The 261,834-nt window shown below is 38.1% G+C and overlaps 2 protein-coding genes, 2 long non-coding RNA genes and 1 pseudogene across 4 annotated transcripts; all 5 read right to left on the bottom strand.

Moving 5' to 3' along the window:
- Positions 1-13,762: 13,762 nt before the first annotated feature.
- On the bottom strand, positions 13,763-18,002 carry LOC137236045 (uncharacterized). The gene is made up of 4 exons (XR_010948229.1): positions 17,660-18,002; positions 17,351-17,569; positions 17,054-17,283; positions 13,763-14,030 (listed from the first exon to the last, which is right to left on the bottom strand). It is a non-coding gene; the product is annotated as an uncharacterized lncRNA (long non-coding RNA).
- Positions 18,003-79,257: 61,255 nt separating this feature from the next.
- LOC137236047 (probable serine/threonine-protein kinase tsuA) lies at positions 79,258-80,327 on the bottom strand. Its single transcript, XM_067758753.1, has one exon. The coding sequence runs from the start codon at positions 80,284-80,286 to the stop codon at positions 79,258-79,260; it is 1,029 nt and encodes a 342-aa protein (XP_067614854.1). The 5' UTR covers positions 80,287-80,327.
- A 3,588-nt stretch (positions 80,328-83,915) lies between these two features.
- LOC137236046 (uncharacterized) lies at positions 83,916-86,301 on the bottom strand (the record flags this gene model as incomplete). Its single annotated transcript, XM_067758752.1, has 1 exon — positions 83,916-86,301. A coding segment is annotated over one exon (702 nt), but the record flags the coding sequence as incomplete, so codon positions are not given.
- A 1-nt stretch (position 86,302) lies between these two features.
- Positions 86,303-189,423, bottom strand: LOC137236044 (uncharacterized). Its single transcript, XR_010948228.1, has 3 exons — positions 188,510-189,423; positions 87,456-87,519; positions 86,303-87,366 (listed from the first exon to the last, which is right to left on the bottom strand). It is a non-coding gene; the product is annotated as an uncharacterized lncRNA (long non-coding RNA).
- Positions 185,713-187,283, bottom strand: LOC137236048 (U3 small nucleolar RNA-associated protein 15 homolog; annotated as a pseudogene).
- Positions 189,424-261,834: the final 72,411 nt, after the last annotated feature.

Raw genomic sequence — 261,834 nt, 5'->3', positions numbered from 1 at the left:
TATATATTGCGCTGGGAACCCCTTGAGAGGGTTGCCTACACAGCCCCTTGAAATTGGATTTACCCAATTGAGACATGCCTTTGGTGTTTGATAAATGCTTTGCACTGACCATAATCTACTTCAATTCTTACATGTCGATAACTACATGCTTTGTAACAGACTAGTTAAAAATAGAAAACAATTCAAGCTTAAACTTATATAAGCTGTTATTAAAATTAAGAACAGTACTGAATCGATTTGCTAGATGTATAGTCCTAGTTATAGGTTCATTCATAGCATAATTTGTTTTATTAGTTATTTAGATAAATAATATATTATGCCGAAGATCATATGGAATGAGCAAATTAGATAAATCAGAGCAATTCATGCTAACGTTTATTACATTATAGGATGGGAGGCCGTCTGGCCAGTGAACCATACGTAACTGTAAAAAATTGTTGAACTCTCTCAATTTTATAGGAGTTATATTCATAGGAAGGATTCCATATTATTGAGCAATATTCAAGAAGACTTCTGACCAAGGATATATGAAGTACCTTCTGGTCTAGTCACTGGTGTTATGTCTATTGAACCCAAACATTGCAACAAAAGAGAGTTTGGAGTTAAAAATTAGACTCAAGTCTTTACTCTCTTGACAACGATTAAGAGATTTAGTATTTAGTTTGTAGATAAAGTATGTGGCAGTTGTTTTTTGGGAATAAGACACAACACAGCATTTGTTTGAATTTAAATATAAATTATTGTCTGCGCACCATCCGGCAAAAGAGTCCAGATCAGAACCGTTAGAAATAGTTTGACAAATTATTATTATTATCTATATATGTATATAAAAAGAAGTGTACATTTTGATTGTCACTCCATAAGTCGAGAACGGATAGAAAGATTGCCATGAAATTTTTAGGAAAGATACAGGAAGGAGAGATGATGGTTAGTTGATTTTGAAATCCCAAATCGGTATAGCCATTCTTGAGTTATGATTTTTTTTTAGAAAAAATGCAATCTAATATATAAAATTCTTCTGTCACGGTGTTAGAGGCTTAACTCCTCCGAAACGGCCGAACCGATTCTCATGAAATTTTGTGAGCATATTGGGTAGGTCTGAGAATCGGCCAACATCTACCTCATTTTTCGCTACGTGCCTAGGGTCTTGAGATCAAACCGTGGACCCGGGTACCCCTAGAATGTGTTTATACAATATGGATAGCAAATGAAAGCTGTTGATGAGTGCTATAGTACAGGATAATTTTCGTACTCCTGGGTGATTAGGGTCTCGAGATATAAGCCAAAACGGGGACCCGGGTACCCCTAGAATGTGTTTATACAATATGGATATCAATTGAAAGCTGTTGGTGAGTGCTATAGTACATGATAATTTTCATACAACTGGGCGGCTAGGGTTTCGAGATATAGCCCAAAACGTGGACCCGGGTACCCCTAGAATGTGTTTATACAATATGGATATAAAATGAAAGCTGTTGATGAGTGCTATAGTACAGGATAATTTTCATACAACTGGGAGGCTAGGGTCTCGAGATATAGGCCAAAACATGGACCCGGATACACCTAGAATGTGTTTTTATTCTATGGGTATCAAACTGAATCTGTTGATGTGTGCTATAATACAGAGTAAGTTTTACACCGCTGAGTGACTACGGTCTCGAGATATAGGCCAAAACATGGACCCGGATACCCCTAGAATGTGTGTGTATTATGGATATCAAATGAAAGCTGTTGCAGAGAGCTTTAAAGTAATTTTCATTGTGATATTCGATTTAGTCGCATCAACCTGGCATAACTGATAAATATGCATGGGAAGCCAAAATAAAGACATGAACTAATAATACCCACATACCTATTTACATGTCCTATTCGATTTGACTGAAATTTGGTATATAAATTTGCTTAGGCCCCGGCTTGCATCATGTTCCTCTTGTCCTGCAACTGGAGTTTTACGAATTTAGAAATGTCGACTTAGATTTGCTACCGGATAATTACTGTTTCAAAAATTGCAACTTTAATGCCATTAGCGATAGAATCAATTTGCATGATTGGGATACTATATTTTCTGGGAAAAGTGTAAATGAATGCTTTGATCTTTTCAAAGTTAAAGTCAATGAAATTTGCTCCACTTTAATTTCTCGAGTGAAAAGGAAATGTTACAAAATACCTTGGTATACAAGAAAGTTGAAAAGCCTTAAAAATTTAAGGAATACATTTTTTAAAAGGTATAAATTATCTAAAATGCGTCTTCATAAGGATAAATATTTATTATACTCGTAAGTTCAAATCTTTGAGTAAGAAACTTCATAAAGAGTATGTTGCTAATTTTGAAAGTGATATTAAGTTAAACCCTAAATCTTTTTGGCGTTACGTTAAGGCTAAAAAGTCGTGTGCAAGTATCCCATCTCAAGTTTCTTATAATGGAAAATCTGCGTTTTCCCTCGGCGAAGCTGTCAACCTCTTTGCTGATTTTTTCGTGGGGAATTTTGAGACTGGGACGTTTCTCAACGAGGAACTAGATACGGAAAATGACACTCCTATTAATTTTGGTCAATTGTCCCTGACTCTTGAAGATGTCATTTGTGGCATCTCTTTTTTGTTTAAAAATATTACAGCAGTTGCGTATCCAATCTTATTAATTTTTAATAAATCTCTCAGGAATGGAGACTTCATAAACGCTTGGAAGGTAACGTCTATTACCCCGATATTCAAGAGTGGTAATAAAAGCAATGCTGCCAACTACCGTCATATTTCTAAACTTTCCACTGTCTCGAAATTGTTTGAAATTGTAGTTAAGGATAAAATATTCTTCGCAGTAAAGACCTTGATTTCACCTAATCAGCATGGATTCATGCCTGGCAGATCAACTGTAACTAATCTAGCAGTATTTTCTGAATACTGTTTTTCTTCATTTAATAGGAGGGCACAAGTTGATACTATCTATACCGATTTTTCGAAGGCTTTTGACATTACTAATATCTAAACTTGCTGGCTTGGGCTTCAATTCTAGTATGCTATCTTGGGTGAGATCTTACTTGGCAGATCGTAGCTGTGTTGTTGTGGTAGATGGTATTTGTTCGCGGTCATTTACTGCCACTTCTGGTGTACCCCAAGGGAGTGTGTTGGGTCCCTTATTATTTGTTATCTTTATTAATGACATACGTCATTGTTTTAGTTATGCTGAATTCTTATTGTTTGCTGATGACTTTAAAATTTTTGCATCAATCACGACTCAATCTCAGTCCACTATGCTCCAAGCTGATCTTGATAACGTAATGGACTGGTGTAGACGGAATCGTCTGCTTTTAAATATAAGTAAATGTTTTAGTATTACCTTTGCTAAAACTCGAAATGTTCTTCCCGTTTCTTATCATATTGGGGACTCTACGCTGAGGGTTGTTGATAAAATATCAGATCTTGGTGTAGTCTTTGATGCGAAGTTTTTTTTAACAGTCAGATTAATTATGTCATTGCGAAGTCTTATTCCACACTCGCGTTCATTCGCCATTTCAGTATGGATTTTAGTGATCCTTATACTTTAAAACTTTTATTTACAACCCTAGTGCGGTCTAAACTAGAATATGCTGTTTTCATTTGGAGGCCGTACCATGCCTGCCATATAGACCGACTTGAGCGTATTCAAAAAATATTTTTGCGATTTGCCCTCCGGTCTTTGCGTTTTCACGACCCTGTTCCAACATACAGTTCTAGGTGTCTTTTAATTAACCTTAAATCTTTAGTGAGTAGAAGATCAATGCTTTTATTGACATTTTTATATGATATCATCAGTGGGACGGTTGACTCGCCTTATCTTTTGGAACGTATACGGTTCAATGTACCATCACGAACCCTTCGATGTCACGATTTTTTCTGGTTAGATAGATTTAGAACGACTTATGCTTCCAATTCTCCAATTGCTAGGGCAATGAGGGAGTTTAATTTGCTGTATTCTATAGATATTGATTTTGCATTAAATAGATTTAGGTTTAAACTGGTATTGAATGAAATAATTTGAATATTATATATTTATTAGTTAAGATATATTAGTAAATAGTCTGTAAGGAGGTTCTGATTGTCCTAGACTATAATACGAATAAATAAATAAACTATGAAATAAAAAAATAAATTATATTAGTATTTATGATGCTTTTTTCCGGGAAGTATACCAGAGGCGGACTGGGACTGGGATTAGGACTAGGACTGGAACTGAGACTGAGACTCGGAGTGGGACTGTGACTGAGACTCGGAATGGGAATGGAACAAAATACGGGTGGTCTGGGACTGGCCATAAGAGATGAAAAAGAAGGAGAAAAACTTGAGAGAAAAGAAGAGAGAGAAGGAGGCTGATAAAGAGATAGAATGAGACGAAGATGGAGATGAAGCGAAAAAGACGGAGGGAGGAGTGAATAAAAAGATTAGGAAAAAGTGTAGAGGGGTAGGGCAGAGTTAGACGGAAAAAGTTCATTAAAGAGTATGCAGATAGGCCAAATTTAGGGCAGAACAACGTCTGCCGGGTATGCTAGTTATTATATATTTAGGAAACATTAGGACAATAAGACTTGACTGCAGTCTCTTTTAGTACAACTTTTATCACATAACTCTTACTGAATAATATTTATGTTAACAAAATCAATTTAATTTAAATTTAAAAATTATATGAAAACTAAACATCCAGTTAGGAGTGTATAATATTATACTATTCATAGAAATCATTATACATAAAACATATACAGAAAAGTAAATTAATAAAAGATAATACAATCTAAGATAAGTAAGTAATTAATAGTTTCATAGGTGGCCAATTTAAGCAAATTATGTTGAAAAATATTGATAAATAATTTGTCTATAGTTCCTTTGGTTTATACGGTTCTTTGTGGCAGCCGGTATGGAATTCCAAGTGCGTATAGTATTTACAAAAAGTCTTGTTGAAGCCACAAAGTTGAAACTCGGCACGATTAAATCATTCAAACGACTAGACCTAGGAAAAACAAGCTTTTCATATAGATAAGAGGGCGTTTTTGTGGCAATCAGCTGAACGAGAAAAATACAACTTCTCATTTTCAAATAAGCATGGATTTCACAACCAAGAACCTTAGTTCTCCAAGCAGAAATATGGTCAAACTTACATAGGCCATACACATATCGCGTTATGTGGTTGAACGCAACATCAATTTTATGAGCGGAACAGGAATCTAATTTATTGTATACCAACTCTGAATAGGTTATTATCGGCAACAATAGTTGAGCTGCAAGTTTTTTACGTATGGCAACTGGCATAACTATTGGCGACTGTCTTAGATTTCGGAGTGTGCAGTATACCCTCCCTACCATGAAATTAACATGATCAACGCAAGTAAGACTAGAGTTAACAACAAATCCCAGGTTTTTAACCTTGTTAACAATATAAATCACGTTGTTATCAATATGTATGATAGGTAGATTACCATTATTACCAATAACGATCTTTTTCCTTGATACCGGTAATACAGAAGACTTAACTGCGTTGAGGTAGAGACCATTTTTGCTAGCCCAGTGCGACACTTTCAACAAATCTCCATTTAATTTAGCGCAAAGGTCATTGCTGTTACTAATACTATCAGATATGTAAATTTGCAAATCATGAGCATAGGCATGCATTCTAACGTAACTGCACTCTAGGAAAATGTCATTTAGAAACAGGCTGAATAAAAGGGGTCCAAGGATGGAACCTTGTGGAACTCCCAGAGTTGAACATTTTGACTGCCATATTTCGTAGCCCGTGCTTACTTGCTGGCATCTATCGGTCAGATAGCTATCCATAATCTTCACTGCATTTCCACTGAATCCAAAATATTTTCTCAGTTTGTTACAAAGCAACTGGTGATTGACAGAGTCAAAAGCTTTCGAAAAATCTAATAGACAGAGCAACGTGAGCTGATTTTTATCAAAAGGCACCCGTATATCGTCCAATATTTTCAACAACGCAGTTGAGCAGCTGTGCTTGGCTCTAAATAGTATTTTTTGTGCAATATACAGTTTTAGTGTTTTATTTCAATCATTAAAGGTGAGGAGTGATGGGAAAACATATTGAGTAAAAAGTGCTAGGTCTGGAGAAAAAATTCGTTATGAGTGCGGAAATTGTGCTAAGTCATGCTGGGTTAGCATACATGACTTTTATTTAACTTTTTCAAAGCTTCTACACTCAAAAGCATTGCAATTAAGGTATTTTCATTCACAGTTTAGAAAAAAGAAGGTTATTTCAAAAGTTATTAATTTTTTTCCGTCTCCTGTAAAATTCGTAAAAGTTGACTTAGCACATTTTCACATTAAGCTAACTATATGTAGTTTCCCTCACGTGTTCTATATAAAATTTCTTTCCACTTTTGAATTTCAGTGATTAGCTATTCATTAATAAGTATATCAATTGTAGCCTCTTTTTGAATTAGATTTTGTAAAGATCGCCATTGAATATAACATTTAATGTGATCTTGAGTATTTTCGTGTGCTGGCAGTTTATCGTATAGCTTCTTCCCACCTGCAATTTCGAATATTGTTATAATATTGATTTTTTGCCGGCTCAAAGTCTAAAAACCCAATTGAAAAACAAAGTTTAAACGAAATTACATTATTATTAAAAAACAACGATTTTCCGGATTCTACTATCAAAAATTTACTAAAACGGCCTTTAATTTAACACCAGATACCAAATTCAGAAAACACACAAAAAACAATGTTTAAGACGGTAACATATGTACCTCAGCTATCGGAACGTTTAGCGAAGTCGGATTGCTATAATACAGAAAAAGTAAAGATAGCACACAAACCGACTAACACATTAAAAACAATATTCAACAGAACAAAAACAAAAATACCAACAACCGAAAAAAGTAATTTAGTATATAAAATACCTTGTAATGGAAACTCGAACGAAGCTTGTGAAAGTATATACGTAGGCACAACAAAAGCAAAACTAAAAACGAGACTGTCCCAGCACAAATCGGATTATAAACAATGTCATCACGTTAATTTTCAAAAAACTGCTCTCATGACACACTGTGCGGCCAGTGGGCACTCACCAAACTTCGATGCAGCAGAGATTCTCGCACAAGAACAAAACTACAACAAACGATACACATTGGAAATGCTACACATAATTAACACGCCCATAAAAATACGAATGAACTATAAAACGGACTGTGATGGATGTGCTCACGCGTATCGTCATCTACTAAACAACAATAGGACAGTAGAAAACACCTGAATAAACGGTGCAGACGTAGACACGAAGCAATGTATGTTAATGTCAAATGATGTAATTGTGAATTTTTGTTAAAACTTTTGTTTGTAAACATTTTGTTAATTTCTAATTTTTATTAGTGAAATATGTGATATTAATTGTTTGTTTTCTATGTTTTTATGTTGTCTTCAGTGGCCCTGAGGAAGGTTACCGCAGTGTAGCCGAAATATATTGGCATAAAAAAACCGAAAAATTTTGTTTTTCAATTGGGTTTTTAGACCTTGAGCCGGTAAAAACATCAATATTTGATCAAAACAGGTCGCTAAAATTATCAATGTTTTATTGTTATGTTTTTAGGTATTTCTCTTTTTACACTTGCCTTCTTGTTGTTTTTATACTCAGTTGAGCAGAGCTCACAGAGTATATTAACTTTGATTGCATAACGGTTGGTTGTACAGGTATAAAGGAATCGAGATAGATATAGACTTCCATATATCAAAATCATCAGTATCGAAAAAAAATTCGATTGAGCCATGTCCGTCCGTCCGTCCGTCTGTCCGTTAACACGATAACTTGAGTAAATTTTGAGGTATCTTGATGAATTTTGGTATGTAGATTCCTGGGCACCCATCTCAGATCACTATTTAAAATGAACGATATCGGACAATAACCACGCCCACTTTTTCGATATCGAAAATTTCGATAAATCGAAAAAGTGCGATAATTCATTACCAAATATGGATTAAGCGATGAAACTTGGTACGTTAGTTGAACTTATGACGCAGAATAGAAAAATGGTAAAATTTTGGACAATGGGCGTAGCACCGCCCACTTTTAAAACAAGGTAATTTAGAAGTTTTGCAAGCTATTATTTGGCAGTCATTGAAGATATCATGATGAAATTTGGCAGAAACGTTACTCTTATTACTATATGTCTGTTTACTAAAATTAAAGTTAAATTCAAATTTTAAAAGAAAAGTTAATATCTTTACAGTATATTAGTAAATTATGCCAACATTCAACTCCAGTAATGATATGGTGCACAAAATACAAAAATAAAAGAAAATTTCAAAATGGGCGTGGCTCCGCCCTTTTTCATTTAATTTGTCTAGCATACTTTTAATGCCATAAGTCGAACAAAAATTTACCAATCCTTGTGAAATTTGGTAGAGGCTTAGCTTCTAGGATGATAACTGTTTTCTGTGAAAAAGGGCGAAATCGGTTGAAGCCACGCCCAGTTTTTATACACAGTAGACCGTCTGTCCTTTCGCTCGGCCTTTAACACAATAACTTGAGCAAAAATCTATATATCTTTACTAAACTCAGTTCACGTACTTACCTGAACTCACTATGTATTGGTGTAAAAAATGGCCGAAATCCGACTATGACCACGCCCAATTTTTCGATATCGAAAATTACGAAAAATGAAAAAAATGCCAGAATTATATACCAAAAACGAAAAAAGGGATGAAACATTGGTCTGTTGGCGCAAAATATAACTTTAGAAAAAAACTTGGTAAAATCGGTGTGACACCTACCATATTAAGTAGAAGAAAATGAAAAAGTTTTGCAGGGCGAAATCAAAAGCCCTTGGAATCTTGGAAGGAATACTGTTCGTGGTATTACATATATAAATAAATTAGCGGTACCCGACAGATGAAGTTCTGGATCACCCTGGTCCACATTTTGGTCGATATCTCGAAAACGCCTTCACATATACAACTAAGGGCCACTCCCTTTTAAAACCCTCATTAATACCTTTAATTTGATACCCATATCGTACAAACACATTCTAGAGTCACCCCTGGTCCACGTTTATGGCGATATCTCGAAAAGGCGTCCACATATAGAACTAAGGCCCACTCCTTTTTAAAATACTCATTAACACCTTTCATTTGATACCCATATCGTACAAAAAAATTTTAGAGTCACCCCTGGCCCACCTTTATGGCGATATCTCGAAAAGGCATCCACCTATGGAACTAAGGCCCACTCCCTTTTAGAATACTCATTAACACCTTTCATTTGATACCCATATCGTACAAACAAATTCTAGAGTCACCCCTGGTCCACCTTTATGGCGATATCTCGAAAAGGCGTCCACCTATAGAACTAAGGCCCACGCTCTTTTAAAATACTCATTAACACCTTTCATTTGATACCCATATCGTACAAACGAAGTTTAGAGTCACCCCTGGTCCACCTTTATGGAGATATCTCGAAAAGACGTCCACCTATAGAACTAAGGCCCACGCCCTTTTAAAATACTCATTAACACCTTTCATTTGATACCCATATTGTACAAATGCATTCTAGAGTCACTCCTGGTCCACGTTTATGGCGATATCCCGAAAAGGCGTCCACCCATAGAACTAAGGCCCACTCCCTTTTAAAACACTCATTAACACCTTTCATTTGATACCCATATAGTACAAAAAAATTCTAGAGTCACCCCTGGTCCACCTTTATGGCGATATCTCGAAAAAGCGTCCACCTATATAACTAAGGCCCACTCCCTTTTAAAATACTCATTAACACCTTTCATTTGATACCCATATAGTACAAACAAATTCTAGAGTCACCCCTGGTCCACCTTTATGGCGATATCTCGAAAAGGCGTCCACATATAGAACTGAGGCCAACGCCCTCTTAAAATACTCATTAACATCTTTCATTTGATACCCATATCGTACAAACAAATTCTAGAGTCACCCCTGGTCCACCTTTGGCGATATCTCGAAAAGGCGTCCACATATAGAATTAAGGCCCACTCCCTTTTAAAATACTCATTAACACCTTTCATTTCATACCCATATAGTACAAACAAATTCTAGAGTTACCCCTGGTCCACCTTTATGGCGATATCTCGAAAAAGCGTCTACATATAGAACTAAGGCCCACTCCCTTTTAAAATACTCATTAACACCTTTCATTTGATACCCATATAGTACAAACAAATTCTAGAGTCACCCCTGGTCCACCTTTATGGTGATATCTGGAAAAGGCGTGCACATATAGAACTAAGGCCCACGCCCTCTTAAAATACTCATTAACACCTTTCATTTGACACCCATATAGTACAAACGCACCCCTGGTCCCCTTTATGGCGATATCACGAAACGGCGTCCACCTATGGAAATAAGGATCACTCCCTTTTAAAATACTCATTAACACCTTTCATTTGATACCCATATCGTACAAACAAATTCTAGAGTCAACCCTGATCCACCTTTATGGCGATATCCCTAATTGGCGTCCACCTATAGAACTATGGCACACTCCCTCTTAAAATACTTTTTAATACCTTTCATTTGATACACATGTCATACAAACACATTCCAGGGTTACCCTCGGTTCATTTTCCTACATGGTTATTTTCCCTTATGTTGCCACCATAGCTCTCAACTGAGCATGTAATGTTCAGTTACACCCGAACTTAACATTCCTTACTTGTTAATGCTATTTTTAATGTGATGGTGCTTGTTATTTTGATAATAGCCGTGTTTTTTAACACGCGTATATCCGTTTACGCTTAAGACTGCTAAGAGACAAGTTTTTTTGTCGCTTATGAAATAGTAGAATATAAAATCAGTACTTCCAAGTTTCAATAAGTAGTTTTTGTCGACTTTTTTAGTCTGTTTTACCATCCCTAATTAAAAAACAAAATGTCATCAGGAGAAATGTAAGTATTTTTGTGTAAATATTATAAAAAATTCTAAATAATTCATATTTACTAAATTTTTTCAGAAAAGAATCAAGGAAACGTTGGACGAGGGAGGACACGCTTCTTTTGTTGCAGTACTATAGTGCCCGAAAGGACGAGTTTAAGCATAGCAGGAAAAAGAGCATACTACGTGAACGTGTTGGAAGATATGTTTGCACGAGGCTTTTTGGTATGTTTATTTTACTAAATTTTGTATTCAAAAGGTTGATTATGTTTTATATTGATTTTGCAGGATACCACTGTAACAATAAAGGTGTTGGAAGCGGAAATGCGTTTTGATCGCTTATAAAAGCGCCAAAGACAACAACAGGCAGACCGGTGCAACATATTGCCAAGCTCCATTTATGGAAGAAATGGATAAGAATTTTGGCCGTGAGCCAATAATCTCAAATTCTCACACCCTCAATTTAGGCTCAAGAATGCAAAGGCCATTATCTGAGAAGTGTTCGTTGGCTGCTGTTGGTAAATATTTCATTAATTGGTCACCTATTAGTTTCTCTTAAATACAATATTTGTTTATATTTATTGATAGAGTTATGTTTACTTCCTGATACCCTGTTGTTCAGTCAAAACTCATCATCGAACACAGAGTCTCTGTGCAATATGGCTTCCACGTCAAGGGGTTTGTCGAATTGCCATCGCGATCCTTTAGAAGATGTACCATCATCCAATGGAAACTCATTTTCCAGCCCAGAGTCATTGTGCTATGTAGCCTCCAACCGAGTACCTTTGACTATTGGAACAAGCAATCCCCGAAAAAGAAAGAGTGCAAAGGAGAATTATTATGAAAAAAAGTTGAAGTTGAAAATACAATTTTACGAAGATATAATAAGTATGATTTCGGAGAAATTAAATGCTCATTAAGCCAAAGATCTCACGCTTTTGTGTACTCAGTGCATTTGTTGTATAAACATGGGAGAGCGTGAGCCTAACGTGTTGTGAAGCACCTGAAAAATGCTGAAATACATTGAATCAAATTCATTTGCTTAAATGTATTAGTAAACAACTTGTACGTATGTTACATTTACACTTCAATACTTCTACAATCGCCTTCAGGTGTTGTATGACTGTGATATTTATCACAAGTATTGAAGTGTAAGTGTGACATACGTACAAGTTTTTTGCTAATATATTTAAGCAAATAAATTTGATTAAATGTATTTCAGCATTTTTCACGTGCTTCACAACACGTTAGGCTCACGCTCTCCCAAGTTTATACAACAGATGCACTGAGTACACAAAAGCGTAAATACCACGATCGAAAAAATAATTGCTTCTTCTTAAGATTTCTGAAACTTCACATAAATTTTCTTAAAGAAAAATTCAAGTAGAATGTCGGAAGTCTTAATCTGAAGCAATTGATAAATTTTTATTAAGATGGAAATGAATTTTAAAATTAAAAAAAAAAAAAAACAATGAATTTAAAAACTTAGTGATAGTCTATTTATTTCCAAATTCAGGGCTAAGGGTAAATTAAGTATTTAAAAAAAAAATAATCGTTAGTATTTTAGAATTTTAAAATTAAAAAAGTTAAAAAAAAAAACAACAATGAATTTAAAATGTGATAAGCAATGAATTTAAAAACTTAGTTGTAGTCTATTTATTTCGAAGGGCTAAGGGCAAATTAAGTATTAGAAAAAATAATCGTTAGTATTTTAGGCAAGTAAGCGAATTTTTAAACTGAATTATGTGATGAAAGTGTGTAAAGATGTATGTAAATTTAAAATGATCGAATTGAGGAATTTAATTTTGTGGTACTTAGACAAATATATTTTGAATTTGATAATTTACTTTTGTTACAAAAAACAAGACTATATATAGACTACTGAGTGGAATACCTCGACTGCTAGTTCGAAAACGACCTGTTTCAGAATTTGTTTGGAAGATGCCATGGTTCTGAAATAGGGCGCTTTCCAACTGGCAGCCGATGTATTCCACTCAGCAGTCGATATACATGAAGTCAGCAAATTTAAATGAATTATATGAATTAATTTTAATTTTTGTCAATCGTGTAACACAGTACCTGTTTTAAGACAGCATACTGTTTAATTTTATTTCTGTTATAGTATTCAGCGTTGTATCAATGTTACCGGGGCCATTGGGAAACCATTCTATTTTGCGATAGGTCGTTTTTCGGCCTTAATACCAAGATCCATCAGCTAAAAATGACTACATTAGGAATGGTATTTTCGAATGAAGTTAAAGACAATTGTGGATAGGGTAGATGTGTTTGTTCAATATTACAGCTTTTGTTTCTAGATGGCGACCGCATCGGAAATTCGCCAGGCCTGCTTTTGAATCCGTAATAGAGAATATCCTACCCTGACGTTAATATTTTCTGTCTCCCTCCATCACACTAATGTCTTCTTACCCTTTTCCTTTCTAAGTTTGCCTCTGTTTCTACTGTTGCCCTTACCATCTACGTCTACCTTTAATCTCGACCCCAGTTTAGGCCAATACCTCCGGAGCAGAATAAGATATTGAAATAAAAACCATCATTTGTTCATATCTTTCGTTTGAAACCCATATCGTTAAAACAAAACAAAAATCCTTAGTGGACCCTCTGGTTTATATATAGCTTTCTATCTCCAGAGCAGAGCAAGGGTATATAAACCCTCGCTGTATGGTCTCCGGGGTCCATATTTAGGTAGATATCGCCAGGCCCTGGTTACCCAAAAGTATGAAATATATTTAGCTACGTTCTCGCATACCTACCATATATACATACAAAATTCGGTTCAGTAATTTCTGAAGGAGTTGTTCCAGTAAAACCATGGCACGAGATTATTATATATAATAAATACATTTTAATTCTGATTTTCAATCATACATTAAGCCAGCAATTTATATTATTTATGGCATTCAAAGGTTTTTAGTGTAGTAAGAAAGTCTCGTGTTGGGACTTTTGTTCTCTAAAACTCCAGGTAGTGGAATCATTGTGTCCTTAGCGATTAGCTTATATTCGATTCCTGGATGAACTTTCCTTCGAGACTCCCTACAAGGGATATTTATTGCTTTCATCATATCCTTGTCGCTTCAACGTACTGGTAGGGATACACGTATTGAATTATAACTATTGTTACGGTGATGCTGTAATAGAAAAAAAAACTTATTAAAATAACAATATTGTAATGAGTGGTAGTTTTGACTTTAGGGCACTATTAACTTTGTCGTCTTCAACATCAATTAAAACAAGGAAGGACGGGGCATACCTTTCATGAACGGAGCTGAACTAAGTAAGCGAATTTTTAGATAAAAATTAAATTAAAAAGTAGGTAATTTGTGTGAGAATACAAAGTTTCACGTTTCTTGTGGTCTGCATGACATAGCTATGAATCACTTATCTGAACAACATATGACGTATACGTAAGTATTTGATGAAATTTTAAACTTGTAGCTTTTAAAATAGGGCAGAAATGACGAAAAGCTTCTTATCTGAACCATCGGTTTGTATGGGGCATAGACTATATCACCATCACAAGACGGTGCTCGCGGCACTTGACTTATCAAAAGCTTTTGACACAGTCAAACACAGCACGCTACTCCAAGACATACATATATATTAGGCTCACACATGTCCCCCTTTCTAAACAGATGGACTGCTAATTATCTGAATGGTTAGCAAGCGTCGGTTCAATTTAGGAACGAAATCTCAAAGCTAAGGAAAATTAAAGAGGGTTGTTGTTGTTGTAGAGATAAGGTTGCTCCCCGAAGGCTTTGTGGAGTGTTATCGATGTGATGGTCCATTGCCGGATAAAGATTCGGTACGCTCCGGTAACACAGCGCCATTAAGGTGCTAGCCCGATCATCTCGGGAACGACTTATGTGGCCACGTTAAACCATCAGGCCATTCCTCCCTCCCCACCCCTAAGTTCCATGAGGAGCTTGGGGTCGCCAGAGTCTCGTCTGTTAGTGAAACAGGATTCGCCGCGGATAGGCGAGGTTGACATTTGGGTTCGGAGAAGCTATATATTGCGCTGGCAACCTGAAGGGTTGCGCTGTACAGCCCCTTGAATCTGGTATTTTAGTCGCCTCTTACGACAGGCATACCTACCGCGGGTATATTCTGACCCCCTGGGAGGTCCCACAGGATGGTGTCCAATCCCCGCCTAATCTCATTTCTACATATCAAGGTTCCCTTCCCACCAGGAGTTACAATCATTTCCTATGCCGGCGACTGCACGATTATGGCAATGGGACCTGGCCCTTCAATGGATGAATTAGTTTCTGAGGTAAATAGCTATCTCCTCGATCTTTCTAGTTTCGATCAGGATCTACATTTTGGTGAGCATGCAGCCACAATTGTACCGAAAATCCAGAGCCGCAATAAAACGTCAAATCCCTTGCTGGTAGTACTTGGGGAAAATACAAAGAAACGCTCATTATCACATACAAAGCAATTGGCCAGCCGATTGCATGCTACGCGTCCCCTATATGGTCGCCAAGCCTAAAAACTACTCACTGGAAGAAGCTACAGGCCTGCCAAAATACTGCTCTCAGAACAGCAACGGGTTGTCTTCTTATGTCCCCAGAACACTCCCCATTAGAGAGAGAAATGAAATGCTAACCAAGCAAACCCAGAAACTTGGGAATCCCAACAGACATCTGATTGATGAGCCTACACCGCCAAGGGGCTTAAGGAGGCATCTCCGTAAGCAGTTTGAGGAAATACGGCACCTGAGAACTCAGCCGTATGAAACAAAAAAACACAAGCAGGTCCTTGGTGAACTCCACAAACAGGCGTCGGACCTTTATAACAGGAATTGCCCGGTGAATCCAGTACTCAAAGAACAGTACCCAAAACTTGCGGAAGAGGAACGCATACTCCCCAGGGAAACGCGAGTCACTCCGGCTGAACTTCGTTCTGGATACTGTAACAGGCTAAACTTTCACATATCCATAATCAACCCCGACATACAAAATGTATGCCACGCTTGCAATGTGTCCCCACATGACACCAACCATCTCTTTAATTGTAATGTGGAACCAACGCCTCTAACACCCCTTTCATTATGGTCCACCCCTGTTGAAACAGGAAGTTTCCTTGGACTTCCGTTAGAGGATATTGATGACAATTTGTGATCGGTCACTTCTATTGGATGGGGCGAAGCACTGCTACAACAACAACAACAGAGGCAGCAACTGTATCATCCATCGAAAGGAGGGAGAAGAGAGAAGAACACTGGAGCAATACGCCAGGTTTCAGAAAATCTAAAATACTGTTTGGAGGTTTTAGCACAAGTCGCTACAGGGCAATAATCGACCTGTCGCAAGATAACCTAAGAATCCCAAGAGCTGTTCTTACAGGGCATTATAGACTTTATATACAGAACCTGGGCATACTATCGAATAACACATGCCGATTTTGTAATCGATCAGCAAACAGCCATATCCTCCAAGAATGCGACGCAATCTCAAGACGTGGGGGTAAGTTCATGGGCTTACCATGGCCAGAGTATTCCCACATTTAATCCCTCAAGCCAAGAACACTGCTAGCGTCCATCAAGGAAGTCGACTAGGATGAGGTGCTGTGAAGGAGATGTGCAAGTCACTGTGCAATCCTCAATAAATTAGCTATCTATCTACGTTCCGGTAACAAGCACCATTGAGGTACTAGCCCGATCATCTCGGGAACTTTGATATGACTACAATAAACCTTCTAGGGTTTGAATATTAATAATGACCGCAATACGAAAGTCTGCTAAAATTTACCATTCTCCATGGAATGCTCGATATATAACTTTCCACGTTGTGAATCAGTAATGAAAAAAGCAAAATTTACTAAAATTTTAACTGGCTGTGGGTAATGAGGTGATGATGTCCTCTCTTAGCGCAATGTAATGACAATGGCGACGCAGGGAAAATGACAAAAATCTTGTAAATCTACTGATCATAATTAATTAATTCCGCCCTTTCTATGCAGTTCGATGCATACATACATATGTATTTTACTCTCCAAACGCTAACTAAAGAAATCAATTGGTATTTACATGAACTTCGAACTCTTTGGTATTTGCTTTCTTCAGTTGATTATCAACCAAAGCATGACAAATTATCACTAACAAATTCATATATGTTGTTTATATATTTAAAATAATAGGCAATTTACTTACCCTTTCTGGTGTGATGATTCCTGGACAATCGGGTCTGACTAGACGCGATTTATTTTGCCTTAAGACAGCGTGTTTAACGCGAACCATATCATGTTAGGGCACACCTTTGGTGAGGCAAACAATCAAAGAAATTTCTGCTTCTAATGCTTCTAGGATAGCAGCAGCAGTTCCCGGTGGCGGCACATAAATAACAGTTGCATGCGGATCAGTTCCTTTTTTGCTTCGGCTACCTATTCAATTTTAATTCACATTACATTATCTACAATTCAATTTTTAATCAATACAAATATAAATTACCGAAGCAAATACTGGCAAACCAAGATGCGTAGTTCCACCCTTTTTTTGGGGAAATACATCCAACCAGTTTGGTACCGTATTCCAAAGCATGTTGGTTGTAGAAAGTACCATGTTTACAGGTAAATCCTTGGCAAATGAAACGTGAATCTGCACTTAATTGTAGGTTTCTTCTTATTTTGGCATATTCAGAGCTGAATCGCACCCCGGCAGAGATGTTATCTATTAAATTAATATAACACTTTTTTTATTATTTAAAAATGCACATACGTATGAATGAAAAGCAGAACATAAAAAATGTTGTTGTTGTACCGATGACACTCCCCGCTCCCCGTTATGGACTTTGTTGGTCCTTTGCCGGATGCAGATCGGGAGCGATTTGGTATGACCACATTAAATCTTCTAGGCCATCCCGTTGATTCTATATAACTTAATATTATTTTGGGCGAAAGCCGCCAACGCAGAAAGGTGTTCTGTCATTTAGAAGTGCCTAAACAAAGCACAAGAATTTTTCCTTTTTACACACCAGGTTAAGCGAGAGCTTGTAAGAATTTTATTAACATCTCAGTAATTAAATTTTTTCTGCGTTTTAAAGTTTTCCGAAATAATTAATGAACTGTCATAAATAAACCAAAAAAATATGTATACGTATACAGTTCTGCCAAGTTTTTGTGGCATTTTGACATTTGCGGGGCAGTGCTGCCAAATGTTTTATATGGCTTTGCGCAACTGTCGATGGCCGTTTTTTTTACCCGTAAACGTAAACGTATATACGCGTGTTAAAAAACACCGCTAATGTTTGTGTTTGTTTATTGCTGTATCTGTAGACGTTTTTGCTATTGTCGTTTTTCTTCTTAGCTTGTTGTTTTAATTGTTCGTTCCTATAGCTGTTGGGAATATTTTTCCCACTTTTTATTTGTCTGTTTGAAGCTTTTGTTTTTTAACGATACTTCGATACTCTATTTAAAATATTTTACCATCTTTATGAATTGAGATGTTTTTCTTTGTGACACAATAAATCCAAAACGGCTTAACAGATTTTGTTGAAATTTTGAATTCAGATAGCGAATAGTCTGGAAAAGATCTCCTGGCTATATTCTTTCTCGAAAAAGAGGAGGTCCCTATTTCGCCCATTTTCACAGAAAACAGTTAACGTCATCAAATCTATGACCCTACCAAATTTCAAAAGGATTGGTAAATTTTTGTTCGACTTATGGCATTAAAAGTATCCTAGACAAATTAAATGAAAAAGGGCGGAGCCACGCCCATTTTTAAATTTTCTTTTATTTTTGTATTTTGGTGCACCATATCATTACTGGAGTTGAATGGTGACATAATTTACTTATATACTGTAAAGATATTAAATTTTTTGTTAAAATTTTACTTTAAAAAATTTTTTTTTAAAAGTGGGCGTGGTCCTTCTCCGATTTTGCTTATTAAGCGTACATATAGTAATAGGAGTAACGTTCCTGCCAAATTTCATCATGATATCTTCAACGACTGCCAAAATACAGCTTGCAAAATTTTAAATGACCTTCTTTTTAAAGTGGGCGGTGCCACGTCATAAGTTCAACCCACCTACCTATTTTTATCGCTTTATCTGTCTTTGGTAATGAATTATCGCACTTTTTCGGTTTTTCGAAATTTTCGATATCGAAAAAGTGGGCGTGGTTATAGTCCGATATCATTCATTTTAGATAGCGATCTGAGATGAGTACTCAGGGACCTACATACCAAATTTCATCAAGATACCTCAAAATTTACTCAAGTTATCGTGTTAACGGACGGACGGAAGGACGGCCATGGATCAATCAATTTTTTTTCGATGCTGATGATTTTGATATATGGAAGTCTATATCTATCTCGGTTCCTTTATACCTGTACAACCAACCGTTATCTAATCAAAGTTAATATACTCTGTGAGCTCTGCTCAACTGAGTATAATAAGTAAACATTGTTAACGACGTCTAAAGCCACCAAAAACTCCAAAGCTTGGTCCGTCGAAATCTCCTAACCCTTGGCCGCCGAAACCACCAAATCCGGCACCGAAACTAGATGCCGACGCCGAAGTGCTTGCCCCACCAAAACCACCCGCACAACCACTGCTAGGCCATACTTAAGGCGCCGAAATATGAATTGGTACAGGCAAAAATTTCGTGCACTGGAACTGGATGAGCCACTTTTATGGGTACCGGTACCTGCACTGGTGCCAGTTGATAACTGTTTATAACACTGCTTGTGGCAAAGGCACCTGCATAACCACCTCCAAAACCGCCACCACCGAATTTTTTGAAATGCGCTCTTATAGATGAAGCGAATATTCCGACGAGTAGTATTGCAGCAAAACTGGTGATTTTCTGAGGGTGAAAAAATCATACATTACCACCATTTCTTCATAAAAAAACATGTAAGGAAGGTTAAGTTCGGGTGTAACCGAACATTACATACTCAGTTGAGAGCTATGGTGGCAACATAACGGAAAATAACCATGTAGAAAAATGAACCTAGGATAACCCTGGAATGTGTTGTTTGTACGATATGGGTATCAAATGAAAGCTGTTAATGAGTTTTTTATGAGGGAGTGGGCCTTAGTTCTATAGGTGGATGCCATTTAGGGATATAGCCATAAAGGTGGATCAGGGTTGACTCTAGAATGTGTTTGTACAATATGGGTATCAAAATAAAGTTGTTAATGAGTATTTTAAAAGGGAGTAATCCTTAGTTCCATTGGTACACGCCGTTTCGTGATACCGCCCTAATGGTGGACCAGGGGTGACTCTAGAATTCGTTTGTGCAATATGGGTATCAAACGAAAGGTGTTAATGAGTATTTTAAAAGGGAGGGGGCCTTAGTTCTATAGGTGGACGCCTTTTCGAGGTATCGCAATAAAGGTGGACCAGGGGTGACTATAGACTTTGTTTGTACGATATGGGTATCAAATGAAAGGTGTTAATGAGTATTTTTAAAAGGGAGTGGACCTTCGTTCTATAGGTGGACGCCTTTTCGAGATATCGCCATAAAGGTGGACCAGGGGTGACTCTAGAATGTGTTTGTACGATATGGGTATCAAATTAAAGGCATTAATGAGAGTTGGCGGCCACCGTGGTGTGATGGTAGCGTGCTCCGCCTACCACACCGTATGCCCTGGGTTCGCACCCCGGGCAAAGCAACATCAAAATTTTAGAAATAAGGTTTTTAAATTAGAAGACAATTTTTTTAAGCGGGGTCGCCCCTCGGCAGTGTTTGGCAAGCTCTCCGGGTGTATTTCTGCCATGAAAAGCTCTCAGTGAAAACTCATCTGCCTTGCAGATGCCGTTCGGAGTCGGCATAAAACATGTAGGTCCCGTCCGGCCAATTTGTAGGGAAAATCAAGAGGAGCACGACGCAAATTGGAAGAGAAGCTCGGCCTTAGATCTCTTCGGAGGTTATCGCGCCTTACATTTTATTTTTTAATGAGAGTTTTAAAAGGGAGTGGTGGTAGTTGTATATGTGAAGGCGTTTTCCAGATATCGACCAAAATGTGGACCAGGGTGACCCAGAACATCATCTGTTGGATACCGCTAATTTATTTATATATGTAATACCTGTCAAGATTTTAAGGGTTTTTTATTTCGCCCTGCAGAACTTTTTCATTTTCTTCTACTTAATATGGTAGGTGTCACAACCATTTTATAAAGTTTTTTCTAAAGTTATATTTCGCGTCAATAAACCAATCCAATTACCATGTTTCATCCCTTTTTTCCTATTTGGTATAGAATTATGGCATTTTTTTCATTTTTCGTAATTTTCGATATCGAAAAAGTGGGCGTGGTCATTGTCGGATTTCTTTAATTTTTCATACCAAGATAAAGTGAGTTCAAGTAAGTACGTGAACTAAGTTCATTAAAGATATGTCGATTTTTGCTCAAGTTATCGTGTTAACGGCCATGCGAAAGGACAGACGAATGACTGTGTATAAAAACTGGGCGTGGCATCAACCGATTTCGCCCGTTTTCACAGAAAACAGTTAATATCATAAAATCTATGCCCCTACCAAATTTCAAAAGGATTGGTTAATTTTTGTTCGACTTATGGCGTTAAAAGTATCCTAGACAAATTAAATGAAAAAGGGCGGAGCCACGCCCATTTTGAAATTTTCTTTTATTTTTGTATTTTGTTGCACCATATCATTACTGGAGTTGAATGTTGACATAATTTACTTATATACTGTAAAGATATTAAATTTTTTGTCAAAATTTTACTTTAAAAAAAATTTTTTTTAAAAGTGGGCGTGGTCCTTCTCCGCTTTTGCTAATTTTTATTAGGCGTACATATAGTAATAGGAGTAACGTCTCTGCCAAATTTCATCATTTTAGTTTTTTCTTTTCACTGGCATAGGGATTATCAAAAGGAGATGACAATCGCAAAATGTACCAAAACAAATTGTCAATTCGTTTTTGCCGTCGTGCTAAATTTTTTATTAAAAAATATTTCACAAAATTTTAAGTTATTTTTTTTAGTAAATGCATCTAATTTAGCGTCTTATTTTCCCTCCATTCCATTCGCTTAACACCAACACACAGATTTTGACAACCTGAACAAAGGTATGTTGTTGCTGTAGAGATGAGCCAATCATATAGTTGAACCATGGGTTTCTGACAGAGAAGCAAAATAAAGGAAATGGTCAGTGAACGAGAACAACCGATTACCGATAAAATACGCTCTGTTATACTATATACAAACACACACCAAATTAGCAATTTATACCATTTGGGCAATTTATTACGCAATTTATAATATAATAAATTGCCACTTTAAAAAATATTGCGTAATAAATTGTTTCAAACTGCAAATGTGTGTTTATTGAGTAGATTTAAAAAATATGGTTCCTTTATATCTGATAATAATAAGAGCCTCATAACTATGCGTATTTATAAATGATTTTTTTTTTTTCAAAATTATGCTAAATTTATTATTATGAGTTGCTGATATAATCCCGAACATCTCGAAATCACTATTGAATGATCCCAAAAATATACCGAAGCCATCTTAAAATAGTCCAGAAATAGCTCCGAATGTTCCCAAACGACTTCCTAAATTATCATTACTGAAAAAAAGTCTCGCAATGATCTCAAAATTATCCCGAACAATCCGGAAATTGTTAAGAAATAGTGGCCGCGATCCGGACAAAGACGATATGGTGTTTTTCTTGAAAAATAACAATTATTTTCAGACCCTTATAATGACCTAATTTTAATTTTAACATAACAGAAGAGAGATTCACCATTACCGAAACCTATTACGGTCGCAACTTAACAGTTTTAAAAAGCTTAAAGGGCCCATTACTGATACTTAGCATAGACTTGACTTGATTTGGCGTAAACTTGGCAACTTAGCCACGATTATACTCCACTTAGCGCATACAATCTGGCATCATAATCAATAAATGTCAATTTGTTTGACAAAATGTCAAAATGAAATGGAAAGAAACAAATGGCATATCAAAATGTAAACGTCACTTAGAACTTACATGGAAAATCAAAATTCAACAGACCTCTAAATCAAGTTAAGTGTTGCAAGGTTTGAGTAATCAGTAATATGCAATGTTTATTTAACAGAACTGTAAGTGACAGATCTCAAGCCAAGTCAAGTCTATGCTAATAGCTGAATTCAGTAAGCCGTCTCTAGTCACTATTAGAGAATATTTGGGGTGAAAATCACTTTTGAGACAATTTGCCATTCTGTAAGCTGTCTCGCGTCTCCAACCTCATAAAAGCAATCACTAATTTGTGATCTGGGCCGGGGCACTCACAAAAGTGAAAATTTCAGAAAAAGTAGGAAAATTATTTGCGAAAAACGCTTTAAATATATTTTTTTTATTCCTCAAATTAAAATAAGCATAGAAAAAATTAAAAAACAGAAAATACTTAAAAAATACATCGAACTCTATGTGGCGCCGCTGAGATTCGAACCTACACACTTTGGGATTTTCTATAAAAATTGTGAACGGTGTTTCAGCAAGCTCAGCCACAATACTACCCAATAATATGTTAAAAAATGCAATGCTATATTATTTGTTCAATGTATGAGTAAATTTTCATTTTGGTGAATTTCGTTGATATGGTGAATTGTTTTTGTGACTTTCGTTTACTGAATACCGAAATCATCTCAATTTTATTGGTAAATTTAATACCTTGTTTAGTATAATTTGATAATTTTGATTGAGCTTTAGGCCAGATTATTGAATTAAACTTCTTTTTTTAGTAGTATTCATTATTTTTCGATATTTCGACTTCAATCTGAAGTCATCATCAAGAATCTACGAAAAGAAAACAATTAACATTTTTAAACATACATTTCCGTAGCAAAAATACGATTTACACATATGGATATGTATGATCGACTGAACAGAAATTATGACAACATAATTTTAGTAAAAACAAAAGAGCGAAAAATATAAATAAATATTAATCAAAAACTCCCGCGAATATAAACAATTTCATGTACCGCAAGTGTAAACAAAAAACATATGTATACATTAAAAAATGTGTCAACAAAAGTTAAAAATATATATATATATGTATGTATGTACGTATTTAATGTATGTTATGCTCTCAGCATTGCTAGAGTTATTGTTCCAGCTTAAGTTTAGTGAGTGTGCTTAGCTGGCAGCAGCGTGATGTTGCTGTTTTAATACCAAATTTCTGTAGGTTTGTGCACAATGGTCTACATCTGATTTAAAATTCATTTTTATATCATTAGGGGTGTTCAAAATGTGTAAGGTTTCTAAAATGAAGCGCTTATTATAATGTTTTTCATGTTCCAGAATGGTTACGTTTTCAAAATCTGGATAGTGTCCCGTGTCTTTGCAATGCGCAGCCAATGCTGTCTTGTTTTCTGGATTATTATTTCTCAATTTAATATTCGATTTGTGGGCGGAAAGCCTCGTCTTTTGTTTAAGTTTAGTTGTCCCTACATATACTTGTTCGCATACGTGGGACCCGTCGCCGTTGCATGAAATTTTGTACACCACGTTGGATTTCTCATGATTTGGTATTTTGTCCTTTAAATTACTATAAATTGGTCGTAGAGTGTTGTTGTAAGTAAACGCGATTTCATATTTCTCTTTGTCATATAAATTTGAACCCTTGATTCTTTCAGACACTCCTGGGATATATGTCATTGATTTATAAATTTTATCGCCTTTCTCGGTTGTATTATTATTGACGTTCGCTGTGTGATGTTTGTGAATCAGTTTGTTTATAAGGGACCTGGGAAAAGAATTTTGTTCCAGGGTTTTTCTAATTATAGCTATGTTTTTGTTGTGAAACATCTTATCACTTATGTTAAGAACCCTTCTTATAAAATTTTTCGCTGTGTTCAAAATAGTGTTGGGTGCGTGTTTGGAATTATAATTGATAAGTCTACCCGAAGCTGTTTGTTTTTTATACCAATCAATGTATAACTTATTATTATTTTTAATTATTAATGTGTCAAGGTAGGGAAGTCTGTTGTTTTTCTCCACTTCCATAGTAAATCGTATGGATTTGTAATATGTGTTAAGTAGTTTAAGCATGTTTTCCATTTCGCTCGTTTTGACGATGGCATAATAAAGATGGCATCCATAAAGATGGCATCCATAAAGATGGCATACCGTTGCGCCCGATTTGCTCATCCATCGGGTCCCCTTCCTATAACTTGTGTAAATATGTAGTCCGTATACTTAAAAATATTACAAAATCTTCGAAATACAATGTCAAAGATTCCACAGAGTTCAAAGAAAAAGTTAAAGACACATACATTTACGATGACGAGAGTTTGGTGTCGTTTGACGTGGTTTCTTTGTTTCCCAGCATTCCCGTGGATGCGGCTATCGACATCATTGCCTCCAAGTGGACTGATATTAAAGAGCACACATGTTTAACAAAAGAATTATTCATGAACATATTAAAATTTTGCGTGAGGGACAATATATATTTTAAATACAACGACAAAATTTACGAACAACGATCAGGTATGCCAATAGGATCTCCAGCCTCCCCAGTGATAGCTGGCATTGTTTTAGATGAATTGCTAACAAGATTCGAGATGGAATCAAAAAGCAAACCCCGATTGCTAACCAAATACGTTGACGACTTATTTGCCATTGTCAAAACGAGCGAAATGGAAAACATGCTTAAACTACTTAACACATATTACAAATCCATACGATTTACTATGGAAATGGAGAAAAACAACAGACTTCCCTACCTTGACACATTAATAATTAAAAATAATAATAAGTTATACATTGATTGGTATAAAAAACAAACAGCCTCGGGTAGACTTATCAATTATAATTCCAAACAGGCACCCAACACTATTTTGAACACAGCGAAAAATTTTATAAGAAGGGTTCTTAACATAAGTGATAAGATGTTTCACAACAAAAACATAGCTATAATTAGAAAAACCCTGGAACAAAATTCTTTTCCCAGGTCCCTTATAAACAAACTGATTCACAAACATCACACAGCGAACGTCAATAATAATACAACCGAGAAAGGCGATAAAATTTATAAATCAATGACATATATCCCAGGAGTGTCTGAAAGAATCAAGGGTTCAAATTTATATGACAAAGAGAAATATGAAATCGCGTTTACTTACAACAACACTCTACGACCAATTTATAGTAATTTAAAGGACAAAATACCAAATCATGAGAAATCCAACGTGGTGTACAAAATTTCATGCAACGGCGACGGGTCCCACGTATGCGAACAAGTATATGTAGGGACAACTAAACTTAAACTAAAGACGAGGCTTTCCGCCCACAAATCGAATACTAAATTGAGAAATAATAATCCAGAAAACAAGACAGCATTGGCTGCGCATTGCAAAGACACGGGACACTATCCAGATTTTGAAAACGTAACCATTCTGGAACATGAAAAACATTATAATAAGCGCTTCATTTTAGAAACCTTACACATTTTGAACACCCCTAATGATATAAAAATGAATTTTAAATCAGATGTAGACCATTGTGCACAAACCTACAGAAATTTGGTCTTAAAACAGCAACATCACACTGCTGTCAGTTAAGCACACTCACTAAACTTAAGCTGGAACAAGTAAGGAAGGCTAAGTTCGGGTGTAACCGAATATTACATACTCAGCTGAGAGCTATGGAGACAAAATAAGGGAAAATCACGATGTAGGAAAATGAACCTAGGTAACCCTGGAATGTGTTTGTATGATATGTGTATCAAATGGAAGGAATTAAAGAGTATTTTAAGAGTTCTATAGGTGGACGTCATTTAGCGATATCGACATAAAGGTGGACCAGGGTTGACTCTAGAATTTGTTTGTACGATATGGGTATCAAATGAAAGTTGTTCATGAGTATTTTAAAAGGGAGTGGGCCTTAGTTCTATAGGTGGACGCCTTTTCGAGATATCGCCATAAAAGCGGACCAAGGGGTGACTCTAGAATTTGTTTGTACGATTTGGGTATCAAATTAAAGTTGTTCATGAGTGTTTTAAAAGGGAGTGGGCCTTAGTTCTATAGGTGGACGCCTTTTCGAGACATCGCCATAAAGGTGGACCAGGGTTGACTCTAGAATTTGTTTGTACGATATGGGTATCAAATGAAAGTTGTTCATGAGTATTTTAAAAGGGAGTGGGCCTTAGTTCTATAGGTGGACGCCTTTTCGAGACATCGCCATAAAGGTGGACCAGGGTTGACTCTAGAATTTGTTTGTACGATATGGGTATCAAATGAAAGTTGTTCATGAGTATTTTAAAAGGGAGTGGGCCTTAGTTCTATAGGTGGACACCTTTTCGAGATATCGCCATAAAAGGGACCAAGGGGTGACTCTAGAATTTGTTTGTACGATATGGGTATCAAATGAAAGGTGTTAAAGAGTATTTTAAAAGGGAGTGGGCCGCAGTTCTATAGGTGGACGCCTTTTCGAGACATCGCCATAAAGGTGGACCAGGGTTGACTCTAGAATTTGTTTGTACGATATGGGTATCAAATGAAAGTTGTTCATGAGTATTTTAAAAGGGAGTGGGCCTTAGTTCTATAGGTGGACGCCTTTTCGAGATATCGCCATAAAAGCGGACCAAGGGGTGACTCTAGAATTTGTTTGTACGATATGGGTATCAAATTAAAGGTACTAATGAGGGTTTTAAAAGGGAGTGGTGGTAGTTGTATATGTGAAGGCGTTTTCGAGATATCGACCAAAATGTGAACCAGGGTGACCCAGAACATCATCTGTCGGGTACCGCTAATTTATTTATATATGTAATACCATGAACAGTATTCTTGCCATGATTCCAAGAGCTTTTGATTTCGCCCTGCAGAACTTTTTCATTTTCTTCTACTTAATATGCTAGGTGTCACACCCGTTTTACAAAGTTTCTTTTTAAATTTATATTTTGCGTCAATAAACCAATCCAATTACAATGTCTCATCCCTTTTTTCGTATTTCGTATAGAATTATGGCATTTTTTTAATTTTTCATAATTTTCGAAATCGAAAAAGTGGGCGTGGTCATAGTGTTGGCCATTTTTTATACCAATACATAGTGAGTTCAGATAAGTACGTGACTGAGTTTAGTAAAGTTATATCGATTTTTGCTCAAGTTATCGTGTTAACGGCCGAGCGGAAGGACAGACGGTCGACTGTGTATAAAAACTGCGCGTGGCTTCAACCGATTCCGCCCTTTTTCACAGAAAACAGTTATCGCCCTAGAATCTAAGCCCATACAAAATTTCAAAAGGATTGGTAAATTTTTGTTTGACTTATGGCATTAAAAGTATCCTAGACAAATTAAATGAAAAAGGGCGGAGCCACGCCCATTTTGAAATTTTCTTTTATTTTTGTATTTTGTTGCACCATATCATTACTGAATGTTGACATAATTTACTTATATACTGTAAAGATATTAAATTTTTTGTTAAAGTTGACTTAAATTTTTTTTTTTTAAGTGGGCGTAGTCGTTCTCCGATTTTGCTAATTTTTATTAAGCATACATATAGTAATAGGAGTAACGTTCCTGCCACATTTCATCATGAAATCTTCAACAACTGCCAAATTACAGCTTGCAAAACTTTTAAATTACCTTCTTTTAAAAGTGGGCGGTGCCACGCCCATTGTCCAAAATTTTACTAATTTTCTATTCTGCGTCATAAGTCAAACTCACCTACCAAGTTTCATCGCTTTATCCGTCTTTGGTAATGAATTATCACACTTTTTGTGTTTTTCGAAATTTTCGATATCGTGGTTATAGTCCGATTTCGTTCATTTTAAATAGCGATCTGAGATGAGTGCCCAGGAACCTACATACCAAATTTCATCAAGATACCTCAAAATTTACTCAAGTTATCGTGTTAACGGACGGACGGACGGAGGGACATGGTTCAATCAATTTTTTTTCGATACTGATGATTTTGATATATGGAAGTCTATCTCTATCTCGATTCCTTCATACCTGTACAACCAACCGTTATCCAATCAAAGTTATTATACTCTGTGAGCTCTGCTCAACTGAGTATAACAATAACTCTAGCAATGCTGAGAGCATAACATACATAAATTAAATACGTACATACATATATATATATATATATATATATATATATTTTATTTTTTGTTGACACATTTTGTAATGTATACATATGTTTTTTGTTTACACTTGCGGTACATGAAATTGTTTATATTCGCGGGAGTTTTTGATTTATCTTTATTTATATTTTTCGCTCTTTTGTTTTTACTAAAATTATGTTGTCATAATTTCTGTTCAGTCGATCATACATATCCATATGTGTAAATCGTATTTTTGCTACGGAAATGTATGTTTAAAAATGTTAATTGTTTTCTTTTCGTAGATTCTTGATGATGACTTCAGATTGAAGTCGAAATATCGAAAAATAAATATATTTTGAATACTACTAAAAAAGAAGTTTTATTCAATAATCTGGCCTAAAGCTCAATCAAAATTATGAAATCATCTCAAGTCACAAAAATTGTCTCTAAAGGAAAATCTCATATTTAGAGACTTGAGATGAGACCGAATTACAGAATTCAGCCGTAAGTATCAGTAGTGGGCCCCTTACGCAATAAATCACTATACACGATCTCAGTGATAGTGAGAAAACGTTTGAAATGAAAAATTAATCACTGAGAAAGACCGAAACAATTAAAAACAAAACATATCTCACTGAGAAAGCCTTTTATTGTTCTTGTATAAAAGTTGTTATCCGCAATCACCCGAATTGCCTTTTCTGGTTAACCGTTAAATATAATCGCTTAATGAGATTATAAGCTAGAAGCTTCTCCACCCGAGCAGTATGACAACGTGTATTAAAATAAGTAAAGGTGTCTAAGTTCGGGTGTAACCGAACATTATATACTCAGCGTGAGCTTCAATTGTACATTTCATTTCAGATAAATTACTTTTCTACATATCACGTGGCACCGCCCGTTTAAAAAAAAAAAATGTCTCCCCATTTCCTCTTACAGTAAAACTTGACAAGTGAAATATCATTGATTCAAAACTATTTCTTGCTAAGTTATAGCTAAGTTATTTTCGTCTACGATCCTTTTAAAAATCTTTTATATAAAAGTGGGCGTTGTCTTTAACCGATCTCGTCCATTTTTACTAGAAATATTTTCTGCTGTAAGGAAAATGTGTGTACCCAATTTTATTACGATCCGCTAATTTTTCTTCGAGTTATGGCTCCCGAAACATAGAAAATTGCTTAATCTTAAAAGGGGAGGTGCCACGCCCATTTTTTTAGATTTGAAGTTTTTCATATTTATTGTTATAAATCCACTTGGGTAATGAAATACCATTGATATAAAGCTCTTTTTTGCAAAGATATAGCTTATTTTATTCGTCCACGACCCTTCTAAAATTATTTTATATAAAAGTGGGCGTGGTCCTTAACCGATGTCGTTAATTTTTCTTCAAAGCATTCCTTATAGTAAAGGCAACCGCTCTGCCGAATTTTGTTACGATAGGTTTAACGGTTTTTGATTTATGATTAATAATATTTGTAAAATTGATTTTATCAAAAGTGGGCGGTGTCACGCCCATTTAAAAAAATTTCCAAATTTTTATCAAGAGTCTCAATATCAGTTCACATGTAAAATTTCAACATTCTAGGTGTATTATTTACTAAATTATCAGGTTTTTTGTGTTTTCCAACATTTTATGCGTATAAAAAGTGGGCGTGGTTATCATCCGATTTCACTCATTTTCAATAACAATCTATTCTGGGTCCAGATAAGCCAGTGTACCAAATTTGGTGAAGATATCTCAATATTTACTCAAGTTATCGTGGTAACGGACGGACATGGCTCAATCAAATTTTTTTTCGATACTGATGATTTTGATATATGGAAGTATATATCTATCTCGATTCCTTTATACCTGTACAACCAACCGTTATCCAATCAAGGTTAATATACTCTGTGTGCAAAGCACGCTGAGTATAAAAACTGATTTGAATTTTTTCATAATAGTCTTCTTGTGAGTCTGATTCTGCAGTTTTTTGACTAAAGTTATTCTAAATATTTCGAAAAATTTTTCATTTCCACTCTTAGCAGCCCTAGAAGCACTGGGAGCTGTACTGCGCGGCTACCTTTAGTTCGAATTTGTCCGAAACTGTAATAAATGCTCTCATAGAAATCTTCTTCGTGATTCTGACTGTTAGAGCGCGAGGCAATATTTTGACAGGAGTTATAATCAAGTTTCCCCTCAAGAGGTGACGGGACGCAGAACGGGTGCACAGGAAGGCCGCAATTTCGGTTTACACGGGGGTCTCAATTGGACTGCGGCGTGGGAGCTGGTGTCTACTCTGAGCAACTTAATGTGTCGCTGTCAGCCCGTTTTTCAGAATCGGCTGGTATATAGGTGGGAAGGTGCGAGGTATGCATTTTTTAGATAGTGAAGCAGCACTCATGGGGCTTAACTTCCCCATCACTTCGTCCGACGGCAGCACCACCCCCAGCGGGTTAGGGTGTCAGAATATACCCGCGGTAGGTATGCCTGTCGTAAGAGGCAACTAAAATACCAGATTCAAGGGGCTGTGTAGGGCAACCCTTTCAGGCTGCCAGCGCAATATATAGCGCAATTGTCAAACTCACCTATCCGCGGCGAATCCTGTTTCACTAACAGACGAAGCTCTGGTGACCCCAGGCTCCTCATGGAACTTGGGGGTGGGGAGGGAGGGATGGCCTGAAGGTTTAATGTGGCAATATAAATCGTTCCCGAGATGGTCGGGCTAGCACCTTAATGGTGCTGTGTTACCGGAGTGTACCGGATCTGTATCCGGCAAAGGACCATCACATCGATAATACTTCGCGAAGCCTTCGGGGAGAAACCTTATCGCTACAACAACAACACCAACAACAACAGCAGCAGCAAGAGGTCGCTTAATGCTACAAATAACTTTGCAAACATCACAGGAACATTGAGGGCAACGGAAAGATAGACGAACTTGTGGAGGCAGGGGCACTCCTGGATGCAGCGGAGGTGGTGGAGTTGTATCCATTTACATCAATCAAAAGGAACATACTAGTATTAGAATTCAAGGAGTTAGGGGTCTCCAACTGATACTCCGCGGACACCTGCAAGATAATCAAGTAAACCCAGCAGAATCACGAGTGTAAGAGACCAGAGATTCTAATAAATAGGTCAAGGAAATAAATCTTACAGCCACAATCACGGGACACTGCGTGCTGAGAGAATGAGGATCCTTTTTAACAGCCTTTGCAGAAGCTACAGCACGGGTTGTAAAGTGTTCAAACGGTGTACCGACCAGCTCTACTACAACAGAAGCAATTGCTTCCGGGAGGAATATGCTCCCAGTGCACTACTTGGGTTCGGATCTTTGATACTCGCTCGTCAAAGCTACCAACCAACCACCCAGCCATACCATAAACAGATATGTATTTCTTCCTAAAATAATGATCCATTTGTGGAAGGTTTAAAAAGATTTGCATGTATACAAGCAATTGTAATTTACATCCAAAAACTTTCCACAACCAATAGATAGGTACTCCTATTTAATTATTTTTCATTGCATTCCCACCGATCATTATAGCCATTTTCTAATCACCGAAAAACTAGTAAAAGGTATATAGAATAAAGAACTTCAACCCGTTAAAGTACACGCCTAGTTTTGTATTTATTTAGTGGATGCAATAGAAATCCATAACAATCCTTAAATAACAACAGAACCCCTAAATAGGTTCATATGAGAAAATGCAACATGCCAGCAATTTGATTCGCTGCAAACAACCAACGAAAATGTGAGAACACACCCACAATATTTTCCACAACAAAAATGTGAAAAAACAAGTAAAGAAGGCTAAGTTCGGGTGTAACCGAACATTACATACACAGCTGAGAGCTATGGAGACAAAATAAGGGAAAATCAGTGACTCTAGAATTTGTTTGTACGATATGGGTATCAAATGAAAGGTATTAATGAGTATTTTAAAAGGGAGAGGGCCTTAGTTCTATGGGTGGACGCCTTTTCGAGATATCGCCTTAAAGGTGAACCAGAGATGACTCTAGAATTTGTTTGTACGATATGGGTATCAATGGAAAGGTGTTAATGAGTATTTTAAAATGGAGTGGGGCTTAGTTCTATAGGTGGACGCCTTTTCGAGATATCGTTATAAAGGTGGACTAGGTGTTTTCGAGATATCGACCAAAATGTTGTGCATGGTGACCCCGAACATCATCTGCCGGGTACCACTAATTTATTTATATATGTAATACCACGAACAGTATTCCTGCCAAGATTCCAAGGGCTTTTGATTTCGCCCTGCAGAACTTTTTGATTTTCTTCTACTTAATATGGTAGGTGCCACACACATTTTACAAAGTTTTGTCTAAAGTTATATTTTGCGTCAAAAAACCAATCCAATTACCATGTTTCATTACCTTTTTTCGTATTTGGAATAGAATTATGGCATTTTTTTCATATTTCGTAATTTTCGATATCGAAAAAGTGGGTGCGGTCATAGTCGGATTTGGGCCATTTTTTATACCAATACAAAGTGAGTTCAGATAAGTACGTGAACTAAGTTTAGTAAAGATGTATCGATTTTTGCTCAAGTTATCGTGTTAAGGGCCGAGCTGAAGGAGAGACGGCCGACTGTGTATAAAAACTGGGCACCTACCAAATTTCACAAGGATTGGTAAATTTTTGTTCGACTTATGGCATTAAAAGTATCCTAGATAAATTAAATGAAACAGGGCGGAGCCACGCCCATTTTGAAATTTTCTTTTATTTTTGTATTTTGTTGCACCATATCATTACTGGAGTCGAATGTTGACATAATTGACTTATATACTGTAAAAATATGAATTTTTTTGTTAAAATTTGACTTTAAAAAAATTTTTTTAAAAGTGGGCGTGGTCGTTCTCCGATTTTGCTAATTTTTATTATGCATACATATAGTAATAGGGGTTACGTTCTTGCCAAATTTCATCATGATATCTTCAACGACTGCCAAATTACAGCTTTCAAAACTTTTAAATTACCTTCTTTTAAAAGTGGGCGGTGCCACTCGATTGTCAAAAATTTTACTAATTTTCTATTTTGCGTCATAAGTTCAACTCACCTACCAAATTTCATCGCTTTGGCCGTCTTTGGTAATGAATTATCGCACTTTTTCGGTTTTTTGAAATTTTCGATATCGCAAAAGTGGGCGTGGTTATAGTCCGATATCGTTCATTTTAAATAGCGATCTGAGATAAGTGCCCAGGAACCTACATACCAAATTTCGTCAAGATACCTCAACATTTTCTCAAGTTATCGTGTTAACGGACAGACGGACGGACAGACATGGCTCAATCAAATTTTTTTTCGATACTGATGATTTTGATATATGGAAGTCTATATCTATCTCGATTCCTTTATACCTGTACAACCAACCGTTATCCAATCAAAGTTAATATACTCTGTGAGCTCTGCTCAACTGAGTATAAAAACGTGTACCTAAAATGTTCTTGGTACAAACATACATACATACATACGTACATATTTTTAAGGGGTCTTTAGGACTTAGTCCATTTGTGCAATTTGGATATGATAAATAGAATATATGCTCTTGTATATATTGTAAAAAGTTTTTTATTACGTTCTTGTTTACATATTTACATTTATTATTAAATACAATACAGCATATAAATCCTGCAAGTAATAACTTTAATAAATTTTTTGGCATGCGCACAACAACGACTAAACACCACTAACACAACAAATTCCAACACGGTGAGAGAGATATAAAGATATTGAAGTAGAGCGCATCGGCAAAGCCACTGCACTCCCTTCTCATCATTCGTTTGTATTGCTTGTACGAATGAAACATAAAGAAAACAAGTAAGGAAGGTTAAGTTCGGGTGTAACCGAACATTACATACTCAGTTGAGAGCTATGGTGACAACATAAGGGAAAATAACCATGTAGGAAAATGAACCGAGGGAAACCCTGGAATGTGTTTGTATGACATGTGTATCAAATGAAAGGCATTAAAGAGTATTTTATGAGGGAGTGGGCCATAGTTCTATAGGTGGACGCCATTTAGGGATATAGCCATAAAGGTGGACCAGGGGTGACCCTAGAATTTGTTTGTACAATATGGGTATCAAAAGAAATGTGTTAATGAGTATTTTAAAAGGGAGTGATGCTTAGTTCCACAGGTGGACGCCGTTTCGAGATATCGCCATAAAGGTGGACCAGGTGTGACCCTAGAATTTGTTTGTACGATATGGGTATCAAATTAAAGGTATTAATGAGGGTTTTAAAAGAGAGTGGTGGTAGTTGTATAAGTGGTCGCCTTTTCGAGATATCGCCATAAAGGTGGACCAGGGGTGACTCTAGAATGCGTTTGTACGATATGGGTATCAAATGAATGGTGTTAATGAGTATTTTAAAAGGGAGTAATCCTTTGTTCCATAGGTGGACGCCCTTTCGAGATACCGCCATAAAGGTGGACCAGGGGTGACCTTAGAATTTGTTTGTACAATATGGGTATCAAAAGAAAGGTGTTAATGAGTATTTTAAAAGGGAGTAATCCTTAGTTCCATAGGTGGACGCCGTTTCGAGATATCGCCATAAAGGTGGACCAGGGGTGACCCTAGAATTTGTTTGTACAATATGGGTATCAAAAGAAAGGTGTTAATGAGTATTTTAAAAGGGAGTGGGCCTTAGTTCTATAGGTGGACGCCGTTTCGAAATATCGCCATAAAGGTGGACCAGGGTGACTCTAGAATGTGTTTGTACGATATGGGTATCAAATTAAAGGTATTAATGAGAGTTTTAAAAGGGAGTGGTGGTAGTTGTATATGTGAAGGCGTTTTCCAGATCGCGACCAAAATGTGGACCAGGGTGACACAGAACATCATCTGTTGGATACCGCTAATTTATTTATATATGTAATACCTGCCAAGATTTTAAGGGTTTTTTAATTCGCCCTGCGGAACTTTTCATTTTCTTCTAGTTAATATGGTAGGTGTCACAACCATTTTATAAAGTTTTTTCTAAAGTTATATTTCGTGTCAATAAACCAATCCAATTACCTCACCATGTTTCATCCCTTTTTTCGTATTTGGTATAGAATTATGGCATTTTTTTCATTTTTCGTAATTTTCGATATCGAAAAAGTGGGCGTGGTCATTCTCGGATTTCGTTCATTTTTCATACCAAAATAAAGTGAGTTCAAGTAAGTACGTGAACTAAGTTCATTAAAGATATGTCAATTTTTGCTCAAGTTATCATGTTAGCGGCCATGCGGAAGGACAGACGAACGACTGTGTATAAAAACTGGGCGTGGCGTAAACCGATTTCGCCCGTTTTCACAGAAAACAGTTAACATCATAAAATCTATGCCCCTACCAAATTTCAAAAGGATTGGTTAATTTTTGTTCGACTTATGGCGTTAAAAGTATCCTAGACAAATTAAATGAAAAAGGGCGGAGCCACGCCCATTTTGAAATTTTCTTTAATTTTTTATTTTGTTGCACCATGTCATTACTGGAGTTGAATGTTGACATAATTTACTTATATACTGTAAAAATATTAAATTTTTTGTTAAAATTTTACTTTAAAAAAAAATTTTTTTTAAAGTGGGCGTGGTCCTTCTCCGATTTTGCTAATTTTTATTAGGCGTACATATAGTAATGGGAGTAACGTCCCTGCCAAATTTCATCATGATATCTTCAACGACTGACAAATTACAGCTTGCAAAATTTTTAAATTACCTTCTTTTAAAAGTGGGCGGTGCCACGCCCATTGTCCAAAATTTTACTAATTTTCTATTATGCGTCATAAATTCAACTCATCTACCAAGTTTCGTCGCTTTATATATCTTTGGTAATGAATTATCGCACTTTTTCGGTTTTACGAAATTTTCGATATCGAAAAAGTGGGCGTGGTTATAGTCCGATATTGTTCATTTTAAATAGTGACCTGAGATGAGTGCTCAGGAACCAACATACCAAACTTCATCAAGTTACCTCAAAATTTACTCAAGTTATCGTGTTAACGGCCATGCGGAAGGACAGACGGACGACTGTGTATAAAAACTGGGCGTGGCATCAACCGATTTCACCCGTTTTCACAGAAAACAGTTATCAACATAAAATCTATCCCCCTACCAAATTTCAAAAGGATTGGTTAATTTTTGTTCGACTTATGGCGTTAAAAGTATCCTAGACAAATTAAATGAAAAAGGGCGGAGCCACGCCCATTTTGAAATTTTCTTTTATTTTTGTATTTTGTTGCACCATGTCATTACTGGAGTTGAATGTTGACATAATTTACTTATATACTGTAAAGATATTAAATTTTTTGTTAAAATTTTACTTAAAACAAAAAATTTTTTTAAAGTGGGCGTGGTCCTTCTCCGATTTTGCTAATTTTTATTAGACGTACATATAGTAATAGGAGTAACGTACCTGCCAAATTTCATCATGATACCTTCAACGACTGACAAATTACAGCTTGCAAAAGTTATAAATTACCTTCTTTTAAAAGTGGGCGGTGCCACGCCCATTGTCCAAAATTTTACTAAAATTCTACGTCATAAATTCAACTCATCTACCAAGTTTCGTCGCTTTATCTGTCTTTGGTAATGAATTATCGCACTTTTTCGGTTTTACGAAATTTTCGATATCGAAAAAGTGGGCGTGGTTATAGTCCGATATCGTTCATTTTAAATAGCGATCTGAGATGAGTGCTCAGGAACCTACGTACCAAATTTCATCAAGTTACCTCAAAATTTACTCAAGTTATCGTGTTAACGGACGGACGGACGGACGGACGTACGGACGGACATGGCTCATGTTCTCAAAATTTTTTTTCGATCCTGATTATTTTGATATATGGAAGTCTATATCTATCTCGATTCCTTTATATATGTACAACCAACCGTTATCCAATCAAACTTAATATACTCTGTGAGCTCTGCTCAACTGAGTATAATTACACCACATCGAAAAAGAGTTGGTTGCGAGATGCATTCAAATGCAATCGCCTCCCAAGCATAGGCGTAGCCTGGCAAGGGGTTGACAGGAGTTAAATGGCTGTAGCTATTAGCCGTGTTTTTTATACACGCGTGTATGTTTACGTTTGCGCGTAAAAAAAGACGCTTAGATAATGGTTAGGAGACCCATCTAGCGGCAGTGGTTATTTATCTAGCTACAGAACAGGGTGTACCTAAAATCGGAGACACAAACCTCTAGTGGCCATAATGTATAACATATAGCTGAATAAGTTGCGATGAATAGCGGACACGCATAGAACACATAGAATTAGTGTAGAGGGTGAAACATAGACACATATTTCAGTTACATCTGAGTATAATGCGTATTGAAATTTAGCAGTACAAATTTTATGCGCAGCAATTTCAGAGGTGTATTTAAAGTTTGACGCTTAGCAGTTTAAGCCTAAATGTCTATAGATGTAAAATAAAATAATTAAAAAAAAAAAATTTTAAGTTAAACGGTTTTATTGAAAACAATACTTACATGAAATAATAATAATACTAAAAGCTAGAAAATAATTAGGTAGCTCCTAGGTACCTACTAGTCATCACACTCCATGAAATAATAATAATACTAAAAGCTAGAAAATAATTAGGTAGCTCCTAGGTACCTACTAGTCATCACACTCCTCATCAATCTAGGACGTTGATTAGACAATTAAATAAAAGCGTTGGGCGCTTGAAATTTCAAAAAATGTGAGGCGTAGCATAGCCTGATTAAGGTTCAATTGGTCTTATATATGACTATCAATAGAAATTTGACGCGTCCAACGCTTTTATTTAATTGTCTGATCAACGCCCTACATTTATGAGGAGTGTGATGACTAGTAGGTACCTAGGAGCTACCTAATTATTTTCTAGCTTTTGAATATAAGGCGCGATAACCTCCGAAGAGATTTTAGGCCGAGCTTCTCTTCCAATTTGCGTCGTGCTCCTTTTTAATTTTTCCTACAAATTGGCCGGACGGGATCTACTTGTTTTATGCCGACTCCGAACGGGATCTGCGGAGCAGATGAGTTTTCACTGAGAGCTTTTCATTACAGAAATACACTCGAAGTGCTTGCCAAACACTGCCGACGGGCGACCCCGCTTAGAAAAATTTTTTTCTAATTGAAAAACCGGAGCACGCTACCATCACACCACGGTGGCCGCCAAAGCTTTTAGTATTATTATTATTTCATGTAAGTATTGTTTTCAATAAAACCGTTTAACTTAAAAATTTTTTTTTAATTATTTTATTTTTAGTCTTTATTTAATTTCGTATTATTTCTCATTCATTTAGTGACTCATTATTACAAGGACCTTTTCCTGACAATTTGTTACAATCGAAGTCCTCAATACATAATCCTTCCAAAGACTTTACTCGACTCTGCGCCACGTATTGCTTGTCCCTCCTCCAACTCCAAAATATTTTGATGTCACTTCTACCGGAGTGTATGTAATATTTGTTCCAAATATGAGCCAAATCGGGCATCATAGGCCGCTTTCTATTCACGTATGTATTATGTGTTCCAAATATGGACCAAATCGGACCACACATACGCTTTTTTTAAATATCTCGATATTTGCGCCCCCTAGCGGCGATTTTTTTCATAGGTCGCTTTCTATTCTTGTATGTATTGTGTTCCAAATATGAGCAAATGGGCCACAAATACGCTTTTTTTAAATATCTCGATCTTTGCGCCCCCTAGCGGCGATTTTTTTCATAGGTCGCTTTCTATTCTTGTATGTATTGTGTTCCAAATATGAGCCAAATGGGACCACAAATACGATTTTTGTGAATATATCGATCCTTACGCCACCTAGCGGCGATTTTTTTCATAGGTCGCTTTCTATTCTTGTATGTATTATGCGTTCCAAATATGAGTCCAATCGGAACACAAATAGGATTTTTGTGAATACCTCGATCCTTGCGCCACCTAGCGGCGATTTTTTCTCATAGGTTGCTTTCCATTCTTCTATGGATTATGTGTTCCAAATATGAGCCAAATCGGACCACAGATACGATTTTTATGAATATCTCGATCCTTCCGCCAACTAGCGGAGATTTTTTTCATACGTCGCTTTCAATTCTTGTAAGTATTATGTGTTCCAAATATGAGTCAAATCGGAACACAAATACGATTTTGGTGAATATCTCGATCCTTCCGCCACCTAGCGGCGATTTTTTTCATAGGCCGCGTTCTATTCTTGTATGTATTATGTGTTCGAAATATGAGCCAAATAGGACCACAACTACAACTTTTGTGAATATCTCGATCCTTGCGCCACCTAGCGGCGATTTTTTTCATAGGTAGCCTTCTATTCTTGTATGTATTATGTGTTCCAAATATGAGCCAAATCGGACCACAAATACAACTTTTGGGAATATCTCAATCCTTGCGCCACCTAGCGACGATTTTATCTCACTATTATATTGTCATCGTTTTCTGAACTATATTCCAAGTTTCAAGCTTGTAGCTTATTGGGAAGTTACTAAAATTTTAATTACAAAATTCGTTCACAACGGCCGTGCAGCCGTGTAGCCTGTCAAGTCAACCTAAATAAAACCGTGTAAAAAAACGCAGCTATTGTTGCTTGAAATTTTCTTTTAATAGTCAACTTAAAACACACGTTATCTCTAGATCGTCATCATCATTAAATGGCGCTTAACCGTTGAGACGATTGTGACCATTTCAATTGCTAATTTCGGTTTCACTTTAACTGATGCCAACTGGGAGCACCAAAGGTGTTTAAGTTGTCCTTCGTCTGTCGCTTACAACTCAGTAGACATCTCCCTTTTCTTTTCTGCGCTGGAGCATCTTCGTCCATTCGCATAACATAACAAAGCAAGCGACATCTTTGGGCTTTTATTTCCTGCACAATCTTCATATCTGCGTAAGGCTAATACAGCTCATCATGGTACCTCCCTCGAATCATAAATCTTTAGCAGAACTTTTCTCTCCAACACTCTAAATGCCATCCCATCTTCACCCCACACCAACTATGATTCCGAAAAATATATTGCGACAGGTATGATACGAAACTTATAGAGCGTGATTTTTAATCGTCGGGAAATGTCTTTACTCTGCTATTGTCTACTCGGTTCAAAGTTGTATTTGTTGGCAAGAGTTATTATTCGTTTGATTTCTAAGCTCACATTGTTTTCGCTGTTAATGCTGCTCTCCAGATAGGCGAAGTCTTACACAGTCTCTAATTTATATCCGTCAACGGTGTCGCATTTATATACGTCCAAGATGCGAATGCACTGATTCCTTCATGGATTACAGCAAGTATTTCACATTGTACTATTTTACCACAAGCCCCATTTTTTTTGCCTCTTTATCTAATGCGGAAAAGGCAGAACTCTCGGCGTCCACGTTAAGGCCAATAATAGCCATATCATCAGCATACGCCAAAAACTGTACTTATGACTTTATAAAAGAGTGTGCCATTACGGGTTTGTTCAGCTGCTGGAACTATCTTCTAGCATTAAGTTAAAGAAATTGCACAAAGTGTGCCGCCTTGTCTGAAGTGTCATCTGGTTTTGATTTGCTCGCTTCCAATCCTTACACAGCTGGTAATGTTACTGAACGTCATTTGACAGACCTCTACTAAATTTGTAGGGAACTAAAATTTAGACATAGCAACATACAAGCAACTTCTTTTCGGGCTGTGTAATACTGTTTTGAAGTAGAAAAAATGATGATGGGTGTCGATTGTCTTATCGCGAGTCTCCTCCAGGAAGAAGATATGATTGATAGCAGATTATAGCCGTACTGATAAGGTCAAATCAGTTCTTTAACTTTGGGCTTCAGTCCTTCGCACAGTACACTAGATGGAACCATATATGCGATATTAAGTACGCTAATTCTGCGGTAATTGGCACTGTTTACGGGATCGCCTTTCTAGTGGATTGGGCAGATCAGACATAAATTCATACTTTGCATATTAGTTGATGAATGCTCCTTACATACTCTCCGCTTCCCGTCAAGATAACACTATCTTTTCCGAAGCATCGGAAACCTATGGAGTCAGTAACGACGGTGCGTCTGGTCGAAGATGTGGGACATGTTCAAGATATCTTCTAGTATTTGCAAAGAGGACAAGGTTCTTTTTTAAATACAAACCCAACCTGCAGAGAGGGTTTTAAATTTTTTCGTCGACATACTTCTGGGAACACTAGGGATACATTCAGCCAATCTGCGGTTCTTACGGACCACCCATCAAAGTTAAACTCGTGTTAAATATTAATAGCCAACACTTTTTGATGTAGCTCTGTACCATGATTCAATTACTAGCGGTTTGTTCTCCAATGATGGCAGAGCTTTGGCACTCCCATATTGAAAAATCTGGACGGGTTGCTTTTATGAAGTAAGGAAAACGGGGAATAATTCAATCCCCCTCAGCGAAAATTTGAGTTTAGAAGTACCTTTAGTAGTACATTAGTAGTGATATGTAATTTGTAAATGGCAACAGGGTTTTGGGGAAATAATTGATTTTCTACTAAATATTTCGTGAATTGATAAAGGGTTATTTTGGTTATTCTTTCAGAATTTGATTGAAGAATTCAAAAACTCCCTATCTGAGCATAAGTTAAATGCATTTTTACAGAAGAGGGGGTTAATGAAAATCATTCTGAGATAAAGCGTTTTTCAATCTAATTCTAATATAGGGCGTTTTTTTGACAAAACCTGAAATGGGAAATTTTTGAAAAATATTTAGAGATAGGACGATTTTGAACAGGCAGCCGACATGGGGTGATACTCTAATTAGCAGCCGCAATGAATTGACAAACAAATAAAAGAAAATGGCTTATTGTCTTAGAGCTTTATATTCCGGCCTTGACTTTGACTGAAAAGTTCAGCTTTGTGCGGTCTTGCTACACAAGAAGTATTCACCTTTTCCGTTAAGTATTCATGAAAGTGTTCCGGATAAACCGTTCATTTAGAATATTCGGAACACGTTCGTTTGATACTAACTCACGAGGTCCGAATATATCAAATAAGTATATACATATTATTCCCAATATAAACCGATTCGACAAATTCTTAAATGGAGACGAATGTTGCGAACATACGGAATGAAAAAGCTAATTTGCTCAATGAGTACATTTCGTTATGTCATCTACATTATTGACTGATGACATTTTTACGTGATTTACTAGTCGAGTTTTTGACGTTGAACGATGAATTTTTAATTGGTTTACGTTTCGTATGTGCATAGGTTTACGAAAGTGCACGATTCCTTGTTGTCCGTACTTTTCATAAAACCTATGTTCAGCCACACTTATAGATCATGGCATAGTTAATAAAATCATAATTAAATCATAAAATAAAAAAAATTGTTCTAAGGAATTATGTAGTTCACTACTTATCGGGTATTTGTAAACTAATTGCCTCCTATTTCTACTACTAATATTCTTCGAAAAATTGCAAAGAAACAACACGGTTAACGGATATCAATTCGATTTGGGAGCAAAATGGCTGCAATTGTCAAAATTTGTCAACCGAGCAAACCTCTTGTGATTGAATCATGGCTCTGTATAGTATCGCGCAGAGTACTCCTCAGCTTCAGTTCCTATACTATAACTACAAGAGAAGGGAGAAAAACATGGTATGAGATATACCGTTTTAGTCACTTCTGGATATGAACATCTCCAACTCCACTACAATAGTTTTTTTTTTATTCCATGGACAAATAACATAATTATTCTGTTTTCACACAGACGGCTTATTGAATAATAAAGGCAGTTTTCTACATTAAGACGCTTATTGAGCTCAATCTTCCCTACAAAATTCGAATCTATAATTATTTCATTAGTAGCTAATCGAATGCCTAATGAAGTCAAAAGCACAATGCAACTCTGTTGGCCGCGTTCCGCTTCTTAGTTTTTGGTGTGTTCAGTGCTTAAAAATGTCATTTATCAAAGTAAATGTCATTGTCTGCATGGCGGAACGATACAAGGTGGCCGCATCGAACAGATGATTATAACCTTTTTTATTTGATTTGATACATCAACTACCGGCGCAGTACGATTTTGATATTTGTCCATCGAATTTACAAGTACATGGAATTTTTTTTATTTGTAGGTATGTCACCATGCTGCCACCTTGTATCGTTCCGCCATGATTGTCTGTCATATAGCATTGTCATTTTATTCGCTTGACATTTCACCCTTCATACTAATCGAGCAGTTACTTCTGTGTGAAAGCAAAAAATTTACGATTTCATTAGAAGGTGAAATGAGATCATTAAGTGGCTGTGTGAAAACAGTATTAAGAGTGTCTTCGGGACTAACATTATTCAAGCCCAAATAATACTCCCAACCCGTATATACCCCGTTCTCCTTCCCCGATATGTACGCCCATGCTCCCGCATGTTGTTCATTTTCATACCCCTAAACAGGCTGGTGATTATAACTTGTTGTTGCAACTAACAGTATTTGTTAGTTGCTGCGCGTGCAAGTTGCTTGTATAGACGCCATTTTAGTTTAAGTCAATGTAAACAAATACAATAATAACTAAAATAAGTACTTGTATATAAATAAAAGTACACAATAAAGAAGTACATAAACTAGAGCCGGCCACACAAATACTAAAACAATTGCATACGTGTGTGTAAAAATTGAGTGACAACTCCCCACAGCGTGCTAAAAGAAAATGTGGACTGTGAAGTTTGAAATTAATAAATAATAGTTTAAAAACAAACTAAAAAAACACGCTTTTAGAGCTAACCGAACTAAAAAATAGAAAATAATTTTCAATTAAAAAGAGTTTATATAACAGTAGTAGGATGTCAAACAATCATTTATAGTTAATCACCTCAAAATAAAATTATAATAAAATTTAAGTTATTAACAGAATAATTTAATTCAGATTAAAAAGCGTGGGGTGCATTTGACTACATTTCATATCTTCCCTCTCAGATAGTTGCCAATAGAATGATTGTAATATTCAATATCAAGCACCCCACACTTTTTACTGTGAATTAAATTATTCTGTTAATAACTTAAATTTTATTATAATTTTATTTTGAGGTGATTAACTATTTTGATTGTTTGACCTTTTACTACTGTTATATAAACTCTTTTTAATTGAAAACTAGTTTCTATTTTTTAGTTCGGTTTACTATAAAAGCGTGTTTTTTAGTTTTTTTAAACTATTATTTATTTTTAATTTTTTAGTTCAAGTAATTTTAAAAGTTTTAGTCGAGAGTGATGAAACCTCGAAACGCCAGCGGTCCATGGATAAATCCAACTCCACGGCACCGAAAAGGGTCAAGACGCAGGGAGGCTGGACGCGGTCTTTCGCCGAAATTGCCAAGGGTCGGCAGATCATTGGCATTATAGACGAGAGCAGCGAAGATGGCAGGATCCCGAAACAACAGTGGAAGTGGATCAAGGCCGCGCTCGCTACGGTGGCCGTTAAGGTTAAGAAAGACAACCCTGGCCCATCGCCATCTTACACTGATGCAGGGTGGTTCCAGGGCAATGTCAAGCTAATTGCCTGTGACGACGCTAGGTCGGTAAACCTCTATAGGACCGCCGTCACGCTGATAGGGGTGGTATATCCGGGCGCGCGCCTGGGTTCCAGTGACGCCAGCGGATCCAGCTGACATCCTGGAGCTGCTCCAGGAGTACAACCCGCCACAGTTTTGGAATTCAACCAGAATAAAACCGAGCTTGTTTTCTTCACGAGGAGGTGCAAAGTACCAAATCTTACACCGCCAAGAATTGGGGGTACGTTCTTAGCGTTTAGCGATCAAGTCAAGTTGTTGTTGCAACTAACAGTAGTTGTTAGTTGCTGCGCGTGCAAGTTGCTTGTATAGACGCCATTTTAGTTTAAGTCAATGTAAACAAATACAATAATAACTAAAATAAGTACTTGTATATAAATAAAAGTACACAATAAAGAAGTACATAAACTAGAGCCGGCCACACAAATACTAAAACAATTGCATACGTGTGTGTAAAAATTGAGTGACAACTCCCCACAGCGTGCTAAAAGAAAATGTGGACTGTGAAGTTTGAAATTAATAAATAATAGTTTAAAAACAAACTAAAAAAACACGCTTTTAGAGCTAACCGAACTAAAAAATAGAAAATAATTTTTAATTAAAAAGAGTTTATATAACAGTAGTAGGATGTCAAACAATCATTTATAGTTAATCACCTCAAAATAAAATTATAATAAAATTTAAGTTATTAACAGAATAATTTAATTCAGATTAAAAAGCGTGGGGTGCATTTGACTACATTTCATATCTTCCCTCTCAGATAGTTGCCAATAGAATGATTGTAATATTCAATATCAAGCACCCCACACTTTTTACTGTGAATTAAATTATTCTGTTAATAACTTAAATTTTATTATAATTTTATTTTGAGGTGATTAACTATTTTGATTGTTTGACCTTTTACTACTGTTATATAAACTCTTTTTAATTGAAAACTAGTTTCTATTTTTTAGTTCGGTTTACTATAAAAGCGTGTTTTTTAGTTTTTTTAAACTATTATTTATTTTTAATTTTTTAGTTCAAGTAATTTTAAAAGTTTTAGTCGAGAGTGATGAAACCTCGAAACGCCAGCGGTCCATGGATAAATCCAACTCCACGGCACCGAAAAGGGTCAAGACGCAGGGAGGCTGGACGCGGTCTTTCGCCGAAATTGCCAAGGGTCGGCAGATCATTGGCATTATAGACGAGAGCAGCGAAGATGGCAGGATCCCGAAACAACAGTGGAAGTGGATCGAGGCCGCGCTCGCTACGGTGGCCGTTAAGGTTAAGAAAGACAACCCTGGCCCATCGCCATCTTACACTGATGCAGGGTGGTTCCAGGGCAATGTCAAGCTAATTGCCTGTAACGACGCTAGGTCGGTAAACCTCTATAGGACCGCCGTCACGCTGATAGGGGTGGTATATCCGGGCGCGCGCCTGGGTTCCAGTGACGCCAGCGGATCCAGCTGACATCCTGGAGCTGCTCCAGGAGTACAACCCGCCACAGTTTTGGAATTCAACCAGAATAAAACCGAGCTTGTTTTCTTCACGAGGAGGTGCAAAGTACCAAATCTTACACCGCCAAGAATTGGGGGTACGTTCTTAGCGTTTAGCGATCAAGTCAAGTTGTTGTTGCAACTAACAGTAGTTGTTAGTTGCTGCGCGTGCAAGTTGCTTGTATAGACGCCATTTTAGTTTAAGTCAATGTAAACAAATACAATAATAACTAAAATAAGTACTTGTATATAAATAAAAGTACACAATAAAGAAGTACATAAACTAGAGCCGGCCACACAAATACTAAAACAATTGCATACGTGTGTGTAAAAATTGAGTGACAACTCCCCACAGCGTGCTAAAAGAAAATGTGGACTGTGAAGTTTGAAATTAATAAATAATAGTTTAAAAACAAACTAAAAAAACACGCTTTTAGAGCTAACCGAACTAAAAAATAGAAAATAATTTTCAATTAAAAAGAGTTTATATAACAGTAGTAGGAGGTCAAACAATCATTTATAGTTAATCACCTCAAAATAAAATTATAATAAAATTTAAGTTATTAACAGAATAATTTAATTCAGATTAAAAAGCGTGGGGTGCATTTGACTACATTTCATATCTTCCCTCTCAGATAGTTGCCAATAGAATGATTGTAATATTCAATATCAAGCACCCCACGCTTTTTACTGTGAATTAAATTATTCTGTTAATAACTTAAATTTTATTATAATTTTATTTTGAGGTGATTAACTATTTTGATTGTTTGACCTTTTACTACTGTTATATAAACTCTTTTTAATTGAAAACTAGTTTCTATTTTTTAGTTCGGTTCACTATAAAAGCGTGTTTTTTTAGTTTTTTTAAACTATTATTTATTTTTAATTTTTTAGTTCAAGTAATTTTAAAAGTTTTAGTCGAGAGTGATGAAACCTCGAAACGCCAGCGGTCCATGGATAAATCCAACTCCACGGCACCGAAAAGGGTCAAGACGCAGGGAGGCTGGACGCGGTCTTTCGCCGAAATTGCCAAGGGTCGGCAGATCATTGGCATTATAGACGAGAGCAGCGAAGATGGCAGGATCCCGAAACAACAGTGGAAGTGGAGCGAGGCCGCGCTCGCTACGGTGGCCGTTAAGGTTAAGAAAGACAACCCTGGCCCATCGCCATCTTACACTGATGCAGGGTGGTTCCAGGGCAATGTCAAGCTAATTGCCTGTGACGACGCCAGGTCGGTAAACCTCTATAGGGCCGCCGTCACGCTGATAGGGGTGGTATATCCGGGCGCGCGCCTGGGTTCCAGTGACGCCAGCGGATCCAGCTGACATCCTGGAGCTGCGCCAGGAGTACAACCCGCGACAGTTTTGGAATTCAACCAGAATAAAACCGAGCTTGTTTTCTTCACGAGGAGGTGCAAAGTACCAAATCTTACACCGCCAAGAATTGGGGGTACGTTCTTAGCGTTTAGCGATCAAGTCAAGTATTTGGGAGTCATTCTGGATAGGAAGCTATTATGGAGTGACCATATAGCGGAGCGATCCAAGAAGGCAGCAGCAGAGCTGTTCACCTGCAAAATGGCAATTGGCACCTCCTGGGGATTCTCCCCTAAGGTGACCTACTGGATTTACACAGCCATTGTTTGCCGGGTCTTCCTTATGGTGCCTTGGTCTAGTGGCCTGCACTATCTGAAAGTACCTATCTTAAAATGCTTCAAAAGGTGCAACGGAGTTTGGAGCTCTGCATTACCGGAGCTCTCGGCTCCACTCCAGAGTCCGTTACATACATACATGGATACATATATAGATACAGGCCAAGCTAATAAAAGCGTGTAAAAAAGGGCTCCAGTATGCTGATAAACAATAAAGTTTATCAATAATATTACTAGGTGCGTTCATATAACAGCGTGTGTAAATGGATATAATTTTACACCTTATAAGTTTATATGCTTTCATGAGTCCCCCTATTAAATTGTCAATATTAATATGTATGTTCAAAAGGAACTTAATAATACTAGCTAAAACGTTTTAAAAGTCACTTTAACATTTCAGCATATTGTTTTTATTATGTGCCCAAAAAGTAGCATGGACTTTTCCTTTTGCATTCACTGTTGATTTTAGTGACTGACAAGCGAAAGCAAACATCGTGATCGCACATCGTTAGTGTCTGTGTGAAAATACGAACTCAAATTGCACAATGTGCAACTTTTGGCCGGTTTTGACATAAACTATGTACTTAGACGCAGGGTTTATCGTTGCAACGCCCTTGCAGCAGTAACATGGGTTGGCAGTAACGTGGTTGTGTTGGTATCCTTCTGTTGCATTGCCTTCGTTGCGAAATGTGTGTGTTTATAAATATTGTTATTTACTTTTGTTATTGTTATCTAGTGCCTATCACAGTCTAAATTTTAGGGGCTGATATAGCCATACATACATATTTACGAAAGCGTGTATACATGATTGCCGACATCGTTGTTGGTTTGTATATATTTGTATCCATCCCATTTCGACCAATTTTGAACCCGACCCCTTTAGAATCGGCTGAAAGTTTTTCTTCTTTTTCTAGCTTACGAAAGACGTTTTTCAGAAGTTTTTTCAAATTTTTTCATCCAACTCAAAAAAAGTTATGAATTTTTAAAAAAAACACCGTTTTTGTTTTCAAAATGCTATAACTTTTTCAAAAATTGACCGTTTGGGATCTTTTTTTTTAAAATTTGTTTTTAAATGTACTTTTCGGAAAAAATTCAAAAAAATTTAAAAAATTTTTTTTTGTAATTTTTCAGTTTTTCGAGATTTTTCGAATTTCGCCCTTTTTTTCTCATTAAAAACTTCAATCAATTCTGCAATCATCCCCACTAATCCCGGAGTGGGCCGAGAATTTTTTTTTTTTTTTTTTATTTAATTGAAAAAAAAAACTTTAAAATTGTTTTTGTATTTTTTCCGAAAAGTACATTTAAAAACATATTAAAAAAAAAAAATGATCCCAAACGGTCAATTTTTGAAAAAGTTATAGCATTTTGAAAACAAAAATGGTGTTTTTTTTTAAATTCATAACTTTTTTTGAGTTGGATGAAAAAATTTGAAAAACTTCTGAAAAACGTCTTTCGTAATCTAGAAAAAGAACAAAAACTGTCAGCCAATTCTATCGGGTTCAAAATTGGTCGAAATGGGATGGAATACCCCATATTTAAGGCAATATCTCAAGAAATTGTTGTTGGCAAAATTATACATTTACGGGCCGATTCTGAGCGTTAACGGTAAAATAGTACCCAGAACATTATGTAACCGAAAATCGTTACCAGTTCTTTTATTCGCGATTCTGGCCAAAGTGGAAACGCTGTCATCACCGAAGAACTCACCAATGTCTGTGGTGAAATTTAAGTTGGTTTTCTTCGCTTTATCCATGGCGGAACGATACAAAGTGGCAGCATGCGACAGCTGAATATAAACTTTTTTATTTGATTTGATACATCAACTTCCGGCGCAGTATGATTTTGACATTCGTCCATCGAATTTACAAAAACAAAGTACATGCAATTTTTATTTATGTTTGTAGGTATGTCACCATGCTGCCACCTTGTATGGTTCCGCCATGGCTTTACCGAAAATGTGTCACTCGTAGATACGAGTTTAACGAATAAACGAGACGATGTGTATATATGTACATACATGCATAAGATTTTACATAGTTATATTTTAATTTATTCTGTAAAAGAACATAATGTAAACAAATATATAATATATAGCAAGAGGCAACACTTTTTTACTATTATCTTTACTTATTTGCGCTTACAATTCTTTATTTTTCAGTTTTGCTTTTTTCTAAACAACAGCTGTTGTGTGGTTATTTCGATGTAACCACCTATTTTTGTGGGTAAAAAATTATCCGGCTACTTTCGCGGATAGAATACCAAAACGGAGTAAAAATTTCCATATGATTTCGTTACCGTGGTGAAGAATGTTGTTACCACACTAGAATTGGGGCGTTATTAGGGTGTGTGGGCGAAGGCAACTGGCACCTTCCGATGGAAAGAAAATTAACAAGTTCTTCAGACACTCGTTGTGCACATCAGAAACAATTTGCACATTCATCTATCCAGGGCTGGCTCAAGAGAATTTTGCGCCCTAGGCGAGTTATTAGCTATGTTGGTTGTAGCTATGTTGGCTGTAGCTGGTTGTTTAACCACTGCCGCTAGATGGGTCTCCTAAGCATTATCTAAGCGAGGATAGGCGTTTTTTTCACGCGCAAACCAAACGTATACGCGTGTAAAAAAAAACGGCTATTATTTGCGGCCCCTTTCTCCCGTATTTATAGAAAGAAATTGGAGATCAGAAATATTAAATTCAAGCTTAGTTAGAATAAAACAAAAAAATATTTCTTTTGCATATTAAATATATTTTTTTTTCAACAAAAGGACGAAAATATAACACACAAAAGTATTTTTAATTTTTTTTAGAGTTTACTAAAACTTCATTTTCCGTGGCTTCAACTCAGAGAAAATTGATATAATTTTACTTAAATCTAATTTTTGCGCAATTTTCTGCTCTATTGATAGCAATGCTAAACCGACAAGGTTTTCTTGAATCATGGCCGAACGCAAGTACGTTTCGATTAATTACAGCTTCGAAAAGATACGATCGCCACTCGCAACCGACATTGGTATCGTCAACAAAATACTAAATTGGGCATGAGACCAGACAAGTTGTGTTGTAAAATATAACTTAGGTGAAATTTACATTTTTTTAATGAAACTAAATATAGGGCCCCTACAATTTTTTTTTTTTTTTGCAAAAAGGATTTTTAGTACAAAAGTGTTTATCGAATTTGGTGCCTCCTAGAACTTGGTGCGCTAAGCGGTCGCGTAGTTCGCGTATATGGTAGAGCCGGCCCTCCATCTATCCAGTTCTAAACTGGCATACTGCAAAGGCAAATCCGCGGAGACAGCTCTCCACGCCCTCACCACAAAGTCAGAGAAAGAGATTGACTTTAAGAACTTAACTCTGGTCTTTTTGGACATAGAGGGAGCGTTTAACAACGTCTATCCTCACACCGTACTCGAATTTCTAATTAATTCGGAGCTGAATTGGCAACTTTTAACAAAAGAACCATCCGATCAAGTCTTAAACAATCTTCTGTAGCACGGTATGTTTGCACAGCGCTCCGGCAGGCCGTGTGAAATCTAATAGTGAGCCTCTACAAAGTATCGTCTTTTAGGCAGCCGTTCTTGAACGGAGTGAGCTTCAAACCTTCAAAATGACGGCATTGGACACTGGAGCCCAGATGTGAAGCATGAATGGGAACCGAGTTAGGTTTCTGATTAATTGACTCATTTTGTTTTGTTGATTATTTTATGAGATTTTCCGTTTCATATGCAGTCATGTATTACAACTACTTCATTTTTTTCAGCCATGTGTTCTTGTTTTTTATTTTTTTCCAAAATTTTACTTCATATGCATACATTTGCTTATTTCATATACAGTAACTCATGTGAATAAGTGACATATATCCAAAAAAAATTTAAAGGACTTAAGAATATTACTTTATTGTACTTAAACTGAATGGACTACAAATCTCAATACTCTAAAACGTTCTAAAAATTCGGAAAAAAAATTTAAATTTTTTATGAAAATTCGTCGAATTTTTCAAACATTTTTTAAATATAATTTAGTTTTTGTTATAGATCGTGACAAATTTTTTTATGGGAAATTAGTTAAAATATGAAAATTCTTCGACTTTTTCAAACATTTTTTAAATATAATTTAGTTTTTGTTATAGATCGTGACAAATTTTCTTATGGGAAATTAGTTAAAATAAATTTGCGAAAGCGAAAATTGTAAGAATTGTCCAAAAAGGGGTGTCTACTTATTTATGTGAGTAACTGTACTATGTACATACATATTTTGTATTTATTTGAGTATTTATCCTGGCACTACAATTTTTACAAAATTATTTTATAGTACCAGTCAGGAATGTAAAAGTGAATTACAATAATAATAATAACAATGTCAATTTTTGCTTATATGTGCTATGGCCAGAGCTTCCATCGCAACCCCACTTTCTGATTAAAGTATATGTCAAGTTTGTAGGTAATAAACTAACAAAAACTTCTTGATTTGCTAAAACTAAACGCTCAACAGTTTTATCTAATACGGACTGGACTTTAATTTCAGCACGTGTTTCACCCACATCAATTATATTTGGATAGCATTCTTCCTTAGCTTTTCTTAGACTGTAAAATGATGGATAAACCTTATGGCCTGTCTTGATGCTCCACTTCTGAGTCATTTTGTACCCATGAGTCGTCGACTTGCGCTATCTACGTAGTATGGTAAAGCTTCTACATTGCTCAAGCATCTTGCATCTGGCTCACATGTCATCTTTTTGCCGGATATTTGAGTGGTTTCCTGTGATATTTTTATAATGTTAGCAACATTTCTGTTGCCGGACATACGCGTTGATACTTCTGCCGCATAAAGTAACTCTTCTTTTTCTAGCTTACGAAAGACGTTTTTCAGAAGTTTTTTCAAATTTTTTCATCCAACTCAAAAAAAGTTATGAATTTTTAAAAAAAACACCGTTTTTGTTTTCAAAATGCTATAACTTTTTCAAAAATTGACCGTTTGGGATCTTTTTTTTTTAAATTTGTTTTTAAATGTACTTTTCGGAAAAAATTCAAAAAAATTTAAAAAATTTTTTTTTGTAATTTTTCAGTTTTTCGAGATTTTTCGAATTTCGCCCTTTTTTTCTCATTAAAAACTTCAATCAATTCTGCAATCATCCCCACTAATCCCGGAGTGGGCCGAGAATTTTTTTTTTTTTTTTTTATTTAATTGAAAAAAAAAACTTTAAAATTGTTTTTGTATTTTTTCCGAAAAGTACATTTAAAAACATATTAAAAAAAAAAAAAATGATCCCAAACGGTCAATTTTTGAAAAAGTTATAGCATTTTGAAAACAAAAATGGTGTTTTTTTTAAAATTCATAACTTTTTTTGAGTTGGATGAAAAAATTTGAAAAACTTCTGAAAAACGTCTTTCGTAATCTAGAAAAAGAACAAAAACTGTCAGCCAATTCAATCGGGTTCAAAATTGGTCGAAATGGGATGGAATACCCCATATTTAAGGCAATATCTCAAGAAATTGTTGTTGGCAAAATTATACATTTACGGGCCGATTCTGAGCGTTAACGGTAAAATAGTACCCAGAACATTATGTAACCGAAAATCGTTACCAGTTCTTTTATTCGCGATTCTGGCCAAAGTGGAAACGCTGTCATCACCGAAGAACTCACCAATGTCTGTGGTGAAATTTAAGTTGGTTTTCTTCGCTTTATCCATGGCGGAACGATACAAAGTGGCAGCATGCGACAGCTGAATATAAACTTTTTTATTTGATTTGATACATCAACTTCCGGCGCAGTATGATTTTGACATTCGTCCATCGAATTTACAAAAACAAAGTACATGCAATTTTTATTTATGTTTGTAGGTATGTCACCATGCTGCCACCTTGTATGGTTCCGCCATGGCTTTACCGAAAATGTGTCACTCGTAGATACGAGTTTAACGAATAAATGAGACGATGTGTATATATGTACATACATGCATAAGATTTTACATACATAGTTATATTTTAGTTTATTCTGTAAAAGAACATAATGTAAACAAATATATAATATATAGCAAGAGGCAACACTTTTTTACTATTATCTTTACTTATTTGCGCTTACAATTCTTTATTTTTCAGTTTTGCTTTTTTCTAAACAACAGCTGTTGTGTGGTTATTTCGATGTAACCACCTATTTTTGTGGGTAAAAAATTATCCGGCTACTTTCGCGGATAGAATACCAAAACGGAGTAAAAGTTTCCACATGATTTCGTTACCGTGGTGAAGAATGTTGTTACCACACTAGAATTGGGGCGTTATTAGGGTGTGTGGGCGAAGGCAACTGGCACCTTCCGATGGAAAGAAAATTAACAAGTTCTTCAGACACTCGTTGTGCACATCAGAAACAATTTGCACATTCATCTATCCAGGGCTGGCTCAAGAGAATTTTGCGCCCTAGGCGAGTTATTAGCTATGTTGGTTGTAGCTATGTTGGCTGTAGCTGGTTGTTTAACCACTGCCGCTAGATGGGTCTCCTAAGCATTATCTAAGCGAGGATAGGCGTTTTTTTCACGCGCAAACCAAACGTATACGCGTGTAAAAAAAAACGGCTATTATTTGCGGCCCCTTTCTCCCGTATTTATAGAAAGAAATTGGAGATCAGAAATATTAAATTCAAGCTTAGTTAGAATAAAACAAAAAAATATTTCTTTTGCATATTAAATATATTTTTTTTTCAACAAAAGGACGAAAATATAACACACAAAAGTATTTTTAATTTTTTTTAGAGTTTACTAAAACTTCATTTTCCGTGGCTTCAACTCAGAGAAAATTGATATAATTTTACTTAAATCTAATTTTTGCGCAATTTTCTGCTCTATTGATAGCAATGCTAAACCGACAAGGTTTTCTTGAATCATGGCCGAACGCAAGTACGTTTCGATTAATTACAGCTTCGAAAAGATACGATCGCCACTCGCAACCGACATTGGTATCGTCAACAAAATACTAAATTGGGCATGAGACCAGACAAGTTGTGTTGTAAAATATAACTTAGGTGAAATTTACATTTTTTTAATGAAACTAAATATAGGGCCCCTACAATTTTTTTTTTTTTTTTGCAAAAAGGATTTTTAGTACAAAAGTGTTTATCGAATTTGGTGCCTCCTAGAACTTGGTGCGCTAAGCGGTCGCGTAGTTCGCGTATATGGTAGAGCCGGCCCTCCATCTATCCAGTTCTAAACTGGCATACTGCAAAGGCAAATCCGCGGAGACAGCTCTCCACGCCCTCACCACAAAGTCAGAGAAAGAGATTGACTTTAAGAACTTAACTCTGGTCTTTTTGGACATAGAGGGAGCGTTTAACAACGTCTATCCTCACACCGTACTCGAATTTCTAATTAATTCGGAGCTGAATTGGCAACTTTTAACAAAAGAACCATCCGATCAAGTCTTAAACAATCTTCTGTAGCACGGTATGTTTGCACAGCGCTCCGGCAGGCCGTGTGAAATCTAATAGTGAGCCTCTACAAAGTATCGTCTTTTAGGCAGCCGTTCTTGAACGGAGTGAGCTTCAAACCTTCAAAATGACGGCATTGGACACTGGAGCCCAGATGTGAAGCATGAATGGGAACCGAGTTAGGTTTCTGATTAATTGACTCATTTTGTTTTGTTGATTATTTTATGAGATTTTCCGTTTCATATGCAGTCATGTATTACAACTACTTCATTTTTTTCAGCCATGTGTTCTTGTTTTTTTATTTTTTTCCAAAATTTTACTTCATATGCATACATTTGCTTATTTCATATACAGTAACTCATGTGAATAAGTGACATATATCCAAAAAAAATTTAAAGGACTTAAGAATATTACTTTATTGTACTTAAACTGAATGGACTACAAATCTCAATACTCTAAAACGTTCTAAAAATTCGGAAAAAAAATTTAAATTTTTTATGAAAATTCGTCGAATTTTTCAAACATTTTTTAAATATAATTTAGTTTTTGTTATAGATCGTGACAAATTTTTTTATGGGAAATTAGTTAAAATATGAAAATTCTTCGACTTTTTCAAACATTTTTTAAATATAATTTAGTTTTTGTTATAGATCGTGACAAATTTTCTTATGGGAAATTAGTTAAAATAAATTTGCGAAAGCGAAAATTGTAAGAATTGTCCAAAAAGGGGTGTCTACTTATTTATGTGAGTAACTGTACTATGTACATACATATTTTGTATTTATTTGAGTATTTATCCTGGCACTACAATTTTTACAAAATTATTTTATAGTACCAGTCAGGAATGTAAAAGTGAATTACAATAATAATAATAACAATGTCAATTTTTGCTTATATGTGCTATGGCCAGAGCTTCCATCGCAACCCCACTTTCTGATTAAAGTATATGTCAAGTTTGTAGGTAATAAACTAACAAAAACTTCTTGATTTGCTAAAACTAAACGCTCAACAGTTTTATCTAATACGGACTGGACTTTAATTTCAGCACGTGTTTCACCCACATCAATTATATTTGGATAGCATTCTACCTTAGCTTTTCTTAGACTGTAAAATGATGGATAAACCTTATGGCCTGTCTTGATGCTCCACTTCCGAGTCATTTTGTACCCATGAGTCGTCGACTTGCGCTATCTACGTAGTATGGTAAAGCTTCTACATTGCTCAAGCATCTTGCATCTGGCTCACATGTCATCTTTTTGCCGGATATTTGAGTGGTTTCCTGTGATATTTTTATAATGTTAGCAACATTTCTGTTGCCGGACATACGCGTTGATACTTCTGCCGCATAAAGTAACTCACCAGGACTTCTAGATTGCAAGAGGTCATCCACTCAACGCCGTTTGGTTTTTTCACTGCAGCTAACAAAGTCCTTCTCTTGTGTTCCGGGGCCGGGGTTACCTGAAAAAGTGGTTAGTTGGTCTGATGGCAACTTTGAATCCACCGTTATTGTAAATGTGAAGTCTGGACCCGAAAGCCACTCCGAGTTTTTATTCAAAAATCGCTCCTTATGTCTTCCTGAAGTGATCCACTTTTGATCCAGCTTCGACGAATATGCCGATATTTGTAAGCTTAAACTTTAAATAAAAAAATAAAATAAAAATATCTGGTTTCCTTCCAATGTTGAACCCAAATGTCAAAAAACTCCGTTCTTAGTACGGTTATAACTAAACTGCTTTGTGTTGTTGATTTTCCGACAGGGTGAATAGTTGATGATTGTTGTGCTGCCATCTTAAGTGTCGTTGATCGTTCTGATTTGTTATCAGTTGTGCAGTATTTATATTACATTCAGGTATTGTCGTAGATGCTACCAAATGGGGTTGCTTTTTTTAGCGTTCCTGTGTGGTTATATTTGCATTAGGATTGCTTTGTATGTACCTGTTTTATGCCTTATTGACTGGTGCGGTAGGTTGTGGCAGGTTGAAGTCAGTGATCTTCGCCTTTTTGCTTTTGGTGTGCTCTTGTTGACCTTGCGCGTTTTTTTTGTGTGTTTTATGGCTACGTGTTTGTTCCCTGTACCTGGGAATTGGTTTTGCTGTTTGTAGATCAGCTTTAAAGGTTCAAATATCTCGTCGGAGCTGGTACGTACATACATCCTATTTTATATGTAGAGATAACTAAATCTACAAAAAAAAAATAAATTTAAAATAGATGTGCAAAGAATTCGCAATGGTTTTTTTCTTTCGACTATTAGAGAATACTTGCGACTATAACATATGTAATGTATGTAACTTTTTTGTCCCTAAAGTTAAAAATATAGAGAAAAAATACCTTTTCTTCTTAATAACGGAATGTTAAATATATTGAAAATACTCTAATTGCGAAAGAATTACTATTAAAAAATTTTACTTACCTTCGTGCTTAGAATCCATAAAAAAATTATATAAAAGTGTTCACTTAAAAGAAATATGAAGCTCAATATTCAACAAGAATTTTGCAAATTAATCAATGCTTTTTACGGCCACTCCTGCCTTCTTACTTCAATTACTCAATATATATGAGCAAAAATATCAAAAAAAAAAAACACAAATCCCGTTATTTTGTTTGTTTTCTTTCATTTCTCATTACACTTTTCTTGGAATAAGGACTTTGTTTTTGTTCAGCTAGCTTGTTCTACACGAAACACTGTGCAGCGGTCCAAAACCTCATACTTTTGAGGTAGCCCTAGTAACCGGTGCTAACATTTTTATAAGTTTTCTTCCACTTGGATTTTTATTGCTTACCGATCGCACGCAGCCGTCCTGTTCCAGATTTTATAAGGTAACCTGTAATTACATATATGTACATATATTAAAGAAAAATTTATAATTATTAAAGAGCAACTTTATACTTAAAATTAATACCAACCTTTTTATTATTTTCGTTCCATTGAAACTTGACCGGTCAAACTTTATGAGTTTTTGGTTCGCGTCAAGACATTTGGTCCTTAAAACGCCTTATAAATTGCAATTCCAGCACTAGTGGAAATCCTTGCGAGCCAACCCTGAATTTACCATCCAGTTCAAACGAATTACCAGCGGCTGATTTCTTTAAATCGAGGCGTAACAGCAGCATTTTCATCGATGTACACAATCCACGACAACTAGAATAAAATTAAAAGTAAGTGGTATTAATATATCAGTGCGCACATAAATAGATTTATATAAATAACTAGAAGACCCGGAAGACGTTGTCCTGCCCTAAATTTGGCCTATCTGCATACATTTTAATAAGCTTTTTCCGTCTGACTCTGCCCCCCCCCCCCCCCCCCCCCTCTTCACTTTTTCCTAATCCTTTTATTCACTCCTCCCTCCGTCTTTTTCGCTTCATCTATCTCCATCTTCGTCTCATTCTATCTCTTTCTCAATCTCCTTCTCTCTTTTCTCTTCTCTCAATTTCTTCTCATTCTTCTGCATCCCTTATTGCCCGTCCCAGAGGGTGGTATGTATTTTATTCCAGTCCCAGTCCCACTCCGAGTCTCAGTCGCAATCCTAGTCGTAATCCCAGTCCCAGTCCGTCTATGGATAATATATTACTCTGTACTAAAGCACTCATCAAAAGCTTTCATTTGATATCCACATTCTATAAACACATTCTACGGGTACCCGGGTCCACGTTTTGGCCTATATCTCGAGACCCTACTCACCCTGTCACCTATCCTATATATTACAAGTTAGATCAAACTACACACGGGTGCAAAACAAATTCAAAATCGGTTCAGTAGTTCATTGGCCTCAAACATAGTGACAAGTGTTTTTTATATATTAAGATTAAATAGTAAGGTGAAAACATTTTTTTTGTGAAAATTAAAAGGTGAAACGAGTGTTTTTGTGATTTTAAAGAAAACATTTTTACAAGTAACCCTTTTGATCATCAGGTATTTCCCCCCACCAGTGGTAAGGAATAATTGACACGGCTTAAGTGTCCTCAGTGTCACACGCACACACGTACTTGTACAAATCAGTGTTTGGGAGTGATAGAGAAGCGTACGTAATTTTCTTTTTAGGATTAAGTAATCCAAGTTAAGCTGGAGACATTGGTGCTTTATCGGTAACCGTATCGGTAACCTTATAACAGCTGATTCGACCAATCTTATGAGAATCAATGCAATCGATTATTGGTGCCGCTAAGGTCGTAACCGTATCGTAGCCAACCAATTGGGTTTTGGTTTACCGTCGTAACGATAAACAGCTGATTACGTTAGGGATACGACTACAGCGATACGACAAACGGCACCAATGACTCCAGCTTTACTTTTGAGTTTAAAAGTGACTTGCTCTTCATATTATATTCACTTCCCACAACAACAATACTGCGCCGCGGTGGTCATAGCCCCACTTTAATTACAATTTGTACGGCAGAATATTTTTTCACACAAAATCACTCCACCGTTTCCATCAGGCATGCTTAACCAACGAAGCGATATCATTTCGTTACGAATGTTAATAAACGAAACAAAGTCATTTCGTTTCGTTTATGGACGTTAAGAACGTCAAATTAACGAAATGATTTTGTTTCGTGTTCTGCCATATCAAAACGATTGATGGCGGAGTCATTAAAGGTGAAAGCTTTAGCCAAGCTGATTGCAATTTTTCTCATGAATTTTGACAGTACGAACATTTCGCAGAGTATTTTTGACATTACCACCAACGAATTACACAAACAAATTACATGGAGTTTGTGTGTGTATGTCCGCTCGCTATAGCATTGCCAGCACAATTCAAACATAAAGTATCATGTTTTTGTTAACGTTTTTAACATTAGCGAAAGCTTTTCGTTTCGGTTAAAAACGAGACACAATTTATCTTAATAATTCCTTTATCGGTAATATTTCGAAGTGTTTCAACGGAAACGGTGGAAATTTTTGATAAACGATTAGCTTAACGTTAAGGTGCATCCCTGGTTTCTATTTTCATTTTTTTCGGTAATTCAGTTTTACAAAACTTTTGAATATTTTGCAAAATAATATACATACAAGTGATTTAGTGAACATAGCAAAAATTTTGTTCATAAGTAAATTGCAGTGTTTTTATACAAATAGCCCCTTTTGACTATCATGTATTACCCCCCACAAGAGGTAAGGAGTACCTGACACAGCTTAAGGGTTTTCAGAGTTACACACACTCACACATTGTACAATTATTGTTGTTGGAATAAGCACAATACGAGTTGCAAGCAGTTTCTTGCGGAGATCACCTAAATCCCATTTTCTCGTTACTTGCACTTTTTTTCTTCTCGCTACTTGTACTTACGCTTTAACATTCCACAAACAACAACTCTACACTGTGGGCATAACTTCGCTTATTTTCCATTCGAATCTTAGCATTTGAAATTACAAAAAGCTTTTTCACAAAATCACTTCACGTTATTAAATTAAGTACTTTTCAAAGAAACAAAATTAATTTTGGGAGACTAGCTTTGGAAGATTATTCCCATAACCTTAGTGCTTGCAGTAATGCACACGTACATAATTCAAGTTTGGTTGGCGAGCAATAATTTTTATACCTTTCATGAAAATGAAATGGTATATTAATTTCGTCACGAAACCCAAAATTGTCAGTCCTTAAAGGAAAATAGATAGACCCACCATTAATATACCGAAATAATCAGGTTGAAGAGCTGAGTTGTTTTAGCCATGTCCGTCTGTCTGTTTGTATGCAAACTAGTCCCTCAATTTTTGAGATATCTTGATAAAATTTGGTGAGCGGGTGTATTTGGGTGTCCGATTAGACATTTGTCGGAACCGGCCGGATCGGACCACTATAGCATATATCCTCCATACAACCGATTTTTCAGAAAAAGAGGATTTTTGTACTATCTTTCTCAATTTAACAGATTGAAGCTTCAAATTTCACCATATATTTTCGTATATTGCACATATTGTTGCCTGAAAAAATTAATGAGATCGGTCGTATATATAGTATATATCCTCCACAACCGATTGATCAGATAAGAAACTTTTCGTAATTACTGCCCTATTTTAAGAGCTAGAGGCTTCAAATTTCAACGAATGCTTACGTATATAGCATATACTGCTGTCTGAAAAAATCGTAGAGATCGGTTGTATATATAGCATATATCTCATACAACTGATTGTTCAGATAAGAAACTTTTCGCAATTTCTACCCCATTTTAACAGCTATAAGCTTCAAATTACACCGATTGCTTACGTATATAGTATATATTGTTGTGTCAAAAAATCATAGAGATCGGTGATATATATAATATATATATGATGGTATATGTAGTATATATATATATAGTATATATATATTTTTTTTTGTGATTTCGGCCCCATTTTAACAGCCAGAAGCTTCAAATTTCACCAAATGCTTACGTGTATAGTATATATTGTTGTCTGAAAAAATCATTGAGATCGGTGGTATACATAGTATATATCTCATACAACCCGTTGTTTAGATAAGAAACTTTTCGCAATTTCTACCCCATTATAACAGCTATAAGCTTCAAATTACACCGATTGCTTACGTATATAGTATATATTGTTGTGTCAAAAAATCATAGAGATCGGTGATATATATAATATAGTATATGATGGTATATATAGTATATATATAGTATATATATATTTTTTTTTGCGATTTCGGCCCCACTTTAACAGCTAGAAGCTTCAACTTTCACCAAATGCTTACGTGTATAGCATATATTGATGTCTGAAAAAATCATTGAGATCGGTGGTATATATATTATATACCCCAAATAACTGTAATTTTTGCCCCTTTTTTACGGCTAGAAGCTTCAAAATTCATCAAATTTCATCAAATAGTTACGTTTACGTGATTTGTAGTCATAGTTTTTACACGCAGACCACAAAAAACCCGAAACTTTGCATCCTCACACAAAGTACCTACCTGTTTTTATACTCAGCTGAGCAGAGCTCACAGAGTATATTAACTTTGATTGGATAACGGTTGGTTGTACAGGTATAAAGGAATCGAGATAGATATAGACTTCCATATATCTAAATCATCAGTATCGAAAAAAAATTCGATTGAACCATGTCCGTCCGTCCGTCTGTCCGTTAACACGATAACTAGAGTAAATTTTGAGGTATCTTGATGAAATTTGGTATGTAGATTCCTGGGCACTCATTTCAGATCGCTATTTAAAATGAATGATATCGGACTATACCCACGCCCACTTTTTCGATATCGAAAATTTCGAAAAATGGGAAAAGTGCGATAATTCATTACCAAATACGGATTAAGCGATGAAACTTGGTAAGTGAGTTGAACTTATGGCGCAAAATAGAAAAATAGTAAAATTTTGGACAATGGGAGTGGCACCGCCCACTTTTAAAAGAAGGTAATTTAGAAGTTTTGCAAGTTGTAATTTGGCAGTCGTTGAAGATATCATGATGAAATTTGGCAGAAACGTTACTGTTATTACTATATATATGCTTAATAAAAATTTGCAAAATCGGAGAACGACCCGCCCCTTTTTAAAAAAAAAAATTTTTTAAGTCAAATTTTAAAAGAAAAGTTAATATCTTTACAGTATATAAGTAAATTATGTCAACATTCAACTCCAGTAAAGATATGGTGCAACAAAATACAAAAAATAAAATAAAATTTCAAAATGGGCGTGGCTCCGCCCTTTTTCATTTAATTTGTTTAGGATACTTTTAATGCCTTGTCGAACAAAAATTTACCAATCCTTGTGAAATTTGGTAGAGGCTTAGATTCTAGGACGATAACTGTTTTTTGTGAAAAAGGGCGAAATCGGTTGAAGCCACGCCCAGTTTTTATACACAGTCGACCGTCTGTCCTTCCGCTCTGCCGGTAACACGATAACTTGAGCAAAAATCGATATATCTTTACTAAACTCAGTTCACGTACTTATCTGAACTCACTTTGTATTGGTTTAAAAAATGGCCGAAATCCGACTATGACCGCGATATCGAAAATTTCGAAAAATGAAAAAAATGCCATAATTATATACCAAATACGAAAAAAGTGATGAAACATGGTAGTTGTATTGGTCTATTGACGCAAAATATAACTTTAGAAAAAAACTTGGTAAAATGGGTGTGACACCTACCATATTAAGTAGAAGAAAATGAAAAAGTTTTGCAGGGCGAAATCAAAAGCCCTTGGAATCTTGGAAGGAATACTGTTCGTGGTATTACATATATAAATAAATTAGCGGTACCCGACAGATGATGTTCTGGGTCACCCTGGTCAACATTTTGGTCGATATCTGGAAAACGCCTTCACATATACAACTACCACCACTCCTTCTTAAAACCCTCATTAATACCTTTAATTTAATACCCATATCGTACAAACACATTCTAGAGTCACCCCTGGTCCACGTTTATGGCGATATCTCGAAAAGGCGTCCACATATAGAACTATGGCCCACTCTCTTTTAAAATACTAATTAACACCTTTCATTTGATACCCGTATCGTACAAAAAAATTCTAGAGTCACCCCTGGTCCACCTTTATGGCGATATCTCGAAAATGATTCCACCTATGGAACTAAGGATTACTCCCTTTTAAAATACTCATTAACACCTTTCATTTGATACCCATATCGTACAAACAAATTCTAGAGTCACCCCTGGCCCACCTTTATGGCGATATCTCGAAAATGATTCCACCTATAGAACTAAGGCCCACTCCCTTTTAAAATACTCATTAACACCTTTCATTTGATACGCATATCGTACAAACAAATTCTAGAGTCACCCCTGGCCCACCTTTATGGCGATATCTCGAAAATGATTCCACCTATAGAACTAAGGCCCACTCCCTTTAAAAATACTCATAAACACCTTTCATTTAACACCCATATCGTACAAAAAAATTCTATAGTCACCCCTGGCCCACCTTTATGGCGATATCGCGAAAAGGCGTCCACCTATACAACTAAGGCCCACTCCCTTTTAAAATACTCATTAACACCTTTCATTTGATACCCATATCGTACAAAAAAATTCTAGAGTCACCCTTGGCCCACCTTTATGGCGATATCTCGAAAAGGCGTCCACCTATAGAACTAAGGCCCACTCCCTTTTAAAATACTCATTAATACCTTTCATTTGATACCAATATTGTACAAACGCATTCTAGAGTTAACCGTGGTCCACCTTTATAACGATATTCCGAAAAGGCGTCCACATATAGAACTAAGGCCCACTCCCTTTTAAAATACTCATTAACACCTTTCATTTGATACCCATATCGTACAAACAAATTCTAGAGTCAGGCCTGGTCCACCTTTAGGGCGATATCCCTGAATGGCGTCCATCTGTAGAACTATGGCCCACTTCCTTTAAAATACTCTTTAATACCTTCATTTGATACACATGTCATAAAAACACATTCCAGGGTTACCCTAGGTTCTTTTTACTACATGGTGATTTTCCCTTATTTTGTCTCCACAGCTCTCAACTGAACAGCCGAAGACAGTTCCGTTCTTACTTGTTTTTTTTTTAACATAATAACACATACATATACACACATGTAAAATTTAACATAACAGTCCATTTTTCACACCCCTAAAAACGTTTATTTTCGTGGATTTTTTCTTCCAATAAATTTATAAAATAAAATCATTTTAACAGATTTACGATTTCTCGATATATTGGTGGTTATTGCTGTTTAATAGATATATTATAAAACGGGTTACCTCGATACAGATTCTGTCTCTGTCAAAATAAATTTCGTAGCAAAATTTATAACAACAAAAAGCTTGGCGCATTTCAAATTATTTCAATTTTTTCAAAGCATTTAAAGTAAAAATGGAATTATTCAACCGCCTAGCAGACACGGTAATTGAATTCGACATCGAATCCTTAAGCAAACCCACAAGCGACCACTCCAAAAATTCGCTGAAAATTCAGCAGCATTAGTTGAAGTCCATGTGGGAGAAAGCCAAAGCTGCTTTCGAAGCTCTGCTAGTGGCCGAGGACACTAGCGCTAAAGACATTACCGCAATTAAAAGGAAAAATAAATCATGCTATTCCGTTTTTGTGCGGTGCATGACGAAAATAAATGACCTGGCGGAAAAGTTGGAGAAGGTAGAGGAGGAAAGTGAAACCTCCTTCGCTCCACGCAACTTAAATTTACCACCGTGTGGAGGTTTACGCCGATCCCTTAATCGGCGGCGGCGGAGCAGGCTCTATTATATACCGGCGGCGGCGGCGTGTGCGGCGCGCCGGCGTACGCCGGTGTTCTTACTTTAAAAAGCTTGATTTTTCGATTTAAAAAAATAGGTTTGCTTGTATGTATTTAAGGAAATCAACGTGTTGGCCATTTCGGAAAGATCCGATGCTTTTGCCTCAAGATCTCGCAGACTGTTCAAACATTTTTAGGAGTAGCTCATTGCGGAGGGACTGTCCCTCGTTCACTTGCTCCAGAGAGGCTTCGAACCTAGCCCCGGTCTTTGGAATTGGTACTGCTGCGTCTGCTGAAAAGAAATAGAGATACATAAAATAGTCACACTTTTGTCTGCATATCCCGTGCAAAACGTAGTTTCACCTAGGGTTAACTCCTAATAATCGTCGCGAACACAAATTCTTTAAATCATTTGTGGCTCCTTGGCGGCCACGCACAAAGTTGACTTACGGTTGCTATTAATGGTTTTTTCGGCTGTTTTTAAGAGCTACAATACTACGATGGGTGAACAGTAGCAATCCCGACCACCAGTCGCTACCAGGTCTTCTGACCCTCACACCATATGCCAGCACAGAAGCTGTAGGACTGCGACTTCGAACTCATACCTTCGTCGACGTCATTTTCCTAGAAGCTCTAGGTGTAGCTGCCAAGACTTTCCAACGGATGCTTTTGCCGAGCTACACCAGAGAAACAAATTGAAACGTTAGGGAGTTCGGCCAAGGATGCCGTCATTGCGTGATGGGTGAAAATCGTATAATCCTCGGCGCATCTATATAATTAAAATTTTACAAGGACCCTGGATAAAATTTTTAAAATGTAGACCAGAGTTTCTAGACGTTTGTGTTCACATCATTGATTTCAATAGTCTTCGTTGAATCAAAACGATATTTTAGAATGAAAGTCGACCGATTTTAAGTTGAATGATGTTTACTGCTGCCTAATGATATAAGAGCTCATTATGGATGACCGCGTAGCTTCAGTTTTCAGACTAGTTCGACTGTCCACTTCGTTAGGGTAGTTTCACACACGGTCATTTTTTCCACTGTCTTGGGAAAGCTTTTGCTTCACCACTTTGAGTGTTCTTGCGAAGGACAAAGCCTCACCTGGTAAATACGTATATGTGCCTACGTATTCACATTTGTAAAAGGAGCCGTAACGTGTAGGTGATATTTAAACTTGGTTGATAGGCTATAATCAATGTAATTAACTCCAATAGGGCCGCCAAATTTATGTCAAAGCGGGAGACTTGGGTGTTGAAGGATGAAGTATTAAAATACAAAATTAACATTTCAGACGTTATTGCATAGTTTCGCAAATAAACAACAGATGTTTGAATGTAAGCCCAAGTGATTTTTCAAACCCTTCTCATACGTGTTTTTTTAAATAACTTTTGAACAGTTAGAAAGAGTTAAATTTCGTAATTAGTTTCTTATAACTGACAGTGATGCGCGTCCGTTGATACCACTTTCGACTATATCCGACCAATTTTGGACTTGAACAATAAATGGCCTTGGACAGTCTTAAACGAGTAGAAAATATAGTACCGCGCCGATATTTTTGACATTCGGCGGCGGCATGAGAAAAACGACCCTAATCGGCGGCGGCGGCGGCGTCTGTCGGCGGCGTATATCTCTACCACCGTGTGATATCGATGTATTCAAAGGTGATTATGTGTCATGGCCAACTTTTCGTGACATGTTGACGGCCATTTATATTCTAAATAAGCACCTGTCGCCAATTCAAAAGCTCTATTACCTTATCCAAAAGACACAAGGTGAAGCTCGCGAAATTGTCAAGAAGTGCGAATTGACAAATGATGGTTTTAATGTAGCCTGGAAAAATTTGTGTGACAGGTACGAGAACAAAAGAATCTTAGTCAACACCCAACTAAAAATTCCTTTCAATCTCCATGCAGTTGAAACTGAATGCGGCGCGTGCATTAAACGTTTACAGAGGGATATTAATAATTTTATATCCTCATTAGAGAGTCATCGTATTGACATTTCTATTTGGGATCCGATAATCACATACCTCTGTTCAACAAAGCTACCTGATGTTACCTTGTCCTTATGGGAACATTCAGTAGAAAATAAAACAGAAACGTCCAAGTGGGCGGATATGGATCGATTCCTTTCAAATAGGTTCCAAACTTAGAATTGGTTTCAGGTTTAAGAGGAATCTAGCCTTCAAAGCCGCCAAAAGGTCAAAGCAAGAAGCATTCCTCTCAACCACCGCCTAAAAAGTTAGGGTCATTCCAAAGAACCATCGCCAAATACGCATGTAAAATGTGCAAAAACAGCGACCACAAAATCCACACATTTTAAAAATTCAGAAATTTGACACCATCTGAAAGGGTTTCCTTTTTCAAACGTAACAACTGCTGTTTGAACTGTCTCTCTTCGGGGCATTCCATGTCAAAATATACAAGCTCACACAATTGCGGCACGTGCCATACCCGACACCCTTCCCTTCTGCATTTGCAGACAGCTCAAACGAAGCATGCTCCGGCGAAAGCAGCAGTAGAATCATTGGATATTTCGGCGTCTACGTCGAAACAAGCCCGACTATGCCACAGTTCGGAAAAAACAAAAGTTTCAGGAGAAACAATATGAAATCAAATTTCGCTAATACTAGTAGAGGTGTATTACTTGGAACGGCTCGTGTAACCATTCGCTATAACGGTACAGATTTTTCGGCAAGAGCCCTCATAGATTCCGGCTCAATTCTCTTTCATTACAGAAAGACTCAGACGCAGAATCAACCTGCCAACTAGGAAAATGCATGCTCAAGTTTCGGGCATCAATAATTCAATCTCTGCGCAGGTAAAAGAGGCATGTGCCATAGAACTGCGGTCACCAGTTGACCCACTTATATCAATTGGTGTTATTGTGTTAGTTTTACCACAATTGACAGGTAATTTACCCACACATGACGTCAGTTCACTAACACAACAGGCATTCCCTGACTTTGTACTGGCGGACAAACAATTCTTTGTCAATGAACAAGTCGATCTTGTTCTGGGCGGAGACATCTACCCGCAAATAACCTTAGGCGGGATTAAGAAAAACATTCTAAGTACACTTTTAGCCCAAAAAACAGTTTTCGGTTGGATACTGACTGGTCGTGCTGATGCAGCCAGCCCAACTAATCATAATCGAACTTCGTTTTTATATGAAGTGGCTTTAAGCCGGTGTCATTGGTGCCGTATGTCGTATCGCTATATCCGTATCCCTAACGTAATCAGCTGTTTATTGTTACGACGGTAAACCAAACCAAAACCCAATTGGTTGGCTACGATACGGTTACGACCTTAGCGGTACCAATAAACGATTGCATTGATTCTCATAAGGTTGGTCGAATCAGCTGTTATAAGGTTACCGATACGGTTACCGATACGGTTACAAATAAGGCACCAATGTCTCCACCTTTAGACAGTCAGTTTAGGTTATTCTGGGAAATTGAGGACATATCCAAGGCAAAATCCAACACAGTAGAAGAAAAAATGTGCGAAGAACGAGCGCACAACGCAGCGAAACTCAGAAGGAAGATACATCGTGTCCCTTCCTTTCAGAGCGGAATTTCCTGCAGATATTTGCCTGGGGCCCTCATTGAAAATCGCATGCTCTCAATTTTATAAAATTGAGACGCGACTTAGAAAAAACACAGAGTTGCAAAAAGAATATAATGGGGTACTTATGGAGTACGAGAAAATGGGTCATATGTCGAAAATAACGTCAATACAACAGCTGACAAATGTTTACTGCCTCGGCTTCAAGTTCTAATGGCGTCAGTCTGAACGATATTCTTCTCCCAGGCCCAGTGCTTCAGTCGGATTTACCGACGTTAATTCTTCGCTGGAGACTTTTCAAATATGTTTTCAACAGCGATATTGAAAAAATGTATAGGCAAATCCTAGTAGAGCCTAACCATGCAAAGTACCAACGAATAGTCTTCCGCTCAAGCCCAGATGAACCAATCAGTCTCTACGACCTTAAAACGGTTACTTTTGGTATAAACTGTGCTCCTTATTTAGCAATAAGGACTTTACTCCAAATGGCTGATGACTTACAAAGTTCTCATCCAATTGCCTCTAACATTTTGAGAAAAAATATGTACGTAGATGACGTGCTTTCCGGTGGTCATACTATTGCCTCCGCGGTAAAGGCAAGAAATGAAGTTTTAGGGGTATTGAAATCAGCCGGTTTTCCTTTACGTAAATAGACCTTGAATAGTAACGAAGTATTGAAAGGCATTCCAAAAGCTCATCTACTGAGCGAAGATTTTCTAGAATTCGAGGATTCCAGTAGCGTGAAAGCTCTTGGTATTACGTGGAATGCACATTCTGACCAATTCTACTTTATAGCGAAGTCAATAGAAGAAGATTCCACTTTCACCAAAAGAACAGTCTTATCAACTATAGCGAAACTCTTCGATCCATTAGGGTGGCTAGCTCCTACAATTATTGTCGCAAAAATTATTTTGCAAAATATATGGCTAGAGGGTACTGGTTGGGATGAAACGTTATCTCCTTCCACATTAGACAAATGGCACAATTTTACCAGAACATACAAGGAAATCTACCAGATACGAATTCCTCGATGGGTATTTTATTCTCCAACTGAAAAGGTCGAGATTCACGGTTTCTGTGATGCATCTGAAAAGGCATATGCCGCAGCAGTCTACTTGCGCGAGGAAAGAGATGACGGCATACTTACCAACCTACTTTTAGCAAAAACGAGAGTGGCTCCAGTGAAAACCATTTCGCTCCCAAGACTGGAACTTTGCGGGGCGGTACTACTAGCCGAAATCATCGAATCGATATCCAAAAATGTGGACTTCGGCCACCTTACGATAAATCTTTGGACTGATTCGACGATCGTACTGGCTTGGATACGCAAACCACCCTGTTCATGGTGTACCTTTGTATCTCATCGAGTCACAAAAATCATAGACAAAGTAGGAAATTCGACTTGGTATCACGTGGATTCAGCTACAAATCCAGCAGACTCAGCGAGCAGAGGCGTTTTAGCTCAGGAGTTGATCAACAACACTCTATGGTGGCAGGAACCTTCTTGGCTACAAGAAGATAAGGAAAAATGGCTAACCCAGGAAACGGTCATCACAACATACGTTGAGGAAAAACGAGTGCAGGCTCATGCAGCAACAATTAAAGACAACATTAGTGATATTCTTGACAGGTTTTCCAGTCTTTCGCGAGCTTTGAGTGAAATATCGTATATTTTGAAATTCATTCAATGAACCCATCCGAAAACAAGAGCTTCTAGCCAGCCGGACTCTTGCCTAATTTCATCCCATGATATTAAAACAACGACGACCCGCCTGGTAAAACTCGCTCAGAAGCAACATTACGGATCAGAGATCACGAAATTGAAAGCCAAAGTATCATTGAGTCTAAAAGCGAAATACTCTTTCCTTGATAAAAACGAACTATTGAGGGTTGGCGGGCGACTCGGCGCATCCCAAGATATGCCTTTTCCTGAGCGCCATCCAATAATGCTACCATACAATTGTAGGTTCACACGTCTATTTGTCCAGTTTGTTCATAAGGATTCTCTCCACGGTGAAAACCAACTCATGCTGCGTATTATTCGAACGCAGTACTGGATTATAAAAGTGAAAACCCTGATTAGGTCAATCATTCACAATTGCAAAATATTGCCAATCCATAAGAGGCTCGCTCAAAGTCAGCTTATGGGCATTCTTCCCCAGGAGCGAATGACTTTCTCGCGCGCATTTAATAATACCGGAGTGGACTTCACATGCCCTTTCGATATTAAAAGTTATAGGGGCGCGGGTGTCGCATTTCCAAAGGTTACGCTTTTCTGTTCGTGTGCTTTTCGACTAAGGCCATCCACTTAGAGGTCACTAGCGACTTGAGCACCTCATTCTTTGAAGCAGCCTTTGCTCGATTCGTAGCCAGACGTGGATGTCCCAGAAATGTGTACTCGGACAACGGGACCAATTTCGTGTCACGCGCATTTAAGGCGGAATTTAAAGCCTTTCTGGCTGACGCACGCACTCAAACGATTTCCAAACATTTCCATGAGGCGAAAAAAAAAATAAAATATAAAAAAATTCTATGGTTCAGCCTAATGCATGCACGTCAAAGGTTTGTCTTGTCCCTTTAAAAGTGAAAAAAGGTGCCGAACATATTTTAGCAACTTAAACTAATAATATTTTTTCACCCTTTAACTTCACTTCTTTCGGGGTTTTTTTCGGCTCTTGGCCTAAGGGACTGCCTGTTTGGTAGTCACACACCATTAACATATGTACAAACATACATACCAAGTACATACACATCGGACTGATCAGGAAAATCTACTTTTTTTTAGAAAACACAATTTATTTTTTTGCAAGTGCAAAATATTTATTTTTTTTTGGGGCCACACACTCTACAAACGTATTCACCTAGCTTAAGCCGTTTTATTTGCCTAAAACTGCACTATAAGGGTGACCTCAAAAATTCACATTTTTCTGTCGCTTTTCTTTCGCGAAGTGTATTGGAGGATGGGAAAAGGATATCACAATGATAAAGGCAGCGTCACTCAAGAAATATTTATCCGCTACCAATTCCATTGAATTCACCCTTTTTCGTCATTTATAAACCGCACACAATAAAAAAAAAAAATTTTTTCACATTTGGAACACCCTAACGTAGGAGCAAGCTAAACTCTAGAATTACCTATTTTAGTTTTACTGGTCGTTCCAGTCATACCTTTTGTTAAAACAAAAAAAAAAGGGGGAATTAACAAGCAAAAAAAAACACCCTAACACACAAGTGCCGTAGGAACACGCCATTTCATTTTCACTATGCACAACAACAAAACTAAATCACACCACCGCCACTTGTTGTATTTTTAACAAAAACAATGGCCTTACAGGCTCTTTTACTTGCTTGAGGAATTAATTTTGCCTTAATTAAAGGCGCACATTTTTACACTTTCCTCATATTATTTCTTTTTTTATATTTTCACTATCACTATCACTCACGACTCTTATTTTTTTTTTTGTAATTCCCGTGGAAAACCAAATTCAGAAACGGGAAAATCACTCTCACACGTAAAAATACTGAACCGACACGTTTCACTTTTAATCAAAAACTGCCGGCTTTATCATTATAGGGATATGAATATGCTATCGAATATGTACTAAATTCGATACATTTGCATGGTCGTATAGGCACTGGATACGATAAATTTTTTCGTCAAACGTTAAGCGGGAGTCACTGGTGCCGTATGTCGTATCGCTGTAGTCGTATCCCTAACGTAATCAGCTGTTTATCGTTACGGCAGAAAACCAAAAACCAATTGGCTGGCTACGATACGGTTACGGCCTTAGCGGCACCAATAATCGATTGCATTGATTCTCATAAGGTTGGTCGAATCAGCTGTTATAAGGTTACCGATACGGTTACCGATAAAGGACCAAAGTCTGCAGCTTTATGGTCACTGACCATAAGATTGACCAAGAATTGGGTGCACATCAAAATAAATGTATATAGCTGAATGAATGGCATGTGTGGGTGATTTTCTAGGGCATTTTTCCTTTCTATTCTCTTTCTTCGTCGGTTTTGAGTTGTCGGCGCCAGGATATCATTTGTTAGCCAAATGAACGTGTTCGACAATAGCTCAATATCGATTTTACTAGCAAATTAGTTAACCCTGCTTCCATCAACCACCAATAAGAGAGTCAAACATGCAAATATTGCTCGCCATCAAAAAACAAACAAAAAAACAGTAAATCGCTGCAATGGGAAAATTATTATTTACAGAAATGACGCGATTCACCACCATTCGCAAAAGGGCTGAAGCAAACCATTGCGCATTGGTATGTCGTGTATGCGGTTACCGGCACCCGCTTAGAGTATGCCCAGTTTTTTGGGCGAAAGAACCAGCCGCACGCTTACGCCATACACACCTATGTACATAATTATTGCACTAACTGCTTATCAGAGCCTCACCTCGCATCCCAATGTACCAACGAGGGATTATGCCGTCGATGCAACGAACACCATCACTCAATGCTCCACATAGACCACGTTGGAGAAGCACCAAAACGCCAACGACGACCACCACTACCCAGGGAAAACAACGCCGATGACAGCGATGCAATAAAATATCTTGCTAGGAATAGCATTGCAAGGTACGGTTATTTTTCCAAGGGCTTTTTTATATGAAACAATTTTCTGGTTGATAAAATATACTCTTGTAAAATAGCCTTGAGCGTTGTAAATTCTATTGCTACGAGTAGTGGCCAATCGAATCTCAATTACTGCTGTCGATGAAACGTCCGGACCTTGGCTATGCGTATTAAATTAAAAATAACTGCGCAATTCAAAAAAGTTTAGTATTCATGTAAAATGTTAAGACTTGAGTTGTTTCCATGGTTTCGAATATAAAATTTGATTAAAACATATTGTAACGAATTTACTTGCAAATCCTCTTATTTGCCCTTCTGCTCAGTTCGAATCACTAAACTGTTGAATAAATAACTCCAATATTGAATAATGGAAAAATGGCCTTTATTAAAGTACTTCACAATAACACTTATACTTTGCAACTAGCTTGCTTAACAACCAAACTGATTGATAGCTCAAATGAAACTCTACTATTGCCCGCCAGATTGCGTGCTTAATCAATAACGGCTTGATAGCTCAACTCACACTGAATTCCAGCGCCTCTACATTTGCTGCCTTATATACTCTCTGATTTAAACGTTCGCATCTTCTAGGCGCTTCCAGAATCTACTAGTTGCCATCAGCTCTCAAACTTCTCAGCTGTAACTACATTTGCACGATTTTATAGCTTTTCTCATTGCATACTTTCAGGAGTATCTCAGATATATGCATGTGTTTGTGCATTGACTCTCCGCTGCTCGAATACGTACATGGTACATATGTGTAGACGCAATTATTGTTCGTTTATGTAGATACATAATGATTGAATTATTGATGTGAATTCACGTCACTGTTTAGCATCGGCTTAGAGATAGCAGCACCCTTTAGTTTTGCTAATATTCGTAACAATATCATGATTAAAGCGGCGAAAAGGGGCCTTGTGAATTGCCTAAATGATTTTTCAACTTACCACAATGTCGAATCTGAAAATATTGCCCCATCGGCTTCCAATAAAAGCAGCGCCCCATTGTACTTCAATGCACTGTAGGGGCTCTTGCATACATTGGCGGATCCAGGGGGGAGGGAACTGGGACCGGTCCCCCTCCCCCCCAATTTTCAATAAATAGTAAATGTTAAAAAAAACGGTTCCGAAGACTATAATTTTTCAAAGCTTAGCTTAAAAAACTTAGAGCTTTTACCAGTTCAAGACGTTGAGATCTTGAATTTTAAAGTGTTAAGAAAGCAGCTTCAATGGTATTTGGGGCAATATGAACGAATTTATATTTCTTTACAAATGGTTTATTGGTTTCAAAGAATTTTTGCAAACTGATTTAAAATTCACTTATTTTCCAGTAACAAAAAAATCTAGTTAATTAAAAGTTTTAAAACTAAGTAGGAAATAACGTTTTGAGTCGCCTAATTTTACGGTTTTTACCCGTTTTTTTTTAATTGTAAACAATAATTCAAATAAATCAAAATCATAATTCTTATAGATTTTGAAATTCTACAGAAATATCTATGTTTAATGAAAATTTCTCTTGTGAACTGTATATTTATATACATATGTACATAATATTCGAATTTAATTTTAAGTAAATGTAATTTTAAATTTATTTTCACACTTCTAAATAATTTTAAAACAGAAAATTTGAGTTATAAACAACACTTCGAAAATTACAAACCAAAGATATTGATATAGTTTCTGCAGTTAAGCTTATTGATATGACCAAATGAAGTTTACAGAGACAACGTGAAACTAGCACTGACTCTTTTAAAAAACTTTTCAACCAGGCTAAGGCCATCGCGAATGTGATTGGTGCAGAAATCACGATCCCCAGAATCACCGGGCGTCAAAATAATCGACTAAACATTCAGACTCAGTCAGTTGAGGATTGTTACCGAGTTGCAGTATATATTCCTTTTCTTGACTATATTATAAACGAAATGTCATCCAGGTTTCCTAACGCCTCCATGCAAAGAATTGGGCAATTGCAAAAGTTGCTGTCCCAAAACTACAGCGATGAAGATTTGGAGAATGTTTTACAAGGCGCAGAAGTATATAAAGAAGGCCTTCCTTGTTTTCAAGCTTTGAAGGGTGAATTAAAAATTTGGAAAGAAATGACAGAAAATATCCCAGATTCTGCAGCAGATGCCTACAAACGAGCAACAGCGTTGCCAAATATTAGAACTATTTTTCAATTGCTGTATACGTTTCCAGTCACTACCAGCACTGCCGAGCGATCTTTCTCCACCTTACGCCGTTTAAAGTCGTATCTTCGCAACAGAATGACAGAAGAGCGTTTGAATGGATTGGCTTTAATGCATATCAATGAAGATATTGCGGGAAAAATGGACCCTAATGAAGCAGGAAATACAAAAGAAAAATGTCTTTACTGTACACATAATTGTTTATTATTTTGACACTTTTATAAGCCTTGAACCTCTATAAATAAATTCGAAGTAGGTATGCTACTTCTAAATATTTATATAAATTCTTGTTAACTTTTTTGCAGGTTCGTTCTGTGTGTCCCCTCCCAAAAAAAATCCTGGATCCTCCCCTGCCTGCATATATACTGATTGTATATCCAAGGCGAAATTCTAAAGTAAAAACAAAATAGCAAAGTATATTAGTACATAATTATCAACAACTTGTAGTTAATTTCATTTAATATTTATCGGCGCTATCGACTAAAGAAACGTATTTTAAATTATTGTGTACAAGAATAATCATTTGTTTAATTAATCGATTGTTAGATTAATTCAATATTTGAATAAAGAAAACCGAAAATTAATAAACAATTGCGCATTTCGCTCGTATGCAAAGTTGGTTGTACAAAAATTTAAAAACCTAAAAAATCTGACCGTGAAATGTAAGATGCAAGAAACATGCTTAATCACACAAGTTTGAATAATGACTCTAATCAAAAAGGCGGTTGCTCAAATTATTAGCTTTGGGATCAATCAAAAAACTTATTACTCAAGGGTGCTTCGTTTTTAAATAATCAAATAACAGAATTAACTGATAATTATGTTTATGCTTAATTTAATAATTACTCAATGTTAAAGTTGGGAGGTCTACATTAATAAAATTCTAAAAAGGTAAAGGCTACAAAAAATATTCTTGTTCTGAAAAAGCCACCGGTAACATAAAGTAACCGATTCGAACAAGTCTACGATTCTAAAAAAGTACTTGGTTCAAAATCGCTGACTGCGATTCCAAAAAACGTAGCTAGTTTCTATATATTAACTGTTTCCAAGAAAGTCATCGACTCCGAAAAAGTAGCCGGTTTCTAAATATTAACTGTTTCCAGGAAAGTCACTGATTCTAAAAAAATAGCTGGTTTGTAAGGATTAGCCGGTCAAAAAAAGGCAACGATTTCAAAAAGTTGCCGATTTCAAAAGTCACCGATTTCAAAAACTTACAGAATTCGAAGGTCACCGATTCCAAAAAGTAACCGGTTTTAAAAAAAGCAGCCAGTTTTATAAAAGCAACCGATTTTAAAAAAGCAGCCGGTTTTAAAAAAATAGCCGGTTTTATAAAAGTAAACAGTTTAAAAAAAGCAGCCGGTTTTATAAAAGTAACCGGTTTTAAAAAAGCAGCCGGTTTAAAAAAAAATAGCCGGTTTTATAAAAGTAACCAGTTTTAAAAAAGTATCCGGTTTTATAAAAGTAACCGGTTTTAAAAAAGTAGCCGGTTTTATAAAAGTAGCCGGTTTTATAAAAGTAACCGGTTTTAAAAAAGTAGCCGGTTTTATAAAAGTGGCCAGTTTTAAAAAAGTAGCCGGTTTTATAAAAGTAACCGGTTTTAAAAAGTTGCCTATGTTGTAAAATAGCTCTGTTCCTTTGGCAAATAGCTTGATTGTTGCCTCCTCCAACACACACTTCCTACATCTGCTATCACTGACAAGGCCTAATTTAAAAGCATGTGACGCTAGAAACAGCGTCCAGTAAGAATACCCATCCTGAGCTTACAGTTCATTATTTTCAATGATAGGAGTAACTTTGTTAGTCTAAGGATGTAAGAACTGCACATAATCCTCGACGCTTTCAGTTCCACGCAATTCCTGCTTGGTCGGTAATGGGCAGCTCTAGCCTTCTTTTAATATCGCCCATTCTACTGTACAAACTTTGAGCTATGCGCCTTGTTAAGCTAGCTCATTTCCATTTATTCCCCTATGCACACGACCCAATATAGATGTAAAGTTCTCCCTATACCGATTATATCCAGAAATTGCTTACATTCTAAAACACTTATAGAGATTATAGCCTTAATTGCTGTTTGGTTTTCAATGTAAAAATTGACGCTGCTAGTTTCCTCCAGTGTTTCTACTGATTTAGTCATAGCTACTTCTTCCGTCTGAGGCAATGAGTGTAGGTGCAGTTGTTAGCGCTATGCTCTTCGGCACCAGTATACAATGGAATATATCCTGCAGGATGGGATCAGTGCATTGATATATCACATACCCCTTTAATTTGCAGGTACTTTCTTGTTTTGATTGGCCGTCTACCAAACAAGAACTCCATAATATAGAATGAGCTTTAAAATCGCTGTAAATATCCAACGATAGAGAGAGGGTGGTATTTCCACGTATATCCCAGTATTCTTTTACATACTTAAAGTGGTGTCGAGGCCTTTTTCACTCTCTCCTCCACGTTGAACTTCGACAACAACTTACTGACTGTCTATAATGATTTCTAGATATTTTGTGCAAGGTTTCTCCTGCAAGGTCATACCTCCTAGCTTAAGCCTAGACCGATTCGGGACTTTATACATATCCGTCTTCTCCGCGTTGGCGCTCAACCCGACATTAGATGCCAGAGTATGTATGGCTCGAAGCGATCCATCAAAGATTGAAGGGCGTCGTTGTGTATCAAGATTGCGACCAGGTGATGACAATCTTTTATCTTGTGGTGCAAATTCAATAGCTGTTTCCAATTGCGGATCTATACTGGGTGCGTTGTTGGCACGTTTCAACATAACTTTACGAAAACAACCGCCACGTCTACGTGACGTGGACGATACCGTTTATCATTTGGCGGGAATAATTATCATCAATACGACGTTTACGATGATCTTTATATGTGTTTTGTTGCATAGAATATGTGGTAACTCTGGAGGTGGTGGTGGTGTAGTCATGGTGGCTGTGGTGGTCATGGTGGCGCTGGTGTTCATGGCGCCGTTGGAAGAGCTGGGACTGGTACTGCTTGAAGTTGTATCCATACGAGATGGTTGTGAATCTGCATTTTGTATTGGTGTAACAGTTGCGGTTGTTGTTGTTGCGTTTGTTGCAAGTGCAATCGATTCAGTAGTTGTTTCATGCTTTGGCAATTCAATAGAAGCTGCCGTCATAGCGGTATTCAATAAAAGAAATTTTTCATTTTGCAATTGCATAGTTTGCATATCAATATCCATTTTATCTTTTTGCAATTTTAATATCATCTCTTCGACGAACATTTTACGTTTATGCATTTCCATTAACTTAAAATGTAATCCACGTAAATTGTTTACAACAAATTCATCGAGGATATTTTTTTTGCGCAAAGCATCTAAATCTACATTTGGAAAGAGCGTATCTGAGATCATGAGCGGTGTAACGCCGGATAGCGGCCAAAAATTATTCAACGTGAAACCATTTTCGTCTCTCACTGTTGTGTTTCTTGTAGCACCATTTAATTTAATTTCTGTGCCAAAAAGATCTTTAAAGTATAATCCCAAACCATTCAAATAAGTTGGTGGTGCATTCGCTGCCGCCGTCGTACCAATAGAAGACGTCGTCGTCTCATTTCTTGATGGTAAACTTCCAATATTATTATTTGGAGTGGAAGTATTGGCAAGATGTCGACGTGTCGTTTCATTTACCAACATATTTCTATTCATTGTAATTTTATTAGTGTTGTTGTGTTGATTGTTGTTCTGTTGTAAATATTCGTATGCTTCAGCGAATGCGTTAATGCTGTTTCCACGTTGTCTTGCATTTTGTGCAATTTTAGCATTTTCACCAATCACATCCTCCTCCCCCTCCTCTTCCTCTTCTACATCCTCCACATGATTGCTCATTAATGTTCGCCCATTTACGCTTTGATGTTGTTGGTCGTGTTTAGTTGGTGTTGCGGCGCAAGAGGATGTTGTTTTCAGATTTGATTACTACAATTTCTTATTACATCATAATTTTCTGCTGTACTAGCAGTTTTGTTATTGTCACCGCTGTTAATATCTTAACAGCTTCTCTGCAAATCACATTAGCTTTGTCGCCCATATCTGAAGTAGAAGTGCCTGCTGTATCATCCCTTCTCCTAGCATACGTGTCGCTTGTTGTAGAAAATGGTTGTTCATCGTTTGATTGTTGTGATTTATCTGTGTTTCTTCTTATACGATTACCACGCTCCCTTTTTGCAGTCTCTTTTTATACTCAGTTGAGCAGAGCTCACAGAGTATATTAAGTTTGATTGGATAACGGTTGGTTGTACATATATAAAGGAATCGAGATAGATATAGACTTCCATATATCAAAATAATCAGGATCGAAAAAAAATTTGATTGAGCCATGTCCGGCCGTCCGTCCGTCCGTCCGTCCGTTAACACGATAACTTGAGTAAATTTTGAGGTATCTTGATGAAATTTGGTATGTAGGTTCCTGAGCACTCATCTAAGATCGCTATTTAAAATGAACGATATCGGACTATAACCACGCCCACTTTTTCGATATCGAAAATTTCGAAAAACCGAAAAAGTGCGATAATTCATTACAAAAGACCGATAAAGCGACGAAACTTGGTAGATGAGTTGAACTTATGACGCAGAATAGAAAATTAGTAAAATTTTGGAAAATGGGCGTGGCACCGCCCACTTTTAAAAGAAGGTAATTTAAAACTTTTGCAAGATGTAATTTGGCAGTCGTTGAAGATATCATGATGAAATTTGTCAGGAACGTTACTCCTATTACTATATGTACCGCTTAATAAAAATTAGCAAAATCGGGGAAGAACCACGCCCACTTTAAAAAAAAATTTTTTTTTAAAGTAAAATGTTTACAAAAAATTTTATATCTTTACAGTATATAAGTAAATTATGTCAACATTCAACTCCAGTAATGATATGGTGCAACAAAATACAAAAATAAAAGAAAATTTCAAAATGGGCGTGGCTCCGTCCTTTTTCATTTAATTTGTCTAGGATACTTTTAACGCCATAAGTCGAACAAAAATTAACCAATCCTTTTGAAATTTGGTAGGGGCTTAGATTTTACGACGCTAACTGTTTTCTGTGAAAACGGGCGAAATCGGTTGATGCCACGCCCAGTTTTTATACGCAGTCGTCCGTCCGTCCGTCCGTCTGTCCGTTAACACGATAACTTGAGTAAATTTTGAGGTATCTTCATGAAATTTGGTATGTATGTTCCTGGGCACTCATCTCAGATCGCTATTTAAAATGAACGATATCGGACAATAACCACGCCCAATTTTTCGATATCGAAAATTTCGAAAAATCAAAAAAGTGCGATAATTCATTACCAAATACGCATTAAGCGATGAAACTTAGTAGGTGAGTTGAGCTTATGACGCAGAATAGAAAACTAGTAAAATTTTGGACATTGGGCGTGGCACCGCCCACTTTTAAATGAAGGTAATTTAGAAGTTTTGCAAGCTGTAATTTGGCAGTCGTTGAAGATATGATGAAACTTGGCAGGAACGTTACTCTTATTACTTTATGTCTGCTTAATAAAAATTAGCAAAATCGGAGAACAACCACGCCCAATTTTTAAAAAAAAATTTTTTTAAATTCAAATTTTAAAAGAAAAGTTAATATCTTTACAGCATATAAGTAAATTATGCCAGTGTTCAACTCCAGTAATGATATGGTGCAACAAAATACAAAAATAAAATAAAATTTCAAAATGGGCGTGGCTCCGCCCTTTTTCATTTAGTTTGTCTAGGATGCTTTTAATGCCATAAGTCGAACAAAAATTAACCAATCCTTGTGAAATTTGGTAGAGGCTTAGCTCCTAGGACGATAACTGTTTTCTGTGAAAAAGGTCGAAATCGATTGAAGCTACGCCCAGTTTTTATACACAGTCGACCGTCTGTCCTTCCGCTCGGCCGTTAACACGATAACTTGAGCAAAAATCGATATATCTTTACTAAACTCAGTTCACGTACTTATCTGAACTCACTTTGTATTGTTGTAAAAAATGGCAGAAACCCGACTATGACCACGCCCACTTTTTCGATATCGAAAATTACGAAAAATGAAAAAAGTGCCATAATTATATACCAAATACGAAAAAAGGAATGAAACATGGTAATTGTATTGGTCTATTGACGCAAAATATAACTTTAGAAAAAAACTTGGTAAAATGGGTGTGACACGTACCATATTAAGTAGAAGAAAATGAAAAAGTTTTGCAGGGCGAAATCAAAAGCCCTTGGAATCTTGGAAGGAATACTGTACGTGGTATTACATATATAAATAAATTAGCGGTACCCGACAGATGATGTTCTGGATCACCCTGGTCCACATTTTGGTAGATATCTCGAAAACGCCTTCACATATACAACTAAGGGCCACTCCCTTTTAAAACCCTCACTAATACCTTTAATTTGATACCCATATAGTACAAACACATTCTAGAGTCACCCCTGGTCCACGTTTATGGCGATATCTGGAAAAGGCGTCCACATATAGAACTAAGGCCCACTCCTTTTTAAAATACTCATTAACACCTTTCATTTGATACCCATATAATACAAACAAATTCTAGAGTCACCCCTGGTCCACCTTCATGTCGATATCTCGAAAAGGCGTCCACCTATAGAACTAAGGCCCACGCCTTTTTAAAATACTCATTAACACCTTTCTTTTGATGCCCATATCGTACAAAAAAATTCTAGAGTCACCCCTGGCCCACCTTTATAGCGATATCTCGAAAAGGCGTCCACCTATAGAACTAAGGCCCACTCCCTTTTAAAATACTCATTAACACCTTTTTATTTGATACCCATATCGTATAAACAAATTCTAGAGTCACCCCTGGTCCACCTTTATGTCGATATCTCGAAAAGGCGTCCACCTATAGAACTAAGGCCCACGCCCTTTTAAAATACTCATTAACACCTTTCATTTGATACCCATATCGTACAAACAAATTCTAGAGTCACCCCTGGTCCACCTTTATGGCGATATCTCGAAAAGGCGTCTACCTATAGAACTAAGGCCCACACCCTTTTAAAATAATCATTAACACCTTTCATTTGATACCCATATCGTACACAAAAATTCTAGAGTCACCCCGGGCCCACCTTTATGGCGATATCTCGAAAGGGCATCCACCTATAGAACTAAGGCCCACTCCCGTTTAAAATACTCATTAACACCTTTCATTTGATACCCATATCGTACAAACGCATTCTAGAGTCACCCCTGGTCCACGTTTATGGCGATATCCCGAAAAGGCGTCCACCCATAGAACAAAGGCCCACTCCCTTTTAAAACACTTATTACACTTTTCGTTTAACACCCATATTGTACAAACGCATTCTAGAGTCAACCCAGGTCCACTTTTATAACGATGCGTCCACCTATAGAACTTAGGCCCACTCCCTTTTAAAATACTCATTAACACCTTTCATTTGATACCCATATAGTACAAACAAATTCTAGAGTCACACCTGGTCCACGTTTATGGCGATATCTCGAAAAGGCGTCCACATATAGAACTTAGGCCCACGCCCTCTTAAAATACTCATTAACACCTTTCATTTGATACTCATATCGTACAAACAAATTCTCGAGTCAGGCCTGGTCCACCTTTATGGCGATGTCCCTAAATGGCGTCCATCTATAGATCTATGACCCACTTCCTCTTAAAATACTCTTTAATACCTTCCATTGGATACACATGTCATACAAACACATTCCAGGGTTACCCTAGGTTCCTTTTACAACATGGTGATTTCCCTTACTTTGTCTCCACAGCTCTCAACTGAGTATGTAATGTTCGGTTACACCCGAACTTAGCCTTCCTTACTTGTTGTTTTTGAAAACGTTGACAATTTCACGCATCAAAAATTCTAAAGCAGCGCTACAATCTTCAGATTTTAGATCAGATTGTATTTTTGTAATTTCTTTTTTCGTAAATGTTTTTGTATTATATTCGCTGGTGCATATACATGATATGAAATGCAAACGTGTGTATGTAGAATTTTTTTATGATAACGTGTTTTCAAGTTATCACTCAGACTGGGTAGTATGAGTTTTTCAAAACTTTCTACAATATTTTGCGCATCTGTGCGTAATTTTATGCGTCTACGTTTCACTGATGACGAAACGCTATGAAATGATGTTTCAGAATCTGAGTCGTTCCGATAGTAGCGAACTTGATGACGATGAACTGCTGGACGATGATGATGTATCAAGTGGTATTATATCATCATCGATTTCTTTGAGTTTATTCTGTTTTGTACGTGAAATCTTTTTACCTTTTTTTCATTCTTTTATTTTCTTCACAGTTTAGTGCACTTATTTCGCGCACAATTTCTGAGCAACTTTCTATTTATTAGTTTTGTTGTTTTCTGTATCGCTTTCTATTATATTTGCTTTACGCTTTGCAGCATATACCTTAGGTGTTGGCACTGTTTCAGTAATTATTGATTTTTTTTTATTTCAGTAGTTGTTTTGTCAGTGTCATTTATTTTTTCGTCATTCCCTTGCGTTTTATTCTTTTCTACAGTCGGCTTTGTTTGATCTTCATTTATAACTTCTAACCTTTTATCACTCTCTTTTGCTTTTTGTTGATCTTTACTTTTATTGTCTTTCTACAATATTTTTCGTTTTATCTTCAGCTACAACTTCTACTATTTTATCACTCTGCTTTGCTTTATCCGATTTTTTCTTATTCTCTACAGTATTATCTTTTTTAACCCCATTTTTCGTATTCGAAACATATATTACTTATTCCTGCGCTTTATCACTTGGTAATTTTGTTACTTTTTTCTGATCTATTCCTTCTTCTTTATCCACATTATTATTCGGTTTGTCCACATCTAATACGTTCTGCGTTGTATCACTCTTTTTGGTTGCATTTTTGTTTTCCAATATTTTGGCATTTTCGACAAAGTCTTTAGTTTTATTCGCTTTTGATACTGCTGCCGTTTTAACACCGCTATCTAATGCTTTTTTCTTCTCTACCATATTATCTTTTTAAACTGCATCTTTTTTCGTTTCCATCTCAGTTTCTCCAGCTCCCATTGTTGCAGTCGTCGTTTCAACAATACTTTATTGTATTGGCTGTATATTATTCGTCATTGTTCCAGCACCAGCACCAACACCACCAACTCTAACTAACTCTTTATCACTCCTGTCTTTTGTGGCATCCTATTTATCTGAATTGGATGGCGCAATTGCCATGGTAGGCTCTTGTAATGTATCGTTATTATAAAAAAATTCTATACTTAAAGCTTTACGTATCTCATCTAATAGCAAATCTGGTATACATATAGCATCTACAATATCATCGGGTACACAATGTACATTATCAACATCATTTGCCGTCTCTACATTCATTGATTTCAATTGTTTACGTATCTCTTCACGTAAACGTTTACGCGCATGTGCTTTAAGCGCTTCATCAAAACGTGTTCCACTATTATTGATGACTTCTTTAATACCAAATTTATCCATACCGGCTACTTTTTCAATTAAATTTTCTGTAGTACCACTTGAATTACTACAACTTGAAATATTACGTCGCCGTTTTACCATATTCGGTCGACAGACCCGTTTACTTGGTGTACCTGCTATTGGTAGTGTGTGTATTGTGTGGTGCGTTGTAAGCGCACTCTCGGTTTCTGTAATACTTGAGTCGCTTGCTGCCGATTCGATAAGTTCGCTGCGTACAAGACGCGATAATGGTACTATAGATATACGAGGTTTTGTGTTAGTATCTTTAATTGGTGACGAATTTGCGAAATTGTCATCATACGAAGCACCTTGTTCAAAAATATCTAAATAATTCGGTTCGATGTCAACAGAATCGGGTAAATCAGCAGCAAGTAGTATTGTTATTTGTTGTTCATCATTAGATACATTTACACAGTTAATAGTGTGTACATTGGAAATGTTGGATTCACCATTGTCCTGGAATTCTAAATTGTCGTCGCTTGATTGACTCAATCTGATGACCAATTCACTATCAAACAAGTTTTCTACGCTTTCGTTATTTAAAGTATCCCTGCGAATAGTTGTTTGCTTCTGATTTCCATAGTTTTTATTTATATCGCTTATATCGATATCTTCTGTACTATCCGCTGTTGGGCTGTCTTCAGAATATTCTCCTATTATTTTACTATTAGCGTGTTTGTGGGTGCTGTTTGTTGTAAGATTGCTTACTTCATCTGTATGATTTTCTATAGTTTTACTTTGTTCCTTAATATCTAGTGCTGGAATTTTTTCTTTATTAATTAAATTATTTATTGTAAGATTCGGTTCCTTAGCGTCTTTGCTAATTTTTTCTGCAACAATTTTATTCTTAACTTTGTTTGTTTTTGTCTTTTTTATTATTTTATTCGCATTCTTGATACAGCGAGTTTTAAACAATTGTTTTTTCTTAATTATATTTGTTGATATTTTGGTAATATTAAGATTTATCTTTTTAGTAGTTTTATTTACCTGTAAAGAAGTTTTAGGGGTTTTCCGTTGCACTGTATGTTTAATTGTTGTTGAGTTTGCATTTGTAGCTCCTATAATTTTCATGCCAACTTCACTAGACGTCTGCAAAGTATTTTCTTCATTTTTATTTCCATTTCTAGCTAAGTTTGTAGCGTTTCCATTAATTTAATTTTTTTCATTTGTTACAGTTTCATAATTTTTTTCGATTCCTACAGTTAATGCTGCATTATCTGGCTTTTGAGAATTCATAGATTTCTTAACGCATTCGTTACGATTATATGACGTATTAATACGCCCTAATGCCTCATTTTGCCAATAATTACTTTTAAACTTGTTTTCGTTTGACCACCGATAGTTACTTCTATTCGTTAAATTCTTATATCGATTTTTATTGTTCCAATGTGGTGTAAAATAGAAAGTTTGATCGTTACGTGGTCCGTATTTAGGACGATATGGTTCTAGTCGATTTTGATACTGTAAAAGTTTGTATTTAGGAAAGTTAATTATTTTGAGATATGTTCATATGTATTTTGTTTTATTCAACGCTGGATTATCACTTTTACCTGATCTTTCCTTCGATCCGTAACAAAATCTCTGCGGCCTGTTCCATTATAGTTATACCCTCGGCTGCAAATAATAAAAAGAAAATTAAGTTATGACTAAGTTTTGCAGCTATTATATAGAAAATTTTAAAAAATGTATACAATGAAAATGTTTCAATTAAGCGGTGTGCAGTCATAAAGTTTACAACGCTTTCACCATTAAACTACAGAACCGATCATTCTGAAATTCTGTATACTTATTTTCAGAAATCGGAAAACGGTAATTCTGTTCAATTCTATTCCAATAATGCATAATATTAATAAGAGACGGCAATAAATCTAATTTGTACTATAAAAGCTTAAAATATTTTAATGAACTACCAAACGATGTGTGTAAGCAGTCCCTGGAGAGAATTGGGACAGGGAGAAGCATACATCTATATTGGGTCCCAGGGTATATGGGAATAGCTGGGAATGAAACAGCGGATGAACTAGCTAAAAAGGGCGCATCTCTTGAAGCTTGCTCCGTAGACATCCCAATTAGACTGGGCGAAATTAAGCGAAGGTGAGAGGTGCACATGATCTACCAAGCAGGAAAGGCGTGGGTTCAAGCGCGGGGCTGTAAAGTGTCGAAGATTATGTGCAGGTCTTACAACCTTAGACTAACAAAGTTGCTTCTATCAGACTCGTGATGGGTATTCTGACTGGACACTGCCTTCTGGCGTCACATGCCTTTAAATTTGGCTTGGTCAGTGATAGCAGATGTAGGAAGTGCGAGCTGGAGGAGGAAACGATTACGTTCTGTGCTCTTGCCCTGCACTTGCCAGGCTAAGACTCCAGCTATTAGGAGTGATACAGCTGTCAGATCTAAAAGCAGCAAGTGGCTTAAACCCTAGGAAGCTTCTAGTATATGTCAAACTTCTGGTAACACCACGGACTTATTCAGTCTATGTGAGGTCCTCATGGACCGGCCAGTTCAACCTAACCTAACCTAACAAAACGATGTCAAAGTGCTAAAGTAGTCATATCCAGAAGTATCATTCATGGTGCGTCCAACCCACGTCTCGCTGATGCATCACCAAAAGCCCACGCACACACTAAGTTGCCGAAGCACAAACTGCAGTGCATCACTCTCTCTGCATCGCCGCTCAGTTATCTTTGCGCTTTAATGTGTCGATGGCATGTATCCCGCAGCATACGTAAGATTGCTGTACTGCCCAGCGCGGGAAATAAGGAGATTACCCTTTGTAATATAGGTTAGATTATAAATTAAATATAGTCATATAGGTATAAGCTAGGCTAATTTAAGCCGTAATAAATAAATAAATCTCGTCCCGCTAAAATCGCCCCTTGACAGTAGCCTGAATTAAAATTTGTTAAAAAACAAATGCCCTTTTATGCCTTTAAAAAATCAGAAAACAATTTTTTTTGCCGCAGAACAACAAAGGAATAATTAATGTAATTTTGTAACGCGTGCCAGAAATCCTACAAATTTGCATCATTACAGTCTTTAATAGCAAATAAACAAAGGTGCTCCTGTGGCACCTCGCTTGCAGATGGGCAGGATAGGATGGCGGTGAAATATTCGAGAACAAGAAAAATTAAAACAAAGATATTGGAATACTTAATATTAACAGATTTAAAATTTATAACCTCAAAAAGTCTGTGCCAAAGAAGCCAACAAAAAGTTTGGCATTCCAAAAAGAAAAAAGAAAAGAAGTGTCCTCCTACTCAGACAAAATGCTTACACACACACACACACACTCACACGTACGCAAAATATAAATCTTATTCATTTGCACCTTTCACAACTAATTAAAAATTTCGCAGTGAATACATAATTTGAGTGCAACAAGACTTATGGTAAGAAAGAATTTGTGTGGCTTAGAAATTCAAAGATTTTGTTAGGTGTTCTTTATTATACCTTTCATGAAAACGAAATGGTATATTAAATTCGTCACGAAACCCAAAATTGTAAGTCCTTAAAGAAAAATAGATAGACCCACCATTAAGTATAACGAAATAATCAGGAAGAGCTGAGTTGATTTAGCCATGTCCATCTGTCTGTTTGTATGCAAACTAGTCCCTCAATTTTTGAAATATCTTGATAAAATTTGGTGAGCGGGTGTATTTGGGTGTCCGATTAGACATTTGTCGGAACCGGCCGGATCGAACCACTATAGCATATATCCTCCATACAACCGATTTTTCAGAAAAAGAGAATTATTGTCATATCTTCCTCAATTTAACAGATTGAAGCTTCAAACTTCAGCATATACTTTCGTATATAGCATATATAGTTGTCTGAAAAAATCATAGAGATCGGTGGTATATATATTATATACCCCATATAAACTGTCATTTTTGCCCCTTCGAGTACAGTTTTGTATCTAATTTAATTCGAACGCTATCGACTACCGTTTAATTTTGAACATTTTTTCTGTCTAGTTCTAAAAGAAGTTGAAAATTTTGATATAAAACTTTTGATATTCGTTGAATTGCAGTGTTAAGTATTGAGCTTGAATTCTTAGAAAATCGAAAAACAAGCATTGTACTTTGATTGAAAATTAACAAAACAGTTAAAGATAAAAGCAATTGTGTATACTACCTGAAAGTAGAAGATTTCTAATTATAGAATCTAGACGTTTACGAAAAGTAAAAAAGTTGGGGAATTTTTTTCGATTTCAAATCAGAAAGTCATGAATACGGCTATAAGCCACTTGAGTTTAAGCCTCACAATGTGTTGGTATTAGGTAGTTTTAAAATCGTGTTGAGTTTTTAGATAGGCGTCGTCCATATCCTTCCATAAAAATATTGCTCCACCGTTAAACGCAGGAAAGGCCGACTAACAAATTAAGACGGTTTTTAAACTATTTAAATTTGTTTGCTTTTTTAGACTAAAATTTAATAAGCCACAAAACTGTTATTTTGGTTTTCGATTTAAACATTTTATTTTTTTTATTTTTGAAAGTTCTATAAAATCTTGAAGGATATGAACAATATTTCGAACGCAGATCCATAGGGCTTTGAACTCAGATTGTTTTAAGAAGAAAATATTGAAACTTAAACGATATTTATATATGCTTAAAAAGTATTTATTCTGAGTGGATGTATTTGGGTGTACTGTTACGTTCATTGCTAAGAAATGTTAAAAGTTGCATACACAAATGCGTGCTGCGGTAATTTTGAGACAAAATAGTAAAGCGACGTGAATTCGTTAATCATTTATACTTCATGGCGTTTTTAGGTGTGGATGGAGAGGGAGGCCCTTAATTTATTTCAAATTTAAGTATGGTATAAGTTATAACAAAGGTCTCCGCCAGCGACACCGACAATATCACGGCGGTTTTTGACTTCTAGGTGCAGAACACACTATATCCTTTAGGGCAGAATGGGAAGGAGGCCGAAACAGTGGTAGTGGTATTACAATCTACGCAGACGGCTCGAAAATGGAAAAGGGAAGCGCAGCTGGAATGTACTTAAAGCATTTGCAGACAAATCGTACCGACTTCCTGACTCATGCAAGGTGTTCCAGGCGGACCCGGTTCTCTCCCTTTGCTGGATCCCGGGGCAGAGCGACATTGAATGGAATGAGTTTACAGATGAGATGACCAGGAAATGTTCCCAAATGAACGCAAGCCAGGCGGACAGCTCAGTACGGCCACCGCTAGGACATCTCTAGAGCAAAATCGAGGAATATGAGATTAGGATAGTAAAGGAGCAAGTTTTCTTCTCAAGCTTATCAAATTTGAAGTGAGAGTACTTACGGGCGACTGAGATTTGAGAGCGTATGGTTTTTCGACAATTTGGCAAAGGTTGGGTAGTGGATTTTTCACTCCTATTTAAGTTCCTCAAGGAATGCAATCTGGTTGGACGGCTGTGCCACCTCCGGGCACTCACTAAGGGCACTCACAATGGACAAAAATGTCTCCGAGTGAAAGTGTAGAAAATTCCCACATATGTCCTCTAAACCTAACCTAACGCAAGGTCCCCGTTAAGTTGCTCAATCGTGCTAAATTAGTTAATACACAGACTTAATTTTTCGACAACAAAAACAAAGAAACCTGCTTCTACTCAGAAAATCGAGCCTGAGAAAAGGCTCAGTTTTTATGCATGAGGCCCAATATAATAAAAAATAAAATAATTAAAAAAAATGTTTAAGTTAAACTGTTTTATTGAAAACAATACTTATATGAAGTAATAATAATACTAAAAGCTAGAAAATAAGGAGGTAGGTCCTAGGTACTAGTCATCACACTCCTCATCAATTTAGGGCGTTGATCAGACAATTAAATAAAAGCGTTGGGCGCGTGAAAGACCATTTGCACCTGTGAATTGCTCCTATATGTTTTTCCATTAAACTCTTCTACGGATCGACTTTCGTAAGGCAACCGATTCTAAACAGTCGGAACTAAAATCGGATTCGGAAGCTCTGACATATCGGAAGCTCTGCAGATTTACTAGCTCTGCCGTCATTATCATCCCAGCTAAGCACGGCCAACAACTCGCTTGGCGTAATTGCGCTAACTCACTGAGTTGTTACTGGCTTTGGCGCTCGCTTTATGGTATTAACGCCAAAAAATTAGCGCATTTACCCAGACTGACGGCGCAATTTTTTGAAATTCGTTCGAATTTTTCAAATATTCCATTCGTATACAAGTTAGCGGAAGTTTTCCGGTCATATTTCAAAAAATTAATATGCAAGCAACGTTCAGCTAAAAAATCCGAACAATAATTTATGCGGTGTTGGTTGTGAAAGGATTCTTTGAGGTCTTAATTCGCACGCTCGTTTTTCCTATGCATGTAAACTTATCTTCTTTTGTTGACTATATGGAATTGTATAAATGTATGTGCAATGTAAAGACATACGACAGTTGCAGAGAAAAGCGAAATGCGCTTATTTACATGAAATGATATCGAAAGGACCAAATAAATAGGATTTTTTGCAAATTTTATAAAAAAAAATCAAATATTTTGAACAGGAAAAAAAATTTGTTTCTCCAAGTGCGTGCAACTTCTAAGTTAAGTATACGCTCATTTACATAAATATTTGCGATTCGATGTCATACAGTCAAGTCAATTAAAAAGTCTCGTCAAATACGTGACTAAAAGTCGTATTTAAGAGGAAATGAGCTAGTGAGAGCGGCAGGTATAATGACTTTAAGAAATTGTTAGGATGAAGTAAAATATTTGGATGATACAATTATATTATTCCTTTTCTTTTCTTTTAGTTTTGCAACTTCAAACACTTTACTTAAGGATAAGAAGTATTTTGACGATATAAGAAGTGCTTGACGAATATTTTCTTAGCGATAAAACGATGCGACTTAAAATATTTCAGACTGCTTTACTTTTAAATTAAGTATGTACAAATAAGAACTTAAATAACAATGAAAATTAAAACTGTAGTAAATTGCTTAAAGTGCGCATAGTACACGATTTTGAGGTGGCGATGGACAAAATGGGAATAGAGCTGGATAGTAAAAGAAGGAGCTTATAGCCTAAAGTGAACTTCGTACCGACTATTTTTGTTGAGCATACAGCAGCGACCAGAAAAATAGCAGTGGCAAGTTTCTTCAAATTTAAACAATAAAATTTTTTTTTATAATTTGGGAAAAATCTAAACAACGCGACATCAGGACGTGCAAGGCGACAAACGCTACGATTGTACCTTGTAAATCCTTTAAAAGTCTTTCTCCTGGAGTGGGATTTGAACCCGAAATCCAGTGATGATTGAATATTGACAAAGTCATGCGAAGTCCATGTGTTATTATTTGTATGAACCAATGACACTGTGATTTGTGCTGCGACTAAATGGCACTATATGTCGCAGTAAACTGATACGTAAGCGTCTATGCGGCATCAAGCAATAGCTGCGTAGCCTTTACTGCGACCTCTAGTAGTAGATTGCAGCACAAATCACGGATTCATTCAGTTGTGGGGAGGTGTAATTGGGCCTGTGATCCGGATTATGAGTAAAAGTGATTGTGAACTGCGATTTGAATGATGTCACTGTTCTGTCACAGTCACTGATACAATTCGTTACTGGGAAGTTATAGATCATGTTGTTCCTCAACAATTTTTCAATAAAAGGAAGGAAAATGGGAATAATTTTTTTGAAATATTCTGCGTTTGGATTAAGAAAATCTCGCGATGCTCTATCCGGGCTTGCTTCAACCTTTTCACCATTTATTGGCCTTTTATATCGACAGCTGAGTGGAGTATCACCCTATTTCAGCTGTCAGTTCGAAAACGCTTTATCTGAGAATACTTTTCAAAAACATCCTCTTCCAGAATTTGTTTCAAAAACGGCTTCTTTAAACGAATTTTTAAATAGGGCGTTTTTGAAACAAACTCTGAAGTAGGGCATTATTCAAACGTTTGCTGCGATTGGTTGTTTTCGAAACGGCAGCCAAGATAGGGCGATATTTTAATCAGCAATAGATATAGTCTCATCTGCTTTTCGGACATTTTTTATATCACAGCACTTCAAAATCATACACTGCGCGACGTCAAGTGTAGTAGTGAATTTGGAAAAAAAGCACGAGGTGTTGTTTGGTTGATTGTTGTGGGAAAAATTTGTAAAAATGAAAACAAACCAACTTGACACAGAGCATACCTATAACGTGCATACAAAAACAACGTCGAAACCAAGTTGACATTAATTTTGCGTGTAACATTGAGTTTTATGAGACTCATAAATACAAGACAAGAGCAACTCGTTTATACAAATATAAATACTTTCTTCAATAGCTCGCCACAAAAAGCAATAGAGATTTCGCCTGCAACGCAAGGTTGGGGTAGAGTTTAATGCTCGTTGTGAGTTAACTAATTGTTGCTTGCAAGGAGTAATGTTTTGGCTTGATAACAATAATATAATTGTTGTAATTCTTGCTTAAAATGTATGTGTTTAGACAAAAAAAGATACAAGTATGTGTAGAAGGGTTGATGTGTAACAGCTTGAGGTAATTTTCAACTTTGTAAAACAAGTGTTTTTCTCATTCTGAAGATTTTAATGAACGCAGCAGCTGCGTGTGGAAGTGCTGTTCTGAAGAAAGTTGATTTTGGTTTAGAATATTTTTAAATTAAACATTTTGGTTGACAGTTGTACAGAATTCATGCACCAACAATCATCTGCTTTCCTTTAGGGGGCTTAGTCTAATATGAAAATAATTTCATTTGGTTCTACCGCTTTCTCTCCATCTGCCTCTACCTTTTTTGCGTTTTTTTTTATTGCTATTACTCTCTCCGGTCCTTATATTTTTTATCTTTTCATTTTTCTACTCTTCTGTCTCTTTCCTCCATTCCCTTTTGGTATTTTCTTGCCTTTCCCTGTGTACTTTTCTTTGATTCCTTCTACTTTTGCCTTTCTCTACCTTTTAAACTGATTATTAATTTTCCACTGCCATTTCTCCCTCTTACTTCACCCTCTCCTTTCCATTCCTCTTTCCTTTCACCCTTACCTTTACCTTCGGTTTCCGGCTTCTAGGTCCCACTCCATTCCCCTTTTATTTTCTGGTCTCCGTCTCTTTCCCTTACTCTTTCCTTCTTTCATTCCCTCACCCGTTTTTCCACAAAACCTTTCCCCTTCCCCTTTTTCGCTCTCTTTTTCTCCTGCTTCCTTCTCGTTTTCTGATATTCACTCACTTTTCGCAAGCCATACCACTCTCTTTTTATCTAATCTTACTTTCTCTTCCTCTTCATCTTACTGTCCTCTCTGTCACTCCCTCTTTTCTTTCCCTCACCTTCCCGCTATTCATTTTGCTAAAACGTTCTCCTCCCCGTTCCTTTATTTATTTCCTCCCTTTTCCACTACATTTCCCTTTCCGCTCTGGCTTTACCTCTCTCTCAAAATTGCATACTACTTCTTATTTGAAGTACATATTTTGTCCAAATACTGACTTTTTTTTAAATATTTTCTTTTTCGATACCTCTCTTCACCTGCTTCTGGTATTTTAGTCATATAATTTGAGATCCATTCAACTTGTTAAAAGTAGGATCACTTTTGGAATATGTGGAGGCCACTTTGAGACCATTTTGAAATGGTTTTCGGGATCTATTGGGGGTAATTTTCCTGTAACTTGAGAACAATTTCGGGTTCGAAAAGAACTAGTTATTTTGAATAATTTCGGAACTGGTTTTCAATCATTTTGGGATTGTTTTTGCGAGATTATTGGGGTTTTTTGGGTATACTGTCGGCACTTTTTTTAGAATTATTTCGGGATTATCACAGTACACTCACAGAAAAAATCATTCTAAAACGAACGAAACAAGTTCAAAATTAAGAACATTCGTTGACAAAAGTCTGTTAAGTACGTTTTTTCGCTTGTTTTAAGAACAGTTTTTCGAAGCACACCGTTCTTATTTTATAGCCACTTTGGTATTGATGTGTGAACCTTCTGTGCTTATTCAAGCACTACTTGGGCTTGATTTAAGATTTTTCGTTCTCACGCTTCAAGAACGATTTGTGTTCTCAATTCAAGAAAGATTTGTGCTTGATCATTGGTGGTAGTGGGAAGGTACCATTTATTTTTTTTTTATTAATAAATAATTTTTTTGTCATTAATAAAAAGTATTAATACCAAAAAAATATTATCAATTGTTTTTGTTTTTATCGGCCTATTGATAAATCATTCAAGGTTCGAATCGAGCTCAAGGCCAGAACAATAATTTTTTTTTTTTTTTAATGATAATTATTGTTATTTTTTAATTTTTCTAAATTTGAAAAATTGTATTTTGTTTTTGGAATAGTAAGTAGAAAATTTTTCAGACAACCTGCCATAGCTGCGTAGATAGATCCATTTCGAAGGGTGCTAAGCCTTTATCATCAGTACGCTTTAGGCATGCTGCGCTAACCATTTAGCTATACAGCGGTGGTTTGTTTGACTGGCAAATTTGCTACTTCTATTCCTTTTTACCAACTATATTTATTCAGTGTTGCGCCATCTGGTGCAAATCACTGATAATGCTGGATTTTTGTTTATTGTCAATTACTTTGTTTGACATTCCCAAGTGCTCATTTATTAACAATTGTTTTTGTTTTTATCGGCCTATTGATAAATCATTCAAGGTTCGAATCGAGCTTAAGGTCAGAACAATATTTTTTTTTTTTATAAATAAAAAATAACAATAATTATCATATTATCAATTAATAAATAAAAAATAACAATAATTATCATAAAAAAAAAAAAAATTATTGTTCTGGCCTTGAGCTCGATTCGAACCTTGAATGATTTATCAATAGGCCGATAAAAACAAAAACAATTCTTAATAAACCACGAGCACTTGGGAATGTCTAACAAAGTAATTGACAATAAACAAAAATCCAGCATTATCAGTGATTTGCACCAGATGGCGCAACACTGAATAAATATAATTGGTAAAAAGGAATAGAAGTAGCAAATTTGCCAGTCAAACAAAACCACCGCTGTATAGCTAAATGGTTAGTGCAGCATGCCTAAAGCGTACTGATGATGAAGGCTTAGCACCCTTCGAAATGGATCTATCTACGCAGCTATGGCAGGTTGTCTGAAAAATGTTCTACTTACTATTCCAAAAACAATATACAATTTTTCAAATTTAGAAAAATTAAAAAATAACAATAAATATCATTAAAAAAAAAAAAAAAATTATTGTTCTGGCCTTGAGCTCGATTCGAACCTTGAAAAAAATATTATTAAATTCCAAAAGATTAGAAAAAACGCATAATATGGTTTTTTTTTTTATCTCTCATTAAGAAATTCTTTTGATGATACAATCTGAATATATATTTAGAACATTTCATAACAAGTTTGAGAATTATCTGTGCATATGTGAATGGAACTGAACGAAAAATAAGAGTTAAAAAACAGAATATAAAAAAAATTGTTTTAAAAAACTTCAGAGTTTGACGGTGATCGAACTCGCGCCACACGATCTTAACCACAACATCATAGCCGCTGGGCCACTACAACTGCTTGATAACTTGTGCCAAATGTTGTATTTAACATTGTAGTGCACACGAATTATACCGTTGTTCTCATTAATAGAACATTTGTCCATATTTTAAGACTAGCCGTTGCCGACCAAGAAAATGGTTGTCAGTTCAAGAACAAAGTTTTTGTTTTGAGAACAGGTCGTTCGTTTTTCAAGAACAAAAAAGTAAGAACATGAAAAGCTTGAATTGAGTCCGGTCGTGCTGGATTTTAGAACGGCGTTTTTCTCTGATGGTATTACATCAGGCCCGTTTGCGGGTTCGCTTTATTTTGAAGCCTATACTCGGCTAATTTCGATACTTCGGTATATTTCGGAAATCTTTTTGAATACTTTCAGGATTGTTCTCGGATGATTTTGAGATCTTTTCGCGACTATCTTCGGATAAATTGAGATAATTTCTCGTATGTCTCCGGATCATGTCGGAACTATTTCAGTATAATTTCCGAGTTATTTGGGTATGAATTTGGTAAAACCGAGATCACTTCGGGACCATTTTGAAACTGTTTTAGGGATCAATTCGGGATAATTTTTCGATAGTTGGAAACGATTTCAGGATTGGTTTCGGAATCAATTCAGACTATTTCGAAATAATTTCGGGACTCTTTCACGATAATTTCGTTTTTGTTTTCGCGATAGTTTCGAAATTCCAGGGGGATTTTTTTTTTAGAATTATTCCGGAACTATTTCGGGATCATTTTGGGACTCTTACCACATTATTTCGAAAAAATTTCGTGACTTTCTGTCAATGATGTCGGGATTATTTTTGAAAGTATTTTCGGTATACTTTTGGCATATTTTTTTTTCAGAATTATTTGGAGACATTTTGGGACTATCACAATATTACATCGTCTTTGCGAGATAACTTCAGGATCATTTCGTGACGGTTTGAAGGACCACATCAGGGTAATTTTCGAATAGTTTAGGGATTGTTTAAGCCTTATTTTCGGGGCTATTTCCCGATAATTTAGAGAATATCTTCATAAAATTTCGTAAATATGTCTTGATATATTTGGAATTGATGATTTTCTTTTCTTTTCGCGACTATCATTGGATAAATTTACGACAAATTCGCAGCTGTCTCCAGATAGTATCGTAACTATCTCGGTATCATTTCCGAATTATTTGTGGGTCAATAAGGGACTATTTCAGGGGCATAGATTTCTGGCTAATTTCGGTACTATCTTTGGAACATTTCAGTTGCTGCTGTTGGTTAATTTTCGTATTGTTTTGAAATTGATGTCGGGATCAAGTATGTTTGTATCATTATGATGGTATTTCGGGATGAATTCGGGATTGTTTTGACATCATTTCGATAGAGCTGCAGAATCACTTTGATATAGTTTCGGGATAATTTTTGGATTGTTTTTAAGGAGCATGTTAGACTACCTCAAAACTATTCCGGGAATCGTTTTAAAGAAAATTTTTCGTGATCCTTTAGATACTATATCTGTATTACTTCGGGTCAATGTCCAGAACAATCGGGGATCGTTTTGTCTCTGTGCTGATGGAGACGCGATTTAAGTAAAGCATATATAACGTATTCAACTCTCAGGGAGAGTGAAAGAAGCTATTTTTTAATCGCGTAGGAAAAATGAAGAATTGCTCTTACATTTGAAATAAAACTAGCATTATTATGCAGCCCTGTAAAACAATTGCGCTGTTAATTCCTTAATAGACTTTGTGGTTTTATCAAACAAACGCTGCTTGTGTTTTCAGCTTGTTATTGAACAATGAATAAATAGAAAAGTAATAGATTGGATTTCTGCAAAATTATTTTCTTACTATATTAGTATATGTATTGTATTTTTCAATTTGATAGCGGTATATTTCTTCAATTCATTTGGTTATTTTTTATAAAACACCTGAAATAAAAAACTGGAAATAGCTGAGTTAGTAGAGAGGTCGAAAAAAATTTCAGGGCTAAATATCAAGTCGAGCTAGCTAATAAAAACATTTTTAAATTTAAGCAGGCATGACTTTTTTTTTAATATGGAGTGGGATAAAAAATATAAGTTAGAAGCTTTTTTCGGCTTACTCAAATAAGAGCTAATTTAAGCTTAGCATGTATTAAACGATTTTTTTATTTTTTATTAAGAGCTTTCTGTTTTAAATAAAGCCAAATATAAAAGGCATTTCGAAACTTCGGTGTAACATTTGGTTGTTTAATGTTTTCTTAAAACGTATGTTATTATAATCAGAGACGTAGCTAAGTTGTTAGAATGCTAGACATACTAGATTAATATGCGTATGCTAGGATTCGATGCTCACTAACATTAAAATTTTGAGGGAAAGCTAGATTTTTTTTAATATTAAAAAAACAAAAAACATATTATTGTTTCCAGGGAAATTCACAAAGGAATTTTAATTCGCCAAAGAATTACCAGCCAATTCGTATTATTCTAAAAAATTCATTTTCACTTTTAACTTAAAACTCCTATGTCGTCTTCGTCTTCCTTCATTTACACTACACTGCCATCATCATTATGGTCACACCAAATAAAGGCGAGTTGTCGTTGCTAAGCAGACAACAAAAAGAAAAAACAAGTAAGGAAGGTTAAGTTCGGGTGTAACCAAACATTACATACTCAGTTGAGAGCTATGGTGACAACATAAGGGAAAATAACCATGTAGGAAAATGAACCGAGGGAAACCCTGGAATGTGTTTGTATGACATGTGTATCAAATGAAAGGCATTAAAGAGTATTTTATGAGGGAGTGGGCCATAGTTCTATAGGTGAACTCCATTTAGGGATATCGCCATAAAGGTGGATCAGGGTTGACTCTAGAATTTGTTTGCACGATATGGGTATCAAATGAAAGGTATTAATGAGGGTTTTAAAAGAGAGTGGTGGTAGTTGTATATGTGAAGGCGTTTTCTAGACATCGACCCAAATGTGGACTAGGGTGACCCAGAACATCATCTGTTGGATACCGCTAATTTATTTATATATGTGATACCTGCCAAGATTTCAAGGGTTTTTTATTTCGCCCTGCAGAACTTTTTCATTTTCTTCTACTTAATATGGTAGGTGTCACAACCATTTTACAAAGTTTTTTCCAAAGTTATATTTCGCGTCAATAAACCAATCCAATTACCATGTTTCATCCCTTTTTTCGTATTTGATATAGAATTATGGAATTTTTTTGCATTTTTAGTATTTTTGGATGTCGATAAAGTGGGCGTGGTTATGGTCGGATTTCGGCCATTTTTTATACCAAGATAAAGTGAGTTCAGATAATTACGTGGGCTAAGTTTAGTAAGGATATATCGGTTTTTGCTCAAGTTATTGTGTTAACGGCCGAGCAGAAGGACAGACGGTGGACTGTGTTTAAAAACTGGGCGTGGCTTCCACCGATTTCGCCCATTTTCACAGAGAACAGTTACCGTCATAGAATCTATACCCCTACCAAATTTGAGAAGGATTGGTAAATTTTTGTTCCACTTATGGCATTAAAAGTATTCTAGACAAACTAAATTAAAATGGGCGGAGCCACGCCCATTTTGAAATTTTCTTTTATTTTTGTATTTTGTTGCATCATATCATGACTGGAGTTGAATTTTGAATTAATTTACTTATATACAGTAAAGATATTAAATTTTTTGTTAAAATTTGAATTTAAAAAGAATTTTTTTTAAAAAGTGGGCGTGTTCTTCATTCAATTTTGCTAATTTTTATTTAGCACATATATAGTAATAGTGGTAACGTTCCTGCCATATTTCATCATGATATCTTCAACGACTGCCAAATTACAGCTTGCAAAACTTGTAAATTACCTTCTTGTAAAAGTGGGCGGTGCCACGCCCATTGTCCAAAATCTTACCAATTTTCTATTCTGCGTCATAACGTCAACTCATCTACCAAGTTTCATCGCTTTAACCGCCTTTGGCAATGAATTATCGCATTTTTTCGGTTTTTCGAAAGTTTCGATATCGAAAAAGTGGGCGTGGTTATAGTCCGATATCGTTCATTTTAAATAGCGATCTGAGATGAGTGCTCAGGAACCTACATACCAAATTTTATCAAGATACGTTAAAATTTACTCAAGTTATCGTGTTAACGGACGGACATACGGACGGACGGACATGGCTCAATCAAATTTTTTTTCGATCCTGATGATTCTGATATATGGAAGTCTATATCTATCTCGATTCCTTTATACCTGTACAACCAACCGTTATCCAATCAAACTTAATATACTCTGTGAGCTCTGCTCAACTGAGTATAAAAAAACCACCGTAGATTGTGAGTAAAACACACTTCCGAAGAAGCATCGCTGTAAACCTCTTATAGCATACAATAAACAGCAGCTATGAGATCAGCCTCCGCCTAACGCACCATATCAGGCCTAGTCGTTCAAGTGAGCAACGGAACAATTCCCGGAAATCATAGGGCTGGAAATAGAAAGGCAGCACATAAAAGTCGTTAAATAAGAAAGCTGGGATGAAACGCCAAGCAAACGGGCCGGGGAGCACAACGGTCCACAAGACGATTTTTACGGAACTATGCATAAGGCATTCTTCCATTCCCACCCGCAAAAACTAATCGTATGCACTATTATGGTACCATAGTTATCATTGTGCTTCCTTATCCTTTTTTCTTCTTCTTTCCCATTGTTTTTTTTCTCTTCCGAGATTCTCTTCCAATTTGTGCTGTGCTGCTTCTAATTTTTTTCTACAAATTGGCAGATCTACAAGTTTTCTGCTAAGGCGGGTGAATTTTGCGGAGAAGCTTTGCAAGCCAAAAATATAATCGGAACGTTTTTCTAACTAATGTTAAAGGGCGTGCCCCGTTTTTGGAAATTATTTTGATGTTAGAATTCAAGGCTCGATTCTATCTCAAGGCCAGAACAATAGTTTTTATGATAAAGAAAAACAATTTTGATGTTAATGGGTTGAGTGCAAATAAAACGAGTTATTTCACCTTACGGCCTAACGTTTCGCCAACTTTCCTTGGCATCTTCAGGGGCGGATATTGGTATTTAAACATTGAACTAAAATACGAATTTAGACATTGATTGTTGTCATTAAACTAAAAAACTGATTTTTACAATTAAAAACGATACCATCTAATGTGGTAAACTTGTCATACTATATGTAGCTTCAATGTTTAAATACCAATATCCGCCCCTGAAGATGCCAAGGAAAGTTGGCGAAACGTTGGGCCGTAAGGTGAAATAACTCGTTTTATTTGCACTCAACCCATTTAGATCGAACGAGCTTAAAAATACACAAAAAATTTTGATGTTAGTTTTCCCATTCGAATAGTTAAGCCAGCAATCTAACAAAAAGCTTCACCAAAAAATACCACCTAAGGACGTAACAAACAATAAGGCCTAACATGCTTAAGACAATATAATATATAAATAAACTCACGACGTTATTTCGTTTGTTAAAATTGTTGTTTATTAAATTAAATTAGATACTGGTACGGCACTATGTGCCTTTCGAATAATCTAACTTAAAGAATTTAATTAATTATGCGGCACTATGTGCCTTTCCGTTAAAGCTAAAATTAAGACTGACTTATTATTCAAGCTTAAAGTTATAAAGCTGCAGACATTGGTGCTTTATCGGTAACCGTATCGGTAACCTTATAACAGCTGATTCGACCAACCTTATGGGAATCAGTGCAATCGATTACTGGTGCCGCTAAGGTCGTAACCGTATCGTAGCCAACCAATTGGTTTTTGGTTTACCGTCGTAACGATAAACAGCTGATTACGTTAGGGATACGACTACAGCGATACGACAAACGGCACCAATGACTCCGGCTTAAGCTACCTTTCCTGAGCCTGCCTACGTGACCAAAGATGCTTGGTCAGCAAAATAGGGTTTGCGCGTGTAGCGCTCAGCTGAAGTATTTGGTCATGTGAGCGAATAAGCGGTTGCGGGTGTTTCGCTCGCTGAAGGTGTTTAGTTTCATCAATTAAGAATTTAGCGGATGCGCGTGCAGCGCAATTGCATTTTTGGTTGCAACACGACTCCCAAATATGCGAACGGTTTGTTTGTTTGCAGAATATTCTGTGGGAATGGAATTTATGAAATGTTGTTTTGACTATGTGGAGAAGTTCACAAAGTATTGTGTTAACTCCTCCCTCCGAAATTTCAATCGTCACCGATTGATTTTTTAAAAAATGGGATGTCGTTTAGACTCCTATGCCGCGGCATTTTTACTACCGGCATTTGAAATGATTCTGGTGTACTAATAATTATTTGAGAACTTCTGCTCTTTTTGCATCTGAAAATTGCAAATATGGTAAGTACTAAGGCTAATAGCCCAAAATGAGTGAATAAGCTGGATTTCACTAAAAGGTTCAGATCACTTATTTTTTTAATCTAATATATAAAATTCTTCTGTCACGGTTTTAGAGGCTGAACTCCTCCGAAACGGCTAAACCGATTCTCATGAAATTTTGTGAGCATATTGGGTAGGTCTGAGGATCGGCCAACGTCTACCTTTTTCTCGCTACCTGTCTAGGGTCTTGAGATCAAAACGTGGACCCGGGTACCCCTAGAATGTGTTTATACAATATGGATATCAAATGAAAGCTGTTAATGAGTGCTATAGTAGAGGACAATTTTCATACAACTTGGAGGCTAGGGTCTCGAGATATAGCCCAAAACGTGGACCCGTACCCCTAGAATGTGCTTATACAATATGTATGTCAAATGAAAGCTGTTGATGAGTGCTATAGTACAGGTTAATTTTCATACAACTGGGAGGCTAGGGTCTCGAGATATAGCCCAAAACGTGAACCCGGGTACCCCTAGAATGTGTTTATACAATATGGATATCAAATGAAAGCTGTTGATGAGTGCTATAGTACAGGATAATTTTCATACAACTGGGAGGCTAAGGTCTCGAGATATAGCCCAAAACGTGGACCCGGGTATCCCTAGAATGTGCTTATACAATATGTATGTCAAATGAAAGCTGTTGATGAGTGCTATAGTACAGGATAATTTTCATACAACTGGGAGGCTAGGGTCTCGAGATATAGTCCAAAACGTGGACCCGGGTACCCCTAGAATGTGTTTATACAATATGGATATCAAATGAAAGCTGTTGATGAGTGCTATAGTACAGGTTAATTTTCATACAACTGGGAGGATAGGGTCTCGAGATATAGCCGAAAACGTGGACCCGGGTACCCCTAGAGTGTGTTTATACAATATGGATATCAAATGAAAGCTGTTGATGTATGCTTTAGTACAGAGTAAGTTTTACACCGCTGGGTGACTACGGTCTCGAGATATAGGCCAAAACATGGACCCGTATACCTCTAGAATGTGTGTGTATTATGGATATCAAATGAAAGCTGTTGCTGAGAGCTCTGAAGTTCATTGTGATATTCGATTTAGTCGCATCAACCTGGCAAAACTGATAAATATGCATGCGAAGCCGAAATAAAGACATGACTTAATAATACCCACATACTTATTTGCATACGTCCTATTCGATTTGCCTGAAATTTCGTATATAAATTTGTCTATAATAGTATTTACGATGCTTTTTTCCGGGATAGAATGAGACGAAGATGGAGATGAAGCGAAAAAGACGGAGGGAGGAGTGAATAAAGAGATTAGGAAAAAGTGTAGAGGGGTAGGGCAGAGTTAGACGGAAAAAGCTTATTAAAATGTATGCAGATAGACCAAATTTAGGGCAGAACAAAGTCTGCCGGGTCTGCCAGTGTTCTTTATATTAAGATCTTTCATAAGTTTTAAGGATAGTACTTCCTCGAATTCTGAGCGTGAATTTGAATGTTGGATTAGAGCAGGCAATGGTCTTAGGCTATGTTATTCTAAAGTTGTAAAATTCATGTTATTAATTCTTATAGTGTCATTAAAGGTTCTTATTAAATATGATCCTTTCAAATTCCTAGTATTATTATTTGTAGTAATATTTCCTTCGAAATCGTTTAAAAGTATTAATCCAATATTTATTTCAATAATATTTTTAACATGTTCCGTGTTTGTTACGGTGCACTTATATAGTTTATTCTTTTTTAAATTTCTTATACAATTTTCATTTTATAAATTAACAATTTGGGTTTGTTTGCAAATTTTTATTTCATTTATTATTTTACAATCTTTTTCTATACCGTAATATTCCTCATTACATTTCAATATTTTCTCAAATCTTATCTTTAAAATAGTTCCGGTTTGTCTTAAAGGCTTAATTATAATAGATTTGCAAGTTTTAGTAAATTGTGTTTTACAGCGATTTGAACGTCTGCAAAATTCAAAGATTCTTCTAACGATAAAATGGTAAATTTGTTTCTATACAAATTTTATTTATTATATGTGCTTCTTGATTGGTAATAATAACTGAGTTAATAATGTTCGCTTTTTTTAAATGAATTGCTCTTTTAATATTTTCTAACTCCTCTTTGATTATGTCAATTTTAAATTTATACTGAAGTATTAGGGCGGTTTGAAATTCGTTACTGTTTCCTAGAGACTTTATTATTAAGTTGCTAATTTGTGTGATATTGTTAATTCTTTCGATAATATTTTTGTTAATTACTACTTGTTGGTTATTATTTTCAACTATTTCGTGAAATTTACTCTTGATGGCTACCAAGTCGTCATGGTCAGGATTGCCAGCTATCCATTTCCAGGCTGATCCTATGAAATCTAGGGATCTTTTATTTTTGTATGTAGATAAGATGTTATTAATGGTTGCGTTGATGTTATTTATCTCATCTGCTATAAATGGGTAAAGGGGGTTGTTAGTTGGTATGTTTCTATAAAGTTTCTGTTTAGTTCTTGTAGTATTGTAGAGTATTCCGTTATGTTTGTCATGTGGATAATCCGGTAAGTTCCTGTTTGAACTTTGGCAATTCCGTCTTCCATAACAACGATTTCTGATTGAGTGTAGTCTAACACTTCAACCGAACCATCGCATAAAATAAAGTTCAGGAAAAGGAGAAATCTAAAATAAAAATGTGCTGAATTAGTTTCGTATGCGGTCCTTGTGAACTATTTTTCCTGATTCTGTTGTTATTGTGGAATTCCTATTTTCTTTTACAATTTCTTCTTTGTATTGTTTGGAAAGTTTGGTACCTAGTCTTTTGTTTTGTCTAACGAAAACCTTTTGTCCTGGCCTGTAGTCTATAGTGTCCTTTTTATTCTTGTTATGGTATTGTAGGTCTTGTTCCTGTGTCTTTTTAGTTTTTCAAAAATTTTTGCCCTGGTTTCTTCTCGATTTTCGCGATTGGATGGACAGGGTCTGCCGAAAAATAAGTCAACTGAGTTTTTTCCTGTAACAGAGTGGATAGTATGATTGTATTTGTTTACAGACCATTGCAATAGTTCCTCAAAGTTTTTGTCTGTATGTAATGTTCGTCAGGAAACTCTGGAAGTCTTGATGGAGACACACTTTCCGGGAAGCGCGGATGCGATAGCACGACGTTGCCAGAAAACCGCGCATACCCTCCGGAAGCTGACGTCACAGACATCGTTGACCAGGATAAAATATCATGGGTTATAAAATCTTTCGAACCCTACAAATTGGCGGGACCGGATGGTGTGAAACCGGCTATGTTACAAGCCGCTTGGACGAATTGATACCACATCTACACGACATCTTCTCAAGATGCCTTCAAGATAGTTATGTACCCGAAGACTGGAGAAATGTACGGGTGGTTTTCATGCCCAAAGCAGGAAGACTTAACCACTGGGAAGCCAAGCACTATAGACCAATAACCTCTCTTCCTTTATCCTTAAAACACTGGAGAGACTTATCGATCTACATATTAGAAGCAATGCCACTCTCTGCAGGATGGACGCAGCTCAGCACGCATACCGAAAAGGCAAATCAGTTGAAAGTGCCCTTCATGAGGCAGTCACTGTCATCGAGAACTCACTGAATTGCAAGGAATATTCGTTAGCCGTCACAACGTTAAATCTATCTTCGGAAGCCAAATATCTTGGCGTTATACTCGATTCCAAATTAAGCTGCAAAAGGAACGTTGAGATGAGATCAAAGAAAGCTCTAGCGTCATACTACACCTGCAAAAGGTCTTTTGGACGGAACTGGGGACTGGCACCACATGTCACTCATGGCATATACGGCATAGCCATTCGACCGATACTAACATATGGAGCTCTGGTCTGGTGGAAGGCGCTAGACAAAAGAGTAATCAACAGAGGGTCGGGAAGGTACAAAGACACGCTTGCCTGGGAATGTCAGGTGCCGTGAGCAGCGTACCTCAGGAAGCGCTAAATGTAATCTTTCACTTGACGCCTCTACAAGTCTTCGTGCAGGGATTAGCCGCAAGAAGAGCTCCAGGCATAAGAGAATCCAACATGTGGAAATCAGCTAAGCACAGACACGCGACGATTCTAGACGGTATGACGAAGGGACAATTAAACGGAATAATAACAGACGTAACATCCAAAACCGACCACATCACAGCGGTTTTGGACTTCCAAGTTCCGAACATAAGATATCCTTCAAGGGAGGAATGGGAAGCAGGCCTAGACAATGGTCGGGGTATTACAATCTACACCGATGGCTCGAAAATGTAAAAGGGAACCGGAGCTTGGATGTACTCAACACATCTACAGTGAAGCCAATCATTCCGACTTCCTGACGCATGCAGTCTATTCCAGGCCGAGGTCTATGCCATAGACAAAGCAGCAAAGCTGCTTCAAGATAGGCTGGTCTCCGACCCCGACGTAACGATCTTTGTTGACAGCCAAGCCGCCTTAAGGACATTAGAGTCCAACATAATAAAAATCGTCCTCAATGTCTGCCTTTGACATATTTTTGCACTCTAAGTGTGTATATTTGACCTAGAACAACATTATTTAATAGCTGGGCCTTATTAACATTTCGGGGCTTTTCCCAGATAACACTGAGATTATTTTAGGTATCTTTTCAGAGCTATTTCGGGAATTGTTCTCTGGATTTTATTTAGAACAATTAAAGAACTATTAAAGGATAATTTGATACTATTTTGTTATAGCTTAGGAATATTCTTAGGCAATTCCGGGATCGTTTCGGATATACGTATTTCAGTATAACATTAGGATGGTTTTCGGGAAGATTTAAGATTGTTTAAAAGATCATCTGATATCAAATATTTTGATTTTGTTTTAAAATTTTAGTTTCTGTAACAGAAAATACCTTAAAAGTTGGACGCCAAATTCCTCTATTTCCCATTATCAATTTGGGAATTTTTCCAATGAAAATGTTGATCATTGCGCCATCTAGAGGAATGTATCGCTCTATAAACCGAAAACCGCAAATCACTGTTACCCATACACCGTTGGATGAGAGAAGAGTTTGGAATAATATTTGACAGAATCTACTTGGTAAATGGGGTAAAACGATAGATATGAAGCGCCTCGTTTGTTTGTTTGGTAATAAAGAAGTTTCATACAGAGCAACAACAATTATAAATATGAATCTAAAACTATAAAATTCTTTACTGTACAAATGTTAATAATACATCGCTTCCATGCCATATATGTACATATGTAAAACAACTTTCGTCGATTACTCTACAATAACTTACTGTAGCTACCAGCCTCTCGATACATTGCTCTTGCTGCTGAGTGGATGGTTGACTATACTAGGAGGCAAAACTTCATGTCATTGTCGTCACAACATAGCTAAGGACCAAGTTCAAAAGTTGCTTTTGTAAACAACAAATAAATTTTTTTTGGGAGGGAAAAAAGATTGAAACATTTCGTGTTTGGGTGTCGTGGTGTGTGCTTGTGCTTGTGGCTCACCAACTCACTAATGTTTTCATTTAAAAATTAAAACAAGAGCTGTCGTCATAAATGGGCATGCCATGTATCATTGGCATATCCTTGCATTGTCATCAGACCATCGACCTACGTGTCGTGTGAAAGCCATAGAATTTTCGATACTTGAATAAGAAGTATTCAGATATTCATATAACAACATTTACATTTTCCTATACTACTATGAAGTACTCTTTATAATATCGAAATTTTTTGCTGTTTAATTGCTTAACAGCCAAGTTGAAAATGAAAAGGCATGTAAACAAACATTGACATATTGTCTGATTTATACCTACAACCTTGAAAATGGTTTGCAGCGAGAGGTCATTGAAAATGAGGGGGGCGGCTCAGTTATGTAGGTAAATAAAATTACGCGGTCTATGGAATGATATTGGAATTGGATGCTGTTGGATGTTAGGATGTAGAAAATGCGACAAGTTGCTTATATAATTCGATGTGTGGTGTTAAACAAGAGTTGCCAATGCGTTAAAAAATGCAAGTTGTGTTTTGTTAAGGGATAAGCAAAGGAGGTAGAAATAGCCACGAAACCTGGAAGTGGTGTCAAATGACGGTATAGCCATAGAGGCGGCGGTGTTGGCAATGAGACAAAAAGCTAAACGATGCTGCGAATCTTAAGAATAATCATAAACGCTACGAGCAGAGGACGTGGACAAGGACCTCTGGAGCCTGAAATCAGCAGCATGAGCGCAGCAGCGGATAATTTGAAGAGAGACCAACAGCTCAATGGCGCTGCTTGTCTTACAGATAAACATAGTAAAGTGGCGCCGAACGAACTCCTACTGACTCTTGAGGAGGCTTCGTTTGATATGACGCTGACACAGGAGCCATGACTCTCATCTGGAGGAGAGGTTGCTGTACTCCGCTCGCGCAGATTCCGTAGAAGTTCCACCAGAAGAGTTCTAAAGGCTGGTTTATCAATAAGGGTGCAGAGAACAGCACGTCATAGGCGGAAAGGATAGTGCGCTTCACAGCGTATGGGGAGGGCGATATTAACGATAGAACTGGGTCCCTGTTTTGTTATGTACTAACGAGTATTATAAAGGCGGCTAACAGGGGTAGCGTTGCTAAATATGTTGGTCCAACATCAAGTAATGTGCTTTATATCACATTGAGCTCTGAGCATGGTATATCAGGAGTATCGTATATCACATTCAGAATACCCCTAAAGAGGGTAGAGAAGGAGAAAACTTTCAGAAACCCTAGAAAGACTAACTGGTACAAATTTCAAAATCACGCCTTACACGTTCCTAATCGTGACAAAAGTTTATATGTGATGTCGCCGTTTAAAATAATATCGAGTTTCGGTATAGAAAATTGAAAAATTCAGTTTCAATTTCATCCATAGAGCAATCATCGCTTTGACCACTGTGCGACACGTAACTGAAACTATGCAAACCAATTGCAAAAAACGTTTTCGAAAATCTTCGCAAATTCGAGAAAATATTGCAAAAAGTTCCGAGCTTCTTATTTGGATTTCTCAGAAATTTTTTGAAAATGCAGTTTTGTAGCCCAATCAACTTTAGTCTCACAAATAAAATAAAAAGTTATGGGTGAAAATTTATTTCCGAGTGTTTCAGATTTTCGTCAATATAAAAAAAAAATTTGAAAATATGGGTATTATCAGCTATATGGAAAACATTTTGCACTGTTTATGCACTTGACTTTGAGTATTATTTTTTTTTTTATCTAAATTTTGACCAATAGCAGTTATTTACAATGTCGGCATATAATACACTACAATATTAATATGTACCTCGATATGGCAACCCTGCCTATACTTAACCGCCTCTTAACTTTTCAACGAAGTCAGCAATTTTTCAAGACATTTTCTACTCTTTGAATATTGATTACATTTAACGGATAAACTTCAATCAAGAAGAAAGCTTATCGGCTATAAAGGAGTGGGGGAAGTTGGTTGCTGTCGTCTGCGGAATTTCTCATATGTGGATAAGGAGACTTAAGGTAAAATTTACAACTTAATATTAGTTAGTAGTGGCAAGGACAACAGCAGCTGTTTATTATTAAAGATATTCAGAAAAATTAATTAAATAAATTGAAACATATTACAAATGTCTTCAAATTAAAGAAAAAAATTATTCAGTTTAATTTAAGAAATTATTTTAAAACAAGTAAGGAAGGCTAAGTTCGGGTGTAACCGAACATTACATACTCAGTTGAGAGCTATGGTGACAACATAAGGGAAAATAACCATGTAGGAAAATCAACCGAGGGAAACCGTGGAATGTGTTTGTATGATATGTGTATCAAATGAAAGACATTAAAGAGTATTTTATGAGGGAGTGGGCCATAGTTCTATAGATGGACGCCATTTAGGGATATCGCCATAAAGGTGGATCAGGGTTGACTCTAGAATTTGTTTGTACAATATGGGTATCAAAAAAAAGGTGCTAATGAGTATTTTAAAAGGGAGTGGGCCTTAGTTCTATAGGTGGACGGACGCCTTTTCGAGATATCGCCATAAAGGTGGACCCGGGGTGACTCTAGAATATGTTTGTACGATATGGGTATCAAAAAAACGGTGTTAATGAGTATTTTAAAAGGGCGTGGGGCTTCGTTCTAATGAGTATTTTAAAAGGGAGTGGGCCATAGTTCTATAGGTGGACGCCATTTAGGGATATCGCCATAAAGGTGGATCAGGGTTGACTCTAGAATTTGTTTTGTACGATATGGGTATCAAATGAAAGGTGTTTATGAGTATTTTAAAAGGGAGTGGGCCTTAGTTCTATAGGTGGATGCCTTTCGAGATATCGCCCTAAAGGTGGGCCAGGGGTGACTCTAGAATTTTTGTGTACGATATGAGTATGAAATGAAAGGTGTTAATGAGTATTTTAAAAGAGCGTGGGCCTAAGTTCTATAGATGTCCGCCTTTTCGAGATATCGCCATAAAGATGGACCAGGGGTGACTCTAGAATTTGTTTGTACGATATGAGTATCAAATGAAAGGTGTTAATGAGTATTTTAAGAGGGCGTGGGCCTTAGTTCTATATGTGGACGCCTTTTCGAGATATCGCCAAACGTGGACCAGGGGTGACTCTAGAATTTGTTTGTACGATATGAGTATCAAATGAAAGGTGTTAATAGGTATTTTAAAAGGGAGTGGGCCTAAGTTCTATAGGGGGACGCATTTCGGAATATCGTTATAAAATTGGACCTGTGTTGACTCTAGAATGCGTTTGTACAATATGGGTGTCAAACGAAAAGTGTTTAAAAAGGGAGTGGGCCTTTGTTCTATGGGTGGACGCCTTTTCGGGATATCGCCATAAACGTGGACCAGGGGTGACTCTAGAATGCGTTTGTACAATATGGGTATCAAAAGGTGCTAATGAGTATTTTAAAAGGGTGTGGGCCTCAGTTCTATAGGTGCACGCCTTTTCGAGATATCGCCATAAAGGTGGACCAGGGGTTACACTAGAATTTGTTTGTACGATATGGGTATCAAATGAAAGGTGTTAATGAGTATTTTAAAAGGGCGTGGGTCTTAGTTCTATAGGTGGACGCCTTTTCGAGATATCTCCATAAAGGTAGACCAGGGTGACTCTAGAATTTGTTTGTACGATATGGGTATCAAATGAAAGGTGTTAATGAGTATTTTAAAAGGTAGTGGGCCTTAGTTCTATAGGTGGATGCCCTTTCGAGATATCGCCATAAAGGTGGGCAAGGGGTGATTCTAGAACTTTTGTGTACGATATGGGTATCAAATGAAAGGTGTTAATGAGTATTTTAAAAAGGAGTGGGCCTTAGTTCTATAGGTGGACGCCTCTTCGAGATAGCGACATGAAAGTGGACCAGGGGTGACTCTAGAATTTGTTTGTATGATATGGGTATCAAATGAAAGGTGTTAATGAGTATTTTAAAAAGGAGTGGGCCTTAGTTATATATGTGGACGCCTTTTCGAGATATCGCCATAAACGTGGACCAGGGGTGACTCTAGAATGTGTTTGTACGATATGGGTATCAAATTAAAGGTATTAATGAGGGTTTTAAAAGGGAGTGGCCCTTAGTTGTATATGTGAAGGCGTTTTCGAGATATCTACCAAAATGTGGACCAGGGTGATCCAGAACATCATCTGTCGGGTACCGCTAATTTATTTATATATGTAATACCACGTACAGTATTCCTTCCAAGATTCCAAGGGCTTTTGATTTCGCCCTGCAAAACTTTTTCATTTTCTTGTACTTAATATGGTAGGTGTCACACCCATTTTACCAAGTTTTTTTCTAAAGTTATATTTTACGTCAATAGACCAATACAATTACCATGTTTCATTCCTTTTTTCGTATTTGGTATATAATTATGGCATTTTTTTTCATTTTTCGTAATTTTCGATATCGAAAAAGTGAGCGTGGTCATAGTCGGATTTCGGCCATTTTTTACACCAATACAAAGTGAGTTCAGATAAGTACGTGAACTGAGTTTAGTAAAGATATATCGATTTTTGCTCAAGTTATCGTGTTAACGGCCGAGCGGAAGGACAGAAGGTCGACTGTGTATAAAAACTGGGCGTGGCTTCAACCGATTTCGCCCTTTTTCAAAGAAAACAGTTACCGTCTTAGGAGCTAAGCCTCTACCAAATTTCACAAGGATTGGTTAATTTTTGTTCGACTTATGGCATTAAAAGCATCCTAGACAAATTAAATAAAAAAGGGCGGAGCTACGCCCATTTTGAAATTTTCTTTTATTTTTGTATTTTGTTGCACCATATCATTACTGGAGTTGAATGTTGGCATAATTTACTTATATTCTGTAAAGATATTAACTTTTCTTTTAAAATTTGAATTAAAAAAAAAATTTTTTTTAAAAGTGGGCGTGGTCGTTCTCCGATTTTGCTAATTTTTATCAAGCAGACATAAAGTAATAAGGGTAACGTTCCTGCCAAATTTCATCATGATATCTTCAACGACTGCCAAATTACAGTTTGCAAAACTTCTAAATTACCTTCATTTAAAAGTGGGCGGTGCCACGCCCATTGTCCAAAATTTTACTAGTTTTCTATTCTGCGTCATAAGTTCAACTCACCTACCAAGTTTCATCGCTTAATGCGTATTTGGTAATGAATTATCGCACTTTTTCGATTTTTCGAAATTTTCGATATCGAAAAAGTGGGCGTGGTTATAGTCCGATATCGTTCATTTTAAATAGCGATCTGAGATGAGTGCCCAGGAACCTACATACCAAATTTCATCAAGATACCTCAAAATTTACTCAAGTTATCGTGTTAACGGACAGACGGACGGACATGGCTCAATCGAATTTTTTTTCGATACTGATGATTTTGATATATGGAAGTCTATATCTATCTCGATTCCTTTATACCTGTACAACCAACCGTTATGCAATCAAAGTTAATATACTCTGTGAGCTCTGCTCAACTGAGTATAAAAAGTATAATTTTGGAGATGTGCGGCATCGAGATGCGTACCTCTCACATGTTAAGCGAGCGGTCTACCATCTGAGCTACGTCTCATGAGCTAAACAATGTGTGGAAATAACGGTAGTTACAGTGGTCGTACATATATAACTTGCTGCTTAGATTTTTTTATATCCAGTGACGACAGATCGTGTGTAAAGTTTCAAGTAACTTAAGTGAAGTGACAGTTGATTTCATTAGACTTGAGGTAAAGCAATATTTGCGAGAGGTAGAGGGTATTTCTTTACAAGAACACCCATTATAGAACATGCGACCTCTCTCGGAGGCTTATGGAAGGTTATGGAAGTTGCCTAGCAGAATTTGAATCAGATACAAGCAACTCGGCTTAGACAAAAATCCGGCAAAGGATTATCAAAGCTATAACACATCCCATAACCTTCGGGGAGTATCCTTATCGCTACAACAACAAGATTAAATTTTATCTGGAGGATACAAATCTTTCACACAGCATCATTTGATTTTCTCGTTTTCATCGGATGCGAAGCACAAAAGGAAATAAAGCAACAAAGCACAATAACAGAAAATGGAAAAAATCAACAACAAAATCAGGTATAGCCAAAAATGTTCTGTTTTCCAGGGCCCCGATTACGTAATTAAACACTTAGCTCTTAAAAGTGCCCTTTTGCTATTACGTCATCATCATTTTGTTATAGGCAATGGGTTCGAATTCGAACCAGGAATTAGTTATATGTACACTGAAAGAAAAAGACTGGTAAAATCAACCGAAATACGGGTCAGTTCAACCGAAATTTCTGTCAATTTTTATCCATCGCAACAAGATGTTGAATCAACTGCGCACAAATCGTTGATTCGTAATTGACCGTTTTAGTAGTCAAATGAACAAAAAAGTTGTTGCGACAAAAAAAAATAAATGTAAGGCGCGATAGCCTCCGAAGAGATCTAAGGCCGAGCTTCTCTTCCAATTTGCGTCTTGCTCCTCTTGATTTTTCCTACAAATTGGCCGGACGAGACCTACATGTTTTATGCCGACTCCGAACGGCATCTGCAAGGCAGATGAGTTTTCACTGAGAGCTTTTCATGGCAGAAATACACTCGGAGCGCTAGCCAAACACTGCCGAGGGGCGACCCCGCTTAGAAAAATTTTCTTCTAATTGAAAAACCTTATTTCTAAAATTTTGATGGTGCTTTGCCCGTGGTGCGAACCCAGGGCATACGGTGTGGCAGGCGGAGCATGCTACCATCACACCACGGTGCACTGACTAACCGAACGTCAATTGCATCAAATATGCTGGCACACATTAAACATTATACACTATTGTTGGCATTATATCTCGCTACCACCATATAATCAAGACGCAATTTAAAGAACTAGCATTGTTTGCCATTTGTTTTTCAAACAAACAATAAAATATTGGTACATTAATGTTTAGTCAGCCGTAAAATTACTTTTAAGTCTTTTACTTATGCATACAACAAAAGCAAAAATATGAAAACTTTAAATGTGGCGATGAGAGTCACAGCAGCGGTGTAAACTTGTTACCACCTATCCATGCAATGACTGCTGCTTCTTTCTACTTTCAACTTTTGTCTACCCACAAATACGCTATCAAGCAAAAAAAATTTTTTAAATAATGCAAAAAGAAATTTTCATACATACACTTTTCCGGGCATTAATCCGCTTTTCTTGCCTGGTCGCTAACTAAATACAAGCCAGGAATGTTAGTATGGATTTGTTATTGTAATTGTTCTAGAGTAACGAAAATTTTGTCTTGCCAAAGTATTTTGTTAGATTTGGGCACTTAATGAAGTTGCTTTGTTTACTGTAGAATAGGAAAAAATAAAACTTTTTTATGGCATAAATTTATTGATTTCCACTCAAAAATCATTAATTTGGCATTGGATTTTGAAAATCTTAATAATTCTACTTTCTTTTCACAAACAGTTTGCACTTAAAATATTTACAAACGCACAGTGGGAAGTTTCAACGACAATTGGCCAGAAATTAAGTTTCTGTGAAGCAGGTAGATCTAGAAACTATTTTTAGTATTGAATCAAATTCTAGCTAAAGTTTTAAATAACATACATCATTTCATTTCATTTTATTTCATTTTATCTTAATACATTTTATTTTATTTTACTTTGTTTTATTTTTGTTTATTTTATTTGATTTTTATTTTTTAATTTATTTTACTTATTTACTTTTTTTTTGTTTGCACTTTATTCTTTCATATAAATCCAAGCAAAAAATTTAAAAAGATGTTACAATGAACAGAATCATAAAATAAACAAATTTCAATTTAAACCTGAAAATCTAGCCACGTGCTTTGTTTCTGTAAACATGTTGTGTATTAGTAATAATAATTACGCATTTGCTAATGTTTGTCATTATATCTCTGGCTCTTTATTTCGAACAAAACAGCAGTGTATACATCTCTTCGTGCACTTGCATGTATACAAATTGCTGTGTGATTTCGTTCATATCCACTCTACCACGTACACTGTTCCCACATTGCACTATAGCGCAGTGACTACACTTGCGCATACATTCACTAGAACCACATAACTGTATGAGAGAGTTTCGAAAACATAAGTGTATTCTGAAATTTTTCTACTCTATCGTCTTTAAATTTGACTCCACTGTACACAGCTGTAAAAGTTTTACTGCCATCATCTCTTCTGCCACACTTTCTCATTATTAAACGCAATCAACATAATTTGTTGCTCATTTATCGGCAAACAATATCTCAATTGCTGCCATCCAATGTCACCTTGTCACGAGACAGTAATTTCCCCCACAATCTACTAAAGGTCATCCTATACCTACTTTCCTTGCACGCGCACTCCCCCCACAAACGTACAAAAGCTGTCATAATGCTCAATAATGAAAAATGAAAATTTTATCATAAATTGACAAATACTTATTTAGTAGAGGGAGTCGAAGGAAGGAAGTGTGAACATCATCTTATTCGCCTGGTGCATTTTAAACGTTGGCACGGCCGTCTCGTATTTTGATTGTCATTGCTCTCTGCTTTATCAGTTGTCTCTGTTCTATTGTGATGTTATTGCTCTAGCTGCATCCCAGTAAACATAATCACTAACTGGCTAGAGAATTTTTGGTAGATGTAGTAGCTGCGAAGAGAAGTAAGTTACAGTAGTAGACCACTAAGCGCAACCCAATTGTCAACCTCATTTACGCGAGTCGAATTCTGTAACCAATATATATGTGTCATACACATATTTAGTAGGCGAGGCTCTGGCGAGCACAAGTTCTTCATGGAATTAAGAGGTGGGGCGAGATTGTCCAGATGGTTAAATCGTTCCCGAAACGGTCGGGCTAGTACCTTAATGGTACTTGTTAGTCGAGTCTTTATCGCTACAACAACAGCAATCAATCGACTCGATAATTTTACAATAGGTACTGTCAACTGTTTTTTGTTTCTGCAGTGTATGGTGGCGTAGTGATAGTTCGGCTTAAGCTATGCGATCTCTCCGTTTTAGTTATTGTCTGCTGGAATAGGCAGTCACTCTATATCCTTATTAGACAATAATAAAAGTGTATGCAAGTGTTTCGAATTTAATTAAAAAAATAAACTTTAAATTGCCAGATGTGCGTATAAGAGGATTTGGCAAAGCGATATGACGCCTGGCGTTTGATGATTAGTCTAAAACAGTAAATTGCAATTGGAAATTTTGAAACAAGCATGCACGTTATTAAAAAAATAAATATTTAATGCTTTATTTTTGATTAAGTCATTAAGATATATACACTTTTAGGGTATAATTAAAAAATCAATTATTTGCAACATGAGTATGACTGAGGAAAATTAGTCTAAATTTATTTCATATATTTGTTTAGTCTAAAAATTGAATCATAATTTATGCAGATAGTATTAAAGTTAAAGTTTTGTGAAAATTTACGACCATATAACCCGCAATTCACACATTTCAATATAATACTTAACAATGTTGTGTAGAAACGCCGACAGTAAGGGCCGACGTTAAGTACTTTGAAATGAACTTAACGTGAAATGATCAGAAAGGAGCTCACGCGAAGTGTCCGTGCGGATGGACTTGAAATTACTATTATCTTCCAATTAGTAGTTGCTGAACAAGCAGAGTACTTTAAACTTTAAAAGAGACTATTGTTTATATTTATGCGCAGAATGTTGTCGTTGTTCAATGTCAGCAATACATTTTGTTTTAGTTACTTGTTAGACATAAGCAATGAAATAATATTTTCATAGCATATTTACAAAATATTTCTTGAGTGTTAAAAAACATGCCTGCATACGTCTTGCCTAGTTGCTCGTTAACCAACGACATAAAACAATGTACACGATTTTTAATTTGAGTATGGCTTCTGCAAGAGATTTTTACAACACTTAAAGACAAACTTTTTGCTAAAAATCACGATTAAAAAATTTGACAAGTTGACAAAACAACATTCTCAAATTAAAATATAGTTTTATTCTCAAAGCAATAAATGGTTCGTTATTTAATTTTGCGATTCTGCCCGCTTCTGAAATGTTTAAATACCTATCTTGACAATATTTCATCACCATCATCATTAATTGGCACTTAACCGATAACAGTTGGTAAAGAATCACGCCAGCTATCTCTATTTCAAGATAACTGAGGCCAGTTGGCATGACTAAAGGAGATCAAGTCTTCCTCCACTTGCCTTTACCAAGTTATGCGTAATCTCCTCCACCTCTGCTGCCAAACTGCGGTGTCGACTGAAATACTTTAGTGGCCGGAGCGTCTTTGTGCATCCGCATAACATGATCTAGCCAGAAAAGCTTTTGGGTTCTTATTCGCTGCACTATTTTCATATCTGTGTAAAGCTCATCACTACACCTCTTTCGATACTCGCTGTTGATATTATGAGAAGGAACAGAAACCATTCGGAGAGCTTTTTACTCGAGCACTCCAATCTCCAATGATCTTCTCTGTTTTTGTTGTTGTAGCGATAAGGACTCCCCCGAAGGTTTTGGGAAATGTACGGTAACACGCGCCATTGAGATACTAGCCCGACCATCTCGGGAACGATTTGGTATGATCACATTGAACCTTCTACGTCATACATATTTTTATGCAATTGACTAACTGTTTTTATAATGATTATAAAAAAAATAAATGTAAGGCGCGATAACCTCCGAAGATATCTAAGGCCGACTTCTCTTCCAATTTGCGTCGTGCTCCTCTTGATTTTCCTTACAAATTGGCCGGACGGGACCTACATGTTTTTTGCCGACCCCGAACGGCATCTGCGAGGCAGATGAGTTTTCACTGAGAGCTTTTCATGGCAGAAATACACTCGGAGCGCTTTCCAAACACTGCCGAGGAGCGACCTCTCAGAAAAATTTTCTTCTAATTGAAAGAACTTATTTCTAAAATTTTGATGTTGTTTTGCCGGGGTGTGAACGCAGCGCATACGGTGTGGTAGGCGGAGCACGCTACCATCACACCACGGTGGCGGCAATGATTGTCATTATAAAATATTATTTAAAAATTTCTTAATTAAATTTTGTATCCCAAATATTAAAAAAATTAAATTGTTTTCTAAACAATTTTTGCTAATCGACTAATCGAATGGCGAATAAAATTAGCATGGTATGATTAAACAATGTTGAAATTTGAAAAATTGAAATTTTAGCTTTTTCAGATGCAACTCTATTAACTTTATAACAAAAAAAAATAAATAAACATGTGTGCACAAAAAGAAAGAAAATAAGTAGATGACAACATAATGAGCAATTTGATATTAAGTACTTATTTTAAATTTATTATACAATTGAATGTTTAATTTTATCGGGTACTACGTGTAGTTTTACCCAGAGTTAGAAATTATGTTTGCTTTTTTCTTTATCTGCCAAATTTGAAATAAACTAAATAAATACATTCCAAGGCAAATTCAGTACCAGGTGTTTTTATCACATCAGTTGATTGCTTCTTCTTGATAACTTCCAAACAACGCGTTGGTGCAACAATATCTCAGTTAAATTCAAGGCAAGTTTTCTCTAATTTGTTTATTTGCTGCCATTGGTTTTAAAATCAACAGCGCATTCTGGCAAATTGTTTAAAACCAGTATAGCTTTTAAAAAGATCGATTATTTTCCTCTACTAAAGTCTTCGCAAACCACCGTTCTGGCAATCGTTTATATTTGTCGGCAATATTTTTATACTCAGCGTGCTTTGCACACAGAGTATAATAACTTTGATTGGATAACGGTTGGTTGCACAGGTATAAACGAATCGAGATAGATATAGACTTCCATATATCAAAATCAGCTGTATCGAAAAAAAATTTGATTGAGCCATGTCCGTCCGTCCGTCCGTTAACACGATAACTTGAGTAAATATTAAGATATCATCACCAAATTTGGTATACGAACTTATTTAGACCCAGAATAGATTGGTATTGAAATGAGCGAAATCGGATGATAACCACGCCCACTTTCTATATATATAACATTTTGAAAAACACAAAAAACTGATTATTTAGTAAATAATACACCCAGAATGTTGAAATTTGACATGTGGACTGACATTGAGACTCTTGACAAAAATTTTGCAAAATTTTTTTAAAATTTGCGTGGCACCGCCCACTTGTTGTAAAATCAATTTTACATATATTATTAATCATAAATCGTAACAAAAATCGGCAGAGAGGTTGCCTTTACCATAAGGAATGCTTTGAAGAAAAGTTAACGAAATCGGTTAAGGACCACGCCCACTTTTATATAATTTATTTTCAAAAGGGTCGTGGACGAATAAAATAAGCTATATCTTTGCTAAAAAGAGCTTTATATCAATGGTATTTCATTTCCCACGAGGATTTATAACAATAAATAGGAAAAACTTCAAATTTTAAAAAATGGGCGTCGCACCGCCCCTTTTATTACTAAGCAATTTTTTATGTTTTGGGAGCCATACCACGAAGAAAAATTAACGGATCGTAATAAAATTGGGGAAATATTTCGAGAAAAAATTGACGAGATCGGTTAACGAACACGCCCACTTTTATATAAAAGATTTTTAAAAGGGTCTTAGACGAAAAAAAGCTATATCTTAGCGAAAAAGAGCTTTGTATCAATAGAGTTTTACTTTCTAAATTGAATTATAAAATTAAATTGGATAACACAAATATTTTTTAAAATGGGTGTGGAGCCGCCCCTTTTATGACTAAGCAGTTTCCAATAGTAAAAATCTTATCTAAGTCCTAATATAAGTCGTTGTAAAAATGGTTTTGCAGCTGCTGGCTGCGTTAGTTAATAAATAATCATGCGCTAGTTCAAATTCTGAGCTGAAATTTCTAGTTAAGAGATCAAAAATTCAGCATATCTTAAATTTTCAAATGTGAAATTTCGAACAGATAACCTTAAACCTGGCGGCCACCGTGGTGTGATGGTAGCGTGCTCCGCCTACCACACCGTATGCCCTGGGTTCGCACCCGGGCAAAGCAACATCAAAATTTTAGAAATAAGGTTTTTAAATTAGAAGAAAATTTTTCTAAGCGGGGTCGCCCCTCGGCAGTGTTTGGCAAGCGCTCCGGGTGTATTTCTGCCATGAAAAGATCTCAGTGAAAACTCATCTGCCTTGCAGATGCCGTTCGGAGTCGGCATAAAACATGTAAGTCCCGTCCGGCCAATTTGTAGGGAAAATCAAGAGGAGCACGACGCAAATTGGAAAAGAAGCTCGGCCTTAGATCTCTTCGGAGGTTATCGCGCCTTACATATATATATATATATATATATAACCTTAAACCTAAAAATAAGAGCGCATATCGTGTCATACGATTACGTATCGAATACCAATTTCACTCAAACGATATATATAAATCTGTCAAACTATTTGTAAAAATATTAATACATTGTGAATCTAGTAAGTACTCGTAGCCATTATTTCACGTATTACCCCAATCCCGATCACCCGATCAGTGCTATTGCGATTTAAAAAATTTAATTCGATCACGGATCGTATAACACGATATTGTACAAGGATTTACTAGGCCTTCGAAATTACCGAACAACTCACTAAGTTTTCAACTCAACCTTAGTACTATACAATTAAAAAAACTACTCAATATTGGTAATATTAGTCTCATATGGTGTTGTACGATCAGGAATGAAAAACGAATTCCACTCAAATGATAATTATGAATCTGTCAAACTATTTGACAAAATTGTAAAAAAACATTGATTTAATGAGTACGTTTGGTCCCTAAAAAACATATGTCATTCAAAGCATTCACCTTTTTGGAGCTACTGTGATTTAAAAAAAATGGGTTTCGAACACGGATCGTGTAACAAGATACAGGCCCAGGAACAGTATCGTTTTATGCGATCATGGATTGACATTCGTTTCACTCAATCGATTAATTTGAAGCATTAAACTTTTGTTACACGAATAACATTCAATTGTGATTCCAATAAGTATGCTTGGTATCTAGTTCCTTTACATGGTTAATCCGATTCCCTCTTTCCGAGCCGTTGGGATTTAAGAAGTTGTTCTCGATAGCATACCGTTTTTATTTAGAGAACGTTTCGCGCTTAATTTCAAGTGTGCCCAAGCATATGTTAACCAATTTTAAAAGAGTTTTCGAAAAAAATTCGATAACACCAGATTTCTTAAAAATATTCATGAATATTTCCAATTTAACTCTAACATATTTTAACAAACTTTTCGAGCATACAGTTTTAAAGTCTCGTTAATTTAGTCACCAAAGTACAAACTTAGATCTCCCGAAATTCGCCTTGATTTAAAATTTTTATTTTTTTCTAAAGTATTAGATTTTATTGCATAAACATTTTGCATAATTTATTGAATTATGAGATGAAAACTTTTTGTAAATTGTTTAGTATGTAATTTTAATCTAATACCGATTTCACACAGAAACTTAATGGAATAGAAATTTCGTTTAATGAAATAATTAATTTTTGCTTTTCACACAGAGCTTTTGCTTCATTAACGAGTCAGTAGCCCCAAACGAATATTATGCTTTTTACAATAAATAGTTAAAAGGATAGTAGCCCTTTACTCTTTAGCTTTAAATACAGTTTCCTTCAAAAGCAGTGCCGCTTTATTACGACCGCTTAAGAGCGGCCGGTATACTCACCCTTTCAGCCGCCCCGCTTTTTTGGAAACTACGAACACTTAAGGCAGACGACTTTTCATTATTGCATGTTTTTTTAGTTGTGGTGACGGTTGAGTTATGGTATGGGGTTGTATGGTATCTGATGGGTTCGGAGAACTCGTGTTTATAGAAAATACAATGGATAAGAATGCCTACTTGAAAATACTAAAAGAAAATTTGGCAAAAAGCGCGCGATAGCTAGGTATAGAATCCGATTATCACTTTCAGCACGACAACGACCCCAAGCATATTGCCGAAATTGTTCGTTTGTTGATTTTATGTAACACTCCCCACACCTTAAAAACAACCCACAATCACCGGACTTAAATCCCATACATCTATGGGATCATCTTGACAGAAAGATCTGAGAACGCCATATAACACCAAAAAAAAATACTAAAGGAATTTATAAAGGAAGAATGGCGCAAAACCGGTCCTGATGTTGGAAAAAAATTGGTAGACTCCATGCCTAATCGGCTTCAAGAAGTCGTAAAGTCCAAAGGAAGACAAACTAAATATTAGAAACTAATATATTTAATTATTTTTATTAATTATTCAAGGTGACGAACACTTTTGTCCACATAGCTTAGTACCTATTTTACTTTAATCGTTGTTATTTAAAACATTGAAGCGTTGGTTAAAAGCTTTTCAGTACTATAACAAAGCTAAATAAGCTAAAGCATTGTAATAACTTATAAGATTTGAATTAAAAATATGTCAATAAATGTATGGGCGTGGCATATCATTAAAGAGCACATACGTTAAATGATGAACACTTTTGTCCATATGTGTAGGCACTTTGACACTGCAACTCTACCGTTATGTAACGGCCGCTTTATAGCGGCACCGCTTTCGAGTAAACCAAGCCTTAACTCATAGATGTGCCTATTTTTAAAAAACTATTTTATCTTGCGCTTTAAAAATATAAATTTAATTTTTCAGATGATTTTATTGCAAATAATTTATTTTTGCTTGTCATCTGCTTCATTGACAATATAGTCCGAACACCAAGCTAAACCGACAAGATTTTCACTCCATTAGGCATTCGATAAAGCAATAATGAGATAACAAAGAATTTGATTTTTGTATGGAAGATTGAGTTCAATAAGGGCTTTAATGTAAGAACAAGTAAGGACCTCTCATGAATGGGGCTGAACAATAACCTTATCCAATTCGTAATATCCAAATAATCGGGTGTATAAGATATGAAATATATAGTGAACCGATGTATGTACATACCTAAGCGATTTTTAAGATCAATAAAAAATAAATAAAATAATAATTTTTTTTTTTTAAGTTGAACGGTTTTATTGAAAACAATACTTACATGAAGTCGTAATAATACTAAAAGCTAGAAAATAATTAGGTAGGTCCTAGGTACTAGTCATCACACTTCCATAAATCTACACTCAGAGTTTTCCGTTCTAAAATTCAGCACCACCGGACTCAATTCAAGCTTTTCATGTTCTTACTTTTTCCTTCTTGAACAACGAACGACCTGTTCTTAAAACAACAACCTTGTTTTTTTTTTGTTATAAATATTTTTTATTAATGACAAAAAAATTATTTATTAATAAAAATTGATTGAATTGAGACCGAAAACTGTTAAATCGACCACGAGTCGTTCTCGAAGCATGAGAACGAAAAATCTTAAATCAAGCCCAAGTAGTGCTTGAAATGAGCACAGAAGGTTCACACATCAATACCAAAGTGGTCATAAAATACGAACGGTATGCTTGGAAAAACTGTTCTTAAAATAAGCCCATCGGTTACGAGTTAAGAAACAACGTACTTAACAGACTTTTCTCAACGATTGTTCTTAATTTTGAACTTGTTTCGTTCGTTTTAGAACGATTTTTTCTCTGAGTGTAGGGCAGACAATTAAATAAAAGCGTTTTGCGCGTGAAATATCTAAAAATGTGAGGCGTAGCATAACCTGATTTAGGTTCAGTTGGTTTTACTTATGACTATCAATAGCCGACCGCTACACAGAGCCAAGCTAAATAAAACCGTTTAAAAATAGGTAGGTAGTTTGTGTGAGGATGCAAAGATTCACGTTTTTTGTGGTCTGCATGAAATAGGTATGACTAACTTCTCTCAACAATATATAACGTAAATGTAAGTATTTGATGAAATTTGAAGCTTTTAGCCGTTAAAAAGGGGACAGAAATGACAGTTTATATGGGGTATATAATATATGTATATACCACCAATCTCTATGATTTTTCCAGATAATAATCATTTGCTGATATTTGAAGCTTCTAGCTGTTAAAATTGGGCAGTAATTACGAAAAGCTTCTTATCTGAACAATTGGTTGTGGGGAATATATGCTATATATACGACCGATCTCATCCATTTTCTCAGACAACAATATGTGCAATATACGAAAGCACATATGTATAGAAGTTTGAAGCTTCAATCTGATGAATTGAGGAAGATATGAAAAAAGAATACTATTTTTCTGAAAAATAGGTTGTGCGGGGGGGGGGGGGGGGGGATATATGCTATAGTGGTCCGATCCAGCCGGTTCCGACAAATGTCTAATCGGACACCTAAATATACCCGCTCACCAAATTTTATCAAGAAATCTCAAAAATTGAAGAACTAGTTTGCATACAAACAGACAGACGGACATGGCTAAATCAACTCAGCTCTTCATCCTCATGATCATTTCGGTATACTTATTGGTGGGTCTATCTATTTTCCTTTAAGAAATTACAATTTTGAGATTCGTGACAAAGTTAATATAACATTTTCATTTTCCTGAAAGGTTCCTGATACTGAATATGCCTCTTTTTTACAATCGACTACTTGTGTAGCAACTTTTGCATTGATTCAGAATATAGTTACTACCTGGTATTCGATTTCAACATAGCATGCAATTGACTAACTGTTATTATAATGATTTTCATTATAAAATATTATTTAAAAGTTTCTTAATTAAATTTTTTATCCTAAATATTAAAAAAATTAAATTGTCATAATCGATTATTTTACTTAACAATTTTTAATCGAGTAACCGAAAGACGAATAGGAATAGCCTGGTCTGATTAAACAATGTTGTTTTCGTTGAAATGTTTAGCTTTTTCAGCAGTAACTCATTAACTTTTTAACAAAAAAAAAAAATAAATAAACATGTGTGCAAAAAAGAAAGAAAATAAGTAGATGACAATATAATGCGTAATTTGATATTAAGTACTTATTTAAATTTATTATACAATTGAATGTTTAATTTTATCGGGCACTATGTGTAGTTTTACCCAGAGTTAGAAATTATGTTTGTTTTTTCTTTATCTGCCAAATTTGAAATAAACTAAATAAATACATTCCAAGGCAAATTCAGTACCAGGTGTTTTTATCTTCTTAACAACGCCTTGGTACAACAATATGTCAGTTAATCGAGTTCAAAGCAAGTTTTATCTAATTTCTTAATTTGCTGCCATTGTTTTTAAAATCAACAGCGCATTCTGTTGTTCCAAACCAGTATAGCTTTTAAAAATATCGATTATTTTCCTCTACTAAAGTCTTCGAACACCACCGTTCTCGCAATCGCTTATATTTGACGGCAATATTTTTAAATCTAATTATTGCATGTACTAATAATTTGTTAGCAAAAAGTCAAGCTGAAATTTGAGCATTTTTTTCACAGATACCACGCTTATAACCTTGGACAATGTCATAGTTTTTGCAGAATCCAACGAAATATTTTTGGTCCGACAAAATACTGAAAATATTAAGAAACCTGAAAAAAGTTTCCAATAGTAAAAATCTTATATAAGTCGTAATAGAAGTCGTTGTAAAAAGGCTTTTGCAGTTGCTGGCTGCGTTAGTTAATAAATAACTTGCGATAGTTCAAATTCTGAGCTGAAATTTCTAGTTCTTAAATTTTCAAATTAGAAATTTCGAACAGATAACCTTAAACCTAAAAATAAGAGCCCGTATCGTGTCATACGAATACGTATCGAAAACCAATTTCACTCAAACGATAAATATAATTCTGTCAGACTATTTGTAAAAATGATACAACAATATGAATCTAGTAAGTACTCGTAGCCTCTATTTCACAAATTACCTCAATCCCAATCACCCGCTCAGTGCTATTGCGATTTAAAAAATTGAATTCGATCACGGATCGTATAACACGATATTGGCCAAGGATTTACTAGTCCTTCGAAATTTCCGTACCACTCACTAAGTTTTCAACTCAACCTCAGTATTATAAAATTAAAAAACGACTCAATATTGGTAATATTAATCTCATATGGTGTTATACGATCAGGAATGAAAAACAAATTTCACTCAAATGATAATTATGAATGTGTCAAACTATTTGTTAAAATTGTAAAAAAACATTGATTTAATTCGTACGTTTGGTCCCTAAAAAACATATTTCATTCAAAGCATTCACCTTTTTAGAGCTATTATGATTTAAAAAAATGGGTTTCGATCACGGATCGTGTAACAAGATACAGGCCCAGGAACAGTATCGTTTTATACGATCATGGATTGACATTCGTTTCACTCAATCGATTAATGTGAAGCATTCAACTTTTGTTATACGAATAACACTAAATTGTGGTTCTAATAAGTACGCTTGGGATCTAGTTCCCTTACATGGTTAATCCGATTCACTATTTCCGAGAAGGCGCAGAATTCTTACAGAGCATGATATATTATGAAAATTTAAGAACAAAACAATCTTAAAACATGTTTTAAGTTATTCTGATTTAGCAAACGTTTCGCGCTTGATTTCAGATGTGCCAAAGCATATCGTCGCCCACTAACTAGAAGCATGAATGTGCAATTTTTTCGATTTTGTGTTATATACCTCGTTATATTACCCTTTAGATTCTCTAGGTTCTACTTAATCTAGAGCTTCCTACGCACATGCAAACCCCAATAATTTGCAGTGCCATTTTCATGAATGTGCAATTCAGTCAGACAAAGTTGAGCCAGAAAAATGAATGTAGCAGATTCATGTAGCACATTCATGTTTCTGGGTGGCAACAAGGTAATGATTTTCCTGTTTATATGACACATTCAATGATATGGCTAAACAATTTTTGAAAAAAAGTAAGAACAGCACACATTCGTATGTTCGAATGTTCCGGTATACGTGTCTGAATGTTGGGCACCAACTCGTAACTCACCAAAACTTTTCGAGGTTCACACACAATTGTATAACCATTTTTTTTATTTATAATTATTTTACTCAGGGATATATAAAACTACCCATGCGATATATGCTAGTTGAGATACACACAAGATGAGCTGTATAAGGTATTCTTCATTAAATATTATACCGATGAAGAATTTTTAATAGCTGAATATCCGAAAAAAAGATAGTTGTTTAATTGAAGACAAACCGATTTATTCGAAGCCGTTGCCTCTTCTCGAATCAAATCTAAAATACTTGAAAAAGTTTTGTGAAAAACTGGTTATATCAAAAAAATATCATTCGTTTTATAAAAATCTTGAGGCCAACGCTTTACCCAAACCCAATATTTCAGAAGATTCTGATTCTGATGAGAATTAGAGCTAGTTCTAAGTTTGCAATAATATCTTAAATAAAAACACATTAGTATATATGAAATTGAATTGAATATGTCATTTACATAAATACTTTCGATAAGTCAAAGCCGCGGATGTTTTCCCAAGTACTGTGATGCTCCGAATCTCAATCCGCCAACAGAATTGGCCTAGCAGGTACTGGCTTGGCCCTAACATTATTCAAAAATCAATCTGCAGTGATTTTTTTTACGTCTTTTGAGGTTAAGGCCATACTATGACCACTTGGGCAAATATTTATAGCGCATCTGGATTCAGCGCATCAAAATGTATAGAAACATGAGTCGCATTACCTGATCTGAGTACTTTTAATTTTTTTGTATAGCTGTGTTAACAAAAAATTAGATCAGTTTTTTAAATTTTTGTTGTGCCAGAAAAATGAATGTGCTAAATCTCGGAAAATAGAAGGGATGCGAGCAGAGCGATTATCTCAGTTGAAAGAACATAGTGTGAATATAATATATAGATACACTTTTACATTAGAAACTAATTCTTCTAATTTTGAGGGAGCAATAAACTTTGAAACTCGATTTCCCAACATTTTCATTTTGGCACATTCATGCTTCTGGCAAGCGGGCGACGATATGTTAACCAATTTTAAAAACGTTTTTGAATAAAATTATAATAACACGAGATTTCTTAAAGAATATTCGTGAGTATTTCTAGTTTAACTCTTACATATTTTAAAAAATTTTCGAGCATACAATTTTAAAGTCACGTTAATTTAGCCACACAAAGTATAACTTTAGATCTCCAGAAATTCCTTGATTTTTTAAATTTTTTTTCTAAAGTATTAGATTTTATTGCTTAAACATTTTGCATAATTTATAGAGCATGCTCAAAAATTTTTTTGAAGTTTAAAAATATATGTGACCAGGTCTATGAAAAGGTGGCTTATGACTCAAAAAAATTACTACTACTAAGAAACTGAAGAAATGTTTATCTTTAACAGCTGTTTCTCGTAATTTCTTTTTTGAGTAATAAGCCACCTTTTCATAGACCATGTCACATATTTTGAAATTTTCGTAAACATTTTTTAAAAACTTTTTAATATTTCGATTCTTTTTTTCGAAAACGTTTTTGAAATTGGCTCATGAAATTTTCGTTATTGTAATTTTGTAAAATTTTCATTAACAGTTTTAAAAACTTCTTAATTTTTCGAATTTTTTGAAAAATGTTTTTGAAGTTGGTTTAAGAAGTTTTTGTATTCAATTCTATACAAGTTTTGTAAAATTTTATTTAGCTATTACGCTTCACGAACTTCGAAACCACCAACAACAAAAAGCGTAGCTTTGACACATGATAACATACAAATTTTGTATGTGCAAAGAATAAAATATGTAGAGAAGGCAATTTGGATAGGTTGTACAACAACTAAGGCATGGTGTGGCTGAATGTGTTTGTAACAATTCAACCGTCGCTGGAGTGCGGGTTTTGAAAATATTTACAATGTATAATCGAAACAGCTGTCGCATTATCCGTATTGATGTCACGTTGTTTAAATTTTCCCAAGTTATTAAATAAATACAGAATTTTAATATTTATACTCGAAATTTTCAAAATTTTTTGTTTATTTTATCGTCAAATCAATTTTAGTCTCACAAAATAAATCTTAAATTTCTCAAGTATCGGTTCTAAAAACATTACTACACATTTAAAAATTGTGCCTAAATCTCAAACTTTTTTGGTTTAAAATATAGATTACACTCGTTTTTGTGTAAATGCATCCGCAGAACTGGCTTTCAACATTTGATCATTAAATCGTAGAAGTTTACGTCCTCTGTTAAAAAAAAAAAATTATAAGACAAGGTTTCGAACCGAATAACAGTATTGTATTCTACCCACTGAACTATCTAATCTGTTTAACTTGCAGCATTTTTCACAAATGAAATCTTAATTTTTTAAATTTTTGGCAAGAAGTTCAAACTTCTCGATTAGGTTTTAAAACGAATATCTATTATAGGGTTTATTGAACTTTTCGGTTTTGTTTCAAGCCAGAAGTGTCTATAAGATTATATTTTTATTTTTTCTGTTTTTGTTTTGTTTTTTACATTCAGATTTTAGATCTAAATAAGTTAAAAATCTAAACCAAAAAAAATTTAAAATCGATGATTGTTTTAAAATTTAGCCTCAAATTTGTACCCGTGAAGAAAAAAAATTTTAAACTGGACTCATGCCACTTAAATAACAACATATCAATATCGCCGTTGATCGAAAAACTACGCTTTTTCCAACAGTACTTTCGAAAATACGAATTTAAACAGGAACTTTAGAATAATCTAATCTACTTAAAAAAAAAAATACTTTGAAAAACTTTCAAAGTTTAATTAAATTTGAAAAACGTTTTATTTGATTTGGACAAAGTTTTGTTTGCTATAAGACGTGCTTAAAATTTAAATTTCTAAAATTTTGGTTTTTTCATACGCTCACCTTTCACTTTGATCATATGTTGCAGCTATACTGAATATGAATGTTTTTATCTTTTCAAATTATTTGCAATAAGTTCGCAGACTGTCTTTTTTTTTTAAAGAGATTTTTAGAAAATTCTTTACTTTTTATTACAAGCTTAATTAAGTCTGTTTATTATTGATATTATTATTACGCCTAAATTGTGTTTTACAATGGTGTTTAAGAATTTTTTTCTTTATAAGATAGTATCTCGCGATTTTGTTGTAAATTATTTGTTAAAGTAATGCAACTTTGTTGCTTATTTTAATTTTTCAAATTACAGTCTTCAATTTTAAAATTAAAAAATCAGTAATTTATGCGTAGGTTATCACAATAAAATTACAACATAATTTCACATCACAGAAAACACTCTTAACCAGATTGACACATTTTGTTAATAAGTCACACATTAGTCACACAGATTAAAAAGAAGTCCTACCTATCTACACTTAAAACGCTTAATTTTTTATGAATCAAATAATGTAGTGCGGCAACAAAATGGCCAAAGTAAATCATCATTAAATCACATGTTTTAGTACAGCAACAAAATTAACACTCACTTAAATATCCATTAATCGCATGATAGCTTTGTCGTGCGGAAAAAAACACATATAACAATAAAAAAAAAAAAAAAACCGTGGGAATTTCCTTGGCTCGTTTTGATATCATAGCCGGAACTTGTGTAGCAGAGTTGATAAGATTATTTTAGCCAGTCAGAAAAAAAGAAACGCTCACTTTATTGCTTGCAAACGGGAAAAATATTGTCTACTCATGATTCAGGCTGTTTGAAAAAACAACTCAAACACAACGAAACATTGTATCATCTGGAATGAGATCAACATATCAGAGAACCTTATGCGAAACGCGCGCTCAGACACAACAACGAAGGTGATAATAACGACCGATTTGTAAGCCGTCGTGCGATGAAATGCCAATCCAACAAATGATACAAACTGGTCAGACCTACAAAATACACAACAGGCTAGAAAACAACAAGCAGCTGGATATTTGGATATGAATACACAGGCTGTTACTTAGAAGCAGCAGTAGGATATAAGGACACATAAGCTAACAAACACCTACATATATATGTATATTAACAACATCCCAATTGGGGGCGGGGTACGAACACACACAACAAACAACAAAACAATAAATAGAATGCACAAAATAAAAATGAAATCGTATGTAATTTTCATTCGGTTTATTTAAACGAGAACGAATAGTTGCAGTACAACCCTCTATAACCCGATTCGCATTGGAAAATAACTATATAGAAAAAAGAAAAAGAAAATCAAAAACTTATAAATATATACAAAACAAAAATAGTAATAAAAAAATAAGCTCCCAAATAACAAAAACGCAACAAAGTCGATAATAAAAACAAAATGCATAACTCTCATACCAAAAAAGAAACATCATTAAACCGTTATAACGTGTTGGTGAGCTAACAGTTAAATGCTGAGAGTAAAGTTCTAAACCAGTGAGTAACACAAAAAAGGACACGAAGTGTTTGATGATATATGAAATCAGGTGAGGGGATGCAAACAACATCATAGTCAGCATCACGTGGTGTTGATTCAATTACTAAAGTTAACGTAATTTTTTTTATTGTAATCGAATTGTGCTGCCAGCACGTGCTAAACACGAGAGTGTAAGGCGAAGCTGCTGTGCTCTCACAGAGAGTGTCATATGTTTGAGATAAAAACAATTTCGCGCCAAATTGTTATGAATGAAATTCCATTGGTATTGCGTTGATGCGCATATCCTTGTGTAAATTGAGAGTCGAATATTACTTACAATGCGAATTATAGATGGTTTCAGTCTGCGTCGCATATTCTTAGGAAACGGTCGCATTGCAAATGTTTTAATAATTTTTTTGTGGATGTACATAATTTCGTAATACGAAATGAAATATACATTAAAATACCATAATATTTGTTTACTGCGTTTTTTTTTAATAATAATTAACTTTATCTGATGAAAAGTTTTTTGAGACAAAAGTAAAAAACGTAAAAAATTAAATTTGAAATTAATAAGGAGTCTAGGGTTTTGCTAAATAAAACTTAGCTGAAATTTAAGAATTTTTAGTGGCTAAAAAGTAACTTGACAAAAAATGCGCCACTTCCAGTTAGTAAAAAAAAAAAAATTTCATATAACAAATGGTTACTTGCATTTCAAAAACTATTATTTTACATCTAGTACCAAATTCAGAGAGAAACTTAAGGGAATCACAATTTTGTTAATTTAATTATAACTTTTTCCTTTTCTCACAGGGTAACTTGCTTCAGTAACGAACATCCGTCAGCAGCCCAAAAAAAATTTTACGCTATTTACAAAGTGTTAAAATGTTCATATACCAAACAATAGGGCTAATTACATTCAACACGGCGTCTACAGACCACAACCACAATAAAGCAAAGCTTGACAACAACCGTAGCCAACATTGGCTTCTTAATTACTTTAAAAGCGGCAGCCACCAATATAAATTACAGCAGACAGTAGTGAAAATTAAAAAAAAAAATATTAGCTATGTTTAAAAAACGCCCAAAAGAATGATTTTAGTTTTATTATCTGTTATTTACTTCTATTTTAGTTTTTATTGACAAAATAAAAATGACGCCACCCACTGTCGCTTCCCAAAAATAAAATTAGATTTAATCTGGCTACAACGGCCGTCGTGCTTGATTGTCGTGCCGCTCTGTCGCGCCGAAAATAACGACACTCGTAAGAACATGTGTAAAAATAATATGACAGATGTGGCGGCTACACCGCCGTCGTGAATGTGATCAGCCCTAATCAAAAAAAATGTATGCGCAACTATTCATAGATGTTACACCTAACCAAATATGTGCCTACTTTTTATACCCAGCTGTACTTGTACACAGGGTATTATAACTTTGATTGGATAACGGTTGGTTGTACAGGTATAAAGGAATCGATATGGATATAGACTTCCATATATCAAAATCATGACTATACGAAAAAAATTTGATTGAGCCATGTCCGTCCGTCTGTCCGTTAACACGATAAATTGAGTAAATATTGAGATATCTTAACCAAATTGGGTACACGAGCTTATCTGGACCTAGAGTAGATTCGTATTGAAAATGAGCGAAATCGGATGATAACCACGTCGACTTTTTATATATATAACATTTTGGAAAACACAAAAAACCTGATTATTTAGTAAATAATACACCTAGAATGTTGAAATTTGACGTGTGGACTGATATTGAGACTCTTTGAAAAAAAAAAAAAATTTAAAATGGGCGTGGCACCGCCCTCTTGTGATAAAATCAATTACAAATATTATTAAACATAAATCAAACAAGTAAGGAAGGTTAAGTTCGGGTGTAACCGAACATTACATACTCAGTTGAGAGCTATGGTGACAACATAAGGGAAAATAACCATGTAGGAAAATGAACCGAGGGAAACCCTGGAATGTGTTTGTATGACATGTGTATCAAATGAAAGGCATTAAAGAGTATTTTATGAGGAGTGGGCCATAGTTTTATAGGTGGACGCCATTTAGGGATATATCCATAAAGGTGGATCAGGGTTGACTCTAGAATGCGTTTGTACGATATGGGTATCAAATGAAAGGTGTTAATGAGTATTTAAAAGGGAGTAATCCTTAGTTCCATAGGTGGACGCCGTTTCGAGATATCGCCACAAAGGTGGACACCAGGGGTGACCCTAGAATTTGTTTGTACAATATGGGCATCAAACGAATGGTGTTAATGAATATTTTAAAAGGGAGTGGGCCTTAGTTCTATATGTGGCTGCCGTTTCGAGATATCGCCATAAAGGTGGACCAGGGGTGACTCTAGAATGCGTTTGTACGATATGGGTATCAAATTAATGGTATTAATGAGGGTTTTAAAAGGGAGTGGTGGTTGTTGTATATGTGAAGGAGTTTTCCAGATATGGGTATCAAAAGAAAGATGTTAATGAGTATTTTAAAAGGGAGTAATCCTTAGTTCCATAGGTGGACGCCGTTTCGAGATATCGCCATAAAGGTGGACCAGGGGTGACCTTAGAATTTGTTTGTACAATACGGGCATCAAACGAAAGGTGTTAATGAGTATTTTAAAAGGAAGTGGGCCTTAGTTCTATAGGTGGACGCCGTTTCGAAATATCGCCATAAAGGTGGACCAGGGGTGACTCTAGAATGTGTTTGTACGATATGGGTATCAAATTAATGGTATTAATGAGGGTTTTAAAAGGGAGTGGTGGTTGTTGTATATGTGAAGGAGTTTTCCAGATATCGACCAAAATGTGGACCAGGGTGACCCAGAACATCATCTGTTGGATACCGCTAATTTATTTATATATGTAGTACCTGCCAAGATTTTAAGGGTTTTTTATTTCGCCCTGCAGAACTTTTTCATTTTCTTCTACTTAATATGGTAGGTGTCACAACCATTTTATAAAGTTTTTTCTAAAGTTATATTTCGCGTCAATAAACAATCCAATTACCTTACCATGTTTCATCCCTTTTTTCGTATTTGGTATAGAATTATGGCATTTTTTTAATTTTTCGTAATTTTCGATATCGAAAAAGTGGGCGTGGTTATAGTCGGATTTCGTTCATTTTTCATACCGAGATAAAGTGAGTTCAAGTAAGCACGCGAACTAAGTTCATTAAAGATATGTCGATTTTTGCTCAAGTTATCGTGTTAACGGCCATGCAGAAGGACAGACGGACGACTGTGTATAAAAACTGGGCGTGGCATCAACCGATTTCGCCCATTTTAACAGAAAACAGTTAACGTCATAAAATCTATGCCCCTACCAAATTTCAAAAGGATTGGTTAATTTTTGTTCGACTTATGGCGTTAAAAGTATCCTAGAGAAATTAAATGAAAAAGGGCGGAGCCACGCCCATTTTGAAATTTTCTTTTATTTTTGTATTTTGTTGCACCATATCATTACTAGCGTTGAATGTTGACATAATTTACTTATATACTGTAAAGATATTAAATTTTTTGTTAAAATTTTACTTAAAAAAAATTTTTTTTTAAAAGTGGGCGTGGTCCTTCTCCGATTTTGCTAATTTTTATTGAGCGTACATGCAGTAATAGCAGTAACATTCCTGCCAAATTTCATCATGATATCTTCAACGACTGCCAAATTACAGCTTGCAAAAGTTTTAATTTACCTTCTTTTAAAAGTGGGCGGTGCCACGCCCATTGTCCAAAATTTTACTAATTTTATATTCTGCGTCATAAGATCAACTCACCTACCAAGTTTCGTCGCTTTATTTGTCTTTTGTAATGAATTATCGCACTTTTTCGTTTTTTCGAAATTTTCGATATCGAAAAAGTGGGCGTGGTTATAGTCCGATATCGTTCATTTTAAATAGCGATCTGAGATGAGCGCTCAGGAACCTACACACCAAATTTCATCAAGATACCTCAAAATTTACTCAAGTTATCGTGTTAACGGACGGACGGACGGACGGACGGACATGGCTCAATCAAATTTTTTTTTCGATCCTGATTATTTTGATATATGGAAGTCTATATCTATCTCGATTCCTTTATATATGTACAACCAACCGTTATCCAATCAAACTTAATATACTCTGTGAGCTCTGCTCAACTGAGTATAAAAATCGTCAAACCTATCGCAACAAAATTCGGCAGAGAGGTTGCCTTTACTAAAAGAATACTTTGAAGAAAAATTTACGAAATCGGTTAAGGACCACGCCCACTCTTATGTAAGAGATTTTTAAAAAGGTCGTGGACGATTAAATTAGCTATATATTTGCAAAAAGGAGCTTTATATCAATGGTATTTCATTTCCTAAGTGGATTTATAACACTAAATAGGAAAAACGTTTATGACTTTTATCACGCTGAGTATATAATTTTCGGTAACACTCGAACTTAGACACCTTTACTTGTTACAATTCTATTTAACAATTTGCTGTCAAAATTTAATTTAGAATTTTTTTGGTGTTTTGGGTAAATTGACAATAAAATCCGTAACACCAAGCATAACCGACTAGGTTTTGACTAAACTAGGCATTCAGTAAAGCAATAATAAGATAATTATGAATTTGTGTTTTACATGAAAGATTGAGTTCAATAAGGGTTTTAAAGGGCTATGGTCGTCCAATAAGGCGCGCGCCGCCAGTCGCTTCTTCGCTTTGGTTACTTGCGCCAATTGGTAACACCAAGGGAATTCAAATCGTTTTGCACCTGGTCCTTTCAGCGGAGTGAGGGCCTTCCCTTGCTTTCACAGGCGGGTTACGATTAAAAAAACTTTCTTAGTCGGAGCATCATATTTCATTCGCATAACATAGCCTAGCAAGGGTAGCTGCTGTGTTTTAATTCTTAGGACTATGTTGATGTATGCGTAAAGCTTGTACAGCACACCATTGAATTTTCTTCGCTACTCACAGGTCCGCAAATCTTTTGGAGAACTTTTCTCTTGAAAACTCCCATACCCGCCTCAAAAGATGTTGTCATGGTCCATGCTTCTGCACAATGTAGCAGGACAAGTAGGATAAGATTTATAGAGTATGATTTTAGTTTGCCGATAGGACTACTTTTAAATTGCCTACCTAATTAAAAGTAGCATTTATAAGCAAATAGGGATGCTTCGCTAGATTTCGAAGCTGATGTTGTTGTTTGTGTAAATGCTGGTTCACGAATAAACGAAGAATTTTACTTTCTAGAAATTATGGCTGCCAACAGTGGCGTGACTCTTTGCAGGATTTCGTTTTTTCGTCATTCACCATCAAACCCATATTTTCCACTTTTTTCCAGTTTTCAAAAAGCAAAAACTTATTTTAGTCGGTAAAAGCTTCAAATCTTCCCCGGTGCCCACAAATACGGCATATGTTATTGCCTGAAAAAATCGTTACAATCGGTCATATATGTATGCCGTAAGGCTCGAGTGTTGTGGTCGATGATATGAATGTCGTCAGTACACGCCGAAAATTTCACGCTTTTATAGAATATTGATCCAGAGCAGTTAAGTTCTACAGTTCTTATTATTGTCTCCAGCATCAAATTAGTTTAGTTTCGAACGCCTCGGAGAGGCTCTTTCTTAATTCTGCCGGTGTTTGTCATCGTTATTTTGAACAGCCGTATAAGTTTTGAGGGGGAACCAAATTCAGCCAAAGCGGCATATAGGCAGCTTCTTTTCGTGCTGTCTTTTTTCGCGGTTTTTTCCAATTTTTTGGCGCTTTGTGCAAATCTGATCGATGGTAGATTTACCGGTTTAAATGCCACTCTGATAAGGTTCTATCAGCCAAATCAACGATGGACTTCAATCTTTTGCAAAATACGCTTGTTAAGACTTTATATGCAATATTAAAAAGACTGATTCCGCGATGACTGGCGCAGTTTGTAGGATCCCCCTCTTGTGGACTGAGCAAAGAAAACTTAGATTCCAGTCGTCGGGCATGCCTCGTATTTTGCAAACAAGCTGATGCCTTACCAACTCATCGCCGCCATATTGGAATAGCTCTGCAGGCATACCATAAGCGGGCTCATTTCATATATATAGGACTCAGCATATTCAGTTAATACAATAATTATTCAAGTTTTCTACATTACAGCCTTTATTGAACTCAATATTCCATACAAAATACAATACAAATTCCTAATTATCTAATTATTGCTTTATTGAATGCCTGATGGGTCGGATTTTATTGTCAGTGTAACAGATTACAATGAAAATAAATTATTTTCAATAATTTACGAAAAATACAAAAACACCAAAAAAATTGTATTTTCTTTGCATTAGCAGCAAAAGATAATATGGCTTTTTCAAAAATAGGCAAATATTTGGTTAGGTGCATCATCTATGAGTATTTGCGCATGCATTTTAATTTGATGACACCAAATGTTAAAGAGGAAACGGCTGCTATTCATTTAAACTATTTTTTGTAAAAGCGTAATAGTTTTTTGGGACTGTTGATAGATGTTCGCTTAATAAAGAAAGTAGCTCTGTGTTAAAAGGAAAGCTTAATTATTTTATTAAACAAAATTGTGATTCGATTAAGCCTCTATTAGTATTCAACTAATTCCACTAGCTGTTCTTAAATCCAATAAAAGTTCTCAAATGCCAGTTGTACTTTAGAAAGTGATCTGAATATTATAAAGAGTCAGTTTGATTAGACTTTATAAAAATATATTAATTTTAGAATTCGTAAAGTTAAACATATTTTTGCTTTCTGAAATTCAAATAACTGTATTCTTAACCCAGATCAATGTTTTCTGGAGTTCAATTGGCGATTCCAAAATCGAATTAACGTTTGTTGATACTGATGTAGAGTCTAAAAAGCAACTGACCATTACTAGTGCTCACCTTCAAATGTTGTAGTTACAAATAATAATAACGCTGTCTCTATTCTTCCCGAAAAATCGGCGCAATTATAAAAGTTTTTTTACACACTTATATTAGTTTTACTAATACGTTTGCATATATACCACATATAAAAAAAATGTTACGTTAACGCATCGGTACCCGTCTTTTCAGGTGGTACGGATATGTTTGCGTGTAATTGGTTGGTTTTCAATAAAACAACGTACTTAATATTTCTTAATTTGATTATTTTTTCCCGTTTTCTTTTTATGTTCACCATTTTTTATAATTTTCACGAAAAAAATGTTTTTGTTCGAATTCGATTAACCGATAATTTGATTAATCAATTGGTATTACTGTCAGTAAATTTCGTTCTTTACATCCGCATAGTAACGCGTCTTTCATTCTTGAAAATTATACGAATGGTGCCTTTTTTACTAAAAATTATTTTAATGTGTTTTTCTTTCCTAAAAATTAAATGAATACGTCTCTCAAAAAAAAAAAACAAAAACAATCATTTCTTTCTAAAAATATAAAACGAAAATATGTCTCTTTTTTTGAAGAGAAAAAAGTCAAGAGAATTCTTCGGCGGCAAACACGCGCCTTTTTTCATCTGTAGTGACTAATTCGTTTATTTTGGCAAAAAAAAAAAAACAAAAAATAGTACTCATGCGCCTTTCTTTGCCGACAAACACGCGTGTATCTTTTTTCGCCCGTAGTGTTGATAAGTATATAATGACCCTGCAGCGGATCGCACTAGTTCCGAACTAGTGCATTTTGAGACGGTCCTAGTTCCAACTCTGCCCCTCGCACTGCTTTCAACTGACGCTTTTAACATTGTGATTTCCTATGAAATGGCAATTGCACCCTTTGCAGATCTTCTATTCATGGGTTGAAGCATCGTGCATACTCTGATCCTCTCTGTGGTAAATCCAACGCTCTAACACACGCCTAATTCGTTTAATATCTTTTATTGGAAACATTTCAATCATATGCCATTTTTTAATTTTTTTTTAGCAAGATGCGTTATTGTTACCACATTCATTGATTTGTTTCTTATATAGATAAGGAGTTTTAATAACAATCATAGTTTTAAAAAAACTCAAAAACACGCCATAGCACAGATGCTCATGTCTCCGCTATTAAACACAACTCGTTTTGTACCGGGTTATTTAACCACTGCCTAGATGGGTCTAACTCTCCTTTGCGCGCCTAGCCTAGAGTTGCAAACAAGTACACTGAAAGAAATGGTGTTATTAAAATCAACAAATCGGTTCTGTTGTTTTTGACTTAACGGAGATTCGGTGAAATTGATCGAATTATGGTTAATTCGACCGAGTTCTTTGTCAAACGAACTAATTAGTTTACTCATTTCAACAGAAGAGAAATTGTCGCTCTTAAGTTAATAAAATTCTGTAAAATTGACAGATTCCTAATCAATCTAACTGATTTTTTTGTTAACAGAACTGATCTCACTGGTCATTTCAATAGCGATCAACAGTCAATACATGAGCAAATTTCAAAGAGAATTTTACGCTCACTGCGCTCTCTACTTTGTACTTATGTATGCTGTGTACTATATGTATGCACATATTTACGTATGTATATGGCGGCCGCCGTGGTGTGATGGTAGCGTGCTCCACCTACCACATCGAGGACCCTGGGTTCACACCACGGGAAAAGCAACATACAAATTTTAGAAATAAGGTTTTTCAATTAGAAGAAAATTTTCTAAGCGGGGTCGCCCCTCGGCACTGTTCGGCAAGCACTCGGAATGTATTTCTGCCATGAAAAGATCTCATTGAAAACTCATTTGCCTTGAAAATGCCGCAACATAGGTACTTTCGTACAAAGCTGTCGCAACAACTTTTTTTGTTCATTTGACTACTAGATAAGTGGAGACTTACCCGAATATTTTGGGTGCCGCTTGGTGAAGGTGGCGGACGTCTGATGATGGCTTCGCTTTGGATGGCGATTTGGATGGTGTTGTGTCGACTGTGTCCCTTAGGTGGGGCGCAAACTTTCTTCAGCTAGTTTCTTCTTGCCACTTACCAAGTGTGACCACGTATAGGTGTACGAACGCTTGTGATGATCCTTGCACAAATCGATTGCAAGCCAAGTAGAGCACAGCAGGAGTGACGTTGGGTTAGGACACTTGGAACTGGATTTTTTCCCTTTTTGGCAAACGAAACTCTAATTCACTTTCCTTTGGAATTTTCACACCGGACACAAGTGTGTGACTTTATTTAACTAATGTGTTAATTACATACAAAATTTAATTGTGCTGCTAAATTTGCAGATATCAACATACAGCTTATTCACTTTTATTTGTTCCCTGAAGCTTTTCTTATTCGCGAAAGGATAGATATGGCGACGCGGCAACCAAACCACTTACTTTAGCAGAAAACGCTGATGATTTCCACAAATTAAAGGTGATAAATTTACAAAGTGTGTTAGCCGGAAAAAAGTATATTGATTTTGCGAAATGGAAAAAAATGTACAAGCTGCGATGCTTTGCAAGATATAATAATAAACCACAAAGTTGTTAATTAGCGCACAAACTGAGTAAATCGCGAAGTTATTAATTCGCATAAAAAACAGAAGTAACTTTTTCAAAACTTTCCTGAACTTGCTAAGATGACAATGATAATAATAATTTAGCAAGGGTACAAAAGGTGGTGGTTTTCTGACAGGTCGGCGATCATGCCATATCGCCATTCTGTACTTGCGGCGAATTGAACTTGGTGGATTTTCGCGGTGGAGGCTGCCACACGTCCATTAGTGTTCCCAATAGGGAATTTAAAGGGTAAATACAATTCATGGATTATGCGGGTAATTCACTATAATACAATTCCATAATAAAATACAGTACAAGATACGGAATAGATATAAATTCATGGATATATGTATGTACAAAAGGGAGATGGGACGGTTGGCAGCCTACGCCGCGTAAACATCCTGGCCCGCCTAGGCGTACTAAGCGCCTAACGTGTGCTGCAGCTCGGTCAGAGCCCGAACTGCTTCTTGAATTAATATTTTTCCAACTTTATGTTTGTAAGTTGACGTGCGCAATCCGGTGGCGGTGCATCGTATAGTGCGATTTTCGACATTTGATGGCCGTTGAGGTTGACATGCATTCGAAGAACGATGGGTGGCTGGTGGCTGGCGATGTCGACGATGAGCTGCGGAAATGCGACGGTGCAGCTCCGGGCGGCGCGATGTCGGACGAGCCTCCTGCTGTGGTGGAACGGCATATGACGGGTGGCGACCTCCGGTTTCCCGGTGTAATAGGGTATGATGGGGATGCCCGCAGACCCGGCAGCGTTCGGTGGAGGTGCACTCGTCGGTGCGATGGGACAGCGCCAAGCAGTTGGTGCAATATTGATGTGCCCTAGCGATTAGTGCGCGTTGTTGCGGTTGCATGGTCAAGAAGGCAGGGCACCTCAAGAGGGCGTGATGCCGCATACACAATCGGCATTTCCGGTAGTCGGCCATCGCGGTATTGGTGTGTCGTGGCGGGGCTGTGGGCACTACGACTCGCGATTCAAGCGAGCGGCGTGGTGCGGGAACCGGAGGGCGCTGACGATCCATCTGTGAAAGAGAATATGAATGCGTATTAGTGGTATGTCTGAGAGGAAACGCCAGGTTAGGGACTGCCTGTGAGAGATACGGGATGATTAAGTTATGCTCTGAGATGGTATCGATAGGTAATCTTAGTGGACTGTAGTTGGTTGGGGAGATGGTAGGGAACCGTGGGGTTCTGAGTCGAATTCCGCTGGTGGCAGGAAACACAATTTTGTGATAGGCCTGGTGAGCACACCATTTTGCGTGCGTACGTCGACGACTCGGATATGGCCGTCTCTTCCTATATGGGTGTCTTCCACGCGTCCTAGGCGCCATTCGGTAGGGGGTAGGTTGTCTTCCTTAATGACGACTAGATCGCCGATTTTAGGGGGAGGTTGAGCGGTTTGCCATCGATAACGCTTATGTAACTCCATGAGATAGTCATTCTTCCAGCGTTTGCTGAATTGGTGATGTAAAACTTTCAACCGGTCCCACCGGTTGATCATAGAGAGGTGTTCATAGTTCGGCTCGGGGATGGCGAGAAGGGGTGCGCCTCGGAGAAAGTGGCCGGGTGTGAGGGCGGTGAGATCCGCTGGATCCTGGGAAAGCGGGGAGATAGGGCGAGAATTGAGAACGGCCTCGATACGAATTAATAGGGTTGAGAATTCCTCAAAGGTGAAGCTGTGTGTTCCGGCAACCTTTTTAAAATGGGTTTTAAAGCTTTTGACGGCAGATTCCCATAATCCGCCCATATGGGGTGCGCCGGGGGGTATAAATTTCCAATCGATGCCTTGTGGCGCATACTTTTGGACAATATCTGTCGAGACTTCGTTAAGGAAGGTGACGAACTCTACTTCGGTAGCTCGCTTAGCACCAATGAATGTTGTGCCGTTGTCGCTCATCATTTGCTTCGGGTACCCACGACGCCCTACAAACCGGGCGAAGGCAGCGAGAAAAGCCTTACTAGTGAGATCCGAACACAATTCCAGGTGGATCGCCTTGGTAATGAAGCAAACGAACACGGCCACGTAACCTTTTACGAGGGTTGGAGATCGGAGCATCGAAGCTTTGAGTTGAAACGGGCCGGCGAAGTCTACGCCAGTAGTAGTGAAGGGGGGCGCGAAAGTGCATCGTTCGGGGGGTAAAGCTGCCATTATTTGGGACTGCGTTTGTCGCTTATGGATGGTGCAGACTTTACACTGGAAAATACATTTTTTCAGTTGAGGTTTGAGTCGGGGGGTATAGAATTCCTGCCTCATAGCTTGTTGCAGGAGGCGGAGGTCCGCATGGAGGAAGCTCTCGTGTAGAAACCTTATATAAAGGGTAGTAAATCTAGCCTTTTCGGGGAGAATGATGGGATGACACTCATTGTAGGTCATGTCGGCATTTACTAATCTTCCGTTGGCCCGGAGAATCCCGTTTGTATCCAGGATGGGGTCAAGTGCCAGTAGGGGACTTCGCTTTCCGATTGGTTTTGAATTTTCGAGGGAGGCTCTTTCGGAAGCGAAGAATCTCGACTGAGTCAAGCTTAGCAGACGGGTTTTCGCGCGCATGACGTCGGCGTAAGAGAGGGCGGGATCGTTAGGGGTACGATTGCCTCCTACAGCATTTCTCAGCCGAGTTACAAACTTCAACATATACGCTGTTACGCGTAGGGCGCGGGGATAGGAGGAGAACCGTTCCAAGAAGTCTTCCGACTCTTCCGCGGCATGCAGTGATTCGACTCGGCGAAGTTCGGGGGGTACAATATTCCTGGCCGTTGGTGTTGGCCAGTCCTCGGGGGGTCGGGAAAGCCACTCTGGGCCATTCCACCATAGTGATGAGCTAGCTAGCTCGAGGGGGGTGCATCCGCTGGTGCCCATATCTGCGGGATTATCCTTGCTGCGTACATGTCGCCAAGTGGCATTGCCGATGAGGTCGATGATCTGCGCAGTTCGATTGGAGACATAGGTTTTCCAGGAATGAGGTGGTTTCTCAAGCCAGGCTAAAACGATTTCGGAGTCAGACCACAGGGTTAACTTTCGCTGATTGAGGCCGAGATGGGATTGGACAACTGCGACTAACTTGGCTAATAAGACCGCGCCGCATAACTCTAGTCGTGGCAAACTTACGGTTTTTAGGGGGGCCACTTTCCCTTTAGAGACTAAAAGGTGAGAGAATACTTGAGTTCCTACGGTGGTTCTTACGTAAAGTGTCGCGCAATAAGCCTTTTCCGAAGCGTCGCAGAAGCCATGGAGCTCAACTGGTTTATCGGGGTGGTAGTTTATCCAGCGTGGTATTTGAATATCCGAGATCGTTGGGAGATTGTCGGCGAACTGCGCCCACTTGATGAGACGGAGGGGTTTCACTGGCTCATCCCAGTCAGTCCCGTCTAGCCATAGCTCTTGCATCAAGACTTTTGCTTGGATCATAATTGGCGTTAGCCACCCTGCGGGATCGAAAAGTTTCGCAATGGAGGAGAGGATTTGCCGCTTCGTGGCTGCCGTGGATGCCGGATTTGAGTCGACGGTATACGAGAATGTATCCGTTAGGGCGTTCCACTGGATGCCCAGGGTCTTGGCGGTGCTAGTCTTTTCGAACTCGAGAAAGTTTGTTTCCAGCAGATCAGTTTTCGCTATTTTTTGGAGGATGTTGGGATGGTTTGCCGTGATCTTTTTTAGGGGAAAGCCGGCTGAATTGAGAGCGTCTATGGTCTCTGTTAGGGATTGCTCGGCTGATTGAAGATCATGACTGCCAGATAAAATATCGTCAACATACGTCTCGGATTTTAGTATTGGGGCTGCGCTTGGATGGGAATCGGCTATGTCTTTCGCCAGCTCGTGTAGAGTGCGAATAGCCAGGAAAGGCGCGCAGTTAACCCCGAAGGTGACCGTTTTTAACTTGTAGTCCTTTATTGGACTGTGTTCGGGGGTTCGGAATATTATCCGTTGGTAGTCTCGGTCATCGGGGTGCAAGAGAATTTGGCGGTACATTTTCTCGACATCGCCATTAAACACATATTTATATGTTCGCCATTTCAGCAACATAAGTCGGAGATCGGGTTGGAGGGTTGGTCCGGTACATAAAACATCGTTGAGGGAGTGACCGGAACCCGACTTTTTGGAGGCGTTGAACACAACTCTGACTTTTGTTGTCTTTTTGTCTGGCCTTACGACTGCATGGTGAGGGAGATAGAATGAGCAGTATTTACCCAGGGATTCTATTTCGTTGGGACTGCATTCTTCCATGTGGCCTAGGGACAGATATTCTTCGAGTACCTGGTCGTACTGCTGCTTGAGATCGCCCTTTTTTGAGAGGGACCGTTCCATGCCGTGGAACTGTCGTAGGGCTGCAGTACGGGACTGACCTAGGTCGATATCGTTCGGGAATGTTGGTTTAAAGGGGAGCCGAACCATATATCGACCGTCATCCATGCGAGTGGTTGTGCTTTGATAAAAGTCTTCGCACATTTTATCTTCTGGGGTTTCCACTCGCACTCTGGGTATTTCTTCGATTTCCCAGAATTGCCTTAGCTGTTCATTCAGCTGGACATTCGTCACTTCCCACGCTTGAGAGGAGTGTGATCCGACCTTTTCGGGGGTTTGGCCACTTATTATCCAGCCAAATATCGTGTTTTGTGCTAGCAGTGTGGGCGAGATCTTTTCTATGCCATTTAGCATTATTTGTGGGATAAGATCACTGCCTAATACCAGATCAATTTGGGAGGGGTTGTGAGTGTTCTGGTCTGCTAGCTTGAGATGGGACCATTTGCGCATTTGGTCGTTATTTAGCGTGAGTGTTGGGAGTTGCCTAGTGAGCCGAGGTAGCACGATTGCCTGGGCCTTTATTTTTACCTTGTGGTCATTTGAGACTAGGGTCAGTGAGCATAGCTTGTTGGAGGTTTGTACTACTCCGCCTCCCATTCCCGATATTTCAAATAGGGAGTGGGTATATGGGAGGCCTAGCTTGATTTGAGCTTTCGACGAGATGAAGCTACGCTCTGACCCTTGATCCACTAAGGCTCTGAGCCTGAAGCAGTCCCCTCGGTGTTCTATGGACACTATCGCTGTGGGGAGAATGATCTTGCTATCATTTTCCGCATACAAAGATTGAATGCGGGCAGCGTTTGAGGTGGTGGGCACTTCCTCGTTGGGATCTGGGTAGGTAACGTCCTGAGTAGTTGCTACTTGGGCTGCCGTTCTTCGAGGGCCATTGGTTTGGTGTGATATTCCGGTATCGTGGAGGGTGGAGTTGTGGCGACCTTGGCAGTATAGACACGTTCCTGTGCTTGTGCAATCTTTTACGAGGTGGGTCTGTGACAGGCAGTTTTCGCAGAGATTGCTTTCTCTCACGAATTTTTTCCGCTCGGGGATTGCCAGCTTTTTATAATGCAAGCAGCTTTGTAGCTTGTGGGAGTTCTGCTTGCACTTTCTGCAGGCGTATACTTTTTGATGCTCGGCCATATGAGCATTTGTGCGAGTTTGAGAGTAGTTGTTGTTCTGCGGGGGGTTGCGGCTTTGGTTAGGGGTTTGAGCCTGCCTGAACTGGGGATTGTTTTGACTTGCGGGAGGCTTTGAGAAATTAGTGGAGGGTGGGTTATATCGGGCTTTGGTTGGTCGCCATTGATCCACCCTTTCCACTATCTCGTAGCGAGTAGTCAAAAACTGATCCATTTGGGACCAGTTCGGTAGGTCTCTTCTGGAGCTTAAAGATTGCTCCCAAAGCGCAACTGTATTTTCCGGCAGTTTTGAGGTTACCAGATATATTAATATGGGGTCCCAACTGTCTGTCGAGACTTGTTGGGTTGCTAATATCTGGAGACAGTTATTAACGGAGGATTGCAATCGCTGGATGTCTTCGCTGTTTTCAGTCGGAATGGGCTTGAGGGTCATGAGGGCTTTTATTTGGTTGTCGACCAGGACTCTTTTATTTTCATAACGGGATTTAAGAGCTTCCCAAGCCAGAGCAAAGTTGTCATCACTCAGTGGAAATTGCTTTACTATCTGGCCGGCTTTCCCTTGGGTTTTGTACCTGAGGTGGTACAGTTTTTGGGCGCTCGAGAGTTTGGGGTGGTTGATATAGACCGCCGTGAACATGTCACGGAAGGACGGCCATTGATTATAACTCCCGTAAAAGACTTCGGTGTCACAGGCGGGTACTTTGAGGTGCATCCCGGAATTTTCTTGGGGAGTGGTAGTTGTAGCGGGGACGGGATTGCTTAGTAACCTTAGCTGGAGCTGATCGCCTATTCTTGCCTTTGTGTCTTCATATGCTATAAGACAGGCGCGGTATTTATTGAAGGCTGAGGCCTTAAAGTTTTCGGGAAGGTCGTTGTCATCTGACTCTACGACGGCGTCATATGCGCTCTGTACCCTTTCCCAGAACACATCTATATTTTTATCTTTTATTTTTAGGGATGCTTCGGTGTTATCTTGGATCTCGGTTGTGCCGAACCGAGCGCAGTAATCCGAAAAGAGATCCGTTTCGGATATAAATTTATTTTCGACCACGGTAGCCATTCTAAAAAAGGACTTGCTTAGTTTTACTTTAGCTATTTTGGGAATTTTTTGGGACTGCCTGGTGTTTATTTATGAGGGAATACCAAAGGCAGAAGCTTTCCTATCGGTCAAGAGTGGGTAGGTTAGGACCAGTTAGATTAATTGGGAGTAGTCTGAGACCAGTTGGGATGACCTGCAGAATTTGCTGCTGGGTATTTCAGACTATGTGAAAGTGGCCGAATTTTTTGCTGGGTATCGTCAACAATGTAAATGTGGAGTTATGTATTTAATTTATACCGCAAGGGACTCAAGTATTAAAGGGCAATGAGCTAACTTTGTGCAAGTGTGTGTGGGATTTGCCTCGAAATTTTTTAATGCACCGCTTTTACGTACAGGTGTATATGGGGGTGATACTGTATATATATATGTATATAAATGTATTTTTGGCGGGAAATTATAATTCTGGCGGGAGAAATTTGGATTTGGCGGGAGCCACCAAAATTTATTCGGGGGATATACGTAATGTATGTACGTGTTTTTTATATTGTTGAGATGCTGGTTTCGTCAATGGCGACGAAGGACCATTAGATAAGTGGAGACTTACCCGAATATTTTGGGTGCCGCTTGGTGAAGGTGGCGGACGTCTGATGATGGCTTCGCTTTGGATGGCGATTTGGATGGTGTTGTGTCGACTGTGTCCCTTAGGTGGGGCGCAAACTTTCTTCAGCTAGTTTCTTCTTGCCACTTACCAAGTGTGACCACGTATAGGTGTACGAACGCTTGTGATGATCCTTGCACAAATCGATTGCAAGCCAAGTAGAGCACAGCAGGAGTGACGTTGGGTTAGGACACTTGGAACTGGATTTTTTCCCTTTTTGGCAAACGAAACTCTAATTCACTTTCCTTTGGAATTTTCACACCGGACACAAGTGTGTGACTTTATTTAACTAATGTGTTAATTACATACAAAATTTAATTGTGCTGCTAAATTTGCAGATATCAACATACAGCTTATTCACTTTTATTTGTTCCCTGAAGCTTTTCTTATTCGCGAAAGGATAGATATGGCGACGCGGCAACCAAACCACTTACTTTAGCAGAAAACGCTGATGATTTCCACAAATTAAAGGTGATAAATTTACAAAGTGTGTTAGCCGGAAAAAAGTATATTGATTTTGCGAAATGGAAAAAAATGTACAAGCTGCGATGCTTTGCAAGATATAATAATAAACCACAAAGTTGTTAATTAGCGCACAAACTGAGTAAATCGCGAAGTTATTAATTCGCATAAAAAACAGAAGTAACTTTTTCAAAACTTTCCTGAACTTGCTAAGATGACAATGATAATAATAATTTAGCAAGGGTACAAAAGGTGGTGGTTTTCTGACAGGTCGGCGATCATGCCATATCGCCATTCTGTACTTGCGGCGAATTGAACTTGGTGGATTTTCGCGGTGGAGGCTGCCACACGTCCATTAGTGTTCCCAATAGGGAATTTAAAGGGTAAATACAATTCATGGATTATGCGGGTAATTCACTATAATACAATTCCATAATAAAATACAGTACAAGATACGGAATAGATATAAATTCATGGATATATGTATGTACAAAAGGGAGATGGGACGGTTGGCAGCCTACGCCGCGTAAACAACTACTAAAAGGTCAATTACGAATCAACGATTTGTATGCAGTTGACTCAACATCTTGTTGCGATTGATAAAAATTAACAGAAATATCGGTTGAATTGACCCGTATTTCGGTTGATTTTACCAGTCTTCTTCTTTCAGTGTATAAGTGAAGCTAATAAGCTTGTCAAAAATAAATTTGGCCTACCAATATTGACAAAGCTGGGGGTATATCTGTTATATAAATAAGCCGTAATCAAAACTATATTGCTGAATTGTTTTTTATAAACAAGTCGTTTTAAAATAGAATTGGTGAAATGATATTGACATTGCGTTCTTTAGATATTTGTGTCATAAATATATACATATAAGCCATCAACTAAACGGCTCGGCGACCACACCCCCAGGTTTAAGTCCCGGCCATAGCAACATCATAGTTTTAGAAACACATTTTTCCAGTGCTCCTAAGCGGGGGGAACAGTTTCTGATTTAGGCTCTAACCTTTAACGATGTATGTTTCTGAACTGGACCGATGCCTGCCGACCACCTAAATTATTGGAAGGGTTCACTTTTTGAGGCTACTTAGAAAAGACTTTAAAGTCTTACAGTAACCTGCTGTAATTGACCGTGTTAAAAGCTTTCAATATGTCTAGCGCCACGTGAACTGTTCTGTGCCGGAGGTTTTGGTTCAATACGCTTTGATGCCGTTTTGGATTCACTGTGGTGGCGCGCTTGGTTGGTTGACAAGCCACAGGTTTACGCCGGGGGCAAGACAGATTCGAGTGCCTTGGCTACTCGCGACAGGAGAGATATCGTTACCTGCTTTCTCAGGCTTTAGTAGCGGGATGACAACGTTAGATAGGGACAAGTTGAAGGCAAGCATCGGGACGATTGAGTCCTGTTGTGACAATGAAACAATTATCCAACAACTTTTCTAACATCCGCCAATGCTACACTTAAGAAAAAAATTCTAAATTTGAGGATAAAAGCTGGTTCTCAGTATTCTTGATAAAAAAAAATTATAGATTTGTTCCTCAAATTAATGAAAAATTTTACACAAAAATAAGAAATTCTTACTCATTATATTATATAAAAAAAATTTGAATCAAATCAAATTGGTGAATAGTTTATACAAACTTTCGAAATTCTTAGCCATTTAATTAAATTTTTTTTTAATTTAAAGACATTTTTTGGGAAATGTTTTTACGTATTTTTAGGTGTTTTTCCGAAAAAAAAAGAAAGAAAAAATAGGTGGATGTTGCTTTAATTTCATATGGCATTTCTAATTGGCGTTAGCTTTGTTGCAAAATGGCGTCAATTGTTTAGGTGCTTAAGTATTATTAAACAAAACATGAAATATAGCGAGATCAATATTGAGTAAAGAGTTTTATTAATAGCATCAACATGAACAGAGTACGGTACGTGTATTTGCTCTGGGAAATTATTCAATTTCCACTTGAAATAAAAATATCGGCACTCAGTGTTGCCGCTGAAAATTTTCAAAAAGTCGCACAGAAAAGGGGCCTACTGAAAAAAAGGGCCTCTACTTTTTAAAACGGTTTTATTTAGCTTGAGTTGACAGGCTGCACGGCCGCATGAACGGCCGTTGTGAACGATTGAAATTTAAGTAACTTCGCGATAAGCTACAAGCTTGAAACTTGGAATTTAGTTCAGAACCCGATGACAATGCAATAATAAGAAAAAAATTTTAAGTAACTTCCCGATAAGCTACAAGCTTGAAACTTGGAATATAGTTTAGAACCCGATGACAATGCAATAATAAGAAAAAAATCGCCGCTAGGTGGCGCAAGGATCGAGATATTCGCAAAATTCGCATTTGTCGTCCGATTTGGCTCATATTTGGAACACATAATACATGCAAGAATAGAAATCGACCTGTGAAAAAAAATCGCCGCTAGGTGGCGCAAGGATCGAGATATTTACAGAAATCGTATTTGTGGTCCGATTTGATTTGGTCCATATTTGGAACACATAATACATACATGAATAGAAAGCGACCTATGATGCCCGATTTGGCTCATATTTGGAACAAATATTGCATACAGTCCAGTAGAAGTGACATCAAAATATTTTGGAGTTGGAGGAGGGACAAGCATACGTGGCGCAGAGTCGAATAAAGTCTTTGGAAGGATTATGTATTGAGGACTTAGGTTGTTACAAATTGTCAGGAAAGAGTCCTTGTAATAATGAGTTACTAAATGAACTAAATAGAATGAGAAATAATAGGCAATTAAATAAAGACTAAAAAGTTGAAAATAAAATAATTAAAAAAAATTTTTTTAGTTAAACGGTTTTATTGAAAACAATACTTACATGAAATAATAAAAATACGAAAAGCTAGAAAATAATTAGGTAGGTCCTAGGTACTAGTCATCACACTCCTTATCAATCTAGGGCGTTGATCAGACAATTAAATAAAAGCGTTGGACGCATCATATTTCTATTGATAGTCATAAGTAAAACCAACTGAACCTTAATCAGGTTATGCTACGCCTCACATTTTTAGAAATTTCACGCGCCCAACGCTTTTATTTAATTGTCTGATCAACGCCCTAGATTGATAAGGAGTGTGATGACTAGTACCTAGGACCTACCTAATTATTTTCTAGCTTTTCGTATTTTTATTATTTCATGTAAGTATTGTTTTCAATAAAACCGTTTAACTTAAAATTTTTTTTAATTATTTTATTTTCATTTGCAATGTTACTACATCGCCTTTAACTCATCTTTTATCAAGGAAGAGCAGTTTATCTTTTTTTGTTCTCCCATGGATTTCCCATGTGTGGCAATTGAAGAAAATTACTAAAGTACGAAGATATTTATTCGATAAAATAATAAAAATACATACAAAAAGTAAAGTTTATTTTAGTAACATTGTTTTGGTAAAACGAATGCTATCATCCACATAACTAAAAGTGTATATCAATTCATTATTTAATTGACTTAAAATTTAGTTACCAAGTATTTAACAACCAAGTATTCTTCAGGTACCCAAGAGTCTAAATGTTTCCCTTCCTTTAAATTGAGCGCTGCTAACATTGCATTACATATATCAATTTGCAAACGGTTCGTTATCTTGTTCTTAAAAAGTGAGAGTTTTGAAAAGTCTTTCTGCTGATGCACTGAAAGAAAAAGACTGGTAAAATCAACCGAAATTTCTGTTAATTTTTATCCATCGCAACAAGATGTTGAATCAACTGCGCACAAATCGTTGATTCGTAATTGGCCGTTTTAGTAGTCAAATGTACAAAAAAAGCTGTTGCGACAGCTTTGTACGAAAATACCTATGTTGCCATAACATAAATAAATAAATGTAAGGCGCGATAATCTCCGAAGAGATCTAAGGCCGAGCTCCTCTCTTCCAATTTGCGTCGTGCTCCTCTTGATTTTCCCTACAAATTGGCCGGACGGGACCTACATGTTTTATGCCGACTCCGAACGGCATCTGCAAGGCAGATGAGTTTTCACTGAGAGCTTTTCATGGCAGAAATACACTCGGATCGCTTGCCAAACACTGCCGTGGGGCGACCCCGCTTAGAGAAATTTTCCTCTAATTGAAACACCTTATTTCTAAAATTTTGATGTCGCTTTGCCCGGGGTGCGAACCCAGGGCATACGGTGTGGCAGGCGGAGTACGCTACCATCACACCAAATAAATACGCATGCTTGCTACATATACATACATATGTACACACTTACTAAGCGAACTTCAATTGGGCTTACATCAAATATGCTGGCACACATTCAACATTTATACACTTTATTATTTTGTTTTATTAAACGCACTTTCACCAAATTTTATATTTTATAATTTATTTACTTTATAGTTTTGAACTCCGCTTTGCAAATAGAAATGAAAATTGTAGTCACAAAACTGATTCTCAATTCTTTCAGTTGCAGCTCAGCTCATTCTCAATTTCTTCTCTCGCATGTAGTTGCCACACTTGATGGTTTCGAACAAAACTTGTATAAATGTTTGACATAACATTTTAAATAGAGAACTTGTAAGTTATAGAAAAGTAAAGAATCAAATCGCTACAAGGTAATTCACCACTGGAGTAACTTTACATGTAATTCGGCAAGTTTAATTTTCGTAACACTTTAATTTGAAACGATTCCAAAACAACTCAAACTTTTATGTTGTTGGAAACATCAAAATTAAAAGAGGATGTTTTTTATTATCTTATTAAATTCGTTCGCGTGAGTGAAAATTCGTAAAAACTTGAACAAAATGTTACTAATTTTGGAAAAATCCTGTTCGTTCAAACAAAACTTTTGCAACAAGAGGCCGCAATTTTGCATTTCGCTTGGAGGAGAAGTTGTAAAATTGTACCCGATAAATAGGTGTCCCGGTATCTTATAATTGTTTGCCCAGTGAATTCAAAAAAGGGTCTTTCGTTTTGTATTGATAACAAAACTAGTTTTTTGTTGTTTTCCCATTTTGTGTTTTTTCGATTTGGTGGTTTTCTTATTTTGGTATTTTTTTTTAAACATGTGGCACCATCGGCATAAGTACAAAGTAGAGAGCGCAGTGGGCGTAAAATTCTCTTTGAAATTTCCCCATGTATTGACTGTTGATCGCTGTTGAAATGACCAGTGAGATCAGTAGTGTTAACAGAAAAATCAGTAAGATTGATTACGAATCTGTCAATTTTACAGAATTTTGTTAACTTAAGAGCGACAATTTCTCTTCTGCTGAAATGACTAAACTAATTTGTTCGCTTGACAAAGAACTCGGTTGAATTAACCATAATTCGATCAATTTCACCGAATCTCCGTTAAGTCAAGAACAACAGAACCGATTTGTTGATTTTACTAGCACCATTTATTTCAGTGTGGCAGCGTTAATATGTTTGCAACAAATAAATACAAATTATTATATATATATATATTCATTTAAATTATTTTCAATCAGAGAGAGAGATTTATCTGCCATTTCATAGGAGTTTTATCACTTGTTAAATTAAAGGGAATGCATTAAAATAGTTAAAGGAAATTGGTTCTTTTAAGAAGGAACACTTATTTGTACAAATTAAAAAATATGTACATATTTACATTCTACCACAATATTCTTTATTTTAAGTTGAAAAGTATATCGTAAGCAAGGGAAGAGCTCTTGATATATTTGATGCAACCATCCAGAGATTGCGCAAGAATTTTTGAAAAGGCTTAAATAGATTTTGGCATATGGCGAAAGACGATTTGGCCGCCAGAAAATTGCTTTGTTGAATGAAAGTTGAATGGAAGCAGGTTACTCCGGTGGATTTGTGTTATCCCGCCGTCTTCTTCTTTTTGTTATGCTCCTCTATTGATATTGCTGTGGCACCAATTCATTACTCATTTCAGTGAATACCACATGAAATGCAATACTGTGCATTGTTTATATTTTACTTCTTAATCTCAGACAACTACGGAACAATAAGTAAACTTTTCTATTTTTTAATTAAAGTTTTCTATTTTTTCAATTGACAAAACAGCTGACTTCGAAAATTCGAAATTCCTATTCCCCAATTATTGTTCTCCCAAGGAGAAAAGAATTGGAGGAATTTTTCCGCGGGAATAAAAAAATTCGCGAGAACAAAATTCCTAGGGAAAATTTCCAACACTGTACCAAAACTGTTCTATATCGGTTTGTTCGAAGATCTTTTTGTATGCATTGTCTTTTGCTTTGCATTCTAAAAGTTTAAGCTCCTCAGTAACTACTTCGGGATCTTCTGTTCAATGAAAATATGCAAACACCATATCAAAAACTCCTATATCATCATTTGATTTAATCACTAATGGATTCAAATAAATTAAAACCCTAAGCTTTTTGTCGGAAATGTCTACTCTTTGAAATATTTCGTAACACAGCTTTTGATAATACTTTAAAATATTACGCTTCACGCATTTAATTACATTTTCAGAAAAGTTTTCCTTTAGCAAGACTTTCTCAGCTTCGGGCCCAATGTAATAATGAGGGTAAGTCCAAATTCGTTTCTTACATTCTGTGATTTTTGGAAAGAGAATTAATTGATTCATTAAATATAGTCGGAAAAATAAACACAAATACCCCACGAATATGTATAGAAGACATTTTATGCACATCTCGCCAAAAAAAAAGCGACTTCCTCTTAGAAAACAACGAGCATATGGCTGCGAGTAATGAGTGACGTCTCTTATCATAATTTATCCTCTTTGGCGAGAGTAAATCAATATTTTCTATACTAACGCCGTATGTCAAAGTGATCAAATTTTACAGGGTTGCAGTTATAGTGATGACGAGAGTGATAATTTGGATTCCTTAAGTGGTTCCGATGCAAAAGTTAAGTAATGAGAAGGAGTACTACAATCTCTTTACGTAAAAACGTAAAAATAATGCATCATAGTTTTGAAAGAGAAAACGTGCCAAAAGTCGCCAACATTTTCAAAAAGGCTCAAATATTGCAAATTTTAAAAAAGTCGTTGTCCGGGGAATTGGCTTTCAGAAAGGGTGAAATTGCGACTAAAGTCGCCCCAACGGCAACACTGCCGGCACTTGATTTTAACTAATTTTATTTAGTAACTCGTAAGAAACGAACGACTGCAAAGGTTTATCATTAGTCATCATCCAGTGAGTTTTCTAGCTCCGTAGCACGCTATCTGAATTTATCTGGCTCAAATCGCTGTTGTTGCATTTATATGCAAAATTATATATCTGGCTCAGTATCTTTGCGACGGGATGATGGCTATTGTAAAGGTTTCGAGTAAAATATGTATCAGCTCTTCGTTCGCAGCTGTGCTCACCTGATCATGTTTGTTCTATCTCCTTTTTTGTGGAGGCTATTCGGCAGCGTTGTACTACTTTGGTACAAATTAGTGTAGTAGCTCTGGTGAAGTAGTGTGTGTAGTACATATGTAACTGTGTGTTCGCGGATAACGTTGGAAAGGGCGGAAAAAATTTACTTCTGTGCATGGATTCTTAATGTTGATATAACTACGCTTCTTTGGATACCCTATTCAACGACTTTTGTAATATTTTCGATAGGTCACATATAATGCACTATATATTTCATACTAAATTTTATACCGATACCGATGGCAGAAACCCTGGTAATTTTGACACTTCGTTCAGTTTCGAACGATCGTTCCACCACATTCCACATTGCTTTGACACTTCGGCAAGTGCTAAACGGCAGTATGTTAGAAAGAGCAATAAACAAACATATTGTAACGAATTTTTGGGGAGTTCGTGATAATTATACACCCTTCTGCTAACGTTCGTATCGCTGGACCATCGAATAAATAACTCCATTATTCAGTATTGCAACTAATAGCGTATTTAAATTAAACTGATTAGTTATTCCTCAGCTTGCGCTTCTTTTATACTCTCTGTTACCTCGTTCGCATATTTCTCATTAGGTCTAGACGTTTCTCTCACGTGCCTTCTAGAACAGTTTAATCTCATGCTTGGTAATTTAACTATATACATGTATATATGTAGTTTATGATTTTCTTCTAGCCATATGCGGGTGTATGTGTGAGTAACAACTTTTGATCTTAGCTGCCGGCTACATAAACTCCCTGCTTCAAGCTGCTGGTTATGTGTATGGAATATTCTTCGTTGCCTTGTACATATGTAGGTGTCGCTGCTTGCTGTTTTTGGTGTTGTCATTACTTATTAACATCATAGTGATACAAATATTCGCCACAATATCTTATATCTTCTGGCGGCCAACGTGGTGTGGTGGTAGCGTGCTCCGCCTGCCACACCGTATGCCCTGGGTTCGCACCCCGGGAAAATCAACATCAAAATTTCAGAAATAAGAATTTTAAATTAGAACAAAATTTTTCTAAGCGGGGTCGCCCCTCGGCAGTGTTTGGCAAGCGCTCCGAGTGTATTTCTGCCATGAAAAGCTCTCAGTGAAAACTCATCTGCCTTGCAGCTGCCGTTCGGAGTCGGCATAAAACATGTAGGTACAGTCCGGCCAATTTGAAGGGAAAATCAAGAGGAGCACGACGCAAATCGGAAGAGAAGCTCGGCCTTAGATCTCATCGGAGGTTATCGCGCCTTACATTTATTTTTTTTAATCTTATATCTTGGATTTACAACCATGGCGAAGCCATGAACAGGTGACTGCCGAAAATCAGCTGATTGCTACATTTTTATATAATTTGACGCAACTTCCGGCGCAGTACGATTTTGATATTAGTCCAACGATTTACAAAACAAAGTACATTGAATTTTTATTTATGTCACCGTACTGCCACCTTCTATGGTTCCGCCATCTTTTTAGGCTTTTATTTTTAACTAACGGTTACAGCACTTCCTTTTATTTTCAGAGCTTAGGTTTGCAAGCATATAAAGGATGCAGTTATAAACAAAAGGAGAATGAAAACGAGGGATTAGGTGAGTATGGCAGTACCTAATTATAATTTATGTAGATCGAATAAAGTGAAAGGTTAATATGAACAGAGTATCAAATTAGGTGAGTATGATAGGCAGGGCCGTAGAGAGAAAATCCGGGCCCGGTACTAAACAATTTACGGGCCTCCTATCGAAAATTCACTAATACATTTGATTAACCTGAATTAATGACGTCTCATTCATGAATCATTATTGATGGATTACATCAAAACAAATTTTTGCCACATCAACTAAATAATTTTTGGACTAAGAGCTGACAATAAAATTAACATAGAATATTTACTATTTATACTAGATTATTGTAACGTAGAAGTAAAATTCTCTTTTAACAGCCACATATTGTTTCAAATAATCTTTTCTAGTTATTTGGTAACATTTTAATACATTTCTGATAAATTTAATGATGATTAAAAATTTTAATTATTCAATATAGAAAGTTCGGATTTAAAAGGGTGGCTTTACTTGCTTTTTTCGCTGCAAAATTTTTATAATAATATCAAAATTTAACTGTCTTGCCAAAACATATTCAACACAAAGCGTGGCAAGTCCTGAAACTCGCTCTTGAGATGAACACGATCTATGAAAGTTTTTAATTCTTGAAAGGACGCTTAAAGAACGTTCTGCAATAGCTACAGTGACAGGTATAGTGCAAAAGATACGTAAATCAACACAAATGTTGGGGAAAATCGTACACAGATTTGGAACATATGTAGATGGCATTTAGCAATTCCGATAGTGATAGTCCTTTATCAAAATTTGCTTCGTAAATGTGTTTCAAGTGAATTATTTCGCATCCTAAGCTTTAAGAAATGTCCGACTTGTATTTTTCGACAAATTTTGCTGCGCTCGCCCCAACCGTAGTTTCATCCATGTCTTCAAATTGCCACAAAAAGGAAAACGTCTCGCTCAAATTACTCATAGCTGCAAATCGTTCAGTAATGCTAGTGATTACCGAATCAACGATCACCCGGAATGCATTGTTTTTAAAATCAGACTCTGAATCAGCCGTAATCATCTCATTTAAATTATCTTCAGAACGTCCTTGGGTTTTCTCTTTCGAATGTCCGGAAACTTTGGCGAGATGTTCAATTGAATAGCAACTGTTTTGCATTCGTTTAAAATTGTTACCCATTGGTTCTTGATCAACTCCAAATCAGTTAATAAGGTATCTAGATGTCGGACCTCAACATCTACGGTGGCGTCTCTAGCTTGGCGGACTACGTTTCTTTCATTAATGGTAGTCAGTATTTTGAACCAAATTGAGGACAGCAAGATACATTCGAACTTGTTGATGTACTTGAGAATGCCGGTAACATCGCCGTATGCTTGCGCAGTCAAATTTGGCTTTTGGCTGAAAGACTATGAAGAGAGCTCGGTACAGTTTTTTTTGAGGATGTCCCTTCGTTGTGGAGTGCTGCTGAAAATAGTAAAACATTTTTGTACAACTCCGAAGATAGTAATTGCAGCCGTACCGCATTCTGCAGTATCAACACCACATAAATTGAGACTGTGGGTTGCACAAGGCGAGTAATCAGCATTCGAGTTTTTGTCGAGAATGTGACGTAGTGCTCCGTTGTAAGCCCCTTTCATATTGGCGCCGTTAACTTACCCTTGTGCACGACGATCTTCAATCAAGTATGGCAAATTAGATCAGCAAATTTCTGACCACTTTTTTGGTTACAATTCACGAAAGCCAAAAACCGTTCTTGAATTGTAAAATTTGTTGCTTTCGAATTGAAATGGAGTTAGCGCAAAATGAACGTAGTCAACGTGACTAGCATCAGGCATAGCATCAACGATAATAGCAAAATACTTGGCATTCTTGCCTTGATCTAATATAGTTTCCCTCACGTGCTTTGCATAAATTTCTATAAACTCGTTCTGAATGACTGGGGAAAGATAGTGAACTTGTAAACGTTTGCGCTGCTGTTGTGAAATCCTAACTTTCTCTAAATGATCTCTAAGTATCGGATCATATTGGCTTATGAGATCTTAGATGCCCAAAAAATGTCCATCGTTTCGTTCACCAAGATATATACTTTCGCCTTTGAAAGCTAGGCCTCTTTCACCCAAAAATAAAATAGTGTCCAAAATTTTATATAAAATTTCTTTCCAGTTTTGAGTATCAGTGATTAGCTGGTCATTGATAAGCTTATCAATTGTAGCCTCCTTTTGAATTAGATTTTGTAAAGATCGCCTTTGAATATAACATTTAATGTGATCTTGAGTATTTTCGTGTGATGGCAGTTTATCGTATAGCTTCTTCCATACCTGTAATTTCAAATATCCGCAGAACAAATTTTAGGTCGATTTAAAGTATTGGTGTTTAACAGACGGCATGGTAGGCAATAAATAGCATTGCTACTGGCACTCCACACTAACCAGTCACGCTCCACCTTCTTTCCATTTGGCAAGATGCTGTTTAACAACGAGGTATGAAATGCCTCGTCATGACAATCACGTGGAAAAATACCAGGACACTTTTGATGACCTCGACGAATTATTTCGTTGACTTCGTCAGATCGCAAAAACTCATTATTCACGGCACCGATATCGAAGTCGTTTAAATAATCTGGACTTTGATACAGAGTTGGTGGTATTGTTGGAAGACTTTGAAAATGAACCTTCATCAGTGTCACCACGAAACTTTGCGATTTCGGATTCATGTAAGCATACATTTTTGTTTGATGTTTTTATTGTCCTCCTCAGACCCAGGCAAAAAATCATTATCAATATTCGTTGCTTTTGAAATTCGGCTTAAAATTTGCACATGGAACAACTAAAGACTCTCCCGAATTAAAAAAAATGTCTTAGTACCTCTAAATCGCGGGCCCCCTGAGAAACCCCAGGCGCGGGGGAATCCCCCCCCACTCGTCGGGCCTGATGATAGGTAAGTAAGCGTTGAGATCTAAAATTGCTCAGTTAAAGAGTAAAAATCATCAGCTGAGTATTGTACATAACAGTTAGAAATTATGCATATACTACATTGTTAAGTAAGTGAACTTTTTAGTACGTAAAATTTTAATTTTCATTTGTTTTTGTTACGAGTAAAGATAGGATAGGACAGTTTTCTTTATGATAAAAAGTAAATCCGTTATATCAAATGAACTAGAATGAGTGTTAAAATCATGACACAACACCGAAAAGATTCATTTAATTCGAAATTAGTTCTACACTGCCTCAAAAGAAGAGGTTTGTAATGTCTTGACACTCGTGATGGGACGTTAAAGTTTACTTCGTTCAAGAGAATTGGGCTAGAAATCAATCAATTCAGTAGTTTAACCATAAATATTACGCCTAGCATATCTCTACGACTTGCAGGAGTTGGAAGATTGATAAGCTTCAACCGACTAATAAATATAAGGGGGAAGATTATACGCAGAGTCCCACTGAAAATTTCTTAAAGAGAAAAGTAGAAATTGCTTTTGTACTGATTCAAGTCTATCTGCATGAATTCGATATTTGGGATTCCAGACTATTGATCCGTTCTAGTATCGATCTAGCTAAAGTGGTGAAAAGTGCTTTAGTTACATAATGGTCACTAAATTCTTTGGCCACTGTTTCACGAATGAAAGAACACCTCTAGCCTTATTGACAGTACCATTAATATGAAGGTTGAAACTAAGTTTAGTATCTATCGTGACTCCCAAGTCCACAAAATATGTAGTTAACTGATAGAAGACAAGTAAGTATAATTTTTGTATTATTATTCTATGTAGCATACGTATTTATTTAATTCATACTTAAGGTTGGCGGACACCGTGGTGTGATGGTAGCGTGCTCCGCCTACCACACCGTATGCCCTGGGTTCACGCCCCGGGCAAAGCAACATCAAAATTTTAGAAATAAAGTTTTTCAATTAGAAGAAAATTTTTCTAAGCGGGGCCGCCCCTCGGCAGTGTTTGGCAAGCACTCCGGGTGTATTTCTGCCATGAAAAGCTCTCAGTGAAAACTCATCTGCCTTGCAGCTGCCGTTCGGAGTCGGCATAAAACATGTAGGTCCCGTCCGGCCAATTTGTAAGGAACATCAAGAGGAGCACGACGCAAATTGGAAGAGAAGCTCGGCCTTAGATCTCTTCGGAGGTTATCGCGCCTTACATTTATTTATATTTAAGGTTAAACGAAATTGACTTGAGTTCGAAGTCCTCAACAGCACGTTTTCTTAGCATAAACTTTACAATTTACTGCAGCCTCATGCTAAGAAAGCCAAAATGTTCACTTTTTAAATCAATGGTGCTTCTGTACTTCTTCAACTTCAACGAGTTGACACAACAAATGCATATTTAGTCAAGTGTTAATAACACCGTCCCAAATGAATTAAGCATCGCCACCAAAACAAACCTAGACTAAGTGTAAAATAGGTAAAATTTTTTTATGCACGCTATGCAAACACACCGAATTGCGGATACAGTTTTTGAGCGACTTTTGTTTTCCCTTAAAATCTTTGTGAGGGGTGAACATTTTTTTTTATGTTTCAAGGATATTTGTCAAAAAAGGTAAAAGTTTGAGCAGCAGATAATTTTGTTATTCCAAATGGTATCTTCCTGCTGTCTGCTTGGATTTTGCTTAAGTTGCTCACTGCGTGGGTACTAACAAATGTTCGCTAAGAAATTGAATCTACACTTAAAATATAAAGTTCCTAAAAATTTTTGAAAACGAAGTAAACATTTTGATTTAACATTTTTAGATGCTTATAATTACAGTGTTGTTTTTTGTAGGTACTGTGGTAGGATTGTTTGAGGAGAATTTTGCATCGATTTCGAATCGGGGAATATTGCTGAGCTACTTTTATATTACTTCGGAATTGTGCTTAGGACAATTTTCTCAACAACCAACCATATACCATTTCGCTATTCGAAGTTCTGTTTTTGAATATATTACAGAACATCTTCAGGGTAACTGAGGCTGTGTTTGAACACTTATGGATCATAATATAAATGGGTAGCTCGAAAAACGTTGTAAATGATACTTTCTACATAACTTGACTTCTTGAAATTCGCTTAAATATTTCATTGTTTTATTGCTCAAATATAATACTGTAATATTGAAATGATTTCGAAAATAGTCCAGGAGTGATCCTTTAATTGTCCCCAAAATTGCACCGAATCAGATTCGAAAAGATCCTTAAAATAATCCTGAAGTCATTGCACGAAACAGTCCCGATATCGTTCTTAACTAGTCCAAGAATATACGGGAATTGTATAGAAGTCCGTTAATCCGTTATGCATGGAAAAAAGTGATACTCGGACGATAACCACGCCAAGTTTTCGATATCAAAAATTTAGAAAAATGGAAAAAATAGGATAATTCAAAAACGAATATTGCTAAGCTAATGAAATTTGGTAGGTGGATTGGTTTTATAACGCAAAGCATAAATTCCAAAAAAAAAAAAAAATTGGAATATAGGCGTGGCAGCACCCTCATTTAGAGAAGAAAATTTGGAAGTTTAACAAGTCGTACATCAAAAGCCGTTGAAGATATTACATTGAAATTTGGCAGAGACACTATCCTTGCCAAATTATATAGACTGAGTGAAGATAATCGAAATCGGTTAAACAACTCGCCCACTTTTCCTAAAGGTCTAACCTTAGCAATAACTCTATGGTATTTAACTACGTTTGACTGTTATTTTAACTCAGTAGTGTTATGGTTGAGTTAAGAACAAAACTTAAACAAATTCTGAAAATGTGCGTAACACGCCCCTTTTTTTTCTTACGCTTTCCAAAATACTTTCAATGCCATAAGTCAAACAAAAATCTCCCAATCCGAACGAAATTTGGCATGAACATTTTTTTCATACCTCTGAAAATGAGCGAAATCGTCTGAAAGCCACTCCTGCTTTTTATAATAGCTCTGAAATACAGTATTAATAATACGTAACTATTATTGCGCAGCCTTATAACGCTATTAACCACACACAGCAAACAACAATAGCGTTTCAAGTGCACTGCTGCCTATGAAATGTTCGGTTTCACCCGGACTTAAACTTTCTTACCTGTTTTGCATAGAATACTGCATGAACCATATAATCTGAATATCGTTCGAGGTGTGACGGCTTTGCTTCACAGTTGCATACTCAATCCAAAGCAGAAGATGTATTGTGAAGCGTCTGGGAAATCTAAGGCTAGACTACCTACAACTCCGGCGAAGAGGCAAATTACAAAATTTTAGCTAGATGACTTAACTTTCAGAATAAAATAAGTAATATCTCTTGAATTTGTGACAGTTCATTTGCTTTAGCATTTTGACCACATATGCCTTCAAGAGCTTCGCAGAGCCTCATAAATTTAATAAGCGTAGCGACTGAGACTCAGCAGGAAATTCTATGCTCAAATTTTGTTTACCATTCTGCTTGTACACACATACTACTACAAAAAATGTAGCATTTATATTTAAAGCTCTGCTTGGTACAAACACTTTTCTCAAGTTCAATCAAACGAACTTTTATTAGTCCTCTCATATGTACGCAGTGTGGCGAGTTTTGAGGGGTGCATAGGAAATTCCCAACTCTCCATTTTTAATAAGTATGAGTTATGCGCTAACAGTAAATTGCAGGCGGGCAGCATTTGAATATATCTCTGGCTATTTCATTTCCTTATATTTTTTTTTTCCTTTGATTAACGGTATGAAAGACGTGACGTTTATTTATTTCCGTATTCTTTTCTTATTCTTATGAACTTTGTAAGGAAGTGGCACATCTTATTGTTGTTACAGTGGAAAGGAAGTTGATTTCATTTCTGCATTTGTTTAAGAACGACCCGTACCGTACTACAACAAAAAATGAAGAAAATTTGATGTCTCGCCGTTTTTATAGAAAATTTGAATTTAAATTCAAATTTCAGAGCAACATTTGGTTTTGAATATTTTAATTTAAAATCATAATTAAAAGAAAAAAGGATATCCGCGATTTTTCATTAACTCGCTAGAAATACAAATTCAAACACATTTTGTTAGATAGCTCGTGAGGTAGAGTGTTGATGGGTTAAAACGCCGCACAATTAATTTTTGGCCAGCAAATCAAGCAACGGGAAAGGGTAGGAGAGTGTGCAGAAAAAACGAATGTAATAATGCAAACAAGTTTTGTTTATTTTTAATTTGCAACGAGTACGTTTGAGAAAATAAATTAAATATGATTTTCCCTAACAGAGTGAAAGAAGCAGCCAACACACACCTCTAAGGTGACTGAAGCGATTTTGCCCAGGCTAATAGTGATGATACAGGGATTGCAAATAGCTGGTAATGGTCTAAATTAAAGCTAAATCCAATTTATTACAGGTGGAGAGCCAACTACATAAGAAATAGCCAATACGTTCCTTACTGGTATGTTGACATACTTGATCACGGTATAAGGGAATCCTGAATGTAAGAGTAAGCTAAGTGTAAGCTTAGTCAGCCTTTGGAAGTGGTATGCTAGAAGGTGAATATAGAATGTGAGCACAAGTTTAGTCACAATACTCTAGAATAATATGGGCAAAAAGTACGTGGTAGAGTTGATATGAGCGAAAACAGACATCAAAGGAAAGACAAGGCAAAGAAAGCAAAGGAAAGGAAATGATAGGTTTGCTATAGTGTGTTTGGACGAAATCTTATAAATTTGCTATCGATTTTTTATCTGCAAGCTTTCTATGTAGGGGGTATTCAAAATGTATCTACGAGCTTTTGACTTTTTTTCGATGAGTAATCGGTTTGTTATCGGAAAATTATCGATTATTTATGGAAAAGCTTGTAGACATGTTATCAAGACGTTATCGATTTGTCATCGGAGTGTTTTTTATCGGCGTGGTATCGAAAATGTATCGCTAATTTATGGAAAAGTTATCGAAATGTGATGCAAACGCTGTCAACTTCTTACCAAAAGGTTCTGGATTAACTATCGATAAGTTATCTCTTACTTATCGGAAAGTTATCGACATGTTATCAAAAGCTATCGACTTGCTATCGATTTGTTATAGGAAAGACCGATTTGTTATCAAAAAGTTTATTTCTTAACGAAAAGTTATCGATTTCTGTTACCTATTTCTTATCGGCGTGTTATCTTTTTTTATTAACCACGACTGAAGAGTCTTTTTTTACGAAACATATACCGCAAAACTGCAACATACAATCGATGAAACATCGATAACGCGTCGATAACAAGGATCATTAGCATCGATAAAACTCTCAAAAATCTTTGGGGAGTGTTCTTATCGCTAAAGGAGAAGAAGAAGAAAAGGAGGAGCATTATGAGGAAATACGGCACCTGAGAACACACCCGCATGAAGCCAAAAAACACAAGCAGGTCCTCAGTGAATTAAACAAACAGGCGTCGGACCTCTATGCCAGGAATTGCCCGGTGAATCCTGCACTCAAAGAACAATACCTAAAACAAGTAAGGAAGGCTAAGTTCGGGTGTAACCGAACATTACATACTCAGCTGAGAGCTTTGGAGACAAAATAAGGGAAAATCACCATTTAGCAAAATGAACGTAGGGTAACCCTGGAATGTGTTTGTATGACATGTGTATCAAATGAAAGGTGTTCATGATTATTTAAAACGTAGTGGGCCTTAGTTCTATAGGTGGGCGCCTTTTCGAGATATCGCAATAAGGGTGGACCAGGGGTGACTCTAGAATGAGTTTGTACGATGTGGGTATCAAATTAAAAGTATTAATGAGGGTTTTAAAAGTTGTATATGTGAAGGCGTTTTCGAGATATCGATCAAAATGTCAAATGTCTTTTTTCATATTTGGTACAGAATTATGGCATTTTTTTTTATTTTTATTTAAGTTAAGTTAAGATATACCGTTTTTTGCGCAAGTTATCATATTAACGGCCCAGCGGAAGGACAGACGGTCGGCTGTGTATAAAAACTGGGCGTGGCTTCAATCGATTTCGCCCATTTTCACAGAAAACATTTATCGTCATAGAATCTATGTCCCTACCAAATTTCACAAGGATTGGTAAATTTTTGTTCGACTTATGGCATTAAAAGTATTCTAGACGAATTAAATGAAAAAGGGCGGAGTTACCCCCATTTTGAAATTTTCTTTTATCTTTGTATTTTGTTGCACCATATCATTAATGGAGTCGATTGTTGACATAATTTACTTTTATACTGTAAAGATGTTAAATTTTTTGTTAAAATTTGACTTTAAAAAAAATTTTTTTTTAAGTGGGCGTGTTCGTCTTTAGCACACATATAGTAATAGGAGTAACGTGCCTACCAAATTTCATCATGATATCTTCAACGACTGCCAAATTACAGCTTGCAAAACTTTTAAATTACCTTCTTTTAAAAGCGGACGGTGCCACGCTCATTGTCCAACATTTTTCTAATTTTCTATTTTGCGTCATAAGGTCAACGCACCTACCAAGTTTCATCGCTTTATCCGTCTTTGGCAATGAATTATCGCAGTTTTTCGGTTTTCGATATTTTCGATATCGAAATAGTGGGCGTGGTTGTAGTCCGATTTCGTTCATTTTAAATAGCGATCTGAGATGAGCGCCCAGGAACCTACATACCGAATTTCATCAAGATACCTCAAAATTTACTCAGGTTATCGTGTTTACAGACGGACGGATGGACGGACATGGCTAAATGAATTTCTTTTTTCCCCAAGATCATTTTGATATATAGAAGTCTATATCTATTTCGATTAGTTCATGCGGTTACAGATTACCGTTATGCGAACAAAGTTAATATACTCTGTGAGCTCTGCTCAGCTGAGTATAACTAGCAGAGGAGGAACGCACTCTCCCTAGGGAATCAACCCCGACATACAAAATGTATGCCCCGCTAGCAACGTCTCCCCAAATTACACCAACCATCTCTTCAACTGTAATGTGGAACCAACGCCTCTAACACCCCTCTCATTATGGTCCACCCCTGTTGAAACAGCAAGTTTCCTTGGACTCCCGTTAGAGGATATTGAGGAAAGTTTGTGATCGGCCACACCTATTGGATGGGGCGAAGCACTGCTACAACAACATCAACAGGAGCAGTGATGATTGTAATCTTATAACTTTTAAGATCCCTGACTATGTGTCACGTCTAAGTCGAATAATGTAGTGAAGATTTCATCAGCGAAGACGAGGAGAAACGATGATTGTAATCAAGAATACAATTCGATGAAACATAATAAAAATGTCAGTATCAGTAATAGTCATTGTATCGTTAGTGGTCACAATTCGAAGGACATCACGTAGTGGAGGCGTCGATTGGCTATGGTGAAGAAACAATAAAAAAAGTAGTTACTAGAAAAATAAGCTAAAACCACGTATACAAAAGCTATTGAAAAACTTTGACAGTAGCTAGTCGAACGGAAATGACGAGATCCAAAGTTCAAAAAAAAAGATAGAAAACAGAAAGGACAGCAACAGCAGCACGAAGCGAATTGGCCAAGTGATAGCTCAGGTAAACCAAAGAAATGAACGAAAGTATCACAACAGCCGCAAGCATTTAAAGTTCATCTTTAACACACAAAAAAAGTTAACTGCTGCTGCGGAGCAGGTAAGTGGGAGGTTGCGATGGACAAACAGCAATGGGTGGGGCTGTTTAAAGCTGGTGGGTATTCGTATATATGATAGACGAAGAGGGCGAACATTTATGTGTTAATTTTCATTCGAAACATTGTTGTTTTGTAAATTGTTGTAAAACATTTTGCAGGGGAAAGTTCAACATAAATACGAGGGTTGATGGATGCTTATTTTGGTACCTAAAACCCTACTGGTATTCCTGCGCAGAGAACGAACAGTATTCTCTAGGCAAAGCTCTAGCTACTTAACAGAGTTCAGAATCAAATTCGCTGCTTTTGACTGGAGCAAAAACAACTTCATGATCTGGACTGAATCTGACAAAAAAAAATCAGTAATTTCTGATCCGATTTGCTGAGATCATACATCATCTGCATTTGAGAAAATGCTCTTGTAGTAAGTACCTTAGTACTAACCAGTTTTATTTGATTACGGTAGGTTATATATAGGCGATGTATATTGGAACGATCTTCTAGCATCAAATTTAGTTTGGAGACAAAACAGATCAAAAGAACGAATTATATATTAGCCCGATATTTTTGAAAGTGACACGAGTATTTTTAATGATTGTTTTAAGCACACTTGTGAGTTTATTTGTTAGGAAGATTCGAAGAAACAAAGAAAATGTGGCCAAATATTACCTTCACACGCAAGCTAGACGGTTAGCCAAACAATTGTTATAAAACGTATATTTGTTGCACGTGTATGCTTTATAATGGGAAACACAGGCCTGAAATATTAGGCGAATTCGCGTTGTAGTGCAAAGGGTGCACGAAATGCATAGCTTGCACGGATTGCAAAGTGACAGCAACAAAATACACGCAAAATCTTTATGCAATCCGTGCAATTTGTGTTATGCTCAAACCTCTGTATGTTTCCGTGCAAAGAATTGTAGGAAAGGAAATGCAGCACCGCTTCGTGCACTTACAGCCCAAAGCGAATCTCCCTATTGTGCATTGGTGTCATGAAGTAATCTCAAGTGAAATAACATTAGCTTTTTTTTATCTGGGATTATGTCACTATCTATGAGATGTCATAATCCTAATTGGTATAATGTCACTAATAGCCTAATTCGCCTAATAAAAGTATTAAGATAAACAAAATTCCGGTGAAATGGACAAAAATATACAAGTTGCTTCCAGAAAAGACTTCTCAAACTATTTAAAATAACTGGAAGCTTGTGGGTATCCATTCCAGGTCTTCAATAAAAGCGAACTACTTACAACAGCACGGTCTAGCTAGTCGAAGATACACAAATTCACTGTCACTACAAATTAACGGCTTACTACTTTTTTATCATTAAAGAAAGAGAATGTGAAATAAAAAAAAAATTGTTCAAAATTTTTTCCAGGGTTGCTTACTATATTCATACAACGTAAATACAAAGGTACGTGTACCCAAAGCAATCTTGGAACTCTTCCAAATTTGTGCCGAAATGATCTTGAAATGAATCCTAAAATAGTCCCAAAGTGATCCTGTAACGGCTCTTTAGTGGTTTCGAAATAGTTTCGAAATGATTCATAAGTTTTCTGGAATGATTTCTTAAATAATTCCGAAGTGATTTTGAAAATGTTCCAAGTCTATTTCTGTAATGAAAAGAAAATATATACGGCTTTCAGTTGCCAATTTGTAGAAAAAATTGTATCTGGAGGTAAATCGAGCCAAGTATTTATTTTTTTTTGTTTTAGTCTAGAAATGATTCCGATAATAATCCTTAAAAGATTTAAAAATAATCTCGAATTGAATGGGAAGTTGTCCCGAAATGATACTATCAACAATTCCGAAGTGATCCTGAAATCATTCAAAATTGGGCCGTTCAAAAATAATCCCGAAGTGATCCTGAAATGGTCCTGTAACTCCCCTGCAATGGTTTCAAAATATTCTCGAAATGATTCCAAAAAAAGTTGAAAAATGATACTGACATTGTACCAAAATATCTAACTTCGAAATGGTCCTAAATTTCGGCGAACCGTGGCGAGGCATACATGAAAATTCATTGAGCTTCCTTTCCCAGTCCAAAAATAGAAATGAGAGTCCTAGAAAGGCATGAAAAATGGGAGTGTAGACCAAAAGCGTTACGATATTACAAGTTTGCTTTAAAATTAAATATATAGCATTATTAGGTGTATAAAGAAAGAACATAAATTTTCTTAAAATATGCGCAAAAGGTAAGAAATTAAATGAAGAGGCAGCAGCAACATGCGGTGCCGCCTATGCCGCGAGTAGGCTTAGGCTCCTTTGAGTTACAAGGAAAAAAATCGCATAGTAATATATGAGCTAATAACTAACAAAATGATCTTTTGAGTGACCAATTCAGTGAAGGCAAGTTATAGAAAAAAATTAATTTGCAACTTTCAAAGGTATGCGCATAAATTTATTTGAAGCCACCCTCTACTAAATTTTTGTGTGCAGTAAGTGCGAATGTCTAAAACAGCTGTTAATATGTACACATGCGAGTATTATTTGTAAATTTTATTAATATTTTTTGCTTTCGTGGTAAAAAAAGAAACTTTAATGAATTGTATGTATAGTGAAAACTATGTAAAATAATTTTGAAAACGTGTACGCAAAAATTCGAAAAAGTTCGAAAATTCGTAAACATTTTCATAATTTATTTGAATATTCAGTTTTTTGGTCCGATTCATTTTAGTTTGACAAACTACAAGTTCGAAATCTCTCAAAATGCGCATGATTTGAAGGGTGTTTTTTATTTACATCCAAAACAAAAATTAACATTTTTTAGACTTTGTAGGCAAGAAGATCTAAAATACTTTTCGAAAAAAAAAAAACAAGTAAAGGTGTCTAAGTTCGGGTGCAACCGAACATTATATACTCAGCGTGAGCTTCAATTGTACATTTCATTTCAGATAAATTACTTTTCCACATAACACGTGGCACCGTCCGTTTAAAAAAATGTCTCCACATTTCCTCTTACAATAAAACTTGATAAGCGAAATATCATTGATTCAAAACTATTTTTTGCTAAGTCATAGCTTATTATTCTAGCCTACGACCCTTTTAAACTTGTTTTATATCTAAGTTGCCGTGGTCTTTAACCGATCCCGTCCATTTTTACTAGAAATATTTTATAGGGAAAATTGTGTACCCAATTTCATTACGATATGTTAATTTTTCTTCGAGTTATTGCTCCCGAAACATAGAAAATTGCTTAGTCGTAAAAGGGGCGGTGCCACACCCATTTTCAAAAATTTTAGTGTTTTCCAATTTAATGTTATAATTCAATTTAGAAATTAAAATTCTATTGATACAAAGATCTTTTTCGCTAAGATATAGCTTATTATTTTCGTCTACGGCCCTTTTAAAAATCTTTTATATAAAGTGGGCGTGGTCTTTGACCGATCTCGCCAATTTTTTTAGAAATATTTCCTCCTATAGGGAAAATTTGTGTACCCAATTTCATTACGATCCGTTAATTTTTCTTCGAGTTATGGCTCCCGAAACATAGAAAATTGCTTAACATAAAAGGGCGGTGCCACGCCCATTTTTTTAAATTTGAAGTTTTTCCTATTTATTGTTATAAATCCACTTGGAAAATGAAATACCATTGATACAAAGCTCTTTGTTGCAAAGATAGCTTATTTTATTCGTCCACGACCCTTTTAAAAATCTTTTATATAAAAGTGGGCGTGGTCCTTAACCGAACTCGTTAATTTTTCCTCAAAGCATTCCTTATAGTAAAGGCAACCTCTCTGTCCAATTTTGTTACGATAGGTTTAACGATTTTTGATTTATGATTAGTAATATTTGTAAAATTGATTTCATCACAAGTGGGCGGTGCCACGCCCATTTTTAAAAATTTTTTTCCAAATTTTTATCAAGAGTCTCAATAACATGTCAAATTTCAACATTCTAGGTGTATTATTTACTAAGTTATCAGGTTTTTGTGTTTTCCAACATTTTATATATATAAAAAGTGGGCGTGGTTATCATCCCATTTCGCTCATTTTCAATACCAATCTATTCTGGGTCCAGATAAGCTCGTGAACCAAATTTGGTGAAGATATCTTAATATTTACTCAAGTTATCGTGCTAACGGACGGACGGACATGCCTCAATCAAATTTTTTTTCGATACTGATAATTTTGATATATGGAAGTCTGTATCTATCTCGATTCCTTTATACCTGTAGAACCAACCGTTATCCAATCAATGTTGATATACTCTGTATGCAAAGCACGCTGAATATAAAAAAAAACATTTGATAAATCAATCGAAACTGAAATGAAATAAACTATAACACTGCAGACTTAAATTTAAACTTTTCATGCATTTTGGAATTTTTTCAAAACTGTTTTCAAAATTGGTTAACATAGTTTTCGTTATAAAATTCATTGCAGACGAATTATGAAATTTTTTTGAAAACATTTTCAAAATCGGTATCCCAAGTTTTTATGATACAACTGGAGTTTTTTTTAACGAGTTTTCAAATTTTTTCAAAAAAGTTTTCGAAATTGGTCTACGGAGGTTTCCTCATAAAATTCATTGTAGATATTTTTATATTAAGAATTTCCCAATTTCACGAAAACGTTCTCCAAAATTGCTCTACAGAGTTATTGTTATACAACTCACTGCCGTTTTGTTTTTTAAGTAACATCTTTTAAATTTTTTTCGAAAACGTTTTCGAAATTGGTATACAGAGATTTTGTTATACAATTCATGTGAGTTTCTTTATATAACGAATTTTCGAATTTTCTTTGAGATTGATTTACATAATTTTCAATATAAAATTCATTGAAAATATTTTTAAACTAAGGAATGTTCAAATGTTTTCGAAAACGAAAACGGAATTGGTATATTTTGTTATACAATTCATTGAAGTTTTTTTCAATAACGAATTTTCCAATTTTTTTTGCAAACTTTTTCGGAATTTGTTTATATAGTTTTCGTTATGGAGTTCCGTTATAAAACTTTTTTCATAATTTTTCAGGTAATATATTTCTCACCCGAAAAAAAATATAAATTTTTCATGTTTTCACCGCCATTTGTTTTAAATTAATTTCTTAAATTTTTTTTTGTTCTTTTTGGCTGGACCTTTTTCGGTATAACGCTGTTGTTGATGGCGTTATGTGGTCTCGTGCTAATTTCTTCTGCATGCAAAATTAATTGTGTTAATTTGAGGAGAGCTCTTTTTCATACCTCTTCATCCTCTCAACTGTCAGCGTGTTTCCACTCAGGAATTTTAATAAATTACCTTTTGTTATGCACTGAAAAATTTGATTCTTTTTTCGTTACAGCGTTCAGGGGGAAAAAAATTAAAAATTGTTTTAGCAATTATCGATAAAAGTCTGGACAGATTGACAATGCTTCAAAGTTGTAAGAGCAGGATGATTTGTTACAAAAAAATTAAACGGTGTGTAAATTGAATTCCCACAAGCCACATGTAAAAATATTTTAAACTACCGTGAGAAATCGATATAATAGCAAATGGGTACGTAAACATGTGTGAAAAAATTAAGGATGCTCATATCATACCGCTGCTGGTAGCAGGACAACGCACAAGGACACTGTCTACAGTGTCGAAGGCCAGCGGGCAAGTATGCAAGCTTCGCAAAAGTATTGTAGCTAAAAAATGGCACGAACATATAAACAACAAGAATGATTCAGTATGAGTCTGCAGTCTACAACCTGACGAACCACAAACTTTGAGACTGGCATAACTTGGAAAATGGATTTTTTTAGTTAAATACTACCTACTTTGATGTTACTTCGATTTCGTGTTTCAATCAATCGGGTGTGTCTTGTAGCACGAATGTTGAAAAAATTATGAAAGGAAAGAGACTATCATTCATACATGCGACTATGTACATGCTCGTATCGATATAAATTATTGAGGGAAAACGTCCACCAAACTGCTTAGAATGCATTGGGGATGTTAAGGATGTTCTTCATTGCTGAAAGTTTCTAGGTTCGTAATAATTTGAATCTCTGATCATAGTTGCCACACCTCATTTTATGCGAAAGCATAATTCATAATTGGAAAGGACCAAAACTATGAAAAAGGACCAAAATTTTTTAAATTTTAAGCAATGATAGCCCAGATATTGCATTTAACGGCTAGCAAATGGTATCCAAGAACAAAATGTACTTTCTCAGCGAGATATGTTCATTTTTGATTACTTTTCGTCCTTCGCAGTGACAAATTTTTATTTTCAAATGTTTTCTCACTATAACTGTAAACGTTCAGTGTGATTTATTGTTCAAGGTTTTTTTTTTAACTGCTTTTTGCGACCGAAATAACTTTCGGTATATATATCCTCTGCTCTGTTAGAATCAACGTAATGTAAATTTAACATTCGTTTTGTTATTATGGTCTGCAAATAATTGTTAAGGCCCAAACACATTCGACTTTTACGTCGTTTTGGCGCTTACGCTGGGCTATGTTCTCAATCCACGAACAACGCAAAGGAAACACCGAAGTAACGCAAAGGAGCTCAAAAGTTTAGGTTTTGCTGGCATTTTCAGTCAATTTCTTTGCAGTCTTCTAATTTTGCTCGACTTTATTTTATTTTTAATTAATCGGGTGCAATTTACAAAAATATTTTATTTTTTAAACTAAAAAAATTGTTGCATACATTTTTTAATGAAGAAAAATTAAAATTTGAGTTTACTTTTTGCGTTCATTGTGGCACGAAAACTTTCAAAGTGCGTTCTTTCAAAGTGACGCCAGCGCCAAAACGACGCAAAAGTCGAATGTGGTCGGGCATTTATTCCTCAAAATTCAAACCAGAAAATCACATATCATATTTATTTAGCTGTTAGGGAACATGTCGGGATTAATTCGGAATTATTTTTATATCGCTGTGGGATCATTTCGGAGTTATTGCGGGATTTTGTAGCGACTTATTTGGAATCACTTCGGGATTTATTAAGCAGGGTTCCGAAAAACTCGTTTATGTATACGCAAAGTTATCAACCTGTTCTTACTATCCGATTGTTGTGGGTTTGTTATCGACGTATTATCGGTTTATTATCTTATCTTATTATTATTAAAAAATATCGTTTTGTTATCGGTTTGATCGTGTTCACCATTATAGGGTTTCCCATATGATAGTCGGCATCACAGACAGAACAATTAAAGTTCCGTAGAACTTTTCTCTCGAACACGTCATCTCTTCGATAACAAATCGGTAGCACCCCGATTAAAAATCGATAACTTTTCTATCAAAGCCGATAACTGATCGATAACGTTTACTATCGATAACAAATTTATAACCCTTACCTTGCAAACTGGTCGTTCTCGGTGAGAAACCGATACCAGCAGTGCAGTACCGGTAATTCTTCTGAGCTAAGGAATATTTATCAGTAAAGTCCAAAATTAGTTGACTATTATAAAAGTTCATAATAAGAGTCAAAAATAATATTTGGTTTTTTAGTATTTTTTTCGGTATAAATGCATGATCATTTCAGGACGGTGTCGGAATAGCATTCAGGTTCGTTTGGCACAACATATTTGGGGATAATTTGATAGTTTTCGGGGTAATTTTGGTACTATTTCCGAAAAACTGCGGGGTAGTTTCGGGATCACTCTAGGAACCTGGACTCGTCTCACTAAACATAAAAGTCTTGTAATACCTGTAAGGCCCACTTGCAGAACGGCAAGTTAACTTTTTAACTCAGAGTTAACCTAACATGAAGGGTTAATTTCAGAAATGTTTGACACATTTATTACTGCTTTCGAAATTAACTTCGAGTTAAACAAATAACTTGTCTTTCTGCAAGTGGGCCTAAATATTAATACAAATAATTTCATGTTAAGAAACTGGAGAGCAAATAATAACAAAACTCAGTATTACGTACAAAAGCAAACATTTTGCGGTACATGAAACGCATACATATAAACACATATATATAAATAAATAGTAGAAAAAGATAACAAACCATATGAGAACAAAATACTATTAATCTTAAGTAATACTTAGTTTAGGTTCAGTTAGGTTCAAGGTTTCGGGGTTTTTAGCGAATTAGTATCGTCGAGTCTTCGATTTGCTTTTAGCTTGCCATCGATTTGTTATCAGCCTGTCATCGTCTTCTTATTGGTTCCTTATCGGCTTGTTATCGAAGGGTTACACAAGTGTTATTGTTTTTATATTGAGGTTTAACCGGTATTTGTTTCATAACAGGCCTATGAGTCGTCGTAAATTAATCGATAACATGCCAATAACAAATTGGTAACACTCCGATAAGAAATCGATAGCTTTTCGATAGCAAATCGATAAAATTTTGATAACAAAATCGATAACTTCTCGAAAACATGCTAATGACAAATTGGAAACACTCCGATAACAAATCTATAAGTTTCAGAAAATAAATTGATATTCTTTTGATTACTTTTCGTAAGTAATCGCCAACTTTTTGATAACAAATTAATAACTCGAGGACTAATCATCAATTAATAATCGATTTAATTTAACTTCGTTTTATTTTACTTTTATTTCATTAGATTTTATATAATTTAATTTTGTTTATTTTACTTTATTTTATCGCTCAATTTAGAAAAAGTTTTATAAAAAAAAAATCTTACTCATTACATTAAAAATTTCCTTCATTTAAATAAAGTTTGCTTAAGAAATGTTTCGGTATTGAAAAGTTTCCGGTAAAATTTTCAGTTTCATTTCTTGTATCTTACCATCCACCTGTTGTTATTTACTTAAGTGCTAATAGCTCACAGGTATTCACTAGTTACTTGCACTAGATAACATAGATATTGATTGATTAAATATTTGATGTACTTAGGATCTTTTGAATTTTAAGTAAATTTCATTAGCGTGAATGCTAAATAGATGTACAAAGAAATGTATGTTTTTGCAGATTAGGAGGAGAGAGGGCAGATAGAAAATAGGGGTCCGTTAGCCAGGCCAGTAGCGCTATTTTTACCTTTTTTAGGCATATTCATCAACGGTACTCTAGCTTAACCATAATTTTAACAACTCTGTTATTCACTAACATTTGCAAGCCCAAAAAATCGATTTAAAAAAACAGACACATGTTTTCATTGTCGATTTTGACTATTGGCGAATTGATGAATCGCGCTAAAGGACTTGAAAAGTGATAATTGCACAGTTACGAATCTGCCGTAAATTGGCAGTAGACAATTGGCGTATTTTATAATTGGAGAAAATCCGCTAAGAATTCTGAGATAGGTTGTTCTTCAACCGAATTCTGATAGGGCGTGTTTGTTTGTTTCAATTCTGTAGGGCGTTATTCGAACGTTTTCGGAGATAGGGAATTTTCGAAACTGCAGCTTAGATAGGGTGATGTTCCAATCAGCAGTTAATATGATGTATACAAGTGTATGGCGATCGCCGTGGCATGCTCCGCTCAAAGCAACATCAAAAATTTAGAAAAACGTCGGTCGATTTCTGGTCGGGGTCCGCAACTTTATAGTCGAGTACTCTTATTTCCTGAGCTAGCTCGTACATGTAAATATTTTGAGAAATATTCAACCAAGTATTCTTGATTGAAAATATTGTTGCCGCTGAGACAAAAAGTCTGTAAATTAAACCTTTTTCTGTTGTCGCTGCTGTGACAAAAAGTCCATAAAATAAACCCTTTTCGTTGTCGCTACCAAGACAAAAAGTCTGCAATAAACAAAATAAATAATAAACTCGAAGTTCAATAGTTTTTATTTAGGGCTGGGCAGGCATATTAACTCAGAAGAGTTCTATTTTTCTAATCGGAAATTTTCTCGTTAGTAAACGTAAATAAAACAATGGAAACCTACATCCGTTTAGCAGAATCAATCGCAGAGTTTGATAAAGATTACAGCCTTATTCCGGAGAGCGACCATAGCAAACACACCCTTGCAATACAGCAGGAAGAGTTGCGGCTCTTGTGGAAGAAGGTAAAGTCTGCGTTTGATTCGCTATTGGGATCTGATGAGGTGTCAGCGGATGACGTTATGGCGATCAGAAAGAAGCAAAAGGCAGCATACGCAATCTACGTGCGATGTTCAGCGTCTATATCTGCTGAGGCAGAAAAATACAAGAAGGATGAAAAGAACGTCAACCCTGAGCAAGAACCTCATGGGCATAAAATTCGCCTCCCTGCTTGCGACACGGAAGTTTTTAAAGGGGATTATCTGTCTTGGCCAACTTTTCGCGACCTTTTCACGGCAATTTATATAAACAATTCCAGCTTGAAAGGGGTGGAAAAGTTATTCCATCTCAACAACAAAACGCAGGGCGAAGCAAAAGATATCGTAAAAAAATGCCCTCTCACAAATGAAGGTTTCGAGATGGCCTGGAAAAACTTGTGTGAAAGATACGAAAACAAACGTATCTTAGTTAACACACAACTACAAATTTTATTTAACTTAAAAAAGGTAGAAAGTGAGTGTGGCAGTTCAATAAAAAAGCTGCAAAATGATATAAATAATTGTATTTCGTCCCTCAAATGCCACAAAATTGACACTTCCAATTGGGATGCAATCCTGACCTATCTATGCTCAACCAAGTTACCAGAGAGCACGCTGGCTCTTTGGAAGCAAAGTATAGACCATAAAATGGACATATCCAAGTGGGAGGATATGGATAAATTCCTGTCTAATCGGTTTCAGACACTTGAAACAGTGTCTGGTTTTACAGGGCATACCACTTCGAAAGTGCAAAAACCAAACGCGTCGCGACAATCAACGGAAACCCCTACGAAAAGACTTGGTGCTTTTCAAACGAAAGTATCCAAGCAAACAATAAAATCAATTTGTAAAATGTGCAAATCTACGGAGCACAGATTACGCAACTGTTCACGCTTCTGCGACTTAACCCCAGTAGAAAGGATTAAATTTATAAAATCCACAAGTGGCTGCCTGAATTGCTTATCCCCAGGACACACCGTGACGAAGTGCACCAGTTCCTACAACTGTTCCAAATGCCACTCTCGTCACCACACGCTCCTGCATGCGGATACATCTCAGCACACGGCTGTACGCAATCCTTTCAAAGATGCGGATAATAGCCCAACAACTTCGGCACAGGCGCGACAATCTGCGAACCAGAATGTAAAATCCTGTCATGCCAATTCCAGCACAGGCGTGCTATTAGGAACTGCTCGCGTACACATTCGCCATAATGGTACCGACTTCTCCGCACGGGCATTAATTGATTCAGGGTCTGAATGTTCCTTTATAACTGAAAGACTGAAACGCAGAATCAATTTGCCAGCGAGAAAAATGCATGCCCAAGTTTCAGGCATCACAAATTCGGTGTCAGCCCAGGTGAAAGAAGCATCAAAAATTGAATTACGTTCACCAGTGGATGCCTGCTTCAGCCTGACTACACCCGTTCTAGTCCTAGCCAAACTCACTGGGAATCTTCCATCCTGCCATATCAACGTCATGACTATGCAGGCATTCCCAGACTTGGTTTTGGCAGACAAGAGGTTCTACATCAACGAAGATGTAGACCTCATACTTGGAGGAGACATATATCCCCAAATTATACTGAGTGGTCTGAAAAAGAATGTACTAAATACACTTTTGGCCCAAGAGACAGTGTTCGGTTGGATACTAACCGGTCGCATCGAAGCACCGAGTCCAACGAAGAGCATCATGTCATTCTACAACGAGGTTGCGTTGGACAACCAATTAAAAGCTTTCTGGGAGGTAGAAAATGTTCCCAAAAACAAAATGCTTAATGAAGAAGAAAGGTATTGTGAACAATTATTTAAGGACACAACAAAACGTGATGAAAGTGGAAGATATACAGTCTCGCTACCATTCAGGGAGGATTACCCTGAGAATATTGCATTAGGACCGTCTCTAAAGCGCGCATGTTCACAATTCTTCAGAAATGAGGGGCGATTACTGAAAAACCAAGAGTTAGGGAAAGAGTATGTTCGGGTGTTATCCGAATACGAAACGCTTGGACATATGAGAAAAATTAAAAATAATGTACCATCCGACGATTCGGATAATTATTTCCTGCCCCACCACGCCGTTGTAAAGGCGGAAAGTACCACCACCAAGGTGCGCGTCGTCTTCAACGCGTCAAGTCCGACAGCAAATGGCATTAGTCTAAACGACATACTCCACCCAGGTCCAGTACTCCAAGCAGACTTGCCTATTTTAATTTTACGTTGGCGACTGTATCGCTTTGTCTTTAATAGTGACATAGAAAAGATGTATAGGCAAATTTGGGTGACCGATAATCACGCCAAATTTCAAAGAATTGTCCATCGAACATCCCCCAACGAACCCATCAGTCTTTACGAACTAAAGACTGTCACATTTGGTGTAAACTGCGCCCCCTACCTCGCGATACGGTCACTTCTACAATTGGCTAATGATGTAGAAAATACCCACCCAATAGCATCGGGTATATTACGCGAAAGTATGTATGTCGACGACGTTTTATCTGGAGGGCATACAATAGCGTCCACTATCAAAGCAAGGAACGAGATTCGCGAAGCATTACACTCAGCTGGCTTTCCATTGCGCAAGTGGACATCCAATTGTGAAGAAGTCCTTCAGGACATCCCCAAAACGGATTTGCTCAGCGAGGACTTCCTAGCGTTTGAAGAGGCTAGCTCGGTGAAGGCACTCGGAATACGATGGAACGCGCATTCAGACATGTTTTACTTCACCGCAGGAGTTTTAGAGAAGGGCGAGAACATCACCAAACGCGCAATCCTATCCGCTATAGCCAAACTTTTCGACCCTTTAGGCTGGCTTGCACCAATGGTCATAGTAGCAAAAATATTAATGCAGAATATTTGGTTAGAAGGCACCGGATGGGATGAGCCTGTCTCACCAAATACATTAGAACGGTGGAAAACCTTCACCCAACACTATGGCGAAATAGATAACATACGGATACCGCGGTGGGTAAATTTTTCCCCGGAAAGCGAAATAGAAATCCACGGCTTCTGTGACGCTTCCGAGAAAGCATATGCTGCAGCGATATATATGCGCGTAAAAAGAGACGATCAGTTTTTCATTCACTTACTCTTAGCAAAAACCAGAGTAGCTCCAGTGAAAACCATCTCGCTACCACGTTTAGAACTCTGCGGCGCCGTGCTTCTCGCAGAAATGATGGAATCAATATTCCGAAATATTCATTTGGGACCCGTAAAAGTTCACCTCTGGACGGATTCAACCATCGTACTCGCATGGATAAGAAAGCCGCCCTGTTCCTGGTCAACCTTCGTCGCACACCGAATCACTAAGATCATCGATATGGTCGGTAGCAAGGACTGGCTTCACGTGGACTCGGAATCTAATCCAGCGGATCTAGGAAGCAGAGGACTACTTGCATCAGAGTTGACCAACAATTCGTTGTGGTGGCAGGGACCTTCTTGGCTGCAAGAAGACAATTCCCACTGGCCAGCACAAGAGACCGAATACAAAACGTCCGTTGAGGAGAAGAGGGCACAAACATATGCCACGACAAGGGTAGATCATGTAGATATTCTCGACCGTTTTTCAAATTTACCCAGGGCTTTAAAGGTTCTTTCCTATGTTAGGAGATTTTATAAACGAACTCACCCAAAAACTAAAGCAATGTTCCACGAAAGGTCGTGCATAATCTCAGCCGATGAGATTAAGGCAACGACTCAAGCATTAATACGAGTCTGCCAGAAACAATTTTACGGGACAGAATATTTAAAGTTGAAAAATAGGGAACCTATCGATCGAAAGAGTGAAATACTGTCACTCAACCCATATATCGACAAAGATGATATTATTAGAACAGGGGGGCGTCTAGGGGCTTCAAAGGACATGTCATACAATGAGCGTCATCCGATCATCTTGCCGTACAATTGTAGGCTGTCTCGCCTTACAGTTATGATGGCTCATCATGACTCCCTTCATGGCGAGAACCAGCTCATGCTCCGTCTTATCCGAACCCAATACTGGATACCGAATGTCAAGACCATGATCAGAGCCATCATCCACAAGTGCAAAACCTGCATTATTCACCGAAAGCAGGTACAGTCCCAACTTATGGGGACCCTTCCCTGCGAACGGACTACTTTTACCCGCGCGTTCACCAATACCGGGGTAGACTTTGCAGGGCCTTTCGACATCAAAAGCTACCGCGGTAGGGGATGTCGACTGTCAAAAGGCTACGTATGCCTTTTCGTCTGCTTTTCCACTAAGGCCATCCATTTAGAAGCCACTAGTGACCTTAGTACCCCAGGCTTCCTCGCGGCCTTTTCGCGTTTTATCGCGAGAAGAGGATGTCCGAAGAACATCTACTCCGACAATGGTACGAACTTTGTCGGAGCTTCCAGATCTCTACGATCGGAATTCAAAGCCTTCCTGGCAGAAAGCCGAGACAAAACAGTCTCCAAGTATAGCCATCAAGCATTAACTTGGCATTTTATTCCCGCTGGCGCTCCACATATGGGCGGCTTGTGGGAAGCGGGAGTGAAGAGCTTCAAAAGCCACTTCAAAAAGATCGCTTCTCCCCACAAATATACTATGGAGGAGTTCCAAACACTTTTGTGCCGGATTGAGGCGTGCCTCAACTCGCGCCCTCTCAGTCCGGGGTCGAATGACCTAACGGACCTGGAACCCCTAACTCCAGGACATTTCCTAACAGGCAGCCATCTTCTGGCGCCGCCAGAACCGGATGTGACCGAAAGCCCGGCCTCCATAATAAACAGATGGCAGAAGCTCAAAGCCCTCCATCACACTTTCTGCAAACGATGGAAGGTGGAATATCTATCCGAACTTCAAAAACGAGTGAAGTGGAAGCATCCCAAAGAAAATATAAAAGTGGGAGATCTCGCTGTCCTCAAAGAGGACAACTTATCTCCCAACGAGTGGAGGCTAGGTAGAGTCGTCGACGTACACCCCGGAGAAGATAACCGAGTACGTGTAGTCGACCTCATAACCGAGAAGGGTCAAGTCAGACGACCTTTGGTCAAACTGATCCTTCTTCCCACGGAGATAGATTGTGCGAGGACCAAAAGCTTCGCTTAACAATCCCCCCCGTTCCTCCACATCCCTCCGTTCAAAAAAAAATATCCCACTCACTCGTTCTCCAGAACGAGTATACCAGAAAAGCCTTTACGCAGACCCTCGGTCTGCCACAGAAAACAAAGGCACTCGGCCCATAATCTTTGTTTTTAAATTTTCAAAATTTCAAAACCCAGCGCTCGCCCACCGAGGCCAATCAACCACCCTAATGCAGACCCCATCTGCCACAAAACAATTATTTTTCATTTTCAAAATCAAACCCACAATTCTCCCGCTCTCCCAGAGCGAGGACAGCAAATCAACCCAACTTCACCCGCTCACCCCGAGCGAGGATGACAGAACACCTACACACTCGGCCAAAGGCGCGAGACCAACAAAATGTATGTATTGAAACAGCTATTAAAAAATAGTTAAAATGGAAACCAACCGTTTCCTTCTTAACTATAAACACAATCAAATCAAAAACCATGCTCAACTACCTATAGAGGTTGCACCTACCCAAATACGTGCCTCTTTTCGAAAACACATGCAAGGTGTTGAGAACGTGTTCAAAATGATACACTGGCACCAACGGGTTAACGGATTTTTTTTTTTTTTTTTACCCGTACCGATAAAGTATTCATTCTTTAAAAGTATGCATATACATTTAATTTAATGGCTATAAAATTCAAATACGCAAATGTAGTAGTGTGTAATGTCGTCCCAGTTGAAGGTATCTCTCTGCCGGTTCGAAAGAAAGGGTTTTAGAACTCCCCCAAAAGTAACGATGCGAGTTCATCCATTTTAATCTGACACTATGACAGCACTCGAAGACTTCGGGATAAGAATATAACCACCCCATAGTGAAGTACCATTTGATTTCTGATGCCAGTTCAAAAACCCCCCGTCTCGAAAGTTTTTTTTATAAAATACATACTATCTATTCATATAAATTTTTCTTAAAAATTAAAAAAAAAAAAAAGGGTCGTCTCTATTATTCCGGAAATTTTCGTTGTATACAAATTTCTGGCAGAAATTGTTTCGAAAACTTCTCCAAACCAGACGAACTCTTTTTCTAAATTACATTAGCATACAAGAGTCTTATTTATTCATTCCCTTAATATGCTATACCGTCAAAATGGACGACTCTTTAGCTTGAGGAGATTGTTTGAATTGATCTTTGTCTTCTTTGACAAATCGTATCATCTCGTCGATCTGGTTGGTCCCACGTGAAGCACACTCCAGAAGCCCTAGACAGCCTTGCAGCGCCAACAAATCGTGTGTCAAACTAACTTCGCGTTCCAAAACACCAGCCAATCTTATAGTCTTTACCCAATTCACCAGTAAATTCGTGAAACTTGGGCGTATAAACATCAAGCAACGCTGACACAACATCAATAATAACACGCATAAATCGACTCTCTCCAATATAACGGGATATAAACGTTGTCAGGCGGGATAAGAAGTTGTGACTACGTCCAGCTAATGCACGATGAAAACCTTTACGATGTATCAGTTGTTGCATGACACCAATTGTTACTTCGGGATTGAAACGTGCAATGGCTGGCATCATCACAGCATCTAAACATTTCACATATTCATACCTTTGTAAATAATTGTCATAATTCGCTAGTTTCGCTTGTAACGGTTCACGTATTTCATGATCTATTTTGAACAGAGCTGAAATGTTGATTTTTTGTGCTGTGACCGCTTCGGCTTTACATCATCCTTCTTCCGTTCGATTTCCCTATGTTGAATGGAAATAAGGCCATCAACCATTCCAGCCACAACAGTTTGATCACCGGGTGCTACACCCAAACTCAGCACAGCATTAGGAAAATCAAGTGTGTGCACAGTTTGATATGTGGAAACATCAAATATCATAACATGACGATCCAAACTACCTGATAGTATACGTCTGCCATTTTGAACCTAGAGGGAAACTTGTTTTATGATGTTGCGATACTTTTGTCAGGAGTCGACATCCGGCAAAGGCATCCCATATACGCCCTTCTGTGCCACCTGCGCTAATGAACATACCACCAGTTGGTAAAAATAATAACGACTCAACAGGGCTGCCATGATCAATTGAGAACGAAACTTGCTGTGTGCGCGTATCACACATTTTTAATTTTCCCATTATAGGCACCTGAGATAAGGGTATCAGGTGACATTGGGTTTACAGCCCCAGCACGTACCTAGTCTTCATGTTCCGCAAGGGCTAACATTGCTTTTTCTGTAGAAATGTCCCATAGCTTGATGGGGCGATCGTCTGAGAAACTAGCAATATGAAGTAGATCGTGTGTGAATTGCGCTCGATGCACTGGCCCTTTGTGTCCTTTAAAAGGACGAAGCACAGTTTTGCTGGGTGGATCGAAGAGTTTTACCCAGCCTTGCTCATCGCCAGCCACCAGTCAACGTCCATCTTGCCGAAAGGTGCCGCCATATGCAGTTGCTTGAAAGCTTGACAAATTTTTTACCACTAATTTCGTTATCGGATTGTAAATTTGTACGCGCACTGAACATGTTACTGCAAGGTAGTGCGGTTCTATGGGACTGAAGTCAACGTAGTCGATGGCATCCAATTCTTCTAATAACGTTGGCACGCTTAATTGCTTCCGGTATACGGTATCAGGAGTAACAACTTTCCCAGTTTTAAAGTATTTTTTTGTATTTAGCGGTTTAAAGGAACTCATTTTATTTTCTAGGTTGGTCTTTGCCAAATGTGTGCAAACAAATCGACAGCTTTCACTTATTCTGAAATAGGACATTCTACAACCAAAGTCTGAGAAAGGCCACTTTTCAAAAGTTTGCAGATAGGGAGTTTTCGAAGCGCAGCCGCGATAGGATACTGAAGTCAACAGTCTCTATGATGTTTTTAAACCAGCAGCCTAGGCCTTCACTCAGGGGTAGACTTGTGTACACATACATAACAAATGCGGGTTAAACATTAGACTTATTATTAATTTGTTAATTTTCGAGTATTGGGTGTTTTTTTTACCCTTAAGTAGTGATAAAGTAGTTTAAGAGAGTAACCCGATGCCATGACGACCAATGATTTGGATGCGTTTTGGTCAAAACTTTTGTATAAAATTTAATGTATCCATTAAATTTGACCAAATATTTTCTTGCTTTTGGTAGAGCTTTTCATACATAATTTCATTCAAATCTCGATGCGATTTTAATTGTTTTCCAATTTGAAATGGAATGCCCCCTCTATATATTTGAATTATATTTGTGACTAGTACATATATATGCACATACATCCATACTAAGCTTTTATGCAATAGTTTTTGTTATTACCTGAAATTTGTATTGTGTAATCATACAATTCAAAAATGTTTACTATATAAAAAGTCCCCGAAACTCAACTTTGCCAAGATTACAGCTATTGGCCGAATTTAGTTCCATGTCGTGCCGTAATCAACAGCTGGACTGTGAAAGAAATGTGCAATCCTCTAATTGGTCCAGGACAAATTATTGGAGTACAATGAAGGTTGTGTAGCTATTGGCAGTAGTATGATCCAACCAATTAAACCAGCGAAATGGCAAATTATGAAAAAAGTATACGACGCACTAAATACTGTTGCCATAAATCTTAAACATCAGGTAAGCCCATATGATTACAAAATGCATGCACCAGAAATGGTGCGATAAAATGCCCAGTACTCGCAAATAAGGAGGAGTAAAAACCAAAAATTGTAGTGTAAGTTAGTTGGAAGCAAGCAATTACTATATCAGTATTAAGCTCCATGCCCAAGCTGAGCCGTTCGCCAATAGGATGTCCATGTGCCGTGCCAAAGAAAAGCGGCGTTATAAAAACTGATGTTAAGGGTGAAAAACTTTGTAGTATCAGTGGCATCATGCAAGCACGGAAAACAAAATCTATATAATGTTTAAATAACCTACAAAATATACATACCTACATTCATATACATGCATACAGTGGAAAGTTGTCCTCTTGATCACCCAAAACCACACCGGCAAGCTGACTACGAGTTTCCGACCCAGCAGGCAAATATTCCCGATCGGCGCTAGCATCATAACGTTCACAATTTGGAACATCCATACCATGTGCCCCAAGCTCAGCTCCTCCATCATTCTCATTTAGTTTATATACACCACCAACAGCATACAGTTGTGCCACTTCACGCGCGGATTAGCCGATTGGTACCGATTGTGCCTAAAGCTCGTGCGTTTAGCAATCACAAGGCGATACTTTGTACATACAAAGCTGCACCGTCCGTATCTGAATTGCGCTGTCTTTAGCGTATGACCACTTTGGCAGCAACGTTTATATGTAAAACTGAATGTGAATGGGCGCCCAGAGGACCACGATGCTAGAACATAAGTGGCGCCCACTACTTAATCTCCACTTTCTCTTGATTTTGGGCTTCGAATGCAAAATTATTATACAAGATACTGTCGAATAATGTAAAACACCTCTCCTACCGCGCTTATGTAATCACCGGCAAGGCGCAATACTTTTGCAACGTTCTTAGCACTTCTTACTCAATTTCCTGAAAATATGAAGTCGTAGCACATTTAAATAATTATTTAGTTGTTTTAAACATCAATTAGGGATTATTTTGCTTCACGAATAAACAGATATTTCTGGAAGGTTACAATTTTAGGTGCAACGCAACAATCAATTTGCTTAACTGGTTTCAGTTGTCACAGCAAAAAAGCAGCGTTTTTTGTGTAATTTTCTCTTCTTCGCAGTTCGTTTTGGTGATTTTTATGGTTTATTATTTCACTTTTACACCTTCAACGAAAATATATTTTATATTAATGCGTTTTGCGTTAACAAAAAATTATTGCCCATAGCAAAAAAGGTTGTACTCCACGCCGTAGTAAGACATGAATTGAAAGAACGGAAAATCACTCGATACGTTTCCCGTTGTTTCAATTCATATGAATTTTACATTCTATACACGGGTATGTATGAATGTGCGTTCTTTGTCTTTGCCGTTGGTGTGCTGGTACCAGTGAGCGGACTTCTAAAAAGGGGATGGTAGTAGACAAAAAAAAAAAAAAAAAAAAAAGCTACAGTTCCTATTTACAGTTCCTATTTGTACCAAACAATTAATAATGTATTGTAAAACAAATAACGCGCAATTCAAGGAAATGACACCTTTAAAACACGTAAACAAGACAAAATTACATGTACCTTCGTATATACCTACATAGCTTAAGCCTATACGATACTCACTTTTTTCCTGTATCGTGAGTGTGAAATACTGACAAACATGTACCAAAACGTCCAATCACAACAACAATATTCCAAGGTACCAAAAGTACTGCCACAAAATAACCGATCTCGGAAGGTAATCGTTTACGTAGAACCTTTTATTTTCGTTCAAATTATTCAAACAAAAAAAAAAAACCGGAAAAAATTAGCGCAGAAAATATTCGCGTACTCAGTTACTATATTTCTCTACTCAAAAATTTATTTCCTGTTTAAGTTCTTCAGAAATTGTTCAAAATTGACTGATTTGGTCAGTATCGCCTCCTAATGTTAGTTGGGTGGGCTCGGCAATTCCATACTTTACAAATCATCGCAGTATAAGTTTGCAGTGCGAAAATACTGAAATATTGGTAGATTTTGGGCCTCGGTAGTAGTAGTAGTAGAAAATGAAAATGTGCCAGAAAAGTTAGCAAACCTACCAATGCGGTAAAGTCCGTGCACTGACTGTCCATATACTTATACCAACGTATGTACATATATATGCCGAGTTTAAATGTACATTATATTAGGGATGCATAAAAGGATGCAAACGGGTACCCAAAAAAAAAACCGAGTCTGAGGAATCGGTATCGGAGCCAACTACCCTTCTGGAACCGTGCCATTTGCTAAAGGCCATCAATTAAACCGGACTAGAAGCGTACTTGGGGAAAGGTTGAATAAACAACTCTCATAAATTACCGAAAGGTAATACAAAAAGAGGAAAATGATACATTCTACAAATGATTCTCCTCATCCAAAACGAACATTTTTTTATTTTTTCTTTACATCGCATACAATTTTGCTGTCCAAACATTTTTTTTTGTGGCGGGCAGGGAAGTTGTTGGGTTTTAGCACCAACAACACAAATAACAGCGACTCAAAAGAACCCACGCTATACACTTTCTACCCGGTTCGGCACCAGAATGTGTGAACCGAAAATCGTAAATGCTCATTTTCTGCAGCACTAATGTGCCCGTGGCCAACTAAAACGCTGCCGGGTGACACAAAATAAACAAAATAAGGCACTAAAGACCCCGGCACATAACGTGCGGGGAAAGAGGCCATGCACATAATGCACGCCACATATGAATATTATTTTTTTGCAGCGACAGATGTTTCCCCTTATGCGCGCGTTAATAAAATTTCCCAAATCCCCAATAATACAACTAGGGACCACTCGCCCATGCACTTTGACAATGACCCGACCCATTGAAACCTATTTCACTCCTTTCAGGAAAATGGGTCGTTTTGCCGCTTTAAAACGAAACGCTGCCAAGAACGTCATGCGTTATACGTCGGAATGCCGCGCTTGTTTTAAGCAACATCCCATACGCCTGTGCCCCATCTTTCGGGCCAAAAAACCCGAGGAGCGTCTTTACTTAGCGATCCGCGGGAGCTGCTGTGGAAATTGCTTGGCTCTAGACCACCGCTCTAACGCATGCCCAAGCCAAGGCCGATGTAAAAAATGCGGCGAAAAACATCACACGATGCTTCACATCTCCTCGATTGATGAAGAGGAACAGCTACTCCACGAAGCCCGCTCCAAGCCATGGAGTGTACAAGTTGAGGAGGAGCTGGAATCACCCCGTGAGCGGATTGACGACTCCATATCGTTATATGCGTCAGATGCTGGAACGGAGACTGGGCCTCTTCGTCCAGCTCGAATCCACCGAACCGGAGCGGAGACTCGGTCTCTTCGCCCAAACACAACACCAGCAGCCAAATCGTATCGACCGCTTTTGCAGCACGAAAGGAAGCGGCTCCAGCACAACCCATCTACCGTCCAGCGCCATGTTCGTGACGGCCGAGCGGAGACTCGGTCTCTTCGCCGGCAAACTAAGGCCCCTCAACGAAGGCAACCACCGCGCGAGCGCAGAGCGGAGACAAGGCCTCTTCGCCTGCAACAACGACATCACACCCATCATCAACCACGAGATCGCAGTCACGGATCCAACTCGCTGCAGCTCACCACCGTGTCCGCCTTCCGGGCAGGGCTCCTAGCCCCGCATTCAGCTGCCACCGCCACCATGATACCGACGGTAGCGATCACCCCCACCGCGGTCGTGAAAATAGAAGCAGGGGGGCGGCTACACCTCGTTCGCGCCTTAATCGACGGATGCTCCCCCACCACAGTGATTGCGGATGAGCTCGCCCAGGAGCTCCAACTTCCTACCAGCAACATTGGCGGGCAAGCAGGATGTCTGCTGCGTATCCGAGGAAGACACGGACAGAACAGAAGGATTGCGACCCATGCTGCGGTCGTAGCCAATTTTCGGCGCACGACACCCACAACCAGCATCGACAGTGCCATCGCAGCCCCGTACGCACATCTTCGTCTGGCGGATCCGCAGTTCTACTCATCCGCCCCGATCCGCCTCGTCCTAGGCACAGATGTATATGCCGAGATAATACTCCCAGGGATTCTGCCCACCACGTTTGGCCCTTTGTTAGCTCAGAGTACCATCTTCGGTTGGGTACTCTCGGGCACAGCGAAGGCCTAACAGCAAAATGTTCGGTAACGACCGAAATACATGAATTTTACACTTTTTATCCTTTTTATTTTATTGAATTTCTGTTGTACACAGTCGCAAGAGGTGTGCATTGTGAGTTCGTACAAGTGAAAAATCTTTCTATCCCTCCATTGCCATGCCTACGTGTCAAATCATAGCTGACAAGGAGAACGGCTGTCGCGAAGGGCCAGAGAATGGAAGAAAGGTTTCCTTTTCTTGTGTTCGCCGTTATTAAATTGAAGTTCCATGAATTGCACATTTGTTTCAAATCAGCTTTCAATTTGTATACAGAAAACATATTAATACTCACTCGCTGTTCACTATTGTGAACGTTTTATCGAAAATTCGCCACTTGTATGAAGTCACAATGGAGGTGTGCGTTTTAAAAGCTTGTATCATTACAATAAGTTATTTTTTATTGAATTTTCTTCACGCAAAATGCACAAGCATAGAATTTCCAATGAATTTGTAATAAACGGCAAGAAATATGAACACGTATATCTTCTTACTTCTTTTCGCAATCCCTAGCTCTAGGCAAACCTGGATCACGCCTTACACCATAACGGGAAAATTGGTGAATGACCGAGGCAGCAGCAACCAAGCTCCCACCATTTTGCGTGCCGCCAAGCCGGCGGACTGTCCGGCATTATGTTAAGTTAGATATAATTAATTATAAGTTTTTTATTTTTTTTTCTCTTCTTCACGGTCGGTGATCCTTGGCGGACTGTGATGTTGCGTACCGCAAGGGGGGCGGCATGTTTAGGCCCAATGCCTAACTTTTATCTGATTGACGGCGCCCCTCCCTAACGTTTTAATAATATTTCCAGCCACCCACACTCACGCCGCATTTGTGTGCATGCATGCACCTGCATGCGTTTCATACGCATGCACGTGTGTGTGCGGGTTGTCAGCACCCATGCACGTATATGTGGGGGCTGTTGTGTGTGTGGCTTTTTTTCCCCTCCTTAATACCAGAGGACTTTTTCGCGGCTTAGCGGTTGTCCTCAACGGGATAACCGGTCTCTTTCTCGATTGACCGCCAACCAGCACACATCGCAAGGATCACCATCGTCACTTAAAACACCAAGGTAATATTGTAACCACAGTGTATATTTTCCTTCACTCTAAATTAAATATTATATTATAACGAGGAAATTCCTCTTTGTGTTCTTATTTATTTCTTTTGAGCGCACCATCCACTCCAAGATCGACCCTTGTGCGCCTACCCACTGCCGGTTTACGACGCACTCAGGCCGAACAAAAATTTTTCCCTCAATATAATAAAGGTGCTATACAAAAAAAATCTTACTCATTACATTAAAATTTTCCTTCATTTACATAAAGTTTGTTTATGTTTTCCTCATTTTACGTAAGTATTTTTTTCTGAGTGTAGATAGCTATTAAATAAAAAAATAGTATTTTAAACAAGTAAGAAAGTCTTAGTTCGGGTGAAACCAAACATTACATACCCAGATGCGCACTTGACACGCTGTTGTTGTGTATTTTGTGTGGTTGCTAGTGTTATAAGGCTGCGTTGTAAGACCTTTAGGAGAAGTGGGCGTGGTCTTTAACCAATTTTTATTATCTTCACTTGGTCTATATAATTTGGCAAGGATAGTGTTTCTGCAAAATTTCAATGTAATATCTTTAACGGCTTTTGAATTACGGCTTGTTAAACTTCCATATTTTCTTCTTCTAAATGTGGGTGGTGGGTGCCACGCCCATATTCCAAAATTTTTTGCAATTTATGGTTTGCGTCATAGAACCCAATCCACCTACCAAATTTCAACTGCTTAGCGGTATTCGTTTTTGAATTATCTCATTTTTTCCATTTTTCTAAACTTTTGATATTCTAAAAGTGGGCGTCGTTATCGTCCGATTTGGCTCATTTTCAATACCAATCTATTCTGGAACCATATAAGCCCGTATACTGAATTTGGTGAAGATATCTCAATATTTGCTCAAGTTATAGTGCTAACGGACGGACAGACGGACGGACGTACATAGGCTTTTGATGTATTGAAGTCTATATCTATCTCGATTTCTTGATACCTGCACAACCAACCGTTATCCAATCAAGTAGTACAAGTACAGCTGGGTATAAAAATTTAAATTACAATTTACAATCCAAAACTCAAAGACTACACTACATATAAGAGTAAAGTGATATTATCTAAACATATTAAAAATCAAAGTCTTGAATTTTGGAAATAGGTAATCTCGGACAATGGCGGCCACCGTGGTGTGATGGTAGCGTGCTCCGCCTATCACACCGTATGCCCTGGGTTCAACTCCCGGGCAAAGCAACAACAAAATTTTAGAAATAAGATTTTTCAAATAGAAGAAAATTTTTCTAAGCGGGGTCGCCCCTCGGCAGTGTCTGGCAAGCGCTCCGATTGTATTTCTGCCATGAAAAGCTCTCAGTGAAAACTCATCTGCCTTGCAGATGCCGTTCGGAGTCGGCATAAAACATGTAGGTCCCGTCCGGCCAATTTGTAGGGAAAAATCAAGAGGAGCACGACGCAAATTGGAAGAGAAGCTCGGCCTTAGATCTCTTCGGAGGTTATCGCGCCTTACATTTATTTTTTTTTTTTTAATCTCGGACAATACTGAGCGTATTTGGGCTGTAACTTCCTTTAAAAACGTCTTACATTTAGTTCTACAAAGATAGATATAAAAACTAGCCCATAACGTTCTGTATTTAAGGATTCAGTTTTTAAATCTTTTACACTACGTACAGGATTGCTACGAATAACTAACTGCAAGTTCAGTGCTGCAGCGGCCGCCGTCACATATGTCACATATGTATGTATGGTGAAAATCGCCTTGGTGGAATTATTTAAACCATGGCGAAATCAATAAGCAAACTCAGCAGCGAGTTCAAATGAGTTAGTGTTTTGCGCATATTCTCTTCATCTAATGGTTATGTTAGGTTGAATTGGCCGGTCCATGAGGACCTCACATGGACTGAATGGGTCCTTAGTGTTACCAGCAGTTTATTTTAACGACCAAACTGAAAAACTCTATCAAAAACCAGCACCTAGGTTATAAATAACTCCGTCCTCTTGCCAAACACCAGAAGCTTTCTAGGACTTAAGCCACTTTATGCATTCTTTTACATGCATTAAGTGCCGCTGAGGCCTTCTTCACCCTCTGCTCCGGGTTGGACTTCCATGACAGCTTACTGTCTAGGATGATTCCTAGATATTTTCTGCAAGGTTTCTCCGGTAGGGTCACCACTCCTATCTTATGCCTGTTCCAATTTGGGACCTTTTACCTCTTCGTAAACAAGACCATATCCGTCTTCTCCGCGTTGGCTGTCAACCCGACATTACATACCCAGGTATGAATATCCCGAAGCGAACGATCCATCAAATAGCTAATCGTTGAAAGGAACTTTCCACTTATGACAATTGCAACGTCATTTGCGTAAGCCGTAAGTATTACGTGTCCCTCATCGAATCGTCTGAGCTGGTTGATGACCAGCGTCCACAGCAGAGGTGATAGCACCCCTCCCTGCGGCGTCCCCCTGTCCTCTGATTTCGTGGTGTCGTACAATTTCCATTGTGATGTAATCTTCCTGCAATTTAACATGCAGCCAATCCATTTAGTTAAGGCTGGATGTACTTGAATGTAATTAAGACCATCGATAATCGGCCATTTAGAAACATTGTTGAAAGCCACGGCAATGTCTAAGAAGACTCCAAGAGCATATTCCTTATATTCATTGAACGCCCGAACAAAATGTGATTCAACAAAAACACAACCATTCTCAAATATAAAAGCTTTGTGCTTTAGCTTCCATAAAAATGAATGGAAGTACAAAGGCGGGCAGAACAGACATTTGCTTTGGCTAAGGATGTTGGGAAACTTTGCAAGTGAAATTATTTTTCCCACTGGTTGGTAAATTTTCTAACATTTTTCACAATTAAAAACTGCAATATAACAATCGAACACGACACAAAATATGTTAGCAAGTATTTTTGTTGTATACGGAGAATGTTTACAACAGTGCTTCGCGAAATTTTGTATGTGAATGGGAAACGCGTAATAAACTTCAATTGCCAAGTCTGAAGTTCCTTCATATTTACAAACGCAACATCTTGGTTGATTGTGGCGCTGTTATTGGAATGCATAAGCTTGTGTTAAACGCATCTATATGAAAAATGTCATTGTACCGTGGCCTTAAAGCCAACACTTGTAAACAGCGAAGCTAACAGCAAAGACCCAATAAACATTTTTGTTGGAAATTGGTTTGAGGTCAAATGGAAATCCAACTCGTTTTCCAAATTCCAATGTTTAATATCCATTGTACCTCCATTGGAGAACCAACCCATTCTCAAACAAAACGACACATTTTTTATACGTAAATAATCTTACTTCTCCACTTGAGAAATTCTGTGATATAAATCTGAATTCCAACATCAATCTCCAATTGGATTCAAATGAAAAAGAAAACTTCAGGAATTAAATTTCCCATCCCAATTGAATAAAAATAACAGCGTTGTATATAAATTTGGTTTCAGTTTAATAGAATAATCATAAATTAAAATAAATAGTAATTCATTTTACATATTTAAAAATAAATTAAAAGTATTTAAAAATTTAAAGTAATTGTAATTCGTTAATTAGATTCTTAAAAAATTTTAAAAATTCTTTGCACCAAAGCTGAGATATTTTTTTTTCAAATTTCAATGCACTTTTCAAGAGTCAAATATACTGTTTACACAACTTCGTCAAAGAACATAACTTAAAATAGCCATAACTTTACGAAAAGTTTCGTAATTAACATCGTAATATCTTGAATTGGAGGGTAATACTGTTTTCACACAGAAGGCTTATTGAATAATAAAGGCAGTTTTCTACACTAAAACGCTTATTGAGCTCAATCTTCCCTACAAAATTCGAATCTATAATTATTTCATTAGTAGCTAATCGAATGCCTAATGAAGTCAAAAGCACAATGCAACTCTGTTGGCAGCGTTCCGCTTCTTGGTTTTTGGTTTGTTCAGTGCTTAAAAATGTCATTTGTCAAAGTAAATGTCATTGTCTGCATGGCGGAACGATACAAGGTGGCCGCATCGAACAGCTGATTATAACCTTTTTTATTTGATTTGATACATCAACTACCGGCGCAGTACGATTTTGACATTTGTCCATCGAATTTACAAGTACATGGAATTTTTTTATGTTTGTAGGTATGTCACCATGCTGCCACCTTGTATCGTTTCGCCATGATTGTCTGTCATATAGCATTGTCATTTTATTCGCTTGACATTTCATCCTTCATACTAATCGAGCAGTTACTTCTGTGTGAAAGCAAAAAATTTACGATTTCATTAGAAGGTGAAATGAGATCATTAAGTTTCTGTGTGAAAACAGTATAAGAGTAGTAATAAATGATATGATTGGAGAAAGATATCACCAAAAAATTGTGTATCCTGTAAAAGACCTCAAAAGTAAGGAAAAACGCCGTTTTTTGCGTACATAACTTCAATTATCTCAGAATTTCTCCGGTTGAACCTCACTTTTTTTACATTTTTCTATGTTTCTCGGTGCTTTGAGCATGAACAAAAATATCTCAGCTTTGGTGCAATGAATATTTAAAATTTTGTAAGAATCGACTTAATGAATTACAATTAGTTAATTTTTTTTATGATTATCTTAGAATCATTAAATTAATGCAATAAATCAATATCTTATTTTTATTTAACTTCTGTATTGCATTTTTTCCACCAGGCGATTGTTGGCTTGATGAAAGAAGGACATATTAGTCCTTTCAAAGTCCTCATCAGAAGGCAAATTTTTGATTGTAAGCATCACGTGATGTAAAAAGGATTTCAATTATAAATTAAAATAATAATACACATGTAATAGTTATTCTTCAGGCTCCCGTTGTACTGAGCACTCTAATAGCTTTCTTGTTGGGCGTACCCTCCTCGAGGATATTTCAAACACATACATTTAGGCAGCATCTAAGACAGTGGGCGTCAGCTAGTGAAATAATTATTCGCGCTCACTTCAGACCCATTAGCTGTGTTTTTTTTACATCTATATACATATACGCTTAAACTTTATATGGACTGCTTAGCGTTCAACTTTATCTACTCTTCTGAAATTGCTGCGCAGAAAATTATTGGTGCTCCTAAATTTGAATACGTATTATACTCAGATGCAACTGAAATATGTGTCTATGTTTCACCCCTACACTACCTCGATGTTTTACCTCTACAAATGGTGTGTGTTCACTATTCACCACAACCGATTCAGCTATATGTCATACACAATGGCTACAGTGGTTTGTGTCTCCGCTTTTCGGTACAACATTTTCTGAAGCTAGGTATTTAACCATTGCTGCTAGATGGGTCTCCTAAACATTATCTAAGTGAGGATAAGCGTTTTTCTTTACCCGCAAACGTATACGTATGTACGCGTAAAAAACACGGCTATTAATATCATCTTTCGTTTAGTATTTGCCGAACAAGCGGAGTAGCAACATTAGAGGGACTTACTGTTTATTTGAGCGTTTCCAAACAGATATTTTGCAAACAAAAGCCAACGCGCATATTTTTTAATGATTAAATATTAGCAAAATATTTTGTTTGTATGGCATATTTGCGTATAATTTTTTGAGCGTTAAGGCCGCGGTACAATGTAATTTGTGATATAGATGCATTTAACATAAGCTTCTGCATTCCAGTAACATCGCCACAATCAACCAAGATGTTGCGTTTATAAATATGAAGGAACTTCACACTTGGCAATTGAAGTTTATTTCCCCTTGCCCATTAACATACAAAATTTCGCGAAGCATTGTTATAAACATTCTCTCTGTACAACCAAAATACTTGCTAACATATTTTGTGTTGTATTCTTTTGTTATATTGCAGTTTTTAATTGCGAAAATTGATAGAAAAGTTACCAACGAGTGGGAAAAATAATAAGGGTGCCAGCACCCTTAGCCAAAGCAAATGTCAAATTCTTCTTCTTATGCTTTGCTTGCGACAAAAGCTGTGAGTTGGCTACTTTTCCATATGAGATGGCGCCAGTGTCGCTCAATTTACCGTTCTCCATAAAAATACGTGCAATCTACTCAATCAACTACTAAACCACTATCAGCATAATGATTTTATTCTTACTAACACAGCCACAGTTTCAATTTTGGTGACCACTGATTTAAGAGCAGAAGTTACGCATATAACTAGAAGACAAACGTGAATATCAGATACATAAATAAGAAATAAATAAGCAGCTGTTTGCGAAAAGTCTAGACCTTAGAAGAAATATCTGAACGGGGTGACAGAGCGTATAAAAGCAGCGCAAGCGGCCACCGTGGTGTGATGGTAGCGTGCTCCGCCTACCACACCGGATGCCCTGGGTTCAAACCCCGGGCAAAGCAACATCAAAATTTTTAGAAATAAGGTTTTTCAATTAGAAAAAATTTGTCTAAGCGGGGTCGCCCCTCGGCAGTGTTTGGCAAGCGCTCCGGGTGTATTTCTGCCATGAAAAGCTCTCAGTGAAAACTCATCTGCCTTGCAGATGCCGTTCGAAGTCGGCATAAAATCATGTAGGTCCCATCCGGCCAATTTGTAGGGAAAATCAAGAGGAGCACGACGCAAATTGGAAGAGAAGCTCGGCCTTAGATCTCTTCGGAGGTTATCGCGCCTTACATTTTTTTATTTATAAGCAAAGGAATAAGGATTCAGTCTGATTTTAATACGCTATAACTGAAGTTAGTGCGGCCACCGTCGTGTAATGGTAGCGTGCTCCGCCTACCACACCGAATGCCCTGGGTTCACACCCCGGGCAAAGCAACATCAAAATTTTACAAATAAGGTTTTTCAATTAGAAGAAAATTTTTCTAAGCGGGGTCGCCCCTCGGCAGAGATTTGGCAAACACACAGAGTGTATTTCTGCCATGAAAAAGCTCACAGTGAAAACTAATCTGCCTCGCAGATGCCGTTCGGAGTCGGAATAAAACAAATATGTCTCTGTTAAGAGCTGTAGGATGAGACGCTGGTTTACATTCTCTGCGAACGCGTAATAAAAAGCCGTAAGAGGTGCTTAAATAGATTAAAAGCGTCCACATGCAGTAATAGGCTGAAGCACAATAAATCCAAGGGCCTTGCAAACTTGCCATATCTATATCTACATAAAAAATCTGATCCAAACAACCTTATAAAATCAATGTAATTGGTCAATGGTACCATACCATTACACCCTAGCTATAACCATATCAAAGCCAACTAATTGGTTTTTGGTTTAATCCATAATCTATTAGTATTTGAGTTGGTTAATTTATTAACTTTTTCGATATTTTATTTCTTGTTTTGGATACGTTTTGACTCAGTGACTTTTATTATTTGTGGGATTTGATATACATTTTTTGCATTTTCTTCATTTTTAGAAAATCGTTACATTTTTTAGGCCAAGGCAGCAATAACCGATGCCAATGGATATGGTTAAGTAAAAATATGGTTATGACTTAGGCATTATGATTATGTGAACTTTGCCAGAGTCTTAAATAAAGGTCACAATGTATTGTTACGAATATTAGCAACACTAAGGGGTACTGCCATCTCTAGGCCGATGCTAAGCAGTGACGTGAATTCACATCAATAATTCAATCATTATGTATCTACATCAGATGTCGGCAAATTTGAAATGCAGATGTGTTAGTGAGAGCGCGATGATCGCGCACATCACTTGATGCATAATTTTGCGTTCTTCATTCGCTTATTAGCAAGCAAAAAGTAAAGACCGTTTGCTATTATTATTTTAATGCGCACAATGGCAAGCGGAAAATATTTTATGTTGCTCAACCCTTTTGGGCAAACACAATCAGCCCAATTCTAAACGAAAATTCCGTGCGAGTTTTTTCCCTTCTCCCATTCCTCGTATTCTAAATAAAAATTCCGTGAGAGTTTTTTCACTTCTCCCTTTCCTCGTATTCTGAACAATGTTCGAAAAAGCGGAAACCAGTTATGGGAGAAAAGTAGGTATTATGAATGTGAGAGGGAGATTTTTCCTTCATTTTAAAAGAAATTGTTCACTTGATAAGCTGAAAGGAACGCTTCATAAAAATGTAAGTAAATTGTATTTTTTGAATTGAAATTTACTTATTTTATTAGGTATGTAATAAATAAAATAATATTCTCTTATATTACTCTTGATTTCAGGTCTAAAAGTACAAATAAGCAACAGATAGAACTACTAATCGATTTGATGCAAAGTCATCCGGAAATTGCGCAAGGTTGTTTTAAAGGAGGCAAAGAAGCCTTACACAGATTTTGGCGTAAAGCTGAGGAAGAGCTGAACTCAGCCGGACCACCAGCAAAATGCATTGCAGAATGGAAAAAGGTGCTTATTTTCATGAAAAAGTTGAATACATACAAGCTGACTAAAACTTATGTGTTCTAGGTGTGGGCTGATCAAAAAAAATACGTGCGTCAAAAAGCAGCGAACAACCATAAGAGTTCCAGAGGCACTGGCGGTGGCCCAAATAACGAATACAAGTTTTCCACAACAGAACGGGCAATATTTGAGTTGATCAATATGAAGGAATCCGTGGAGGTAGTGGGAAATAAATTTGAACTGCCATCTAGGAAGAAGATATTGCAGCAAATTAATGGCAACATTCAAATTGAAGATGGAACTACAGTTAGGGAAAGTGGTGTTGTGGACGACATTGTCCAAGTGAGTGAATGTGAGTTAGCTAACGGATTTGAGGAATTGAGTGAGACTGTGGTAGGGATTGATTGTGAGGTATTGCATTATGACCCAGTTATTAGTGTTTGTATGAATGGGAGCCCCCCAAATGCTTTGATTGAAAGGCCCACTTCCTCAAAAAGAGTGCCATCTAAGAGATCTTCCTCTGACATTCTTCAAGAAGAATTGTCAATTCAACGCGAGCTCTGTGATACCATAAAGGGTGCAGTGTCAGATTCCACTGATCAAAAAGAAAATATTAAAAAAATATATAGGGCGATTGACAAAATATATGCAATTAATAAAAAGCATTATAAGGAAATGGAAAAATTAAAAAGAGAGGTAATAGATGAATTGAAAAGGCATAATTTAGTAATGGAAAATCTTATGCTCCGCCAGCTAGAAAAATAATAGAAAAATACCTAGTCGCATGACACTTGTATATAGCAAGCTACCTGAATTTGTGATTTTTTTAATAGTCCTTTTAATATTTACTAAAATATAAGACTAGTAAATTTTTTTAATATGAATTATTTTTTATTTTATTTCATAGTAGTATTAATATCAGTATTATACATGCTTGCGTGAACTATTTTTATTTTGTAGACTATAACATTACTTAATTTAAGACTGTGTTATGACGAGCAAGAAAACACTATTCGTGATATTTCTATTTTTTGTAAGAAAATGAGACTGAAACTCTTTAGTAGGAATTAAGTAAAATGTACTAAATTGTGATACCTGAATTTAAAGGCAGAAAAAATGAATTTAAAACAGAAAATAAAATATTAAACTCAAAGTATGTGTTTTCATTCCTTAAAATTTATAGCGAGCTTCCAATGTTGTTTCGTATGTTTTGCGCTGCGTTCAAATACTGAGGCGAAGTCAAGGGTATTAAATCTGGATTTCTGTTTTGAGTTGCCTGCTCTTCTGTGGATTGTACTTCTGTCATATCTGTGTATGCCTTGAAATGTATGCATATGTTGTGCAGCGCGCAGCACACGTTTACAATTTTTGCTGCTTTTTTTGGAGTGTAATGTAATTCTCTTGCACCAAGGAGACACCTCCATCGATTTTTCAGCACCCCATTGGTTCGTTCAATAATGTTGCGACACTTCGAATGGGCTTCATTAAATTTCATCTGTATAGAGCCTTCGTCGGGACTCCGATGTGGTGTCATAAGCCATGGTTCTAAAGGATACCCGGCATCACCTAGTTTAAAAAGTCTTATATCAATACAAATATTTACATTTTGAATATTTTATTATTACCCAGTAACCAAAAATTGGCTTTACGTTGCAAATACTGGTCTTCAAGGTGAGTTCTCAATTCACTCACATTCCAAATAAAGGAGTCATGCGAGGCACCGGGATGGGAAGCATCAACGTACCAAATTTTCAGCTCATCGTCACACATCTAAGAAAATACAATGCCATAGTCAAATATATTTCAATTGAACTATTATAAATAGCTTACCAACATTACATTTAAGCTGTTGTAGCCCTTCCTATTGTAGTAGAGATGCTTGTTTTCCGCGGGTGCGATGATACGGACATGAGTTCCATCAATGCAGCCGATAACACTGGGAATCCCATGCTTCACGTAAAATGCACGTGAAATTCTTCTTCTTTCGTCGCTGCTCATTGGCACACTTATCCATCTTTCGCACAGTTCACTTTCAAAGGTCTCAACGACTTCGTCAAGAACATTGCTGAAGGTGGGTTGCGCTAAAGAAACGTCCACATCTTTTCCGATTCCTGTTTGATACCCACCTTCAGCAAAAAATCTTAAAACTGCACTCAGTTTCACAAGCGCCGATATCGCAAATTGTTTTTTGCGATGCCGTGTGTGCGATGTGAGAAATTCCAACAAATACCGAAATGCAGATTTGTTAACCCTATAATACTTTTGAAATCTGTAAATTCCAGAAATTTAATGAAATATAAAAGCAAAACAGAAGATCTTCTAATACTTACAACGATTGTGGCAACTCTTCTTCTTATAGTCCTCTGTTGGTGTTGCTGGGAACCTTCTTCATCAATCATTTCGTTCACAACCATATGAAATGTAATACTATTCATTTTTTATGTATATTTTTCTTTAATTTACGATAAATTCGTCAAAAGACACTAAACTTTATTTTCTTAAACAAAAGCAGAAATGCATAATGAACTGTCAGATGGTAAAACAGCTGACTTCGAAAATTCGAAATTCCTATTCCCCAATTTTTCTTCTCCCTAGGAGAAAAGAATTGGAGGAATTTTTCCGCGGGAATAAAAAAATCCGCGAAAACAAAATTCCGCGAGAATATTTAGAATTGGTATGAATGTATTTTATGCTACAAGTCCTTTTTAAATCCGAAATCGAAAATATTTTACAACATTGCAAATTTTTTTCGATATGCCTAGATGAATGTATAGACGTTACCGATGTTTCCCAACTGGCTATTTGTATTCGTAGCATAAATAGTGAATTTGAAATTTTTGAGTCTTTATTTTCCATTGAAAGCTTTTATGGTAACGTGACTGGAGCATCTTTATTCAGTGTTGTAAATGAAAAGCATTTTTCCTTCGTTGATATGGGAAAACTTTCGGGAGTGTGTACAGATGGTGCGAACATTATCGTCGGTATGCACGAAGGCTTCGTAGGTCAACTAAATCTTAATGGAATTTCAGTTCCAACCTTCAACTGGCTTATGCACCAGGCGGCTCTCTCCTCAAAGTTCTTATCAAATCACGCTGTTATGAAAACAGCAGAAGAAATTATTAATAAAATACGCCGTGGCCACCAGTCACTTTCCCACAGAAAGTTTAAAATGTTTCTTAAAGACAAAAATACTACAGCAAAAGACCTTAAAATGTTCACAGACGTGAGATGGTTGAGCCGCGCTGACTGCCTTAATAGACTGTTCGACTTAAAGGCAGAAGTTCTACATATACTGTACACACTCTACACATACTGTTGATCAGGAATTGTCACCCAAATATAGTTAAAAAATGTGCTCAGAATATAACACAATGAAATACTTTTTTCTTAATTTTATTGAATGTAATTATTTTATATTCGAAATTACATACTTATATCGCATCCTCAACCAAAAACTGTTACGACTCAGTAACAGATTAGCTATATGATACTACTTCTGTACACCACAAAATTTTCAAAACTTTTACAAAAATGGCCTTTAAGTTGTGGTGTTTTTTGGTTTAGGGCGCGATGTGCTTTTTCATAATATAATTTCCAATACAATATAATTAAGTTCGATGAATATATGAAAAAAGTTAGTTGAGGATACAGATAAGCACTTTAAACTCGCATTGAATTTCGAACTCATATCTGTTAACATCGTAATAAAATAAAAAATATTACAATATGTTATTTGAACAAAGACGGTCCAATAACGTTACCATAAAAGCTTTCAATGGAAACTAAAGATTGAAGAATACCAAATTCACTATTATGCTACGAATACAAATTGCTAGTTTAGAAACATGTTGTTGTTGTTGTAGCAATGCTCGCCCCACCTAATAGCCGCGACCGATCACAAATTGTCATCAATATCCTCTAACGGGAGTCTAAGGAAACTTGCCGTTTCAACAGGGGTGCACCATAAGGAAAGGGGTGTTAGAGGCGTTGGTTCCACATTACAATTGAAGAGATGGTTGGTGTCATGTGGGGACACATTGCAAGCGGGGCATACATTTTGTATGTCGGGGTTGATTCTGGATAGGTAAGAGTTTATCCTGTTACAGTATCCAGAACGAAGTTGAGCAAGAGTGGCACGCGTTTCCCTGGGGAGTATGCGTTCCTCTTCCGCAAGTTTTGGATAATTTTCGTTAAGTACTGGATTCACCGGGCAATTCCCGGCATAAAGGTCCGACGCCTGTTTATGGAGTTCACCAAGGACCTGCTTGTGTTTTTTCACTTCATACGGCTGGGTTCTCAGGTGCCGTATTTCCTCAAAATGCTTACGGAGATGACTCCTTAAGCCCCTAGGCGGTGCTGGTTCGTCAATCAGATGTCTGTTGGGATGCCCAGGTTTCTGGGTATTCAACAGGAACTGTTTGGTCAGCATCTCATTTCTCGCCTCATTATGCAGATGGTGTTCTGGGGACATAAGAAGACAGCCCGTGGCGATTCTGAGAGCAGTATTTTGGCAGACCTGTAGTTTCTTCCAGTGGGCGATTTTTAGGCTTGGCGACCATATGGGTGACGCGTAGCACGTAATCGGCTGGCTAATTGCTTTGTAGGTAGTCATGAGCGTTTCTTTATCTTTTCCCCAAGTACTGCCAGCGAGGGATTTGAGGATTTTGTTACGGCTCTGAATTCTCGGAACAATTGCGGCTGCGTGCTCACCAAAATGTAGATCCTGATCAAACGTCACACCCAAGATTTTGGGGTGTAGGACAGTCGGTAGCGTAGTGCCATCGACGTGGATGTTCAAAATGGTCGACATTTGGGGCGTCCATGTTATAAAAAAAGGTCGCGGAAGATTTAGTCGGTGATAATGCCAGGTTTCGCGAGGCGAATAAACTGGAGAGATCAGGGAGGTAGCCGTTTATTTTATTGCATAGCGCATCGATCTTTGGGCCTGGGCCTGTGGCCATTATTGTGCAGTCATCGGCGTAGGAAACGATTGTGACTCCTTCCGGTGGTGAATGTAGCTTAGATATGTAGAAATTAAACAAAAGTGGGGATAGGACACCACCCTGTGGCACCCCTTGTTTAATTCTCCTTGGTTTTGATGTTTCGTTTCTAAATTGCACCGATGCCTGCCGACCACCCAGATAATTTCCGGTCCACCTTTTAAGACATGGGGGAAGGGTAGACCCTTCCAGGTCCTGCAGTAACGAGCCATGGTTGACCGTATCAAAAGCTTTTGATAGGTCTAGCGCTACGAGTACTGTTCTATAGTGGGGGTATTGATTTAAACCGCAATTTATCTGGGTGCTAATGGCATTTAGCGCGGTGGTAGTGCTATGGAGTTTTCTGAAGCCATGCTGATGAGGGGCTAGCTGCAAATGTGCTTGGAAATAAGGGAGCAAAATGGCTTCAAGCGTCTTTGCCACTGGCGATAGGAGAGATATCGGACGATACGACTCACCTATGTTAGCTGGTTTCCCAGGCTTTAGTAGCGGGACCACCTTGGCCATTTTCCATTTCTCAGGTATGACAAAGGTGGAAAGAGACAGATTGAAGACATGCGCTAAATATTTGAAACCCTATTTCCCTAGGTTTTTAAGCATCGGCATGGCTATGCCGTCTGGGCCCACTGCTTTGGATGGTTTAGCACGACCAATGACGTCCTCAACCTCTTTAGCGGTGATGGTGATTGATGACGCACTGAATTTGTGCTTATGTGCGCGTTTATTGGCTCTCCGTCTATCTTTGTCGACCGTAGGATGCATTATACATTGTCGGCAGAAAGCGCTCGCGCATTTTTTCGCGTCCGACAGCACTTTGTCGCCAAAGGCGATGGAAACTTTGTCTTTGTGCTTAGTCGGATTCGATAGGGACTTTACGGTGGACCAAAGTTTACCCACACCGGTAGAGAGGTTACAACCTCTTAGGTGCTCCTCCCATTTCGCCTGCTTGTGTTCATCCACAAGCAATCTGATGCGTTGGTTTATATCCCTTATTTGGGGGTCGCCTGGATCAAGCTGTCTTATAAGGTCACGTTCTCTCGCTAAGTTTGCGGCCTCCGCCGGGAAGTGGGGCCGGATTTCGGGAATTCTCCCGGCGGGAATGAAATGTGCCGAGGCGGATTTAATGACCCTACGGAAGGCACGCTCCCCTTGGCGGGCATCAGTCGGGATAGGGAGGGCAGCTAGGCGGCTGTCTGTAAAGGATTTATATTCTTCCCACTTTCCTTTTTTGATGTTTATGAAAGTGCGTTTTTCAGTGACGATGAAGTCGGCGGTACGCTCAAGCGAAATAAGTATGGGCAGGTGGTCGGATGCCAATGTTACCATCGGCTGCCAGTTGACGCAGTTTACGAGTTCTGCGCTCACGATTGAGATATCTGGCGAGCTGTGACAGCTTCCTACCATACGTGTGGGGGCGTCTCCGTTTATTGTGCAGAACGTCGTTTCTTCTATTTGATCCGCCAACATCTCACCCCTACTGTCCGCCCGCAAGTTTGAATGCCATAGATCATGATGGGCATTGAAATCGCCTAAGATAATGCGATTGTTGCCAGCGTGTAAGGCCCTGATATTAGGGCGGTATCCACTGGGGCAACAGGTGGCAGGAGGGATGTAGATGTTGATGATTTCTAGGTTCGCATCGCCTGACCGGACAGATAGGCCTTGACGTTCTAAGACATTGTCCCTGCGGTCGATGCCAGGATCAAATATATAATATTGCACAGAGTGGTGTATGATAAACGCGAGACCGCTCTCGCGGTGTTTCCTGTGGACGTTATACCCAGAGCAGGTCTGCAATGCAGATCTTGCTGTGAGTTTAGTCTCTTGAATCGCAGCAATGCGGATGTTGTGCCGCTTCATGAAATCGACTATCTCCGTAATCTTCCCAGTTAGTCCATTACAGTTTAACTGCAGAATTCTGAAGTGCATAAGGGGAGACGTCGCCACTCTGGGGGTAAGTGACGGGTGACTACGCCTGGGTTGGGGAAGGCCAGGACGCAATTGCTGTTGTGGCCCTAGGACTGGGCGTCCTTGGGAAAGCATTGGGGTACCCGGATGATTTGGGTTTGCGACCTGGCAACATGGCGCGATAAAACCCGTCGGGAGGTTGCCGTCGCGGAGACCAGAACATCTAGGAAAGTGGCACTACCCAAGGCAGGAGCTGCATTGGGCGGATGTCGCAAACATATATATTCTGTGCTGGCAAACGGTGCAAACGGAGGTAGGGACTAAGAGTCTGTTTCCCTGACCTACACGATTGCTGCCGGAAAAGAGGGGGGAGAAGACGGGGGCAGGGGCTGTTGCTCAGCATTGCTTCCGACTCTACTACGAAGGTTGTAGTTATGAGTGGTAGCAGCTGTTTGAGTTGTTGGCGCCGTGGGGCGCGAGCATCATCGGGTACTTGTTGTGGCTTGCTGAGCAGCGGGGCTGCTGGAAGGTACGGGGGGGGGGCGCTTAGATGTAGACTACGGGACGCCTTTGGGCGTGAACAGCAAGGAGCCACAAAAGATTTATAAAAGTTACGTGGACGTCGGGTTTTGGGATCAAGCCCAGAACCACCTGTCCGATGCAACCATACCTTGCACGAGACACACTGAACAGAGTATGACCGTCCTAAAAAGATTCTTTTCCGACAGATGCAGCAAAACCATTTCTCAGGACCGGGGTCAGGAGACGGACCCGGATTGGATTCGATGCCTTCCCGGAGTAAGAGAATATGGAGCAGTCCTGCTGCAAGGAGCTGCTGGGAGGATGACAATTTGTGGGAGGGACGAAACAAATTAGATGGGCTCACACTGAAATGACAGTCCTTGGTCGGGAAAAATCCCGAGTCGCTCCGGTACATAGAACCGACTGCCTTGGGAAGTTTAGAAACATCGGTAACGTCCGTACTTTTATCTAGGAATATCGAAAAAAAATTCCAATCTTGTAAAATATTTTCGATTTTAGATTTAATGTTCATGCCTAACTTAGCCGTACGACGCACTACAGTTCTCGGAGATAAAGTTATTCCTTCAATAAATTCGGTATTATAACTCAATTTATTAAAAATCTTTACTGTCGTACCTTTAACAAATTTACCATCACAAAACGGCCTACTCTGTCTTACTATTTCAAATGAAACTAAAGACGACAATTAATTTTTCAGCCAACCAGCTTTTAACTTTTTTAAAAACAAAATTTATTTTTCTTTAAACAACGCATTTTTACGCAATAGTATAAAAAAGAATGCATGATTTTAAATTTTGCCAATTCTACTCCGTAAAATAATGGTTTATCCTAAGATACATTTTATTTCAAAATATACACCCCCTAATACATATATTTGTTTACAAAATACGTACTCATAATATACATACATATGGACAACATTCGCCAAAATTTCGAGCGACGCACACAATTGATGTTGCTGCGCCAAATGCTCAGTGACTGCTAAACTAAAGAGTATAAGAATACGTGTGAATTGAGTGTGCACAATCGTGCCACTAAATGCCGACATCTGATCTACATAAACGAATCAATAATTGCGTCTACACATATGTACGTATACGAGCAGTGGAGAAACAATGCACAAACATATGCATATATCTTATCTGAGTTGTCACAAGAGAGGGCAATAATTTGTGCAAGTATTACTAAAATCAGAAGTTATAAACGTAGTTGTGGCTGGCGATTTTGTAGCTGATAACTAAAGCGCCAAATACACGACACGAACATTTCCGCGAACATTCCGCAATCTTGTTCGCAGCTTTGGCCATACACCATACGAACTTTTGGCCGAACATTAGTTCTCTTTCAGACAGCGATGAATACGGACAACAATTGTGCTGCAACAATATTGCTCGCTGTGGCAATTAAGCGTAAACAAAATTTATACATTTCAATAAATTCACTCAGAAATTTTTTATTGTCCATTTTACTTTTCCGCGCACGTCTGTTCCGTTCAGAAATTACTACGATTATGAGCTATTTCGCCATACACGCACGAACAGTTCGCGCAAATGTTCGCCAAAAATTAAAATATTTTGATTTTTGGCGAACATTTGCGCGAACTGGCAAACACCACCATACACGACAGAAAAGGTCGCAGAAACATGACATAACGGGAATGTTCGCGGAAATGTTCGTGTCGTGTATTTGGCGCTTAACTAGTAAGTTCTGGAATGGAAAAGCCTAGAAGTATGCAATGAGAAATCAAAAAGTATAAAAGGCGCGACAGTAGAGGCGAGAAATCAGTTTCATTTGATCTATCAATTAGTTTGGTTATTAAGCAAGCTATTCGTTGCAAAGTATAAGTGTTATTGTGAAGTACTTTAATAAAGGCCATTTTTCCATTATTCAATATTGGAGTTATTTATTCAACAGTTTAGTGATTCGAACATAGCAGAAGGTTGCAAATAAGAGGATTTGCAAGTAAATTCGTTACAGTATCGAGGCTAATAGTAGTAAAAAGTACATCCAATGGTAGGCGAGCACACTACCTTGCCCCCAATAGGTTAAGGGGCTTCTAGGGTAGGCATGCCTTACTTAGGGCACCTAAAATCCGCAGAGCTGAAGGTTCGAGGTGTAAAAAAATTGTTTCCGATGCAGTGGTGCTAGAACCGTCTTTTTAGGGTTACAAGAACAATAATGAACAAAATTAAAAACAACAACACTACTTCGATACTATGGCGGGTGCGGAGATGGTTTTAGATATCTTAGAGGCAATATAGGGCATTCTAAAAATAAATACTAAATTAGAGAGTTTCTCACCACTTTGTTTTGCTGAGACGAAATATTATCCACAACTGGGTATACAATTTTCAAGTAAGTTTATATGTATACCTTTCATGAAAATGAAATGGTATATTAATTCGTCACGAAACCCAAAATTGTAAGTCCTTAAAGGAAAATAGATAGACCCACCATTAAGTATACCGAAATAATCAGGATGAAGAGCTGAGTTGATTTAGCCATGTCGGTCTGTCCGTCTGTCTGTTTGTATGCAAACTAGTCCCTCAATTTTTGAGATATCTTGATAAAATTTGGTGAGCGTGTGTATTTGGGTGTCCGAATAGACATTTGTCGGAACCGGCCGGATCGGTCCACTATAGCATATATCCTTCATACAACTGATTTTTCAGAAAAAGAGGATTTTTGTCATATCTTACTCAATTTAACAGATTGAAGCTTTAAACTTCACCATATAGTTTCGTATATTGCACATATTGTTGCCTGAAAAAATTGATGAGATCGGTCGTATAGTATACATCCCCCACAACCGATTGTTCAGATAAGAAACTTTTCGTAATTACTGCCCTATTTTAAGAGCTAGAGGCTTCAAATTTCAACGAATGCTTATGCATATAGCATATATTGTTGTCTGAAAAAATTATAAAGATCGGTGGTATATATTAGTATATAGTATATAGTAGTATATATAGTATATATATATATTTTCGCAATTTTAGCCCAATTTTAACAGCTAGAAGCTTCAAATTTCACCAAATGCTTACGTATATAGCATATATTGTTGTCTGAAAAAATCATAGAGATCGGTGGTATATATATTATATACTTCATATAAACTGTAATTTTTGCCCCTTTTTTACGGCTAGAAGCTTCAAAATTCATCAAATTTCATCAAATAGTTACCTTTACGTCATATATTGTTGAAATACGTGATTCGCAGTCATAGTTTTTACACGCAGACCACAAAAAACCTGAAACGATCGGTGGTATATATAGTATATATCTCATACAACCGATTGTTCAGATAAGAAACTTTTCGCAATTTCTACCCCATTCTAACAGCTATAAGCTTCAAATTTCATCGATTGCTTACGTATATAGTATATATTGTTGTGTCAAAAAATTATAGAGATCGGTGATATATATAACATATATATGATGGTATATATAGTATATATATATAGTATAAAAATTTTTTTTGCGATTTCGGCCCCATATTAACAGCTAGAAGCTTCAAATTTCACCAAATGCTTACGTGTATAGCATATATTGATGTCTGAAAAAATCATTGAGTTCGGTTGTATATATAGTATATATCTCATACAACCGATTGTTCAGATAAGAAAATTTGCGCAATTTCTGCCCCATTTTAACAGCTAGAAGCTTCAAAGTTCACCAAATGCTTACGTATATAGCATATATTGTTGTCTGAAAAAATCATAGAGATCGGTTGTATATATATTATATACTTCATATAAACTGTCATTTTTGCCCCTTTTTTACGGATAGAAGCTTCAAAATTCATCAAATAGTTACGTTTACGTCATATATTTTTGAAATACGTGATTCGTTGTCATAGTTTTTACATGCAGACCACAAAAAACGTGAAGCTTTGCATCCTCACACAAAGTACCTATCTATTTTTTATTTTATATTTATCTAAAAAATCGTTTAGATATGTTCAAATTTCACCAAATGCTTACGTGTATAGCATATATTGATGTCTGAAAAAATCATAGAGACCGGTGGTATATATAGTATATATCTTATACAACCGATTGTTCAGATAAGAAACTTTGCGCAATTTCTGCCCCATTTTAACAGCTAGAAGCTTCAAATTTCACCAAATGCTTACGTATAGAGCATATATTGTTGTCTGAAAAAATCATAGAGATCGGTGGTATATATATTATATACTTCATGCAAGCTGTCATTTTTGCCCCTTTTTTACGGATAGAAGCTTCAAAATTCATCAAATTTCATCAAATAGTTACGTTTACGTCATATATTGTTGAAATACGTGATTCGTAGTCATAGTTTTTACACGCAGACCACAAAAAACCTGAAACTTTGCATCATCACACAAAGTACCTACGTGTTTTTTATTATATATTTATCTTAAAAATCGTTTAGGTATGTAGATCTGTTAACTATATATTTCTTATCTTATACATCCGATTATTCGGAGATTACGAACGGGATAAGATTATTGTTCAGCCCCATTCATGAAAGGTATGAATTCTTCGGCACAGCCGAAGACAGTCCCGTTCTTACTTGTTTTTAATTGTATTTTTTGTACAATTGTTGTACAATTTTTTTTGAACATTCTCAGTTAATTGTGGTTTTGTCTTAATCGCAAACAATGCGGGAATTTTGAGGCTTGTTATGTTAGCAAGATGAATTCAGTGGCCTGTAGCTAAATGTGTCTCGTACGACAGCTACTGCCAAGAAGTAATAATAATACTAAAAGCTAAAAGCTGCATGAGTTGAAATGGATTTACAAGTTGGAAAGCTTTACAATACATACCAATTCAGATTTTTTTAAATTTTTACAAATACATACGTACATACATACATACGTACGTACGTATTTGCTACTTGTTAATAGAAGATGGTTGAAGTTAATATTCTGAAACACACATATGCACTTGTATTGACTGTTACAAATCACTTGGTTTGAAAACAAATCGACACGTTTTTGCCATTTTCAATATGCAATATTTTACTATACAACAGCTGTGGCAGCATTTACAAAGTACCTACCTACTAGCATTTCGTAACGTTTAAAATCGAAAAAAAATTCATCGATTTCACTGGTTGGCGCTAGATGCGATATGCGAGAGATGGGTAACATATGTGGGAACACAACAACAAAGCACAACAAATAAAAACAAGTAAGGAAGGCTAAGTTCGGGTGTAACCGAACATTACATACTCAGTTGAGAGCTATGGAGACAAAATAAGGAAAATCACCATGTAGGAAAATGAACCTAGGGTAACCCTGGAATGTGGTTGTATGGCATGTGTATCAAATGGAAGGTATTAAAGAGTATTTTAAGAGAGAGTAGGCCATAGTTCTATGGATGGACGCCATTTAGGGATATCGCCATAAAGGTGGACCAGGGCTGACTCTAGAATGTGTTTGTACGATATGGGTATCAAATGAAAGGTGATAATGAGTATTTTAAAAGGGAATGGGCTTTAGTTCTATAGGTGAACGCCTTTTCGAGAAATCGCCATAAAGGTGGACCAGGGGTGACGCTAGAATATGTTTGTACGATATGGGTATCAAATGAAAGCTGTTAATGAGTATTTTGAAAGGGAGTGATCCTTAGTTCCATAGGTGGACGCCGTTTCGATATATCGCCATAAAGGTGGACCAGGGGGGTGTCTCTAGTTGTACGATATGGGAATCAAATGAAAGGTGTTACTGAGCATTTTAAGAGGGAGTGGGCATTAGGTCTATAGGTGGACGCCTTTTCGAAATGTCGCCATTAGGGTGGGCCAGGGGTGAATCTAGAATGTGTTTGTATGATATGGGTATCAAATGAAAGATGGTAATGAGTATTTTAAAAGGGAGTAATCCTTAGTTCTATAGGTGGACGCCTTTTCGAGATATCGCCATAAAGGTGGACCAAGGGTGACTCTAGAATGTTTGTACGATATGGGTATCAAACGAAAGGTGCTACTGAGCATTTTAAGAGGGAGTGGGCATGAGGTCTATAGGTGGACGCCTTTTGGAGATATCGTCATTAGGGTGGGCCAGGGGTGACTCTAGAATGTGTTTGTACGATATGGATATCAAACGAAAGGTGTTACTGAGCATTTTAAGAGGGAGTGGGCATTAGGTCTATAGGTGGACGCCTTTTCGAGATATCGCCATTAGGGTGGGCCAGGGGTGACTCTAGAATGTTTGTACGATATGGGTATCAAACGAAAGGTGTTACTGAGCATTTTAAGAGGGAGTGGGCATTAGGTCTATAGGTGGACGCCTTTTCGAGATATCGCCATTAGGGTGGGCCAGGGGTGACTCTAGAATGTTTTTGTACGATATGGGTATCAAATTAAAGGTGGTAATGAGTATTTTAAAAGGGAGTAATCCTTAGTTCTATAGGTGGACGCCTTTTCGAGATATCGCCATAAAGGTGGACCAAGGGTGACTCTAGAATGTTTGTACGATATGGGTATCAAACGAAAGGTGTTACTGAGCATTTTAAGAGGGAGTGGGCATTAGGTCTATAGGTGGACGCCTTTTCGAGATATCGCCATTAGGGTGGGCCAGGGGTGACTCTAGAATGTTTGTACGATATGGGTATCAAACGAAAGGTGTTACTGAGCATTTTAAGAGGGAGTGGGCATTAGGACTATAGGTGGACGCCTTTTCGAGATATCGCCATTAGGGTGGGCAAGGGGTGACTCTAGAATGTTTGTACGATATGGGTATCAAACGAAAGGTGTTACTGAGCATTTTAAGAGGGAGTGGACATTAGGTATATAGGTGGACGCCTTTTCGAGATATCGCCATTAGGGTGGGCCAGGGGTGACTCTAGAATGTTTGTACGATATGGGTATCAAACGAAAGGTGTTACTGAGCATTTTAAGAGGGAGTGGGCGTTAGGTCTATAGGTGGACGCGTTTTCGAGATATCGCCATTAGGGTGGGCCAGGGTGACTCTAGAATGTGTTTGTACGATATGGATATCAAATTAAAAGTATTAATGAGGGTTTTAAAAGCGAGTGGCCCTTAGATGTGAAGGCGTTCTCGCGATATCGACCAAAATGTGGACCAGGTGATCCAGAAAATCATCTGTCGGGTACTGCTAATTTATTTATATATGCAATACCACTAACAGTATTCCTGCCAAGATTCGAAGGGCTCTTGATTTCGCCTTGTAGAACTTTTTCATTTTCTTCTACTTAATATGGTAGGTGTCACACCCATTTTACAAAGTTTTTTCCAAAGTTATATTTTGCGTCAATAAACCAATCCAGTTACCATATTGCATCCCTTTTTTCGTAGTTGGTATAGAATTATGGCATTTTTTTAATTTTTCGTAACTTTCGATATCGATAAAGTGGGCGTGGTTATGGTCGGATTTCGGCCATTTTTTATACCAAGATAAAGTGAGTCCAGATAAGTACGTGGGCTAAGTTTAGTAAAGATATATCGGTTTTTGCTCAAGTTATTGTGTTAGCGGCCGAGCGGAAGGACAAACGATGGACTGTGTATAAAAACTGGGCGTGGCTTCCACCGATTTCGCCCATTTTCACAGAGAACAGTTACCGTTACAGAATCTATGCTCCTACCAAATTTGAGAAGGATTGGTAAATTTTTGTTCGACTTATGGCATTAAAAGTATTCTAGACAAACTAAATGAAAATGGGCGGAGCCACGCCCATTTTGAAATTTTCTTTTATTTTTGTATTTTGTTGCATCATATCATTACTGGAGTTGAATTTTGACTTTATTATTTATATACAGTAAAGATATTAAATTTTTTGTTAAAATTTGAATTTAAAAAAATTTTTTTTTAAAAAGTGGGCGTGTTCTTCATCCAATTTTGCTAATTTTTATTTAGCACATATATAGTAATAGTAGTAACGCTCCTGCCAAATTTCATCATGATATCTTCAACGACTGCCAAATTACAGCTTGCAAAACTTTTAAATTACCTTCTTGTAAAAGTGGGCGGTGCCACGCCCATTGTCCAAAATCTTACTAATTTTCTATTCTGCGTCATAACGTCAACCCATCTACCAAGTTTCATCGCTTTAACCGCCTTTGGCAATGAATTATCGCATTTTTTCGGTTTTTCGAAATTTTCGATATCGAAAAATTGGGCTTGGTTATAGTCCGATATCGTTCATTTTAAATAGCGATCTGAGATGAGTGCTCAGGAACCTACATACCAAATTTCATCAAGATATCTCAAAATTTACTCAAGTTATCGTGTTAACGGACGGACGGACGGACGGACGGACATGGCTCAATCAAATTTTTTTTCGATCCTGATTATTTTGATATATGGAAGTCTATATCTATCTCGATTCCTTTATATATGTACAACCAACCGTTATCCAATCAAACTTAATATACTCTGTGAGCTCTGCTCAACTGAGTATAAAAAGATGAAAACCTTCTTCCACACCGAACATTATGAATCTAAGGACGACCATTTGCCTACTTATGAGCGCATAAAAACAAAGATTCTAGCAATATTTTATGTGCTGTAAAATTAAAAAAAAAAAATGGTGTGTAGCAAATGGGCAGAGAAAATCTCAACAGCCACTTAAAAGAAAAAATTGTTGAGCTGGCATTTCTTTTGCTACGTAAAGCAAGGAAAAGGGAGAGCAGAAGGACTAATGCGACAGTTACCCACCGACGTGTGCCGTACGTACGGACGTTTGTCGTACGAAGCACGTTTGACCGAACTCTCAAGCCCGTAGGAATCAATGTGTGCGTCTGTGTACATGTACATAACATATTTGTGTGTGTATTGTTTACAGATAAGCACTGTTGCCATTGACCATTTTGCATGTATGCTTATGGAAACATCAACTTTTTCCAATTTAATTTTTGATATTGTAAAAGGCCGGAATACATATTAAATAAGTATAAATAGATTATATATTTATAATCAGCTCTTTTACATAATTATTTCGAATACTTTCACAATTTTTCAAACTTTAATTAGGTGTTTTTGCATAAAATTGCAAACGGTCAATAGTTAGCGCACAAAAGTTTACTAGGCAACTCTGTCTAGTGAGAGAGCGATCAGCTGACACGTTCTTACGGAAAAAATCAAAATTGTTTTGATTTCTACGTTCCGGGCTACGTACGTGCGGGAGTTCCACGTTGGTGAGTTTTCGTTTACATTGCACACTCATAAGATAGGTCGTGTCAGCTGACACGTTTTTGGTACGTACGTTCGTGAGTAACTGCCGCATAAGGCAGATGAGCTGCAGAAAAAAGTGAAATTTATGCTTTTAATATGACAAGTTATGCTGTTATGATGACATGGAAGGCCAAGACTGTTTGTGGGTGGGGTTGATGTGTTTAAAGCAGAGAACAACGCATATTTTGCCAAATTTTTTGCTCCGAAGGCATATAAAAGTAAACACATACCCACTTTGTTGTTGCTTTTTTATGCCATTAAATTAGTTATGCAGTTAGTGTTAATAGGTTTGAAAGTATCAAATGTGTTAACGTGGCGAGCATAAAAATGCATAAACCGTTTTCCGGGCTCCGTAACTGTTTTTATGTAATGAAGCTGACTTAAATGCTAAATAGCCTGCATTCTTATTATTAGACGTTTTGATCAGATCAGGCGGCTACTGGTACCCGCAGTGGTGTCGTGGTAGGTGATGGCAGCGTGCGCCGCCTACCACACCGAAGATCCTGGGTTTGATTCCTGGGCAAAGCGACATCAGAAATTTAGATAAACGTTTTTTCAATAAGAAAAAAGTATTTCTAAGCGGGGTCGCCCCTCGGCAGTAATTTCACAAACACTCCGAGCGCATTTCTGCTATGAAAAGCTTCGAAGTGTAAACTCATTTGCCTTGTAGATGCCGTTCGGAGTCGGCGTAAAACATGTAGCTCTCGTCCCGCCAATTTGTAGGAAAAATTAAAAAGGAGCACCGCGCAAATTGGAAGAGAAGCTTGGTCTTAAATCTCTCCGGAGGTTATCGCGCCTTGCATTTTTTTATTTTTTTTTATCTATCAGAATCAACACCTAATATCCTAACTTTACTAAGGTGTTCTTTTATTTCATATTTGTGGTACAAAATTAGAAACTCGTTTTAAATATATCCAACAACTCAGTTTTGACTTTTTTGAACTTGGTAAGAAATTATTCAACAATAAAGTATGTTCTACCCGTGACTTGAACTCAAAAACAGTTTTAAGAAATAAGTACCATTGTGGACAGAAATCTTTAAGAAAGCGCCAATCCATATACTGACCCTGACTGATTGTTGCACCATAACATTCTAAAATGAAAAAATATTTCAACAGCAATAAATCGGCATTCTGTTGTTTGCGAATGTACGCTGTTTAATTTTTACTCTCTAGAACTCCAATCAGTGTATTTTGTGTGCTTAAATTATGTTAAAAATTGTGTTAAAGTTTGTGGTGTGGTGAAAGTGACCTACTAGAATTTTGTGATGCTCCGCTGCTTTCCACTGAAGTTCGCGCATGCAACATCTTTATTCTTCAATCAATATTTGTCACTAGCAATTCAGAAGTATTACATATGTATCTGAGAAAACTTTTGAATAACACCTGTCTGCTATGACCGAGTAGAACTGATGCACTCAAAACTATTATATTCACTCATTCTCTCACTGCTGATGAAATGTATTGTTATTGAACTGCATTAAAAGCACCGTCATATAAGCAGTTTTCCATATATGTAGCTGCGTTTAACTCAATCTTATGCATTATGAGTAGATTGCACGTATTTGTATGGAGAACGGTAGATTGAGCGACACTGGCGCCATCTGTCATGAAAAAGTAGCGAGCTTGCAACTTTTGTTGCGAGCAAAACATAAGAAGAAGAATTTGACATCTGCTTTGGCTAAGGGTGTTGGAACACTTTGCACATGAAATTATTTCTCCCACTGGTTGGCAACTTTTCTAACATTTTTTCGCACTTAAAAACTGCAATATAACAAATGAATACGACACAAAATGTTAGCAAGTATTTTTGTTGTATAGAGGGAATGTTTATAGCAGTGTTTCACGAAATTTTATACGTGAATGGGCAAGGCGAAATAAACTTCAATTGCCAAGTCTGAAGTTCCTTCATATTTATAAACGCAACATCTTGGCTGATTGTGGCGATGCTACTGGAATGCATAAGCTTGTGTAAAACGTATCTATATGAAAAAATTTCATAGAACCGCGGCTTTAACCGAAGGTAGAATTTGAGCCATAGAAGAAATATTTAGGCGCGCAATGAGTTAAGAAAAACAAAGAAGTAACATGGATAAGCTAGAATATAGTAAATATTGTAGAATAAAGATATTGTGGTATACTAAACTGGCACAGTCGGTACTATACCGAAAATCATCAGTATACATACAACGTCGCTTAACTTGTATGGGGTGCAAAAGGGAAAAAAATGTACAAAAACAACAGACACTAAAAAAAATCAGCAGAACGCACAATATGATGAGGTGACAGTTTGCAGCAGAATGTCGACTCTTAGGAGTTTGGAGAAATTCACTCTGGACTTCATAGATCGCTAGATTTGATCTCTACTTGTTGGCCAACGACGCACAAGGTATTGACCGATAAAAGGTCGTATTTATCATGTTAGCCGGATCACCTTTGTATGACTTGCGGCCATCGGAATATTTTAGATTCCACAAACACGAGCAACAAACAAACGGGAAGTTTTCTGAGATTGCAACTTCGGAGTGTCATTGGATTGTATGCTTCGTGACCGGCTAGTATGTGGGTTACTTGATGCGGCATTACAACGTAGCATTTTAGCGAAAACCGAGCTGAAAATACAGAAAGTTATCGATCGCGATGCGCTGTTTCGAACACGTTCACCAAATAGTGTCGAACAATAAGATCGTATGAAATCCTGTAACAATCCTAATTTGAAAACGAAACTATGTAATGGATGTGGTGGCTCCCATCCTCGATGTCTCAATGCCAAGATTGAGAAACAACCTGCTCATCTTGTGGCACTAAGAGCCACCTTCACTAAGGGCAAGCAGCAGATAATAAAATAATAATAATAAAATTTTACCGCTGACTGATTTAAAGATATCAACTACTGTCAGTATCAATACTTGAAATTGAACTTTCGAAATTGATTCGGGTTCAAAATACACCATATTGTTGTCAAATATGTTGATGCCAGTTGAGTACTCGGACTGGGCTACACTTATTGCAAGAACTATTCAGATTTGTAGCAATTTTAAGTTTACGTTCAATAAAGCATCAAAGCCATATAACTTCCAGATACCAGCTATCAACACCTTACTTTCTTTTATCGAGGCTTGCAGTATATTTGCTAAAATAGATTTTTATTTATGGCCGAGCCATTACATCGACTGTTTGACAAAAACTGCCATTGGAGTTGGGAAAAACGAGCATCAACAGGCTTTCGAAAATATCAAGCAGCTTCTTGTATCTGAACGTTGTTTAGTGCACTACAAAGCGAAATGGCGAAAGTTCTCAGCTGTGCGTTAAGGAGTGGCCGCCAAGTATCAGGCGATTAGATACGCTAAACGTTCAACGCCAAGAAATGTCATCTTTGAAAGGGTGTCTTTTATGAGGAAATATAACCATCATCACGCCAGAAAGCAGACAGGTTTTTATCAGCGCATTACATACTGATCAGCTAGCTATTCTACGTATGAAAGCTTTAGCAAGGAGCTATGTTTGGTGCCCTAATATGAAAAAAGAGATTGAATATATGGTAAAGTCGTGTGTATCACATCAATTACAATTCATTGGTGGGAAACAACGAAACAACCGTGGTCATGCCTACATGTTGATTTTACTGACCCTTTCCGTGGCAAGCTATTTCTCGTGGTTGTGGATTCGTTCTCCAAGTGGCTTGAAATATTCTTGGTCAATTGAACCTCATGGCAATCGGCTATCAAACCACAATCAAACTGACGGCCTACCCGACAAACTAGTATCTTATATGGCACATTCGTTGTACTCCGTTCCACTCATATTGTAATGGTAAGGCGAAAAGAATGGTCCAGACCACTAAAGATTTTTTTAAACCAACACCAGATTTTCAGGACATCGATTTGAAATTGGTAACATTTTGGTGCAACCAACATATACCATAACACCACATATTTCCATTGGTCGGTCACCTGCTGAGCTTATGTTCAAAAGACAACTCAAGATATATTTCGATAAAATACATCAAAATAATAATAGTTAAGTCAACTAAGAGCATTGGAGTTAATTTAATTCAATATTTAACAGGTGAGTACTAGAAATGGCAAAACAATAAAACGCAGCATATGTGACGTGGCTAACGTATGTATGTCAAAGTTAGAAAATTGGCAAAGTATAAGGGATGTGACGACTGATACGTATCTCACGTTTACCATTTAAGTAACATGCCAACCTAATATAAACGCACGCAAGTCATTTTCTGTCAAAAATGTCTCATGCACATACAACTTGTATGAGAGCAACTCAAATTGAATTTGCTGCGTGAAAACCTAACTCGATTTCCAATTTTTGTTCTGCGTGACATTTAGATTTGACGTTTGCACACATGCTTTACATTGTCGCAACGCATGCTTATTTGGGTTAGGGCAAAAAACGCCGGTTGTTTGCGTGCGCTAAAAAAACCAATGATAACAAAAAAACGTAGTGCGGTTTTATTAGGTTGGCTTGTAAGAGGTGTTATGTTCCAGCAGAACTCATGCACTCAGAACTATTAAGTTCACTCATTCTCTCACTGGTAATTATATTTTTCAAATGAAACTGTTTAGTATGTAAATCATACATAGTATGTATGCATAAGTATGTATGTACATTGGTCTGGGTTGATTTGTATGGACGAAAGTTAACCGGTATCGCCTTTTTTTCATATGTATACCCTGTCCGACACAAAAATGGCCGCGAAATACGTTGGCGTTAACAGTTTTTTGAAAAAAAAAAGAATGAAAATTTTACAATCAAATGAAAATTTTTTTAGTAGGTCATGAAAAAACCTTAAAAATCAAAGTCGAAAAAAATTTTTTGGGTAGGCTCGAAAATAATTTTTTTGGTATGCGTACTGGAACTTTTTTTCCTGAGCCCAAATCCTATAGAAAAATCGATGGCGCGGTATCGGTAAATAAAGCGACCCAGTGTAATGTACATATTGCATTAACCGAAGGTAGAATATGAGACATACAAGAAATAATTAGTCACGCAGTGAGCACCAAACAAGTAGAATCATTAAGTTTAAAATATAATAAATAGTGTCGAAAAAAGTTGTTGTATATAAAATAATATCCTAGAAACTGTGTATGTCGTTTTAAAGTATGAAGTATTGGCAAAACCTTTAAAATCGGTTGGTAACTACAAAAGTAACAGTCATACTAGTCTGCAGAGGGTGATTGTAAGCTTAAATAACAATAGTTGGCCTATAAAGAGTTCTTTGCCGTTTTCATACAACTGAAACTTTTTTTTCAAATTTTGTTTTAATTAAAATTTTAATAACTCGAGTCTGTATTTAGCACGTATAAGAAATTGACCTCATAATTAATTTCCAGTTTTGACGCAATGCCGAGTTGATCAGTCCTTGCACAAATTAGTTCATACAGATAGCACCAAAGTTGACGAAACCCGATAAATTGAAACAAAAATTTTCAAAGGAAAATTTTCACAGTTGTGTTATGTTTTCTTAGTTCATATATGTAAATGGGGTTATAGGCTCGCAAGAGCCCAAAGGTAGGTTCTTTGCCAGTAACTTATATGCCATACACGCACTATAGATTATCTTAGCAATCCGGGGAAACTATTGGTAGTAGCCAACAGACAAGAATTTCCAAGCGTATCAAAATGGAATGTAATCTTAAGGATGGGTAACAGCTGAAATACGAGCGCTTGAATAAGCAACGTTAATATAATGCCCGTTTTGCATATTATTTTAAAAATTTAAATTTTTGGATTAATATTGGAACACATCGTATTAAGTGATGAAGAAGCAACAAAACAATATATACAAGATTCAAGAAAATATGGGCTAAAGAATTTGACGATCCTTATCTTCCTAAGACCCTTACACATCATTCGTACGCCCAATACTGGAGTATTGTCCGGATTATAAAAGTTATATGGATCAAATTGAATCGGTAAAGAAGCAGTTTTTAATCTTCGCATTGCGTTGTCTTAGCTGGGAATCAAGTCTTCATCTCCCGCCATATAGAAATATACAACTTGTCATTAGTTTGTCAACTTTAGAGAATGGAAGAACATTACTCGGGGTAATGTGCCTTCATAAACTGATTATCGGAGAGATAGATTCCACTGACTTTGTGATCACACTAAATCTTTCTGTTCTTGCGAAAACTTCCGAGACAAGAAGAGTACATACTCTTTCATTTACTCATTCTTCAGCAAAATTTTGCCAATTATAGCCCTCTTCGCAAATGGTGCTCGCGCTATAATGAACTGTACAGCTGTATTAGTTTTGGGTATTCGGATGCTACTATCCGTAAGCAAATACTCTCGCGTATCGCATGCTATTTTCTAAGATTTTTGAAATGTCTAGCTAAATAAGATGTCAACTGTCACGTATTTAATTCTATTTCTATACTAACTTCGATTTATGTATTGACAACAAATTTTAATTCTTAATTTAATTTGATTGTTTTTAATTTACTTTTTAACTAAATTATGTTTTTTACACTTATTAGACGGTTTCATTTAGCTTGACTTGACAGGCTGGCTGGTTGGCTGGGTGGCCGGCACGAATTTTGTAATTGAAATTTAAGTAACTTCCCGATAAGCTACAACCTTGAAACTTGGAATATAGTTTAGAACTCGACGACAATGCAATAATAAGAAAAAACAAGTAAAGGTGTCTAAGTTCGGGTGTAACCGAACATTATATACTCAACGTGAGCTTCAATGGCAGATTTCATTTCAGATTAACTACTTTTCTACATAACACGTGGCACCGCCCGTTTAAAAAAAAAATTCTCCCCATTTCATCTTACAATAAAACTTGATAAGTGAAATATCATTGATTCAAAACTATTTTTTGCTAAGTTATAGCTTATTATTCTAGTCTACGACCCTTTTAAACTTGTTTTATATCTAAGTTGCCGTGGTCTTTAACCGATCCCGTCCATTTTACTAGAAATATTTTCTGCTATAAGGAAAATATGTGGACATAATTTCATTACGATATGTTAATTTTTCTTCGAGTTATGGCTCCCGAAACATAGATAATTGCTTAGTCATAAAAGGGGCGGTGCCGCACCCATTTTTTTTAAATTTTAAGTTTTTCATATTTATTTATTGTTATAAATCCACTTGGGAAATGAAATACCATTGATATAAAGATTTTTTTTTGCAAAGATATAGCTTATTTTATTCCTCCACGAATTTTATTTTATATAAAAGTGGGCGTGGTCCATAACCGATTTCGTTAATTTTTCTACAAAGCATTCCTTATAGTAAAGGCAACCTTTCTGCCGAATTTTGTTACGATAGGTTTAACGATTTTTGATTTATGATTAATAATATTTGTAAAATTGATTTGATCACAAGTGGGCGGTGCCATGCCCATGTTAAAATTTTTATCAAGTCTCAATATCAGTCCACACGTCAAATTTCAACATTCTAGGTGTATTATTTACTAAATAATCAGGTTTTTTGTGTTTTCCAAAATGTTATATATATAAAAAGTGGGCGTGGTTATCATCCAATTTCCCTCATTTTCAATACCAATCTATTCTGGGTCCAGATAAGCTCGTGTACCAAATTTGGTGAAGATATCTCAATATTTACTCAAGTTATCGTGTTAACGGACAGACGGACATGGCTCAAGCAAATTTTTTTGATACTGATGATTTTGATATATGATGTATTTTGAAACGTCTGCGGTTTGCAACATTAGGGTTGCGGAACTCTACGCATCCCCTAGGGAACTCCAGAGCACTTCTTTTTCTACTAGAAATCGGTTCCGAACTTTTTTTCTGCGTGAAAGGGGTGCTGGACCCTAAAAATATTGTAACGAATATTAGCAACACTAGGGGTACTGTCATCTCTAAGCCGATGCTAAGGAGTGACGTGAATGCACATCAATAATTCAATCCTTATGCCTACACATATGTAAGTATACGCAGCGGATAAGCAACAAACACATGCAGATATCTTATCTGAGATATGCTATTATAATTGTGGAAGTGTCGCTCACAAACACACGCGCATAGGAGAGCTATACACGTACATCTGTAGTATAATTATAACAGATAACCAACTAGTAGATTCGAGAACAGAAGCGCCTAGAAGATGCATCGAGGAAATCAAAGAGTATAAAAGGCCTCAACAATAGAGGCGCTGGAAGCAGTTTTGATTAAGCACGCAATCTGTTGGGCAATAGTAGAGTTATTTATTGTGAAGTACTTTAATAAAGGCCATTTTGCGTTATTAAATATTGGAGTTATTTATTCAACAGTTTGGTGATTCGAACTTAGCAGAAGGTTGCAAATAAGATGATTTGCAAGTAAATTCGTTACAATATATTTAAACAAAAAACCCAGTAGGGTTACAGAACTCTTCGCACCCCTAGGGAACTCTAGAACTCTTCAAACTAAACCCAGAACTCCGAAAAAAAAATTGGCGTGCTGCACTTTGGGGTGCTAACTTCACGGGTGCGCATACGTGGCACAGAGTCGAGTAAGGTTTTTGGAAGGATTATGCATTGAGGACTTAGATTGTAACAATTGTCAGCCAAGAGAGAGAGAGAGAGAATGAATTAAATAGAATGAGAAATAACAGGCAATTAAATAAAGGCTAAACACTTGAAAATAAAATAATTAAAAAAAAATGTTTAAGTTAAACGGTTTTATTGAAAACAATACTTACATGAAGTAATAATAATACTGAAAGCTAGAAAATAATTAGGTAGGTCCTAGGTACTAGTCATCACACTCCTTATCAATCTAGGGCGTTGATCAGATAATTAAATACAAGCGTTGGGCGCGTGAAATTTCTAAAAATGTGAGGCGTAGCATAACCTAATAAAATTTCAGTTGGTCTTACTTATGACTATCAATAAAAATTTGACGCGGGCAACGCGTTTATTTAATTGTCTGATCAACGCCCTACATTGATGAGCAGTGTGATGTCTAGTACCTAGGACCTACCTAATTATTTTCCAGCTTTTAGCACTATTATTACTTTATGTAAGTATTGCTTTCAATAAAACCGTTTAACTTAATTTATTTATTTGTTTTCTTGTTATTTATGTATATTGTATTTCGTCTGCAGTAGTCGACTGCTTTGTGTCTGTGTTAACTTTAATAAGGTAAATAAGTACGTAATTACCAGGTGTCCCCTAAAAATATCCAAAAAGTGTATTAAGTTTTATAACATGACATTTCCATACGTGTTTCCAATTATAACAGCTTAATGAACCTATTATATGGAGAAACAATACACCTAGTAATATTCTTCGATTTTCCAGACTAAATAAGTGGATAAGGAAAAGCCTACTTCTGTATGGTGGAAGGTGATGATTTTAGTCCCAATCAAGGCGGTGTAGTGCAAATAATAAAAATTGCTTTTCTATTTACTCAATCCGCTTTATATGATTTTGTTATATAAAGCACAATGAAGTATATAGGGTTTCAAAACTGCCTGAACTCGGTAGAGTGTCATATGCTTACTGTTCGGTCACAACTGAATTTTACTTAATAGTTTCTACGTAAACGTCACTGTATATTCCATATACTAATTGCTCGTACTGTCCTTAGTAAAAATATCTATTTGAATATATTAGTAAGCAACACTGTAATTAATACTAAGAATAGAGAGAAAAGAAGAAAAAAAATAATATTATTGAATCGTAAGCCACAGTCAGCATCGCATCGTTTCTTATTGAGCTACTCGCAGCAACTTAAATTTTCGTAAGTCTCAACATCGTTGTCGGTAGTTTGCATTAGCAACAAAAACTATTGTTGCCCAAACACTTACATTTAGAGCAATTTAAGACTCCAAATCAGCCTACAGAAGATTTAAGGAAGCCGTATCGGAACTACAATAGGTGGACAAAGTTTTACATCATCCGCATACATTATAGCATGGGAATGCGTTATAATCTGGGTATGTGATTTATAAACAGGGGAAAGAGCAAAAGGCATGGGCAATTCTTTGGGCAGCACCGGATGATACATCCAACGATTTCGAGGGTGAATTTGATTAGAACTTTTTGGGTCCTGTCAGAAAGGTAGATTGTCAGCCACGTGTTGGCATGGATATAACAGCGAAGAACACCCTGAAGTTAATATACAACTTTTCCAATGAAAGAACCGTGTTGTATTTGAAGCAGTTAACTTTGCTGTACATCAGCCATCACAGGATGCATCAAAATTGCGAAGGATATAGGAGTTTCTGTTAAAATTGAAAGGCCGAGGCCCATCCGGCTTCCCCCTTCAATGACTTTTTAACCGTTTATTATCACCGACATGTGCAAAAGTAATAAAAGTACTACACGGACTTCAGTTTATATGAAACATCAAAGAGATTGCAATAAAAAATGAAAAAATGCTAGAAACTCGTGTTTGCCAAATTACTGCCGAGGGGCGAACCCGCTTAGAAAACTTTTTTTCTGATTGAAAATTTTTTTTTGTAAATTTTCGATGTTGCTTTGACGGGGGGTTAAACCCACGATTTTCGGTGTGGTAGGCGGAGCACGCTACCACCACACGACGGTGGCCGCTAAATATACTGAATTTTGAGTTATTTATTCGACAGTTGAGCATTCCAACTGTAACAGAAGGTGCAAAATAATCCCAATTTTCCAAAATTCGTTACAATTTGTGTCAGAAGAGGAATTGTTGAACAAATTTGAGAGGCAAACAAGGACATGGCCAAGTTGGATGATTTGAAGATCCTGGAGCTCAGAAAGGAGTTGGAGAACCGTGGGTTGAATACAATCGGCAATAAATCCGAGCTAAAAGCACGAATACGAGAGGCAATGGAATCGGAAGGGATCAACGGAGAAGCGTATGTCTTTCATCTTGATGGCGATGAGACAACAAAATTGAAGGCGACAGCACAGACAATGGCGAACACAGACTTGAACATGGTATTGAGTGCAATATCTGTACAATCCACAAATATGGCAATTCAATTGGGATTGCAGGAGACACGACGAAAAGCACGTTTTCCAGAAATGTCGTCACAAATAGCATCCAGGAATGAAACACAGAAGCACGTATATCCGAAATGTCGGCACAAATTTCAGCACAGTTATCATCTCAGGTTTCTATACAACTTGAAGGGCAGGAAGTCCGTATATCAAGAGAAAGTAACCCAGTTCCATGAAGGTTTCAGTGGTCGACAGGAAAAAATCGGGCCCGAAGTAGATGCTTTAAGAGGTCGAATACGGAAGTTGCAAATAAATCGCCCAGCTGTTCCAGCGAGCAATCCGAAGGTAAAAACTCCATCTTTTGACGGCTCTGTTCCTCTCTAGGTATTTACGCTTCAATTTGAGAAGACGTCAGCAGTGAACAACTGGGATGCTGAATATAAAGTTGCTGCAATAATCGTGGTATTGAAAGAGCCTGCAGCTGAAATCTTACAGACTATTCCAGAGTACGAACGGAACAGTTATGAAGCATTGATGGACACTGTCGAGAGACGTTACGGAAGGCATAGGAAACAGATATACCAAATTTAGTTGCAAAACCGCTTCCAAAAAGCGAATGAGACTTCGCAGGAGTTTGCGTCGGATGACGAAAGGCTGGCCCTTCTGGCAAATTCGGACACACCCGTAGAATACACAGAGAGGGTAAAAATAATTCAGAGCTTTATAAACGGCATACGGGACGTGGAAACGAAGCGAGCGACATACGCAAACCCAAAACCTACATTCGCAGAAACGGTATCACATGCACTGATTCAGGAAACAGCATCGCTTCTGTGTAATCCAGCTTTCAAAGCACGCAGTGCGGAAGTAGAAAGACCAGACTGGGTGAACACAGTATTGGAGGCACTGAAAGGATCAGAAAAGCGGAGTGACAGAGTAATCAAATGAAGTCATATTGGGTGTAGACTTCTTAGTTGACCATGGCATCAGGATCGATATGCAGGGGATGGTTATGCGATATAAAAACAAGGATGTACCATTTAACTTCAGCTTTGAGAAGGGGTTATGCAGTAAGCGGTTTTGGTGGAGAAGATTAGACAAGGGCCACAAAAGTCGAAGGCAGTAGATCGGGCAAAAATTGATGGAACGAATGGGACAAACAAATCAAAACCGAATGTACCTGCGCGAAAAACACTGACATTGGCCAACCCTAATGGAAGCATCCAAAAATTGAGAAACCACGAAATAGAAGGGTGGTTCATTTGGAGAGGCTAGCAGCGGTTGGATCGATAGATTTGTCTTAGGTGGAGGGCAGTGTGACGAATATTGGCATCTATACATCACTATGCTGCTAGTAAATAAATGCACAACAATAGCAAAGTAAGCAGCCACACATGTAAACACCAAAGCAAGCTGCCACACATATATGTAATCCGCTAAGCTAACAACAAATAGAATATTTCACATACATACATATATGTACTGGGCAGCTAAGAGCAGAAGTTGTTACTCACACATACACACGCATATAACTAGAAGAGAAACATAAATATCAGATACATAAAGGAGACATAAATAAGCAGCTGTTCGAGAAAAGTCTAGAGCTTATGAGAAATGGGTGAAAAAGGTGTCTGAGGGTATAAAAGCAGCGCAAGCTAAGGAATAATGAATCAGTACTACTACAGAAAAGTTGTAAATAAAGGAGATATTGCTACACTGAATAAAAAATAAATAAATTGAAGGCGCGATAACCTCCGAAAAGATTTTAGGCTTACCATCTCTTCCAATTTGCGTAGTGCTCCTTTTTAATTTGTCCTACTGTAGGGTTTTTAAATTATATTGACTCAATTGGCAATGAGATAAACTGAGTTAAGCAAGGAAACAAATACAAACTGGATAGCCTAGGGGTTAAGGCAACTGCATTTTCACCGTCTGATTCGCGGTTCGAATCTCGGTGAAACCTTTGATAACATTACGAAATTGCCTGATGATGATTACGTGGTGGTTTTCGAAATGGTACCATCGCAATATACCAGTAAAGGTTTCTTTCTTTCTTTTCAGTTTCTCTTAGAAAAACATAACAATTGAATATTGAATTATTATAAGCCGGTGGTAGGCTCATGAATTCTTAAATAATAAGTATAAATTGAACACACCATTAAACAAAATATTTTCAATTTTTGATATTTAACAAAAAACAATCTAACAATAATAAATTTAAAATTTAACAAATTATACATATTTATTACAAGTGATTATTTGTATACTAAACAATATAATTTTATATATTTAAAAACTAATAAACCAATAAAGTCGTAGGCTAAAGATAAATTTACTCAAATAATATGATTATAATACATTAGTAAAACTAATATCTATGTGCACATTTTGGTTGCCTTTGAGGAAGCAAATATAGCAATGATATCAAAATGTATCATTTAAAATTTTTCTTTTTCCACACTTAATAATGTTAGGTCACTTATGCGACCTTGGCTCATCGTTGATCGCAAATATGTCAAAATCAGTTTTAATTTGCTTAATGAACGTTCGCAGCTGGCAATTGATACTGAGATAGTCAAGGGTATTTGAAGTACCACTCACAAGTTTGGAAAAACATCTTCTTCACACGAGATTATAAAAGTAAGTAATTCTAACGGAGTTTTGGGTTCAATTTCTTTAGTACTGCGAAGTAATATTTTGCAGTCATATATTTCGATAAAAAGTTCTGTTCCATCGCAATCTGTATTAGAAAATTCACCCAAGTTCTTACAATTTCTTTCTAGGTCGTTATTATCCTTGTTTAACAAATTTCCAACGTCAAAGAGAAATCCAAATTTAAAATTAAGGTAATTTAGTCGTGTAAATTTTGTACGTATTTCTTGTTGGAGACGATCGAGAACACTTTTCATAACGGGAGAAATCTCAACATCTCTAGCCGATTCTCCGGGCATCTTGCGGCGCCTTCTTACACGTTTTACTATATCAATATCCCATTTTTCACAAAGATACTTCTCTTTTTCTATTGCTTGTTGTTGTTGTTGTAGCAGTGCTTCGTCCCATCCAATAGGTGTGACCGATCACAAATTGTCATCAATATCCTCTAACCGGAGTTCAAGAAAACTTGCTGTTTCAACAGGGGTAGACCATAATGAGAGGTATGTTAGAGGCGTTGGTTCTTAACAGAGAGTGTCTCGAACTTCGGATAGTGCAGTCGCCAATGATTTAACATCATGATACGCTTCTCTAAAATTCATCCCCGGATCTTTTAATCTGGCCGCACACGATCAATCCTACTAAAGATTTCATACCAGAAATGAACTAATGTAATGTGTCTCGAACTTTGGATAGTTCAGTCGCTAATGATTTAATATCATGATAGGCTTCTATAAAATTGATCCCCGGATCTTGTAATCTGAGCTGCACACGAGCAATCCTCCTAAAGATTTCATACCAGAAATGAACTAATGTTATGAAACTAAAATTTAGTATATTTTGCAACAGAAGTGTAGCTTTGCTTCTGGTGTCACTTGTGGTGTTAGTTTCCTCTGCTAATTGTTCTAAGTGTTCTACTACATTATCCAGCCCATCGACGATAACGCTGGCCGCTTGTATTCTGGCGCTCTGTTTCAGATTCACGTTTGACAGTTTATGTTAAAGCATTTTTTAATAATTCCCATCGTAACGTTGAACGTAACGTTGATAGCTTAAGCTGCAACCGTGTAAACTTTTATATTGACAGTCAAGCAGCAATTAAGGCAATAATCTCGCATATCACAGCATCTAAATGCGTGTTAGAGTGTTAGCAGTCTCTAGAGAAAATCGGGACAGGGAGAAGCATATATTGGGTCCCAGGGCATATGGGAATGAAAAAGCGGACGAACTAGCTAAAAATGGCGCATCCCTTGAAGCTTGCTCCGTAGACGTCCCAATTAGACTGGGCGAGATTAAGCGAAGGCGAGAGGTGCACATGATCAACCAAGCGTGGTAGGCGTGGGTTCAAGGACGGGGCTGTAAGGTGTCGAAGATTATGTATAGGTCTTACAACCTTAGACTAACAAAGTTGCTTCTATCATTAAAAAGAGAGGACTGTAGATTCATGACGGGTATTCTGACTGGACACTGCCTTCTGGCGTCACATGCCTTTATATTAGGATTGGTCAGTGATAGCAGATGTAGGAAGTGCGGGTTGGAGGAGGAAACGATCGAGCACGTTCTGTGCTCGTGCCCTGTACTTGCCAGGCTAAGACTCCAGCTATTAGGAGGGATACAGCTGCCAGATCTAGAAGCAGCAATTGGCTTAAGTCCTAGGAAGCTTCTAGTATTTGCCAAGAGGACGGAGTTATTTTATAACATAGGTTTTTGATAAGGTTTTTCAGTTTGGTCGTTAAAACAAACTTCTGGTAACACTACGGACTCAATCAGTCTATGTGAGGTCCTCATGGACCGGGGAGTTCAACCTAACCTAACCTAACGTTGAACGTAAAAAAAAAAGATATGTGCTTTCAATTATTCCTGTCGCAAGTGTTCCGGATATATGCACGCATTTTTTAGTATAGAAAATTTTTTCCAGAAATCAATATTTTCCAGAAATCAGTAATAATAAAAATACAAATTATCCAGAAGTTCTGCTTTGCGGATCATTTGGGGGCCTCCTCTGAGTGGCGCCCGGGGAAAGATGCCCCCTTTCCGCCCTTTCCACCCCACCTCACTACGCCACTGGTCGCACATGTCGATACGGGTACCAAAAGACGCGTATTTTCGTCAAGATTCAGAATGTGCTTTCATGTAATTAATAGCAACAACGAAAAAAGCGGCAATAATACCGACCGGTTTTTCGCGGATTACTTTGGGTACCATTTTCGACAAGTTCGACGCGAATTTCAGGTGCAAAACTTAAGTTGTAATATTACCAAATTTCAGAATTTGAAAGCTTTTTTATACCTTTCATGAAAATGAAATGGTATATTAATTTCGTCACGAAACCCAAAATTGTAAGTCCTTAAAGGAAAATAGATAGATCCACCATTAAGTATACCGAAATAATCAGGATGAAGAGCTGAGTTGATTTAGCCATGTCCGTCTGTCCGTCTGTCTGTTTGTATGCAAACTAGTCCTCAAATTTTTGAGATATCTTGATAAAATTTGTTGAGCGGGTGTATTTGGGTGTCCGATTAGACATTTGTCGGAACCGGCCGGATCGGACCACTATAGCATATATCCTCCATACAACCAATTTTTCAGAAAAAGAGGATTTTTGTCATATCTTCCTCAATTTAACAGATTGAAGCTTCAAACTTCACCATATACTTTCGTATATTGCACATATTGTTGTCTGAAAAAATTGATGAGATCGGTTGTGTATATAGTATATATGCCCCACAACCGATTGTTCAGATAAGAAACTTTTCGTAATTACTGTCCTATTTTAAGAGCTAGAGGCTTCAAATTTCAACGAATGCTTACGTATATAGCATATATTGTTGTCTGAAAAAATCATAAAGATCGGTGGTATATATAGTATATATACCTAATCTAATCTAATCTAATCTAATCTAATATATATTATAAATGGCAAAGTTTGGATGTGAAGATGTTTGGATGTTTGGATGTTTGGATGTTTGTCCAGACGTTTGTCTTTGTGACTCAATAACGCAAGAACGGCTGGACCGATTTGGATGAAATTTTGCACACATATAGCCAATATTCTAGAAGGATCTACTAGCTATATATTTTTCAAAAGGGGCGTGGTCTCCGCCCCCTAGGAACAGTTATAATTTAATTATTATATTTTTTCGTCTTTGCGACTGAATCACGCCAGAATGGCTACACGGATTTTGATGAAATTTGGGACACAGACAGTGGTCTACTAGCGAAATTTTTTACGAACATGGAAAGAGGGGTGGGGGTCCCACGACCCCTTCGAGAAATAATTTTTCAATAATTTTTACACATTATAACTTTACGTATACTGGCCTTCACCAATATCACAGACTCAAGGGGTCAAATAAGTCGAGGGCTTACAAAGTAAGCAGTGACACCCTCCGCCCGCCCCTTTATCACCCCTCTGGTGTAAAATCTATAAATTGTTATAACTCAATATAAATTTTCTTCTAAATCAATAGTTTTTGGTATCTGGTACATACAGAACGAGATCTAGACAATTTTGGAGGAACGATCAGTGGTCCTCTCCTCTACTCCCGCCATCCGCCCTCCATCAATTGTTTTTATTAGCACGCTTTTATTAGCTTTACCTGTATGTTTCTATGTAACTTTTTATTCGCTCCAATGCGCCTGCTGCCGTATTAACATGGTTTTATAATTAGCTTCACCTTATTTGTAATCCCGTAAGGGTCGTATCGAGACCCTTCCGGGATCATTTCTGGATGGTTTTCGGGATCGGTCCGGGATTACGCCGGGGTAATTTCGGGACTTTTTCAGGACTATTTCGGGATCATTTTGGGACCCTTCCGGGATCATTTCTGTATAGTTTTCGGGATCCGTCCGGGATCCCGTCGGGGTACTTTCGGGATCATTTGCGTACCTTCGAGAGATAAATTCTTGATGGTTTCCGGGATCATTACGGGACTTTTTCGGGGTTAGTTTGGGTCCCTTTAGACATCATTTCTGGATGGTCCTCGGAATTCGTCCGGCATCCCGTCGGGGTCATTTCGGGACTTTTTCGCGACTAATACGGGATCATTCGGCATCATTTCTGGATGGTTTTCGGGATCCGTCCGGGATCTCGTCGGAGTCATTTGGGGACTTTTTCGGAATCATTTGGGGGCTCTTCCGGCATCATTTCTGGATGGTTTGCGGGATCCGTCCGGGATCTCGTCGGGGTCATTTGGGGACTTTTTCAGGATCATTTGGGGGCTCTTCCGGCATCATTTCTGGATGGTTTTCGGGATCCGTCCGGGATCTCGTCGGGGTCATTTGGGAACTTTTTCGGGGTCATTTTGGGGCTCTTCCGGCATCATTTCTGGATGGTTTTCGGGATCCGTCCGGGATCCCGTCGTGGTCATTTCGGGACTTTTTCGGGATCATTTTGGGGCTCTTCCGGCATCATTTCTGGATAGTTTTCGGGATCCGTCCGGGAATTCGTCGGGGTCATTTCGGGACTTTTTCGCGACTAATACGGGATCATTTTGGAACCCTTTCGGCATCATTTCTGGATGGTTTTCGGGATCCGTCCGGGATCCCATCAGGGTAATTTCGGGACTATTAGGGGATCATTTGGTAACCTTTCCGGCATCATTTCTGGATAATTTTCGGGATCCGTCCGGGATGCCGACGAGGTCATTTCGGGACTATTTCGGGATCATTTGGGATCCCTACCGGCATCATTTCTGGATGGTTTTTGGGATTCGTCCGGGATCCCGTCGTGGTCATTTCGGGACTTTTTCTCGACTAATACGGGATCATTTGCGGACCCTTTCGGCATCATTTCTGGATAGTTGTGGGGATCCCGTCACGGTCATTTCGGGACTATTAGGGGATCATTTGAGGACCTTTCTGGCATCATTTCTGGATTGTTTTCGGAATCCTTTCGGGATCCCGTCAGGGTAATTTTGGGACTATTTCGGGGCTAATACGGGATCATTTGGGGATCCCCTAGGGGTCGTTTCGTGACTTTTTCTGTTTTATTTCGGGATCATTTGGGGACCCTTCCGGCATAATTTCTTGATGGTTTGCCGGATCCATCAGGGTCATTTCGGGACCATTTTGGGATCATTTGGGGATCCTTCCGGGATAATTTCTGGATCTGTGCGGGATCCCATCTGGGTCATTTCCCGACTATTTCGGGATCATTTTGGGATCCTTCCGGAATCATTTCTGTATGGTTTTCGCGATCCGTCGTTGATTCCCTCGGAGCCATTTCGGAACTTTTTCTGGAGTATGTCGGGGTCATTTGGGGACTTTTTTGGGATCATTTGGGGGCTCTTCCGGCATCATTTCTGTATGGTTTTCGGGATCCGTCCGGGATCTCGTCGGGGTCATTTGGGGACCTTTTCGGGATCATTTGGGGTTCCGGCATCATTTCTGGATGGTTTTCGGTATCCGTCCGGGATCTCGTCGGGGTCATTTGGGGACCTTTTCGGGATCATTTGGGGCTCTTCCGGCATCATTTCTGGATGGTTTTCGGGATCCGTCCGGGATGCCGTCGGGGTCATTTCGGGACTTTTTCTCGACTAATGCGGGATCATTTGGGGACCCTTTCGACATCATTTCTGGATAGTTTTCGGGATCCGTCCGGGATCCGGACGGGGTCATTTCGGGACTATTTCGGGATCATTTGGGATACCTACCGGCATCATTTCTGGATGGTTTTCGGTATCCGTCCGGGATCTCGTCGGGGTCATTTGGGGACCTTTTCGGGATCATTTGGGGCTCTTCCGGCATCATTTCTGGATGGTTTTCGGGATCCGTCCGGGATGCCGTCGGGGTCATTTCGGGACTTTTTCTCGACTAATGCGGGATCATTTGGGGACCCTTTCGACATCATTTCTGGATAGTTTTCGGGATCCGTCCGGGATCCGGACGGGGTCATTTCGGGATCATTTGGGATACCTACCGGCATCATTTCTGGATGGTTTTCGGTATCCGTCCGGGATCTCGTCGGGGTCATTTGGGGACCTTTTCGGGATCATTTGGGGCTCTTCCGGCATCATTTCTGGATGGTTTTCGGGATCCGTCCGGGATGCCGTCGGGGTCATTTCGGGACTTTTTCGCGACTAATACGGGATCATTTGGTAACCCCTTCGGCATCATTTCTGGATGGTTTTCGGGATCCGTCCGGGATCCCATCAGGGTAATTTCGGATATATTAGGGCTCATTTGTGGACCTTTCCGGCATCATTTCTGGATAATTTTCGGTATCCGTCCGGCGCGCGACGAGGTCGTTTCGGGATTATTTCGGGATCATTTGGGATACCTACCGGCATCATTTCTGGATGGTTTTTGGGATTCGTTCGGGATCCCGTCACAGTCATTTCGGGACTATTAGGGGGTCATTTGAGAACCTTTCCGGCATCATTTCTGGATAGTTTTCGGAATCCTTTCGGGATCCCGTCAGGGTCATTTCGGGGTTTTTTCGGGATCATTTGAGGATGTCTTTCAGGATTCGTCCGGGAACCCGTCAGGGTAATTTCTGGACTTTTCCGAGACTATTTCGGGATCATTTTGGGACCTTCCCAAAATCATTTCTGGATGGATTTCGGGATCTGTCCAGGATACCGTCAGGGTCATTTTGGGACTATTAGGTGATCATTTGTGGACCTTTCCGGCATCACATCTGCATGGTTTTCGGTATCCGTTCAGGATCCCTTCGGAATAATTGCGGGACTTTTTCGGGATCATTGGGGTCCCTTCCGACATCATTTCTGGATGGTTTTTGGGATTCGTCCGGCATCCCGTCGGGGTCATTTCGGGACTTTTTCTCGACTAATACGGGATCATTTGCGGGCCCTTTCGGTATAATTTCTGGATAGTTGTCGGGATCTGTTCGGGATCCCGTCAGGGTCTTTTCGGAACTATTGGGAGATCATTTGAGGACCTTTCCGGCATCATTTCTGGTTAGTTTTCGGGATCCTTTCCGTGTCCCATCAGGGTCATTTCGGGACTTTTTCGGCATCATTTAAGATTGGTTTTCAGGATTCGTCCGGGATGCCGTCAGGGTCATTTTGGGACTATTAGGTGATCATTTGAGGACCTTTCCGGCATCACTTCTGGATGGTTTTCGGTATCCGTTCAGGATCCCGTCGGAGTAATTGCGGGACTTTTTCGGGATCATTTGGTGTCCCTTCCGGCATCATTTCTGGATGGTTTTTGGGATTCGTTCGGCATCCCGTCGGGGTCATTTCGGGACTTTTTCTCGACTAATACGGGATCATTTGCGGGCCCTTTCGACATCATTTCTAGATAGTTGTCGGGATCCGTTCGGGATCCCGTCAGGGGTCTTTTCGGAACTATTAGGAGATCATTTGAGGACCTTTCCGGCATCATTTCTGGAAAGTTTTCGGGATCCTTTCGGGGTCCAGTCAGGGTCATTTCGGGACTTTTTCGGGATAATTTAGAGATGGCTTTCAGGATCCGGTCGGGGTCATTTAGGGGTGCGTTCGAGATCCCGTCAGGGTCATTTCGGGACTTCTTCGGGACTATATCGGGATCATTTCTGGATGGTTTATGGGATCCGTCCATGACCCCTTAAGGGTAATTTCGGGACTATTAGGTGATCATTTGAGGACCTTTCTGGCATCACTTCTGGATGATTTTCGGTATCCGTTCGGGATCCCGTCGGAATCAATGCGGGACTTTTTCGGAATCATTTGGGATTTCTTCCGGCATCATTTCTGGATGGTTTTCGGGATTTGTCCGGGATCCCGTCGGGGTTATTTCGGGACCTTTTCGGGGCTAATACGGGATCATTTGGGGATCCTGTAGGGGTCGTTTCGTGACTTTTTCTGTATTATTTCGGGATCTTTGGGACCCTTTCGGCATAATATGTTGATGGTTTGACGGATCCATCAGGGTCAATTCGGACCATTTTGGGAACATTTGGGGAACTTTCGAGATCATTTCTGGATCCGTCCGGGATGCCGTAGGAGCCATTTCCGGATTTTTTGTTACTTTTCCGGGATAGTTGTTGCACCCTTCCGGGATCATTTCTGGATCTGTGCGGGATCCCATCTGGGTCATTTCCGGACTATTTCAGGACCATTTTGGGATCCTTCCGGAATCATTTCTGTATGTTTTTCGCGATCCGTCGTGGATCCCCTGGGAGCCATTTCGGAACTTTTTCTGGAGTATGTCGGGATAATTTAGGGACCCTTCCTGGATATTTTCTGCATGGTTTTTGAGATCCGCCCGGGAGCCCGTCAGGGTCATTTCGGAATCTTTTCGGGATCATTTTGGAACACCTTCAGGGATCATTTCTGTGTGGTTCTCTGGATACGTCTAGAATCGTGTCGCTGTCATTTCGGGTTTTTTTGGGACTATTCGGGGAACTTTTGGAGACCCTTTCGGGGCATTTCTGGATGGTTTTCGGGATCCGTCCGCGATAGCGTGGGGGTAATTTTATAGCTTTTTCTGGATAATTTCGGGATCATTTGGGATCCTATCAGGTTATCAGCTCATTTAGTTCTTTTTTTTACTCAATTACAGTTCTCTGATAAAATCCAGAATGGTTCTTGGCTTCAGAGAATGTATGTGACTATTTTCTAATTTGGATGATCCTAGGAGATCCTAAGCCTTCGTCTCGCGACTGCATCACATTCCTTCAGGATATGTTCTGCAGACTCATCTTCGGCATCACAGAATCGACAGAGGCTACTAGCCGATATACCCAATTTATGCATATGGCTCTTTAGCCTACAGTGACCTGTGAGTATGGGGATCCTGTAGGGGTCGTTTCGTGACTTTTTCTGTATTATTTCGGGATCATTTTGGGACCCTTTCGGCATAATTTCTTGATGGTTTGACGGATCCATCAGGGTCAATTCGGACCATTTTGGGAACATTTGGGGAACTTTCGAGATCATTTCTGGATCCGTCCGGGATGCCGTAGGAGCCATTTCCGGATTTTTTGTTACTTTTCCGGGATAGTTTTTGCACCCTTCCGGGATCATTTCTGGATCTGTGCGGGATCCCATCTGGGTCATTTCCGGGACTATTTCAGGACCATTTTGGGATCCTTCCGGAATCATTTCTGTATGTTTTTCGCGATCCGTCGTGGATCCCCTGGGAGCCATTTCGGAACTTTTTCTGGAGTATGTCGGGATAATTTAGGGACCCTTCCTGGATATTTTCTGGATGGTTTTTGGGATCCGCCCGGGAGCCCGTCAGGGTCATTTCGGAACCTTTTCGGGATCATTTTGGAACACCTTCAGGGATCATTTCTGTGTGGTTCTCTGGATACGTCTAGAATCGTGTCGCTGTCATTTCGGGTTTTTTTGGGACTATTCGGGGAACTTTTGGAGACTCTTTCGGGGCATTTCTGGATGGTTTTCGGGATCCGTCCGCGATAGCGTGGGGGTAATTTCATAGCTTTTTCTGGATAATTTCGGGATCATTTGGGATCCTATCAGGTTATCAGCTCATTTAGTTCTTTTTTTTACTCAATTACAAAAATAAAATGCATTAGACAGAAAACAAAATTTTAAACAGATAATAAGCAGGCTAACGCGAATAGCCCATATATTTAAATTTCTCCTTGCGGACGGGGCCGCGGGTAAAGGCTAGTATATATTATAAATGGGAAAGTTTGGATGTTAAGATGTTTGGATGTTTGGATGTTTGTCCAGACGTTTGTCTTTGTGACTCAATCACGCAAGAACGGCTGGACCGATTTGGATGAAATTTTGCACACATATAGCCAATAGTCTAGAAGGATCTACTAGCTATATATTTTTCAAAAGGGGCGTGGCCTCCGCCCTCTAGGAACAGTTATAATTTAATTATTATATTTTTTCGTCTTTGCGACTGAATCACGCCAGAATGGCTACACGGATTTTGATGAAATTTGGGACACAGACAGCAGTCTACTAGCGAAATTTTTTTCGAACATGGAAAGAGGGGTGGGGGTCCCACGACCCCTTCGAGAAATTATTTTTCAATAATTTTTACACATTATAACTTTACGTATACTGGCCTTCACCAATATCACAGACTCAAGGGGTCAAATAAGTCGAGGGCTTACAAAGTAAGCAGTGACACCCTCCGCCCGCCCCTTTATCTACCCCTCTGGTGTAAAATCTATAAATTGTTATAACTCAATATACATTTTCTCCTAAATGAATAGTTTTTGATATCTGGTACATACAGAACGAGATCTAGACAATTTTGGAGGAACGATCAGTGGTCCTCTCCTCTACTCCCGCCATCCGCCCTCCATCAATTGTTTTTATTTGCACGCTTTTACTAGCTTTACCTGTGTGTTTCTATGTAACTTTTTATTCGCTCCAATGCGCCTGCTGCCTTATTAACATGGTTTTATAATTAGCTTCACCTTATTTGTAATCCCGTAAGGGTCATATCGAGACCCTTCCGGGATGATTTCTGTATGGTTTTCGGGATCGGTCCGGGATTACGCCGGGGTAATTTCGGGACTTTTTCGGGACTATTTGGGGATCATTTTGGGACCCCTCCGGGATCATTTCTGTATAGTTTTCGGGATCCGTCCGGGATCCCGTCGGGGTTATTTTGGGACATCTTCGGGACTATTCCGGAATCATTTCGGGACTATTTCGCGATCATTTGGGGACCCTTCCGGCATCATTTCTGGATGGTTTTCGGGATCCGTCCGGGATCCCGTCAGGGTACTTTCGGGATCATTTGCGTAACTTCGGGAGATAAATTCTTGATGGTTTCCGGGATCATTACGGGACTTTTTCGGGTTTATTTTGGGTCCCTTTAGGCATCATTTCTGGATGGTCCTCGGGATTCGTCCGGCATCCCGTCAGGGTCATTTCGGGACTTTGTCGCGACTAATACGGGATCATTCGGCATCATCTCTGGCTGGTTTTCGGGATCCGTCCGGGATCTCGTCGGGGTCATTTGGGGACTTTTTCGGGATCATTTGAGGGCTCTTCCGGCATCATTTCTGGATGGTTTTCGGCATCCGTCCAGGATCTCGTCGGGTCACTTGGGGACTTTTTCGGGATCATTTGGGGGCTCTTCCGGCATCATTTCTGGATGGTTTTCGGGATCCGTCCGGGATCCCGTCGGGGTCATTTCGGGACTTTTTCGCGACTAATACGGGATCATTTGGGAACCCTTTCGGCATCATTTCTGGATGGTTTTCGGGATACGTCCGGGATCCCGTCGGGGTCATTTCGGGACTTTTTCGCGACTAATACGGGATCATTTGAGAACCCTTTCGGCATCATTTCTGAATGATTTTCGGGATCCGTCCGGGATCCCATCAGGGTAATTTTTGGGAATATTAGGGGATCATTTGGGAACCTTTCCGGCATCATTTCTGGATAATTTTCGGGATCCGTCCGGGATGCCGACAAGGTCATTTCGGGACTATTTCTGGATCATTTGGGATACCTACCGACATCATTTCTGGATGGTTTTTGGGATTCGTCCGGGATCCCGTCGTGGTCATTTCGGGACTTTTTCTCGACTAATACGGGATCATTTGCGGACCCTTTCGGCATCATTTCCCGATAGTTGTCGGGATCCCGTCACGGTCATTTCGGGACTATTAGGGGATCATTTGAGGACCTTTCCGGCATCATTTCTGGATAGTTTTCGAAATCCTTTCGGGATCCCGTCAGGGTCATTTTGGGACTTTTTCGGGGCTAATACGGGATCATTTGAGGATCCTCTAAGGGTCGTTTCGTGACTTTTTCTGTTTTATTTCGGGATCATTTGGGGACCCTTCCGGCATAATTTCTTGATGGTTTGCCGGATCCATCAGGGTCATTTCGGGACCATTTTGGGATCATTTGGGGGCCCTTCCGAGATCATTTCTGGATCCGTCCGGGATGCCATAGGAGCCATTTCGGGATTTTTTGTTACTTTTCCGGGATAGTTTTTGAATCCTTCCGGAATCATTTCTGTATGGTTTTCGCGATCCGTCGTTGATTCCCTCGGAGCCATTTCGGAACTTTTTCTGGAATATGTCGGGGTCATTTGGGGACTTTTTCGGGATCATTTGGGGGCTCTTCCGGCATCATTTCTCTATGGTTTTCGGGATCCGTCCGGGATCCCGTCGGGGTCATTTCGGGACTTTTTCTCGACTAATACGGGATCATTTGGGGACCCTTTCGACATCGTCAGGGTCATTTTGGGACTATTAGGTGAGCATTTGAAGACTTTTCCGGCATCAAATCTGATTGGTTTTCGGAATAATTGCGGGACCTTTTCGGGATCATTGTGGTCCCTTCCGACATCATTTCTAGATGGTTTTTGGGATTCGTCCGGCATCCCGTCGGGGTCATTTCGGGACTTTTTCTCAACTAATACGGGATCATTTGCGGGCCCTTTCGGTATCATTTCTGGATAGTTGTCGGGATCCGTTCGGGAACCCGTCAGGGTCTTTTCGGAACTATTGGGAGATCATTTGAGGACCTTTCCGGCATCATTTCTGGTTAGTTTTCGGGATCCTTTCCGGGTCCCATCAGGGTCATTTCGGGACTTTTTCGGCATCATTTAAGACTGGTTTTCAGGATTCGTCTGGGATCCCGTCAGGGTAATTTCTGAACTTTTCCGAGACTATTTCGGGATAATTTTGGGACCCTGCCAAGATCATTTCTAGATGGATTTCGGGATCTGTCCGGGATGCCGTCAGGGTAATTTTGGGACTATTAGGTGATCATTTGAGGACCTTTCCGGCATCACTTCTGGATGGTTTTCGGTATCCGTTCAGGATCCCGTCGGAATAATTGCGGGACTTTTTCGGGATCATTTGGTGTCCCTTCCGGCATCATTTCTGGATGGTTTTTGGGATTCGTCCGGCATCCCGTCGGGGTAATTTCGGGACTTTTTCTCGACTAATACGGGATCATTTGCGGGCTCTTTCGGCATCATTTCTAGATAGTTGTCGGGATCCGTTCGGGATCCCGTCAGTGTCTTTTCGGAACTATTAGGAGATCGTTTGAGGACCTTTCCGGCATCATTTCTGGATAGTTTTCGGGATCCTTTCGGGGTCCAGTCAGGGTCATTTCGGGACTTTTTCGGGATCATTTAGAGATGGCTTTCAGGATTCGTCCGGGAACCCGTCAGGGTAATTTCTGAACTTTTCCGAGACTATTTCGGGATAATTTTGGGACCTTCCCAAGATCATTTCTGGATGGATTTCGAGATTTGTACGGGATGCCGTCGGGGTTATTTCGGGAGCTTTTCGGGGCTAATACGGGATCATTTGAGGATCCTTCCGGAATCATTTCTGTATGGTTTTCGCGATCAGTCGTGGATCCCCTCGGAGCCATTTCGGAACTTCCTGGATATTTTCTGGATGGTTTTTGAGATCCGCCCGTGAGCCCGTCAGGGTCATTTCGGAACCTTTTCGGGATCATTTTGGAACACCTTCAGGGATCACTTCTGTGTGGTTCTCTGTATACGTCTAGAATCGTATCGCTGTATTTTCGAGTTTTTTTGGGACTATTCGGGGAACTTTTGGAGACCCTTTCGGGGCATTTCTGGATGGTTTTCGGGATCCGTCCGCGATAGCGTGGGGGTCATTTCGTTGCTTTTTCTGGATAAATTCGGGATCATTTGGGATCCTATCAGGTTATCAGCTCATTTAGTTCTTTTTTTTACTCAATTACAAAAATAAAATGCATTAGACAGAAAAAAAAATTTTAAACAGATAATAAGCAGGCTAACGCGAATAGCCCATATATTTAAATATCTCCTTGCGGACGGGGCCGCGGGTAAAGGCTAGTCTAATATTTATATTATAAATGGCAAAGTTTGGATGTTAAGATGTTTGGATGTTTGGATGTTTGGATGTTTGTCCAGACGTTTATCTTTGTGACTCAATAACGCAAGAACGACTGGACCGATTTGGATGAAATTTTTGCACACATATAGCCAATAGTCTAGAAGGATCTACTAGCTATATATTTTTCAAAAGGGGCGTGGTCCCCGCCCCCAGGAACAGTTATAATTTAATTATTATATTTTTTCGTCTATGCGGACTGAATCACGCCAGAATGGCTACACGGATTTTGAAGAATTTGGGACACAGACAGTAGTCTACTAGCGAAATTTTTTTCGAACATGGAAAGAGGGGTGGGGGTCCCACGACCCCTTCGAGAAATTATTTTTCATAATTTTTACACATTATAACTGTACGTATACTGGCCTTCACCAATATCACAGACTCAAGGGGTCAATAAGTCGAGGGCTTACAAAGTAAGCAGTGACAACCTCCGCCCGCCCCCTTTATCTCCCCCTCTGGTGTAAAATCCATAAATTGTTATAACTCAATCTAAATTTTCTCCTAAATCAATAGTTTTTGGTATCTGGTACATACAGAACGAGATCTAGACAATTTTGGAGGAACGATCAGTGGTCCTCTCCTCTACTCCCGCCATCCGCCCTCCTTCAATTGTTTTTATTAGCACGCTTTATTAGCTTTACCTGTATGTTTCTATCTAACTTTTTATTCGCTCCAATGCGCCTGCTGCCTTATTAACATGGTTTTATAATTAGCTTCACCTTATTTGTAATCCCGTAAGGGTCATATCGAGACCCTTCCGGGATCATTTCTGGATGGTTTTCGGGATCGGTCCGGGATTACGCCGGGGTAATTTCGGGACTTTTTCGGGACTATTTCGGGATCATTTTGGGACCCTTCCAGGATCATTTCTGTATAGTTTACGGGATCCGTCCGGGATCCCGTCGGGGTTATTTTGGAACATTTTCGGGACTATTCCGGAATCATTTTCGGAACTATTTCGCGATGATTTGGGGACCCTTCCGGCATCATTTCTGGATGGTTTTCGGTATCCGTGCGGGATCCCGTCAGGGTCATTTCGGGACTTTTTCGCGATTAATACGGGATCATTTGGGAACCCTTTCGGCATCATTTCTGGGATGGTTTTCGGGATCCGTCCGGGATGCCGACGAGGTGATTTCGGGACTATTTCGGGATCATTTGGGATACCTACCGGCATCATTTCTGGATGGTTTTTGGATTCATCCGGGATCCCGTCGGGGTCATTTCGGGACTTTTTCTCGACTAATACGGGATCATTTGCGGACCCTTTCGGCATAATTTCTGGATAGTTGTCGGGATCCGTTCGGATCCGTCACGGTCATTTCGGAACTATTAGGGGATCATTTGAGGACCTTTCCGGCATCATTTCTGATGGTTTTCGGGATCCGTCCGGGATCTCGTCGGGGTCATTTGGGGACTTTTTCGGGATTATTTTGGGGCTCATCCGTCATCATTTCTGGATGGTTTTCGGATCCGTCCGGGATCTCGTCGGGGTCATTTGGGGACTTTTTCGGGTTTATTTTGGGGGCTCATCCGGCATCATTTCTGGGATGGTTTTCGGGATCCGTCCGGGATCCCGTCGGGGTCATTTCGGGACTTTTTCGCGACTAATACGGGATCATTTGGGAACCCTTTCGGCATCACTTCTGGATGGTTTTCGGGATCCGTCCGGGATCCCGTCAGGGTCATTTCGGGACTTTTCGCGACTAATACGGATCATTTGGGAACCCTTTCGGCATCATTTCTGGATGGTTTTCGGGATCCGTCCGGGATCCCATTAGGGTAATTTCGGGACTATTAGGGGATCATTTGGGAACCTTTCCGGCATCATTTCTGGATAATTTTCGGGATCCGTCCGGGATGCCGACGAGGTGATTTCGGGACTATTTCGGGATCATTTGGGATACCTACCGGCATCATTTCTGGATGGTTTTTGGGATTCGTCCGTGATCCCGTCGTGGTCCTTTCGGGGATTTTTTTCGACTAATACGGGATCATTTGCGGACCCTTTCGGCATCATTTCTGGATAGTTGTCGGGATCCCGTCACGGTCATTTCGGGAATATTAGGGGATCATTTGAGGACCTTTCCGGCATCATTTCTGTATTGTTTTCGGAATCCTTTCGGGATCCCGTCAGGGGTCATTTTGGGACTTTTTCGGGGCTAATACGGGATCATTTGGGATCCTCTAGGGGTCGTTTCGTGACTTTTTCTGTTTTATTTCGGGATCATTTGGGGACCCTTCCGGCATAATTTCTTGATGGTTTGCCGGATCCATCAGGGTCATTTCGGGACCATTTTGGGATCATTTGGGGACCCTTCCGAGATCATTTCTGGATCCGTCCGGGATGCCGTAGGAGCCATTTCGGGATTTTTTGTTACTTTTCCGGGATAGTTTTTGGACCCTTCCGGGATCATTTCTGGATCTGTGCGGGATCCCATCTGGGTCATTTCCGGACTATTTCGGGATCATTTTGGGATCCTTCCGGAATCATTTCTGTATGGTTTTCGCGATCCCGTCGTTGATTCCCTCGGAGCCATTTCGGAACCTTTTCTGGAGTATGTCGGGGTCATTTGGGGACTTTTTCGGGATCGTTTGGGGCTCTTCCGGCATCATTTCTGGATGGTTTTCGGGATCCGTGCGGGATCTCGTCCGGGTCATTTCGGGACTTTTTCGGGATCATTTGGGGGCTCTTCCGGCATCATTTCTGGATGGTTTTCGGGATCCGTCCGGGATATCGTCGGGGTCATTTGGGGACTTTTTCGGGATCATTTGGGGGCTCTTCCGGCATCATTTTCTGGATGGTTTTCGGGATCCGTCCGGGATCCCATCAGGGTAATTTCGGGACTATTAGGGGATCATTTGTGGACCTTTCCTGCATCATTTCTGGATAATTTTCGGTATCCGTCCGGGATGCCGACGAGGTCATTTCGGGATTATTTCGGGATCATTTGGGATACCTACCGGCATCATTTCTGGATGGTTTTTGGGATTCATCCGGGATCCCGTCGGGGTCATTTCGGGACTTTTTCTCGACTAATACGGGATCATTTGCGGACCCTTTCGGCATAATTTCTGGATAGTTGTCGGGATCCGTTCGGGATCCCGTCACGGTCATTTCGGAACTATTAGGGGATCATTTGCGGACCCTTTCCGGCATCATTTCTGGATAGTTTTTGGAGTCCTTTCGGGATCCCGTCAGGGTCATTTCGGGGCTTTTTCGGGGATCATTTAAGGATAGCTTTCAGGATTCGTCCGGGAACCCGTCAGGGTAATTTCTGGACTTTTCCGAGACTATTTCGGGATCAGTTTGGGACCTTCCCAAGATCATTTCTGGATGGATTTCGGGATTTGTCCGGGATGCCCTCAGGGTCATTTTGGGACTATTAGGTGAGCATTTGAGGACCGTTTCCGGCATCACTTCCTGGATGGTTTTCGGTATCCGTTCAGATTCACGTCGGAATAATTGCGGGACTTTTTCGGATCATTGGGGTCCCTTCCGACATCATTTCTGGATGGTTTTTGGGATTCGTCCGGCATCCCGTCGGGGTCACTTCGGGACTTTTCTCGACTAATACGGGATCATTTGCGGGCCCTTTCGATATCATTTCTGGATAGTTGTCGGGATCCGTTCGGGATTCCGTCAGGGTCTTTTCGGAACTATTGGGAGATCATTTGAGGACCTTTCCGGCATCATTCTGGTTAGTTTTCGGGATCCTTTCCGGGTCCCATCAGGGTCATTTCGGGACTTTTTCGGCATCATTTAAGTTTGGTTTTCAGGATTCGTCCGGGTTCCGTCAGGGTAATTTCTGGGACTTTTCCCAGACTATTTCGGGATAATTTTGGGACCCTCCCAAGATCCTTTCTGGATGGATTTCGGGATCTGTCCGGGATGCAGTCAGGGTCATTTTGGGACTATTAGGTGATCATTTGAGGACCTTTTCGGCATCACTTCTAGATGGTTTTCGGTATCCGCTCAGGATCCCGTCGGAATTATTGCGGGACTTTTTCGGGATCATTTGGTGTCCCTTCCGGCATCATTTCTGGATGGTTTTTGGGATTCGTCCGGCATCCCGTCGGGTTCATTTCGGGACTTTTTCTCGACTAATACGGGATCATTTGCGGGGCCCTTTCGGCATCATTTCTAGAATGTTGTCGGGATCCATTCGGGATCCCGTCAGGGGTCTTTTCGGAACTATTAGGTAATCATTTGAGGACATTTCCGGCATCATTTCTGGATAGTTTTCGAGATCCTTTCGGGGTCCAGTCAGGGTCATTTCGGGACTTTCGGGATCATTTAGAGATGGCTTTGAGGATTCGTCCGGGAACCCGTCAGGGTAATTTCTGAACTTTTCCGAGACTATTTCGGGATAATTTTGGGACCTTCCCAAGATCATTTCTGGATGGATTTTGGGATCAGTCCGGGATGCCGTCAGGGTCATTTTGGTATTAGGTGATCATTTGGGGACCTTTCCGGCATCACTTCTGGATGGTTTTCGGTATCCGATCAGGATCCCCTCGTAATCATTGCGGGACTTTTTCGGGATCATTTGGGGTCCCTCCCAAGATCATTTCTGGATGGATTTCGGGCTCTGTCCGGGATCCCGTCAGGGTCATTTAGGGGTGCGCTCGAGATCCGTCAGGGTCATTTCGGGACTTCTTCGGGGCTATATCGGATCATTTCTGGATGGTTTATGGGATCCGTCCATGACCCCTTAAGGGTCATTTCGGGACTATTAGGTGATCATTTGAGGCTTTCCGGCATCACTTCTGGATGATTTTCGGTATCCGTTCGGGATCCCGTCGGAATCAATGCGGGACTTTTACGGAATAATTTGGTATTCCTTCCGGCATCATTTCTGGATGGTTTTCGGGATTTGTCCGGGATCCCGTCGGGTTATTTCGGACCTTTTCGGGGCTAATACGGGATCATTTGGGGATCCTCTAGGGGTCGTTTCGTGACTTTTTCTGTATTATTTCGGGATCATTTTGGGACCCTTTGGGCATAATTTCTTGATGGTTTGCCGGATCCATCAGGGTCATTTCGGGACCATTTTGGGATCATTTGGGGACCCTTCCGAGATCATTTCTGGATCCGTCCGGGATGCCGTAGGAGCCATTTCGGGATTTTTTGTTACTTTTCCGGGATAGTTTTTGCACCCTTCCGGGATCATTTTTGGATCTGTGCGGGATCCCATCTGGGTCAATTCCGGACTATTTCGGGATCATTTTGGAATCCTTCCGGAATCATTTCTGTATGGTTTTCGCGATCCATCGTGGATCCCCTCGGAGCCATTTCAGAACTTTTTCTGGAGTTAGTCGGGATAATTTAGGGACCCTTCCTGGATATTTTCTGGATGGTTTTTGAGATCCGCCCGGGAGCCCGTCAGGGTCATTTCGGAACCTTTTCGGGGATCATTTTGGAACACCTTCAGGGATCATTTCTGTGTGGTTCTCTCGATACGTCTAGAATCGTATCGCTCTCATTTCGGGTTTTTTTGGGACTATTCGGGGAACTTTTGGAGACCCTTTCGGGGCATTTCTGGATGGTTTTCGGGATCCGTCCGCGATATCGTTGGGGTCATTTCGTAGCTTTTTCTGGATAATTTCGGGATCATTTGGGATCCTATCAGGTTATCAGCTCATTTAGTTCTTTTTTTTACTGAATTACAAAAATAAAATGCATTAGACAGAAAACAAAATTTTAAACAGATAATAAGCAGGCTAACGCGAATAGCCCATATATTTAAAATTTTCCTTGCGGACGGGGCCGCGGGTAAAGGCTAGTCTAATATATATTATAAATGGCAAAGTTTGGATGTTAAGATGTTTGGATGTTTGGATGTTTGTCCAGACGTTTGTCTTTGTGACTCAATAACGCAAGAACGGCTGGACCGATTTGTATGAAATTTTGCACACATATAGCCAATAGTCTAGAAGGATCTACTAGCTATATATTTTTCAAAAGGGGCGTGGTCCCCGCCCCCTAGGAACAGTTATAATTTAATTATTATATTTTTTCGTCTTTGCGACTGAATCACGCCAGAATGGCTACACGGATTTTGATGAAATTTGGGACACAGACAGTAGTCTACTAGCGAAATTTTTTTCGAACATGGAAAGAGGGGTGGGGGTCCCACGACCCCTTCGAGAAATTATTTTCATAATTTTTACACATTATAACTTTACGTATACTGGCCTTCACCAATATCACAGACTCAAAGGGTCAAATAAGTCGAGGGCTTACAAAGTAAGCAGTGACACCCTCCGCCCGCCCCCCTTTATCTCCCCCTCTGGTGTAAAATCCATAAATTGTTTTAACTCAATCTAAATTTTCTCCTAAATCAATAGTTTTTGGTATCTGGTACATACAGAACGAGATCTAGACAATTTTGGAGGAACGATCAGTGGTCCTCTCCTCTACTCCCGCCATCCGCCCTCCATCAATTGTTTTTATTAGCACGCTTTTATTAGCTTTACGTGTATGTTTCTATCTAACTTTTTATTCGCTCCAATGCGCCTGCTGCCTTATTAACATGGTTTTATAATTAGCTTCACCTTATTTGCAATCCCGTAAGGGTCATATCGAGACCCTTCCGGGATCATTTCTGGATGGTTTTCGGGATCGGTCCGGGATTACGCCGGTGTAATTTCGGGACTTTTTCGGACTATTTCGGGATCATTTTGGGACCCTTCCGGGATCATTTCTGTATAGTTTACGGGATCCGTCCGGGATCCCGTTCGGGGTTATTTTGGAACATTTTCGGGACTATTCCGGAATCATTTCGGGACTATTTCGCGATCATTTGGGGACCCTTCCGGCATCATTTCTGGATGGTTTTCGGGATCCGTGCGGGATCTCGTCGGGGTCATATGGGGACTTTTTCGGGATCATTTGGGGGCTCTTCCGGCATCATTTCTGGATGCTTTTCGGGATCCGTCCGGGATATCGTCGGGTTCATTTGGGGACTTTTTCGGGATCATTTGGGGCTCTTCCGACATCATTTCTGGATGGTTTTCGGGATCCGTCCGGGATCTCGTCGCGGTCATTTGGGGACTTTTTCGGGATCATTTTGGGGCTCATCCGGCATCATTTCTGGATGGTTTTCGGGATCCGTCCGGGATCCCGTCGGGGTCATTTCGGGACTTTTTCGCGACTAATACGGGATCATTTGGGAACCCTTTCGGCATCATTTCTGCATGGTTTTCGGGATCCGTCCGGGGTCATTTCGGGACTTTTTCGCGACTAATACGGGATCATTTGGGAACCCTTTCGGCATCATTTCTGGATGGTTTTCGGGATCCGTTCGGGATCCCATTAGGGTAATTTCGGGACTATTAGGGGATCATTTGGGAACCTTTCCGGCATCATTTCTGGATAATTTTCGGGATCCGTCCGGGATACCGACGAGATTCATTTCGGGACTATTTCGGATCATTTGGGATACCTACCGGCATCATTTCTGGATGGTTTTTGGGATTCGTCCGGGATCCCGTCGTGGTCCTTTCGGGACTTTTTTTCGACTAATACGGATCATTTGCGGACCCTTTCGGCATCATTTCTGGATAGTTGTCGGGATCCCGTCACGGTCATTTCGGGACTATTGGGGGATCATTTGAGGACCTTTCCGGCATCATTTCTGTATTGTTTTCGGAATCCTTTCGGGATCCCGTCAGGGTCATTTTGGACTTTTACGGGATCATTTAAGGATGGCTTTCAGGATTCGTCCGTGAACCCGTCAGGGTAATTTCTGGACTTTTCCGAGACTATTTCGGGATCATTTTGGGACCTTCCCAAGATCATTTCTGGATGGATTTGGGGATTTGTCCGGGATGCCCTCAGGGTCATTTTTGAGACTATTAGGTGAGCGTTTGAGGACCGTTCCGGCATCACTTCTGGATGGTTTTCGGTATCCGTTCAGATTCCCGTCGGAATAATTGCGGGACTTTTTCGGGATCATTGGAGTCCCTTCCGACATCATTTCTGGATGGTTTTTGGGATTCGTCCGTCATCCCGTCGGGGTCATTTCGGGACTTTTTCTCGACTAATACGGGATCATTTGGGGGCCCCTTTCGGTATCATTTCTGGATAGTTGTCGGGATCCGTTCGGGATCCCGTCAGGGTCTTTTCGGAACTATTGGAAGATCATTTGAGGACCTTTCCGGCATCATTTCTGGTTAGCTTTCGGGATCCTTTCCGGGTCCCATCAGAGTCATTTCGGGACTTTTTCGGCATTATTTAAGATTGTTTTTCAGGATTCGTCCGGGATCCGTCAGGGTAATTTCTGGACTTTTCCCAGACTATTTCGGGATAATTTTGGGACCCTCCCAAGATCATTTCTGGATGGATTTCGGGATCTGTCCGGGATGCCGTCAGGGTCATTTTGAGACTATTAGGTGATCATTTGAGGACCTTTTCGGCATCACTTCTGGATGGTTTTCGGTATCCGCTCAGGATCCCGTCGGAATTATTGCGGGACTTTTTCGGGATCATTTGGTGTCCCTTCCGGCATCATTTCTGGATGGTTTTTGGGATTCGTCCGGCATCCCGTCGGGTTAATTTCGGGACTTTTTCTCGACTAATACGTGATCATTTGCGGGCCCTTTCGGCATCATTTCTAGATAGTTGTCGGGATCCGTTCGGGATCCCGTCAGGGTCTTTTCGGAAACTATTAGGTGATCATTTGAGGACATTTCCGGCATCATTTCTGGATAGTTTTCGGGATCCTTTCGGGGTCCAGTCAGGGTAATTTCGGGGCTTTTTCGGGATCATTTAGAGATGGCTTTCAGGATTCGTCCGGGAACCCGTCAGGGTAATTTCTGAACTTTTCCGAGACTATTTCGGGATAATTTTGGGACCTTCCCAAGATCATTTCTGTATGGATTTTGGATCAGTCCGGGATGCCGTCAGGGTCATTTTGTATTAGGTGATCATTTGAGGACCTTTCGGCATCTCTTCTGGATGGTTTTCGGTATCCGATCAGGATCCCCCTCGGAATCAGTGCGGGACTTTTTCGGGATCATATGGGGTCCCTCACAAGATCATTTCTGGATGGATTTCGGGATCTGTCCGGGATCCGTCAGGGTCATTTAGGGGTGCGTTCGAGATCCCGTCAGGGTCATTTCGGGACTTCTTCGGGACTATATCGGGATCATTTCTGGATGGTTTATGGGATCCGTCCATGACCCCTTAAGGGTCATTTCGGGACTATTAGGTGATCATTTGAGGATCTTTCCGGCATCACTTCTGGATGATTTTCGGTATCCGTTCGGGATCCCGTCGGAATCAATGCGGGACTTTTACGGAATCATTTGGGATTCCTTCCGGCATCATTTCTGGATGGTTTTCGGGATTTGTCCGGGATACCGTCGGGGTTATTTCGGGACCTTTTCGGGGCTAATACGGGGATCATTTGGGGATCCTCTAGGGGTCGTTTCGTGACCTTTTCTGTATTATTTCGGGATCATTTGGGACCCTTTCGGCATAATTTCTTGATGGTTTGCCGGATCCATCAGGGTCATTTCGGGACCATTTTGGGATCATTTGGGGACCCTTCCGAGATTATTTCTGGATCCGTCCGGGATGCCCTAGGAGCCATTTCGGGATTTTTTGTTACTTTTCCGGTATAGTTTTTGCACCCTTCCGGGATCATTTCTGGATCTGTGGCGGGATCCCATCTGGGTCAATTCCGGACTATTTCGGATCATTTTGGAATCCTTCCGGAAACATTTCTGTATGGTTTTCGCGATCCATTGTGGATCCCCTCGGAGCCATTTCGGAACTTTTTCTGGAGTTAGTCGGGATAATTTAGGGACCCTTCCTGGATATTTTCTGAATGGTTTTTGAGATCCGCCCGGGAGCCGTCAGGGTCATTTCGGAACCTTTTCGGGATCATTTTGGAATACCTTCAGGGATCATTTCTGTGTGGTTCTCTACATACGTCTAGAATCGTGTCGCTCTCATTTCGGGTTTTTTTGGGACTATTCGGGGAACTTTTGGAGACCCTTTCGGGGCATTTCTGGATGGTTTTCGGGATCCGTCCGCGATAGCGTTGGGGTCATTTCGTAGCTTTTTCTGGATAATTTCGGGATCATTTGGGATCCTATCAGGTTATCAGCTCATTTAGTTCTTTTTTTTTTACTCAATTACAAAAATAAAATGCATTAGACAGAAACAAAATTTTAAACAGATAATAAGCAGGCTAACGCGAATAGCCCATATATTTAAAATTTTCCTTGCGGACGGGGCCGCGGGTAAAGGCTAGTATATTATAAATGGGAAAGTTTGGATGTTTGGATGTTTGGATGTTTGTCCAGACGTTTGTCTTTGTGACTCAATAACGCAAGAACGGCTGGACCGATTTGGATGAAATTTTGCACACATATAGCCAATAGTCTAGAAGGATCTACTAGCTATATATTTTTCAAAAGGAGCGTGGTCCCCGCCCCCTAGGAACAGTTATAATTTAATTATTATTTTTTTCGTCTTTGCGACTGAATCACGCCAGAATGGCTACACGGATTTTGATGAAATTTGGGACACAGACAGTAGTCTACAAGCGAAATTTTTTTCGAACATGGAAAGAGGGGTGGGGGTCCCACGACCCCTTCGAGAAATTATTTTTCATAATTTTTACACATTATAACTTTACGTATACTGGCCTTCACCAATATCACAGACTCAAGGGGTCAAATAAGTCGAGGGCTTACAAAGTAAGCAGTGACACCCTCCGCCCGCCCCCCTTTATCTCCCCCTCTGGTGTAAAATCCATAAATTGTTATAACTCAATCTAAATTTTTTCCTAAATCAATAGTTTTGGTATCTGGTACATACATAACGAGATCTAGACAATTTTGGAGGAACGATCAGCGGTCCTCTCCTCTACTCCCGCCATCCGCCCTCCATCAATTGTTTTTATTAGCACGCTTTTATTAGCTTTACCTGTATGTTTCTATCTAACTTTTTATTCGCTCCAATGCGCCTGCTGCCTTATTAACATGGTTTTATAATTAGCTTCACCTTATTTGTAATCCCGTAATGGTTTGGATGGTTTTCGGGATCGGTCCGGGATTACGCCGAGGTAATTTCGGGACTTTTTCGGGACTATTTCGGATCATTTTGGGACCCTTCCGGGATCATTTCTGTATAGTTTACGGGATCCGTCCGGGATCCCGTCGGGGTTATTTTGGAACATTTTCGGGACTATTCCGGAATCATTTCGGGACTATTTCGCGATCATTTGGGACCCTTCCGGCATCATTTCTGGATGGTTTTCGGGATCCGTGCGGGATCTCGTCGGGGTCATATGGGGACTTTTTCGGGATCATTTGGGGCTCTTCCGGCATCATTTCTGGATGGTTTTCGGGATCCGTCCGGGATATCGTCGGGGTCATTTAGGGACTTTTTCGGGATCATTTGGGGGCTCTTCCGACATCATTTCTGGATGGTTTTCGGGATCCGTCCGGGATCTCGTCGGGGTCATTTGGGGACTTTTTCGGGATCATTTTGGGGGCTCATCCGGCATCATTTCTGGATGGTTTTTGGGATCCGTCCGGGATCCCGTGGGGGTAATTTCGGGACTTTTTCGCGACTAATACGGGACCATTTGGGAACCCTTTCGGCATCATTTCTGGATGGTTTTCGGGATCCGTCCGGGATCTCGTCGGGGTCATTTCCGGACTATTTCGGGATCATTTTCGGATCCTTCCGGAATCATTTCTGTATGGTTTTCGCGATCCGTCGTTGATTCCCTCGGAGCCATTTCGGAACCTTTTCTGGAGTATGTCGGGGTCATTTGGGGACTTTTTCGGGATCATTTGGGGCTCTTCCGGCATCATTTCTGGATAGTTTTCGGGATCCGTGCGGGATCTCGTCGGGGTCATTTGGGACTTTTTCGGGATCATTTGGGGCTCTTCCGGCATCATTTCCGGATGGTTTTCGGGATCCGTCCGGTATATCGTCGGGGACATTTGGGGACTTTTTCGGGATCATTTGTGGGCTCTTCCGGCATCATTTCTGGATGGTTTCGGGATCCGTCCGGGATCCCATCAGGGTAATTTCGGGACTATTAGGGGATCATTTGTGGACCTTTCCGGCATCATTTCTGGATAATTTTCGGTATCCGTCCGGAATGCCGACGAGGTCATTTCGGGATTATTTCGGTATCATTTGGGATACCTACCGGCATCATTTCTGGATGGTTTTTGGGATTCGTCCGGGATCCCGTCGGGGTCATTTCGGGACTTTTTCTCGACTAATACGGGATCATTTGCGGACCCTTTCGGCATAATTTCTGGATAGTTGTCTGGATCCGTTCGGGATCCCGTCACGGTCATTTCGGAACTATTAGGGGATCATTTGAGGACCTTTCCGGCATCATTTCTGGATAGTTTTTGGAATCCTTTCGGGATCCCGTCAGGGTCATTTCGGGGCTTTTTCGGGATCATTTAAGGATGGCTTTCAGGATTCATCCGAAAACCCGTCAGGGTAATTTCTGGACTTTTCCGAGACTATTTCGGGATCATTTTGGGACCTTCCCAAGATCATTCTGAATGGATTTGGGGATTTGTCCGGGATGCCCTCAGGGTCATTTTGGGACTATTAGGCGAGCATTTGAGGACCGTTCCGGCATCACTTCTGGATGGTTTTCGGTATCCGTTTCAGATTCCCGTCGGAATAATTGCGGGACTTTTTCGGGATCATTGGGGTCCCTTCCGACATCCATTTCTGGATGGTTTTTGGGATTCGTCCGGCATCCCGTCGGGGTCATTTCGGGACTTTTTCTCGACTAATACGGGATCATTTGCGGGCCCTTTCGGTATCATTTCTGGATAGTTGTTGGGATCCGTTCGGATCCCGTCAGGGTCTTTTCGGAACTATTGGGAGATCATTTGAGGACCTTTCCGGCATCATTTCTGGTTAGTTTTCGGGATCCTTTCCGGGCCCCATCAGGGTAATTTCGGGACTTTTTCGGCATCATTTAAGATTGGTTTTCAGGAGTCGTCCGGGATCCGTCAGGGTAATTTCTGAACTTTTCCCAGACTATTTCGGGATAATTTTGGGACCCTCCCAAGATCATTTCTGGATGGATTTCGGGATCTGTCCGGGATGCCGTCAGGGTAATTTTGGGACTATTATGTGATCATTTGAGGACCTTTTCGGCATCACTTCTGGATGGTTTTCGGTATCCGCCTCAGGATCCCGTCGGAAATATTGCGGGACTTTTTCGGGATCATTTGGTGTCCCTTCCGGCATCATTTCTGGATGGTTTTTGGGATTCGTCCGGCATCCCGTCGGGTTCATTTCGGGACTTTTTCTCGACTAATACGGGATCATTTGGCGGCCCTTTCGGCATCATTTCTAGATAGTTGTCGGAATCCGTTCGGGATCCCGTCAGGGTCTTTTCGGAACTATTAGGTGATCATTTGAGGAAATTTCCGGCATCATTTCTGGATAGTTTTCGGGATCCTTTCTGGGTCCAGTCAGGGTCATTTTTGGGGCTTTTCCGAGACTATTTCGGGATCATTTTGGGACCTCCCAAGATCATTTCTGGATGGATTTCGGGATTTGTCCGGATGCCCTCAGGGTCATTTTGGGACTATTAGGTGAGCATTTGAGGACCGTTCCGGCATCACTTCTGGATGGTTTTCGGTATCCGTTCAGATTCCCGTCGGAATAATTGCGGGACTTTTTCGGGATCATTGGGGTCCCTTCCGACATCATTTCTGGATGGTTTTTGGGATTCGTCCGGGATCCCGTCGGGGTCATTTCGGGACTTTTTCTCGACTAATACGGGATCATTTGGGAACCCTTTCGGCATCATTTCTGGATGGTTTTCGGGATTCGTTCGGGATCCCATCAGGGTAATTGCGGGACTATTAGGGGATCATCTGGGGACCTTTCCGGCATCATTTCTGGATAATTTTCGGGATCCGTCCGGGATGCCGACGAGGTTATTTCGGGACTATTTCGGGATCATACCTACCGGCATCATTTCTGGATGGTTTTTGGGATTCGTCCGGGATCCCGTCGGGTCATTTCGGGACTTTTTCTCGACTAATACGGGATCATTTGCGGACCCTTTCGGCATCATTTCTGGATAGTTGTCGGGATCCGTTCGTGATCCGTCACGGTCATTTCGGGACTATTAGGGGATCATTTGAGTACCTTTCCGGCATCATTTCTGGATAGTTTTCGGAATCCTTTCGGGATCCCCGTCAGGGTCATTTCGGGACTTTTTCGAGATCATTTAAGGATGGCTTTCAGGAGTCGTCCGGGAACCCAATCAGGGTAATTTCTGGACTTTTCCGAGACTATTTCGGGATCATTTTGGGACCTTCCCAAGATCATTTCTGGATGGATTTCGGGATCTGTCCGGGATGCCGTCAGGGTCATTTTGGGACTATTAGGTGATCATTTGAGGACCTTTCCGGCATCACTTCTGGATGGTTTTCGGTATCCGTTCAGGATCCCGTCGGAATCATTGCGAGACTTTTTCGGAATCATTTGGGATCCCTTCCGGCATCATTTCTGGATGGTTTTCGGGATTTGTCCGGGATCCCGTCGGGGTTATTTCGGGACCTTTTCGGGGCTAATACGGGATCATTTGCAGATCCTCTAGGGGTCGTTTCGTGACTTTTTCTGTATTATTTCGGGATCATTTGGGGACCCCTCCGGCATAATTTCTTGATGGTTTGCCGGATCCATCAGGGTAATTTCGGACCATTTTGGGATCATTTGGGTACCTTTCCGAGATCATTTCTGGATCCGTCCGGGATGCCGTAGGAGCCATTTCGGGATTTTTTGTTACTTTTCCGGGATAGTTTTTGGACCCTTCCGGGATCATTTCTGGATCTGTGCGGGATCTCATCTGGGTCATTTCCGGACTATTTCGGGAACATTTTGGGATCCTTCCGGAAACATTTCTGTATGGTTTTCGCGATCCGTCGTGGATCCCCTCGGAGCCATTTCGGAACTTTTTCTGGAGTATGTCGAAGTCATTTGGGGACTTTTTCGGGATCATTTGGGGGCTCTTCCGGCATCATTTCTGGATGGTTTTCGGGATCCGTCCGGGATCCCGTCGGGGTAATTTCGGGACTTTTTTTCGACTAATACGGGATCATTTGGGGACCCTTTCGGCATCATTTCTGGATAGTTTTCGGGATCCGGACGGGGTCATTTCGGGACTATTTCGGGATCATTTGGGGTACCTACCGGCATCATTTCTGGATGGTTTTCGGTATCCGTCCGGGATCTGGTCGGGTCATTTGGGACCTTTTCGGGATTATTTGGGGCTCTTCCGGCATTATTTCTGGATGGTTTTCGGGGTCCGTCCGGTATCCCGTCGGGGTCATTTCGGGACTCTCTCGCGACTAATACGGGATCATTTGGGAACCCTTTCGGCATCATTTCTGGATGGTTTCGGGATCCGTCCGGGATCCCATCATGGTAATTTTGGGACTATTAGGGGATCATTTGGGGACCTTTCCGGCATCATTTCTGGATAATTTTCCGAATCCGTCCGGGATGCCGACGAGGTCATTTCGGGACTATTTCGGGATCATTTGGGATACCTACCGGCATCATTTCTGGATGGGTTTTGGGATTCGTCCGGGATCCCGTCGGGGTCATTTCGGGGACTTTTTCTCGACTAATACGGGATCATTTGCAGACCCTTTCGGCATCATTTCTGGATAGTTGTTCGGCACCTTTTCGGATCATTTTGGAACACCTTCAGGGATCATTTCTGTGTGGTTCTCTGGATACGTCTAGAATCGTGTCGTTGTCATTCGGGTTTTTTTGTGACTATTCCGGGAACTTTTGGGAGACCCTTCCGGGGCATTTCTGGATGGTTTTCGGGATCCGTCCGGGATCCTGTCGGGGTCATTTTGGGACTTTTGCGGATCCGTCCGGGATCCCGTCGATGTCAGGTATCCATTTGGGGTCTCTTCCGGCATCATTTCTGGATGGTTTACGGGATCCGTCCGGGATCCTGTCGGGGTATTTTGGGACTTTTGCGGGATAATTTGGGGGTCTCTTCCGGCATCATTTCTGGATGGTTTTCGGGATTCGTCCGGGACCCGTCGGGGTCATTTTAGGACTTTTTCGTGATCATTTCGGGTACCTTCCGGCATCATTTCTAGATGGTTTTCGGGATCCCGTCGGGGTCATTTCG

This window comes from Eurosta solidaginis, unplaced genomic scaffold (genome assembly GCF_040869045.1).
Source record: "Eurosta solidaginis isolate ZX-2024a unplaced genomic scaffold, ASM4086904v1 ctg00001273.1, whole genome shotgun sequence".
Lineage (NCBI taxonomy): Eukaryota > Metazoa > Arthropoda > Insecta > Diptera > Tephritidae > Eurosta > Eurosta solidaginis.
Note: the sequence above shows the minus strand (reverse complement) of the source record. Positions and strands in the feature narration are given on the sequence as shown.

What these genes read in the sequence shown, in the direction of transcription:
- LOC137236047 (XM_067758753.1), bottom strand. Translation starts at nt 80,286, where the DNA reads ATGAGCAATCATGTGGAGGATGTAGAAGAGGAAGAGGAGGGGGAGGAG.